This window comes from Schistocerca piceifrons, chromosome 8 (genome assembly GCF_021461385.2).
Source record: "Schistocerca piceifrons isolate TAMUIC-IGC-003096 chromosome 8, iqSchPice1.1, whole genome shotgun sequence".
In the NCBI taxonomy this organism is placed as follows: Eukaryota; Metazoa; Arthropoda; class Insecta; order Orthoptera; family Acrididae; genus Schistocerca; species Schistocerca piceifrons.
Genome location: NC_060145.1, coordinates 468,603,567 through 468,891,924, shown reverse-complemented (window position 1 = coordinate 468,891,924; position 288,358 = coordinate 468,603,567). Strand labels below are relative to the sequence as shown.

General features: G+C 40.9%; 4 protein-coding genes across 5 annotated transcripts; 2 read left to right on the top strand and 2 right to left on the bottom strand.

Moving 5' to 3' along the window:
• Positions 1-64,524: 64,524 nt before the first annotated feature.
• LOC124712465 (endoplasmin-like) lies at positions 64,525-66,848 on the bottom strand. Its single transcript, XM_047242761.1, has one exon. It carries the CDS (start codon positions 66,846-66,848, stop codon positions 64,569-64,571), a length of 2,280 nt encoding a protein of 759 aa, XP_047098717.1. The 3' UTR covers positions 64,525-64,568.
• Positions 66,849-103,799: 36,951 nt separating this feature from the next.
• On the top strand, positions 103,800-129,240 carry LOC124711605 (proliferating cell nuclear antigen). The gene is made up of 5 exons (XM_047241767.1): positions 103,800-104,126; positions 104,263-104,428; positions 113,313-113,457; positions 113,848-113,987; positions 128,819-129,240. Exons 1-5 carry the CDS (start codon positions 103,906-103,908, stop codon positions 128,930-128,932), a joined length of 786 nt encoding a protein of 261 aa, XP_047097723.1. The 5' UTR covers positions 103,800-103,905; the 3' UTR covers positions 128,933-129,240.
• A 109-nt stretch (positions 129,241-129,349) lies between these two features.
• Positions 129,350-151,646, bottom strand: LOC124711604 (zinc finger and BTB domain-containing protein 17-like). Of its 2 annotated transcripts, none has more exons than XM_047241765.1 (5): positions 151,505-151,646; positions 150,426-151,278; positions 150,103-150,294; positions 141,607-141,775; positions 129,350-130,309 (listed from the first exon to the last, which is right to left on the bottom strand). In XM_047241765.1, the coding sequence occupies exons 2-5, from the start codon at positions 151,269-151,271 to the stop codon at positions 130,113-130,115; spliced, it is 1,404 nt and encodes a 467-aa protein (XP_047097721.1). In that variant the 5' UTR covers positions 151,272-151,278; positions 151,505-151,646; the 3' UTR covers positions 129,350-130,112. The 2 variants fall into 2 exon arrangements, with proteins under 2 accessions (XP_047097721.1, XP_047097722.1); XM_047241766.1 differs by having other exon boundaries at positions 130,110-130,309; positions 141,607-141,705.
• A 215-nt stretch (positions 151,647-151,861) lies between these two features.
• Positions 151,862-249,825, top strand: LOC124711263 (rap1 GTPase-GDP dissociation stimulator 1). Its single transcript, XM_047241242.1, has 13 exons — positions 151,862-152,015; positions 152,170-152,295; positions 169,197-169,439; positions 169,635-169,798; positions 178,170-178,290; positions 206,422-206,547; positions 213,993-214,139; positions 224,740-224,871; positions 231,683-231,803; positions 232,304-232,446; positions 238,853-238,985; positions 244,786-245,060; positions 246,308-249,825. Exons 1-13 carry the CDS (start codon positions 152,009-152,011, stop codon positions 246,433-246,435), a joined length of 1,866 nt encoding a protein of 621 aa, XP_047097198.1. The 5' UTR covers positions 151,862-152,008; the 3' UTR covers positions 246,436-249,825.
• Positions 249,826-288,358: the final 38,533 nt, after the last annotated feature.

Genomic DNA, 288,358 nt, shown 5'->3' with positions numbered 1-288,358 from the left:
GTACCGACTTTTATTTAATCAGAGTGTTTGGGTTTTCATCTTTCTGTTCACTGTTCCAGCGGACCGGTCGGCCCGCTATTAAAAGTGTGGCGGTGACTTCGTAAGCAGTTTCTACCGCGAATTGTTTGTCGCTACGAACACCGCCACAAAATCATTAACGTTTTCTATTAGGTTGTCAGCTTGGTATTCTCATATATCTCAGTTTTCATGGTCCCTGTACCTTCATTTGCTTGACTACATATCCTGACAACTTCAGTTTCATTTCCAGCACCATCACAATTACATATTCCACTTCAGTCTGTTGCCTAATCCATTTTTTTGTCTTACTGGCTCTCCTAGTAATCCCCAGCGTACATCTTTCAATTGCTCACAGCACCACACTCAGTTTTCGTTCTGCATAAAGTTACATATATACTTGGTTTAAAGTGGTAGATAAAAACAGCAGCTAGTTAGTATAGGAGGAACAGTAATTACTTTTTTTAAAAAGTAGCTGCTTCTGTGGTATATCTGCATCTTTATCTTTACTCAGCACACCACTATGAAGTGCATGGTAGGGATACTGTCCATTTTACAATTTACTTGCCATTTTATTTGTGTATTAATTGAAGCTTACCTTCACAGTCCCTAGAACAGTGATAAATATAGGGCTGTAGACAGTGGTGGTTCGTGAGTACACATTCTGGGTGTTAACAAATCTTTAGATTCAGATAAAATTGAGACTGTGAAATTAATAGCATCCGCTGTATAACAGATATGCTTATCAACAAGTTTATAGAACTACAGCCACTGCCAATAACAATAACAAATGTGGAAGATTCCTAACAGATGGATTAGTTCGCGAATTTACTTCCGAGCTGAAAATCAGATATTCTTACGCTGCACCCACACAACAACTTATGCTAACTGTACACTTCATTATTAAATGTTTGCTTGTAGTCGCGCTAATTTGATTTCATGAGTCTCTCAAAGGATCTGTTCTCAGAGGTCCTAGTCCCTTTGCTGCCACGTATTCCCGGTAATTTACTTTTCTGTTCCCAGCATGAGATTTTCACTATGCTGCAGAGTGTGCACTGATATGAAATTTCCTGGCAGATTAAAGCTGTGTGTCGGATCAAGATTTAAACTCGGAAACTTTGCCTCTCCCCCTCAGATTTAGTGTAAGATGGCCTAGTGGATACCCTGTCAAAAACTGAACACAGATCAAGCATGAAAACAGGAAGAATATTTACTAAAGTGTGAAAAAAAGCAAAATAGAAACAGTGACAGTGTGTGACACACAGTCCAGGCTTAAGAACTGCAATATTGGGTGAAAATTAACAGCTGTGGCATTGCGGTTAAATGGTCATAGTGTTGGACTGTGAAGCAGACAAACTTTGTTCTGTTTACAACAATATGAACTGTCCATCCAGTCAGAGAAAGCTTTGTTCTCTTTCTAGAGTCTTGGCAGTTGTCGTACTATTTATTGGTTATAGAATATAAGTCATGTGGTAAGAATATGTTACTGTCACAAGAAATGTGATGAACAGTGAAAGCAGGCAAGATACCACATAGATGTCTCACAGAAATGAAAATAACAAATAAATGTGTGTGAACCGTGTTACAACAAAGGGATTAAAGAGTCAAAATTCCAAAGTGAAACATAACTTCAGAAATGTTGAAAAGACAGGGTTCTGACAGAGCAGAGAGAAACTGTGTGACTGTGAAGCTAATGTGCTCATTTGTTGCAGCTGTCATGACAAACTATTATGTTTTCATTATTTCCTTGAGAGTTATCACAATCACATTCACATGAACACCTAAATTGGGTAAGGAGGCATATCTCACTGACTTACCAGGCGTGCAAATTAGGTGCATTGGTAAGAGATTTCCTATCATATGACATACATACTGTTACTAATGCCATGTGTGACACACAAGACATGTTTTCCATTGGAGAATTCGGTTGACTTGCCATCTTGGCATCAAAGGTTTGTGGTTCCCATTTGAAAGCCAGTTCCTTTCAGCTGCTAATAGAGTAGTTGTGCAGAATCAACTGTCACTATAGGTCTATTCCTCAGACCTTGCTGTCGTAAATGGACGTTACACCATGACACAGACAAACCTTTGAATACAGTGAAAAAATAAATAAAAATTGGTTGGATCGAGATTTAAACATGGCTCATCTGCATGGCAGTCTAACACCATGACCACTTAACCACGATGCTGCTGCTGTATGAGTCTGTTCTATATTGCACTTTTTGACCTTGGACCATTCATTGTTTCTATTTTGCTTTTAAAACACCTTCCTGTTTTCATGCTTGCTTTGTGTTCTTCGATGCATTGTCCACTGGGGCCTCTTACCACAGAATCTGAAGGGGGTGCGATGGGGAGTTTCCCTTGTCAGTACCTCAAATGTGTCAAAAGTAACCTTGAATTGCATTACTCAGTTATAGACCTTAGTAGAATATGCCTTGAAGCTACAATAGAAGTAGCCAGTGTGGTAATGCACGAACAGAAAACTGTAATTGTCTCAATCTATCGAATCCCAGGCTCTGATGATATAGTATTTATAGAAAAATGATTAACACTCTGAAGTCATTAAATTATTACTGTGTCAATGAGAAACCCACTAGACTGAACGCATGCCTTAATAACATAATTAGCAATGTACAAAGAGACTCCATACAATGTGATGTAATAGAATTAGGAATATCAGATCATGCAGAGCTATGACTTCAAATAGAAAAGTCAGCCTTCAGTTCTACAGAGAGAGAAGCAACATATAGAATTCTAGGTGATTCCAATGTAAACAAAATGATAAACCAGTTAAAAGGAATGGATTGGACTCATGTAATGGATAACAAGAAAATGATTAATACATGTTTTTCCGTTTTCCTGACAGAGATCAAGCATATAGTAGAAATGACATGCCCCTTGGTAACCAAAAAGTACCAGAGTAATATTACTCATAAGCAACAAAATACTAACTAGTGGTACACCCCACAACTTAACAAACTCAGAATACTACTGATGATTATGAAAGACAAATCTCATAACAGTGATAGGGACAAGGAAAATTACACTAAAATGAGAAACTTTTACAGATTAGAAATAAAAAATGCTAAGTGCTGTGCAAATGATGAATATATTTTAAATTCTAAAAATAAATGTAGAGCTGCCTGGACTGTCATTAAAAGGGAAATTAATAATACCAATAAAGAAAGGAGTATCCCTATTGACTGCAATATTCTCAATGAATATTTTGTAAATAGCGTCACCACCCCACCCATCAATTCTGCCTCTGATGCAGATGCATTGCTCACTTGTGCAAAACAGACAAGAAGTGAGAAGTTCACTTGGACCCGAATCACATTAAATGATATTCATAAGTCAATAAACTAATTAAGTAATTCCAAAACAGAAGATTATTATGGACTCAATAATCTCCTCATTAAATGTATAGCAAAAGAAATTGAAATGCCACTTCTCTCACTATCAAACAGAGTACTTGATGAAGGAATATTCCCCAGCTGTCTTTAGCTCACAGTTACATTGCCTGTGTATAAAGAAGGTGAAAGAAACCTCCCAAATAACTACAGACCCATTTTAATAGTACCAATCATATCCAAGTTAGTAGAAAATTGTGTGCATAAGCAGATATACAGGTATTTTGAAACCAACAAAATGTTAAATGAACAACAGTTTGGCTTCAGGTCACACCTATCAACTGTAAAAGCAGTAGAAGCTTTGGTAAGCAATGTTTATGAAGGGTATGAAAAACGGTATCAATGTCTGGAACACTTATTCAGCTAAGTAAAGCTTTTGACTCGGTGTCACATGACATACTCATCAAAAAGTTAAAATACTATGGAATTGAAGATGACACACTTGACTATTCAGATCTTATCTAAGCAGTAGGTTACAACTTGTATATGTAAATAAGCAGAGGTCAGAAATACTCCCTATAGAAAGAGGAATACCCCAAGGCTCCGTTCTTGGACCTTTTCTGTTCATTGTCAATGTTAATGACTTCTCGAATTACATACCGTGTAAGAACATACTATATGCTGGTGATATGACATTAATAAGTACAGGGGAGAACTTATAGAGTGTACTGGACAAATGCAAATGGCTAATTACTGGTGTCAGGCTAACCAGCTGTGCATAAATTAAACAAAAACAGAAGAAATAATATTTAATCTCAAAGTAACTAAAAATGAAAACAAAACAGTGAAATTACTTGGACTAATCATAGACCAAAAGCTCTCATGGGAAGGACACACCAATTATCTATGTAGTAAACTAGCACAAGTACTTTTCTTATTGTATAAATTAAGAAACAGTGCGAGCAAGCAATTGCTACTCCACTCATACTATGCTTTTTTTCATTCCCAACTGCAATATGGAATATTGCTTTGGGGTAACTCCCCAGGGGCTGAATGTATTTTCAGATGGCAGAAGAAAGCAATCAAGTGTATGGAGGGGTTAGCACCCAGAGAGTCCTGCAGAAATTATTTTAAATCTCTTTGCGAACTGACAGTGCCAAGAATGTACATATATAACTGTCTAATATATGCCAGACAAAGCCTGAAAAAATTGAACATGAGATGTGATGTGCATGCACACAGTACAAGAAACAGTCACCTGCTGGACTTGCCTTCCACAAGACTTGCTGTAGTCCATAATAACTAGAAGTACTTAAGCATAAAACTTTTCAATAAGTTACCATGCTCAGCTTGTACAGTACCACTAAATAAATATAAGAATACATTGCAAACCTGGCCAAAAAACAAAGAATTCTATACAACTGAAGAATTCTTAGAAACTAATCATCAAAATATATGTTTTACCTAAGTTATGAAGAAAATGTTTTGATATTATATAAGCTAGTTATTTACTGTGATTCTTTTCTTATGTGTGTAATTAATTACTGTATAAAACATTGTTTTACATAATGCTGAAGAAAAGGTCTTTAGTTCCTTTTCTCCCCTTTTTGTAACTATTTGAATATCATACTGAAACTAAAACCCTCTGTAAACTTTGATGAAGCCAATTGTATGAAAAATACTGAAAGGCTAATAAAAATATTCTATTCTATTCTAAATGCATTGCTGTATGATAAAAGTCATAACTTAATATACTGTCACTCATTCCAAAATCCACAAAATAGATTTACTGTCAGGACAACTATAGGATATACCGACATCCAATGTCATTTTACTACAGTATACAGTGAGCGAATTAGCACATCTGAGGAGTGTGCTATCATACAGCAGGAATTATGCCAAGCAAATGAGGATAAGAGTCTGCCATAGTGTGCTCCCATCTGGTGGCACTGACGTAAACTTCTAGTTGAATGGCAATGGCTAGCTGTGCACATTGTGAACCGTGCATGTCGTTGATCAAATCTGTATGTATTTGGCCTGTAAGGCAATCACACGAGTTGCACATGCGCAAAAGCTCTTAAAATGTGCACAACTAAAGGTGTACTCTAAAGGAGCAGTAGTGTGGTAGATTTAAGTGCTATATCTTTCAGACTGTAGCTGTGTTATGTTTAACACGATTCAAAGAAAAATAACCAATAAATCCAGGAGGTGTCAAAAGTTAGGGTGTTCACATGCACTTGTGCTCTTACACAGCAGCCGCCACTGGTTGTAGAATATTCCTAGATTCTCACTTAAAGCTGGTTCTTGAAACTTTATTACTGAGTTAGTTAGTTACTTGTTTCGTAGGTCAAATGAATGATAAATGTTATGATGTGGACTGTGTCAAGAGAATAAGTGTAGAACACTTATAAACAACTACAAAAATAAAATAAAAGAAAAAAATAATATTCATATGACTATATGCTGACTATTAACAGGGTTTTTAAGACTAATTGTCTCTAGTCAACAATTCCTCTCTGGTATAAAAGGAGTTATTAATGAAAACATCTTTAATCTACATTGGAAAATACTTGTGCTATTTGTTGGACATTTTATTTACATGAGTGAATTCTCAAAGAGTTTCATAGCTGTATATTTAATCAGTTTATGAGCCAGAAATAGGTTCATTGAGTGGCAATGCAAATTGCTACCCTTCATTATGAATAAACTTTTTTTGGAATATTATTTTCAAATGTCTGCCAGTACATATTTTTCAACATCTCTGTGTTGCTGTCCCACGGGTCAGACAAACATGTGATCATTTGTGCTGGCCTTATAAGTATAATGTCCCACACACCAGAGCAATAATCTACAGTGGTTCACAAAAGTGTTTTGTAAGCAATCGCCTTTGTAGACTGACTGAATTTGCCCAGTATCCTATGAATGAACCAAGGTCTACAACTTGCTCTATCTGTGACTATTCATAAATCATCATTCTTTTCATATCCCTTCAAATTCTTATACCCACATATTCATATGAGTTGTGCAGTGTAAGATAGGTTTCTATAGGATAACATGTTAGACCAAAGAAAGATGTTCATGCAGGTTGAAAACATAGTCTTAGGTAGTTGTCAAATGTGGGACATCTCACTGTGCTCACTATTGTTTTATGAATGTGAAGGTGAAGTGTAAGTTATGTCAGCTCTGGATAGTGCCAAGGCCCAACACCAAGTAAGCCCCTCCACCTGCTGTGCCAGAGTGCTTGTTCTTTGGGCTTTGCAGCTTGACAGTGCCTTGGACACTGAGGAGCAAAGCAGTGCATGTAAGACTGTAAATGACTTCTTAAAAAATCAATTACAAGAAATTCCATATATCTAACGAACTTGATAGCTGATGTTAAAGCACGCCATAAATATTGTAATCTGTCATTGAGCTACAAAGTTGGGTAGATCTGTTCACCTGCTATTGTAACTGTACTGTACAAACATCATGTTGGGCATAACACACACAAGAGTGAACACTAAACTGTTTATATCATTTCATAGCTTGGACATATTAAAGCTCTTTTCTAGCACCCACAAATCGCATCAAGGAGGAGACATCCAACAACATAGCCCTGTGACACTATGTGGCAGGACCACGAAAGTAATTAACTACAAGAACAGCAACTAGAATTTATTTACAAGGTAAAGTGAACATACATCCTTCTGCACGACAGATCATGCTCGAAGCGCACCACAACTCGATGTAACATCACAAAACACCTCATTTGGCTCCCTGGTGCAGGACATGAACTAAAGGTGTGAAAAGGACAGAGTATTTCTGATTATTCACGAAATTTTTATGAAAATACGAGAAGAAAATACATTGCCCAGAGCAATATAGCTCAACAACTAAGAAGATATAGACAGGTGCACACATTGGTGTTGACTAAAGTGATTTGACTAACCATGAAGAAATAAACTAATTTTTTGCTGAAACTGAAGAAGCACTAAGTACTATTAAAAGTTGTGAAAAGAATAACTGTTGACCTTACTAACAAGATCAACAGCAATACCTACTCCCATGCTTAAGCAATCTTGGGCATGGGCGTAAAGAAGAACTTTGTCAACAATATGGAAGAATTCCGACTGCGGACTACAAGACTGCTGTTGCAGCAGTGATCTCTAGTGGCATCCCTGAGGCTGACAACCAGCACAACTATGGCATGGCATCACTTCATAGTGCAGCAGCCAACTAGCTGACTACACAACAAGTACACAGTCACTCGCCTCTACATTGCTTTGCTCGTGCGTCAGAAGAGCAAGGCAGCTTGATGTGCAACTAATTAGATGAGATTTAAACAGCACAGACTTGGGATTTTTTTTTAAATTTGTCTGTGAACAATTGCAGCAATCCATTTTGCTGTGTTTGTGCAGTGGTGTTGAAATTTAGTCATTTTAGTGAAGAGATATTAACTAGATATAGTCATCTATACTGTATGCCTCTCGCCACACACTACATGGAAACAGTTTAGCTGAAATATTGGAAAAATTAAAAACATAAGTTGAAATGTCTAATAGTATTTCAAACTGAAACACACAAGTGAAAAATACAGGAAGAGAATGTAACTACAAAAGTAGACTCTTCAAATGATAACATTTCCAATGTAGACATGACCTTAGTAAATTTTCCTAAGGAACTGCATCTGGAAATAGAAAAACAGAGTAATTTAGTCAGGAAGGAGGTCCAAGAATAATTTAAAGGGGTAGACAGTAAGATGAGACAAATAGAGATACCATTTCGAAGAAATACATTATCAGAGTTCAGATATGCGAGACTGAGTAGAGGCATTAGAACAAAGTAGAGATTTTGCTAAAATAACTGGTGTCCCAAACTCTTTGACTAGTTTGGAAAAACAGCTACAAGAGTTAGTGGAACAAGAAGCACAAATTCCACAGGTAATACTGCAACCCATCAGTAGGAATTGCAGAAGTTGTGGGTAGCCATAGAAAACACACAGAACGAACTCAATAAGAAAACATCTATCAATAATAATGGATTTTCAAGTGATTTAATGGAAGAAATCCAATTAGGAAATGGCACGAATTTGTCGGAACAGTTGCCAAAGTTTAAACCTGGTGGGTGGATACAACCCACTTAGTTCTAATGAGTATTCTCCAGGTAATTATCCAAGAAATGGTAAGATAATAGGAAAATAGGTTTTGGACTAAGTTATTTGGTGGGGGATGCAGCAGAGTGGGGATCTGCTCATTCAGAGGATGATTTTTCCTGAAAAGTATAAGAGGAAATACTAGTCATCCAGCACACAAGAGAAATTGGCTCTAGCATTTCCAGACCCAAAATATTATAATCTTTCCTGAGGAAGTTACAAGAAATACAATGAGTGACATTTAACCTCATCAAAATATTTAGATAACCTGTTAGATGAAATGCAACTTCCTGGGCAAGTAGCAAGAGATATACTGAGTGGCATTTAACCTTATCACAATAAGTAGATAACATAACAATACCAGAGAAGGAAAGTTGCTACTCACCACATAGTGAAGTCATCCAGGAGCAGAACAGGAGTCATAACAATGAGGAGAGTAAACATTTTCCCAACAGATTTGTGTGGAAAACAGGAACTGATCTATCCCATGTTCCAAATCAAGCTAACAATCAAAACAGAGCAAAAGAGCATGGAAAGGAATAATATACACTCACAAGTGTTTGTATCAAACACAGTCAACAGTGGTATGGAAAATACACTAATGTTAAGTACACCTATGTCAGATAATGGGGTAATTAAAGTGAATCATACTGTAATTATAGCACTAAACAGGGATCCAGGAAGTGAAAATTCCATCATAGGCGCATATACAGAATAATTTATTGCATTTACTCATAAAATACTTATGGCAGAATGGTTGCTAGAGAAAAATGAGCAAATCAAAGAAAACCAACCAAAATCCATAATAGTTGTGAAAATATATGGAAAGAAAGTAGACATTTGTACAGACAGGTTGTGAGATTTCCCTGATCCCATGTGAGATTTTATGAACAACAAGAAAAGAGGATCAGTATTTTATTATACCTGTTATGGGTGTATATGTCATAGACGTTTCTGGGAGCAAGGATAAGTTAATTAAACAAGAAACATATCTACCTATAAGGATAGGAAATTGTCAATTTGTGCAAACCTTACTGATAGTACCTAATGTTAATTCACAAATAATATTTGATATTGCCCCCCCATGAACCATGGACCTTGCCGTTGGTGGGGAGGCTTGCGTGCCTCAGCGATACAGATAGCCGTACCGTAGGTGCAACCACAACGGAGGGGTATCTGTTGAGAGGCCAGACAAACGTGTGGTTCCTGAAGAGGGGCAGCAGCCTTTTCAGTAGTTGCAAGGGCAACAGTCTGGATGATTGACTGATCTGGCCTTGTAACATTAACCAAAACGGCCTTGCTGTGCTGGTACTGCGAACGGCTGAAAGCAAGGGGAAACTACGGCCATAATTTTTCCCGAGGGCATGCAGTTTTACCGTATGGTTAAATGATGATGGCGTCCTCTTGGGTAAAATATTCCGGAGGTAAAATAGTCCCCCATTCAGATCTCTGGGCGGGGACTACTCAGGAGGATGTCGTTATCAGGAGAAAGAAAACTGACGTTCTACGGATCGGAGTGTGGAATGTCAGATCTCTTAATTGGGCAGGTAGGTTAGAAAATTTAAAAAGGGAAATGGATAGGTTAACACTAGATATAGTGGGAATTAGTGAAGTTCGGTGGAATGAGGAACAAGACTTCTGGTGAGGTGACTACAGGGTTATAAACACAAAATCAAATAGGGGTAATGCAGGAGTAGGTTTAATAATGAATAGGAAAATAGGAATGCAGGTAAGCTACTACAAACAGCATAGTGAACGCATTATTGTGGCCAAGATAGATACGAAGCCCACACCTACTACAGTAGTACAAGTTTATATGCCAACTAGCTCTGCACATGACGAAGAAATTGAAGAAATGTATGATGAAATAAAAGAAATTATTCACATAGTGAAGGGAAACGAAAATTTAATAGTCATGGGTTACTGGAATTCGGCAGTAGGTAAAGGGAGAGAAGGAAACATAGTAGATGAATATGGATTGGGGGTAAGAAAAGAAAGAGGAAGCCGCCTGGTAGAATTTTGCACAGAGCATAACTTAATCACAGCTAACACTTGGTTCAAGAATCATGAAAGAAGTTGTATACATGGAAGAAGCCTGGAGATACTGACAGGTTTCAGATAGATTATATAATGGTAAGACAGACATTTAGGAACCAGGTTTTAAATTATAAGACATTTCCAGGGGCAGATGTGGATTCTGACCACAATCTATTGGTTATGACCTCTAGATTAAACTGAAGAAACTGCAAAAAGGTGGGAATTTAAGGAGATGGGACCTGGATAAACTGACTAAACCAGAGGTTGTACAGAGTTTCAGGGAGAGCATAAGGGAACAATTGACAGGAATGGGGGAAAGAAATACAGTAGAAGAAGAATGGGTAGCTTTGAGGGATGAAGTAGTGATGGCAGCAGAGGATCAAGTAGGTAAAAAGACGAGGGCTAGTAGAAAGCATTGGGTGACAGAAGAAATACTGAATTTAATTGATGAAAGGAGAAAATATAAAAATGCAGTAAACGAAGCAGGCAAAAAGGAATACAAACGTCTCAAAAATGAGATCGACAGGAAGTGCAAAATGGCTAAGCAGGCATGGCTAGAGGACAAATGTAAGGATATAGAGGCTTATCTCACTAGGGGTAAAATAGATACAGCCTACAAGGAAATTAAAGAGACCTTCAGAGAAAAGAGAACCGCTTGTATGAATATCAAGAGCTCAGATGGAAACCCAGTTCTAAGCAAAGAAGGGATAACAGAAACGTGGAAGGAATATATAGTTCCATTAGAACTACTGACAGCCTTGGGAGAGCCAGTCCTGACAAAACTCTAGCATCTGGTGAGCAAAATGTATGAGACAGGGGAAATACCCTCAGACTTCAATAAGAATATAATAATTCCAATCCCAAAGAAAGCAGGTGTTGACAGATGTGAAAATTACTGAACTATCAGTTTAATAAGTCACGGCTGCAAAATACTAACGCGTATTCTTTACAGATGAATGGAAAAACTAGTAGAAGCCGACCTCGGGGAAGATCAGTTTGGATTCCGTAGAAATGTTGGAACATGTGAGGCAATACTGACCCTACGACTTATCTTAGAAGCTAGATTAAGGAAAGGAAAACCTACGTTTCTAGCATTTGTAGACTCAGAGAAAGCTTTTAACAATGTTAACTGGAAAACTCTCTTTCAAATTCTGAAGGTGGCAGGGGTAAAATACAGGGAGCGAAAGGCTATTTACAATTTGTTCAGAAACCAGATGACTCTTATGTCGAGGGACATGAAAGGGAAGCAGTGGTTGGGAAGGGAGTGGGACAGGGTTGTAGTCTCTCCCTGATGTTATTCAATCTGTATATTGAGCAAGCAGTGAAGGAAACAAAAGAAAAATTCGGAGTAGGTATTAAAATTCATGGAGAAGAAATAAAAACTTTGAGGTTCACCGATGACATTGTAATTCTGTCAGAGACAGCAAAGGACTTGGAAGAGCAGTTGAATGGAATGGATAGTGTCTTGAAAGGAGGGTATAAGATGAACATCAACAAAAGCAAAACGAGGATAATGGGATGTAGTCGAAATAAGTTGGGTGATGCTGAGGGAATTAGATTAGGAAATGAGACACTTAAAGTAGTAAAGGAATTTTGCTATTTGGAGAGCAAAATAACTGATGATGGTTGAAGTAGAGAGGATTTAAAATGTAGACTGGCATTGGCAAGGAAAGTGTTTCTGAAGAAGAGAAATTTGTTAACATCGAGTATAGATTTAAGTGTCAGGAAGTCATTTCTGAAAGTATTTGTATGGAGTGAAGCCATGTATGGAAGTGAAACATGGACGATAAATAGTTTGGACAAGAAGAGAATAGAAGCTTTTGAAATGTGGTGCTACAGAAGAATGCTGAAGATTAGATAGGTAGATCACATAACTAATGAGGAAGTATTGAATAGGATTGGAGAGAAGAGAAGTTTGTGGCACAACTTGACTAGAAGAATGGATTGGTTGGTAGGACATGTGTTGAGGCATCAAGGGATCACCAATTTAGTATTGGAGGGCAGCGTGGAGGGTAAATTCGTAGAGGGAGACCAAGAGATGAATACACTAAGCAGATTCAGAAGGATGTAGGTTGCAGTAGGTACTGGGAGATGAAGAAGCTTGCACAGGATAGAGTAGTCTCAGGACTGAAGACCACAACAACGACAACAACATTTGATATTGATTGGTTGTTGAAATATAAAGTGACATTATATTTTAATGTAGAAGTGCTATCATGGAATTTTGAGGATTACCAACTAACAATATCTTTTAAAGTAATTTCCAGCCAATACCCATATTGATATGTTGAAGTTATTTGTTGTGTCACATATTCCTGGGCTTAATTTTCCAATAAGATGGTGTGCTGCTCCATTGTGGGTTAGATGTTTGTGCATAGTGGCTACAACATTTCTGGGAAGATGGATCAGGCAACTGGTCTGGTCCCAGTAACTGGTCTCTGTGATCACCAGACATAACTCCTCTGGATTTCTTCATTTATGGTTATGTCAAGGACCAGATTTACCAAATAACAGTGAATGACATCACAGAAATACCGTGCAGAATTACTGATGTCATAACAACCAACCCTCATGAAATGTTGACCAACACATGGGTGGAATTGGAATATCACCTAAATATTCCTCAGACAATGAAAGCACTACACATCAAAATTTATTATTTGTGTCTATATACACAAAAACTGGAATATGTTACCTGAACTTCAAGATAAAATATTTGTCTCTATGTATCATATTTTCTGTCTTGTGCATATCTGTAATCAGGGAAAGACTTCTGGGACACTCTGTTATTAAAGCTTACAAGTCTACCTTCTTACAGAAGAAGCAGAAAAATAAATTATATGATATTCAACAGAAATATAAATCAGGCTTCTTTGATAAACAGGGAGTAATAGATGATTATATTTGTTGATTTAAAATAAGAGACGAGAGTCCTTTCTTTTGCAAATCCTGTGTCATTCTTTTGGTTCCTCTCTCCTGGTCACTGTATAGCATAGCATCTATCTGCTTCTAAAATCCTGTATCTCATGATCTAGAACACACATCTTCAGTACCACAAGCGAACATTAATGAACTATGAGTTGCCATCCTGCCCTGCATGTGAGTGAAAGTTGAGAAGTAGATAGCATCACAGTTACATAGCTTCACAAATAGGTGTCTCCAATGCACGGTGACCAGAAAAAATAAGCACTAAGGATCTCTGGAGAAAAACAAACCAGACTCCTATAGAAGAACAGATATGTGAGAGAAAGTGGAGATAGCTGGTGCATACATTGAGACTGCCAGATGAGCAAAAAAAGGCACTGGAATGGAATCCCCAAGAAACAAGGAAGAGAGTCAAGGCTAGAGGTACATGGAAGAGGAGGTGGAAGGGAAAGCAAGGAGAGTTGACAACTGCACAGAACTGAGGAAAAGGGCTGAAGACTGAGGTGGATTATGAGTTCCCTGGATGCTCTATGCCTCCCCAGTGGCCAAATGAAGTAAGTCAAGTTGCCATCATTTGTATTATGTCACTATGGCTTTGTGTTATCCACAGTTAGTGCAAAACTGAAAAACACTAAAAAAATAAAACATCTAATGAATTTATATAGTCCAATCCATGAATGTTGGTGGTTCATGCATGTCGAGGCACAGACGGGGACTGCACTGTTGATGATTCCACGCGACAGTTGTGGTACATGCAAGTACATGCTTTCTGTTTCAAGAAAGTATATATTCTGCAAATTATGTTTCACACTTAAGCAGAATTTTTCACTTACCACCACAATCAATGATGTCAGCTCACAACAAATGGAATCAAAATTCACTAAACAATTTGCTACGATCATGTTAAGGCTTGCATTAGCTATGGTATTCACAGCTGAACGCTCAGAACACTACTGAATGCTCATTGGCTGTCAGAGAATAGGTGACATAGGTGGGCAGAAAAAGCCTAAACTTGACCGCCATCATTCATAATTCCAACTATACAAAGCAAAACCATTTATTTTTTTGTCAGAGTGGGACATTGCAGAATTTAGGGAAACAAGCTTATTTTACTATTTATAATTTATTCAAAAACACAGATATGATAGCAATATATTAATTATGTAAAATTTGAGTTAATCAACATTAGATGGCAGTTGCAGACACATTTGGTTTATATTTGTGACAGAGGAAATCAGTTTCAAATGTTGGGTCTAGTTTTCAAGTAGGAATGGTGCTTATCACACAATTTGTTGATATTAGTCTTAGTAATCAAAATGACTTTTAAAACTGCAACATTTAACTGTGTTTTACCACTTGTCCACATCTTATTCATTAGAGAAAGAACACTTTTCACAGATATGTTACATCCAAGCACACATAAAACGTATTTAATAATTATACGAAATTTTATACAGTTTAGATTGTTGCGACGGAATTTTGTGAACAACTCCATCCAGTGGTCTTCATTAGAAACATTTTTAGCACTCCAACTTGATATTTTGTCATCTGTGACGTAGCTGGAAATAAGCGAAAACTCATCGAATACATCCCTATCTTGGTTGCTGGAAAGAAATCCTTGTGTAATCAGCAAATCCATAACATTTTGTATTTCCTCTCATATAGATACTTTTGTCAAAGTTGCCCATTCAAACACTTCTAAGTCTGCATTGAACTGACACCACTGATCCAAGTATTCTTTGTTAGTCTTATAAAATTCAGCCACCACAGTTTCTACATCATGAACAATGGCGTCCGTTTCTTGTAATTTTGTTGGTAGATTACACATGGTGCATGGAAGAAAAAGCAAACTCTCTTTACATGCCAATTTATCTCGGGGGCACTTAATTTCTTTTGTAAATTCTACAGCAGACATACATTGTGCTTCAATTTTTAACACCATTTGATGGAAAGTCGCTGCCCGTGCATGCAAAAAGTATAACCATAATGCAGAAGTGGGATTTTCAAAAAATGTTTTTAAAATATTTGGGCATTTATTAATGCTCAGAAAATAGCTTTTTAAGGCTTGAAATATTTTTAAAATTCTTTCAAGTGCCAGCATTAATGCGAACCACCTGGCTTTGCTATAGCCCAGCAGTTTCTGATACTCTTTGTCATTAGAATCACAGAATTTCCACTCAAATGCTGTAGATGTAAAAAAATGAGTAATTTTTCAAAATGATACATTTGAAGTCCACAGGGAGACAATCTGAAGCGGTTTTGATTGTGTTGTGAACTATACTGATGAGCCAAAGAAACTGGTACACCTGCCTAATATCGTGTAGAGCCCCTGCGAGCACACAGAAGTGCCGCAACACGACGTGGCATGGACTCGACTAATGTCTGAAGCAGTGCTGGAGGGAATTGATACCATTAATCCTGTAGGGCTGCCCATAAATCCGTAAGAGTATGAAGGGGTGGAGATCTCTTCTGAACAGCATGTTGCAAGGCACCCCAGATATGCCCAATAATGTTCATGCCTGGAGAGTTTGGTGGCCAGCAGAAGTGTTTAAACTCAGAAGAGTGTTCCTGGAGCCATTCTGTAGCAATTCTGGATGTGTGGAGTGTTGTATTGTCCTGCTGGAATTGCCCACATCTGCCAGAAAGTGTAATGAACATGAATGGATGCAGGTGATCAGACAGGATGCTTACATACATGCCACCTGTCAGAGTCGTACCTAGACATATCAGGGTTCCATTATCACTCCAACTGCACATGCCCCACACCACTACAGAGCCTCCACCAGCTTGAACAGTCCCATGTTGATATGCACGGTCCATGTATTCATGAAGTTGCCTCCATACCTGTACACCTCCATTTGCCCTATACAATTTGAAACGAGACTCATCCAATCAGGTAACATGTTTCCAGTCATCAACAGTTCAATGTCAGTGTTGACAGGCCCAAGCGAGGTGTAATGCTTTGTGTCATGCAGTCATCACAGGTACATAAGTGGGCCTTCGGCTCCAAAAACCCATATCGATGATGTTTCATTGAATGGGTCGTACACTCACAGTTGTTGATGGCCCAGCATTGAAATCTGGAGCAATTTGTGGAAGGGTTGCACTTCTGTCACATTGAACAATTCTCTTCAGCCCTTGTTGCTCCCGTTCTTGCAGGACCTTTTTCAGGCTACAGCGATGTCAGAAATTTGATGTTTTATGGATTCCTGACTCATGAACTAGTCGTATGGGAAAATCCCCACTTCATCACTACCTCAGAGATGCTGTGTCCCATCACTTGTGCACTGACTATAATACCATGTTCAGACTCACTTAAATCCTGGTGACATACCATTGTAGCAGCAGTAACCAATCTAACAACTGTGACAGACACTTGTTGTTTTATACAGGCATTGCTGACTGCAGTGCCGTATTCTGCTGTTTACATATCTCTATATTTGAACACACATGCCTATACCAGTTTCTTTGGTGCTTCAGTGTATATAGGTTCCACATTGAATACCAATGAGTTGCCTTCCAAGTGATAGGTTCAGTTTTGTGTAAACATTATTATTCCCTTTTCTAGTCTTTGCTCCAAGACTGCAGTTAGTATTATCTTGACAAAATGCCACATTTTTATTATTTAAATCATTGCATGATAATACCTGCTTCAAATAATCAACAACAATATCTGGTGTTTACCAAGCTACTCTCAAAATTCTAAAATCTTGACTTCCACATGTTCATAGGGTAAAACATATTGAATCAAAACAGGGAATAATTCTACTGAGCCATGATTTGAAGTATCTGTTAATAAAGATATGCAGTGGTCTTCACAAAGATACTCTTTCAATTCATCCATCACCATACGTGCTGGCACATTTACAACAGCAGCCTGGGATTTTGTACGAGCACATCTAAGTTTTTCTCAAAACATATTTGAATTAAATTACAGGCACAGTCATTTGAATGAAAGCTGTGGTTATCTTGAACTGTGTGATATGCCCCTGCACATCTGAATCCTTCAAAGTCGGCAAATCGGTTCTTTTGAAAAAAGCAAGCCAAGCACTGATTAACTGGAAGCAGCAGCTTGATCAAAAAGCCTTTGTTTTTCCCATTGTAAATGTTTTTCAATATTGCTGTCACCAACGTGACCAACATTAAAATCAGAACAATCTGATGAACCACTCGTTTGTTTTATAAATGGTACTTATTTTGCAAATTAATATTCAAAGTACACTTGCATTTATGCATTTTTCTAATGTTACAAACACAATAATGAGATGTTTGATTGTGCACATGCACCCAAACATTCCAGTATAAACTAAAACTAAAAAATGTTGCCACATGTCAAGTTTGCACTTGTGTGATGTGACTGTTGGCTGAGTGGAGTTACAGCATCTGTCTCACTCACACATGTTACTTGTTCTCTTTTCTCTGCGCCACCCACACTGCCACTGTCACCCGTGCACTTTGAATGTAATGTAGGTAGAGGGGACGTCCAATCAATTATTGTTTGGCCTGTTTGCAAAAGTTGGAAATTTTTGCTCTGGCTGGGGACAATGGGACAGTCAGCACAGCTTGAAAGTGGGACTGTCCTACCCAAAGCAGCATGTATGGCCATGTTAGACAGGGGTCAATTGACCATTTTTTATTTTAATATGCAAATATCTTTGGTGTTCAAACTTCTCTTTTCCTGTGATTTTCTGACTTTTAATAGTTGTATATGATGTTTAATTTCCCTTAACAGTTTTTCTTTGTAACTACGATTTTTTAAGTTAGTTACACATTTACCATGGGTTCCCAACAGTGGTCAATTGACTGCTTGTCATGACTATGCAATTTAACTGGATAATCTGGCACTTTTGTTAGCCAACAGTGATTAGTTTCATACATTTTTGTATATAATGGGTATTACACATCTGTTTGTTGTCAGTAGCAGTTTGAATGGCAACTATAATTGAAAGCAGTCGTGGCCTTTCTGAAGCTGAAATTACAGAAACTCTTCAGATGTCTCCAACTCAGTCCAAAGTAGAAGAGTTTGAGGGTGAGTACAATGAAAGTGGCGCATCAGATGATGAATATAATCCTACTGTGCATTCAACTAGTGATTTCTCAGAAAGCAGTGATGATAATGACAAACCAATAATTTCTTCCAATGACAGTAGTACTGTAACTTGTGTATATAGATGCAAACTGCAAGTATTAGTACTCATCACAGAGGGAGAATAGGAGGTGTGTAAAATATTACAGTAAGTATATTGGTCAATTATAAAGGCTTTTTAATATAATTTGCATTTATTTTATGTCTTGCCTACATTTTTAAAATTTATTTTTATGGTATTTATGATGATTTTATCTTGTAAGATCTAAATTTTTGCAGGTGCTACAGTAAATGATATTAGAATGAGAGCTGATATTGCTCAAAAAGAGTCTGGGCTGATGGAATAGCATGGACATGCATTTCTCCTACAAATTCTGCAAGAAGGAAGACTCGGCAAAATGTTATTCAAGACACTGCTGGACCTACAGGATATGCAAACCATACTGTTAAGGGAGAATCTCCAACTAGTGCACTTCATTTATTCGTTAGTGAAAATATGTTGCACCTGGTGGAACAAATGCACTTAAACAGAAGCATGCATTGCAATCAATGATAATTTGTGGAACTTGGATTTGGAGGAGGTGGAAGCATTTGTAGCCATAATGTATGCTCAAGGGGCATATGGTGCATGAAGTCTACTTGTGAGAGATTTGTGGAGTCATAAGTGGTGTCCTGTCTTTTTTACAAAAACAATGGTAAGAAATAATTTTTTAGAAATCATGTAATTTCATGTGTCAGCATCGTAAAGAAGCAGAAAAAAATTGTGTGGCATCTGAAATCTGGTGTATGTTTATAGATAACTGCACTGCATGTCACAAACCAACTGAATTCCTAACTGCAGATGAAAAGTTATATCCAGCAAAATGCTGATGCCCATTCACTTAATAATCGAGCAGCAAACCTAATAAGTACAGCATAAAGTATTTGTTGCTACAGATGCTAGAGTTAGATATGTTCTGAATGCTTTTCCTTGTTTGAGAAAAGATGAAACGAGACCAGTGGATATTAGCCTGGAAGCACATATGATGCTGTGTCTCATGGAACCTTACTTACAAAAAGAGAGAAATGTTACAAAAGACAGCTTCTTCACTTCTCTCAAGCTGGCAAAAGAGCTGAGAAAGAGGGATACAAGCTTTGTTGGCACTCTGAAGAATGGAAGTGTCACCATCTGTGAGACAAGGACAAGATGTAATTCTTTCAAGCATTATTTATGAGGCTGATGACATTACTCTAACATCTTACCGAGGAAAGGAGAAGAAAAATATACTTACTCTTAGTTCTATGTGCTGAACTGACCTGAAGTCACTAAGTGAGCAAAAGTATCCGGACATCTGGCTGAAAATGACTTACAACTTCGTGGCACCCTCCATCAGTAATGCTGGAATTCAGTATGGTGTTGGCCCACCCTTAGCCTAGATGACAGCTTCCACTCTCACAAGCATATGTTCAATCAGGTGCCGGAAGGTTTCTTGGGGAATGGCAGCCCATTCCTCATGGAATGCTACACTGAGGAGAGGTATTGATGTCTGGCGGTGAGTCCTGGTACAAAGTCGGCATTCCAAAACATCCCGAAGGTGTTCTGTAGGATTAAGGTCAGTACTCTGTACATGCCAGTCCATTACAGGGATGTTATTGTCGTGTAACCACTCCACCACAAGCCGTGCATTATGAACAGGTGCTCAATTGTGTTGAAAGATGCAGTCGCCATCCCCGAACTGCTCTTCAACAGTGGGAAGCAAGAAGGTACTTAAAACATCATTGTAGGCCTGTGCTGTGATAGTGCCATGCAAAACAACAAGGAGTGCACGCCCCCTCCATAAAAAACACGACCACCCCATAACACCACCACCTCCGAATTTTACTGTTGGCACTACACAAGCTGGCAGATGATGTTCACCGGGCATTCACCACACCCACACCCTGCCATCAGATTGCCACATTGTGTACCGTGATTCGTCACTCCACATAACGTTTTTCCACTGTTCAATCGCCCAATGTTTACATTCCTTACACCAATAGAGGCATTGTTTGGCATTTACCTTCCTGATGCATGGCTTATGAGCACCCACCCGACCATGAAATTGAAGTTTTCTCACCTCCCGCCTAACTGTCATAGTACTTGCAGTGGTTCCTGATGCAGTTTGGAATTCCTGTGTGATGGTCTCGATAGATGTTTGCCTATTACACATTATGACCCTCTTCAAATGCCAGCAGTCTCTGTCAATCAATAGATGAGGTCGGCCTGTACGCTTTTGTGCTGTACATGTCCCTTCATGTTTCCAGAGGACCTGGTGATATTTAGGAGTGTGAAAATATCGCATACAGATGTCTGACACAAGGGACACCCAATCACCTGACCATGTTCGAAGTCCATGAGTTCCACGGAGTGCCTGATTCTGCTCTTTCACAATGTCTAACAACTACTGAGGTCGATGATAAGGAGTACCTGGTAGTAGGTGGCAGCACAATGCACCTAATATGAAAAACATATGTTTTGGGGGGTGTCCGGATACTTTTGATCACACAGTGTAAAAATCAATGAGGCTGGAGAAATGAAAACTCCACAAACAGTCATTTTTTATAATAACACGAAATTCCGCATAGATGCAATACATCAAATGTCATGCAAATATAGTGTAAGAGCAATGACGAGACACTGGCCAGTACATGTCCTCTATAACAGTTTGGATCTGGCTATGGTCACTGCTCACATCCTGCACAGTTTCAGTTTGATAACTGGTTCTACCATATCTTGATGGTCTTTTACAATGAAAGTTGTAGAAGAATTCGTCATACCAGTCCAAAATTCTCACCCTCAGTAACTCCAGACCCCATCTATTTTGACTGGTGACAGAGAAGGAGGAACATCTAAGTGAACTAAATGAAAAACCTGTCAGGTTGGATTGTTAAGCAAATACAAAACTTGAGATATTTTTATATGTAAAAAAATGTGCATCTGGTTCATGTCAAAGTAAACAGATACGCAAAAAGTGCACTTGAGTAGCCTAGTGGAACAGTACTTACTTTTTACATGATAAATACATAATTAGTGAATAGCTAAGCAATCTTATGATAACAACATTTGTCACCTATTGTTACATCATATAAAACACAAACATTGAAAATCTAAGCAATATTATATACCTCTACTTTGGTACCACTTATTTTTATATATTGTAACATAAAAATTAAATTTATCAGGCTCAAATAAGAATGGGCCTACATTATTATTATACATGAACATTACATTTTCTAAAATAAAGTTTTTTAAAATGTGATAAAAACCTTAGCAGTCCATCGACCTCCATTCGGAGTTCTAGTGGATAGATCTAAGCTGGGCATTCAAGTGTTAAACTGTGAAGTGGAACACACTACGTCACTGATTATAAAATACTCTCAACCTCCAACTTTGACCAGTGATTCAAGTTTTTCCATTCTTCAAATTAAACAATCACTCTTATTGTTCGCAAATGTCACACCTTAAAGAGATTTAAACCAAGATGTATTGACTGTTTTATCTACTTAATGGATTATTGTAGAAATATACACACTAGTTATTTGGAATGGTAATACAAAGATAGATCCTTGATAATCACTAATCAATGGACACTTGTTGACAAATGCCACTATGTTCAGACTAATTGTAACTATGATACTGTAACCAATATGTAACCATTCTTTGTCTAATGAACTGCCTTACACATGTTTGTAATTTGGGAAAGATTTCTTGGACAACTTGAATGTTAAATTTTATAAACCTATCCTCTTATTGAAGCACCAGAAAAAGGAATTATACAATATTCTATGGAAATATAGATCAGTATTCTCTGAAAAACTGGGAGTAACAGGTGATTACATTTGTCAATATAAAATAAGAGATTAGAGTGCTTTCTTTTGTAAATGATATCCTGTACCTTTAAGTTTACAATCTGCAGTACAAGAAGAAATAAATAAAATGATATAATGTCAAGATATTGAACCTAGCTTAAATGTTGTTGTGACTCGCCGATCCTTGAAAGTGCCTTCACGCAGTTACACGCGTCCTCTACATGCGGCGCTGTCTGCCAGCCATGCAGCAGCAGCGCCACCTAAGCAGCCAGCCAGCCAGCGGCCAATAGACTCGGACTCAGTTATGATTTGACTGTTTAAGTGTACACACATCTTACTCTGTTTTCTTGATCTGTGACTTTCATCTATTGCGTCTTCCTTGAAATATATTTGTTCAACTTGAAGTTATAACAATTGGCGACAAGGTAGTGATTTTTCTTTTCCATCGTTGACCCACATGTTTCCATGGCTACTTTAGAGCAACTATTGCAAGGTCTCATAGAACCGTAAACACTTCTCATAAATGAGATTTGTGATTTCGTCGCGGCATCAAATGCCGTCTCTCGTCGTTGTCTCTACCTCCTTTTCCTCCTTACGATGAGACGGCGGAAGCCTGGTCAGATTACAAAAAACATCTTCGACAGCACTTCTTGGCATTTCATGTCATGGACGAACAAACATGTAAGTCTCTGTTCCTTTCATGGATCTCACCTCAAATGTATCAGTTGTTGTCACAATTGGCTCCTTTGAAAGATCGTGTGTCTTTGTCCTTTGCTGAAATGTGCTCACTTCTGTCTGTCTATTTTCAAAAGCAAACGCATGTGGTAGCCTCTCATGTTGCCTTTTATTGTTATCAAAAGCAACCGAATCAATCCTATTGCGCTTGGGCTGCTGAACTTCACGGCCTCAGTAGGAAGAGTCAATTTGTTACTGATGTTCACAAAGAATCCTACGCCGATTCCATGGTACAGGATGCTATAATCCGATTGGCGCCCAACAAAGAAGTTAGGCAACGTGCCCTTCAGTTGGCAAGTCTGACTCTAGATGAAGTCCTATCCGTCACTCAGTCTTTTGAAATTTCTCGCGCTGCTGGAGCGCAAATAGAGGTATGGCGCGACGTCAGGGAAATACAACCTCTGTGCGATGTTGACGAAGCGTGTGGCGTGTCCCTGCCGGCCGACGTGGCCAAACTATGCTCCCAAGCGTAGCCTTGGCCTAACCGTAAACAAACCTCACAGAAACTGAAGCAAAACATACGGCAACTTCCTTCACGTCCGCGGTGTTTTACAAAACATTCACGAGAAGATTGTCCACAATGTTAGGCCGTGAGTCACAAATGCAAAAAAAAGGGTCATGTGTCATCCATTTGCAAATCTGACCGCATACGGGATGTTCATGAACATGATGCTGATTCTGTGTTGTCTGTCAATTGTACCCTTTCAGGGAAGTTATTCCTCACTGTCCAAATACTTGGTCTGTCGTTCGCACTGTTCCCATATTTGTGGTCGACCATAGTAATGCGGAGAATCTTTTTGGTTTTGATGCCTTTCGCGTTTTTGGATTGTCCATAGATGACTCTGTCAATATTGTCTCTGATGCTATTCCTTATGCTCAATTGGATTCCTTGTCGACGACATTTTCGTCCCTTTTTTCTCCTGGGTTTGGCCGTGCAAACAACTTTGAAGCTCATATCACGCTCAAACCCACTGCTCGGCCTAAGTTTTTTCAGGCTTGGCCCATTCCTGTGGCCCTTCGTGATCAGGTCAAACGGGAGCTGGATCGTCTCACTGCTTCATGGTTCTTGCTTCCTGTCACTTCCAGTGAATGGTCCTCTCCTGTCGTTGTCGTTGCTAAGCCAAATGGTGATATTCGTGTCTGTGGCAGTTTCAAAGAATGCCTTATCGACACTTACCCTATGCCTCGACCTGAAGAATTGTTCACTAAACTTGCTGGAGGCCAGTATTTTTCTAAACTTGACCTGTCAGAAGCTTATCATCAACTTCCTCTCGACGCTGCTTCCCGGCAGTTTCTGGTCCGTAACGTGCCTTTCAGCCTCTATCAATACCAACGATTGCCATTCGGGGTTGCCAGCACCCCTGCTCTCTTTCAGTGATTCTTGGAACAATTATTGCTCACTGTCCCTGGGTGTATAAATTACCAGGACGACATTGTTGTCACTGGCTCCATCACTGACGAACATCTTTAAAATCTCCGCACACTTCTTCATGTCTTACAGACTGCCGGTCTTAAGTGTAATCTTCAGAAATCAAATTTTTTTCAGAAATTGAAGACTATGCTGAAACAGGCCCTGTGCCTGGCTACTTATCGACCTGGCCAACATCTTGTTCTTGCCATGGATGCCTCTCAATACGGGGTCAGTGCAGTGCTTGCGCACCGTTTTTCTGACAGTTCTGAACAACCCATTGCTTAAGCCTCCAAAACGCTCAAGGATGCCAAACAAAAGTATTCTCAAATTGAAAAAGAAGCTTTAGCCATTAATTATGCTCTTCATAAATTTGGTGTTTTTCTCTATGGATCCAAATTTCATTTTGTTACGGATCACAAACCTCTTGTTTCCTTGTTTCATCTGTCAACATCACTTCCCGACAAGGCTGCACACCACCTCCAGCATTGGGCTCTTTACTTGTCTCGTTTCAATTATGAGATTCATTTCCGGCCGATGGCTCAACATGCAAATGGTGATGCACTGTCACGCCTTCCCATGGGTCTTGTTTCCACCTGGATGTTGCCGAGCAGCGGGTTGTGGACGGGTTCCCCTTGGGACCGGCTGGCAGCTGCTAAGGGGTCTGATCCTATCCTCTCCCAGGTTTTACACTGTATTTAGAAGGGTTGGCCAGATCGTCCACCGCTAAGACTTCTGATCTGTTGCGGAACTACTACACTTTGCGGTACCGCCTCACGGCTAGGGATGGTGTTATCCTCCTTTCCACCGAAAATGCTTCGGCGCGTGTTGTGGTACCTATGTCTTTGCATGCTTCGGTCTTGCGCCTCCTTCACCAAGGGCATTGGGGTGTCTCTCGCACAAAATCTCTGTCGTGCCGTCATGTGTACTGGCCCGTCATCGACTCTGAAATCGCACACATGGTCGCTGCCTGCGGCCCTTGTGCATCACAGGCCGCACCCCGAAGTCATCTTTGTCACCGTGGCCTTTGCCTGAGAAACCCTGGGAGCGTATTCATACTGACTTTGCGGGACCTTTTTTAGGCACTTATTGGCTTCTCATTATTGATGCCTACTCTAACTTTCCTGTCATTGTCTGTTGCACGTCGCCTACCACCGCGGCAACCACCAATGCTCGAGCTTGCATTTTCTCTTTGGAAGGCCTTCCCTCTACTCTTGTTACTGATAATGGTCCGCAATTTGCCTCTTCCGATTTTGTGGATTTTTGTGCCCCTCACGGCGTTATGCATGTCACAGCCCCTCCGTTCCATCCAAACAGTGAGGCTGAACGACTGGTCCTCACATTTAAGGCTCAGATGAGGAAAGTCCTGACTTCTTCTGCTGCTGATGATGCGCTTCTCCAATTTCTGGCTTCTTACCATTTCACCCCCACAGTGACCACAGCCTGGCAGAGCTCTTACATGGCCGACAGCCCCACACGCTACTTCATCTTCTGCGGCCTTCCACCTCATGGCCGCGGGTGCCTTCGTTTCGTCGGTTCACCGCCGACGACCTTGTATGGGTACGGGGATATGGCAGGCGGCCAAAATGGAGTCCTGGTCGCATCTTACAACACCGTGGACGACACCTGTATGAAATCCAGATGGACACGGGTGTTGCACTACGTCATTCGGACCAGCTTCGGCCTCTTGTGCCGGCAATGCTTGTTCCGGATGCCACTACACCACCTATGGCTCTACCTGATGCTCGGGATACTGGAATCTCTCATTACTCACAACGCAATCGTCTCACCATCATATCAGTGCCAGCACAAGAACTGACGCCACCAGGAGACGTGCCCATGCAGGAACCAGATGACCATCATCTGTCGGAGCAACTCTACTCACCTCCTTCTACTACGGACGCCGACACATCGCCCATGTCTCCTGTTATAACAATCGGACCTGCCGCAATGGGCAGATTGGTGCACGGGGCCCCAGCAGATTCGACCCATATGTCTCCTGTCATCTCGACCTGTTATCATCGGGGACACTTCCATCCGTACGGGAAGCCTCCTCTTCAAGACTTTATGTCCATTCAAACAACACCTATGGGCGTTAGCAATTTACAGGCCACCTCCATCAAGATCTGTACAAAAAATTCAAAGGGGGGAAAAGTGTTGTGACTCGCCGATCTTTCAAAGTGACGCTGCACAGTTACGCGCATCCTCTATATGCGGCGCTGTCTGCCAGCCATGCAGCAGCAGTGCCACCTAAGCGGCCAGCCAACCAGCGGCCGCTAGACTTGGACTTAGTTATGATTTGACTGTTGAAGTGTACACACATCTTACTCTGTTTACTTGATCTGTGACTTCCATGTATTGCGTCTTCCTTGAAATATATTTGTTCAACCTGAAATTATAACAAATGTCTACAACAATCCACGATTAGTGGCTAAGAAATCCAGAGGCAGAGTGTGCGTGGTCTTAGATATGTCAACTCTAAATAAGCATATAGAAACTGAAAGAGACTTATGTGTTTCGATGAATTGCTAGCTGGCTTTGAAAAAAGCCAAATATTTCAGTTCAACAGCTGGATACAGGCAAGTAAAATTTCATAAAAATTTGAAATGTTATACAGCTTTTTTGTATGATGGAAAGTTATATAGATTCAAAATGTTGCCATTTGGCCTAAATATTTCAGTTTCAGTATTTATTCATACCAAGACGGATCCTAACCCTGCTGAATGACATCACCTGTAACTTTCCCCTGGTTCCAAAACTCCTGATCATTGTATACTGCAACATCTATCCACTCCTAAAATTCTGCATCTCAGGATCTGAAACACTTATCCTCAGTGAACATTAATCAATTCTGAATTGCCATCACTATGTATTGTGTCACTATGACTTTGTGTTATTCAGAATTAGTGCGAAACTGAAAAAACACCAAAAGTAATAATGAAATGTATAAAGCATTTGTAGTAAACAATAAGCTTATAGTAAGAATTTAAACTACAAAGTGCAGTGGACTATACTACATCACTGATTATAAAAAATTCTCAATCACCAATACTGATCAGTGGTTCGAGCTTTATCATACTTCAGAATAAAAAATCACTCTTATTGTTTTCAGATTCCATATCTGAAAGTTCTTTAAACCACAATGTAATGACTATTTTACCTACTTAACTCACTATAGTAAAAATATGCACAGCAATTATTTGAAACAGTAATACAAAGATGGACCCTTGAAAACCATCAGTCAATAGCCACTTGTTGAGCAACACAACTATGTTTCAACTAATTGTGACCATGACACTGCAACCAATGTGTAAACATTCTATTGGGTTGGTACATAAGTTCACAGTGTTTTTCCGTAAGTTTAATAAACACAAAAGTTACACATAACAGAGACTTCAGTCAACAATAATATATTCTCCTTCCCTATTTACAACAGTCTGCCAATGCCGAGGTAACATTTTGATTCAATAGCTGTAGAAATCATATGGTTTTGATGTGAAGCACTCATTGAATGACTTCCCAACTCAACTACTATATAGGATTTTCTGTCAGTCTAGCAGAATGCGGTCAGTTGTTGTGGAGTAGCATCAATTCACACAGTCTTCCTGGTCATCGTTCTTGAACTGCTTCTGCAAACATCTCAGTTGCTGACAACAAACGTCAGCAGTGATGGTTACACTTTGGGGAAGCCATTCGTAGTACACCACACCATCACCGGTCTACCAGCTGCATAACATTATCCTTTGTGCATGCACACAGGTCTTTGTATGGGAGTAGCAGCTTTGTTTGGGTTTTTCCTTATGTTAGCATAAAGACATCATTTCTTGTCACCAGTAATGATTCAGGATAGGAATGGTTGGTATTGTTCATGAGCCAATTGATAATGAGCAAGCAGCAATGCACATATTGCCACCTGCTGATTTTTGTGATTTTGGCTTAAAGCATGTGTTACGCATACACCTGTTCCCCAATGCATGCAAATGTCACAAAATGTTGGAATGATCACAGTTCATCACATTTGTCTGTTCTTGACTACCTACTTTGATATGGATCATCATGGATTAATGTGTTTAAACAATCTTTATCACACCTCTGAAGGTCTTCCAGAATGTGGAGAGTCACTAATGTCAAAACAATCCTCCTTAAAGTGAGAAAGCCATTTTATTGCTGTGCTCTGTCCAGTGCCATTATCCCCATATGTGGTGCAAAGGTTTCTGGCTGCCACTGTCACCCCTCTATTGAACTGAAACAGAAGAACATGTTGGAAATGCTCTGACCACTCCACTTGACACTTAATTTCTAGCATCTACAACTCCACTCACCATCTCCAATGACAAAATATAAACTCAAATAGCAACAGTGAAGTATAAATAAAAAATGAAAATCAATAAATAGTCCCTTAGCAACCAGAAAACCAACATTCAAAACAAAAATGCTACAAACTTATGCACCAGCCTAACCAGTGCTTGAGAGTGCAGTTGAATGGCTATTCAAAGTTGTTCCAGCCCTTGTTGTAGCGATTCAAGGGGGCAATATAAGAAGTTAAATTTTGTCACATAATTAATTAGCATAGGGGGAAATATTTGTATCCTTGGACTCAAAATTTTAGAGTCAATGGAATTATTATGTTGTAAAAAACAAAGGAGGCTCTCTTAGAGTCCTTCCAGCTATCCACTTCTTCTTCTGCCTCTATAAACACAAGATAGCAATTTTGTACCTCTAAGTTAAATGTGAATAATAATGTTAATGTTGCGTTAAAGCGAGCTATTATTGTATTGTTTTAACTATCACTAATTATCTGTACAGATTTATTTTATGTTTCAGCAGCTTAAATCCACTGGAAAACAAAAGATTGGTGATGCACCATCAGCGTGCTATTACATGCAGATTTGTTTCCTTTCTATTAGAACCTGCAGTCTAAATTAATTTAAGTCTGATTATTCTTGCTGTACACTGCAACATATTTTGTTACATTGTACTACATATTAACAGGGGTCTGTCCTCCCCAACTTATTGCTCTCCTACTGCATCTGGTTTCATCACAATATGAAATTTAACATATAAGAAAGTGCAGATTCAGGTTCAATGTGGAGTTTTGTTTGAATACAGTCCTAACTGCAAACTAAACATGATTATTTTTATTCCCTCTGTACCCTTCCTGATGCAACCCACCTTCAAACTAAAATGCAATCTAGCATTCCATCTTTATTTTGATCTTTTATGTGATAAAATGGCAATAAGAAACTATGATGAGAAAGCAATTATACCTGCATTCCAGGTTGATGAGTTAGAATTGGTTAAGGAGTTACATCCTAGCTCGAATTCAAGAAAAGAAATAAGCAAGTTTTCTCCACAGTACAGAGGGCCCTTTAAAGTACTGGGTCTGCCTCATCCATCATCATGCAACGTATCTAATAGACCCAGACAGTGAGCAAGAAAAAACACATAGCAGAATCTGTGACCTGTCCAAGTGCAGTGAACTCATGGCCGTAAGGTGCCCAACTTACCTGTTTCAGTGTTTCACATTTCATTTTCTCTGAAACAATTTCTCCTTCTCTTTCTATTCTTTGATCTTTAACCTAATCACTTCTTCCACTATCATTTCACAATTCTGTTGTGGAACACCAAGGAAATAATCCAAATTCTTTACAGGAAAACTTGTGATGGATCTCTTGTAAATTTAGAAACAGTGAACAAAACGTATTTCAGTTATGGTATATCACAATGCCAAGTTGGTGTGTACAGGATGTATTATGTGTGCTAGACATAATGGGAATGTTACATCTTTTCTATGCCATGAAGTAGTATGGTTGGGCTTGTATGACTCTCTCTCTCTCTCTCTCTCTCTCTCTCTCTCTCTCTCTCTCTCTCTCTCTCTACCACTCCCTACTTCTCCACAAATTACTGATATATCGAATCAAAGACACTGCCTTACAGTGTTTCATCTCTTACATAACAGACAGGAAACAGAGAGTACTTGTAACTTAAAATTCAAGAAATTACTCCTCAAACTAGAAAAAAATTTCCAAGGAACCCCACAAGATTCGATATCAAGTCTCTGTCTGTTCCACTTCTACATAAATGATCTACCACTTGCTACTGATGATCATTCAATTTTATTTGCAGACCATACATCAGTTCTAATTGATAATGAAGTACCTCAAAGAATTCGAGAAAGCATCAAAAATACTCCAGAAAAACTTGAACCTTGGTTCCATCAACATGGACTGAAACGAAATGTAACTGAAATTCAAACTATGCAGGAGTGCAACGATCAGGAGACCACAGAAGCAAACCATGTAAAGTTCTTAGGCATAACTCTTGATAAAAGTCTAAAGTGGAAGGTACACATTGACTACATAGCAAATAAACTTAACATTTAGCATTTGCAATGTGTATCTTGGCACATACCACAGACATAGACACTAGGAAGGTAATCTATCACTGATAATTTGGTCAGTTGTTCACATGGCATAATGTTCTGAGGAAATTCAGCAAATGTCATGAAACTCCCAGTAACACAAAAGAAAATAATTAGGAACATGTTTGTTGCCAAACAACAGGTATCCTGTTGACCACTGTTAAAAGAATTAACAATACTATGTATTCCTTCACTTTACATATATGATGTGTTGTTATTCTTGTATAAAAAATCAGCATACGGTAAACTCTCTCTGTTTCGACCACAACCACAGCGTTCAACACACTGAGAACTTTAAACTCCTGAGACACCACTTAAAACTCTATGCCCAAACACCAGAGTGTATGGGGTTTAAAATTTACAACAAAATAAAAGGCAGTAACAAAATGAAACAGTGGAAACTCCAGGTAGGAATATCAACAATGTAGGCAAAGATAGATTGCTACTTATCATAAAGGAGACATTTTAAATTACAGACAGACATAATTAAAAGAACACAACTCATTCAGCCACAGTCTTCATCAGCAAAAGAGAAACACACACCATTCATACACACAGACAAGCACACCTCATGCACACGTCACTGCCGACTTGGGCATTTCAGGCCGAAATGCAGCTACCACACGGGATGCAAGCAGCAATCTGGAGGGGGTGGGGAAGCAGAAGAGACAGTAGTGTACTGGTGCGGGGAGAGATGAACACTGTCTGGCAGTGTGTGCAGGAACTAGAATGTCAACAGGCACAGCATCAGCAGGTTGAGGGACAGGGAGGTGGGGAAAAAGGAGTGAAAAAGGAGAGGAGGGGGAAAGACGGACATATGCATTGGCAGAGGGTAGCAAACAAAGAAGGTGGGAAACAAGAATGGGGAGGAGATGATAGGACAGAGAGGGTGGAAGCTGTTGGGGGTGGATGTGGGGACAATATGTTTCTGTGGGTTGAGGCTGGAATAATTACATGAGTGGAGAATGTGATGTAAGGATAACTCCCATCTGTGGAGTTTAGAAAATCTGGTGGTGGAGGGGAGGATCCAGATGGCTTGAGCAATGAAGCAGCCATTGAAATCAAGCATGTTATGTTCAGCTGCATGTTGTGCCACAGGTTGGTCTACTTGCCCTTGGCTGTAGTTTGTCAGTTGCCATTGCTCCTGCTGGACAGTTGGAAGCTAGTAATACCAATATAAAAAGCTGTACAATGATTTCAGCAGAGCTGGTAAATAAAATGGCTGCCGTTACAGGTGGGCCAACCCCTGAGGGCGTAGGATAAACCTGTGACAGGACTGTAATAGGAAGTGCTGGGTGGGTGGACTGGACAGGTCTTGCACCTGGGTCTTTCACAGGGACATGATCCTTGTGGCAAGGGGTTGGAAGTGGCGTAGGGATGGAATAGCATATCATGGAGGTTGTGTAGGCAGTGGAGGTCACTTTAGGAGGGGTGGGAAGGATCTCAGGTAGGATGTCTCTCATTTCAGAGCATAGGTAATCAAAGCCCTGGTGAAGAATGTGGTTGTGTCGCTCCAGTGCTGGGTGGTACTGGATGATCAAGGAGGCATTCCTTTGTGGCTGGTCATTGGGGTGGTGGGAGGATTTGGGGTGTGAGGGATAATGGCATGGGAGATCTGTTTGCAGGCTAGGTCTGGGGATAATGCCTTTCTGTGAGGGCCTTGGTGAGACTCTCAGCATACTGGACAAGGGAGATATGCTGTCCCCAAGTGGCCGGGCTGTATGGGAGGGATTTTTTGGTGTGAAAGGGATGATAGCTGTTAAAATGTAGGTACTGTTGGTGGTTGGTGGGTTTAATGTGGACAGAGGTGTGGATGGAGCCATCAGAGGGTAGGAGGTCAGCATCTAGAAAGATGGCACACTGGGTTACACAGGATCAGTTGAAGTAGATGGGAGAAGTGTTGAGTAATTTCTTGAATTTTAAGTTACAAGTACTCTCATGAAGGAATGAAGATAGTGTCTTGGTCCTGCTTCCAGATCATGAAGATATAATCAACAAACCTGAACCAGACCTGGGAGGCTAGCAAGGTCTCCTCTAGATGGACCATAAACTGGTTGGCATAGGAGAATGCCATGCGGGTGCCCATGGCTGCGCCTTGGATTTGTTTGTATATCTTACCTTCATAGGAGAAGCAGTTGTGGGTTAGGATAAAGTTAGTAATGAGTATAAGGAATGAAGTAGTGTGTTAGGAGTCTGAAGGATGTTGGGAAAGGTAGTTTTTAATAGTGGTGAGACCATGGGCATGAGGGATGTTGATGTATGTGGAGGTGGCACCAGCAGTGATATGTAGGGATCGAGGAGGTAAAGAGATGGGAATGGTGGAGAGTTGGTGAAGGAAGTGGTTGGCATCCTTGATGTTGGAGGCTAGATTAAGGGCAATTGGTTGAAGGTGTTGGTCAATTAGGGCCAAACTTCTTTCAGTGGGGCCACAATAACCAGCTACGATGGGGCATCCAGGATTGTTGGGTTTGTGGATTTTCCCTGGGATCATGTAGGTTTGTGTGTGGTGTGTCATAGAGCATCAACAAAACACATTATCACAAAGCATGTGTTATGCGCATATGATCATTGATACAGTGTGGCTCGGAAATAGACTCACTGTGGAAGGCAGTGAATAAACACAAGAAAGAATGGATGCTGGAAAGAGTGATGCTATAGAGAAGAGTAACAAAGGAAAACATCATAAGGTTGTAGGATGGAACAAAAGCTGTTTGGCAGAATCTAACAGTAGAAACTCCAGGTAGTAATATCAACAATGTAGGAAAAGATAGGGTTGTTGGGTTGGGTTGTTTTGAGGAAGGAGACCAGACAGCGAGGTCATAAGTCTCATCAGATTAGGGAAGAATGGAGAAGGAAGTCGGCCGTGCCCTTTGAAAGGAACCATCCCGGCATTTGCCTGGAGCGATTTAGGGAAATCACGGAAAACCTAAATCAGGATGGCCGGATGCAGGATTGAACCGTTGTCCTCCCGAATGCGAGTCCAGTGTCTAACCACTGTGCCACCTCACTCGGTAGGAAAAGATAGATTACTAGCACACCGCACATGTGTGTGTGTGTGTGTGTGTGTGTGTGTGTGTGTGTGTGTGTGTCTTTTACTGGTGAAGGCTGTGACTGAAAGCATTAGTGAGTGTCTTTTAATTGTGCCCATGTGCAATTTGACGTGTTTTCTTTACGGTAAGTAGCAACCTGTCTTTTCCTACATTGTCTATATTCCTCTCTGGCATTTCCATTGTTTGCTCTTCATAATATTGTTTCATTCCATCCTGGATTTTCCATTATTTGACAGTCACATGCTTGCATGTTAAAAGAAATGTAAGTCAACTGGGTCTTAAGAAAGGATAATAATAAATAAACGAAAGAAAATTTTTGTTACATAAAGAATATTTTTCATTATTGGTGTGAGATGTTTGTAACTGACTGAATAAGTTGGATTACAAGACATCTTTCATCTCACTGGAGGGATCTGTAGTGTAACATGAGGTTCTACAGGATAACATTTTACACTTTTATCCTCTTAGGCCAACAAAAGATGTATTGTTTTATGAATGTGCAGGTGAAGTGTAAGTCACATTAGCTCCGGACACCACCGAGGCACGACAGTGTGGAAACCTCTCGACCTGCTGCGCTTTGGAGGTCAAGGGGAAAAGCAGCATGTGTAAGAATGTAAATGATAAAAAATGTTGAAAGCTAGTAATGAGAAATGTCATTGATTGAATGAGGATAACTGATATAAAAGAAAGACACATAGACTGTAATCTGTCATTGAACAACTAATTTATATAGATCTACCCATGTTCTATTGTAACCAAGACTGTACAAACGTTATGTTGTGCACAAAATACAGAAGACATGAAGCCAAATTGTTTACATCTTTTGGTAGCTTGGACAGATTGAAGCTCTCTTCCAGCATCCACACATTACAACAAGGAGGGTAACAAGGCATGGCAGGATTACAAAACTAATTAACTACAAGAACAGCAACTGGAAATTAATTACAAGCTATAGTGAATATAGATGCTTCTGGATGACAGATCGTGCTTGAAGTGCACCACAGCATGAGGTAACACTGCAAAACGCTTCAGCTGGCTGATTCCAGTTGTGACTCATTGCTATTTTCATTATAGGAGGCTCCATAGTTTTAATTCTGTCAAGTGCACACAGTTTTGCATTTCCAAACATATAAGGCAAGATGGCAAACTTGGGACCACATTGAAATCCTGTCAATGTGTAAATATTTGTGCAGCCTGCTTTAGGCAGTACTTCAGATACTATTGCATCTCATGTGAAAAGTCAGAGATTACAATTAATATTGTCTGCAAGGCCATTACCGGTAATATACAACATGAACAACAATGTTCCCACCAGACTTCCCTGTGGCATACCTGAAATGGCTTTTACACCTGCTGAAGACTCTTCATCCGAGACAACACTGTGCATCCTCTCTGCAAACAAATTCTGAGTCCAATAACAAATTAACACTTTTCAGAAGTTGATAAATACTGAATATGAGGAAAGCAAGAGTTGCGTTTCACATGACCGATATTTATAGAATCCATGCTGGCTGCCATGCAGGTGAATATAAAAAACAAAGTATTCTATAAATAATTTCTATAATCATATACGTGAATTGACTAGCATCGGTTGTCATTTGTTATTGGTTTACCCTACAGATGTAAACTGCAGCATTTGCTTCTGCCAATTGATTTATAATTTGACTTGTTCTATATCTGCAAAGGCTTTCCTTCAGGATAGGAACTTCAGCGCACACTGTGCATATGAATGTAAAACCACTGACAATACTGAATGTAGTTTTAGAGACTGATAAACAGCATTTGGCACTAATCCATAATTCATATTGCCATCCTTGAGTTACTACAATAATTACTCCCACATAAAGATGCAAGAGCATAATCAAGAAATTATAGCATGTTTCCAGAGCAATGTGTAAGAATGGTTACAGAACAAGGTAGAAATCAGTGCGTGTATGACATAAAACAGTTTCCAACACATTCAGGCCTAATTTGAAATGTTCAGCGATCCAAGACACACACAGAAGAGAAAAAGATAAGAAAACAATAACATGCCTTCCATTGCAAAAGAACATATCATAAACTGCACAGTTACCCTTAGCTATCACACATCTCTGTCAGTGACATGGTTTGACTTCTCTGAGGCAATACAAATTGACGGACAATTCAACCACTGAGAATGTCTGTGTTGCAGCTGACCAGCTGTGCCATCTCCCCAATGCACCCCAGATGTGATATATCTGATTTACATGTAGAAACTTTGCTGACCAGCTGGTAAAAATTCATCCACCACAGCTACAGTACGCAGACAGATGTTAGTGTATGTGAAGAGGAAGTCTGAATTATCTACAGCTCTGGGAAACTGCACATGGGCTGCTGTACCTCAGTTATATACATGAGAGCATTAACAATATTCCTATACCACAAAAAACAATGTGGAACTCTGTATGACCATCCAGCACAATGCCTCTATTCATTCATCCATTCTTTCTTTCACATACCATTTCTAGAAATTCCGTAATGATGGAAATCTTTCAAGGTAACAGCAAGACAAATTATACATTAACAGGCATTGGAAGTTGCTTCAGTAATGCATACTAAACAAAGTATACCAAACAAAGTATACTAAAACAAATCTTGACTAATCTATTCACACCCATAATTACATGAAGTATTTCTAAATTACTTAGTATACATTTAAGCACAAAATATCCATAATTAAAGCTCCACTTTCAAAATGCTGTAGAAATGGAACCACTCCTCAGAATGATACCAAATTTGAACAGCATATACTGATGCAGGAGAAAACATCATGGAACAAAACAAATTAATAAATATTTTACCAATTGATTGCACTATAAGCATATTAACTTAAATTGGGTCACCTACAAATGACAAATGAATCATAAGACAATGGCTATGGTCTGACTTGCACATTACACCATCATATTATTCAATGTGCATGACTACACAAATCTGGTAGTCAACAGTTGTGACACTGTTGGTTAGGTAAGCCCATTCACCATAGCAAGGTCGTATCACATCAGATGAGAAAATGGGTTTTTAATTGCCCTGAGGCCAAAAACCATATTAAAAGCAAATGAAATTGGTTTCTAATTATCCTAGAGCCAAACCTGTGTAAAAAAAGAAATGACATTGATTTTTACTGTCCTGGGGCCAAAAACCACATAAAAAGCAAGAAGACACCAGTTTCTCAATGTTGAGAGATGGGCACAAGACATGTTCAATATGCTGTCCACTGTTTTCTGCCTCAAGTTGAAATCGAGAAACAGCAGGTTGTACAACAGATCAGAGACTCTTATGGGGGAGGGGGTGGGGGAGGGAGGGGGGTGAGTGTCACACGCACAATGCATTGCACGATACGTGCCTTCAATACAGCTATCTTTGTAACTGGAGCACTGAACACAACATCTTTCAGACAAGCCCACAGCCAAAAGTCATAGGGTTAAGATCAGGTAATCTAGACAGCCAGGCAGTAGGAAAATGAAGGCTGATAATTCTAGCATTTCCAAAATGCCTTTGCAGCAACTGCTTCACTGGCTGTGCAATGTGTGGAGGAGTGTCATCTTCCATAAAAATGATCCCACCCACACATACATGCTGTAGGAGAGCTGGAATGATGTTGGAGCACAAAAGACTCGAGAGTTGGAATGATGTGGGAGCACAAAAGACTCTCGCAGTGTTTACCAGTGTCAGTACAAGTAAAAAGACCCACAGGACTCTTCTCCTCAGAAAACACAACCCCATGGTAGGCAATGGCATCAAACCAGACACAAAGTTAACTTTTGCAAAATGCATTGGTATCAGCTGATGTTCATACAGATTTTCTGTTGCCCATATTCTCCAATTCTGCATGCCAACATGTCTTTGGAGATGGAAATGGGCTTCGCCTGCCCACAGCATGTTCCATGGCCATTCATTGCCCAGTTCCATGTGACCAAGAAACTCCAGAGCAAACCTCTGTCTTGCTGGTAAATCAGCAGGAAGCAATGCACAAGGCTATAGATAGACAGACGCTCAGTGAAACACTTTTAGCTGTCAAGAAAGTAGTGCATGAAGCATTCAATGACTACCGTAGCAGAGTATTGTCAAATGACCTTTCACAAAACCCAAAGACATTCTTGTCATACATAAAGACTGTCAGTGGCACCAAAGTTAGTGTGCAGTCCCTAGCAAATGAGACAGGAACTGAAATTGAGGGTAGCAATGTAAAAGCTGAAATGCTTAACTCCATTTTCAAATGTTGCTTTACAAAGGAAAATCAAGGAGAATTGCCCCAGTTTAATCCCCGTACCAGTGAAAAGATGAGTGAAAGAAGTATTAGTGTCAGTGGTGTTGAGAAACAGCTAAAATCGTTTAAATTTAACAAACCTCCAGGGCCCAATGGAATCCCTATCAGATTTTATACCAAATTTGTGGCTGAGTTAGCCCCTCTTCTAACTATAATCTATCATAGACCCCTTGAACAAAAAAAAAAAAAAAAACATGTGCAGTTCTTGGAAAAAAAAGCACAGGTCACACTCATCTACAAGAAGGGCAGTAGAAGTGATCTACAAAACTACTGTCCAATATCCCTGACATCAATTTGTTGTAGAATCTTTAACATAATGAGGTACCTTGAACAGGATTACCTCCTCCATGCCAACTATCATGGATTCTGAAAACATTGATCATGTGAAACTCAATTCACATTTTTCTCACATGACATACTGAAAGCTTTGTATCAAGGCAGGCTGGTAGATACAGTAGTTCTTGAAATCTGAAAAGCATTTGACTCAGTGTCTCAAAAATACAATCATATGGTGTATCAAGTGAAATTTGTGACTGGACTGAGGACCTTTTGGTAGGAGGATGCAGCATGTTATCTCGAATGGAGAGTCATCATCAGATGTAGAAGTAACTTTAGGTGTGCTGCTAGGGAAGTGTGTTGGGGCCCTTGCTGTTCATGTTGCATATTAATGACCTTGCAGGCAATATTAATAGTAACCTTAGGATTTTTGCAGATGATGCAGTTATCTATACTGAAGTACTGTCTGAAAGAAGCTGCATAAATATTCAGTCAGATCATGATAAGATTTCAAAGTGATTCAAAGACTGGCAACTTGCTTTAAACATTCATAACTGTAAAATTGTGCACTTCAGAAAAAAAGTAGTATCCTATGGCTATAATATCAGTGAGCCATTGCTGGAATAGGTCCATTTATACAAATACCTGGGTGTAACACTTCGTAGGGGTATGAAACAAAATGACCACATAGGCTCAGTCATGTGTAAAGCAACTGGTAGCCTTCACTTTATTGGCAGAATACTGGGGAAGTGGAATCAATCTACAAAGGAGATCACTTACATATCACTCGTGAAACCTATCCAAGAATAAGGCTCAGGTGTGTGGGACCATACCAAATAGGACTAACAGATGATATTGAGCATATACAGAGAAGTGCAGGATGAATGGCCACAGGTTTGTTTGATCTGTGGGAAAGTGTCACTGATATAGTGAAGAAACTAAACTGGTGGACACAAACTATCCCAAGAAAGTCTACTAACAAAGTTTCAAGAACCAGCTTTAAATGATGGCTCTAGGAATTACTACAACCCCCCATGTGTCACCCACATACGGATTGTGAGGATAAGATTAGAATAATTACAACACAAACAGAGGCATTCAAACAAACATTCTTTCAATTCTCCATATGTGAATGGAATGGTAAGAAACCCTAATAACTGGTACAATGCAATGTACCCTCTGCCATGGACTGCATGCAGGTCTGCAGAGTACAGATATGGACGTAGAACCCTGGAACATGGGTGATTTTGTATGGATAGCAATGCAGGATGTTTTGTAAGATCTAATGCACTGGAGTCACAGGCATGTCCAAAGTTTTGGTAATTCCCCATGCACTATATGCTTGCACACCACTGCTCGGCCCCTCCTGCAATGCTGTGGCCACATCTTTGACAGTCGTTTGATCAACTGCTTTCCTCCCTCTGTGACATTGCATTTCAAGAGAATCTGTCTTTTAAAATTTTATAATTATTTTCTCCAGATCTTTAGCAGTCATTGGATCAATGCCTTTTTCATACCCTTGAGTGTCCAAAACTTCTGCAGAGCTACAGGTGTACAGTCACTGTTCTTGTGAAGGAGCTTTACCAGCAGCACATGATTCTTCATGGGGGCAGTCATGTTGGGCATCTCGGATGCAAACTGAGGAATAGCCATGTGCTGTGAATATTTTGGTATGCATATTCTGACACTTACAGCGTCATATATTTGTCAAATTTTCATTAAATTGTTATCGTTCCATGGCATTCCACCTGCATCAATAATATGCTCTTCAAATTTGATACTGAATGAGGTGGCGCAATGGTTAGCGTGCTGGACTCGCATTCGGGAGTATTACAGTTCAAACCCCTGTCCGGCAATCCAGATTTAGGTTTTCCGTGATTTCCCTAAATCACTTCGGGTGAATGCTGGGCTGGGGCACAGCAAATTTTCTTCCCTATCCTTCCCTCATCTGATGGGTCGATAATCTTGCTGTTTGGTCCACTCCCTCACATCAACTGACCAACCACTTAAATTTGATGTCACTCTGAGCAATGATCCTCTTTCTACAGTGTTTTGAAAGTGGAATCTTAATTATGGAACTCTGTATGTTAGGAGAAAAACAGATACTTTGGAAACTGCAGCCACTTCTCAGCTCACCTGCAGTAAATGTAATTGCAGGGTACCAACATTCCAGAATCCTGTCTTATGGTTACATACTCACAGTCACCTAGCTCGTACACGCACTGTGTGGGTCTGAAACTGGACACTACTTACTGACTTTATAGAGATAAGGGTATTTTGTCAGGCGTGAAAATTCTGCCAGTGCTCCAATATTCAGACATATCTGTGAATTTGTGTAAGTGGTGCATGTGTGGGGTTAAGAAAGCAAGTAGGAAAAATAAAAACTGTATGAATTCATTCTTGCAGGTGTTACTACACTTTCCATTTATTCTTTTTTATTTAGAATGTAGCATACCATTCACACTTCCCTGCTACACATTGTCTATATAAACTAAATATTGTTTACCATTCCAGACAATATAGAAATATTAAACATTTTAAAATGGACTTTTAGTTCCTAACATTTTTACTTTACTACTGCCAAATTCTGCCTCTAAAATCTCCTAAACAGGAGGTTCTCTTATGCATCATTATATATCACAATCACCAACAATATACAAAGAATGAATGACTACAAAAGGCTATCTACTGTTCACACATTAACTTCTGGAAAAATTGTAATGTACTATTACTAACAGATAGTCATGGCAGAAATCAATCCAACATGCTCCATGAGGAAATTGCGACATAGTAGTGATTAGTGTAGTGGAACCAGGAGCAGAATGTAAAAATGTTGTAGACACTAACTCTCAGACAAAATTAATACAGGAAAATGACTTTATTGTCTGTATATTGGGTTCAAATGATGTTGCAAAAAATGAAGCAGAGGTTTGTGTGAAAATGCTGCAGAATTTTCTACAAGCTAACAAATGTAGAAACACAGTAGTTGCCACACTGCCTCATGGGTATGATCTAATTTATAGTTCACGTATAAACAAAGAAATTCAGAAAACAAACATTAAAATAAGGAACCTGTGTTCTCAATATGCTTAGTGCAATGTACTAGATATAAGCAAGCTGCATCGAAATCTGCACATGAAGCATGGAATACATTTTATCTATGAAGGGTAAAGATTTGTTTGTGGTTGTGTTGGTGAAATAATTAAAGAAAGATGTCTAAGGAATAGAGCAATCTATCAGCTACCTGTACATCCTTTCAACAACAGCGAGGGGACACAACCTGCTAGAGCAAGACAACCACCATTAAGAAGTGAGTATTTTTGCTGGCCACAGATGAAGACAGCACCTCCATAGTTCATCCCAGAAGTGTTCTTCAGATTAAAATGAAAGGAAGGCAGAGACAAATAAAGGTAAGTGATGAGTCAGATATGCCAAGCAGAAACCCCAAGTTTATAATTGTCCATAAAAATGTGCAGTCATTGCAAAACAAAATTAATGAGCTAGAAGTATTACTGTCAGATCAATTAAAAGAAGTATCTGTAATGTGGTTAAGTGACCATTGGCTAACTGATGAGATGTTAGCAATCACAAGTATACAGGCTTATGTTATGACATCTCATTTCAGTAGAAAAATATCTACACATAGAGACATGTGTATATTTGTGAAAGACAGTATCAGCTATTGCTGCATAAAATCTCTTGAAAATTTAGGGAAAGAAGGCAATTTTGAACTCACTGTGGTAGAACTAACCTCAATAAAAACAATCATCATTTGCCTGTACAGAAGTCCAAACTCAAACATAAAAATATTCTTTAACCAACTTGAAGGTAGTCTTGACAGTATCAGGGACCTAAACAAAACAGTTATAATATGTGGAGACTTTAAAATTGACTTTAACAAATTTTCAAAAGACAGAAATGATCTTATGGTATTTTTGCAACATACAACCTGCTCCCAATTATAAATTTCCCTACCAGAGTTACAAGTGTATCCAGCACCACTATTGATATGTTATTGATGAACAAAAAAAGCCATGAATATGTAGCTAGAATCTTCAACATGGCTTTGTGACCACTATGCACAGCTTCTTGAAATATCTTCAATGCTGAACTTAACCAACAGAAACAATAGAAACAGGAAGAACCTTCAGCCATCAAAACTCTGAATACTTTAGGAATTTACCAAAGAAGGAAACATGGACTGAAATGAACAGATAAGAAACACAGATGAGAAGTTCAACATATTCATGGATATGTTTACACATTATTTTCACATGTCATTTAGAGCTAAAATTCAGAAAATCAAGTGTAGTAGGCTCAACAGAAAAAATTGCTGGTTGACAACAGGTATAAAAAAGTCATGTGCTGAAAAATGAAGATTATATGAGATCTCCAAGTCTTCTATAGCATCCAATGAATTCCTTGCATATTTCAAGAATTATAAAATGGTACTTAAGAAAGTGATCAAAGAAGCTAAAGTAATGGCAAATGACTGCTATATAAATAATGCCAATAACAAAATGAAAGCTTTGTGGAGTATAGTGAAACAGCAAACTGACAATTTTTCTCCTCAAAATTCCAATATTAAATTTAATTGTAACAGCAAAGAAATTAATGATCCTAAGGAAATAGCAAATGTGTTCAATACCTATTTTAGCAATATAAGTGAGCAATTAATTGCTGAAATCAAACCTTGCAATACAAACTGCCCAGTATCATCTCTAAATACCAACATAAATTCTACTTCACTGTTTCTCTTTCCAACAACCCAGAAAGAAGTCCTGTCAGTTATTAGAACTTTAAAAGTGAATCATTCAACTGGAATAGATGGCATCCCAGACAGTCTTATTAAAAAATGTGGAGATCTCATTATTGAACCATTAGCTCACCTCTATAATAGTTCCTTTCAAACCAGAATTTTCCCACCATGCCTAAAAACAGCTAAGCTCAAACCACTATTCAAAAAAGGTAAAAAGGATGAAGTGGCTAACTACAGGCTTATTGCTCTACTATCTGTATTCTCAAAAATCATAGCAAAAAATTTTCAAAGAAGAGTAATAGATTTCCTGGAAGAGCACAAAATACTATCCGCAGCACAACATGGTTTCAGAAAAGGCCGATCAACTGATAAAGAAATTTTTCATTTATTTATTTATTTATTTATTTCTTGTTCCGTAGATCCAGTTAGTGAGTCAATCACAAGGATATGGAACGTGTCAAATTGTACAGGTTTCAATTTAAACTTACAATAAATACAAGGGCATTTCAATGGCAAATTGTACATAGTTTAAGTAAGACATACTATAAATACAGTAACAGATACAATGTCAGCTAGATAACATAACTACCATTTGACAGAAAAAGGAGTTTCAAATAAAGGTTAAAGATAAGAGCACAAAGTTAAATCAGATATTAGGCCTACAAGAGTAAATACATGTACAGCCAATCTGTTGTTACAAAAAGTGTGCTAATGCCCAAATGCACAATAAAATCAATTGAACTACTTCTAGACATAATACGTTTAGTGATGGTATACATTTTCTTTCAGGTATTCATCCACAGTATAATAAGATTTTTCTGTCAGGTAATCTTTGAGAACTTGTTTAAATTTTGGCAGTTCTGTATGAACACATTTGATATGTCGTGGTAGAGCATTGAACAGCTTAATGCTGGAGTAGTAAACTCCTTTTTGTACCAGAGTGAGACGTTTCATTTCTAAATGTAGATTGTTTTTGTTTCTGGTGTTATAACCATGGAATTTACTGTTGTCTTGGTAGATGGAATAATTTTTGCACACAAAGGTGAGCAAGGAAAAAATATACTGTGAGGCAGTTGTTAGGATACCTATCTTCCGAAACAAGTGCCTGCAAGAGTGTCTTTGATGGACCCCACACATTATTCTGATTGCTTTTTTTTGGATGGTGAAAACTTTTTTTGCAAGTGGTTGGTTCCCCCAGAATATGATAGCATATGACATCAATGAGTGGAAGTAGCCAAAGTAGGCAACCTTAATAGTGTCAACTTCAGCCACTGAAGAAATTACCCGTAATGCAAATGTTGCCGAGCTAAGTTTTTTACATAGATGAAGAATGTGAACTGACCAATTACATTTACTGTCTATGTAAGCACCCAGGAATTTTGTGTCTTCAACTTTCTGTATTGGTTGACCTCTACATTTTATGTTAATTTCATCGGGATTACTTTGTGATGTATGGAACCTCATATAATGAGTTTTATCTGCATTGAGCGAGAGACCATTTGAGGAGAACCAATTTAAGATGTCATTAAAAACAGTATTTGTAGTTTTTTCAAGATCATGATCAATCAAATCGTCAATTAGAATTGTGGTATCATCGGCAAACAGGGTAAATTTGCTGTTTGTCTCAGAACAAAGAGGAAGATCATTAATAAAGATGAGGAAAAGCAGTGGGCCCAAAACGGAGCCTTGAGGCACACCACACGTTATCGTGCCCCATTCAGACGAGGCAGGTTCTCCAGAAGAGCCATTTAGCATTACAGTCTGCTTCCGATCCTGTAGATATGATTGCAGCCACAAGCCAACAGTACCACCTAAACCATAGTATTCTGCCTTTTTCCAAAGAATTTGGTGGTTTACACAGTCGAAGGCTTTCGTAAGATCACAAAAAATACCCACTGGAGACATTTTTTTGTTAATGGCTTCCAAAACTTGGTTGCTGAAAGAGAATATTGCCTGTTCAGTACAAAGACCGGCACGAAAACCAAACTGATTTTTGCTTAAGATACTGTGGAAGTTGAGATGGTCTACAATCCTCCTGTGCATGAGTTTTTCTAGAATTTTCGAGAAGGTAGTTAATAGGGATATTGGGCGATAGTTTGTAACAATGCTTTTATCCCCTTTTTTAAAGAGAGGAATCACTACAGCCAACTTAAGTCTGTCAGGGACAATCCCATCTTGTAGGGATGCATTGTATATGTTGCATAAGACGGGACTAACAAATTTATAACAGTGTTTCAGTATTTTACTAGAAATATTGTCCACACCAGCAGAATTTTTATTTTTTAAGGATCTAATTACTCTTATGACTTCGCTTACAGTAACTGGAGGTAAGGATATCTGTGGGATTCTGTTACTAATAGCTTTCTGTAGGAGGGACAATGATTCTTCCATAGAACCATTACAGCCTGTCTTCTCTGCTGCTCTCAAAAAGTGGTTATTAAATATTTCTGCAACCAACTCAGGTTTCTTTATGACACTGTCCCCTGTATTAATCTCTACCTGAGACATGTTCCCTGTTGTCCTGCCAGTTTCCCTCTTTATTACATTCCATACAGTTTTAATTTTATTTTCTGAGCTTTCAATTTCTGATTTTATACACATACTTTTAGATTTATTTATAACCTTCTTGAGAATGCTACAGTAAAGTTTGTAGTGTTGTCGTTTCTTTGGATCATTACAAGTCCTGAGAGAACTGTATAACATCCTCTTTGTTCTACAAGATGTTATTATCCCTGCAGTGATCCAAGACTTCTTGGCATTGCCTATATGACTATTTCTAACTACTTTTTTGGGAAAGATGGACTCAAATACAGACATGAATTCATTTAAAAATGAATTGTACTTTTTGTTTACATCTGTTTCCCTATAAACTCGGCTCCAGTCTATCTCTTTTAGGCTATCATTGAATTTTTTAAGGCCCTGTTCATTTATTATCCTAAAAGATTTCCAAGAATCCTCAGAACTGTTGCACACACTGATGTAATTGAGCCTAAGCAATTGATCACCATGATCAGAAAGGCCAAGGATTGGATGTACAGTGATCTCATTGCATTTAGACTTATCTATAAATATATTATCTATCAGACTTTTACTGTTAATAGTAATCCTAGTTGGGAAATCTACTATTGCCATCAGATTATAAGACTCCAACTATTATGATACGTCTATACCTCTCTAAGGCTTTTGACATCATAGATCATATAAAACTATTGCCTAAGCTTGACAACATGGGGATTAGAGGAACGTCTAACAACTGGATAGTCATACCTAAGTGGTCGAAACAAGTGGTTGAAGTGTAACATCAAAATTTCATCAAACTCAACCAACACTATTCAAACTATGAAACCATTAAATATGGAGTGCCACAAGGTTGAGTTCTGGGACCTCTTCTATTTCTGCTATATGTGAATTATCTAAACAATTTCTGCAAGAACATCATCCAGTTTGCTGACGATACAAGTGTGCTAGTGAGTGGGAAAGAAATGGAAATGCTTCATAAGTCTACAACAGAGACACTGAACAATATTGAAAACTGGTCAGTCACAACAAATTGGTAATAAATGCAAGTAAGACAGTGGCACTAAATTTCTATAATGTGAAAAAAGGTGAGCAAACTACTCAGATTCAGATATCTGACAAAGACATTCAAAACGTAGACATCATTAAGTTCTTAGGAGTATGGCCCCATGATAATCTTAAATGGGGGATGCATATTGAAAAAGTCTGTAAAAAATTAAGCACTAAATGCTACTTAATGAGAATATTAGAGGTATGCTGCAACAAAGATTCTATGAAAACTATGTATTATGCCTATATATACTCACAACTGAAATATGGAATTATTTTCTGGGGTAACTCTTCTCTTAGCCAAAAGCTCTTTAAGCTACAAAAAAGAATTATAAGAATAATGGAAAGTGTAAAATGGAACAAAACCTGTAGACCACTCTTTAAAAAGCTAGAAATCCTCCCACTTCCATGCATATATGTGTATGAGGTAACTGTGTTTATGAAAAAATATTCAATGGAAAATCCCACTCTCTTCCAGAAAAATGAAAATATGCACTCCTATAACACCAGTCAAAAAGGAGACTTTCATCTAGAGCTCACCAACACCACCCTGAATAAAAAACAAACCTTCTATTATGGGAAAGTCATTTATAATAAACTTCCCCCACAAATTAAATCAATAAATGACCTGGCAAATTTCAAGTCAACTGCTAAGGCATATTTCACTCATCACTGCTTCTACAGCCTCCATAAGTTCCTGCAGAAAGTTCACTAATGATTTGTGTCTTTGACTTAGTGATGTATCATATAAATGTTACTAGAACTTTAATGATTTACCATGTAAAAATTACTGTAAAACAAATATTAATCTGCCAGTACAGTACATGCTCTTTCTGCTTTAAAATATCTACTCTTTATTTTTGTACAATATTTGCTCTGTATATTGTAACTCAGTGAACATTTAATGTAGAAATAATGAAATTAATGCAAATTTAATATTATATTTAATCATACATTGACTTGTCTTACATCAGAATGTACTATTTGTGTACTATATGATTACCAGGACCAATAAAACTCTACTCTACTCTAGTTATAGTTTCAGAAAAGGATATACAAATATAGTCTATTAATCATGCTGTTACACAAGAAGTTTCAATAAGAATTTCATTTCTGAGTTGACTGGCGCAATGTGTATGGCATGCAACTGTCATACAGAAGGGCCAAGATTCAAATGCTCCTTCAGTCATACAGATTTAGGTTTCCCCAAACTACCTAGGGCCATTATCGGGATGGCTCCCCTGAATGCCTGAATTTGTGTCCCACACTTGTCCAGCTCAAGTTGTTGCTGAGCCACTAATAGCCTCATTATCAACAGGATGTCAAGACCCACTCTCTCCTCCTGCCTTCCTTTCATAACTGCACCCAAAAGGGCAATCTTCACAGGCACAGAAAGCAAGGTTTGTGTTCAAGTGGATGTCACAATGACACAGTAATCGATGCACATTGATTCCAACATGTCTGTGCGAATGGAGTCACATTGCGTGCATATCTGGAGTAATGCTGCAGGCTTGAACACCATAATCAGGTTCCTTATAAACTTGTTTAGTTACATCAACAGTGTACATAGCACAGCAGCATTTAAAATGTGGCAAATTGCCTGTTGGCTTCTGTCTTGGAATCTTCAATCAATGTTCTTTTAACAATTTTTCTGACATTTCGCCAGTACATATGGTTGGCTTTGTCAAAGATGCAGCCTCCTTTGCTGGTGGTGGATTGGAGTCAAACCTGCAGTCAGATATTGTATATCACTATTGCACCTACATTTGAGGGCTTTTCCCTGGTCATTACCATTCTGATTCTCCCCTTGCTACCTGCAGCAGTCATTACTGCAACACGGGAACACAGGATCCATTTGCCTTGAGGCTTTCTTCTCTCTTGTTGAGACTGTTGTCATGTTTGTGGATTTCCATGGTCTCCCTGAATGAGAGACCTTGGTAACTCTCCTCCACAGCGAGAATGTCCTGTTGACAAATTCTATTATGTGGTCAGTCTCATACAGCACATGCTCCTCCATGTCCAATTTCTCCACATTTCCCAACCTGCAAGATGTTTACAGTATGTTTGATGATGGAAACATGGATTGTTCAGTCATTCTGACACAGACTTTTCTGCCATATACCGTACCAACATAAGCGACATATTTCCAAGATTTTGTGTGGGTCCTTTTTGTCCTTTGCCAGTCTAAGATGCTTTTTGACCTTCTTGGTCAGTTTGTAAATAGTCTTTACACGGTGTTTGCACAATAAAAAAGGCACTAGACTTGGCACCTTGTAATCCTAACACACATTGTGACACCTTCATCGGCTAGGGACATGGTGAGGAACAGCTTGGTGGTTTCCTAAGACATTCAAACAGTCTCCATGCAAACAAAATTTATCATAGTAACAGAAAAGGAGCCTTCTAAATATACTGCTTATCATTAATAGTGACAAACCTGAGTCACTGTATGTATTGAAAACTGACACACATGTCAAGCCACCACCAAAGCTAGAAAAAGGGCATGATTAATACAGTCAAAGTGCACACAAGACAAATATGTGAGCTGCATAATCTTGGATATGAGTTGCAACACTTAGAATGTGTTCCGAGAAGTAATGAGTGCTCCACAATTCCTTAAGAAGTGTCACAAAAGCTATCGCTCAGCAAAATGACACAGAAAAAGAATTGCTGGGTATGGTCTGTTTGCCATTTACCACCACGTTGATGAAGAGAATCAGCTGTATATTGTGCAAACACAATGTAAAGACTATTTACAAACTGATCAAGAAGATCAAAGAATGTCTTAAACTGGCAAAGGGCAAGACAGACCAACTTACAATGTCAGGCATATACCATATGCTGTGTATACATGAAATGTGTTGGAATGACTAGATGATCCATCAGTAACAGGTTTATTGAACATGAATGGTACTGCATGGCAGGATGGTGGAGAAATTGTCTGTGGCAGAACATATGCTTTGTGAGTCTGACCACATAATAAAAACCACCAACACAGAGGTTCTCACTGTGCAGAAGAGCCACCACACCTGCTTTTTCAGGGAAGACGCAGAAATTCACAATTATGACAACAGTCTCAACAAGAAAGAAAGACTCAAGGTAAAGGAACAACTGTTGCACGTCACAAGTGGAGAATCACGGTATTAATGATGCAGGAAAAGCCATCAGATATTGGTGTGACAGATATCTACACTCTCCAGCTGAGCTCATCTCCAGTCCACCACCAGCAATGGAGGGTGAGCTTTTAACAATGCAGCCACTCACGCTAGCAAAATGGCAAGGAGATCGTTAGATGAAAGTAGGCCAAATATCCTGAAATAGAAAATAATAGGCAATGCAGGGAAAATGATTCTGAAAAATAAAGTGTGTTTCACCTGTGAAGACCGCATTCTTCCCTCATCTAATTGTGGCATTGCTAATTTCACAATAAAAATGCACTGCTCTGCACTGTCACAAATAGGATAAATACCACTCTATATGTCTGGCATACAGACTAACTGCTCAGATTCACAGTTTGTGAGAAACTGCAGCTCTTGAGGCATCTGTAAGCTGTGAAAATAATTGTCTTTCAGACATCATTGAATTTTCTCAGTAAGGTAATGCAATTATCAGTCATACCATGAACTGGTTACTCTTACTTGTTCACGTAATCACCTGCAATGAATATTTTCAATACCATAGAGCCATTGAAAAATTGCAAAAATTACTTTTGTGATATTTCCAACATTAGGACCACGGCTTGTGCCTGGTTTGCTTCAAGGCGTCTATCCTGAAAAGCAGGATCTAAACAGTTCTCTGTGCAATTGTGTTATTAAATTCAATGACATACTACATAACACACACAAAAGAACTCAAGTGCAACAGAGGCCTTAGGGATCTTCCATTCATTCATTCACATATTATATTCCATCAATCCCGTAATAAGGAGAGCCTTCAGGGATATGCAATAAGTTAAGTTACACACTAATGGGCAGAAGCTACCATAGGAGGCTACTTCTGTATATATACAGGGTGTCTAGCAAAGCCATCCCTGATCTCAAAATTAAATATCTCGAAAATCGAGATAGATAGATGAATGCAACAAACAGTATGCTTATTGTGAAAGCTGTAAAAATTTTATACGGAAGTTTCAAAAAAGTTCAAAAAGTTGCTAACAGATGGTGCTGTAATTGCAACGTGTGGTGCCTATACATAGTGTGCAGCAGCTCAAAGCAATCAGTTCCAGTACTGAAACGTGAAAGGGGGTTAGCATACCAAAAGAAGAGATCAAAACTGTGTATTCCATTGAACAACTTGTTTTTCTGATACTGGAATACCACAGGTTAGAAACACAGACCTATGGCAACAGTGCAAAATTTCAGACACAATTTAATGTTCCAAAAGAATCCAACGTGAAATCCATTTGCGCAACATGGCTGATGAACTAGTAGGGAATGTTGGCCCCAGGCAACCTGTATCTACTTTTGAAAATGTCACCACAGTTGCTGGAATCATTCAGCAAAATCCAAGAAAATCCATCTGAAGAAGTGCAGCAGAGACTGATTTGAAATGTTCATACATGCAGAAAATACTGAGACACAGCCTACATGTTTCCATTCAAAGTCCAGACCCAACGGGCCACACTTGTTCAAGCCAAGTGACAGATGGCTGACTTTGCAAACCAGATTCTCACAATGATAGATAGTGAAGAATTTGATGTTGGCTACATGTAATTCACAGATGAACCACTCTTCCACCTGAATGGAGTCATGAATTTAAAAAAACGGTGGTTTTGGGTCTCCCAAGATCCCCATTTGTGTGAAGCGAAACCACTATATTCTCCCAAAGTTACTGTTTGGAGCTGCAGCATGCAGCAGAAGCATTATTGATCCTTTTGTCATGAGAGAAACAATCACTAGTGAGTGTTACACTGCAGTTTTGAACATCTTGTCGCCACATAGCTAGCTTTTGAGGACTGACTAGAGTCTAAGAGGGTTACGCAGGATGGGGCCAGACCACATTGCACAGAGCAGGTGTTTTGTTTTCTTGATGAATCATTTGGGAATACAGAGTCATTGCACTGTATTATTACAAACTTATCAGTGAAGGGATGGATTGCCCTCAATATTTGTCCAATCTGACTCCTCATGACTATTTCTGTGGGGCACATTCAAAGATGCTGTCTACTGGAACCACCCTCCATGCTGTATGACCATAAAGTAACAGCCTGTGTTGCATTTGAATACATTTCTGCTGAGACACTACAGGATGTAATGGGAAATTTCATTGTTTGTTAGTTCCTCCTCTATACTGCAAGCGGTGGGCACTTTGAAAAAACTGTGATGTGACTGCAAAGATTGGTTGCAGAGAGCAAGTCATTATGCATGCTGATATTGTAAGAGCTGCACAGCATACAGCACCATCTGTTAGCAGCTTTCTGAACTATTTCAAAGCTTCTGTTTAATTTCTGTATAAAATTCTTACAGCTTTTACAATAAAAGTACCTTTTATTGCACTCACTATCAATCTTTGTTTTCAAGATATTTAACTTAAAACAGATTGCTATTGCAGACTCTTTATGGCAATACACGACCATTCTCACCACAGTCTTCACTAGACGTAACTGCCTCACCAGCCTAGTTCAAAAGCAGATTTCCCGGACCATCAGATCCAATCTTAGTACTGCTGATCCCATCAAAAAACAACTTTGGACCACACCACTTGTTAGTCAGCATTATGCTGGTCTGGATTGCATTAAACAGCAACTTCAACAAGGCCATGACTTCCTAAAATCGTGCCCCGAAATTTGATCCATTCTGTCTGAGATTTTGTCCACTATACCTAGAATAGCTTTTCATCACCCTCCCAATCTCCACAATATCCCTGTCAGACCCTATGCTGCTTCTGCACCTGTCTCCTTACCATATGGCTCCTACACCTGTGACCATCCCTGCTGTAAGACTCATACTATGCACCCTCCTACCATCAACTATACCTGTCCTGTAACTGGTAAAACATAGACTGTCAAAGGGAGAGCCACCTGGGAAACAACACATTTCATATACCTGCTGTTACGTAAACACTGTTCGGCCTTTTACATCGGCAGGACTACCACCAAATTATCGGTTAGGATGAATGGGCAGAGACAGAGGGTGTATTCTGGCAACACATATTATCCTATTACAGAGCATGCTGTAGAACATGACAGCCATGACATTGGTGACTGTTTCACCACACGCACCACCTGTATTCTTCCCCAGACAGCAGTTTCTCAGAACTCTGCAGGTGGGAAGTAGCACTACAACAAGTCCTTGATTTTTTCCACTGGTCGGGCCTTAATTTCTTCTGTTTCTGAATTTCTTTGCAGTAACTTCCCCTGTCTTCACTCCATTTTAGTTTTCAATTCTTTGCAACACTTTGCCTGTGTACATTCATTATTGAGATACAGTATCATTTCCTGAGGAAATGTACACCAGACCAAAACAGTCAATTTTTACTTCCCCCCTTCCACCTCTGTTATGTACAATGCACTTTTAACTTGTTCGTGACATTTTAGCAGTTATCTCACTCTTGCATATTACCCTGCCTCCCACCTTCAAGCTTTCAGGTTTTCAAATATCATCTGTTGCAGTCCCCAACAATCAGTCCTTCCTTCTCATAGCATCTGGTAAGTCTCCCCTGACCTGACGTTCTGGGTGACTTTTCCAAAATCTTCCCCTTTTCCTAGACCTCTCTAGTCCTTTTCCTTCACCCCTCTTCCTACCCCTTCAACCCTTCTGCCAAAAGAAGGAGCCACTGGCTCCAAAAGCTCGCATAATTATAACGTTTCTTTATGTGTGTGTTCTGCAGCTGCTTGGTGAGTAGATTTTTTATCTATACAGTTATACTATATTCCGAAAAATTTATTGTTTTCATTGTTATAAAAAAAAGAAAAAGTGATATCCTATATAAAAAAGGCGATCATCATTGTATGGGTAGCTACAGGCCTGTGTCACTACTGTCTAGATTTTCAAAAATTATTAAAAAATTGTTCCTTTCACAACTCACTACATTCTTCAACAAAAATAATATTACTTCTGTGTGTCAACACGGGTTCAGGCCACAGCAATCAACTGAAACAGCAACTTTCAACCTGATACAGCATGTCATAAATGCTGTGGACAATCAAAGAAAAATTGCAGGGTTATTCTTAGATCTGGCAAAAGCATCTGATCATTCTGTGTTTCTGAGAAAGCTTGAATGGCATGGTGTAAGAGGCATGCCATGCCAAATGAGTTGATTAAATCATGCTTGGAACATCGCTCTCCCATGTGCACTAAGTAATGGTTTACACAGGGCCAATTTTAGGTCCATTTCTTTTCAGTGATTTCGCATTGTGTGTCAGGGATTCAGAACCAGCATTATTTGCAGGGAAACAATGAAGATCTTGCTATCTCTGCAAAAAGACATTATGAAAGAAGTGTCTGGATGGTTTACCATAGACAGGCTAATAGTAAATCCCCAGAAAACAATTCTCTTGAATTTCCATACAGATCAAAACAAAAATGCAGTACTACCAGTAATATGTGTGGATAACCAAAGCATTAGTGCTGTTACTGGAACTAAATTTCTTGGGTTTCATATTCAAGAAAATCTTAATTGGAGTTCTCATATTATATCCCTAAATTCACAACTAGCAAAAATGAACTATGAAGTAAGAATTCTTTGCAACACTTTGCCTGTGTACATTCATTATTGAGGTACAGTATCATTTCCTGAGGAAATTTACACCAGACCAAAACAGTTTTCAGGAAACAAGAAGTAGTTATAAGAATAGTGAAACAACCAAGCAGCAAGAAACCAGGGAAACCTTTCTTTGAAGTTCTAAAAATATTACTCCTTCCCTGAATTTTTATATCAGTAGTTATGCATGTCAAAAAGGTATATTGAGAAAAGAAAATCTTTTTTCTCAGAACAAAATTGTCCATGAATACAATACCAGGTCAGACAGTGACTTCCATGTTAGTCATTGCAAAACCAAATTATGCCAAAAAGGTTATACCATGCAGAAACAAAACTATAAAACAGATTACCCATCTTTGGCCATTCCTCTGGTGGATGCCATGGAGCTGGTGAGTTATACAACAGAGAGAAAAATAATAAGATGCACATGTGGTGTCTAATAAACTTCTTTCACTCAACTTGTCTTCCAGTACATTCCAGAGCAATAGCCAATGACAGTCCTCAAGATATGCTGAATACAATATCCATAATAGTAACAGGCTGAGTGACAGCACTGAGACCAAGCAGGCAGAATTGAAGTAACAGATAGACCCGACTAGCAGTCGGTGCAGCATCTTTTAAGTCAGCACCGTGGCTGGAGTACTGGCAGTGTGGGCTGCGGAGAAGCTGGCTGCAGATTGGTGGTGCAGTCACATGGCCACTGCCAACTTCTAGATAAGGACTGGTGTGGCATAGTATCAATAGCACATGGTACCACATGCCTGCCCCCCCCCCCCCCAAAAAAAAATCATGACATTGTCATGTACTGGTACTGCTGAAAATAGCTGTGGAGGGGTGGGGGACTGGTTGAGTTCTGGGTAAAGGTGCCACTGAGGAGGCAACAGCCAGAACTTCAGCTGATGCCAAGCACCTGCCCTTCCCTGACATTTGTCTTACAAATGGTGGAAACACCAGCTGAAAAAAAAAGCTGAAGGGTGTGCAACCACAACTGGGGACAGAGCACCTTCTTCTATCGATGGCAATAATGACAACAACCGGAGGGTCCACGATGACCCACTGGCAAGCAGCAGAGTGAATGAGCCCTCCTCTCGTATCTGGTGCTGTCAGTGCTGCGCTGATGGCAACAATGCTGTGTCGATGCCTGTCAGCTCCTTGTCCAGTGTCAGTGACTCGGGGCCTGAGGGAGGAAAAGTTGGCACAGGCTGTGGGGGACACTGGGTTTGTGGCAGGATCACACAGCCCACATAAATGAAGCTGTCTTTTATGGTACTTCTGCAGCCGGTGGAAGCCTGTACTACGTACAATGAGCTGCCCAAGACTTTGGCAATACCACCTTGTTCCCAGCACTTGTGTCTGACAAAAACTCTGAAAAAGACCAAATCGTGCACATTACACCTTGAAAGCTGTGGAGGATGGGCCAATCACTGTGGAGGATGCAGCAGTGTTGGCATCTACGCATGACGTCCACCCGTGATTTGAAGTTGCGTGGCTGGGGATCGTAGAATGAGAGAAAGAGCACTAATGCTTGCTCCCATACATGGGAAGCACATAACTTTTTCATCTGTCACTTGAATGTTCTGAGAAAGGTTCCGTTTCACCAGTGGATTGATCACAAAATGGTGCTGTTGTAACGTGCTCGATGCCACAGGCATCACAAAACTGCTGAAATTCCAACGATGTGAACTGTGGCCCATTGGCCAAACTGGGACCTCAGGTAACCCTTCGATGCAAAAGGTTGACACCAGAGTCTTAACAGTGCTAGATGTTGTGGTGCAGCACATGGGCACCATGAACAGAAGCTTGCTAAAGGCATCTACCACAATAAGGCAACAAAAGGTACAGTAAGAACATACAAATTCAATAGTCAGACATCGTCCAGGGGCACTGGGCTTGAGCCAGTAAAAAAAATTTGGGGTAGAGCAGCCCAGTGCTCTAAAAGCACCGGACATGTGCCGACCCATGTGCAATGGCGTTGGGCGAGCTGCTTAGCACATACGATGCCCCAAAGGCATTTGTGAAGAAGGCGAAAAATTTCCTTCTGATGTAAATGTCGCGCTACCATAAGAGACATAATTGTCTGTATGTGCCAGGATGACGCCCTCATGGACTAATAGGATGCACTGGAGCACTAAATAACAGCATACAAGTGGATCACTAATCTGCTTAAGTGAATGCGATCAACTGGTGCAGAGGTACTGCAACAGAAACTTGAGACTAGGGCCTGCAGGTATTGCCTGAGCAATGTGACAATGGTGAATGAGAAAACCATCAAGTGTTCCATTGTCCTGACTATTTGTGTGAAAGCAAGAAACTCTTGAGGTGTCAGAATGCCAAATCAGTGCCTCTCTTCCTTTGCTGCGGACTGAAGAACTCATGGACAAGCTTAGTGCAGGTCGCTTATTTTCTAATATTGATTTTCATTATGCTACTTTGCAGCTTCCCTCCGATGAACAGTCACAACAAGATTTTGTGATCAACATGCACATGGAGCTATTTAAGTCTTTACAGTTGCCCTTCGGCAATGCATTCACACCTGGAATTATTCAGCATTACTTACAACAGTTGACTGCACTAAGCTTGTCCATGAGTTCTTCAGTCCGCAGCAAAGGAAGAGAGTCAATCACAATCTGTGGATTTACCTTCGCTTTGAAACCTGCACATAAGGGTATTTTGCCTGAAGGGTTCTTCGTAATCACCATAGGAGATGACCAAAGGATGGCTGATAAAGAGGAAATCACTCCATTGTCCTGCCAAGATAAGAGTTCCTGTGCCACTTGATCTCTGATAGCATGACAGACAGGAAGTACTCAGAAAAATATTGCCTCAAAATTATTAACTTTGCGTACGCTATCTCAAAATAATGGCACTAAATTCATCACAAAGTTCACCTACACTGTCTGTAGGCATAGAGAAATTCACAGAGAGAACGTTGTCTTGAATGTTCAAACCAAACAGATCAAAAGAGTCCACACCAAAAATATTTTCACTTTCACATGAGTACAACACTGTGAATGAAATCATTTTAGTAATGTTATGAAATGTGGCAGGTAAGCTGGAAATACCCAGCAGAGGAATGTCATGTCCATTGTAACCCAAAAGAGCTGCCTATGACTTATGTAGCTTGGGCTTGCCTTACAGTTCATATGTGCTCCTACTCAAGGGCCACAGATTCACCAGTATCCAATTGCATACATATGTTGTGGTTCACAGTCTGCAAAGTGACAAACAATTAATTAGCCTGATGCTGGATGGAAGGAATGTATGAGTTTTTCATTTTAGCACATTTGCACCGACAGACACTGGAATCACTATTTCACTTTGAAAATATTGTATTTACAGTGATTGGCTGAGAAACTGGAGAACATGCAGGGTGCTTATTGGACTTGTATTTCTGCAGACAAACAGAATGAACGTGGCCATGCTCATCTCGGTGATAGTGTTTAGTGTCACAACAGGGGCACAGGGGCACGCTTGGCGCTCGTGTGCCGTGAAACACTGGGGGCAGGGGTCAACTCCACTAGCCTGCTGCTTAGCACACAGGTTTTATTTACAATGGTGTCCTGGCTGAAGCTTTACATGCCGCAGCTTGTGAATGGAGGGTCCAACCTGTTTACAATTACCCTGGACTGTACAAACAGGAGCGGAGTTAATGTCTACCACTGCACTATCATATGAGTCCCGATGCTCCTATGCCTCCAAAACCTGTTGCAAGCTAGGGTCAGGATACTTAAGTTCCTGTTTACCTATGTCAGGATCTGACACATTTTGAGTAATGGCAACCCTAACTGTGGCATCACTACAATAATGTCCACACTCACTCTTTAATTTGCAGTGGTGTATAAGTCCTTTTATGTCAGTCACCCACTGCTTATGGGTCTGACTGGGTTGCCTATGCAAGCAAAAGAATTTGTAACACACGGCTGGCACATTAATCTGTCCATCATAGTACTTGTCTAGTGTGACAACTAGGGCAGCATAAGGAACACTTTCAGGGCTAGTGGTGGGAAACAGTTTGCAGGCTAACTGATACACTGACACTCCAGCTGTTGCAGGAAAATACGGTTGGCTGTCCCTACTTTCAATGTGATGTGCTGTATAGTGTGACTACAGCTATGTGCAGTACTTAAACCACTCCTCTTGCTGAGAATCATATACATGGAATGGGGGTACGGAAACAGAAGTTGCTCACCATGTTGGTACTGTTGGTGGTTCCACTGTGTTTGCTTGTGCAGCAGTCTGGTCATCATTTCCATGAGCTGCAGCATCTTCTTCACATGAAATTGAACAATCTGGGTTACTGACTGTTCTTGCAGGGGACTGGCCATGACAAAACACACAAAAAAATTACACATGAACAAAGAATAAAGCTCAAACACTAAGCTATGCTCAAAGAAACTACGAGTTACACTTGCTAGCAATATCATCTGACCAACACAAGAAACACAGACAGTTGCAGCAGAATGTTCTGAAACCCACACAACAACACTGGAGCAATGTGGCGGGTGAGCATACCTAGGTCCACAGATCTAGAAGAAATACGCACAACAAATGTCATCACCAGTTGTCTGTATGGCAAGAAGTAGAACTGAGTAGCAACCAAATGTAGTTTTTCCTCATTTCCAGATGATCGTATGGTGGGCAACATTTTGCAATTGAACACTCACAGAAAACATGCTTGTCACCAGATGTGTGGTCAGCCCACTGTTGAATGCCAAACAGTTGGTGGGTTCTACAAAAAAGAGCAAAATAATAAGACGTACACATGGTGTTTAATAATCTTCTTTTACTGAACTCGTTTTCCAGTACAATCTAGATCAATATCCAATGCAAGTCCTTGAGATAGGCCAAGGCCAACATCCACAATAGTGACAGAAGCTGAGTGATAATGCTTAGATGAGACAAGCAGAACTGAAGTAACAGGAAGACTAGACTAGCAATCAGTGCTGCATCCTTTATGCCAGCTCTGTGGTGGCATTGGCCACGCATGCTGTGGAGGATGTGTCTTGGAGCCAGCCACAGATTGGCAGTGTGGTCATATGGCTGCTGCCAAATTCTACAGGGTGTTTCACAATTCATGTTACACACTTCTAGAGGTTGTAGAGGGGACTTAGTAGATCAAGTTTTACATAGGAACCCATGTCCGGAAATGTCATCTAACGACGCTACAGAGTGTCAAAGTTATAAGTGCTGGTACCTGTAAATGCTTGTATATATAGAGTGATTCTGTGATGATGTTACAGATTTTCTAGGATGATAGAGAAGGATAGATATATCAATTTGAGGTAAGGGTCCCAGTACTGGGAACAAATGAGTCAAAATCTATAATCAAAAACCATTCTGATCCTTTGACAATGAAATACATGTACTGTGGAATTGTTGTTGTTCCAATTGTGCGGGGCAACAATACAAAGAAAAAATGTCCAGTAAACATGGACTCTAAAGCACATTCCTGAGGACCTATGAGCACTTGTTCATCTTCACTATTGCGAACATGTCTATTGAACAAGTGCTCATAGCTCTTAAGGTATGCATTTCAGAGCCCATGTTCACTAGACATTCCTTTTTGTTTTGCACCATACTGCCACCCACCGAAAGCTAATTACCATACAATCTTAGCAACAACAGTACCAGTACATGCATTACACAGTCAGAGGTATGAGAATGATTTTCATTTACAACTCATTCATTTCCTGTACAGAAATTCTTATCTTAAATTGATACATTTATCCTTCTCCATCATCCTAGAAAGTTTCTAACATTGTCACAGAACCACCCTGTATATACATACATTTACAGGTGCCAGCGCCTGTGACTTTGATGCTCTGTATCATCATGGATGACATTTCCAGGCATGGGTTTCTATGTAAAACTTGATCAACTAAGTCATCCCTTCTAGAAGTTTGTAACATGAATTGTGAAACACCCTGTAGATGTGGACTGGCTTAGTGTAGTATTGAGTTAGCACATGATATCAACCCACACAAATAAGATTTCTTCCTGAACTACAAAACTTTAGAAAGTCTGATACCATACCTAATGAAAAACAGCTTTTATTCGGTCTCACAGTGTCTTATGAATGAAATTGTGTAAGTTGTAAAAGTACAGTACACAGTCAAATTTGTAATTATTCACTATATTGATTCAATTTGTTATAAAAATATAAATGGTGTACATTTGATGGTTGTAAAATCAACAGATAAAAAAGATTTTTTCTATCCAATATCATGTGTACAATACATATACTGGAAAAGAGATTTATACGGACAAATGAATAAATTGTATCTACAGGATAATTTAATTTTTGCAAGATTAAGAGTTAACATCCTTGCTGTGAAGCCTCTTCCACTATTATCTTGAGTGTGTCTGGTAGGGGTATGGTTGGATCTTTTGTCAATATACTTGTGCCATTATCAAATGTTACAGTTTTTTAAGACTCTTTCAGTGTCGCTGGTAAAACATTTATATAGACGAAAAACAGAATGGACCAGGCACACCATATTTCACATTACCCCACTCTGAATTTTATCTTGTTTCTGTTGTATTAGCTGCTAAAGTGACCCCACTATTTTCTATTATTAAGATGTTACTCCATGCATGGAAGCAGAAGACCTTTAATGCTTTACTATTTTAATTTCAGAACCTGTACAGTCAAAGACTTCTTACAAGATCACAGATCGTGCCAACTGCATAATTTTTGTTGTTTAGTCCTGCTAGAATTGTATTTGTAAGGTTAGTGAAACCTTTATGGCAGTGAAACCGAGCTGTTTACGAAGCTATTCTCAAAAAGTTAGTTCTGTTGTAAGCTACTTTCTCAAAAATTTTCGAGAACATGGGAAGGAATGCGATTCTATTTTCCTTTTTTGCATATTGGTGTCACTACTGTGTACTTCAGTCTTCCAGGAAATACTCCTCGGCTCTTCAACTGATTATGAAAGTAACTCAAAGGTGGCACTACCCAAGTCAGCACAAGAGTTTAGTACTTTGGTTTAGATACTATCATAAACAGAAGAATTAATACTTTTCAGTGGACTAATGATTTTTGTGACTTCTCTAGCAGATGAAGATGAGGTGGCAAAACTGATCTCTGGTGTCCTTGCCTTAGTCTTGGAATTCTGATTTTTTTACACAGTACATGGTTTCTGCCTCTTTGACAGCATACTTAAGGATACTGCAATATTGCTTATAGTGCATTTTTAAGTCTTAATTAGAACTAGTCCTTTCCATTCAGTATGGCACACTCTTTTTAGTACAAGATACTTTGATCTGATGTTAGGCATCCTTTTTTCAGCTTCTACTGTAAATGTCCCTGATCTGTTGTATGGAAAACTGCATCCATAATGTTGTAAGCATATTTTTAAGAAAGATTAAATTTCTCATCTACTGTGTATCCTTGGTAAACTTCTTCCCCCTTTTCCATTTCAGTCAATTCTCTCTGAACAGTGTAACTGAGTCAGCATTTACAACTCTGAGAATTTTTACTTTTATAAGCTGCATTCTTGATTTTCAGGTCTATGCTTAGCTGTGAGTATTTCTTTTCTGAAGAATGATGAAGAAAATCATATTTTATGTCATACAGTGAACAATGTGGTCAACACCCACATCTTTTTTTGTGTCATTTTTGTACAGATACTTAGATCTATGTTTTATATAAAAAAAAATCTCGCGAGAAAACTATAAAATTATGAAATGTTAAGTCTTCTCATCATGCATGTCTGCAACTCAACGTGCCACCTTTATGATGAGCAGCAATCTATCCTTTTAAGGTAGATAAAAAAAGTAGCCACGGGAGAGCACCCATATAAAAGGTATTACAGTTTGGGAGCTTATGGAGCCAATGGCTCCTTCTTCTGGCAGACGGGTTGAAGAAAAGGAAGAGGTGTGAAGCAAAAGGATTGGTGAGGTTCAAGGAAAGAGGTAGAGATCGGAAAAGTCACCCAGAACCCTGGGTCAGGGGAGACTTACCAGATGGGATGAGAAGGAATGACTCTCTCTGTCTCATCTTGTCTGCTAAGTCTCTCCTGACATGGGATTCTGGGCAACTTTTCTGAACACTTCCCCTTTTCCTAAGCCTCACCAGTCCTTTTCCTTCATCCCCTTCAATGCTTCAGCAAGAAGAAGGAGCCATTGACTCCAAAAGCTTGCAAACTGCAGTACCCTTTAGAAGCGTGCTCTCCAGCTGCCACACAGCGAGTAGATTTCTTATATATCCAATTTCATTACATTTCCAAAAACTGATTATGTTCGATAATCTATCCCTTTCATAATATTGTTGATATTTCAACATGGACTTTGCATTGGTTTAAATTATGAAACAGAATTTTATATCATCAATATTTTATACTTCCGGTCTGAAGTATGCCAGTATTTTATACTTCTGGTCTGAAGTATGCCAGGGCAACAACAGTGATTTCTTTGTGCTACATAGTAATACTATAAAACATTCTCATTTTAGACTGGCGTGTCCCTGATTTTCACTCTATATGGCTATATATTTTCAGCTAGATGATACAAAAGATTAACACAGATATTTCCAAATTGAAACTTAGAAAGTGAATACAATAGCCCAAATGCTGCTGCAGAAAACATAATACCCCAAATTTTCATAATGAAATTTAATTTTAAGGAAGTTTCTTAATTTTGTTTACGCACTTGTGTGATAGATATGCAGGTACAAGAGTCATTTATGAACAGCTATGTAAAACTGGTACATTTAAACATCATTATACCTGTCTCTGTCTCTTCCTCGTACACACACACACACACACACACACACACACACACACACACACACACACATCAAAAGCAGATTGTCACTGGATGCATGTGCTAGTAATTCAGTAATTTTTGAAAAACTGCCACTATTCTACTTATGATGCTGCTTTAGCATAATATTTACAAGTCTAGGGAGATACAGGAAGAACAGTTACCGTTAATACATTACATACTTTATATTCAGCTTAGGAGCTACTTTTACAATATCTATCACATCTACGTGTATATAGTCTTAAGCATTATTAAATGCTGCTCATGTGAGTCTCACTAATTAACACTAAAGACTACTTTTAAAAATCAATTTGTAAAATGTATGATAAATGACATTCTGGATGTAGTGAAATCAAATGGAACCAAACGAAAATCATTCAATCAATCAGTTAAACCTGTGAGCCATTAATGACTCATTTTGCATAAGTTGAACTCCATTAGAACTTTTAATTGTGGATTGCATTATTACTTTTTCGGCACAAGAGTGTGACTGTCTCCTCCCCCCCCCCCCCCAACCCTTACCCATCACCGCCCATGCCTCCCTAAACCTTGGTCCTGGAACAGACTAGTGTGTAGCATAGGCCGAAGCATAGTTTTATAATTAATTTACAACATTTGTATGAGTCAAAGAATGTTCCTGAATATTGTGATTTTGCTCCATATTGATCTACTTAGGTGAAGAAGGAAATGTTAAAAAAAAAAAAGCTGAACAGTAGGCTGCTCACATGTAAGTTCACAACTAGTGGTAGTTAACTCATCTGTGTGACTCCCTAATTATTTCTGATGGGCATTACTTCAGCATTTGCAATTTCACACTATGTCACACCCTCTGAAATTTCTACGGAGAGTATTGCATGGCAAATTTAGGAATTTTACTACTTATGCATATCTTCTCCATTGTGTAAAATATCTGCCAGAGTGCACTCTACAGTGGGTACCCACATTGGAGATTCTAATATTTGAACTGTTAAGTTATTATACAAATTGTTTGGTAATTTTTATAACACAGAAATGACTTTTTTAATTAAAAGTATTTATTTGTTTATTTGACACATGGTGCACTCTAATGACACAAACAATATTATCACCATAGATTTTGCATCATAAAACCCACATTTACACCTTATTGAAAGTAACTTATTTTTAATCCATGCCTGTGTTGTGCACGCCTCACTGTTAACACAATCCAGAAAATTTGGAAAGGCTAACAAATCATTTTAAAAACTTATAGCTCTTCATGAATATCTTCATCTTCAATACTGCCGGTTTTGATCCTTCCAGAATCTTCCTTGAACTCTCCAGTGCCAAGAAGTTTTACCATCATATTTTCTACTTCTTGAGAAAATGCGAAGGTATCATCTAACATATATCCAGACTTCAAAGCAGCAAGACGGTATAACATAATGGCCATTTGTTTCACAGTTTCATCTCCTGGTTGGTATTTAAATCGTCTATGTAACTCCCTAATTAATTCATGATGGGGATTGATTTCCATTATCTTCTTTGTCTTTATTTTGCTTCTGTTGTCATTCTGATATGATTTTCTGTGAGCTGTTGATACAGCCAAGCGTTCCATGTTCCCTGTATAGCCAAATACGCTAGCTACCAGAGCACAAGGAGATTCCATGAGTCTTTGGGAAATTTTTGCGCGTTGTATTTTCTCTTTTAATACATCTCTTTCTAACCAATGGATGAGTGGTTCATATTCTTCCATAATTTTTTCCCAGTCTACGTTATCATCCTCTGCTATCGGCATTATAAAATCTTCTTTGGCTATATTTTGGAATCTTTTCATCCCAAATTCTGGCAATTTGTTTATACAGTACTCATCTACTGCTTCAATCATATACAGAACTTCATAGCCTCTTCTGAGGAGACCCTCCACAAGAGGTGATGTTTGCAGGTCCTCCAGTGTAGCCCCTGCAATGTAATAGATCTGATCCTGATTTGGTTTTGCTCTTTCTATGTATTCTGACAAGGTTGTCATACTATTGCTATAAGAAGAATGAAACATTAAAAGTTTCGCCAATTTTGCTCGATTAATACTGTCCTCAAGAACTCCTAGTTTGATGTTAGTAGAGTATTCCTTCCAAAATTTCATGTAATCTTCCTTTTCAAGCTGAAGCATCATATCAAGTGCTTTCCGAATAAGTTTTCTCTGAATGACTTTTATTAATTTATGTTGCTGAAGTGTTTCACGAGATACATTAAGTGGCAAGTCATCAGAATCAACAACACCTTTCACAAATTGTATATAGTCTGGGAGCATGTCTTTGAACTCGTCTGTTATAAACACCCGACGTACATAAAACTTGATATTATCTGTCCACTTCCCATAATTTTTTAGAATCTCTTCTGGTTGTTCTTGTGGGATGAACAGAACAGCTTTGAAAGCAACATCACCTTCTACTGCAAAATGCATTTTTGCTAACGGATTTTTTGTGTCTCTTGTCAGTGCTTTGTAAAATTCATAGTACTCTTCATTTTGCACTTCCGATGGCTTCCTAGTCCAGATGGGCTTATCAACATTTAGAAGCTCCCAGTCATCTACTAATTTTTTTACAGTTATAGCTTCATTCTCTTGCAGCTCTTCTTCCACGCCCAAATCATCTTTTCTTGTTTTTGTTTCCTTCATAGGAGTTTCAATGACCTTTTCTTCAACAGTCTTTTGGTGCCAAAGGTAAATAGGGAAGTTTATAAACTGTGAATATTTCTGAACTAATTTTTTGACAGTTTCTCTATCTGTGTATTCATAAGCATCTTCTTTCAGATGAAGACTTACTGTGGTTCCTCGTTTCAAACTGTCACCATCAGGATCCACTGTGATGGAAAAGCTTCCTGCATCTGACTCCCATATATACTGCTTGTCATCATTATGCTTACTCTTCACCACTACCTTATCAGCAACAAGAAAAGAAGAATAGAACCCAACACCAAACTGTCCAATCAGGTCACTCATTTCTTCTTTTGTGAAAGATGAATTTTGCATTCTACCAAAGAAATCTGAAGTTCCAGACTTCGCTATAGTTCCAAGGTTGTTTATGAGGTCTTTCCTTGTCATCCCAATCCCAGTGTCAGTGATATGAATAATCCGATCATCTTGGTCAATCTTTATTCTAATGACCAGCTCATTTGTTGCACTCAGGGCAGAATCATCTGTCAGAGACAAAAGACGAATTTTATCAAGTGCATCAGAAGCATTGGAAATAAGCTCTCTTAAAAATATTTCCTTATTGCGATACAGGGAATTAATTATGAGTTTCATCATCCGGCTAACTTCCGCCTGAAAAGTAAATTTTTGTACCGCCTCCTTCATCTGCTTTACTTGTGACACATTAAGGCCATCAATTTTGATTGCTTCTTCTTCTCGTTTGATCACTTCATCGTCGGTTCTCAATGCTTCCCTGCTTGAGCCAATATCCAAATCAAGTTGAACATGACTTTCGTCATTCGCGCGAATTTCATGCACTAGAAAAAGAAAAACGAAGAGCACCACGATACGCATTTTCTTTTTCTGCAAGTGCTCGCTTCACAAACACGGGAGACCGCGTCGCAGCACGAAGCTCAAAAACATCGAACAGCGCAATGCTGCCGCATTCAAAACATGGAACAATCTACCGCCCTAAGCACGAATAACAAATGATTTTTGTCTGTCGCTTTGCGAATCAAGTACACCGAGTACGACTGACGTGGAGTTCGCAGCTTTCGGCTGAAATCGGACTTGAGCTCGTCTAATAATTCTCTTGGTTGATCGCCTAGGGGAACAGTCATTACAATCCAAGTCGGGAAAGACATTTTGTGTCGTACTGGCAACACGTACGTTTCTACTGATGGTTGCTGTTTTCTGCAAAGAATTAGCTGACGTCTCTCCCTCTTGGTACCGAAAAAATTATTTCATAGTACTGTCGAATTATAAATTCGAGTCCAAATATTGTCCAGGAAGATGTCACACGCACAAATCACATTAGAGGTCATGCACAAATATCTATTATACATGCTGAACGGCGAAACAAAACAATGTGTTTCATTTTTGATGACATATTTTCGAATGTAGAAGCCATAGATCTTCAGCTAAAAATACCAAAAAACTAAAGCACGAATAATAAAACACAATTCCGTGCATAGCTTAAGCGCACTTACGATGCCGGCGGATGTTCTTTACATGCCACTGTTGGAAATTCGTTACAATTGGTTGTAGTCAATGAGATGTATTTTCATGAGTTTTTTGTTGGGGAAGTGGTTGAGATTTCTAAATGTATTTGAACATTTCTGTTTACAGGCATAATTTCTGTAATACAGTGATCGTGAAATGTAGTTTAATAAAAGGAATAATTTCTTGTACAGAATGTTAACATTTACAATGAAAACATTTTTAAGAGACATACGTTCATGAGTAATTTGCGGTACTAGCCGTCGGCTTTCAAAAGTGACGTAGTTTTACATCTTCATCTATACTCTGCAAACCACCGTGAGGTGCACGGTAGATGGTACAAAATGGTTCAAATGATTCTAAGCACTATGGGACTTAACATCTGAGGTCATCAGTTAGAACTACTTAAACGTAAGGACATCACACGCATCCATGCCTGAGGCAGGATTCGAACCTGCGACCATAGTAGCAGCGTGATTACGGACTGAAGCGCCTCCCAGATAGCACAGTAAGCCGGTTTCAAACTTGTTTCCAGCTGTAAAGTTCAAGTATATAAGCTTGATCAAAGCTGGAATATTCAGGCCTGTTAGCTGGATTCAAGCTTGAAACAAACATCAAAGTTGGCAGAGTTCAAGCTATATTTCAAGCTTGACTTATCAAGCTTGGCTCCAGCTGTATCTACACACGTGGAATACAGCCTGGTATTTACAGCTTGTTTTAAGCTATATAAATATTAATCTGAATTTATTGAACCTAATTAATTAAATAAATATCAGAACGGAAATGGTGTGAAAAAATTATGAAGAAGTTTTAATTTATTTGTGCCACGTATTAGAGAGTTAGTTTAAAATGACCTCTTTTTGCACAACAACTTGTAATACGTATTCTTAGCTGGTAATCCATTTCACTTTTATCCAGGCTCAATTTTTCTACGTAAAAGAATATGGTATTCCTTTACGTTACGTAATATTTAACATTTGTAACATTAACGTACCGAACTGTTTTCTAGTATAAAACAAACTTGTCAACAAACCACAACCATTAACGCGCGTCACAAAGGTAAAATGGCCGTAAACGTAACTTTACGTTACGTAATATTTAACATTTGTAACATTAACGTACCGAACTGTTTTCTAGTATAAAACAAACTTGTCAACAAACCACAACCATTAACGCGCGTCACAAAGGTAAAATGGCCGTAAACATAGCAAGGCTCAGAAAAGTAAATAAAATAAGATAAAACAGAACTGGAGACAGCCACACTAAAACCAAACTCCGCGCCGTCATGACGTCACACACGACAACACCCTTACGTCACGGCTTGTAAACGTTTGTGGCGCTTCCCGTGGACGTCTATGGAAGCTATGCTGCGCGCGCATCTGCTGTACAGCCTTCCAGGGAAATTACAGTTTATTTCAAGCTTGGGAAAATTATTTTAATTCAAGCTAAATTTTTACAGCTTGATGTAAACTGTGTAACAGGTTGATTTTTCAATCTTGAATTTTCAACTGAACCTAAACTCAATACCCACCTTGAAACAAGCTGTGTAACAGGTTGATTTTTCAATCTTGAATTTTCAACTGAACCTAAACTCAATATCCACCTTGAAATAAGCTTGAGTGCTAGCTGGGCTAGAACCGCTCGACTACAGCGGCTAAGGTATATGGTACATCCCAATGTACCACTAATTACGGTTTCTTCCCATTCCATTTCACATATGGAGCGGGGGAAGAATGATTGTTTGAATGTCTCTGTGCGTGCAGTAATTATTATAATCTTATCTTCACGATCCCCATGTGAGTGATACGTAGGTGATTGCAGTATATTCCTAGAATCATTGTTTAGAGCTGGTTCCTGTAACTTTGTGAATATACTTTTTCACGAGAGTTTACATCTATCTTCAAGAGTTCCTATAGCATCTCTGTGACACTTTCTCATGGATCAATAAAATCTGTGAACATTTTTGCTACCCTTCTCTGTATATGTTCAATAACCCCTGTTAGCCCTATTTGGTATGGGTCCCACACACCTGAGCCATATTTAGAACGAGTCGCACGAGTGATTTGCAAGCAATCTGCTTTGTAAATTGAGTGCAATTCTCAAGTATTCCATCAATAAATCATATACACTTTACACACTATACACTTTATACTCTACTGAGCCTATGTAATCATTTCATGTCATATCCCTACAAAGTGTTACAGACTGGTATTTGTATGAGTTTGCCGATTCTAACAGACACTCATTGATGTTGTAGTCATAGGATACTACACTTTTTTTGTTTTATGAAGTGCACTATTTTATATTTCAGAACGTTTAAAGCAAATTGCCAATCCTTCAACCACTTTTAAATTTTTGTCAAGATCTGGCTGAATATTTATGCAGGTTCTTTCAGAAAGTACTACATTATAGATAACTGCATCATCTGCAAAAAGTTGTAGGTCATTAATATACAGCATGATCAGCAAGCGTCCCAACACACTTTTCTGGGGCACATCCAAAGTTACTTCTACATCTGATTATGGGTGTCCTGCCGAGATAAGATGCTGTGTCCTCGCTACTAAAAAGGCCTCAATTCAGTCACAAATTTCACTGGAGGTTCGATATGATCGTACTTCTGACAGTAAGCTTAGGTCTGCTACTGAGCCAAATGCATTTCGGAAATAAAGATGTACTGCATCCACCTGCCTACCTTGACCCAAAGCTTTCAGTATCTCACGTAAGAAAAATGCGAGTTGAATTTCAGATGACTGACTTTTTCAGAATCCATGCTGGTTGGCATAGAGGAGGACATGCAGTTCCAAATACCTCACTATGTTTGAGCTCAGAATATGTTCTAAGATTCTAGAATAAACCGATGTCAAGGATATTGGATGGTAGTTTTGTGGATCATTTCTACAACTCTTCTTATAAACAGGTGTGACCAGCGCCTTTTTTTTTCAAGAACTGGGTATGGTTTTTTGTTTGACGGATCTGCGACAGATTATAGTTAGAAGAGGGGCTAAGTCGGTCGCAAATTCAGTATAGAATTTGATGAGGATTCCATTGGGCGCTGGAGGTTAGTTCAATTTTAACGATTTCAGATGTTTCTCAACACAATTGACACTAATACTTATTTCAATCACCTTTCCAGTTCTACAAGGATTAAATTGAGGCAATTTCCCTGAGTTTTGCTTCATAAAGGAGCATTTAAAAACGAAATTAAGCGTTTCAGCTTTCACTTTGCTACCCTCAATTTCAGTTTGTGTCTCATTCGCTAGGGTGCTTTGGTGCCATTAACATCCTTTCCACATGACCAGAATTTCTTTTAATTTGGGAAAGATCGTTTGACAGTATGCTGCTATGGCAGTCACTGAAGGCGTCACACAGTGCTCTCTTGACAGCCAAACATGTTTCTTTCAGCATCTCCCTGCCTATAGCCCTACGCTTTGTTTTACACCTATTATGCAACAATCTCTGTTTCTTTGCAGTAACTGTATACCATGGAGGATCCCTCTCATTATGGACTGTTACTGGATACATATCTATCAGTGCATGGTCAACTATTCTTTTAAACTTGAGCTGTAATTCCTCTACACACTCCTGCCCTGTGCTGAAAGTTTAAAGTTCCTCATTGAGATATGCACTATCGATTTTTGTTTCTAATTTTCTGAACAAGTATATCTTTCTGCTTGTTTTAGTTGTCCTTTTTACACTGATAATCATTATTCTCACAACCTCATAATGGTCACTGCTTCCAGTTAGATGTGGACACCCTCAAAGAGGTCAGGTCTGTTTGTTGCCATTAGATGAAATATATTTCCATTATAAATGTGCTTGCTAACTATCTGTTCTAGATAGTTTTCAGAGAAAGAATTTAGTAATGTTTCACAGGATGTCATATCACACCCACCACTAATGAAACTGTAATTTCCCCATTTAACAGTTGAATGATTAAAGTCCCCACCAATGATTATTGTATGGTTGGGGAACTTACATACAAGTGAACTGAGGTTTTCTCTAAAGTTTTCGCTTTCGCCAGGAGATGAGTCTGGTGGGTGACAGAAGCATCCAATTATCATTTCGTCCCCACCTCTGATACTGAGTCTTGTGCAAGCAATCTCAGACACAGCTGCAATTCCTACCTCAGTGGATTAGAGTTTCTTGTCTGCTGTGACAAACATGTCACCTCCATTTCCCATTTGCCTATATTTTCGATATACACTTAAATTTTCCCCAAAGACCTCACTGTTATCAATTTCAAGTTTCGACCAGCTGTCTGTAGCTACTATGATGTGAGTTTCACTGTTTTACAAGAGCACTTCAAACTCTGGCACTTTGCTGCGAATGGTTCACCAGTTTACCACATACTTTCAACTGTTGGGGGGGGGGGGAGGGGGAGGGCATTTATTTCGAACTTTCACTGATACTTCTACATTTCCTACAGCTATTGTTATTTGGACTGGTTGGAGATTCGCACTCTTTGTGTGCACCCCACACTCAGTTAGTTACCTGCATAGCAGCCTCTGATGTGTAGTGCACAGCTGACTCATTTAGGGGGATCCTACAGTTAAACCTGCAATGCAAGTCCAGGAAGTCGCTGTCCAGCTTGTCACAGTATCTCTGAAGTCTCTGGTTCAGTCCCACTCTCACCTGGTGCTAAGTAAGAGAATGCGTTTCTGCACACAAGCCAAGTAATCTTGCATGATCTCTACCTCAATATTACACATGTGGTTCATAGAGGTTTGTGCCATGTGTTGATGAGCATTGTCCTGTAGAAAAATGTCACAGTGACGCTGTTGCAAGAAACAGACCGCATGAGGATGCATGATGTCCATGACAGAGCATTGTGCCACCAGACCCTCAATCACTACCAGCCATGATCTGAAGTGATCTCCAATGGCTCCTCACACCGAGACACCAGGAATACCTCCACTGTGGCTCTCCAGAACAGTTGAAGAATGGGACCACCCACCAAGTTGCACCATACTCACTAATAACAGTCATCTGGGTTAGTGAAAGGCCGCAATTAAATATGGAACACAATGCAACACCATTCATTTTAAGTTTGTATAATGTTGCAAAGTGAGTAAAATGGAATGAGCAACTAAGGATACTGGCAGGGCGCTGGAGGTTAGTTCAATTTTAACGATACTAAGGATACTGGCAGGGAAGGTTTCACTTTATTGGGAGTATTTTAGGAAAGTGTAGCTCGTTTATAAAGAAGGCTATCTATAGAACACAAATGTGACCCATTCTTGAGTGCTACTCAAATGATTGGGATCCCTAGTAGGTCAGATTAAGGATGCAGACATACAGACAGTCTTTTCTCATGTACTCTATTTGTGAGTGGAACATGAAGGGAAATGACTAGTAGTGGAACCCCTCCCACACACCATATGGTGGCTTGCGGAGTATTACATATATGTAGATATTTCCTAGTCACAACATCACTCCAAAAACAACTGTTTGTTTTGTAATGTTAACAGCAGCGTATTCTACTAGTCTCTGACCATTGGTGTGGGTGCCACAGAATGCTGCATGGATTCTATTACTCATCCTTCGATGGCAGGTGCAGATTTGGAGGGGTGACGATGTGCTTGGCGCACAATATGACAGTCCTCCTTTGCAGTGGTCAGATGAGATGTGGTCAACCAGAACCTTAACAGCAAGTATGCCTGCCTTCACATTCTCATGAAATCTAGCTTTGGACTACTGTCTTATCTGAATGCCTTCCACAAATCTGCATATGGCACAATTCGATTATCTGGCCAAATGGACACTACAGTGACTCCTCTTGCAAATTCTGTGAGGTGCCAATAATACTGTCTTGAACGAGAACATGGCATCACAGTGCCCTTCACCATGATGACTCCACTTTAACACTATTCATATCCCTTGTATACCCTACCAAGCCTGATAAGAGTACTAAACATGAATAGCACTAAAGCACTCTGCTCGTTTACAGAGAATTGCAACTCTAATCATGGCTTCTGGGTGCTTCACGATTTTTGTCAGGTAGTCTATTTCTTTTCCCTGTGCTTTCAATTCTTATAATAAAAAATGGGTGTTTTACTGAAATTTCAAAATATGGGAAGAAATTTGATGCTATGGCCATCATACTGTTTATGTCGTCCAATGCATTTTCACTACATGATGTTACTGGTCAAAGCCAATGGCTACTAGCACAATTTCCCTTTTATCCATTTGATGGCAATTTAGTTACGAGCAGGTGAACCATAGTATGTGAGAGCGAAATAATGTAATGCTACCTGATGTCTACTTTTGTGCCATACATAACACAGCCAGTCATATTTAACACACGTTTTGTTAGTAAAACTAAAACTGGAAGATAGATTCAGAAAACCTGTGTTAGATATGACAAACCTCCAGCAATTAATTTGGTGCATACAATGTACATATATCGCACATAAACTGTAAAATATTTAAGTTGGGCCCGCTTCATAGCTCGGTACCTATTTATTTCTGGGGTAGTAGGAACGATTCAGTACCACACAGGGATGAGAAATAAGACGAAATAACTCAAGAATTTGTTGCTGCTGTTCTCACAAGGCATGGCTCATGACATTCTCGGTAATGTACCCACATTTTTGACATCAAGATTCCACAGTAATGAGTGTCTGGGGACGGAAGTTTTGGACGACTTGCGGAATCATTCGCAAAGGCGTAGCAATTAGTATACGTGCGACGTATAGCGTTGGAGTCACGAACGAACGTAGTAAAGATTATGCTCGTTCAGCACATCTGATGTCACACATCTTCCAACAGCCAATGAGCGTTGAATACTTTTCTGAGCACTCTACTGTGAATCTCGTAACCAGTGCGAGCATTAAAAATAATCATATTGCGTTATTTGGTGAATTTTTATTCCATTTGTAGTGAGTTGTCGTGGCCTAAGGTGGTAGTAAACGAAAAATTCTCCATAAACAAGCAAGAGAGACAATTAACAGGATACATGATTTCTGCAAGCGCGAAGTATAAAATGGTGGACCTATTACGAATGTTGCCAGATCTCAAGAACACACTGTAAAAGTAAGTGGCGCCTGCTCGAGAACCGTTCAGCAGTAGCCTATGAAGATAATTTATCTGTCCAGACCAGTGGACGTCCAGTTTTCTGATCGTCAGGAAAACGTCTCAGTCGTGAGAAGCCTGTCACAAATTTCGACAAAGACGTTCTAAGATGAATTGTGCTAAATGTATAAGACAGGCGAATTTCCAACAGAATCGCATCATCCCTAGCCCGGCTGATAAACACCTGCTGGAACGTACAATGTTTATGCAGGATGGCGCTCCACCCCATATTGCTAGACGCGTGAAAGATCTCTTGCGCGCGTCGTTTGGTGATGATCGTGTGCTCAGCCGCCACTTTCGTCATGCTTGGCCCCCCAGGTACCCAGACCTTAGTCAGTGCGATTATTGGCTTTGGGGTTACCTGAAGTCGCAAGTGTATCGTGATCGACCGACATCTCTAGGGACGCTGAAAGACAACATCCGACGCTAGTGCCTCACCATAACTCCAGACATGCTTTACAGTGCTGTTCACAACATTATTCCTAGACTACAGCTATTGTTGAGGAATGATGGTGGACATATTGAGCATTTCTTACTTTGTTATGCTAATTATTGCTATTCTGCTCAGATGAAGCGCCATCTGTCGGACATTTTTTGAAGTTTTGTATATTTTTTTTTTTGTTCTACGAAAACCCCATGTCATTCCAAGCATGTGTGTCAATTTGTACCTCTCTATCTACATTATTCCGTGATTTATTCAGTTTACAAATTTATACAGACTTTTTGATCACCCGGTACCTCAATATTCGCTTGAGCAATGCAAAATGTGCCTGTGTTGCTGAGCTCAATGCAGTATTAACAGCATTTGAAAAATCTGGTCTTGTACCTTATATTAAATACATCAAACTTGCAACCATTTCTCGATAGAAATGACTTACATAGTATGCATCCTGGTTCAGTGGTTAAAGATAATGGTTTTGCTTCCACCATACTATATTTCTCTAAAATTCTTTTCACATATGCAGCCTGATTTATTTGAACATGGTTGCCAAATTTCTTGACTCGTAATCCCAAGAAGGAATCAGCCTTTTCTACATCGATCTGAAAACGTTTACTCAACTACTCAATAAACTTAGTTGTTGCATCATGAGAGGCTATGGCCAATTCATCATCAACCTGAAACAGCAGTACCAGGTTTTCACCAAAGAACATTCATGGATCTGAGCAGCTCTCCCGCATATTACTTTCATAAGAAATTTAACAAGACATTCATACCAACATTTTGGGGGTTGCTTCAAACCATAGTCTCTTCAGTAATTTACATAGACGTCCTGTACTATTGACAAAGCCTTATGGTTGATACATGTGTATTTCCATCTTCAGAATACTGTTGAGAAATGCCATCCTTACATCAAGTTCCCTTATACACAAATAATGCTGAATTTCAATGCTCAACATGGCTCTCATCGTCTCTAATCTTGTAACAGTGCTAAACATGTCAACATAATATATTCCAGAACGTTGAGTATATCCTTTTGCCACCAGTCTATCCTCATATAGAACTGCTTGATTATTTTGATTAATTTTGTAGCAAAGACCCATCGACATTCAGTCATTTTGTTTGTTTAAGTTTTGTCTTATTTTATTTTAGATCACTCATTTTTTCCTCCATTGCTTATTTCCATTCTTAGGAATTTTCTGACAGTACTGCTTGTTTACAGTTCGATGTCTCACAAAGAAGCAACATTCTTGGTTGGTGGGCTGAATCTTCACAGTAACATGATTGTTTCTTCAAATTTCGCCGTTCGCAGAAATTGTAGCTTCCTTTGTTCTCATTTCTTGCTTCCAAGTTGCTTCCAGCTTGTCTTTCAGTGTCATGTGGGTGATTAGTAACTCTTATATCACTTATTGCTGTAACTTGGTTCATACAATCCCATTGACTATCCTCTTCAAATGGGTTCAAATGGCTCTGAGCACTATGGGACTTAACATCTGAGGTCATCAGTCCCTTAGAACATAGAACTACTTAAACCTAACTAATCTAAGGACATCACACAAATCTATGCCCGAGGCAGGATTCGAACCTGCGACCGTAGCGGTCGCGCGGTTCCACACTGAAGCGCCTAGAACCACTCGGCCACACCATCTGGCTATCCTCTTCAACATCAGCATTTTCATGTTCATTTTCTGTAATATTTTCATTTTCATCTCCATCTCATATATCAACAATCCTTTTAGTCTCTTGAGTAACAGATTTCTATAATTCTCTGCAGTTGAATTTTACATCTCTGCATACATACACACACATATCTTTTCAGGAAAGTGAATACGATATCCACAGTAATCATAGCCAACCACATATCTTTTTAAAGATTTAACATCAAACTTCCTCCTTTTTTCTGAATCCAAGCATAGCATGGATGTATGTTGCAGCCAGAACAGTCTCACCCCACTATGATTTTAGAAGGTATTCACTAGAGCAGAGCCAAGAACGTGCCACTTCATGAAGTATTCTGTTTCCCCACTCAGGAACGCCATTCTGCTGAGGAATAAATGGTCCAGTAAACGAATGTTTCAGTCGACGTGAGTCAGCAAACTTATGTACATCTTTATTAAGGAATGGCCTGCCACTGTCTGTATGTAATTCTTTGACTGTAACATCAGCCTGAGTCTTTATAATTTTAATGGACAGTCGTAATTTTTCTTTAAATTCAACTTTGTGTCACAAAATGTGTGGTATTCTAAACTGGAAAAATCATCCTTTAGAAATTGCAAAGTATGGATGAGCCCTTAAATCATTTTCTTCCATTGGTCCACAAACATATGCATAAATTAATTCTCCACATTTAGTGGGTTTTTGCACTCTTTCACCAAACATTAACAGGCGATGTTTGCCATACACACGTCCCTCACAAAAGCTGCACTAAAGCTCTGTTTCTGTACCAGGATCCTTCAAAAACTGGTGCACATAGTGTTTACTCTGAAGACCCATTTTTTTATACTATCTCTTGAAAGTCTCATCAGTTTCAACAACAACACAAGACTTTTCTTGATGAACAACCCTCACATCTAAACGATAAAATTCATTTTCGACACTGGATGTAGCAACAGCAATTGGGATATTGTTTTTGAAAAATACTCACAATTTGCCATCATTTTCTATTATTTGATTTATTCCTTTTTGTACAGCTTTTTTAACGGTAAATAGGTTACAGGATCTATAAGGAGAAAACCAAATGTCTTCGAAATACCTTTCTGTCTATCTTTATCTATTGAACACCTGTACATTAATTCGATCTGTACCAAATGTTTAGATTTGCACACCATTCTTGGCTCTATTCATCTTCCTCGAAGTTTCAAAATGTTCATATGTAATGTACCAATCAAATAGATTTGTTACGTGATGTGTCGCACTTCTGTCAGTGAATCGCTCATTGCAGTCTAGTGAATTTACATTTACAGAAAAATTGTTGCATCCTACCATTAAAACTTTTTTCTCAGTTCTTGAAGTAACCCTATGTATGCAACTAAGACTTCCTCACTGTTCCACTGATTTTACATATTTTGACAACATAGCACAGTTTTCTCTTTTGTCTGTCGTAGTACAGGGTTATTACAAATGATTGAAGCGATTTCACAGCTCTACAATAACTTTATTATTTGAGATATTTTCACATCGCTTTGCACACACATACAAAAACTCAAAAAGTATTTTTAGGCATTCACAAATGTTCGATATGTGCCCCTTTAGTGATTCGGTAGACATCAAGCCGATAATCAAGATCCCTCCAAACTCGGCGCAGCATGTCCCCATCAGTGAGTCCGAAAGCATTGTTGATGCGAGCTCGCAGTTCTGGCACGTTTCTTGGTAGAGGAGGTTTAAACACTGAATCTTTCACATCACTATGCGTGAAACTTGCCCGCACGCGTTCAACCATTTCTTCGCTCACTGCAGGCCGACCCGTTGATTTCCCCTTACAGAGGCATCCAGAAGCTTTAAACTGTGCATACCATCTCCGAATGGAGTTAGCAGTTGGTGGATCTTTGTTGAACTTCGTCCTGAAGTGTCTTTGCACTGGTATGACTGACTGATGTGAGTGCATTTCAAGCACGACATACGATTTTTTGGCTCCTGTCGCCATTTTATCTCACTGCGCTCTCGAGCGCTCTGGCGGCAGAAACCTGAAGTGCGGCTTCAGCCAAACAAAACTTTATGAGTTTTTCTACGTATCTGTAGTGTGTTGTGACCACATGTCAATGAATGGAGCTACAGTGAATTTATGAAATCGCTTCAATCATTTGTAATAGCCCTGTACATGCATTTCACCGATGGCTCTTTTTCTTACACTTGGAACAAACCAACCCTGTTTTGATTTTCTGTCTTCATTCCCTTTATAATGAGACTTTTTAACGTTTCAGCTTCAGATAAAGATTGTTTGTGTCTTGGTTGCTGTTTCTTAGTCTTCATTTTCGACATCATTGCTGTAGCAACAGTTTAGTCATCACAATCTGTTATCCTCAGTTCATATTTGAAACACCGTCTTTGTTACTTATTCCACTTCTTCTCTTCAGTAGGTAAATCGAGCAGCTTTATATAAATGTAAACGAACTCTTTGGGCAAAGTTTCATAAATCGCGCACAGAGGACACCATCGTCAATCGGCTTATCTAACAATGAAAGTTGAGTTTGTACTTCGTCAGCTTTAGCTACATGGCCTTGTATACTATCAGATGCCTTCCACACTGTTATGAAATTTGCATCGAAGCAGATCAATGTTTTCAGCTGAGTGAACACCATAAATTTTATTTAGCTTATCCCAAATCTCTTTAGCAGTCTTGCATTCTCTAACACAAAGTAAAGGCTTCGTGTCAAACGATAGAATTAGCCATTTCCTTGCCTTTGCACTAGCCATGATCCATTTAGCAAGATCAGTTTCATAATTTTGTCCACTATCTTCTGACTTAACCATCTCAGCATTTACGATGTCAAAGATTTCGTCACATTCTCAGGTAGTTCTCACTATGATTCCCCAAAGTCCCTTAAATTTCTTCGCCAGTGAGTTTTTCAGTTTGTTGTCTTTCGTTGGACATTGTCTCGTCATTTACACTGCTACAACGTCAAATTATCGTGGAAATCGGCCAAAACTGTGGCGCTTTGTGAAAAATTTATCGACCATACACATCTGCTAGCAAGTTGACAAAATACCAAATATCGTTTTGAAATGAAACATTTATTCGGAAAATCACAAAAGTACAGCAAAACTCAGTACCACCAGTGCATACATGCGGGAACACCCAACTTGCACACTGTCATGCCAACTTACGCATAAGTTACGAAAGTTAAAAGGTGCTCTACTTTTGCTTCCTCCCACCATCGCCTACGAGTTTCAGCAGCTCCCACTTGGTGGATCTGCTCTCGTTCTACTCTTATTCGTTAGACAGCACAGGTCTAGAATTGTCTGTTTATGCGTTGTGCCAAAACAGTGGGCTTGTTCTTCAATTAAGTAAATAAACACATTATAAATTGCCAAAATGTTCTTATGAAATGCTACAGCAATATCAAAGCGATCATTCTTCTATGCCATGCAGTGAGAGGCTGGTTTGGGCTAAGTGAGATAAAAGGGTTAAAACTAAGGAATGGAGTGCTGCAAGGTTCGGTCTTGGGTCCTCTGCTGTTCTTAATGTATATTAATGACTTGCCATTCTATATTCACGAAGATTCAAAGCTGGTACTTTTTGCCGATGATACAAGTATAGCTATCACACCCAACAGACAAGAATTAACTGGTGAAATTGTAAACAATGTTTTTCAGAAAATCATTAAGTGGTTCTCTGCAAATGGGCTCTCATTAAACTTTGACAAAATACAGTATATACAGTTCCACACAGTAAATGGAATGACCCCATTAATAAATATAGACTTTGATCAGAAATTGGTAGCTAAGGTAGAATATTCAAAATTTCTAGGTGTATGCATCGATGAGGGGTTGAACTGGAAAAAACACACTGAGGACCTGCTGAAACGTTTGAGTTCAGCTACTTATGCTATTAGGGTCATTGCAAATTTTGGCGATATACATCTAACTAAATTACCTTACCACGCCTATTTTCATTCTCTGCTTTCGTATGGCATCATATTCTGGGGTAACTCATCATTGAGTAAAAGAGTGTTCATTGCTCAAAAGCGTGTAATCAGAATAATTGCTGGTGCTCATCCAAGATCATCCTGCAGACACTTATTTAAAGAGCTAGAAATCTTCACTGTAACCTCACAATATATATATATATATATATATATATATATATATATATATATATATATATATATATATATATTCACTTATGAAATTTGTTATTAACAGTCTGAACGAATTCAAAAGTAATAGCAGTGTACATGGCTACAACACTAGGAGAAAGGATGATCTTCACTACTCAAGGTTAAATCTAACTTTGGCTCAGAAGTGGGTAAATCATGCTGCCACAAAAGCCTTTGGTCACTTACCTAATAGCATCAAAAGTCTGACAGATAGCCATATAGCATTTAAAAGGAAATTAAAAGAATTTCTTAATGGCAACTCCTTCTACTCATTAGATGAATTTTTGGATATAGCAAGTGGATAATTTCCCAACCTCCACAAAAAAAAAATATTGAGTGTCATGTAATATTTCGTGTAATGTAATATCTTGTATAGACACCTTTTATTAACCTGACACGTTCCACATCATTACAAAGTGTCGATTTCATGATGTATGGAACAAGTACTAATCTAATGTAATCTAGTGTTTTTTGTGGTCTTTAGTGCAGTACGTTTCACACTGAATGTGTGAACCTTACCAGCAGTGAAGGTATCACTGGAAAATGCTCAAAAGATCTGTTAAAATACGTTTGTGGAAACTATGAACTGTTTATAGATGACGAAATCTCAGAGGACCAATTTTATACATTAGACAGCAAAGTGATGTTGATTTAGTTGCGTTAGTGAGTAATCTTAATAAAATAGTGAAAAAACTTACCAGTGACAACAAACAAATAAAAGAAAAGCTTTATATTGTGATTGCCACAAGCTATAGGTTAGAAATGTTGTTGTCAAGTAGTGAAGAAGCGTCTCAGTCTCCGATAAATGTGGAAAGACAATGTGTGAAGGTTGCTGAAACTAATGTGCCATATGTTTCGACCGAAACTGAACACATTAGCATTCATCTGATGCAAAATCCAGATGCAAGATTGGAGGCCGTCATAGAAGCAGCATCTACCACTATCGCCAGTCAAAACAGTACCATAGCAAAAAGCCTGCAAGACCAACGAGAAGTGACGCTGATGAAGATCCAAACGTTGCTGCAGTGGCAACAAGTTCAAGTTTAATTAACGAGTGTGTCAGTGAAACAAAATCTATCATTGACAACAACCCGAATACAGACATTAACAAAGTACTGGACGTAAATTCTGTTGATTAATCACACAAATCTAAAGGCTGTCACTTCAATTACACATCTAGCGATTACCATTAAGAATGGCTAAAATTGGAATGATGACATAGGTTATGTTATGGGGAAGGCGAACGAAAACCTCCGTTTTATTGGCAGGCCACTTATGAATTACAACAGGTCTACTAAAGAGACTGCCTAAACATCACTTGTCCATCCTCTTCTGGATACCAAGTAACATTGATGGAGGTCATCGAAAAAGTTCAGAGAAGGGCAGTTCGTTTTTTATTACTGTGAAATAGGAGAGAGAGTCACGGATATGATATGCGAGTTGGGATGGCAATCATTAAAACAAAGCTGGCTTTCGTTGCATGATATGTTTTCCGAAATTTCAATCACCAACTTTCTCCTCCGATTGTGAGAACATTTTATTGACGATATCTTGTATAGGACGAAAAGATCATCATAATAAAATAAATGAGAGCCCTCACAGAAAGACCTAAGTGTTCGTTTTCCTTGCATGCAGGTCGGTAGTGCAATGGCAGAGAAATAGTTTGAAGGTAGTTCAATAAACCGCCTGCCAGGCACTTAAGTGTGAATTACAGAGTAATCACGTAAATGAGATAAAGGGGGTTCCACGAATGCCCTCAACAGACCACAAGATCCAAAGAAAAGACATTTCATCTAAACTGTTGGAGCAGTTTTAGGCCAATGAAGAGGCCTTTCTAAGGCAGATTAAAGCTCTCTTGCAGCACCTGCACACCACAACAAGGAGGAGTCCTACAACATGAGCCCATGACACTGCATGGCGAGACCACATAAAGTGATTAACTACAAGAATGACGACTTGAATCTGTTTACAAGATAAAGTGAACAGATATGCTTCTGGGTACAGAATGTGCTTGAAGTGCACACAACAGAAGGTAAGACCACGAAACATTTCGCTGTTCAGGCCACTCAAGGATTCTCTATGCTGGACACAGTTTGAAGATGACAAGAGCGTAATTCTTGCAGTGAAAACACACCTAGGAGCACAGGGCAAGGACCCTTGCCAACACAACATACATGGTCTTACACAACATGGTGTAACATCCCCAAGTAGGCCATGTTCAGAGGACACCACAGCAAAGTGGTTCATGGTACTTTTGGGTACTCATCAGAAGTGCTGTGATACAACTTCCACTTGCCAGCCCAAGACATCAGTTGATGAAAGAGAACTTGCATAGAACTGACAATGGCAAGCAGCTCCAGCTGCCATGCATGTACTCCTGCATTGTTGACACTGCTTACATTACTGACACAAATGAATATGCATCCTGTGCTATATAACGATTATAGAGATACATGTGTTACAACTCCATCAAGCAGAAAATTTAATTTTTTGAAATAGTTCTTTTTGGTATAAAAATATTTAAAAGATAGAAAATTGAAAAATTCAGTTAAAATTGCAGAATATTTAGTTAATTACTTCTATATATATATATTGCTAAATATTGTTAAATTATTCCTAAAATCTTAGTTATGATTAATTTCCATGCTAAAAAAAGCGTGGCAAAGTAAAGTATCTAAGCTTATCACACAAAATCCTAATTTAGTAAATGCAGTCTGAAAATAAATGGAGATGTTAAAAATTGCTCTATATGCATTTCATCTGACGGAGTTCAAATTTATGAAATAGTCAAAAGTATGCCTAGTGCACTAGCTAAAGTTTTTGTATGTGCAATCCTGGACACACAAAAATTAGCTATTGTATCATTCTGCCTTCATTTCCTTTGTACATACAGATGCACTAATATAAATCAATCTTTATGCTGTAATTTGTACGTAGCCATCATCGTATGTTACTGTCAGGTTATACAAATTTCCTAACCACGACGCAATAATTATGTTTATGTGGTCATCAGATGGTGCATAGTATCTATATCTATTGACTATTCTCAGCACAGTGAGACAATGAAGAAAACATTTCTTTACTTCTTGAAAATATCATATGTTTTCAGTTTTCAAACACATACATCACATCCTTCAAAAGTTATGACCAATTCTAAGTTATTGTTCAGACTTAGTAAATACAAGAAAATTTGTGTATTTGCTTTCATTCTCTATTATGATTAAGTAAGAAATATCTTGTGAGTCGGTTTGCACCTCCATCAACTAAAATATTTCAGTCTTTTACCAGAATGAAGTATGTAAGTGTTCCAGATTGGTGTTGGGAGCAGAGCAACAGATAGTGTGGACTGATCTTAGAAAACGTTAACTGCAAATAGTGATTTGAATACTGCTCTGTACTGAATGATCGAACAAAAAAATCTTGGACTTGTTTCTTGAATAAGTCCATGCTCTGCTCATACAATAACCAAAAACGAACACCACATATTAGTAATAAAATATTGTCAATGGCGCATCAGTGCCTCATCGAAGTGTTGCATTTTCCCTGCTAGAAAATCTGGAAAATAGGACTTGTAACACAATAAATAATCTCATGATAATGAGATCTGGTGAATTAATAAAGATGCAACACAATGTTAACTCAAAGTCTGTTCATGTATTGGAATCATTAATAATTACAGCCAATGATTCTTAAATTCCGATGCCTGGAAGAGGAAAGACAAATGTGAACAAGGCTTCCCCTAGCTGCTCTCTGAAAAAATCTGAAGGCCATGCATTCTTTTATTACTTTTATTTCACAAGTATTTATGCATTAAATCTCTGGCTCTGGATCATTCAAGAGTTCTACAAATGAAAAAAAAAATTTTTTTGAGGAAGGGTTATTACAATGTCTCCTGAATGACTATGAGACAATTTGTTGCTTCATTGTGAGGAATCATTCATCTGGAACGAAAAATTAATATGCGTACAGTTATTTTAATTGTTAGATAAAGCAGTTCCAATTACTATACAATTCATCCATTACAAAGTCCTTGTCACAGGCTTGTCTATCTGCACAAATTAGTGTGGCATATGAGCAACACAATGTTCTGAGGGTGAGCATTGATTTCAAGCACTTGTCTGTTTGTGTATAAGATGCAGTGTTGACTGCAAGTCGATTGGAGGAGTGACAGCAGATGCGGATTGCGATGTCAGACACCGATTATGGCGACAGAAGCTGATTGCGTGATGTCACCTAGGCGGCGTCAGGTACGCTGGTTTGTTTCCTTAGTGCACCCTCAGTCCACACACACAGCGCTGTCTTGTTAGTTCTCACCCTAGTGCCTCCTCATATGTGTTTATGTCTGTGCAACAGTGCTGGGGCTCCATAATTCATGAAACAGTGGTACCATGACATCAGTCTTTTGAAAGAATGCACTTCTATGGTGATATAGAATCAAAATACTTACAAAACAGACAAAAATTTGGATTCGTTTCTTAACATTAGATAATAACACAAGGCCATGATGTACAATTACTCGTCTTTTCATAGAATTTTTGTTAACTGGAAAGACTTGGACCTTGATCACAGCATAAGAATAATGTAAATTCAGACAGAGCTGAGAGTTCATTCTTTTTCATGATTATACACTGTTTACATGCGAAGGTCAAAATACAAACAACAAATATCAACACGTCCATAATTTTGTTTACTTGTACACGATTAGTGTGAACATTTGAATGTTAAATATTGTGCACCTTACAGACACCTGCGACAATTACGTTACTGGTAGCGCGCCAGCAGCTTGGTTCATATTGGACATGGACATAATGTGTACCAGGTGTAGAAGTATGAAACTGGAATTTCCCCGTAGATGGTGCTGGCCGTCAGTGTAGGGCCCATGAAGTCGCATCTGCAGTGCCATCTGCTTCCTGTACAGGCTGACGACTAATGTCAACACACAGTAACCCAAGTTCCATACATCGGTATCTGTTTCAAACCAATAAACATGTCGAGTTTTGTGACTATAAACTACGATTTTCGGACAGCTTTGATTTTCTGTTATCATTTGAATAAAACTGCTGCAGAATCGCATCGAATGCTTGTCGAAGCTTTCGGCGAATATGCTATTGGGAAAACACAGCGTTTCGAGTTGTTCAAAAAATTCAAAAGTGGTGATTTTGACGTGAGAAACGACGAGCACGGGAAATCACAGAAAAAGTACGAAGACAACAAATTGCAGGCCTTATTGGATGTTGATGATACTCAAACTCAACAGGAACTCGCGAAACAACTGAATGTGACGCAGAAAGCCGTTTCTCTTTGATTGAAAGCTATGGGAAAGGTGCACAAAGTGGGAAAATGGGTTCTGCATGGCCTGAATGAAAGACAGCAAGTGAATCGAAAGATCACTTGCAAAATGCTGCTCCCCAGATACAAAAGAAAGTCGTTTCTCCGTCGAATAGTGACAGGTGATGAAAAATGGGCCCTAAGCGTCGTAAATCATGGGTGAATCCAGGCAAACCATCGACATCTACTGCAAGGCCAAATCGCTTTAGAAATAAGACAATGCTCTGTGTTTGGTGGGAGCAGAAGGGTGTCATATATTATGAGCTGCTAAAACATGGAGAAACCATTACCAATAGCTAATGATGAATTTAAATCAAGCATTACTTAAAAATCAACCGGAAGATGAAAAGGTAACACAATGTCATATTTCTCCATGCTAATGACCCATCACACACCGCAGAATGGGTAAGTGAAACGATCGAGGCATTCAGGTGGGAAATACTAGAGAGTGCGGTTTATTCTACAGACTTGGTTCCATCCAATTGTTTCTATTTGTATCACTTGGACACGCTCTCGCTGAACAACGCTTCAGTTCGTATGAAAATGTACGAAAATGGCTCTCTGATTGGAACACTCCAAAAGGAGAACTGTTTTTTGGCATGGCATTCATAACCTGCTGGACAGATAGGAGAAATGTATAAATAGTAATGGAGATATTTTTAATAAAATATTGTTTATCAGTTACAACAACAGACATGTCATCACTGCAACCAAATTCCGGTTTCATACTTCTACAGCTAGTATGTGATAGTAGCAGGACACGGGTGCAGATGGTTAGTGCGAGATGCCTACATCAGGGGCAAGGATACAATCAGGGGCAAAACAATTGTTCTCTTTTGACTGACAGGTTACTTAACCTATTGTTCCGCTAAGAGGATTAACACCCCTTGGGATAATCTGCCTTTCTTACAAATGTCCCCCTACACCTTCCCCTCCCCCTCCACCACCTAACCCGTCAGTAAATCATCAACCCTCCCACCTCACGCTCGCTGAAACAGGTAAATTTTCTGGCCTGAGATATTCAAATAGCCCCCTCCACTCTATCAATTTGATTGACTACTTAATTTCATTGATCAATTAATTAACTCCCTCTCTGGTAAACCCAAAACCCTCCCGTCCCCTCTCCCCCACCCCACCAGGAAACTGGAGGCTCTGTGCCGGAGAGGAAGGATCTCACAACAGGAAATTCAATTACATAGCAGAGGGTATATTGTTTATCTACAAAAAGTTCAGTTTTTAAGGGTTGGACCATTCTTCCTCTTTATTTTCTGCTGTTTAGCAAGATGCAGATCTTGTTAAATACGTCGAAAAGAAATAATTAAATCGATCGCTTTTGATCGCTAAGAATTTGTCAGGAAATCGATCGCAGAATGGAATATTAAAACAATTGCAGTGCTTTTTTATTCTGATCACGCATGGAAATGCTGAGTAGGCTTAGTTTATATTTGCTGTTGGAGTCAGGGATGTTAAGGCTCTTACTAGTAATTTTCCTTACTTTTGTAAGTAGGCTGTTTATGTTTTCTCTATGTAAGTAGGCTGTTTATGTTTTCTCTATGTAAGTAGGCTGTTTATGTTTTCTCTATGTAAGTAGGCTGTTTAGGTTTTTTATTGGTAACGCCACCTCTGTATGACAATCACTGGCTGTGCTGTGGGCAGTCTGTGTCTGCTTTGCATTGTTGTAATACTCGCCATTGTAGTGTTAGGCAGCTGGCTGTGAACAGCGCGTAGCGTTGCGCAGTTGGAGGTGAGCCGCCAGTAGTGGTGGATGTGGGGAGAGAGATGGCGGAGATTTGCAATTTGTCATGAACTGATATATATATTATGATTTGTGATGATATTAAGGTAAATACATTGTTTGCTCTCTATTAATATCTTTCATTTGCTAACTACCCCTATCAGTAGTTAGTGCCTTCAGTAGTTTGAATCTTTTATTTAGCTGGCAGTAGTGGCGCTCGCTGTATTGCAGTAGCTTGAGCAGCGAAGATTTTTGTGAGGTAAGTGATTTTTTGTACGAATTATTGAAAGTCAGATTGCGTTGCGCTAACAAAATATTGTGTGTCAGGTAAAGGACAGTCTATGTATAATTGTTCAAAGGGGACGTTTCATATGTCGACCCTTAGCCTAGGATACCTCACTGGAATCTTCTGATTTTTTCTTGTAGTTTGTGTATTTAGTGTAGCTTTTGTTTATTGCTAGCGCGTAATTGTAGAGAGAATCTCCTTTGTAGTTGTAGTTTTCATTGTTGTACAGTAAAACAGTTGTGGCATGCATATAGATTTGCACCAAGTATTTCGCAGCTGTAATTAACTAGATATTATTTTCAGTGTTATGTTAATGTGTTCTCTTATTTTTGCTCTTCAAATTGTGTTTTTCTGTGTTGTCGTGTGAAATACTGTGACAATAATGGCGTGTGAAAAACGTAATACTAGGCTCCAAAGTAAACTGAGAAATGACAGTGAAAATGAAAGCAGTGTGTTAGCGCCACCGAGTAATGAATTAACTGATGTTCAAAGTAGTAATTTGGTAATCGTGCATAGGGAAATGGAGCGGGCGGCAAACAATGGCACGGACAGTGAAACAATTAGTGAAGAGGGAAGCATTATCGATCGATCGGTCGGCAACAGCTCGCCTCAGGAATCCGAAATGACAGGACACAATTTCGCAAATACTGTAGATTCAGGTTTTGGGTTATCACAGTTTTCTCAAATAAGTCAAGACGCATTTTCTGCTTGTCAAAATGTGAATGTTGCCGGTGCAAATGCACTGCCGAAAAGTGTAGAGAAACAGATTCCAGACACTAATACATTATTATTGCAATTAATGCAACAAATGGAACAAAATCAGAGACAAACACAGCAAAAGCTTCAAAAGTTAGACACAATGGAACAAAATCAGAGACAAACACAGCAAAAGCTTCAAAAGTTAGACACAATGGAACAAAATCTTAAAAAGTTAGACTCATTGGAGCAAACTCTTGAACGAACACGTGAGGATTTAACTGCTGAGTTACATCACGTTGAATCGAAATGTCAAAAAGTCTGTAATGACGTAAAAACTCAAATTTGTGAGCATTTTCAACCTATTTTTTCGCGTCATGAAAATGCATTACAGAATCACGAAGCAGCCATAAAAGAACTGCAAACTATTGTTCATGAAAATCACAACACCTTGCAAGCTAAAATTGACGCAGTTGCATCTACCGATTCGGTTACGCAACTTGCAAAAAGTCAAGAAAACTTAAAAGACACAGTAGACACGATTGCAACACAAATGGACACTCTGAAACTTGGTTCAGAAAAACATAGAGAGGAAATGATTTCACTATCGGATAAAGTAGCCGAACTTTCAGATCAGTTCACTAACTTATCTACAAAGGTAGATGATGATCTGAATGACACAACACCTGTAGCTTTCATGGACACTGAAGAGTATGAACAAATTAGAAAATTCAAACAAAATCAAAATCAAATCAATACACAGTACAAAAGAGAAATCCGGGAAGTGCAAGATCAGTTGGCACAAGTAGTACAAGAATTACGTATTTCTGAGGACACTCGCGCCCCAATACGGGAAGAGGGACATACAAATACGGAACAGACACAAAATAATAACACAGGGCATTTCGGAAGTTATGAAAGAAATTGGCAATGTGCACCGAATTTTGAGATGGAACGGCCGACACGACCTAACAATGACCGATATGCGACTCGCCGACATGATGATTTTGACTATAAGCTGTTCATTACTACACGTAAATTCAAAACATTTAAGAATTCTGGCAACGACATTCATCCACAAGCATGGCTCCATCAATTCTCTCATTGTTTTCCTCCCAACTGGTCGTTGGAACACAGATTAGAATTTATGTGTGGCTACTTAGAGAATGAACCAGCTGTAAGAATGCGATCGGTAATTCACGATTGCCACAGTGAAGGAGAGTTTTACCATGCCTTCCTCTCAGCATATTGGTCTCAAGCCACACAAGACCGTGTAAAACATAGCATCATAATGATGAAACGTTTCGAACAATCTGAATTTTCCAGTCTTATGAAATATTTTGAAGACATGTTGCATAAGAATCAGTATCTCTCAAACCCATACAGCCCCTCAGAACTCATCCGCATTTGCTTAATCAAACTGCCTGAACATTTACGACATATTATTTTGGCAGGACGTTGCAAAGACGACATTGAAGCATTTCAGGGACTCTTACAAGAATTAGAAATTGACACTGACAATCGCGGAACGCGAAACCAGGAGCACAACAATTACAGGTCACAACTGTCACAATTCCACGATGAAAGAAGTAATAACTGGACACGACAAGGCTATTCTCACAACACATATCGTGACCAAAACAGACACCACCCGTATGACAACCGTTGGCAGAGTAGTAATAACTACAGGGAAAGATCACCTCTCCGTGGTAATGACTATCACAGAGACAATCAGAGAAACAGACAATATGGGAACCAAAACAATCATTATCAAGGGAGACAGAATAACTTTAGACGCAACGGTCCAGCGCGCAGTTACGATTCAGGGAGAAATTCTCCACCACGTGACCGACAAGGAAGAAACTACGGATTCTACCGAAATGACGACAGACGATATGATCATAACGACAGACGTCAATTGCATCAGAACTGGCGGGATTCAAACAGAGCAGGGCCCTCTCGGCAAGGCGAATTTGTAGAAGTTAGGTCTCCTAATCCCAATAACGACGCGCGCCAACAAAGAGACAGACAATGACTCGCACAGCAGGCAGCCGCGTGCGCCAGGTGGCTCAGAGAAAAATAACATAGACGCTAACCTTGAGAAAAACTCCAGTATTCTTTACCGACGTATACCGCCTGACAATTGCATTCAAGTTCAAACTCTGAGTACTATGAAGAGTAAAGGTTTACACCACATTCCACATGTAAAACCGTTTATTGAGAGATAATCTGCTTTTTACCTTTGTCTTTGCCATATAACTTTTCACTTTACGTTGCTAGTATGCTTTGTCAGACTTAGAATCTGTTAACATACAACAATGTTTGAAGTTAAATATCCAGTCTAGAACCTAGGCAAATTTTTAAACAGAAATTACGAATGCATTGTTATTGTGGACAGACGACACAGTGTTATTGTGTGTGTGCATTCTTGCTTGTTTGTTGCACGATTACGTAACGACTATAAGGCTCACATACTTAGAACATTTACCAGTACTGCTAATGAGATTTTAATGCAACATTTTGGTTTACTTGAAAATACATTCCGGATTTAAAGTACTTTCTGTGAGATACCAGATGAGACAATAGTTAGTTTATGTGACAGCTACACGATTTTATCACGACGCTACTAATGAGTGACAATTTACAATGTTGCTTTTGCAGTGTATTTGTTTTATATCTGCACAGTTTTCTGAATTCTTCTGGAAAGAAAACCATGTTTTAGTAGTAACTTTTGTGGTATAGCAACAATGAGACAGCCTTTTTTCGTGGCACAACAATACGTTACTGTACAGTACTTTCTTCATCACGCCAATAAGCATAATAACTACGATATCTATACGCAAAGCATTTCACTTTTGTTTATCATGAGGTAAGTACATTGGCTTCTGCAGAACTTAGCTTTCGGAGGAAAATAATTACGACACTTCCACAGAATTATCTTACAGCAAGACGCACATTTGGCGCTACAGGACACGCATTTGAGAGATTTTGTACTTAAAACATTTATTTTTAAAGGTTTTTTTAATTACAAAGAAAGTTTTCCGTGATACATTACATTTCATTGCTGTAATCTGTAACACCTGAGGGTATAATTACATTAATCCTCAGGGGGGTACACGCTTACTTTGTGTACCATGTGTGTGGCAACCACAAGGAACCCTAGCTAATATGGTATTTGCTTATACAACTTTACACGTCGGTACCATATTTCTCTAACACAGAATTACACAGCTATCTGATTATTTGACAGAGAAACAAACATTCTTTTTACTACGTCAGTGACAGATGTTTACGCAATTACAGTTGGATAACTTCACACTTATGAAACTGTATTTTGTCTGTACTTTGTAAACTGTTCATATTTTTTCGGAATCATTGTGATACTATGAGAGCTTTGAATGATGTATTTGGTATGAGATCATGATTTTTAAAGTACGTTTGAGGCAGCTGACACTTTTGACATGAGCAGAGAATTATTTTAGGCTTAGAAATTATTGGAGGAAGTTACGACGATTTTGAGATTTGACTGAAGTGTTATGATGTTATTATTACGACGACGATGTGTATTATGTTGTTGAGGAATGTTTATTATGCTACGTATTTCTCATGATGAAATATTGAAGAAGTGTCGACGAATATGTATATGTATAATGAGGTAAGGAATAATGAGTAGTGTTTAGGGACTCTGATTTGTGGAAAAGGTTGTTGGAAACCAAGAATCGTACTTTAAGAGTTATGAAATGTGTGTGTATATTCGTGAATGTATTACAATGCAGACGAAAATTTTTTTTGGACACTGTTATATCAATAGCATTTTGTTTCTACAGATTTGTAACGCAAATTCTTGACCTGTGAAATATTTTTATATGCGACTGTCTCTGTAGCGGAAACTGCTGTCGTAAATATTTCCGTAAGAAAGTTAACGGACCACCTACACATAATGCGTCGTGGGCACCCAGCTGTGTCAGACGCCTGGAGAAAAAGCCATTAGCGCGTGCCTTTCAGAGCACAGGAAAACACCTGGAGAACAAGCCATTAGGGTGTGCCTTTCATCGCTAATGCGACACCCTCGTTACTTGAAAACATATGATTACTCGCACTTTGTGCTAATTGCTGAAATGCTTATGAATTGATGGGAAATATTCGTACATCTGCACACCTGATTATGACAAGTGTCTTTCTATGAGAGTTGAGAGCTACTGACTTACGAAATGCCACATGACTATTGAATGATGTTTTTATGCTTTGGTTTGCGTAATTGCTTATTTCACTTGATATCTGGTTTCCAGCTGTGTTGCAGCATTGCTTTTATAAAATAAAATGCATTTGCTAATGTGAACACTTTCTGTCAACAGATCTATTAAATAATTATTTTATGATCCACATTCTTTAAAAAAGGAGCACTTGGAAAGGAAAGAACAATAAGAAGGAACTAGTAACTGCATACATAATATTCTTTTCAAGTACATGGTAATATTTCTTTTACAATAAGTTGTTGTGGTGCACCACTTTAATTACATAGATATTAAGATGTGAATATACATTTCCCTTATCTGCATTGTTGTTTTTACTGTAATATTTTTTCTTCTTGAGCTATGTCATGTTTAGATATAAGCTGCTGTTTGCCAGGCATAGTGCTACTGAACTTTAATTTGTGTTACTCTGCTAAGCCAATTTTACTACTCATTGATTTTTCATGTTGCTGCACATTGGCTCATATTAGTTGTAATTTTGCATTTTATCTGTTAATTTAGATTTACGGTAGCTTGCTTTGCAATTTTCCAATTTTTTGGTAATTGCTGTTTATATTAATTGTTATGTGATGCTGCATTGCCTCGTCCCTTAGTTTAGCATCTGAGCTCAGTAGATTTAAGTTAGCTTAAGAGGGGGTAGCCTCTAAGAGAATGAGTTGCGATGAATTGGAAGAAATGCATTGAGAAAACAGGTTTAGGTAGGATTTTCTTGGAAATAAATGTTGAGGTAAGAAATGTGTGAACATATAAATACAGAAAGCATGCTTAGATAGAATTTTTTTGGTGGAAACAAAGGATGAAATAAGAGGAAAGATATATGAAGTTTTAGGTTGGACTGCAGTACCAAATGTTACACCGAAAACGAACCCTGTCCTTTCCCATTGGTGTTATCCCACTATGTGTTTGTGTACCCTTGTGTATGTTTTCTTCCTGTCTCTGTGTAGTTTCATAGAATTTTTTCTTCTTTTAATATTAAGCTACATTCACTATGATGAGGAATACTGTTATCCTCAGATATAATTGGCATTAATAATATGTTATTTACTTTGTAAAGATGTTAGACATTATTAATTCCATTCTGTCTAATGCTCATGTGTGAAGTTGATGTTTCAAAAGTTATTGTGATCTTTTATGTATGTACTCATGTCATAATTCCTGTAACACTGACGTATATGTCTATTTCTATTCTTTTGTAAAGCCCCTATTACTACAAATGTTATCTATATTATTATGTTTTAATGATGTATTTTGTACCTTTGTTATTGTATTCTTATGTTATAAAATTGTAATTGTCACCAGTTCATGACATTATTAACTTGTTAGTTACATTTCACTGCACACGTTTCTGTTGGTCATAGTATATGGACAATATGTGAGAAGTAGGGACTGATAGTGTTTGCACGTGTGTTGGTAATTCAGCAAGGGACTGGATAACAGCATTGCTGGTTCTAAGGACAATTAAAAGAAAAACTTTCTGAGTGCACAAGTGGTGGTTTATGGACTTGCTATATTCTCTGCAAGAATCTTCGATGGTGATTGTGCACCTGCACAGTCGCAACGGATGGCTGCTGGCCGTCTCTACCAGGACGACAGTGGGTCTGCACCTCTGGTGGCCCACCAATACCATTATCTCTTCAAGGACTACAGTGGGTCTACATCTTTGATGATCCATCAATACCATTATTTCTACAAGGACTGCAGTGGGTCTGCACCTCTGGTGGCCCACCAATACCATACTCTCTACCAGGACTACAGTGGGTCCGCTCTGTGATGACTTACCTACCAATACTCTTCAAAACTTCGAATGACTCTGCTGTGGGTTTGCTCCATTGTGGCCCATTACCTGTCAGCATGTCAAGAGCCAGCACTGTCTTTCCGTTGGAAGGACAACACTACTTCTTCAAGACTGCATGGAAATCCACTACTTCTGTGTGCATTTTCTTTTACTGCTTAGACTTTGAGAAAAACACTGCTATTTTACTGTGATGAATCAGGACTGTCTTTATGGACTGTGAGAAAATTTGAGCTTTTGACCAACATAGTATCAATAAGTGTGTGCATTTGATTTCTTTGTTATTGTAATTATGAAAAATTTTTCAAATCTGTATTGGCCACTGCCCAATCCCATTTGTAAAATTTTTGTGGGGAGCATGGGGGCTATGTAAGTAGGCTGTTTATGTTTTCTCTATGTAAGTAGGCTGTTTATGTTTTCTCTATGTAAGTAGGCTGTTTATGTTTTCTCTATGTAAGTAGGCTGTTTAGGTTTTTTATTGGTAACGCCACCTCTGTATGACAATCACTGGCTGTGCTGTGGGCAGTCTGTGTCTGCTTTGCATTGTTGTAATACTCGCCATTGTAGTGTTAGGCAGCTGGCTGTGAACAGCGCGTAGCGTTGCGCAGTTGGAGGTGAGCCGCCAGTAGTGGTGGATGTGGGGAGAGAGATGGCGGAGATTTGCAATTTGTCATGAACTGATATATATATTATGATTTGTGATGATATTAAGGTAAATACATTGTTTGCTCTCTATTAATATCTTTCATTTGCTAACTACCCCTATCAGTAGTTAGTGCCTTCAGTAGTTTGAATCTTTTATTTAGCTGGCAGTAGTGGCGCTCGCTGTATTGCAGTAGCTTGAGCAGCGAAGATTTTTGTGAGGTAAGTGATTTGTGAAAGGTATAGTTTAATGTTTGTCAGGGCCCATTCTTTTGTACGAATTATTGAAAGTCAGATTGCGTAGCGCTAACAAAATATTGTGTGTCAGGTAAAGGACAGTCTTGTAAAATTGTTCAAAGGGCCTTTTAGAAGCACACAGGTGTCTACGCAAAGATGGGAAAAACAGAACAATCACATATCTAAAAGTTCATTACATATTTCGAAACCCACCATCACTTCCTGCAGACAGACAAATTACTAGAATCTCAGCAGGAAACTATTTTTTACAGATCGAGAAACATACATACGTCATATTGCACTGACAGTTAAACCCTGCAAAAGTGGTCTAGCACAGCAACGAAGATCAAAACCGACCAACGTCCTAATTATAGATCACGTTACTAAATATCACTGAACATGGGCACATATCGGCCTCCTTCAATCTCATGGCCCCCAAACAAAGCGTCAAGTGGTTGCATTCTGATGATTGGGAAATTCCAGACTCGCTTCCCATCCCTTTCTTTCCCAAGAACCCAGTCTCTGATTGTCTGTGTGAACCAACGTTCTGAAACATGTAGACAGAGGTTTGCATCTTCCCTGAGAATACAGTGTTCCTATTCGCAAATGCTGGTAACAAAGAGAGAGTTGATGCAATTTCGATATCAAAAATAGAGTGAAATAAGTCATTTGCACTGCCCTTTCAATTTAATTGTTTAAAAATTTACAGGTGTCAAATGGATCGCTTCAAACGCTCACTTCCAGCTTACGATGATCATTCTTTGTAATAATAATAATAAAAAAAAAAACTTATTTTCAACGATTGATTACCACACACAAACATAAGGCAAGTCAAGTAATGAAATTCCCACCACAATTAGATCTAAGCGCTAAATATATCCAAGGTCTTGTATGCACCAACGTTTGAGACCACAAACACCCTCCTCCATCCGTTCCACTAAACACAATACACTGGTCAGTCGGGAATCTGATGTCGCGATAGAGTTTTTTCAAGTGCAGTAGAAGTCCTAAATTGGTTCTCTCTGCTACCTTCGGAAGAAGGAAGATGAGAAAGGTTCTAATGAGTGATACCATGGAGACAACAGCAAATACCACTTCAAGACAGAGTCCACTCTATTGGGAAATTCTAAACAAGACACACTTAAACCACAATCCAGTCTGTTGGCATTGGAGATCGGTATCAGTCGGAAATTTGACGTCGCGATTGGTTGCTTCAAGCTCTATAGGATTCCTAAATTGGTTCTCTCCACTACATTCGGAAAGAGAAATGTCTACTGCATGCTAGGACAGAGACAACAGAAATACTATTGCAAGACAAGAGTCCACTGCCCTGTATTGAGAAACACTAAACACAACGCACTTTAACCACGATCCAGTCCGTAGCAGTAGTTCTCATGACTAGATGTCAGAGATAGCTGAGAACATTTGCATATTCCGCGCGATCCTGTCCCGAGGTCTACAAGTTCTCATGTACACCGCCAGCACCGCATAAAGATGTCGCTGAAAATTACCGCCGTGTCCTCAGCCGCAGTCGTGGACGGGCGTGAATGCCAGAGTTCTCCACTCCCAGCCATGGGGGTACCAGTGTGGCTCATGACGGAGTGCTAAGATCTACCACTGTCACAGGACTCCTCCTAACTTTCGAACTCTCTCTTAAGGCAGCCAAATGTCTCGGCACATACGAAATCTCTTAAGGTAACTTCACAGAGAAGTTGTCAATACTACGTGTCACATTATAAATTCGATAACACATCTGATTTTATTGTGATGGTTGTCTCTCCCTGTATAGGTGGACGATTGAAATATCGTTAAAAAATAGCTGCAACAACAGAAACACTAAGTGAGGAATCGTATCTGTGGTGTCCTAGTCATCGCCTACACTCGCCAGGAGGCATATCACTGATATCAAATTGACAGGCTAATTAATTAAATTGATCATGAGAGTCACTTTGCATGGAAAGTAATTTTTCTTTTTAAGTAGTAGGATCTCACAGTCACCGCACATAAGAAACGGTCTTGGTTCTACAGGCACAAGAAACGCTGACAGCGTAACGGTTTCTGATGGAAACGCTGACAGTGATTTGGAATCAAGTCTCTATATTCAACCACATATTTGCGTCGGATCCTATGGAGACGTCCTTTAACAATTACAGCCACTGGTGAATAATATTGATGCCACTCTCATATCTCGAAACGAGTCACCTTTTTTGAACCTATCTGCTACAGAAAAACTCCAACGTGGTTTCTCTGCTTCTTGTAACTGTTCCTCAGTCGGCTTTGATCTTCGTTGCGGTGCCCTGACGATAGACACCCACGGGAGGCCCCAGAGGGTGGCTACTATACCGCACTTCATTCAATTCATGATTTGTAGACCACTTTTGCAGGGTTTAACTGTCAGTGCAGTATGACTGATATATGTTTCTCGACCTGTAAAAATTAGTTTGCACCTGAGATTCTAGTTATTTGTTCGTCTGTGGGAATGGATGGTGTGTTTCGAAATATGTCATGAATTTTAGATATATGATTTTTCAATTTTTCCCCCTTTGCTTAGACACCTATGTGCTTCGAAAAGTGAGGAAAATAAATAATAAGAGCCTTAACATCCCTGTCTCTGGCAGCAAATATAAACTAGGCCTACTCAGCAGAACAGAAAAGCGCTGCAATTGTTTAAATATTCTATACTGTGATCGATTTCCTGAGAAATTCTCTGCAATCAAAAGCGATCGATTTAATTACTTCTTTTCGATGTATTTTACAAGATCTTTATCTTTCCAAACTGCAGAAAATGATGGGCAAGAGTGATCCAACCCCTAAAAACTGAACTTTTTGTAGATAAACAATATACCCTCTGCTATGGAACTGAATTTCCTGTTGTGAGATCGTTCCTCGCCGGCACAGAGCCTCCAGTTTCCTGGTGGGGTGGGGGAGAGAGGAGAGGAGGGTTTTGGGTTTACCAGAGAGGGAGTTAATTAATTGATCAATGAAATTAAGTAGTCAATCAAATTGATAGAGTGGGAGGGGTATTCGTATAATTCAGGCCACAAAGTGTACTTGTATCAGCGAAGGTGAGGTGGAGGTTTGGAGGTTTCCCGGCGGGTTGCGAAGAGGAGGGAGAGGGGTAGGGGGAGGTTTCTCAGAAGGAAAGATTATCCCTAGGTGGCCTTAGTCCTCTTATGGGAACAATAGGTTTTCAGCGAAGATTCATTTTGGAGATGCATTTTGAGTTCTTGTACACTGGAATCCACTGACAACCTTTCGGTAGCTCTTCCTCCTGGGGGAAACAGCCTCAGTTTTATCAGTTGGAAAGTGCACATCTTTGTATGCAGCAAAAATGCTGTTTACTTGTCCTGATATTCGTCTAGCACGCCACCAGTTATTGCAATTACATACAATGCACAAATTCTCCATCCCAGCACATGACTGGTAACTGTTTACATAAACACTGTTATTTTGTTTTTCACTATAAAAAGTCTAGATGTTTGTGTACTTGATATCTTATTTACTATGGGTTTTACTATTTACTGATTTCCTGTCCAAGTCATTTGACCTACAAAAATTTTTCTGTTTACCAGTCACATGTTTTTACAAATTTCATTTAATTTACTTTCAGCCTTTTAAACTATGTTTTAGAGTCTGGGTGTTGGGTTTATATGTCATGAAGTAAATATTTCACGTACTTATATACACATAAAAGTCAGGTCAGAGAAAAGTCATTACTACAAGTCAATATGTAAAGTATGTGAGTGCAAAATAGCAAAATACCTACTTTTAGAAGTGATTCGGTTTCAAAATAAACAAATGCTCATCAAAGGGTGAGGAGGAAAAAAACCTCTAGTTACAAGTTTCATGTCAGCAGTACACTACCATTCATGTTGTTTTACCGAATTTTGTGTAAGAGTACTACTGATGTTTACTTTGTCAACAGACAAGTGCATTATGTACATGCATGTGATTGTGTTGAGTATAGGTGGTACATGTCACACAGTACAATGTATCTGTATAAATGTTTTCATTTATTGACAGGACATCATTCTCTGCCATTTAACCCATTGGCTCAGTGGTATTAGTTCATGGATATCTTTTACTCTCATCAGAAAATACACTGAAGCTCCAAAGAAACTGTTATAGGCATGCACATTCAAATACAGAGATATGTAAACAGGCAGAATAGGCCATTGCAGTTGGCAACTCCTATATAAGACAACAAGTGACTGGAACAGTTGTTAGATCGATTACTGCTGTTACAATGGCAACTTATCAAGATTTAAGTAAGTTTGAACGTGGTGTTACAAGTGGCGCACAGGCTATGGGACACAGCATCTCTGAGATACCGATGAAGTGGGGATTTTCTTATATGGCCGTTTCACAAGTGTACTGTGAATATCAGCAATCTGGTAAAACATGAAATCACCGACATCGCTGCGTCCAGAAAAAGATCCTGCAAGAATGGGACCAATGACAACTGTAGAGAATTGTTCAACATGAGAGAAGTGCAACACATCCACAAATTGCTGCAGATTTCAGTGCTGGGCCATAAACAAGTGTCAGCATACCAACCATTCAACGAAAATCATCGATGTGTGTTTCTGGAGCTGAAGGCCATCTTGTGTACCCTTGATGACTGCACAACAAAAGTTTAACCTCGCCAGGGCCTGTCAACACCGACACTGGACTGTTGATGGCCTTGTTTCAAATTGTATCAAGCAGATGGACTTCTATGGGCATGGAGACAACCTCATGAGTCCATGGATCCTGCATGTCAGCAGGGGACTGCGCAAGCTGGTGGAGGCTCTGTAGTGGTGTGGGGCATGTACAGTTGGAGTGATAATGGAACCCTGATACATCTAGATATGTAAGCATCCTGTCTGATCACCTGCATCCATTCATTGCTGTTGTGCATTCTGACAGACTTGGGCAATTCCAACAGAACTATGCGACATCCCACACGTCCAGGATCACTCTTCTGAGTTTAAACACTTCTGTTGGCCACCAGACTCCCCAGACATGAATGTTATTATGCATATCTGCCTGTCTTGCAACGTGCTATTCAGAAGAGATCTCCATCCCCTCTACTCTTACGGATTTATGGACAGCCCTGCAGAATTCATGGTGTCACTTGTCTCCAGCACTATTTCATACATTAGTCGAGTCCATGCCACGTCGTGCTGGAAGAAAGAGCAGAGATCGAAAAATACCTTTATTGTTTCTTAACTGTGCTAGTCTTATCAGGATCTTGTTAGGATATTACATGGACTAAAAAATTGATTTCCTCTCTTGCAAATTTAGATTTTTGTAAATTTGCAGTTTCTCCTGCTTGTGAGAAAGTCTTTAGTGTTCTCTCTAGAATGTGTAAATGCCCATCCCAAGTATTTGTTGCTATGTCATCAACACACAGTGCTGAACTTTTTAGCAGTTATGGACCTAGTACAGCGTCTAAAACAGTGATGAACACTCCAGAATTAACATTAAGTTGAAAAGGTAGGACACAAAACATAAATTATGGTGCCATAGGTAAAGGCCATAAGTTTTCTAGATACTGGTGTTAGTTTTACGTGCCAATATGAACTTTTTCAATCAGTACCTGTAAGGTGTTTGACACCATGGAACTTTTGTAACTGCTGATCAAGGTTTTCAGCACTTGTGCATACAGGTACAATTACGCATGTCAAAAAAAGTTTTGCATCACCCCAGTTCCCAGAACTCCTGAAGATAGTCGTTGACTCTGGATATTGTCTCACAGACACAGTACCTTTGATTGTCCAGAGATGTCACTAAACCCACCCATAGATGTAAACAACCATGCATGAGCAGAGCCTATTAGGCGGACGGGGTCTGACAGCCAATCAGTTCCAGTCATTCCACCAGGCAGGAGGTGCACATCTCGTGTTGTCTGTAGTTCAACCATGCCTAGACGGTCAATACTGCTGTTCGATAGCGTCGGCATTGTTGCTTTGTGCCAGGAAGGGCTCTCAACAAGGGAAGTGTCTAGGCGTCTCACAATGAACCAAACCGATGGTGTTCGGACATGGAGGAGATAGAGAGAGACAGGAACAGTCGATGAAATGCCTCGCTCAAGGAGCCCACGGGCTACTGTTGCAGTGGATGACTGCTACCTACGGATTATGGCTCATAGGAACCCTGACAGCAATGCCACCATGTTGAATAATGCTTTTCGTGCAGTCACAGGATGTCGTGTTACGACTCAAACTGTGTGCAATAGGTTGCATGGTGCGCAATTTCACTCCCAACGTCCATGGTGAGGTCCATATTTGCAACCACGACACCATGCAACGCAGTAACAACATGCCGAATGGACCACTCGGGGTTGGCATCACGTTCTCTTCACTAATGAGTGCCGCATACGCCTTCAGCCAGACAATCGTTGGAGACGTGTTTGGAGGCAACCTGGTCAGGCGGAACGCCTTAGACAAACTGTACAGCGAGTGCAGCAAGGTGGAGGTTCCCTGCTGTTTTGGCGTGGCATTATGTGGGGCCGACATACGCCGCTGGTGATCATGGAAGGCGCTGTAATCGCTGTACGATACGTGAATGCCATCCTCCGACCGATAGTGAAACCATATCGGCAGCATACTGGCGAGGAATTCGTCTTCATGGGCGACAATTCGCGACCCCATCGTGCTCATCTCGTTAATGACTTCCTTCAGCATAACGACATCGCTCGACTGCAGTGGCCAGTATGTTATCCAGGCACCAAACCTATCGAACATGCCGGGGATAGAGTGAAAAGGGTTGTTTATGGGCGACGCGACCAACTAACCACTCTGAGGGATCTACGCCGAATCGCCGTTGAGGAGTGGGAAAATCTGGACCAACAGTGCCTTGATGAACTTGTGGATAGTATGCCACGACGAATACAGCCATGCATCAATGCAAGAGGACGTGCTGCTGGGTATTAGAGGTACTGGTGTGTACAGCAATCTGGACCACCCCCTCTGAAGGTCTCGCTGTATGGTAGTACAACATGCAATGTGTGGTTTTCATGGGCAATAAAAAGGGCAGAAATGATGTTTATGTTGATCTTTATTCCAATTTTCTGCACAGGTTCCGGAACTCTCGGAACCGTGGTGATGCAAAACTATTTTGGGGGTGTGTATAACTTACCTTGTTGTTTCTTTGTAGCTACTGTAGATCCAATCACTTTATTGCTTATAAGTTCCTTTCAGTCTGATATTTCATCTTTCTTTACATGGTGGGTAACGTTATGACTGGCATCATTGGTTAAGAATTATATGCAATAGTTCTGGAAGTAAATGCCATGATGTAACTTTAATCTGTCAATTACTTCAATCTTTTCGCCATTGTTTGTCAAGAAACATTTTCCTAAGGAGACATCAGTTATGCATCTCTCTCTCAAAAAATCTGTCTATCAGACAGTAAGTAACTAAATGATCAATTACTAGATTTGGCCAATCTATCACTCCAGTCCCCAGCTTGTCACAAAAACCAGCATCCTAATCCCACAGGACGTAACGCCAACTGCGCTCACGATTTCTTGTTTGTGAACAGGAAAATTTGGAACGAGGCCTAACTCCTTTATCGTCTTATAGAATTTGTATAGTATAGCATTTATTTATGTCCCCAATCTCTAAAAGAATTGTAGTTTGACCACCCACCCACGATAGCTTGTGCTGCGACATTTATCACTACGCTTTGACGCCGATCTTGACGTTTGGTATTCATGAGAGCTTCTGTCTCCTGCAACTCGTGAGCGTGTATTTCAAAATTGGCGAAGAGACCTCCCTCCGCGAAAGGTCCACTGTCCGTGTCTCTTGTACCACTAGCTATCAAAAATTATGCAAAATTGTGATATTAACGAACAATAGCTCACACACTATAAAGGAAGAGTCTAATTCTATGTATTTATCACAAATTAACATCGCAAAATTAGCGGCGACGATCTTATTTATTTGGGTGTTAGCCAAAGATCCTTTAAAAATGTGTAATCAGGTTTCGCGCTCAAAACACTAACCAATAACATCGCTGATGTTATTCCCGCGCAATTTTCAGTGAAAGGGCGTCTCGTGGTACAGGTCTTTGTGTAGGAAGCCGGGCCGGTTTAGGGGTTTTGTTAGCAAGTGTGCCACATTGCAGTCAAAATGTTCGAAGCAAGACTTGTGCAGAGTTCAATCCTGAAGAAAGTTTTGGAGGCAATCAAAGAATTGCTAAATGAAGCAACATTTGATTGCTCCGATTCCGGAATACAGCTACAAGCCATGGATAACTCTCACGTCAGCTTGGTTTCACTCAATATGAGAAGTGACGGATTCGACAAATATCGATGCGATAGAAATCTGTCGATGGGAATGAATTTGGCAAGGTAATGTATGTTGTGTGTAAGCTAGACAAAAACCAGTTTTTATACTTGATGTAGAGGAATTACGTTTTATTAATTGTCTACCTCATAAGTTATTTTCAATCACATTGCATTGTTCAGTACCCTCTTTCTCTTCCAGTTTAACAAAGATTTTTAAATGTGCGTCAAACGATGATATAGTTACCATCAAAGCCCAAGATAATGCCGATACAGTAACTTTTGTCTTCGAATCTCCAAATCAGGAGAAAGTCTCAGACTATGAAATGAAACTGATGAACTTGGACCAGGAGCATTTGGGGATTCCGGTGAGTTATACACCGACCAAATTTTTAAGTTTTCACTTGATGTGCAAGAGAGGGAGGTTAATTGATGTTTCCAAGTTTGTCAAGGAAAGTAATTTATTTATCCATGGATCATATTTAGACAGACATTTCATGGAGCTGTAAACATACGAATTTGTGCACACATCTGCATAGAGAAAATTAAAAATTATAGGATACATTGTTACATGGAATACTGAAATTTTGAAGGATATTGGGTTTTACTACATAATACTGTCATATTTTGGGGCAGCTCTGACTTCATGAATCCAGAAGAGGATAGATTCATATCAGTGTATGTAGTTCTTGCTGACAATTGTTAAAAGTACCAGAAGTTCTGACTTTGATGACAGTGTGCATATAGGGCCTACTTACTGGATGTGTAGTTAATAACATTAAATTGTTAAAGTATTAAACTAGAGCATGCACGACATACCAGTAGAAAAATATTTGCTTTATCGTATCTTACATAGAAAGGATATTTTGTGCCACCTCTGATTTTCTGTAGTTCCTTATGGATATTGAAAGCATTTCAGTGTATTCACTTCTTGGATTATGCAGTAACAGATAACTTTAATAAAACTAAATATTTTTAATTTTCTGTTAGATTGTGTGAATTTGTTTTCTGAGACAGAAGCATTAGTTAATGTCATCTCGGGAAATCCTGGTCAAACAGTATACCTATTTTTCTTTGTAGCTAGAGATAAATATGTGGTACTTGGGAAATAGATTTTTACAGTCTTTCATCCTACAGCCTTGTACCTCATTGTATGTCAAATTGAGACTTCGTAATTTTACTCCTGAGTACAGGAATTACAGTTATTGTATGTAAGTTGTGTGTTGGATCCCCACTGCATTTTTCAGTATGGCGCGGACATAAAATTTAGTCTTCACTACTGGGCAATTTTTTTAACACCATCAGATGTTCTGCTTTTGCCAACTCGTATTGTCACCTTCCAACCTAATCAAGACCACAGGCTGCACTACAGATAAGTCTGTCACAATAAGAAAGACCCTGGGGGGGAGGGGGGGGTTTGGCATGGAATTTCAACCCAATTATTGAACTGTTCCACTGTGCACAGCTTGAAAGAAATGTAGGTATGCTATTGGTTATGTTTGTCAGTGATGACATAGTCGTATAGAGAGCATAAATTCAATAACAAATTAGCCTACATAGGTTCAGCTAACTTCATGTAAAAGGGTCTGATTTTTCTTCTTAGATACACAACCTGCAAACGTCTGCAAAGTGAATGGCAGAGGATATTTCGCATTCTATTAGTTATTAGGGACTCTTTCCGTTCTGTTCACGTATGGATCACTATCGGAATGATTAATTGGATGCCTCAGTGCATGCTGTAATTATTCTAATCTTGTTCTCATGATCCATATGTGGGCAATATGCGGCGGGTTGTAGTGTATTCATAGTTATCATGTAAAGCTATTTGTTGAAACTTTCTAGATTTCCTTGGGATAATTTACATGTATCTTCACAAGTCTGCCATTTGTTCCTTCAGCATCTCTGACACTCTCCCACAGGTCAAATGAACATGTAGCCATTTGTGCTGCCCGTCTGTTTGCTTTCAATATCTCCTGTTAGTCCTATTTGCAGTGGGTCTCACATGCTTAATGTATTCTAGTATGAGTTGTAAGAGTGATTTGTAAGCAAACTCCTTTATAGACTGATTGCATTTCCCCAGTATTCCACCAATAAATCAGTCTACCACCTGCTTTACCTGCAACTGAGCCCCTCATTTCATTTCATATCCCCACAAAGTGTTCCCCAGATATTTGTAAGAGTTGGCTGATTCTGTGACACAGTGATATTGTGGTCATAGGATTATACATTTTTTTATTTGTGGAGTGCACAATTTAACGTTTTTGAACATTTAAAGAAAGTTGCCTATGTTTGCATCGCTTTGAAATCGTACCAAGATCGGACTGAATACTTACGTGCATAAAGCTGCTCAGCTTCTTTCAGACAGTTTTTTATTATAGATAACTGCATCCTCTGGAAAAAGGCTGAGGTTATTATATTAATTGTAGGTCATTGATATACAACCTGAAAAGAAAGGGTCACAGCGTGCTGACTGGGGCACTTTCGAAGTTACTTCTACACCTGACGATTGCTCTCCATCCTAGATAACATCTTGCATCCTCGCTACGAAGTAGTCTTCAATCCAGTCACAAATTTGACTTTATACACGATTTGATCATACTTTGGACAATAAGTGTAGGTGTGGTACTGAGCCAAATGTTTTTTGGAAATAAAGATATACTGCATACCCTAATTGTAGACACATTCAGTTTTAACGATTACAGCTTTCTCAACGCCGCCTTGGCATTTGAGACACTGTCCTTTCTCTCCCTCTCTCCCATTTTTCCCCCTTCTTCTGTCCTCCCTGTGCGTGCCTGAAGGCCGATCCACGCATTCGCACGCGTAGCCGGTGACGGGGTAATGTGTAATTCCTCGCCCTGGGTAGACAAGTAAGGCATGTACGTACCCCTGGTAAAGGCCAGGCCCAGGGAGGGGTGATTGCCTGAACTGACACCTTCCGACCATGCCAATTGGTCCTTCTGTCCGTTTCTCAGGAGGTGTGACCCGAGGTGTAAACATTCACCTAAGGCGGGAGTGCCCTCTGAGGGGGTCCCCACAAGGAAGGAGCGTGCCATCGGAGACGCTGGCAGTCACGGGGGATTCCTCTGCAACGGATTTCTCTTCTTCTCTCTCGACTTCTGCCCAAAAATGGAAACTTGACCAGCCACCAGTGACAAAAGTCCTACCGCCTGCCTCAAAGTTCCTCGCAGTTTCTCGATCTGAGGATGGAAAGGATTTTTCATCTGTCAACCCTTTCGTTATCCAGAAGGGCGTAGATGCCATAGCCGGATCTGTCAAGTCTTGTACCAGGATGTGTAACGGTATCTTGTTGTTAGAAACTGAGAGTGCCTTTCAGGCACAAAGACCGCTTCGGGCTACACTCCTGTACACGTTCCCTGTTTGGGTGGAGGCTCACCGCACTTTAAATTCGTCGTGTGGTGTGGTCTATACTAGATCACTCGACGGATTGACTGACGAAGAGATTCAGTCTTTCCTCGCTGAGCAGGGCGTGACGGCTGTCCATAGGGTCATGAAAAAGGTCAACAATGATCTTGTACCGACCCGGACACTTTTCTTTTGATCTTTGATAGTGTTCAGCTGCCGTCGCGCATCAAAGCGGGCTACGAGGTTATTTCTGTTCGCCCCTATGTCCCAACACCTACACGCTGCTACCAGTGTCAGCATTTTAATCACACTCGCCAGTCTTGTTCTACTGCGGCTAGATGTCACTTGTGGCAGGGACGCCCATGAGGGTGACTGTCCACTTCAGTCTCCCTGTTGCGTGAACTCTCAGGGTGACCATGCAGCGTCCTCCCGCGACTGTTCCATCTACAAGGATGAACGCTGTATACAGGAAATTAGAGTCAAAGAGAGTGTCCACCACGGCTGCTCGCAAGCTATTTGCTAGTAGGAAGCCCACGCTGCTCCCAGTGGGGAAATACAGTACTGTCCTCGCCTCTCCTCGGACTACCAGGGAGGTGGTGATGCAGACATGCGATCTGACCTTCAGCACTACGGTCGTCCGTTCCATCGACCAGTACTTCCACTAAACGACCTTCCAAGAAGGCTCATAGGAAGCAAAGTTCTCTGCCACGGCGTGTTTCTTCTCCTGCGCCACCCAGCGGTTGCCGCCCCAGCCCGTCATCCGTTTCGCCTGGCCGCACCGCTGGTAGCCGAACATCTGGCCGTTCACCGGCAGAGGAAGCTCCCCCTCCCGGCCATCTTAACAAGATGGCCGATGAACCTATTGAACCAATGGACTATGACTCTCCGCCTATTGATAGCGGCGGCAGTGCTCGCTCGAAGCCAGGCCCTCAGCGGCCTTTGAGGTGACCCCTCCTTGCTTCTCCTTTTTCTTCTCATGATGGCACCTCTTCATTGGAATATTCATGGCATTCGCTCCAACCGAGAGGACTTAAAGTTGCTGCTACGCTTGCACTGTCCGCTTGTCATAGCTCTCCAGGAAACGAAGCTACGCCCAAGCAATCGAATTGACTTGGCACACTATGCCTCTGCGCATTTTGACCTACCCCATGTGGCAGGTATTCCGGCTCATGGAGGGGTTATGTTGCTGGTCCGGGATAATATTTACTACGATCCCATCACATTGCACACCGGCCTGCAGGCAGTTGCCGTCCAAATTACTCTCCCCACTTTTACATTTTTACCGTTTACACTCCATCGTCGTCTGCCGTTACCAGGGCAGACATGATGCAAATTATTGCTCAGCTACCTGCACCATTTTTGTTAACTGGAGACTTCAGTGCCCACCATCCCTTTTGGGGCTCTCCAGCATCCTGCCTGAGAGGCTCCCTGTTAGCAGACCTTTTCCACCACCTCAATCTTGTCTGCCTCAATACTGGCGCCCCTACTTTTCTTTCGCACACAACTCACACCTATTCCCATTTAGACCTCTCTATATGTACTACCCAACTTGCACGCCGGTTTGAGTGGTACGCACTTTCTGATACGTATTCGAGCGACCACTTCCCTTGTGTTATCCATCTCCTGCATCATACCCCCTCTCCATGCTCAACTAGTTGGAACATCTCCAAAGCAGACTGAGGGCTCTTCTCTTCCAGGGCGACCTTTCTGGGTCAAACCTTCGCAAGCTGCGATAGTCAGGTCGCACACCTCACGGAAGTCATTCTCACTGCTGCTGAATATTCCATCCCTCACACTACTTCTTCTCCATGTTGCGTACCGGTCCCCTGGTGGACCGCAGCATGTAGAGACGCTTTACGTGCTAGTCGACGTGCTTTACGCACCTTTAAACGCCACCCTACGATGGCGAATTGTATCAATTATAAACGATTACGTGCGCAGTGTCGTTGTGTTATTAAAGAAAGCAAGAAAGCCAGCTGGGCTGCTTTCACAAGCACCTTCAACAGTTTTACTCCTCCTTCTGTTGTCTGGGGTAGCCTGCGCCGGCTATCTAGCACTAAGGTCCACTCACCAGTTTCTGGCTTGACGGTCGCGAATGACGTTCTTGTGGCCTGAGGATGTCTCCAATGCCTTCGACCGCTTTTTCACAGAGGTTACGAGCTCCGCTCATTACCACCCTGCTCTCCTCCCCCGAAAACAGGCAGAGGAGGCAAGGCCACCTAACTTCTGCTCCTCGAATGGTGAAAATTATAATGCCCCATTCACCATGCGGGAACTCGAAAATGCACTTGCCCGGTCACGGTCCGCCACTCCAGGGCCTGATTCTATTCACATTCAGATGCTGAAGAACCTTTCTCCTGCGGGTAAAGGTTTTCTTCTTCATACTTATAATCGAATCTGGATTGAGGGGCATGTTCCCACATGCTGACGCGAGTCTATTGTTGTCCCGATTCCTAAGCTGGGGAAGGACAAGCACTTGCCTTCCAGTTATCGACCCATCTGCCTTACCAGTTGTCTGTAAGGTGATGGAGCGAATGGTTAACTCTCGTTTGGTTTGGCTGCTCGAATCTCGACGCCTACTTACCAATGTACAATGTGGATTTCGTAGGCGCCGCTCTGCTGTTGACCATCTGGTTACCTTGTCGACCTTCATTATGAATAACTTCTTGCGGAAGTGTCCGACCGCGGCTGTGTTCTTTGATTTGGAGAAGGCTTACGACACCTGTTGGAGGGCGGGCATTCTCCGCACCATGCATACATGGGGCCTTCGCGGTCGCCTCCCTCTTTTTATTCGTGCCTTTTTAATGGATCGACAGTTCAGGGTACGTGTGGGTTCTGTCCTGTCGGACGCCTTTCGCCAGGAAAATGGGGTGTGACAGGGCTCAGTTTTGAGCATCGCTCTCTTCGCCATAGCGATCAATCCAATAATGGATTGCCTCACAGCTGATGTATCAGGCTCCCTTTTCGTGGACGATTTTACCATCTATTGCAGCGCGCAGCGTACATGTTTCCTGGAGTGCTGTCTTCAGCGTTGTCTTGACCGTCTTTACTCCTGGAGTGTTGCCAATGGCTTCCGTTTTTCTGCCGAGAAGACTGTCTGTATTTACTTCCGGCACTACAAAGAGTTTCTCCCACCATCCTTACGACTTGGTCCCGTTGCTCTCCCATTTGTGGAGACAACAAAATTTTTAGGTCTTACATTTGACAGGAAACTTAGCTGGTCTCCACATGTCATATTTGGCTGCCCATTGTACCCGTTCTCTAAATGTCCTCCGTGTTCTCAGCGGTATGTCGTGGGGAGCGGATTGAACCGTCCTACTTTGCCTCTATCAGTCGATCGTCCACTCAAAGCTAGATTATGGGAGCTTCGTATATTCCTCTGCACGGCCGTCCATCTTACGCCGCCTCAACTCTATACAACATCGGGGTTTACGTCTTGCGATCAGAACGTTCTATACCAGTCCTGTCGAGAGTCTTCATGCTGAAGCCGGTGAATTGCCACTAACCTACAGGCGCGATATACTGCTTTGTCGGTATGCCTGTCGGCTATTGTCAATGCCCGACCACCCGTCTTATCGTTCCTTTTTTGACGACTCTCGACTGTCAATACGGGTTGTATGTCTCTGCCCTGCTACTCCCTGGAGTTCGCTTTCATCTCCTCCTTCAGCACCTTGATTTTTCATTCCCTGCAACCTTTCGAGTGGGCGAGAGCCAATCGCCACCTTGGCTCCAGGCTCAGGTTCGTGTTCACCTTGACCTCAGCTCGCTCCCAAAGGAGGTTACCCCAGCTTCGGTATACCGCTCCTGTTTTGTCGAATTTCGTTTGAAGTTCCTTAATATGATCTTCATTTATACAGATGGCTCGAAGACCAATGCCGGTTTCGGGTGTTCTTTTATTGTTGGGGCACACAGTTTCAAATACCGGCTCCACGGCTGCTGTTCGGTCTTCACAGCTGAGCTATTTGCCCTCTACCAGGCTGTTCCTTACATCTTCCGCCACCGACATTCTGCTTATGTCATCTGCTCCGATTCCCTGAGCGCCATCCAGAGCCTCAGTGATCCGTATCCGGTTCACCCTTTCGTGCACTGGATCCAACGCTCTCTTCAGCAGCTGGTGGACGACGGTTCTCCGGTTAGCTTTATGTGGGTTCCTGGCCATGTCGGTATCCCTGGGAGCGAAGCTGCAGATGCCGCGGCCAAGGCTGCGGTCCTCCAGCCTCGGACAGCTTCTTGTGTCCCTTCATCAGATTGTAGCAGGGTCATTTGTCATCCCTTCATCAGATTGTAGCAGGGTCATTTGTCAGTGCATTTTATCGCTGTGGCATGCCGATTGGGCTACACTATCTACAACAAGCTTCGGGCCTCGAACCCTATTCCCACGGCTTGGACGACCTCTTCACGCCCTTCTCGACGAGAGGAGGTCGTTTTGGCTCGGTTACGAATTGGACACTGCCGGTTCAGCCATCGTCATCTGCTGACGGCTGTGCCGGTTCCGTTCTGCCCATGTGGGCAATTGCTGACGGTATGCGACATTTTAATGTCCTGTCCGAATTTTAATACACTGCGCGTTGATCTTGGCCTGCCATGTACTCTGGATGACATTTTAGCGGATGACCCAGGAGCAGCTGCTCGCCTTCTTCGTTTTATCCACTTGACAAACCTGTCTAAGGACATTTGATTATGCTGTTTTTTAATCCTATGCCTGTTAATGTCTTTTTCAGTGTTGTCCCTTTTAGCTGCTGTTTTCACCTTGTGCATCTTGGTGCTTTCCTAACTTAGTCTGAGCACTAATGACCATTGTAGTTGTGCACCCTAAAAAAAAAAAAACCCTTGTAGTTTGATCCTTTCCCCTCTCTTTTAAACCAACAACAGCAACCTACAAGCTCTGCATCTGAGGTTGGGGACTCGCCAAACCCTCACACAATGAATATAGATTGCTTAGGCAAAAAGTCGGTGGCAGCAGGTGACTGAGGCTTAAACTGCTCGTTGAATGTTCCATGCTTTCCCAGTCTCACGATGACATCCTCCAGTGGAATTGCAGCGGTTTTTTCCACCATCTGGCTGAGCTATGGCAACTGTTAAGCTTTACACCTGCTATCTGCATTGCCCTACAGGAAACCTGCTTCCTGGCAATGTGGACCCCTGTCCTCCGTGGCTATACGGGATACTACAGGAACCGTAGTGACTGTAATAGTGTCAGGTGGAGTTTACGTTCATGTCCTAAACTCAGTCTGTAGTGACACTGTGCCCCTTCAAGCCCCTCTTGAAGCTGTGGCTGCCAGAATAAGGATGATGCAGGAAATAGCTGTCTGTAATGTATATCTTTCTCCAGATTGTGCAGTACCCCCTGAATGTATTAGTTGCACTGATTGATCAACTCCCTAAACCTTTTCTACTTTTGGGAGATTTTAATGCCCATAGCCCCTTGTGGGGTGGCACTGTGCTTACTGGCCGAGGCAGAGATTTCTAAACTTGACTGTCTCAGTTCGACTTCTGCCTCTTAAAAACTGGAGCAACCACACATTTCAGTGTGGCTCATGGTAGTTACTCGACCATTGATTTATCAATTTGCAGCCCAAGACTTCCCCGTCTATCTGCTGGAGAATACGTGATGACCTGTGTGGTAGTTGTGTACTGTTGATTAAATGTTTGCTCTTAGAAAGTGCACTGTTCATTGAGAGTGCAAATTAGGGCTAAACAGTACCATAATTTTTCCAATTTGTTAAATGCATTTAGTGTTTAGATATTTTGGAAATGCTTGTTTCTGTATGCTCTGTCATCAGTATACATTCAACTGTAATCTGAAAGGCGTTATTCTATATGGTGATTAATTCAACATTTTATGTTCTTACTATGTAAAGTTAATGGAACATTTATTACTGTCCATAGGAGACTGATTACTCTTGCACAATAAGGCTTCCATCAGCAGAATTTACTCGCATTTGCCGAGACTTGAGCCAGTTTGGTGAATCGTGTGTAATTTCATGTTCGAAAGAGGGAGTAAAGTTTTCTGCAGCAGGAGACATTGGTTCAGGTAAGGAATTGGCAGTATTTGGTCTTTCAGATTGGCTATAATGGAAAGCTTACTCTTGTAAGTTACAAAATAAACTGACAGTGGAATTTTTTTGCCACCAGAGAAATTTCTAAATATGTAAAATGCCTTTATTTCATTAGGCACAAAGTGCATAGCATCAATGGTTTGAAGTGAATTTTGCAGTCAACAGCTATCTTCATGATTTTGTTAACATGTAGGTTACTGTAAAACAGAGCAATCCACATGATATATTTGTTTTTAACTATTTGATATTTTCCTATTTTTGAGTCCTGATAATGTTTATGGCACATTAACTGCAATATTGCACAGGTACTTAGTTTCCTGAAGTTACTTTTATTACTAGTGAAGTAACATGAAATTATTTTACAGCTAATATAAAATTGGCACAGACAGCTAATGTTGATAAAGAGGAAGAAGCGGTGACCATTGAAATGCAAGAACCAGTCACTTTGACATTTGCATGCAGATACCTATCATCTTTTACAAAGGCCTCACCTCTGTCACCCGTTGTAAGTACAAAAGTATTTAGTGATTTGTTGTTTTCAGAGTTTGTCAGCTGTTTCAGGCTACAACTTTTACTGGTAGCAGTTGAGGCATGTACTAGTTGCAGAAGTGACTGTTTTGCTAGCATAAACTCTTGTTAAAAGTGGGGAACTAAGTGCTAAATTTCCATCGATTACAGTGTACATTGTGATATGCAAATGCTGGTGAAAAGCTGAAGCAGTTTTTATGCTGTACGTTTGCTGCTACAATGAGTGTTTGCAGTTATTGTGATTTTTGTCTATGCAGCTTTAGATGTGAAATCTCATTGGCATCAAACTGTCTATACATTGACCATCTGAGGATGTATATTGATGTATTGTCAATACTAGAAATATTGATGAGCAGTATTGATCTAAAAATATTCTCAATATTGTCAATACATACTGTACATGTGAGGTGCAGTATTCATGATTTGACAATATTTTCGAGTCAGATGTTGACAGAACCTCAGGAACAAGCCACATGGTGTTAATGTGCACTGTTTAATTTTCAGTACACAGTTGTGTGTAACGTACCCAGATCGTTTTTAAGGAGTCTTCACACAATAGGCCTCTGCAAGGGTAATCGTTGTGAATACCACTTTAGGATGGTTAACAGATTCACTGTGACACTGCTTACTACAGTAATATGAAAATATTGTATTGGTTGGTGTATTACATAGCAGTTTGGAAAAATTCTACCATTTTGAAATATACTAGTAAGAGATCTTTCACCAAATTGTCACAGTATGGAAAGAGTTTTTGCATTAGTTAACCTGAAGAGGTTCTTGACAGGCAGGTATAATTCCTTCGCAGGTTTCCACAAAATTTTACTGATTGTGTTGGCTGATACTAGAGAACTAAATTGAGTATTAGAATGAACTGCGTGATGCCAGAAATTTGTTTCTCCTAATCGCTTGTCGATTGTGATTGCCTCTGCCATTAACGTATTTTGCTTCCTTCTCTGTTCTATCTTGTATCAACACTAATAATTTGATGCTTGATGTAGGAGTAGGAGGGCTCATTGAAAATAATTTGACATCTTTTGCACTTGTAGTTCTGAGTTCAGTTAGTAAATTAACAACTGACCAGTCACTCCATTCCACCCCCTCCCCCCCCCCCCCACCTCCCCTCAGGCCCACTTCATCTTTTCTTATTTTCTGTTGCTCACAAGCTACAGCTAATACATTTGCACATCTTAACCAAGCAAAATTGCGCCATCAGCTGACAATTTGTTCAGTAATGTTGATAGTGCGAGGTCTCAACACTATAGTGAAGATTTGACAAACTAGAATTGTTGTCAAATATTGGATGTTTGCAGGCCCCTTTATATTGTATCATCCAATCCCAGCATGATACATGTCCCCTGCAGGTGGCTCACCTCTCTTTAGCGAGTTCGTATTTTTCTACCATGGGTCCCCAGTCTTTGCAGCACCTTTTCCATTTCTGTGCTGTATGTCTATCCTCCTCCTAGTCTTTTCCCCTTCCTTGGGGAACATGTCTGGGTTTTTTTTGGGGAATGTATTCTGCATTTTCATTAGCTGAGACAAGAACAGTCTCACCACTGTTTTTCATTTATCTGTTTTTCTTTTCTTTGTTAACCTTCTCCTATCCTCCCTCTGCTTTGCCATTTGAAACTCCTCTTTTCCTTCTTCCTTCCTGTGCGCTCCTGAAGGCCTGGTTGCTCGCAGGTTATTGGCTAGTCACAAATCGTGTGTCTACCATCTGGCACCTACAGTACTGTTCTTGCTAAGTTTCGTTCCATGGAGGGCATGACCATGCAGACATATGATCTCAAATTCAGCACTGCAGTTGTGAAATCGCCCAGTGTCATGGTAGCATTGCCATCTCCTCGTCCAGCTGTGCAACGAGTCACCAAACTTTCGCCTCCTGGGGCAAAGTCACCTGCTATGCAACCGGCAGGCCAGAAAGGACAGAAGGAATACCCCCACAAAGACTTTCTACATCCCTCCATCCAACAAACATCTGAGTCTTCCTGTGCCAAATGGAAAGGCTCCAAGAAGTCAAACTTGTGACATGATGCCCTCGCCCAGCCGACCTCCATACCGCCAGTGTGCACCGCCACCATTTTTCTGCCCCGGACTCCGCAGATCAACAGCGGGAGACTGCCGATGCCTCTATAAATCTCGTGGAGCATCCCCCTGCGAGTTCGGGGTAAGAATAGGCCCGCGGTATTCCTGCCTGTCGTAAGAGGCGACTAAAAGGAGTCTCAAATGTTTCGGCCTTCTGTGATGGTCCCCTCTTGGGTTTGACCTCCTTTTTTTTTCCAAATTTCCGTTGTTAGTGCGTGCCATTTGGGGAAGGACGCCTTATGTGGTGTTTTTCTATTGGTCCATCATGCACCACCATCTTGCATGTTCCTTATTGTTGTATGGCGGGATTTACACCCAACGTCTTTTGGTTTACCTCCTTCTCGTCTTGTGCGCAATCCCCTTCTTAGCGCCCACGACAACTGTGAACCTTTTCAACACCTGAAATCCAGCACGGTAGCCAGTCCGTTGTGGTGGGGTCGTCATTTACCCTCTTGGTGGTAGCCCCCTGACCACGCAGGGATTGCACTGCAGATGCCAGAGCTGTTTCCTCCCCATACATGCCAAGGAGTATGTGCCCACCTTGTCTGGGGCACGGGGGCTCCGGGCAACGGGATATCGGCTAGGTACTCGTTCGGAGTAGGTGGCATCTGGGCAGATGTGGGCAATGAAGCGCAATAAATCACACCAAGCTGGTGGTCGCACGGCCACCAGTGTCTCTAAGCGAGGCAGAGTAGACTTTGATGCTTCGCAATATGACCCTCAGTCGTTCCCCTCGTTGGCTGCGCCATGGGAGGGACGTAGATCTCGTGCCAAGCGGGAGCCTTATGTACCGCAATACCTTGTCTGCAGCAGGACTGATGGTGACTCCTTTCTTACGACGAAGCCTCTGTTTTTTTGTGGAACACCTGGAGGATAAGTTTGGGGAAGTGGCGGGGTTGTCTAAAATGAGGAATGGGTCCATCCTCCTCAAGACGTCCTCCCCAGCGCAGTCACGAGCGTTGCTCTTGTGTGATAAGCTGGGTGACGTCCCTGTTACCGTCACTCCCCACAGTAGCTTAAATATGGTCCAGGGATTATTTACCATCGTGACCTATTGTTACAATCCGATGACGAGCTGAGCCGACTTGGAACGATGTGGAGTGCATTTTGTCCGTCGTGTGCATCGAGGCCCCAAGACTAACAGGGTGGCCACCGGTGCCTTTATCTTGGCCTTCGAGGGTGATGTCTTGCCCGAGACGGTCAAGGTAATGGTTTACCGTTGTGACGTCAAGCCCTACGTCCCTCCCCGATGCGGTGCTTCCAGTGCTGGAAGTTTGGGTACATGTCCTCCCGTTGCCCATCCAACGCCACATGTCGAGATTGCGGACGCCCCTCTCATCCCGATTCTCCATTTGCGCCCCCGCCTGTATGTGTCAACTGTGGGGAGCACCACTCTCCATGCTCGCCGGATTGCCCCGTTCTTCATAAGGAGTGGAAGATAATGGAATTTAAGACCCTGGACCGGCTTACTTATCGAGAGGCAAAACTGAAATATGAAAGGTTGTATCCTGCTTCCCTTCGAACATCTTATGCTGCAGCCACGTCATCGTCGCCCTCGCGGTTGTCGCCTCCTCTGTGCCGCCTTCAGTGGGCCCTCAGGGCCTTGCCTCTCTGTCTGCCCCCCTCATGTCTGGGGGCACGCCTTCCTCTGCTGCCCCCACGCTTACTTCGGGAGTGACGTCTGCTCAACAACCGGGGGGCTCGATCCCTCCCCCTCCTTCTCCACCAGCGTTGCCTCTGCCGGTTCCTCTCTCGCGGAAGGGTCCCTCGGGGCTCTCCCTTCCTCCGTTTCTTCTCCTACCCAGCCGGATGTCAGCCAGTGGCTGAAGGTTCCGCCACCTGCTGGTCGTAGGGCTTCTGCATCGTCGTCAGCCTCCGATGCTCCTTCAGAGAAGCTCTCCCAGCCCTCTCACCCTAAGGGCAGACGCGAGAAGAAGGAACGGAATGTGTCCAAGAAGAAGGATGTTCCGGCGGTTTCAGTGCTGCCTGCTGTACATAGTCCTGGCTCCGGGGATGAGGTGGAGATCCTCGCCTCTGCCGCGGATCTCGCCCTCACGGAACCCTCGGGGGCCTTTCCTATGGCCTCTGCTGACTCTCCCCCGGTGGCAGCAGTTGGCTCTGAGGCGCCGTCTGCCTCTTAGTCGCATTCACGCCCTCCCAGTCCCTTCCTGCTTCCATTCTCCAGTGGAATTGCGGCGGTTATTTCCGCCAACTGCCTGAGCTCCGGATGCTTCTGAGTGCTTCCCCTGTTCTCTGCAGTGCTCTGCAGGAAACTTGGTTTCCAGCAATGCGGACCCCCGCCCTTCGTGGTTATTGGGGATACTATAAGAACCGTGCTGCCTGTCAACGAGCATCAGGTGGGGTTTGCCTCTTTGTTCACCACTCTGTCTGTAGCTCGCCAGTACCCCTTCTGACGCGTTTAGAGGCAGTCGCTGTCAGGGTTGAGCTCTCACCAGCTATTACTGTTTGCTCTGTTTACATTCCTCCGGATGGGGAGCTCCCCGACATGTCTTGGCTGCGCTGCTGGCTCAGCTCCTGCCACCATTGCTGCTTCTGGGCGATTTCAATGCCCACAACCCTCTATGGGGTGGGACTGTCTCCGATGACCGTGGTCGTGCCGTGGAGCATGTGTTGGCTCAGCTCGACCTTAGCCTCTTGAACACCGGTGCTCCCACGCATTTCAGTGTGGCCCATGGCTCGTTCTCGGCCATCGATCTCTCTCTTTGCAGCCCCGGACTTGTCCCATCCCTCCCCTGGAGGGTGCATCCTGACCTGTGTGGTAGTGACCATTTTCCCATCTATTTGTCACTGCCCCAGTGTCATTCTTCTGGGCGCGTGCCCCGCTGGGCTCTCCACAGGGCTGACTGGCCGGCTTTTACTTCCGCTGCCACCATTGAGTCTCCCCCACAGGGTGACATTGACGAGGTGGTCCGTGTCTTCACCACGTCAATCATTTTGGCGGCCGAGGCTACCATCCCCCGCTCTTCTGGACTCCCTCGGAGGAAGGCTGTCCCCTGGTGGTCGCCGGAGATTGCTGAGGCTATTCGCGACCGTAGGTGGGCTCTCCAGCGTCATAGGTGGCACCCGTCTCTAGAGACCCTCATCGCCTTTAAGAGGCTCCGTGCCTTGGCCCGTCGCCTTATCGCACGGCGTAAGCAGGAGTGCTGGGAGAGGTATGTCTCATCCTTGGGCTCCCGTGTCTCCCCCTTGCTCGTGTGGTCCCGGATCCGGCGGATTTATGGATACCAGACCCCTATGGGTGTCGCTGGGATCTCCTTGGACGGCGCTGTCTGCACGGACGCTGCTGCCATTGCTGAACACCTTGCTGCACACTTTGCTCAGAGCTCTGCGACTGCCACTTATCCCCCTGCCTTTCGCTCTCTAAAGGAGCGAGCCGAGCAGACGCCGTTATCATTCCACATGCGTCGTTCTGAAAAATACAATGCTCCTTTCAGCGAGAGGGAATTCCTCGCTGCCCTCGCCGACTGTCCTGATACGGCACCAGGACCAGACTGCATCCACGCACAGATGCTGAAGCATCTCTCCCGGGACTGCCAGAGACACATCCTCACCATCTTTAACCGCATTTGGAGCGAGGGCGTGTTCCCGTCGCAATGGCGAGAGGGTCTTATTGTCCCCATCTTGAAGCCCGGTGCGGACCCACTGGCGGTGGACAGCTATCGTCCCATTACCCTCACCAACGTTTTGTGCAAATAGCACGAACGTATGGTGGGGCGGCGTTTGTGTTGGGTCCTTGAGTCGCGCGGTCTCCTCGCTCCATACCAGGGTGGCTTCCGTCGGGGCCGGTCTGCTGCGGCCAATTTGGTGCGGCTGGAATCTGCTATCTGTACGGCCTTTGCCTGACGTCAGCATCTCGTTGCTGTATTTTTTGATCTGCGGAAGGCGTATGACACCACATGGAGGCATCACATCCTTGCTACGTTGCATGAGTGTGGTCTTTGTGGTCAGCTCCCGGCTTTTCTTCAAACCTTTTTATTGCGCCGCTCTTTCCGGGTGCAAGTGGGTGCCACCTCTAGTTCATCTTATATACAGGAAAATGGGCTCCCGCAGGGCTCGGTGTTGAGCGTCTCCTTATTTCTAGTGGCCATTAATGGTCTGGCTGCAGCCGTGGGGTCGTCGGTGTCTCCTTCTTTGTATGCCGATGACTTCTGCATCTCCTTTAGCTCCACGACTACAGGAGTCGCCGAACGCAGGCTGCAAGTCGCCGTTCGCAAGGCAGCATCATGGGCTCTGACTCATGGTTTTCAGTTCTCTGCAGCCAAGACTCGAGTTATGCACTTCTGCAGGCGTCAGACGGTCCATCCTCATCCTGAACTTTCCCTCGACGGCCACCTGCTTGAAGTGGTGGACACTTGCCGCTTCTTAGGACTCGTCTTTGATGCCCGGCTCACATGGGTTCCTCATATTACTCAGCTGAAGCAAAAGTGCTGGCAGCACCTCAACGCCCTCTGCTGCCTGAGCCACACCTCTTGGGGTGCGGATCGCTGCACGCTGTTGCGATTATACAGAGCCCTTGTGCAGTCCAGGCTTGATTATGGGAGCCTGGCCTATGGGTCTGCATCACCCTCATAGTGTTGAAGTTGTTAGACCCCATACACCACTGTGGGGTTCGGCTTGCCACTGGCGCTTTTCGTACGAGCCCCGTGGGTAGTCTACTGGTGGAGGCCGGGGTTCCCCCACTGCGGATTCGCCGCCATCGACTGCTCGCCGACTGTGCTGTCCATGTGCATTGCTTGCCGGGCCATCCCAATCGTCGCCTGCTATTCCCTGCCATGGTCCTCCATCTGCCCGAAGGGCGACTTAGGTCTGGGCTTTCCATAGCTGTCCGCGTCCAGTCCCTGCTGTCGGAACTGGGGTCATTTCCTCTTCTGCCTCCCTTCCGGGCCCGTGCACCTATGCCTCCCTGGTGTTTGCCCCAGCCGTCCGTCCGTCTCGACTTGGCACAGGGACCCAAGGACTCGGTTCCGCCTGTGGCCCTCTGTCGCCGTTTTCTTGAGCTCCTCGCCTCATTTTCGGGCTGTGAGACTGTCTTCACTGATGGTTCCCTGGTTGATGGTCGCACTGCCTACACTTTTGCTCACGCTGCTCATGTTGAACAGCGCTTCTTGCCGGCTGGCTGCAGTATTTTTACTGCAGAGCTGGTGGCCATATTGCGCGCTCTTGAGCATATGCGTTCCTGCTCAGGTACGTCCATCGTCGTCTGCAGTGACTCCCTGAGCAGCCTCCAGGCCATCGACCGCTGCTATACGTCTTCTCCTCTGGTGTCCTCTATTCAGGAGTCTGTTTCCGCCATTACCCGCTCTGGTCGTTCGGTGGTCTTTATTTGGACGCCAGGTCACGTTGGCATCCCGGGGAACGAACGTGTCGACAGGCTGGTCAAAGGGGCGATCGACCCCCCAACTTTGGAAATCGGCCTCACGGCTCGCGATCAGCAGCTGGTGTAGCGCCGTAAGGTGCTTCGGACGTGGACTGCTGAGTGACGTGGCATGACATCCCCGAATAAACTGCGGGCTGTCAAGGAGACGACCGATGTGTGGCGCTCCTCCCTGCGGGCTTCTCGCAGGGACTCTGTAATCCTGTGTCGGCTCTGCATCGGCCATACCTACCTGACGCACGGCCATCTTTTGCGTCAGGATGATCCGCTCCTGTGTCGGTGTGGGTTCCGGCTGACGGTCGCCCACATTTTGCTGGAGTGTCCCCGACTGCGCACCCTCTGGCAGTCTTTTAATCTCCCGGGCACGTTGCCTTTGGTTTTATGTGACGATGCCTCCATGGCTGACAACGTTTTAAATTTTATCCGTGGCAGTCCTTTTTATGGTTCAATTTAGGGCGGTCCTGCACCTTTCCCTTTCTGTGTCTTTTGTCGTCACGTCTCCATATTTGTTGCTGTTTTGGTGTGTCGTCAGATGGTTGACTTTCCCTTTTTTTTGTTCTTGTGGTCAGTCAACCAGTCTCCGGCCATCTTATTTTCTTCTGTTCCTTTCTGTCTGGTGTTCCACTGTACTCTTCTTGTCTGTAGTGTTTGTTGCTGCATTTGTGTTCTTTTAGCGCCTGGGGGGCGTCTCCTCCCCCCTTTGGTTTTTACCTGCTTCGCCGATTTTCTGCTCGCCTGTTTTTGGAATGGGGGACTGATGACCTTTGCTGTTTAGTCCCCCTTAAACATCCCAACAACCACCACCATCTCGTGGAGCAGGTTTCTCCAGCCCCTGCACCCTGTAGCAACGAGTCTTTCAAGGATGGCGGCACTCGGCAGCTGCCGAGGTGATACCCCTTCAATTTTTCCCTCCTCCCTTTTCCTTATTATGACTTCTTCAGTGGAACATGTATGACCCTTGATCCAACAGGGGATTTATGGCTGCTCTTAGAATTGCAGCATCTGATTGTTCTCTGCCTACAGGAAACAAAATTGTGTCCTCGACAGCTTTGAGCTCCGGCATTTCTTGTGGAGAATCATGCTGCTTGTATGGGATGATGATCATAGTCAACCCATCTCTGTGACTACCTGCCTTCAAGCTGTTGCAGTTCACCATTCCCTTCCTCACTTGGCCTTTTACCTTTGTACCAATTACATTCTTCCATCGTTCGATGTCACCAAGGCAGACTTCTTCCAGCTTACCGGGCAGCTACCCGGCTCATCTCTGCTGCACCATCCTCGTTGGGATTCTCTCAGAATCTGTCTGAGAGGTGCCCTCTTGGCTGACGTTAATCAACTTAACCTCATCTGCCTTAACACAGGAACACCCATGTTCCTTTCAGACTCCACGCACACTTATTACCATTTGGGCCTATCCTTCTGCAGTGCCCAGCTTGCCCATTCTCATGAGTGGTCCATTCTGACAGCTACTTGAGTGACCATTTCCTGTGTGTTATCTGTTTGCTGACTCCTACCCCTCCTACACGGGTGCCCAAGAGGCTGTTCGTTAAGGCTGAGTGGAGGCTTTACTCTTCCCTGGCAACCTTCAAACGTTTACCCGGTTGTAATGACCAGCTAGAATATCTTACAAATGTTATCCTTACTGCCACAGAACGTTCCATTCCTCACATTTCCTCTTTTATCACACAGTCGCAGTCCTCGGTGGACTGAGGCGTGCCGTGACAGTTCGTGTGGGGAGATGTGTGCTCAACGTTTTTAGCCGTCATCCTATGATGGCAAACTGCAATCGTTATAAACAGTTGCAGGCACTCTGTCATTGCATTCTTTGGGATAGCAAAAAAGCTAACTTGATTTCATTCACTAGTTCCTTTAACAGTTCCACTACCTCTTCCATTGTTTGGTCCTGATGGTAGCAGATGTCATAGTCGACCCTGTTGCTATCTCCAACACCTTGGACTACCATTTTTGTGAGATTTCGAGCTCCTCCCACTGTCACCCAGCCTTCCTCCATCTTAAACAAGTGGAGGTGGCTTTAGTGATGTCCTTCTCTTCACAGAATCATGATTCCTACAATGCTGCCTTTACTATGAGGGAGCTAGGTCACTCTCTCACTTCAGCCCAATCCTCTGCCCCAGGACCAGACAATGTTTACATTCAGATGTTGCTGCACCTTCCTCTTGCGGGCAAGCACTTTCTGCTTCATAAGTACAACTGCATCTGGTCAGTCGGCAGGTTTCCTAGATGCTGGTGTGAAGCCACTGTCATACCCATACCTAAACCCAGTAAGGACAAGTTCCTTCCTTCTAGCTGCCACCGCATTTCTCTCACCAACTGCGTTTGCAAGGTGATGGAACATATGATTCGTGCCTGTCTGGTATGGTGACTAGAATCTCGCCATTTACTAACCACAGCACAGTGTGGATTTAGAGCAGGCCGTTCAGTGGTTGACCATCTCGTCACTTTGCCCACCCTTGTCGTACTGGTTTTATGTAGAAATTCTAGGCTGTGGCCATGGTTTTCAGTTTGGAGAAACCCTAAGACACCTGCTGGAGGATTGGCATGCTCCTTACTCTCCACATGTGGGGCTTCTGTTGCCACATACCCCGTTTACTTCAGGAATTTTTAAAAGACAGAGTTTTCAAGGTACATGTGAGTTCTACCTTGTCGGACACCTTTATCCAGGAAAACGGGTGTGCCTCGGGGTTCTGTCGTAAGCGTCGTCCTCTTTGCTGTTGCCATTAAACCTATAATGGCCTGTTTCCCACCAGGTGTCTCTGGCTCCTTTTCGTTGACATTTTGCCATCTACTGCAGATCTCTATGGACTTGTCTCATTGAGCGGCATCTTCAGCGATGTCTCGATTGTCTTCACTCGTGGAGCTTTAATTTTTCCACAGAAAAACCCATTTGTATGAATTTTTGGTGGCGCAATTGGTTTCTTCCACTGTCTTTGGGTCTTGGGCCTGTTGCTCTTCCATTTGTTGAAAATACGAAATTCCTGGGGCTCATAGGAAACTTTCTTGGCCCTCATATGAGTCTTACCTGGCAGCTCGCTGTACGCAGTCCCTCAATGTCCTACGTGTCCCCAGTGGTGCTTCCTGGGGAGCAGATCGAACCACTCTCCTCCGTTGTACCGGTCCCTTGTCTGTTTGAAACTAGATTATGGATGTTCCATTTATGCATATGCACGTCTGAACCTTTTACACTGTCTCAATACTGTCCACTATTGTGGCATCCATTTTACTACTGGCGCTTTTTACACTAGCCCGGTTGGGAGACTATGCAGAAACTGCTGAACTACCACTGTCCTACCACCGTGACCACCTCAGCAGATATGCATGCTGTGTGTCTGCCATACATGGCCACCAATCCTATGCCACCTTCCTTGATGATTCGTTTGACCACTAGTGTGGGGTGTGCCCCTCGTCAGTTACCTTCTTGAGTTGCCTTTCGCCTCTTGCTCCGGCAGCTTAACTTCACACTGCCTGCAACTTTTGTGGTGGGTGTGAACCCTTCACCACCTTGGCTTTGTGTGCTGGCCCGTGTTCACCTTGGCTTGCTTTATCACCTTCAGTTTCATGATCTCTGTACGGAACTTCGCTATAGTACCATTGTGTACACTGATGACTCTCGGACTGACCTTGGTGTCAGCTGTACCTTCGTCATTGGCACTGACGGTTTTCAGTATTGGCTTCCAGAACACTGCTCAGTATTTACAGCAGAGCTTCTTGCCCTCTATCAGGCCATGCAATACGTCTGGCTACAGAGGCTTTTCAGTGGTGTCATCTGCATATCAGACATTTCAAATGACATACATAAAACTGAATATTCCGGGAGTATGAATTAAAAAACGCCTTTCATCACAAATTTTTGCGTTTTATTAAATACATGATACATTTCAGATCCTGTGGGTCCATCATCGGGTGTAACTTGTCTTAATACACAATTTATTTTTGCTTTTGAATTAGGTGAAATGCATATTCCATATAATCGAAGAAAAGCATTTCTAACTTTTTAACACAATCATTCATTCACTTCTCCATCCTGTTCGTGCATACTATTTAATTCAAGGGACACATCTGCATACACATTTTTGTGTATCTGCAGATCTGTGAAGTGTTTAAAAAATGTGTATGTAGATGTGTCCTTTGAATGAAGAGTAATGCATGAACAGTATGGAGAACCAAATGCCTGATAGTGTTTAAAATAGTTTTAAAGATTATGTGGAAAATGCATTTCACTCATTTAAGAGCAAAAGTAAATTGTGTATGAAGGCAAGTTACACTTGATGATTGGACTCACAGGGTCTGAAATCCATCTTGTATTTAATAAAATGCAAAAATTTGTAATGAAAGGCATTTTTTAATTCATACTCCCAGAATATTCAGTTTGATGCATGTCATTTGGAATGTCTTCCTGTTGTACATTTCGTGTAAAAATATCAGGCATGTATTGTAATGCTGGCATACCTCTATTCCATATTGGTAGTTTAAAGATGCCTTTGTGATTGTAGGAAGATAAATTTTTGGTGATAAACTAGCAAGATTTGAAAAATGTGAACACGATTATGTTGGTTAGAGGTGAAGGTACTCGTGCAAAAGTGTATCCATTTTAAATGTGAATATCTTGTGGAATGTGTCAATGATTTGTACATACCAACCAAGTTTTATTTCATTGCTTTTGAAGAAAACTTTAAAGGTGATCTGCACATCCATGATACATTGGTGAAACATCTGCCAAATTTCTAAGATGTGGTTTGTTGCTCCTTCTCATAATTTGATTTGCTGCATATAAACTTTCTAACAATTTTTTGGACAAGGATCAGTGTGATGTTAAAATGGTAAGACCTCATGCTCGGAGGATACAGCTTGGTAACATGAATTGTGTGTTACTGGAACCCACTGCAGTTTTTGTCTTCATCTCTGAATAGTTGTCACAGTGATAATGTTTCAGACCAACAATGACCACAGTCACATCATTAATGGTTGTATGTGTTTGCGTTGTATATCCATATTATTACTTGTTAACATTGATGTATTGTACTTGCCTGTAGACAGAATTCTTAATGCTATTGAAACAACATTACTAACTGGTTGAGCAAATGAATTACCTCACATATTTGATTGCTCAGTCTACTTTTTATTCTACTCATGAAGCACCAGTGTTCAAATTTCATAACGTTGTAAATGTAGCCTGTACCTTAATAGTAGGTATGGAACCAGCTTTTGGCACTGAAAGTTTGCCAATTGATGTCACTTGAAAGCTTGGATTACATGCCCATATTTTTTTTTATAAAATGCTTGGATTCTGCCATGTTCAGAGATATGGTGGCAGCTTAACTTTTCTGTTGGAGCACCAAATTCCTGCTGCTTGGCATTTATGTTTCTTTGACTAGTTACAGAAATCATTGGTTGTATTAACACTTCAGGGTGAATTGAGTAATCATGTGTTTCATAATTAAAGTTCCTCAGTTTCTACTTATCTGCTGTATATCCTGCAGCTAAAGTGTGGAGATACTTAAATTCCTGAGCAAACTAATCCTGGCATGCAACATATGAAAATGTAGATCCCAAGTAATAAAGGATGAAGGGCATGGCTGGTAACAATTCAGTGGCTCTAGATTTATCCCACTGTTCTTGAACAGCTGTTTATTTTTGTGTAAATTTCTTAAAAGTTTTGCAGAGATTGAATTGACTTGATTGAATTATTGTGGTGACCTGTTGGATGCTTTTTAATTTTCTGTGCTGTCCTCAGTTTCTTAGTGGTAAAGTCAAGGACTTGGATACTTCATATGGCTTCCTTTATGGGAAATTCGCAAAAAAAAAGTTTAAATTTTCACATGAAGTTCTGGATTGTTATAGTATCCTTAAGAGGGAGTGTTACTGCAAATAAAATATTGTTATAACTGGTGATGAGCTGTAATGTCTTGCCAACAATTTGGCACTATTCATTGCATGAAGTTGAAAATCATGTAAGAAAATTGTTTAGTTGGCATGTGGCTCACACAACTATTGGAAGTTTTCTCCATGTGCATTTTCAACAATTTGCCAAAATATCAGGGTCACTTATTTCAGTGTTACCCATTGGGCAAGTACAGTAATGCTGTAGTACTGTTTACACTCCCATCACATGATCTGCAGTTGTGGTGCAGTAATAATTTGATGTTGAACTGCCAGTGCATGTCATACCATTTATCTGCTGGAGTTACTGCAGCTGGGTGTTCCTGCTGCTTGTATAACTCACCTGAATGCTTGCAAACTACAGAACATAAAAGCTAAAATTAAGCTGTTTATACAGTTATGGTGTGTATATTACGATATGCAAAATCAGGTTTGTTATGGTAAGGAAATAAATGCTGTCAGGTAAATAAAAATGGAAATTTTCTTATGTACACATCTTCTTGCACATTAAATGAATAAAACTGAAACACTCGTTTCTTTAGAGAAGACTATTTTCATAAAAGGAAAAATACCTAGAAGTGTATTTGGGGTAGCCCACAAATCTGAAACATCATTCATTTCTTGCATGCTACCCGCCCCCTCCCTATCTGTTAGGCCTAAAGACGTGACATTTTGCATAAAAAGTGAGATACATCCTTATAATTTTGTGGGTCTGTTAATATTTAGTACAAGTAAAAATTATATAATCAAAGTAAGAGATGTTTGAATAACAGCTGCATACTGGTACTCCATTTGTAGGTGCTAGAAAGGGCACATGGCGAAGGTCACATTGTAAAAGGTGCAAAGATTGGTGAAAATTTATGCTGAACACACACACTGTTATGCTTCTTATAGATTTTTTTTGTATTTTATGAACATAGGACTAACATTAGATGAAAGGCATTTTCATGTGTTTAGACAAGCAATTTGAGTTAATATCTTGCACCCCTTTCCTGTATACTTCTGCTGCTTGGGGCATTCCAGTCACTTTAAATTTTGCCCAATGCCTTCAGGTTAAGTGTCCTGCAGTTCTAAGAACATTTACAAATAAAAATACTGTTTTTGGAAGTGATTTCCACAATAGAAAAATTATGTTGAAATGTCCATTTCAGTGTTCGGGATGTATTGTTTCGGCAAGTTGGTTCAATTAAATGTTTAATTTGCTCTACTTGAAATGAGTACATATAAATGTGATATTTCAGTTATATCTAAAAACAAAGATGATGTGACTTACCAAACGAAAGCGCTGGCACGTCGATACACACACACACATTTCCGTCTGTTAATTCATGATATTTCAGTTATGAATTTATAATTAAATATGAAATTACTGGTTTTATGCCTATTCTAAGTTATGTTGCTTGTTATAAGTAATGATAAATCACTTTTTCCAGGTTCAGCTTTCGATGTCTGCTGATGTTCCTTTAGTTGTGGAGTATAAAATAACAGATATGGGCTACATCCGTTACTATCTGGCACCTAAGATTGAGGATGACGAGAATAATTAATACATACTTGAAGGCCGTGTTAAGTTTTTGTGTCTGTTTTAAAGTAACTCAGGAAAAGTCTTTTATGAAGTTTTTATGATCATGTTTGCCTGTGTATTATAGCTGCTTATGTGTGGAAGGAAAAGTGAATAGCAGTTTTAGTACAGCTGGATTTAATAATATTCAAAGATAATTATTTTAAAGAATTTTTCAACTGTGAATCTCACGGTAATGTACTGGTATTACATATTTCACCCTTTGTGAAGTAATAAACTTTGTAATTTATGTAGCTGGCTTTTCTACAGTCAAATAAATTTTTATACAAAACATTTTCTGGTATCTCTATTTGTCAACACTTAAAAGACAGGATGTCATAAACTTAAATAGTTGATTTGATATTTTAAATACATTTTATATCTACATTCAAATATAATATAAACAATATTGTGAAATCTTGAAGGAATGAACTTGCTTTATTATTTATTCACTGGTGTTCTAAGTTAAGCAATAGAGGGTACTTCACAAATCACAAAGTATGCAACTATTTTTAAAAAACTGAAATCAAAATGGACAAAAGACCATACACAAATTCAGAATGACCAAACCATTTAAACAAACTTCATTACTGTGTAAAGTTTACAGTAATGTAAGAATGTCAGAACATGTTAAAATCTTGTTGTAAAACTTTGTTTTTGCTTGGATTCAGGTATCCTGAACTTTATTCACTGTCTGTTGACTGATTAAATGGCAACTTACCAGTTGTAAATATAACACTTTGATACAAAGGAATGTTCAATGTGGAAACACATTTCACTACATAGGAAGAAATACTTATTTTTATAACCCAAATCATTGGATAATATTGGAATCTGCATTATGGTAATTTATCAATATCAGAAACCTTTTAACAAGATATGATGTTTAGGACCAATTATTTCATTTTAGAAACAGTGCAATACAGCACTATAACAACTACTCGTTTTAAAATGTTTCTTATGAAAGATTTGCATGCAAAACATTTCTATTTTCCATTCACATTTGTATTTTGAGATAACAATACAAATAATGCTGCAAGAAAGTGTTCCATAATTTTACATAGTCATTGCCTTTCAGGGATATGTTGCTAAAGATTTGTCATTTAATCATTGGTATACTACTTAGATTACTCATAAGTACACAGCAAATGATTTGATATGTTTCTTTAGTCCATAGCAGATGGGCTGACAATTTGATCATGCAATGTTCGTAGGTGCCGTAATAGGTTGCTTTTAACATTGAACCCTTTAGTGCACACAGCACACACATAAGGTTTTTCACCTGTGTGGGTGCGTTTGTGGATTACCATTGATGCACGTGATGGGAAAGTTTTGGCACAAACTGGGCAGCGCTTCCGATCACCTGGAAAAAAGAAACCTTTTTTTAAGATTTAATATGAATAAAGCAAGTTCAGTACTCAATATGTGTCCCTGATTTATTAAATAAATCGTGAAGTGCCCAAATCACTGCCACGAGAAACCATTTCAAATGCCAATTACATATGTAACCGATATCATTCATGCCTTAGAAGATGTTTCATGGTGTGCACTGCTCATACCATTTCTGTTCTATGAAAGTGATGGTATGTAGTTACTCAACACTGATCTCTGAATTTTATGTCAAAGTTTACATAGCACCTGTAATGAAATTTATCACTAGGCCAGATAAGTTGTCTGGCCAGTTAGTTACAAGTGCTATCTGTGGCTGGGGCAAGTTGTTGTTCCCAACAGTTCTTACCACCAACAAACGCATGGAAGCATATTTTTGGACCTATATACTGATTAATAAGGTATCTGCCAACCAAAGAAACTATAACATCTGAACAAAAAGCACCAGAAAAATAGCAAAAGAAAACAATGGCTTTAATTCCACATTTAGCCAACAAAATTTATGCTAAAAGATTACGACAATGAAAAAAAAGAGAGAACTTAGCCTTCCAAAACCACATTATAATCAAACAGCTCAGTTGTCATACTACACTGGGGGAAATGTTAAGGTAAAATCAAACTTGCATTTCAAATAACCAATCTGAGAATAAGCTTCAGAACACACTACACAGTATGGTCATGAATTTGTCGTTCCCTAGAACAGTTCTTTAAACTTACCCATTTAGGTGGTTTTTAAGTTAAAATAAGTGTGAGAAAATACACATAGGAAAGAAAGGAAGAAATTTCAAAACAGTTCAGAAAATATCTTACTCTCACTGGCATAAACCTATCTTCATGTAGCTCACATCTGAAAAAACAAACACGCATGCAGTAACTTGACACAATGCCTGTCAATTGCAACCACCTCTGAAAATGTTTTGCTAAATATTTTGGAAGAAAAAGAAACTGTCACATCTGACAAAACATCCTGCCATTATTTTGAACAGACTGACTTAAAAAACCAAAAATTTCACCAACATTCTCCTAAACCTCTAGTGCTGAAATACAGTCCTTAGTTAGCAATGTAACACAGATAATGCAATTTAGAAATGTAATTAGATTTAGAATGTGATGAAACTATCGCAAGAAGACAAATGCATGGCTAAAATGGAATAAAGACAAGAATGTGGAAAACAGGAAAAGATTCTTTGAAATGAGAAAAGAAACTTCTAAACTGGCTGGGAACACTACGAAAAATTATTATAAAAATCAAGACTACGCCTTCAAACTGAGCATACTAGAAATTTCTATGAGAATTTGGGAAGAAACTTAAGTAAATATTTTCTGCCAAACCTTCACTTTAATACCCAAAATGAGAACACAGCACATAACCAAGAAAACTGTGACTTTGGAGAAAATAATTTCAAATTTTAGTAATTCATGACTGTCTGGAAACAAGGTTAAGTTCACACTAGAATGCACTCAGTACCATGACACCCATATTCCGATAAAAGGTGAAATCGAATAACTCAAAAGCGAAAAAGCACCTTGGGAGGATTCCATAACTGCAGAACTTAGGAAATACTCAAATAACAAATTTCTAGGCTAACTAACCTGTATCATCCAAATTATTTGACTAACAGAAAAGTGCTTGGATACTGGAAGACAGCCTTAATCCACCCACTGCCCAAAGCACATGACAAAATTTATTGAACAAATATAGAGGCATTTCTCTCCTACCAACTGCCAACAAAATCTTTATCGATTATGGCAAAACAACTCGACCCTCAAATTTGTGAAAATCAATGTGGTTTTATAAAGACTAGATCATGTTCAGAACAGATTCTCAACGTAGTCAATAATAATGTATCTGAAAAGATGATCTAAAACTTTTTGTTGACTTCAGGAAACCTTAATGACTCCGTCTGTAGGACGTCTGTCTGGAATTCTCTACAAACTAGACTCAGTGTTATTTTAATTAAAGCTGTGATTTCACTAACAAACACTAATTCTAAAGTGAAAATTCTCGAAATTTTCATATCAAAACTAGTCAGACTAGGTGATAGTCTCTTCCTGATACTCCCTTAACTGTTTTCAAACAGCCTTTACTACGCATACGTGAAGGTAAAGTACTTGGCAATGTCATAAATGACAAAACTCAAAATAATATCACAAAATTCAACAAATTGACAAATTTCTTATTGGAAGTAGATTTCATATTTTTCTTGTGAATGGATTAGGGTGCAAAAGTGAAGAAATTTGTAGCATTAATCTAAGTAATTATAAAACTGTCAGTGTGTATTGTATGAAGCAATGTAGTGGTGGTGGTATTTGTGTCAAAAATAATGTCCAGTGCGAAAAAAATTGACTGGGTAGATAAATTTGCATGTGAGATGGTTTCTGAAATAGCTTCAATAAGAATAAAGCTCGGAATTAGCAGTTTGGTAACAGCTAGCCTGTATAGATCCCCTAACAGTAAAATGGAAGATTTCTTTTGTCATTTGCAGGAACTAGTTGATAAATTTTCAACTTGTAAAACAGACTATAATACTAGGTGATGTGAACATTAACTCCTTAACTAATAGCATAAATTATCTTAGATATATTGATATGTTACAGTCCTATATTTACACCCATGTGAATTTCACATCAACAAGAATAACATATGACTCTCAGACATGTAATGACCACGTTATTACAAACTTAAGCAAGGGAGACCTTGAGTTAGAACCATTAAGAACCACATTTCGGATGATAGTGCATTATTCCCAGAGCTCCATACAGACAAAGAAATAGTTATCTCATACATTAAAGGAAACCCTGGCACACACAAACTGGAATCAGGTGGGCCTATATGAAACAGAAGATATTAATGGAAACTGGGACAAATTAAAAAAAAAAATTAACCCATAATCAAGCATGCTCAGTGGTCAAAAAAACTAAGGAAAACTGACAGTTCCAAGAATCTTAAACTTCCCCCTAACGTGATAAAATTAAAGGAAGATATGAAGGACTTGGATATTCTTTTTAGAGACACCAAACTGCAGTACTTCCAATCTAAATACAAAGCCAGTATAAAACTACAGGGAAGCACTTATGACATTGAAAGCACGGATGAGGCAATCCAGCAACATTAGCAAAACAGCATGGAATATAGTAAACAAAGAAAGCAGGGGAAGTGACAATGCAGTGTGCAATAATATAAAAATAAAAGGCAATGGAAAAATTGCTGAGTGACCCAAAGGATGTATGTAAGAGATTCATAGACCAATTTGGTAAGATGAGTAGGGAGGATGTGATTGACTCACCACAGGTGCTAAATCTCAGTAATTCATTCTTCCTGAGGTGTGTTACAGAATTGGAAGTCCTGAAAACCATTTCAAACTTAAAAGCAAATACATCTGGTGGCTGGGATGACATCTCAGCCAAATTTCTGAGACAATGCAGTGATCTACATCTACATGAATACCTTGGCAGAGGGTTCATCAAACCACCTTACAATAATTCTCTATTATTCCAATCTCGTACAGCACGCAGAAAAAACAAACATATATCTGTCCGTGCGAGCTCTATTTCCCTTATTTTATTATTATGATCGTTTTTCCCTATGCAGGCTGGCGTCAACAAAATATTTTTGTATTCGGAGTAGAAAGTTGTTGATTGAAATTTTGTGAGAATATTCCGCTGCAATGAAAACTGGCTTCATTTTAATGATGTCCACCCCAAATCCTGTATCATTTCAGTGACATTCTCTCCCCTATTTTGCGATAATACAAAATGTGCCCTTCCTTGAACTTTCTCAATGTACTCCATCAGTCCTATCTGGTAAGGATCCCACACTGCGCAGCAGTATTCTAAAAGAGGATGGACAAGTGTAGTGTAAGCAGTCTCTTTAGTAACTCCAATGAATTTAGATGAATTTATGGTCTTTTGATATGTCGGATTTTTTGTCTAATCGAAGTTTAATGGATTCCTTTTGGCACTCATGTGGATGATCTCATATGTTTTGTTTTTTAGGGTCAATTGCCAATTTTTGCATCATACAGATATCTTTTCTAAATTGTTTTGCAATTTGTTTTGATCTTCTGATGACTTTACTAGTCAATAAGCAACAGCATCTGCAAACAACCTAAGATGGCTGCTCAGATAGTCTCCTAAATTGTTTATATAGATAAGGAGCAGCGGTGGGTCTATAACACTACCTTGGGGGACACCAGAAACCACTACTGTTTTACTCGTCGACTTTCCGTCAATTACCACGAACTGTGACCTCTCCGACAGGAAATCGTGAATCCAGTCGCATAACTGAGACGATATTCCATAAGCAAGCAATTTCAGTACAAGCCTCTTATATGGTACAATGTCAAAAGCCTTCTGGAAATCTAGAAATGTTTTCTAAAGCCGTGTTGACTGTGTGTCAGTATACCATTATCTTCAATAGACAATTCTGTTTGAGGTAATGCGTAATATTTGAATACAGTATATGTTTCCAAAATCCTGCTGCATATCAATGTTAATGATATGGGCCTGTAACTTAGTGGATTATTCTCACTACCTTTCTTGAATACTGGTGTGACCTATGCAACTTTCCAGTCTTCGGGAACAAATCTTTTGTCAAACGAACGGTTGTATATGATTGTTAAGTATGGAACTATTGTATCAGCATACTCTGAAAGGAATCTAACTAGTATACAGTCTGGACCAGAAGACTTGCTTTTGTTAAGTGATTTAAGATGCTTCACTACTTCAACAATATCTATTTCTACATTAATCATGTTTGCAGCTCTTCTTGATTCAAATTCTGGAATATTTTCTTCATCTTTGGTGAAGGAATTTCGGAAAGCTGTGTTTAGTAACTCTGCTTTGGCAGCGCTGTCATTGATAGTATTTCCATTGCTATCGCACAGAAAAGTCATTTATTGTGTCTTGCCACTAGCATACATCACATCCGACGCAAATCTCTCTGGATTTTCTGCCAGGTTTCAAGACAAACCTTCATTGTGGAAACTATTATAAGCATCTTGCATTGGCTTAATAAATCCATTACAACATTTAATAAACAGCTCTTTCAGTTATGGGTCATTTCCTAAGTTTTTAAAAGTCACTGAAATAAGAGATTGGTGCATAAAAAGGGAATAGCTACTGGTATACAAAATTATACACCTATTTCATTAACATCAGTATTTAGTAAGTTGTTGGTCAGACTACTACTTGATCAACTCAAATGATTTTTCTGCAAGTACAATCTACGAAAAGCCCTCTCAGCAGGGTTTCAGGAAGGGTAGATCTACAGTAACAGCTCCAGCAATATTTTTTCAAGTGGTATTGGATAAACTCAACCTATCCAAGGCCTTTGACTCTGTAAATTATTCCATTCTTCTATATAAATTAGAAACTTATGGAGTCAGAGGAGTGCCATCAGATTTGTTAAGATCCTACCTTGTTGACAGGAGACAACGTGTTAAGCTGTATCATACAACTGGTGGACATGCATAAACAGTAAAATCATCTTATAAAATTCTTAACTGTGGAGTCCTTCAGGGATGCATTATCAGGTTTCTTTCTGTTTGTTGCATACATCAATGATATAATAAATCCACAAAATGCAAACCTAATAAATTATGCCGATGGTACCTCCTTCATAAGCTGGGGCTCTACAAAACAGGTAGCAGTGGAAAATAATGCAGAGAACATTAGCCTCGCCGTACAATATCTGACCAAAAACAAATTGGCACTAAATAAGGACTAGACAATTCTGATGGAGTTTCTGCTAAATTATAAATCAAAACAAGTGGACACTGAACCGGAGTTATCAGTTGAAACAATTGTTAATATAAATTCCTGGATATTATAGTAGATGAACATCTTACATGGAAGGAGCACATCAGTAATATGCATTAAAAACTCTCCTGTTACAGCTATCTGCTAAAATGCCTTTCTAGCAGAACAGAGCCACCTATCTTGAGACACACCTATTTTGGACTCATACACTCCCATCTACAATATGGTATTGAGACTTGTGTCAGAGCATCAATGGTATACATGGATAGAGCTTTCAGAGCCCAGAAAAGAGCAGTTAGGATAATAGCTAACATTAGTAAACGTTAGTCCTGTAGAGACTACCTCATTACGTATAACAGACTAACAGTGTATTCATCGTATGTTCTCAGGACTATACTGTTTGTAAAAGAAAATTTGGAGCATGGCATAATCAACAGTGAGATCCATATTTATAATACAAAGAAAAAGAGAGGATTGCCACTTAAAGTTAGTAATAACAGAGCAACATATCATAGTACATTTTCTGCTGGAAGACTTTTTATAACAGGCTGCCAAGTAATAAAAAACTGTTAAATGAAGACATTTAAGACAAAATTAAAACAACTGTTAATTGATAAATGTTTGTAGTCCATCAAGGATTTTTAATGTTGTGCATAATGTATCTTTATTTCTAAGCTCTTATTAATGTCCGTGTTCATAAACAGACCATGTCCACGACTGTAAAAGTTATTATGGACTGGAAATCACAAAAGGAAAATTTTGGGTCCAGGAAAAAGTAGACACAATCCAGAAGATGTCATAACAAAGAACTTTACACACTGAAAAAAATTGCAGATATGATTAGAAAAATAAAAATAGCTTTCTACGGACACATGCATAGGATGAATCCCAACAGAGTGACAGATAGACTATTCACTTACTTTGGTAAATTAAAAATTGATAACACATGATGCAAGGAAGTTGGAAGGAACATGGACGAACTTCGATTACTCCAAGAGATAATTAGCTTTGATTACCACAGAAATAAGTTAGATTTCCACGACAAACCCAAGAAGAAGACTAGAGCCATTTGGTCAGAAACAAGAAGAGAGAAATGTGGGGAAAAAAACAAAGGAGAACCAGTTGAAAAAACTGTAGACCACAGCGGCTCATTTGTAAAAGAAGAGGATGAGGAGAAGAGGAAATAAACAACTCAGTCATATCTTTGGATATTAAGCACATCACCACTGACAAGTACATAAGATCCATAATTAATATGCTAATTAAAACTCGTAGTTAGATAATTATATGACTGCTACTGGCAAATGTCTTTGGCATGAGCTAAATAAAACGCAAGTTAAATTATATAAAAAAGCAGCAGTCACATTAAGTAATATGAAACACTATACACTACAGATAAATGTATTTTGAAAGATATTTTGTCTTCTGTAATGCAGATACCACTAATAATGGACACGCACCTGATATTTTTCCACCAATAAATAAATAAAATTAATATCTAACAATGGAAAGTCCAGATTGGAAAATCAATAAAAAGAAAATGACAGATTGCTACTCACTGTAAAGACGACATGTTAAGTTGCAGACAGGCACTACGAAATGACTGTTACACACTAAGCCTTCGGTCAAAGCTTTCCTCAGGAAGGAAAGGAAGAAACACACACATTCAACCAAGCAGGCATACCTGAGGCTATCTACATTCACTCTGACTGGACTGGCAGTGTTAAGACAGACAGTTCGGCTAGAGCGGCTGGAGGTAGTAGACATGTTCACGAGATATGTCTGCTTGTGTTTTGTGTGTGTTTTCCTTTCTTTTCTGGAGAAGGCTTTTGCTGAAACCTAAGTGTTTAACAGTCTTTTTGTTGTGCCTGCCCACAATGCAGCGTTTCATCTTTATGATGAGTAGCAATGTATCCTTTTCATAACTGTTAAAAGTAATCTGTATTGGGCAGCATATGCAAATGAGTATGACTAATTTCCAAAAGTTATACAGAACTGGAGAAGAAAAATTTCATATTTTGAATGGCAATATTAGACAGTTTGAATCTGCCTCAAGACCAACACACATAAATCCTGTACTGGTGTCAGTCACATTTTGTATCTAATGCTTTAGTTGCAATGGAGTCTACAGTACCCATAAATATTCTGAATGGTAACTCTGGCATTTGATAGATTAAAGTTGAGTAGAGAGTTGTCATGCAGACAATTTGTATAAGTCATCAGAGTTCAAATTCCCCCAAGGAACGTAGTTTGTAAAGCATGGCAGTCTTGATAATGATTGAAAAAGAACACACTTCGTACACTGTGATGGCAGTGTGGACACTTTACTATTCCAGAAGACCAGTTTCAAGAGTCTTACGCTGCCATCATCTGAGCTTATAAAACTTTTTATAAAATTGCTGTGTTACACTACATGAAGTCAAAGCATAATAGGCGCTCCCCACATATACACGTCTTCATAAAAATCCCCTTGATAAAATGCACACACATTGTAAAATGCATACAGTTGTTAAAGTCTTCATACTGTCCATGCACATTGGTGATGAACGTGGTACTCACAAGCTTGACGCTGACTGGATTTTTATCAAGACATGTACACATGGGGAGTGCCTTTTATGCTTTATCTTCATGTAATGTAACATGGCAATTTTATAAGTTGCATAAGACCCGATGATGGCAGCATAAGATTGTTGAAACCGGTCATCTTGGAACAATAAATGTACCTATATTCTGATCACGGCATACAAAGTATGTTCATTTTCAACCGTACTGATTACCCAACAGCACAGCATCTGTTCCTTACATGATGATGTTTACTGTGATTTGCTTTTCGTGTTTATTTAACCAAGAAAATTGCAATTAAACCTAGTAATACAATATAATAGTGTTTAAACTGGCTACTGTGGCTGTTGTATTAAAGTTTTGACATTGTAATGGCCAGAGATTTCATCTGCATGCACATATGAAACTACTCTTTGACTGCTGCAGCAATGTATTTGGAAGTGTTATTTTGAAGATGCAAGTGTTCTGTTTCACTACAGAAACATAGTAGCCAAAAATGATTTACCTATCTTCTCCCAGTAAAACCATAACAGAACCCATCGAAAATGGATATGATTACCCAAACAACTAAAGAAACTCCAACATGATTTACAATTGAAGAAGACTAGTAGAGATTACTCACTTTAACTGCTGTTGCCCAAATGTAAAAAAGGCAAGCAATCGAACAGAGTAAAAAACCCTCTAACCTATGCTACTGTTTGACATTGGTTAGGATTGTATGTTTTGTGCCCCATACATCACTGTGATTCAGCATTCTATCATATCCGATGTTAGCTAGTTGTCAGTCAATGGTGGCCTGGCAATGAAGACTGGCACTTAATAAAAATAAATACTTGAATTTTTTGCCCCCCAATAATAAAGCAGTATAAAGAATTTGAAATAAGCAATGCCACATACTGCAGCAAACAGTTGGTGTTTTCTCCATAGCTGTACAACATAAAATTTGGAAATTCTTTGTGTCAATGATATGGTTACCGAGAAAAGCCACAAAACTGTCGGTTTTCCATTGTCCAAATGTGACCTGAATATTGGAATAAACCTGTACAAAAATTAATATATATTTCCAGGAGCACAATATCATAGGGGGAAACACAGAAAATCTGCAGAAACTTGCAGTTGATTCATTTCAAACAATTACTGCCAAAGATTGCAACAGGACAGTAAAGCAACGTAAAAGTATATTGGAACTATAGGTTTCAAAAACATGAAATTACAAGTGCTCCCACTTCTGAAAAGCAGTGATGACTGAAGAATTGCTCGGAGATGAATGTGATGGGTCCCTGTGTGATAAGTCTTCCACTTCCATTATTCTCGCATTCTTATTGGGATGGGAAGATTACATGTTTTTAATTGTGTGTACTGAGAAGTGTATGAGTATGTGTGCAGTCCTTTACTGAGTAAAAAATTTGCTCCAAAAAACTAAACACAGTTGCCATTTCTCTGGTTGCCAGCACTGGCACAAAGGAGGTCAAGTTTGCTTACCCCTCTCCTCTCCACAACGTCTTTGTATGTGAGGAAGATTCCTTCTGTGCCTTGCACCTGAACCATTTTTAGAAGGCATGCAGAAAACTTGTGCAAGTAGTGAATGCAATAATTCAAAGTGTCTCAATGAGTACCAAGTAGAAACCACACACTGATCCCAAAACTATTGAAAAAGCTGAATGTGTTGAGCATTACGCTGGATTAATAACAGCAGAAATTCCAAGATAATATGTACAATTAATTGAATTTCTGTGAAGTCATTTTATTGGTATGTAGGAAGAGGAAAGGTTCTGATCAATTAGCTAATGCATTTGCTGTGAGGTGTCAGGTTGTTCAGGGAAGTTTCACATGTTCATCAACTTCGATCCTCATGGTGGTGGCATGCAGGTTTCCTCGTGGATGCCAATATTGTACCTAGAGGTCAGCTGGGATCATCAAGAACCATTTGGCAGTGCCTGGACTCATTTCCAAATTGTGTTGAAATTACTTGAACTAAACTCAAAGATAATCTACTTTTAGTTCTGCCATGTGTTCCATGGTCCAATTGTCAGTATCCAGACAAAAGTTCACAAATTATCTCAACATTTTCATCTGTTTGGGCGGCTGACTAACATCTGGAACAATGTTCTGTCCTAAAATGACATACACCATTCTTGAAGCAAGAAAACCATTTGTACATTCTAATTTTTCCTATAACTTAATATTTGTAAACTGTTTTCAACATCCTGTTTCTGTGACATTTTTTCCTGAGCAGGAAACACAATTTCTCAACTGCGGGGGAAAAAAAAAACAACGTCTGGGACACATGCAGCCTCAGAAACAACTTCAGGCAGAGGTCACAAAGAACACTATTTTGTAAGATGACACCTGGCACCTCCATGATGATCCCTTTGCAATCCTTTTGGTTTCAGTTTTCACAAGGTATTGTAATTGCCTAATAAAATCTTACCATACGTGTATGACCCAGTGAATATGACCATATATGGTGTGTGACCAGTATAACGTGTGAATAAAACTCATTCGTGTGACACCATTGCTTCAGGGTGCTCATTTTCCATTTGCATATTTTAGAATTTGGTCTCCCAGTGTGTCTAATCTCAATAGGGATTACATTAAACAGAGAATGACGATTCCATTTTTCTTGTTTGTGGAGACACACATTCTTCACTCCACAGTGATTGTTACAATACGTATACAGGGCACAGGAGTTTCCTCTGTCTGTCCCCTGCTCTTCAAAAGTGACAAAGTCAAAAAGCCTCTGTAATCTTGTACTTCTGAAGAAATAAAACATGTTTTGGCCTGCTTTACATCATTTGCGAATGTGTACACTTAACTAGTGTTTTAGTGCACTTCAATCATGATAGTTGTTTGCAATAAAGTACCATATTAGCTATGAGTCATTATGATGAAATCATCCACACACCAATATCAAACTATGGGCACTTGAAAATTGAAAATATAACATACCTGTGAACCTGTGGCCATCTCGGATATTAGTGGCACACCTGTTGGTGGCAGCGAGCTGCTCATCTGTGTGCTCCTCCTGGATGTGTCGCACCCATACACCTGGAGTGTCAAACACTTGCTCACAAAGCTCACATTTCAATGGTGGAAATTCAGGACCATCTTCATTGCCCTGTGTGTCGTATTCACCATATTACAGTTGTTTTACATTAGTTTTGTCATTCTTTTTGCCAAAAACTCTTAATATGAGGGACATTTCATAAATAATGCACACTATTTTTTTTTACTTACATGTTTATTTCTTTCCAATATCTCTCTACAGCCTTTGGATATGGCCTCCCTGCTTCTCTATGACTGAATCTCAATGTCTTGGAGGCTCAGGACACCCCTGCTGCTCATCTGTTGAATGGTTCAGGTGATGGTGGTAGAAAGCTCTTCCAGAGAAAGATAATGATGTCCGTGCATAGGTTTTTCTCAACTTCGGAAACAAACTGAAGTCTCGTGGACTCATGTCTGGGCTGTAGCGAGGATGCAGCAACACTTCCAATCCGTATTTGTGCAGTTTTTGGGCTACAACATTGCCAATATGTGAGCGAGCATTGTCGTGGAGAATGAGTGGCCCAGCCCCTTGAGAGCAACTGAGCAAAAATCATCATTTGCTTGATCTTTGAGCACGGTGAAATTTTTTTCGATGTGGATAATCTGAAGCCCTCTACTCATTGGACTGTGATTTCATCCCTGGTTGAAAGGTAATCCATTTTTCATCAATAGTGACAATTTGACACAAGAATCCTTGAGCTTCACAGCTGAATCATTGTTTGAGCAACACTGCAATGTCCATGCGTTTCTGTTTATCTTCAGCAGCCAAACATTGAGGGACCCATCTCGCAGAATTTTATCTCTTCAAATCATCTGTCAGAAAACGGAATACCGATGTTGGGGGAATTACATGGGTTCAGAGAGTTCCTCATAAGTTGCACCGTGATCTTCCAGAGCATCTGCCTGAAGTTTCACAATTAGTTCATCTGTTGTCTTTTTGATCTTCCAGGTCTTGGATTATCATCAATGCTCATATGATCACCATAAAAACCAATAACCCAACGTGAAAATGTACTACAGTCCTGTGTAAACTCACCACAAACTTCACTTAACACACTGTGGATTTCTGCTGCGTAAAGTTTCAGTCTTGATGTATGACTTCTGGTCTTTAACACTCAACAGTACACAAGACCCCTGCAGGGTCCATTTCTACCTCTCGCCTATTTTACGTAGGAGTACACATGAAAATACAAAAACATGTGCTTCCTCCTCAAGCTCCCAACTACACCTCGTAATCTTTGTTGTTGCTGCGTCAAACGATCCACCGTAATACCATCTTGTGCATTATTTATGAAATGTCTCTCATACTTTATTGACCATATTCAGAACAAGTTATACCATCACTTAATTTGTAAAGATTATATGGCTGAGTATTTCAACAAAATTATTACTGTCATTTGTTACATGCAAAAAAAGTGGGGGATTAAATAACGAGCATTACACATCAAAATACTATCCTTCTTCCTCTGGTGCTTCAGTATACCGAAGAAAAAATATATAAATAAATAATGAAAATAGTTCTCACCAATTTTATTGTAATATGTCACAACTAGCTATATGACTGGTGTAGTTTACCCCATATTTCTGTATGGCAATTACATTAACACCTACAAAGCTTGGATAAGTCTGGAAAAGCTACACTTCTTAAATAAGAGTTTAAAGATTTGTCCTTGTTGTAGACAATTCTCATGGAATATTCAGTTTGAGGCAATACAATTACATAAAATCAAATTAACAAAGAACTGTGCAATTACAATTTAGTGAAAATGTCCTACAAGAAGGCCAGTAAATTTGGCATCATATATGACATGTACACAATGGTTAATGAAAACATTATGACTCCACATATATTGTGCAAAGAAACACATACTGTTTACATGGTGACCTGTAACACAATTTTTGAAGGTGTCAAAAATATACATAGCTACACCCATACTCTGCAAACCACCATGAAGTTCATGGCAGAGGGTATGTCCCATTGTACCAATTATTAGGGGTTCTTCCTACTCCATTCACACACAGAGTGTGGGAAGAATGATTGTTTGAATGCCTCTGTGTGTGCTGTAATTATTCTAATCTTGCCATCACGATCCCTATGTGAGTGATACACAGTGGGTTGTAGTATATTCACAGAGCCATCATTTAAAGCCGGTTCTTGAAACTTTGTTAGGAGACATCTCAGGGAAATTTAGCCTATCTTCAAGAGTCTGCTAGTTCAGTTTCTTCAGCATCTGGGTGACACTCTCCCATGGGTCAAACAAACCTGTGACCATTTGTTCTGCCTTTCTCTGTATACATTCAATATTTGCTAATAGTACTATTTGGTATACACTTGAGCAATACACTAGAATGGGTTGCATGAGTGATTTGCAAACAATCTTTGTAGACTAATTGCACTTCCCCGGTGTTCTAACAATAAGCCAAAGCCTACCATCTGCTTTTCCCATGACAGCCTATGTGATCATTCCATTTCATATCCCTACAAAGCATTACACCAAGGTATTTGTACAAGATGGCTGATTCCAACTGTGACTCGTTGATATTACAGTCATACAATACTATATTTTTTGTTTTGTGAAGTGCACAGTTTTCCATTTCTGAACATTTAAAGGAAATTGCCATTCTTTGCACCCCTTTGAAATCTTATCGAGAGCTGACTGAATATTTATACAGCTTCTTTCAGAGAGTACTTCATTACAGATAACTGCACCACCTGCAAAAAGTCTGAGGCTACTATTAATTTTACCCAGAAGGTCATTAATATACAACATGAACAGCAAGCATCCAAACATCTTTCCTGGGGCACACCCAAAGTTACTTCTACATCTGATGATTACTCTCCATCTGTGTGCATCTACATCCATACTCTGCAAACCACCATCAAGTGCATGGCAGAGGGTACATCCCACTATCTGTTATCAGGGTTTCTTCCAGTTCCATTCTGTATGGAGTGCATATGTCAGGGTGAAATATCATTATATTTTCTTTTATTTAAAAACACTGAGGTTCGACAGATCACCTGACAGATGAATCATTGGGAATATGTCTCATTCCTTCACTTAGTCGGGTTGTGGTTATGATCAGGGATTAGAAAGCCCAAATTGCACCAACCACAACTTCAGCCACAGTACTTCTTTTTCCTCAAAGAGGTGAGATTAAATAAATAGAAAAAGAACAAAGTAAACTATCACTGGTAGGTTGTCAAAAGACAGTACAACAAAACTCCAAAACTGTAAAACAACAACAAATACTTCCATTTATTGACAGTGTCATGCTGAGAAGTTTAAAAACTTAAGACTAGTCAGCAGTATGATAAATGTCAAATGAAAAGAAATCACTGTCTTGGATTCAAAAGTGCCATCTGTGCCTAATATTGTGTGTAAGGTCATAAACATGCAATTGTAACAAAGTTAGAAACTGAAGAAAAGAAAAATATTCACACTTGTTCACTCCTTTTGCCCTAAATTATGTTGTAATTTTCCTGGCATATAATTTTAAATAGAATATTACTTGATTTTTCACTGTGTGCTACAGTTCTCAACTGCTTCTCAATGCCAGTGACGTACAGTTATTACCATTTCTTGCTTTTCATTAATTCTTACTTGCTTCTCTGTCTAAAATCTCTTAAGTTTCCTCATACTATTCTGTTTCCCCCCCTCCTTTTCCAGAACTTCTCAACCCATTTAAATCCCCCTGCCACCCCTTCTAACTTCAGACTATATCTACCTCTCAGATAACTTCAAACAATGGAAAATCCAGGATGGAATGTAATAATATGAGAGAAGGACAGTTGCTACTCACCATATAGCGGAGGTGCTGAGTCGCGATAGGCACAATAAAAAGATTCACACAATCATAGCTTTCGGCCATTAAGGCCTTTGTCAGTAGTGGACACACATACACACATGCACACACATACTCACGCAAGCCATTAAGGCCTTTGTCAGTAGTAGACACACATAACACACGCGCACACACACACACACACACACACACACACACACACACACACACACACACACACACACACACGCAAGCGCAACTTGCACACACATCTGCAGTCTCAGAGAGCTGAAACTAAACTGCGAGCGGCAGCACCAGTGCATGATGGGAGTGGCGAATGGGTGGGGGTAAGGAGGAGGCTGGGGTGGGGAGGGGGAGGGATAGTATGGTGGGAGTGGCGGACAGTGAAGTGTTGCAGTTTAGACGGAGGGCAGGAGAGAAGGTGCGGATGAGGGAGAGGGTAAGTAGCGGAAAGGAGAGAAATAAAAATAAAAAGAAATTAAAGGAGTGGGTGTGGCGGTGAAATGACGGCTGTGCTGTGCTGGAATGGGAACACAGAGGGGGCTGGATGGGTGAGGACAGTGACTAATGAAGGTTGAGGCCAGGAGGGTTACGGAAACATAGGATGTATTGCAGGGAAAGTTCCCACCTGCACAATTCAGAAAAGCTGGTGTTGGTGGGAAGGATCCATACGGCTCAGGCTGCGAAGCAGTCATTGTGATGAGGAGTATCATGTTTGGCAGCGTGTTCAGCTACAGGTGGCCACAGTTTGTTGTTGGCCGTTCATGTGGACAGACAGCTTGTTGGTTGTCATGCCTACATAGAATGCAGCACATGGTTGCAGCTGAGCTTGTAAATCACATGACTGATTTCACAGGTAGCCCTGCCTTTGATGGGATAGGTCTTGCATCTAGGTCTATTAGAGGGGTATGAGCCATGAGGTAAGGGTTTGGGAGCAGGGGTGTGTAAGGATGGAAGAATTAAATACCCTGAATCAGTCAACTACAGAGGGGTTAGTCCTATTAAGAAACCGTGGTCAGTGAAGCCGAGTCATAAGCTCTATGCATCAAGAAAGCACAGAGAAATTACTAAAGCTATGGATGAATACACTACAGCAAAACTGACCACACTCTTCAAAGTAGAAATTGCATCTTCAGAAGAAAATGAACCAAAGCACTCATGCATCTCTTGTCAGGAATTTCTCACAAATATCAGTTCAGCTGTTGAATATTGTGCATCCTACAGTGAAAAGGTGCAGGTTTTAACTATTATTCCATAGACATTTTCAAAGAAAACAATTTTGAACCACTTTCCATCAGTATCAAAGTACATGGTAGACAAATCAAGAAATGTAAGGTCTGTAAAAGGAGTCTGTGGAAGACCAGATCCCTATTATGGTCATCCTGTAGAAGCAGCTCAAGTTCAAATAGTGCAGTCATTTTATCTGGAGGATAAAATGTTCTTGCCAGAGTGCCAACAAAAAAGACACTGTAACTGTAACAGTTGAAGCTCAAAAAGTTGTGGAAGTGAAGAGATACATGACTCGTACTATTAAAGAAACTTTTGCAATTTATAAGAGCAACTATACAACTTCACATACTGGAAGATCAAAATTTTATGCATTACGGCGTAAGTGGGTAGTTCCACATTCACCTAGAGATGTCCGTTTATGTGTGCATGGCACAAATTTTGAACTTTGTGTGGTACCTTTGAACAACTTACTGGAGCACGTGACATATGACACCTTGGTTGAGCATATGAAGTCATTAGTAGTCTGTGACGTAAAGCGAGAGACTTGTTTGTTTCAAGAAATGTGGTGACTGCCCTAGAAAGGGAGGACTCTCTTTACAGACACTTGGCCTGGAAGACATAGCAGATAACTGCAGAAATTACAAATGCGACATGGGAGGAAAATAAACTAATTAAGAAAACCATTGCCTTTGACAGTTTCACTGATGAACTTGGTAAATGGTCAGTGAAAGCAGTAACACAACAGCATCTGAAGAAATTGCAACACCACATTGCAGAAGTGAAAGGGTGTGTATAGGCTGAAGAACTATGTTTAGTGCTTCACTGTGATTTTACTTAAAACTGGTCTGTAATTCTCCCACAAGAAGCACACGAGTATCTTTGGAGTAACGACCAGGTTTCAATTTTTTAGGAGTGACATATTTTCAAAGCAAGACCACAAGTGTTGCAGTTACAAGTGATGACACAGGGCATCACTCGGCACATGATTTGCTAGCAATGCGCAAAATTCTTCAACTGTAAACAGGGGCAGAGAAGATCATCATTATTTCTGATGGTGCTCCTAGTAATTTTAAAAATCGTTACCAGCTGTTTGAATTGAGTAAGTCGCTTGTGCCAAATGGCTGGGTATACAGTGCTACTGGTCACAGGAAGGGGCCTTGTGATGGTGTAGGAGACCTACTGAAGCGCCAGGCTACAAAACATGATCTTTCCAGACCAAATACAACTGCGATTCAGAATGCTCCCGATTTTATGAGAGTCGTGAAATCTTACACACCCACAGCCCTCATTCTTTTGTCCAAAGACGAATCGAAGAATTTTGTGAGCAGAAACAAGAAGAATGGTTCAAACAACTACTCCTGTGAAAGGAATTCAGAAGACACATTTCTGGAGTCAAAGTGATGGGTGAATTCATATTGCACGCACTTTAAAGGGCAAGAAAGAAGAAATTTTGTTCGTTCGGTTAACACCTCAGAAGCAGCAGGATAATATTCAGATTCACAACCTGAGAAGGGGATGGTACGTGGTGTGTTTGTATGACTGTCACTGGTGGACTGCAGAGATTATAGACACCAGTTATGAGTTAAATGAAACTGTAGTGAACTTCATGCTACCACATGGACCAGCTGCTGGATAAACGTTTCCAGCTGAAGCACAGCAACAATGTCATCAGTGCTCACTTCCTGTTCAAAATGTTTTGAAGATTGTAAGTTCTCCAGTTCCTATTGGTTCAACAGGAAGGCATCATCCTATATCAAAGGAAGACACTGGAGCAGTGGAACACATTTGTAGTTCATTGACTGGCTAATTTCAACACAAAACAGTCCACAGAAGCTGTATAAATTGAAACTTTTGCAATTTATAAGAGCAACTATACAATTTCACAAGTCAGTGAACCTTTCACATACATTTTGGAACTGTTTAAAATGCTTGGAAATTGACTCTCTTACTCATCTTTCAAAACTAAAATCATGTTAAATAAGGTTAGGTTTTGATTTTTATGAGCGTGTTATGTATTAATGTGGTAATAAAACAGGTTTTATGTATGGCAAAAATTTCCATTGTTTACAAAAGCTGTTCAACCTAAAAGTGGAAGTGGGGAATGTTGTACTATATAGTACTACTGAACAGAAAAAAAATCAAAATTTTATGGATTGGCATTTTTGAATATAATTCTTTTCCATAAATTATAAAAAAGTTCAGAACACTATAGTAAAAGAACTTTGACAGATAAATCCTAATGGAGGATTTCTTCATAATCATAAAGCAATTATATTAAAAAAAAAAAAAGTAGAACTGTTCCAGAGAACCAGCATTTTCAATTTTTTTCCAAAAATTTACATCTTCAAAACGGTATGTGCAGTGTCACCTTGGGAGGAGTGTATCTCGGAGCAGAAATTTTTTTGGAGGAAAAATTTTTTCCTAGCCTGCCTGAATTGATATGGACTATGCCTAAGATTCTTATCAGTTTCTCCACAGTAGGAAACTGCAAATTAATCTGCAAACCATAATCTAAATTTACATTTCTCTTGTGCAGAACATGAGTCCATTCAATAATGACCTTTCACAAGATTGATACCAGTTTGAATTTATTAATAATTTAATTGCAAATAGAGCTTTTGTGCTCTTCATTAGATTCTGCCTCATTATTATTCATACAACTTTTTCTTCCGAAATCAATGTCTCTTGTCTTCAAAATATGAATCTTTACTTTTTAACCAATTAGTATTGCTAACAAGCCTCACCACAACAATTCCTTACGGAAGCAACAAAATCCTGTTGTTATTTAAAGCATTAACACATCAGATAATTAATAGCATCTGAGGCACAAATACATTGTAACTGCAAACAGAAAGTTATTATTATGCTTCTCTTTCAGGATAATGCAAATTGCAAGATAAACTCATAACATTCTCATCTGCAGTATTCTGAATCACTACAAGAAAAAGAAAATTAACACTCATAGCCAACTTATTTACCCATGTACAACAATTGACAAAAAGGTTCAGTGCTCAGCTGAAGAAATATGCTGTGATTCAATTTACTATTATTATGCAAATTTTTAGTTTATGTTTAATTTCTTCAGAACATTGATTATCAAACTGAAAGGCTTGAGTAGTGGTAGTTTTATGATTTTAGTTGTTAAATTATGCCTGTAATTAAATAATAAGTGTGAATGAACAATATCACTTGTTAAATTATGCCTGTAATCAAGTAGCAAGCACGAATGAACAATTTCACTTACAAGCAAACAAGTTTTAACCTACACAAAAACTATTTACTGTTACTCTTGTCTCAACAATATATTCATACATTTAAAAATGAGTAAATGAGGTAATTTACAAAATGAAATTGTGGTGCAGTTACCTGTGAAGGTCTTCTATTATAACGTTTCCGTCTACCATCATGCTTTTCATGGAAATTTTCTATATGGCGCACCCAGTCACCTGGAAGACTAAATGTTTCATGGCAAAGATCACATGTGAGGGGTGTATACAAGGCCGAGGGTTCCTGTACATGTACAGCCCTTCCTTCACTATCATGGAAGTCATCTTCCTCCTGTAACATGTACAATTAAAAACTTTAAATTTTGAAATGTGCACTGGATTATATTTATTCTTCAATAACAACAGCACACACAGAAACTGACTTAAAAGCACTACGAAGTGGACATTTTTCACAACACTTACAGACTTAACTGTCACTTCTGGATGCATATGACTTGCTATTTCTTCTTCCATTGGTTCGGACAGTTCTGTATCTACCCACTCAATAGGTTCCTGTTTTACTATCAACTGGACAGGATTCAATGGCAAATTATTGGGCGGGTGCTCTGAAGAACTGTCAGTCAGAACGTCTGCTTCGGTAGGACTCTTGCTGCTAACAGCACCAGGAGTTACTACATCTTGTTTTTTCTCTGGATTCTTGTCCTCTTTTCCATTTGAAGCTATATCTACACTTGCTGTTTCCTTTTCGTTACATACATTCTGGTCAGTTGTAGCAGTCGAGGAGGAATCCTGAAATCTTGAACCTGAGGATGCTTTCCTCTGACACTTCCCTGTCGCCTCAGTCTGTATCTGAAGAGGAAATAATCTCTGTACTGAGGGTTGGACATTACCATTTCTGTCCTGTACCACCTGATTCACTGTATTAGTCCTTTCATGGCACAGTCCCTTTATACCTAAAATATGTGCAGCTCTCAGGATTCCATCCAGCTGTCCATAGCTCACTGTTGCCTCTCCGCTGTACATATACTGAACCAAAATCTTCAAAATACGGTAAGGGATTTCTGAGGGTAAAACAATTACAATGGGGAAATTGACTGTAGGTGGGTACACAGCTTTGAGTAGCTGCTGAAGATACGAACTGCATGCTGATAATACGAACCGGTGCGCCGATATCTGTCGTCCGTCCACTGTTGCTAAACACACGTCGGAAAATAATTCAGACCGCAGCAAAGTGGCTACGGATGAATGAAGATGTGTCCCGTAACTATGCCACTTCAGCTGAAAGTTATCTGCCGCTGCAATAGCCATGGTAATGCTGAAAATAATTTTCATAGCAAGTAACACATTACTCAAGTACAGCGCGCAACAATAATAATATCGAAAGGATGGTAAACAGCGCGATAAGTTACGCTATGTTCCAAGTAGCTGGCGACAGGCAAACGGATGGCAAACAAAGCTGAACAGCGTCCAGCCGGTAACGTAAACAATCTTTTCATTCGCGTCTGTCAACAACAAATACGTAACGTCATTTTTCAACTTACCTTTTTATTTAAACTGTTAGCTGTCGAACCAGCGCCGCCTAATAATGAAAATCGATCACCTACGACCATTATCGATTTTCGGGTAGGATGGCCAATGGTGTTTCAACATTATCCATTGATCGGTATTGGTTCCCGGCTATTGGGACAGCGAAGAGTGCGAATACGTATAGCGTCAAAAGAGCATTTGTAAAAAGTTATAATATATACGAGATCCACTAAGATTTCATGTTATAAATTACGTATTAAAAAAATCAAAGAATTTAAAGATGGATACCGTCGATTTTTGATGTTGATTATTTACAAATATATTTTCTAATTAAAGAGTGAACTTGAATACTGCGCAGAGAAAGTGAGCATGCATCTCTGAGCGTCTGACATATGATGTTGCTTGTGTTTGGTAGGAAGGGGGGGCGGCATGAGAAGAAAGTATTCAAACTCGTAGAAAATGTGTGAGCGTAAATGATAGTAAACCGATGACTGCTCAACCCAAACGCCGGCAAGATTATGGCAGGTAAATGTTCACTCTATGGTTCCTAGAATTGCAGAGAATGCTATTGATTTTATAGATTAAATTTTTAACGAACGAGTCGATAAAGTAAAACGAGAATAAATGCTCCGTGAGGAATGTAATCCTAAGACTCGATTAAAAAACGTTTCTCACTCAGCAACTTCTACGAAGGACGGTCTTCCGCAGCTTTTGGAAGGTCTGACTGTAGCTGCCAAGAAGAATCCCGACGAAGTGTCCACTATTCTAGATTCCATCCTTACTCAGACTGAAAATCTCCACAACGGTAAGTATTTGGGTTTTCTACATGATTTTGTGTGTGTAACAACTTTTAGTAGCAGTGACAACAAGTGTTTGCCACATAATTGTGATGTCAGATATCTATATTTAATGATTATTCGGTAGTTAGAAGCGAAGAGACAGACTGTACGTTGGTAGATATTTCATTATAGTATGTTGACGAATGACAGCATTCAACTATTTCAGCCTGCAGTGAGCGTTGTATATTTAAGGAGAACTTATGAACTGTGTGTGCACTGTAGGATATTCCTCATTCTGTCATTTTGGAAACATCTGCCTTAGTAAGTACCATTGTTTTTCTCATCCATTCATACAGACACATGTGTTCTTTTCTCATAAATCATCGTTTGCCATTTGGGAAAACTGAAGATCAAAAACACTATGTTATGTTTACATATATTGCTCAGCTGATTTTTATCTTCACATCTTTTCCATACAGTATAAGGAATTCATTATTTACATGTATTCAGCTTTCAGTTTTATGTAGTAAACAGTCCGTTTCATTCGTGGTATTGTAATCAACCTCAGTATCTATTAAACAAGGAAAAAAATTGGGAAATGTAGAATCACATCCCCCTTGCAGGTGTGATTTTTAATAGCACACATTTTGATGTTACTCTAGGGTTATTGTTAGTCATTAATCTAGGTGTTTATTTAAGTCCCTTGATTACATCATTTCAAACCAGCATTATCCATTAATGCATTGTAGTGTACCATGATTTGTGACAACAGTTTACTGTCATGATGTAATAGGCAGTGATGTTCATATTAGTCACAATACTTTTACACTGCCATACTCATTTGGCTACCAACAACTAAATTGGATAAGGCAATATAAGTATGCTCTTGGTGCTGAGTGAATCCTGATCTGACATTTCCTCATTGTGTAAATTTGGGTAGAATGTTAAAACTGAATATGTTGATACTGCTTTAAGTTTTGAAATTATGACTGATAACACCTGAGCTGAAGAGTACATGGATACTAAAGCTTTAATGCTGGCAGTAGTTTGCTTTTCCCCTCACATTATTGTTTCACCAGAACATCTTATTTTGTTTTTATGTGTATTTAATGTGTAGAGTTTCACAAACTGATATAATTTGTGTGCATTATGGTCAAGGATCAGAGGCTACAAATATGAAATGTAAAGGTGCAGCCACAATGTACAGCTGGCCCTGCCTGTGGAAACTGTATTCCATGTACTGTCAGGTAAGGTGATAGTGGCAGTACACAGACTCATGTGGGATGACTGTGGTTCGAATCCCCATGCAGCCTTCAAGATTTAAGTATTCTGTAGTTTTCTTAAAATGTTTCAGTTGCCAGGAATGTTCCTTTGAAGTGGTCTTTGCCAATTACCTTCCCTATCCTTCTGCAGTTAAGCTTGTGTTCTGTGTTTAATGGCAATATCATTGCTGACACTTTGAAACCTAATCTTCTTTCCTTTTTCCATTCTGTGTTGTGAGTGGCTTGTAACATTTCCTGTGTTTGTACCTGAATGTAGTACAGTAAGCCATAGCCCTGAACCAGGCAGTTTAATAAAACTTTGAGTGTGGAACTTAACAATCTCCTTCCTCAACAGAAGATAGGACCCGTTTTTTTCTTAGGAGTAGTCACAGTGTGCTACTCACTTGTCATACATATAATTCAAATATGGTAAGTGCAAAATCCAGCCCAGATACACTATAGAATTGGAAATTTGCATCTGTTATTCAGTTAAAAAAGTATTTCTTTCGCACATTGTGTTTCATAAATCTTCATACAAGATAGACTTTAAGGACATGAAAAAATCAAGCTGTATATCAATAGCAATTGCTGTTGGCAAAATGTTGAGTGCTACTAATCTACTTGCACTGATTATTATGGAAATAACTTTTAACTTACTTTGCATGTGTATATTAGGAGAAAATGGTTGGGGTGTTCTTCATGGTGTTAGTGACCCATGCGTTGTATGCTGAAGCTGATGGTTCGTTGACATTGGTCATAGCCAATCAGATGACAGTATAAGGTAGCAAATGAGAATCACAGAATCTAATGCTTTTCTTTGGCAGAAGATATGAATTTATTACATTTATTTTTGTATGGAGGGTACCAGTTTAGCGTTTACTGATCTGATTATCGTAAATTTCTAGGTTGCTTATTGATTTTTGTATTTAGCTGGCAAATGGAAGAAAGCTAGATGTGCTGACAGATTGACCCATGGTGAGGCCCAAGACCTGGGTTAGTTTAGAATGTGACAGTTTGGTTGTGACTTGGTTAAGCCAATAAATCCCAGCACGAAAATACAATTACTGTGATAGCATGATGTGTTGTCTAGTCTGGGACAAGACTGTTGGCACTCTCATAACCTACTTGTATGTCATATTTCAAATTTTGCCAGAAGCTGAGACGATGTGATGAATTCTAATCTAAGAGAACAAAATAATAGCTAACTTGTTTTACTAACTGTAGAAAACTATGTATGAGCATTCCATTTGCTTCTGACAACCAATTTACAGTTGCTCATATTCAGTTCCAGTTGTTCATCATGCCAGTTTGTTACCATTGTCGAACCACAATGCAACAGCTGTTGACATCGCAAATGCTTTTTTTTTACTCAGGAAAAATGTACTTTGAAAACAGCTACTGTTCAGTCTGTTGTACTGCTAAGATGCTGTTTTTATCTAATACTTCAAATAAAGCAGGTTTGCAATTACACAAACCATTGTCTATATACTTACAAAGTCCAGACAAATCTAGTAATCCAGTCTGCATGTTAACACAATGAGAAATATTTCAGTGTACATATCAGGCGAAACTGAGCTTCTTGTTTAACTTATCCACTTTCTGGTGTCACCTCAGTTCACAATGCATGTGGATGATGAAGAATCTCACATGTTGAGTGTCCCTTGCAAAATACCTGTGGATTATTTGTAGTTAGACCATTCAGCATAATAGTATAGGGTACATCAGATGCATTACTGGTACATTTATAAATATTTAGAACATACACGAACATTGATTAAATTTGATGGGGTAGGAAATCGACCATGACCTTTCTAATATATTTAGGTCGTGTTTATATTTCTTTATTGGTCACAAAAACTATGATTTGGCACATACAATATAGGACAAGTCAGGATTGAGATAGTAAATATAATTTATATGTGTTATGGAATCATCCCAGTATTCAGCTTAATAACATAGGGAAACCACGTAAAACCCAAGTCAGGATAGCCAGATGGGGTTAGAACCATGACTTCCCAAATGTGAGTGCAGTGCCTTAATGTTGTGTCACCTCACCAGGTATATTAATGGGAAAGAAAACTATCAGTGAAACCACAACATACAATTGTAGTCTGCAACTAATTAACATTACATGGAAGAACTATAAAATGACATTACTGGAACATGAAACTTTGTTACACTACACTTCAGAAAAATATACACACATGAGCTCTAGCCAACAATGCTTCCTTCACAACTGATTTCCTTCATTGTGGTGTTTCATTATACTGCATCTGAAACAGAGGAAACAAGAAACCAACAGCAGAAATATTCTTGTACAAAGACATGCAGACGGCAAGATATTAAACCTGTTATCAGATAATGATACATCAACAATAAATGAATGCCCATTATTACTCTTAGTCAACATATTCACTTACATTGTAGGAACACTTCTCAAGCAGAAACTCTGGTCTAAAAGCTGTTCCCTTCTGTAGCATTTCCGTGTGTGTTGGCAGTGCACACACATAGTTGAGTAAAAGTGTTGAGTGTATTGTAACCACAGTTACCCAGTTTGTAGGTCTCCAAATTGTGTGTCAAGATTTGAATAACTTTCTTCTGTACAGTAATGTAAAAATTTCATTTAACTGTCTATTAGTTTTGCTGCAAATTGTTGTTGTATAATCCACAACAGACTGGGAGTAATCAAAGCAACCCATTCTAGCACCTTGCATTGCATAATATGAGGTTTTTGTGAGATTGAAGGTTAATATTTTGGCTGTTAACCAGTTGTAAACTAGATAATGTCTTCTCAAGCATACATCTTATCATGTTGTTAAAATTTTGTCAGCTTTCAGCGGGGTATTCCTTGGCCATCATCAAGTGATAATTGCTGTGTGATTCCTGCCACCATCCATATATAGCCACACTGTAGTCCGTGACATCACTGGTGCTCACTCATTTGCCATACATGGTAATATTTCTGTTGTGCACCCTCTTGCTTCTGTTATAACACTGTCCCAGAAGCCATTTTTATTTAGTAATAAATGTCTTATTGGACACAATTTGGTGCCATTTTCTAGATTATGTTCTACTTCCGCTGATTTCTTAGTGTACTGAAGGCAGAAATACCATCCGTGTTCTATAAAATGCTATTCAATAGTACACGCATTTTGTCCAACATGAAACGATCCCCACCCACAGTGTTTTGTATATCCCTGGCCTTTAAGGCATACACAATAATTCAGACCTCAAAAGTTGTCAAATTTTTGCTAGAGGCCTAAAGACTGAATTGATTTCATGCCTCTTTGGGAACCAGCTAATGTGTCATGTTACTGAGACACAGGACAACATTAATGGAGCTTAATGTCCTCCTTGCACACCTGCTAGCAGATTTTTAACCACTTGCTGCTGCTGCAAGCTTCAGAAGATTTTATCATTACATATAGCTACAGAAGCACGCATTCGTATATAACATGTCTTTGTGATGGGGAAACATAGTACAACATTGAACACCTGGAAAGTCTGTGTGTTATAAAGGATAATTTATTAAGCTCTTTGACTTCCCCATTATGATACCACTATGAGAAGATATTTCCACAATTTGCTATAATGAGCTATCATATTGACACTGCTGTTCTCAGAAGAATATTTTAGCCTGCCAACTTCCTACTGCAATGAGATGGCATACATTATTCTAGAAAGCAGACATATACAAATGACCACTACCTTACTGCCGTACCCTATGGCTAACGGAGGTGTTTTTAGCTTTAGATTGGGACTAGATTGTCAGAACCATGGTAGCACAATAGATGTTATCACAGAGGAAAATCACAGAAAGGCAGAAAGGGAAATTCAGCCAGCTGTCACAACAGCATGTGGCAGGTTGTTAAACAGTGCACTGCACTGTTATCTGCATGACATCGAGAAACATCAATGTGGGTGTCATGTTGTTCATTTAAGAAGGGACTGAACTTTGCACTATTGCCATGGAGTATCCCTATTGCTGAGATAAATGTGGTGGAACAGTTTGCAAGATTCTCGGTGAAACTGCAGAAAAAATTGATCAAGAAATGAGCCACATTCTTTCAAAATTTACATTTCCAGCGCTGGACTTGAAGAGCTGAGTGCAGTGGCTTCTGTGTTCTCCAAAAGACTCATTTTAGTCTGCAAGCTGACAGTGGCAATGCAGCTGCAGTTATGGAACAAGCCTACTATGATGTGAAGATCCAGTTGATGTTGAAGGAGGAGACATATCAAAAGTTGTCACGGGACCTGACATTCAGAATAATGGACATTCTCATGTAGTTATCACTGGAAGAGAGTGTAATTAAGAATCTCCTCTATAAAACACATTGACAACATATCAGGAGTTTGTAAGAAGGAAACAACCCTACTGCTTGCTGAGAGCACCATTGGATTGCCAGCTTACAGACTTGCCGAGTAACTCGCTAGCCTGCTCATTGTGCATTGGTCACTATGTGCACTGTATCAAGAACTCAGCTGACTTTATCAACTGAATTAAATGTCTATACCTTAGAACAAGAGACACTGGGTGATTATAATTAACATTTGAAAGGGCACACAGCATACTTTGTACACATGTGAAGAATAAGTGTCGTATTACCAAGGTAAACATGTATAAGCAGAATCACAGCTTAATCTTAGTTTAATTAAAAAACATTAAAATAAAGTTATATTATACAAGCTAAATCACTGTTTAATTAAAGAAAAATAAAATACTTTCATCACTCTGTTGCCTTGTACAAGTGTTACCCACAGTAATGACCCATTTGAAGCATTAAACTACGCAATCACATCAGATCCCACCCAGCCACGTATTCAGTTGCTAATTATCTCATAGACAACTGATTCATTGTGGGATTGTACTGCTCGCTTGGAATGTGGGTCATTTTTTGCACAGATCGTAAATTTTTTTCTCACCTATCTGTTTGTTTATTGTACATTACTGCTGCTCACTTAGATGTATGACAGCACAACTTGTCACTGTGTTAGCAGAAGCAATAATGAAGGAATAAGTATGGGCTCACAATTATGGAACTGTGGCATGGTACAAGACAATGTTATTTGTGGATGGCGCACCTGCTTGAGGGTTAAAGCGCAACTACCCACAGAGGTCCAGTGTGGGCTGTAATTATCTTATGGTAGTGAAACTTGTTAGGTGTGTTAATGTGAAATCGATTTATGCTGGAAAAAAAGTAGTTCAAATTTTGGCCATCAGATACAGATCTGTCACTATACACTGTTTCAATATCATGAGAAGTAAAGTTGCTACTCACCCTATAGCAGAGATGCTGAGTCGCTGATAGGTACAAGAAAAAGACTCTTACAATTATAGTTTTCAGCTGTTAAGGGGCCTTCATCAACAACAGACAGACATGCGCCCCCTCCACCCACATATATGCACACACAAGCAAACGCAACACACACACACACACACACACACACACACACACACACACCATTTGTGTGTGCGAATGTCAGTCTATTGTTAACGAAGGCCTTGACGGCCATAAGCTATGATTGTGAGAGTCTTTTTGTTGTGCCTGTCTGCGACTCAGCATCTCCGCTACATGGTGAATAGCAACTTTCCTTCTCATAGTATTGTTACATTCCATCTGGGATTTTCCATTGTTTGACTATACACTGTTTGTATGATGGTATGACGTCAATATTTTCATATGACAAGCTGTAACATGAGTGAACAATATGACTATAGAGAGGAGGACCCCCCCCCCTCTGCGGGTCCGGGGTAAGAATAGGCCTGAGATATTCCTGCCTGTCGTAAGAGGCGACTAAAAGGAGTTTCAACCATTTCGGCCTTCCATGTGCTGGTCCCCCTTGGGGTTTGACCTCCATTTTTCAAAGTTCTACAGAAGTATGAGCCTTTTGGGGAAGGACACCTTACGTGGTGTACCACTGGTCCTCAGTGCACTAAGACCTTGGCACTCAGCATTGTAACGGCATTGTCACCATACCCACTATTCCTCAAATTGGGCCTAAACGCCTGATGGGTTGTACAAGTTACACCCATAGTGCGTCCCCATCTGCACCTACGATCATGATGGACTTTCCATGGCACCCGAAATCTAGCACGGTAGCCAGCCCGTTGTGGTGGGGTCGTCATGTACCCTCTAGGTTGTAGCCCCCTGACAACATGGGGATCGTACTGCCGATACCTGAGCTTCACCCTCCCCATGTCGGTCAAGGAGTAGATGCCCATCTCCTTGGGCATCAGGACTCCCGGCAACAGTCATCCTGCCAGATGGCCCTTGCTGAGGCTGGGTGGCGCCCGTGGGGAGAGCCCCTGGTCGGAGTGGGTGGTATCAGGGCGGACGTTTCGCAGATGAAACGTCAACACGTATCAGGTCGCTCTGCGGCCGAGTCTTTCCAAAGGAAAGGTACTGCCTCTGGTTCTGGTTCTCCTGCCCTTTCCCCCTTGGCCACTCCCTGGGAGGAGGGACAGGCCCGCTGGCTTGGGGCGAAGTACTTCCCTCGCTATTTGGTCTGTTCTCGAACCGATGGGGGGACGTTCGCCACCTCCAAGCCGATGTTCTTTGTTCAGCACATCGAGGACATCTTCGGGGAAATCGAGGCTCTCAGTAAGATGCGTTCGGGGTCTGTTCTTATAAAGACCACCTCCACCACACAGTCGGCGGCGCTCCAGGCGTGCGACCAACTAGGGGACATCCCAGTGTCCATTGTCCCGCATCTGGCACTGAATAGGACGCAGGGGTTTATTTTTCATCGGGACCTCCTGCTGCAATCTGATAAGGAGCTCAGGGCCAACCTGGAGCGCCGAGGCGTGCATTTCGTCCGGCGAGTCCAGCGCGGCCCCAAAGACTGTCACATCGACACCGGGGCCTTCATCCTCGCCTTCGAGGGGGACGTTCTCCCGGAGAAGGTAAAGGTGATGTGCTACCGGTGCGACGTGCGACCTTACGTCCCGCCTCCTATGCGCTGTTTTCAGTGTTTGCGCTTTGGGCCATGTCGTCACGGTGTGAGGCTGAGCCCCTTTGTGGCGATTGTGGATGTCCTCTTCATGAGGAACATACATGCACCCCACCACCTCGGTGCGTTAATTGTCCTGGCATTCACTTGCCTAGGTCCTTAGACTGCCCCGCGTATCAGAAGGAGAAGAAGATTCAAGAACTCAAAACTTTGGATCGTCTCTCTTATTCTGAGGCCAGGAAGAAGTATGACCGCCTCCATCCCGTGACGTTGACCACTTAGTTTGCCTCAGTCGTGTCCACTCCTTCCACGGTATCCTCACCCCTATCCTGTCCCCCCTTCACCTTCTCCCCCCATCCGGGGTCTGTGCCTCCGCCTCCCAAATCCTCCTCTCCCCCGTGGCCCCTGCCCCCTCTGCCCCCAAGGGCCACCCTTCCTCCCCCCCCCCCCCCCCCCCCCCCCCCTCCACCGCCTGAGAAGCGATCCTCTTCTCAGGCGTCCATCGGGGAAACGTTCTGGACCCCAGCTTTCGAGGTCCGGCGTGAGGACCTTCTTCGGGTCCAGCCCACCATCCCTGTGCCTCCTCGGACTTTCAAGAAGGCCTCCAAGAAGTAGTCTCTATCCCCCTCTCCACCCCGGTGCGTTTCGTCTGATGCTCCATCCGTGAGTCGCTGCTCCCGGCCGTCCTCAGTTTCGCCGAGACGCTCTGCTGCCAGGTGCTCAGCTGGCCTCTCGTCGGCAAATGATGCTGCTCCTCCTACACAACCCGGGACAGCGGCCGCAGCTGGCGACGACTCGATGGAACAGGATCCGCCTCCCGCCGGTTGTAGCGTTGTTCCCTCGAAACCTGGCTCTCCACGGCCGTCGAGGTGACCAGCTCTTCCTCCGTCTCGTTCCCCCTCTTTTTTGACTAGCGATGGCCTTGTTACATTGGAACATAAGAGGTATTCGATCTAATCGGGAGGAATTACAACTGCTCCTCCGCCTGCACTGTCCGCTCGTCCTTGGTCTCCAGGAAACCAAGTTGCACCTGACTGACTGTATTGCCTTTACCCACTATACCTCGGAGCGGTATGACCTCACCCCTGTGGTCGGTATCCCAGCTCATGGTGGGGTCATGTTGCTCGTTCGGGACGATGTCTATTACCATCCCATCCCATTGACCACCCCACTCCAAGCAATAGCTGTCCGTATTACTCTTTCTGCTTTTACTTTTTCAGTTTGTACCATCTACACTCCATCATCATCCGCAGTTAGTCGGGCTGACATGATGCACCTGATTGTTCAGCTTCCTCCGCCGTTTTTATTGTTTGGCGACTTCAATGTCCATCATCCCCTTTGGGGCTCTCCTGTATCCTGTCAAAGAGGCTCACTCTTGGTGGATGTCTTCAACCATCTCAATCTTGTCTGTCTCAATACTGGCGCCCCGACTTTCCTCTCGGACTCTACTCGTACCTACTCCCACTTGGACCTCTCAATCTGTTCTACCACTCTTGCCCGTCGGTTCGAGTGGTATGTCCTTTCTGACACCTATTCGAGCGACCACTTCGCCTGTGTCGTTCATCTCCTGCACCACACCCCATCCCCGCGTCCTTCGAGCTGGAACATACCAAAAGCTGACTGGGGACTTTACTCCTCACTGGCGACCTTTCCGGACCACGATTTTCTCAGTTGTGACAGTCAGGTCGAATACCTCACGGCTGTTATCATCAATGCTGCCGAACGTTCCATTCCTTGTACTACCTGTTCTTCACGCCGCGTTTCCATCCCCTGGTGGAATGAGGCTTGTAGAGACGCTATCCGTGCTCGACGACGTGCTTTACGCACCTTTCGCCGCCATCCTATGTTGGCGAATTGTATTGGATACAAACGACTCCGAGCGCATTGCCGTAGAGTCATCAAAGACAGCAAAAAAGCTTGTTGGGCCTCTTTCACAAGCTCCTTCAACAGTTTTACTCCCTCTTCTGTCGTTTGGGGTAGCCTGCGCTGGCTGTCGGGCATTAAGGCCCACTCCTCGGTACCTGGCCTGACCTCAGGTAATGAGGTCCTTGTTGATCCTGTGGCTGTCTCCAACGCCTTCGGCCGGTTTTTCGCGGAGGTTTCAAGCTCCGCCCATTACCACCCTGCCTTCCTTCCCAGGAAAGAGGCAGAAGAGGCTCAGCGACCTTCCTTCCACTCGCTGTATCTGGAAACTTATAATGCCCCCTTTACTATGCGGGAACTCGAACGTGCGCTTGCACTGCCCCGGTCCTCTGCTCCGGGGCCAGATGCCATTCATGTTCAGATGCTGGCACACCTTTCTCCAGTGGGCAAAAGCTTCCTTCTTCGTACCTACAATCGCGTCTGGAGCAAAGGTCAGGTCCCCATGCGCTGGCGTGACGCCGTCATTGTTCCTATACCCAAACCCGGGAAGACACTTTCCTTCTAGTTACCACCCCATTTCTCTTACAAGCTGTGTCTGTAAGGTGATGGAGCGCATGGTTAATGCTCGGTTAATCTGGATTCTTGAATCTCGACGGCTACTTACCAATGTCCAATGCGGCTTTTGTCGCCGCCGCTCCGCTGTTGACCACCTTGTGACCTTGTCGACATTCATCATGAACAACTTTTTGCGAATGCACCAAACGGTAGCCGTGTTCTTCGATTTGGAGAAGGCTTATGATACCTGTTGGAGAGGAGGTATCCTCCACACTATGCACAGGTGGGGCCTACGCGGTCGCCTGCCCCTTTTTTTTTGATTCCTTTTTAACGGCTCGAAAGTTTAGGGTACGTGTGGGTTCCGTATTGTCCGACGTCTTCCTCCAGGAGAACGGAGTGCCTCAGGGCTCCGTCAGGAGCGTAGCCCTTTTTGCCATCGCGATCAATCCAATTATGGATTGCATTCCACATAATGTCTCTCAGGCTCTCTCTTTGTCGATGACTTCGCGATCTACTGCAGTGCCCAGAGAACATGCCTCCTGGAGCACTGCCTTCAGCGTTGTCTAGACAGCCTATCTCATGGAGCATGGCAAATGGCTTCCGGTTCTCTGAAGAGAAGACGGTTTGTATCAAATTTTGGCAATATAAAGTGTTCCTTCCGTCATCCTTACATCTCGGTCCCGTTGTTCTCCCATTCGTGGAAACAACTGTTTCTAGGGCTCACATTGGACAGGAAACTTTGTTGGTCTCCGCATGTCTCTTATTTGGCAGCCCGTTGTACACGTTCCCTTAATGTCCTTAGAGTTCTTAGTGGTTCATCTTGGGGAGCGGATCGCACTGTCCTGCTTCGCTTGTATCGGTCCATAGTCCGATTGAAGCTGGATTATGGGAGCTTCGTCTGCTCGGCCATCCCTCTTACGCCGTCTCAACTCCATCCACCATCGGGGGTTACGTCTTGCGACCGGAGCCTTCTACACTAGTCCTGTCGAGAGTCTTTATGCTGAAGCTGCCGAATTACCATTGCCCTACCGACGCGACATACTGCTGTGTTGGTATGTCTGCCGGCTGTTGTCAATGCCCGACCACCCCTCTTATCAGTCCTTATTCGCCGATTCTCTCGACCGTCAGTACGGGTTGTATGTGTCTGCCCTGCTGCCCCCTGGAGTCCGCTTCCGTCGCCTGCTTCGACAATTGGATTTTGCCCTCCCTACCACCTTCAAAGAGGGTGAGAGCCCGACACCACCTTGGCTCCAGGCTCCGGTTTCTATTTATCTCGACCTCAGCTCACTACCGAAGGAGGGTACTCCGGCTGCAGTGTATTGCTCACAGTTTGTCGAACTTCGTGCTCGACTTGCCGGTCACACCTTTATTTACATCGATGGCTCCAAAACTGACGATGGTGTCGGCTGTGCCTTTGTCGTTGGGGCTGTCAAATTTAAATACCGGCTCCTCGACCAATGTTCCAGCTTTACGGCTGAGCTTTTTGCTCTCCATCAGGCCGTTCAGTATGCCCGCCGCCACTGCCATTCATCGTATGTACTTTCCTCTGATTCACTCAGTGCTCTTCAGAGCCTTGGAGCTCCGTATCTGGTCCATCCATTGGTGCAATGGATCCAGCAGTCCCTCCATTCCTCCATGGTTCTCTTGTTAGCTTTCTGTGGGTTCCCGGACATGTAGGAGTGCCTGGGAATGAGGCTGCTGATGCTGCAGCCAAGGCTGCAGTCCTCCTGCCTCGGCCAGCCTCCCATTGTGTCCCGTCATCTGACGTTCGTGGGGTCGTTTGTAAGAGGCTTGTGTCTTTGTGATGGGATGCTTGGTCATCCCTCCAAGGAAACAAGCTCCGGGCAGTAAAACTGCTCCCAACTGCTTGGACGACCTGCTCCCGACCATCTCGGCGAGAAGAGGTCCTTCTGACCAGGTTGCGGATTGGGCATTGCCGGTTTAGCCACCGCTACCTGCTCTCCGGTGACCCAGCCCTGCAGTGCCCTTGTGGTCAAGCACTAACAGTGTGCCATGTTTTATTGTCGTGTCCCCGCTTCAGTCAATATCGTGTTGTACTGTCCCTGCCATCTACTTTACCGGATATTTTAGCTGATGACGCTCGAGCAGCTGCTCGTGTTCTGCGTTTTATAACTTTGACTGGCTTGTCCAAAGACATCTAACTTTTTTACTTATTTTATCTGCATCTTTGTACAGACTTTCTGGTGTCCCCCCTCCCCTTGAGTTTTACTAGATTCAATGTGCTCTAACACTTGTGACTGGGCGCTAATGACCCCTGCCCGCTCCCCCCCCCTGCCCGCTCCCCCCCCCTGCCCGCTCCCCCCCCCTGCCCGCTCCCCCCCCCCTGCCCGCTCCCCCCCCCTGCCCGCTCCCCCCCCCTGCCCGCCCCCCCCCTGCCCGCTCCCCCCCTGCCCGCCCCCCCCCTGCCCGCTCCCCCCCTGCCCGCCCCCCCCCTGCCCGCTCCCCCCCTGCCCGCTCCCCCCCTGCCCGCTCCCCCCCTGCCCGCTCCCCCCCTGCCCGCTCCCCCCCCTGCCCGCTCCGCCCCCTGCCCGCTCCGCCCCCTGCCCGCTCCGCCCACTGCCCGCTCCCCCCCCTGCCCGCTCCCCCCCCTGCCCGCTCCCCCCCTAACCCGCTCCCCCCCTAACCCGCTCCCCCCCCCCTAACCCGCTCCCCCCCCCCTAACCCGCTCCCCCCCCTAACCCGCTCCCCCCCTAACCCGCTCCCCCCTAACCCGCTCCCCCCCCCTAACGCGCTCCACCCCCCCTAACCCGCTCCACCCCCCCCTAACCCGCTCACCCCCCCCTAACCCGCTCACCCCCCCTAACCCGCTCACCCCCCCCCTGCCCGCTCACCCCCCCCCTGCCCGCTCACCCCCCCACCCCACCCACTGCCCGCTCACCCCCCCCCCTGCCCGCTCGCCCCCCCTGCCCGCTCGCCCCCCCTGCCCGCTCGCCCCCCCTGCCCGCTCGCCCCCCCTGCCCGCTCACCCCCCCTGCCCGCTCACCCCCCCTGCCCGCTCATTCCCCCCCTGCCCGCTCACACCCCCGCCCCCCCTGCCCCCCCCTTGCCGGCTCACACCCCCGCCCCCCCTGCCCCCCCCCCTTGCCGGCTCACACCCCCTTGCCCGCTCACCCTCTGCCCGCTCCCCCCTGCCTGCTCCCTCCCCCCTCTCTCCCCCTCTCTCCCCCCTCCCACCGCTCTCCCCCCTCCCCCACTCCCCCCCGCTCTCTCCCTCTCCCCACCCCCCTCCCCCGACCTCTCCCCCTCCCCCCGCCCTCTCCCCCTCCCCCCGCCCTCTCCCCCTCCACCCGCCCTCTCCCCCTCCCCCCGCCCTCTCCCCCTCCCCCCGCCCTCTCCCCCTCCCCCCGCCCTCTCCCCCTCCCCCCGCCCTCTCCCCCTCCCCCCGCCCTCTCCCCCCCTCTCCCTCCCCCCGCCCTCTCCCCCCCTCTCCCTCCCCCCGCCCTCTCTCCCTCCCCCCGCCCTCTCTCCCTCCCCCCGCCCTCTCCCCCTCCCCCCGCCCTCTCCCCCTCCCACAGCCCTCTCCCCCTCCCCCCCGCCCTCTCCCCCTCCCCCACGCCCTCTCCCCCTCCCCCCCGCCCTCTCCCCCTCCCCCCGCCCTCTCCCCCTCCCCCCGCCCTCTCCCCCTCCCCCCGCCCTCTCCCCCTCCCCCCCGCCCTCTCCCCCTCCCCCCGCCCTCTCCCCCTCCCCCCGCCCTCTCCCCCTCCCCCCCGCCCTCTCCCCCTCCCCCCGCCCTCGCCCCCTCCCCCCGCCCTCCCCCCTCCCCCCGCCCTCCCCCCTCCCCCCGCCCTCCCCCCTCCCCCCGCCCGCCCCCCTCCCCCAGCTCTCTCCCCCTCCCCCAGCTCTCTCCCCCTCCCCCAGCTGTCTCCCCCTCCCCCAGCTGTCTCCCCCTCCCCCAGCTGTCTCCCCCTCCCCCAGCTGTCTCCCCCTCCCCCAGCTGTCTCCCCCTCCCCCAGCTGTCTCCCCCTCCCCCAGCTGTCTCCCCCTCCCCCAGCTGTCTCCCCCTCCCCCAGCTGTCTCCCCCTCCCCCAGCTGTCTCCCCCTCCCCCAGCTGTCTCCCCCTCCCCCAGCTGTCTCCCCCTCCCCCAGCTGTCTCCCCCTCCCCCAGCTGTCTCCCCCTCCCCCAGCTGTCTCCCCCTCCCCCAGCTGTCTCCCCCTCCCCCAGCTGTCTCCCCCTCCCCCAGCTGTCTCCCCCTCCCCCAGCTGTCTCCCCCTCCCCCAGCTGTCTCCCCCTCCCCCAGCTGTCTCCACCTCCCCCAGCTGTCTCCCCCTCCCCCAGCTGTCTCCCCCTCCCCCAGCTGTCTCCCCCTCCCCCAGCTGTCTCCCCCTCCCCCAGCTGTCTCCCCCTCCCCCAGCTGTCTCCCCCTCCCCCAGCTGTCTCCCCCTCCCCCAGCTGTCTCCCCCTCCCCCAGCTGTCTCCCCCTCCCCCAGCTGTCTCCCCCTCCCCCAGCTGTCTCCCCCTCCCCCAGCTGTCTCCCCCTCCCCCAGCTGTCTCCCCCTCCCCCAGCTGTCTCCCCCTCCCCCAGCTGTCTCCCCCTCCCCCAGCTGTCTCCCCCTCCCCCAGCTGTCTCCCCCTCCCCCAGCTGTCTCCCCCTCCCCCAGCTGTCTCCCCCTCCCCCAGCTGTCTCCCCCTCCCCCAGCTGTCTCCCCCTCCCCCAGCTGTCTCCCCCTCCCCCAGCTCTCTCCCCCTCCCCCAGCTCTCTCCCCCTCCCCCAGCTCTCTCCCCCTCCCCCAGCTCTCTCCCCCTCCCCCAGCTGTCTCCCCCTCCCCCAGCTGTCTCCCCCTCCCCCAGCTGTCTCCCCCTCCCCCAGCTGTCTCCCCCTCCCCCAGCTGTCTCCCCCTCCCCCAGCTCTCTCCCCCTCCCCCAGCTCTCTCCCCCTCCCCCAGCTCTCTCCCCCTCCCCCAGCTCTCTCCCTCTTCCCCTCCCTCCCCCTTCCCCCCGCTCTCTCCCCCTCCCCCCGCTCTCTCCCTCTTCCCCTCCCTCCCCCTTCCCCCCCGCTCTCTCCCTCTCCCCCTCCCTCCCCCCTCCCTCCCCCTCCCCCTCCCCCTCCCTCTCCCCCTCCCCCCGCTCTCTCCCCCTCCCCCTCCCTCCCCCTCCCCCCGCTCTCTCCCCCTCCCCCTCTCTCTTTCTCTCTCCCAGTCCCCCTCCCCCGCTCTCTCCCCCTCCCCCTCCCCCCCTCTCTCTCCCCCTCCCCCTCCCCGGCTCTCTCTCCCCCTCCCCCGCTCTCTCTCCCCCTCCCCCGCTCTCTCTCCCCCTCCCCCGCTCTCTCTCCCCCTCCCCCGCTCTCTCTCCCCCTCCCCCGCTCTCTCTCCCCCTCCCCCGCTCTCTCTCCCCCTCCCCCGCTCTCTCTCCCCCTCCCCCGCTCTCTCTCCCCCTCCCCCGCTCTCTCTCCCCCTCCCCCGCTCTCCCCCTCCCCTCCCACTCCCCCTCCCCTCCCCCTCCCTCGCCCCTCCCCTCCCCTCCCCCTCCCTCTCCCCTCCCCTCCCCCTTCCTCTCCCCCTCCCCCGCTCTCTCTCTCCCCCTCCCCCTCCCCCGCTCTCTCTCTCTCCCCCTCCCCCACTCTCTCTCTCTCCCCCTCCCCCACTCTCTCTCTCTCCCCCTCCCCCACTCTCTCCCGCCCTCTCTCTCCCTCCCCCCGCTCTCTCTCCCCCTCCCCCCGCTCTCTCTCTCTCTCTCCCCCTCCCCCTCCCCCCGCTCTCTCTCCCCCTCCCCCCGCTCTCTCTCTCTCTCCCCCTCCCCCTCCCCCCGCTCTCTCTCTCTATCCCCCTCCCCCTCCCCCCGCTCTCTCTCTCTCCCTATCCCCCTCCCCCTCCCCCCGCTCTCTCTCTCTCCCCCTCCCCCTCCCCCTCCCCCCGCTCTCCCTCTCTCCCCCAAATTGCTGCTTGCATCCCACGTGATGTTGCATTCTGGCCCAAGATGCTAGAGTTGTGTGCGTGCGTGCGTGCGTGCGTGCGTGTGTGTGTGTGTGTGTGTGTGTGTGTGTGTGTGTGTGTGTGCTTGCGTGCGTCTTTTACTGATGCGGGGTGTGACTGAAAGCTATATGTGAGTGTTTTTTAATTGTGCCTGTCTGCAACTTGACATGTCTCCATTTCAGTAAATAGCAATCTGTCTTTTCCTACATTGTTGATGTTCCTACCTGGTGTTTCCATTGTTTGATATAAAAAAAAGTATTATAGTTTGGAAAATTATAGAGCCAGTGGTCTTTCTTGTATATTTTCAAAAATTGGTTATTTTTGTTGATTAAATGATATAGTTATGCACATTATTGAAATTACAGAGTCTTCTGCCAATACACAATTTGTTCCTGAAGCGAAAGCTCTTTTAAACTGGAAATCAAAGGATGTTGTCAGCAAAACAGCCCAGGTTATATCAGAACTCGCGAAGTCTGACGCTGGCCGTGAGAAATGTGCTGATTCGGAATTACTTGGTGCCATAGTTAAGCACTTGGATGCCAAAGAAGATGATATTAAACTTCTTATACAGATCTGCCGAGCTTTAGGCAACATCTGCTATGAGAATGGTACGTATTGAAGTCGTAATGCAACTTTTTCTTTACCCTCCCCCACCCCCTCCATCCTCTCTCTCTCTCTCTCTCTCTCTCTCTCTCTCTCTCTCTCTCTCTCTCTCTCTCTCTCCATCTATTGCTCGGCTTAGTTTGAAAAGTGAATCACAATGTTGCCTGGAATTGTTATATCAGGTAATGTATTTCTTACAGATAAAGGAAGGACACTTCTTTTGGAGGCACACTGTTTGCCACCATTAATACAAGTTTTGGAGAAGTATTCATCTGAGGCTGGTGAAGAGGAAAGAAATTTACGCGCTGTAGCTTCAGGATGCCTGCTAAATTTGCTTGTTGGCCAAGAAAATGTTCAGCAGAAGGTAGGCATTAGAGGAAAGCAAAGTGTAATTTGAGGGTCACATTTCAAGACTTTACAAGTGACCATTACATGGTGCTATCGAGATGTGACATTGTTATAGTTTTAAAATTTGTCTTTTGTTGTTGTTAAAACAAATGCTGTTAATAAATTGGCCAAGCATTTTGTTTACAGTAAATGTTTAAAGAAACATCATTGTGAAAAAATGGAATTTTCCTCAAATTCTTTCTCATGTTTCACTATGAGTTTTGTGAAGCCATAAATTGACAAAGTGTCTCGTATTTCTTCATTCAAGTTTTGATAACCAGTCACTTCCACAAAAGTTTGTTTACAATTCATTTGCAGCATTTTGTCGTGGTTGTGCTTCCATTAGCAACAAATCTTGTGAAAGTCGAGTAAGGTTTGTTTCAGTTTCAAAAAACCATGGATTGTGGGTGCAGATATCTGTTGTTGATTGATTGATTGATTGATTGATTGATTCTGCACAATTTGGCAAAGTGCATTTCAGTGGGTGTAAGAAATTGCTCAGAAAATTTGAATAAGAAATACAAAATCCATATTAAACATCAAAACAGCAGACGACACTTGGTTATGTTTGTATGAGCAACAGTCAGGTGTTCAGGAGTTCCAAGATGAACCAAAACTAACAAAAAGGGTTCATTTGTGGCAATTTTTTTCCCACAAGTCATCATGACAATACAAATTGTCATTCAGCACTAGAGACAGTTGCCATTGGTTTTTTCCTAAGTTGTCTAGTTGTGGTCTATGAAACTTTTCCATTCAGAAGTTTCAGTCAGAGCTGAGCTGAATACCCTCAGAGGTGGACCTGGTTCTGCTGGGTTCTGCTGAGTCATGGCAACTGACAGGTCGGATCTTGGAGAGTGACATTAATATTGTGGAAAAAGGGGTTAGTAGAAGTTTACATGTCATCATCAGAAAGATTCTTTGTCAGAGATAAAACTTGACTATAAATTGTCATCCATCAGAGTTAAAACTTATCTATTGATTCTGCAGAGCTGTGAACCATATATCGCTACATTTCGTGGCTTCTGCTTTTCTGTTAATGTTATCCTTATGTTTATGTATTTTGATGGCTTCTCTGGATAGTTATGGATAAGAGTTTGTTATTGTAGATAAAATTTTGGTTTCTGAAGGCTTCACCTCATGATTTCCTGATTGAAGAGGATGCTCTGCTTCAGCTAATTTTTCTATTTCCTGTGGTTGACAAAGACCCTTATGTTTCTTCAGCCTTGTATTCACACTTCTCTTGATAGTTCCAGTGTAGTCTTTACTATGTGCATGCAGAACCTTTTTCACAGTAATTATGTCTCTTTCTCCGATGTCCAACCTTCAGTTGACAAGACTCAGTGGGACCGAAAGCATTTCCGAAGGTGTCCAACTCACCTCTGCACAAAATTTTAGAAATGGAAAAGTTTCTAGGACAGGTGATCGTATAACCCATATGACTCATCAGCAGCCAAGACATCTGGTTGCAAAACCATTCATTGCATTAATTAAAACAAGTCATTATCTGATTAATATTGAATTCGTTCTGTTGCATTCTGTTCCCATCGTCATGTCGGAAAGCTGTCGAATCCTTCCAAAATCATGTTTTTCAGGGACCAAAAACAGAGTGGGAGAAATGTTCTCAGAATCGGTTTGAATGTATGCAAAAGTGTGCAGAATTAAGAGGCAAATATTTTGAGGAAAGAGGAACAGAGAAAGGAAAAGGACCAGTGGTGCATTGGCTGAGAGTGGCACACGGTGAGAATGAGGGGACAGAGTGGCTTGAAACTGTTGGATGGTGGGTGAAGCAACAATAGGTTACAGTAGGTTGAGACTGAAATAACTTCAGAAATGGAGAGTGTGTTGTAGGGATGACTTCCATCTGCACAGTTTAGAAAAGCTGGTGGTGGAGGGATGGATCCTTATGGCCTAAGTTGTGAAGCAGCCATTAGAATCAAGCATGTTATGTTTCATTGCATGTTGTGCCATAGGGTGGTCCACTTTGCTCTTGGCTATGATTCGGACATGGCCGTTCATCCTGGTAGACAGTTGGTTGATACACATACCCATATAAAAAGCTATGCAGTGATTGCAGTAGAGCTGAAATACGACATACCTGCTTTCACAGATGGCCCGGTCTCTGATGGGGTAGAATAAGCCTGTGACAGGGCTGGAGATAGAAGTGCTGAGTTGGACAGGTCTAGCACTTGAGTCTTCCATAGGGATATGATCCCTGTGGCTAGGGGCTGGGATTTTGAGTGGCATGGAGATGGACTAGGATGATGTGGAGGTTGGGTGGGTGACAGGACACCACTTTCGGAGGGGTAGGAAGGATCTTGTGTAGGAAGGATCTTGGGTAGGAACTGAACCACGTCCATCATCTGGGCTTTATCTTTTGTCATGCTATGATATGAGGGACACTGTAACCAAAAACCTTCGCACCCCCTTCTAAAGTGGTGTTCCATCACTCATCATTCACAAAATCCTAGTCTGTCCCTGTGCCACTCGCAATCCCAATCCTTTGCAACAGGGGTCATATCTCTGTGAGACCCAGGTGCCATACCTGCCCAATTCAACCACCCAGCACTTCCAATTCCAGACCTATCACAGGCTTATCCTACCCCATCAGAGGTCAGACCACCTGTGAACACAGCCATGTCATATAGCAGCTCTGCTGTGATCATTGCACAGCTTTTTATATTGGTATGACTACCAACAAGCTGTTCTCCAGGATGAATGGCCACTGCGAAACCTTGGTCAAGAGCAAAGTGGACCACCCTATAGCACAACATACAACTGAACATAAAATGCTTCATATTAATGGCTTCACAACCCAGACCACCTGGATCCTCCCCTTCACCACCAGCTTTTCGGAAATATGCAGATGGGAATTATCCTTACGACACATTCTATGCTCCAAAAATTTTTCCAGCTTCAACCTATGGTAACATATAGTTTCCTAACCAAGTTTCCACCACCTCCGTCCTATCACCTCCTCCAAATTAATGTTCCTCACCCTCATTGTGTGCCATTATCTGCCAGTGCACCCTCTGGTCCTTTTTCTGGACGTAAGCATAGCAAACCTGCACTTTCTGAGCTGTAGTCTGGTCAGAATAACCACCTTTTTACTACTGTAAACTCTGAATATGGTTTGGGATTGTGAAAAGTTGTTGTTTTGGTGAGCAGCTGTCTTGGCGTAACTGCACATGATGGAAAAATGTCTTAAAAGAAAAACTTCAATTTCAAGGTGTTTCTGCATACCGATGGATAGTTGCTGAAGCAAGACAGTCATTAGTGGCTGGTCTCTGGGGAATCTGCCGCATCCCAATTGGAGAAGGTGTACCTGGACAATCAGAGCTCTGCCTGGGTGAGCTTTATCAATTCCTGGCTGTTGTGGGAATGTGATCAGACTTCACAGAAAAGAGTATTTCAACAGGTTGAGTGGACAAGCAGAGGTTGCCAAATCTTCACAATTACAAATGCTCAACAGAATAATCCTCTGGATTTTCCATTAGGAAAATCAAACCTTTATAGTTTAACAAGGCACAACATTGTTAGTGTGTCCTCATTGTGATAAAGAGGGGACAAGGAGTCTTTGGATAAGTAACCATTTTCCTGTTTTGACCTGCTGGCTGAATGTACCAGCACCAACCACGGAGCAACATAAATGAATGTAATAACAAGCCTGTTGGCCTCTTTACCATTACCGGGCTGTACTCGGACATCAGTTCAGCATCCAGGACATGAGAGAACGTCGCCACCATCATCTGTAGAGCTGCTGCTGCTGCTGCTGCTGCTGCCTGTGTCCTGAGGTCATCAATAAAGCCTGGTGAATGGCCAATCTCGTTGTGGATCTGGGAGTGCTATGTAACCGTCAGGGGCCTGTGCGCAATTCTGTGAAAGTTCCAGTGTAATCTATTTGCTGCAATCTTGTGGCCTTTCACATCACTCAGGCAAAGCTCAGTCCTTTATCAGAGAAAGAAAAAGACAATAGTGGCAAACATTTTAACAATACATTAAATGTTTGATATCATAAAAAAATCGAGGATCGATGTGAAAGATAATGCTTGCTCTGCAATGACCATGCTGAACAGTGGTACTGTAATCAGGACGTTAAAAGTTGTAACCCAAATAATTATGAAATACCTCAGTCAAATTTCTTTGGATGTCAATGCAGTTCCAGCATTCCAATGCAGACAAGAGTTAGCTGAGAGCACGTAAGCTTCAGTAACACTAAAGGGTGCAGCCACTATTTTTGAATAGGAAGTCAGAGCATGCACTATCTGTGGCTCGCATTACTGTATTGGGATCGGACAGAGTGCACTGTGGCATACTGCATTAGAATATTGAGTCAAAGAATTACCTCAGCATGCATTTTAACAGAATCTGTGGGCCAATACCCCAGTTTATGGAGGGAAGTGATTACTGTCCCCTTCCTGAAACATGGGAAGGATCACACCAGCTCAAGTATTTACTGCGGTGTACCATTTCCCAGTTGTATAGGGAAGACACTGTAACAAATGACTAACAGTTGCTTAATAAGGACTCCAAAAACAAGGAATCTTGTCAGCTGCCTTCATTGTGGTTTCCATAGGTACCAATAAGATTATTTTGGTATAGATTCCCCACCTGCACCAGTAATGTAAATGTTGTGTTATTATTATATTATAGCGAATAATAAAATACATAAATATTCATATTTGGGATAGTTAGAGAGGTGCCTCGCAATGTGTTACAGCAGTGGCTGCAGATTCAAATCTGCATATACAAATACAAATACACACACACACACACACACACACACACACACACACACACACACACACACACAAAAGGATTTAACTTTTACCAGCTTCTGAAGTCAGTGGCTCCTTCTTCTGCCAGAAGAGCTGGTGGGGAAGGAAGAGGGGTGAAGGCAAAAAGAAAAACAACTGGAGAGGTTTAGGGAAGGGGATACAGTTCAGAAAAGTCACCCAGAACGACAGGTCAGGGGAGATGTACCGTGTGGGATGAGAAGGGAAGACTGTTGGGGACTGCACCAGATGAGGCTTGAAAACCTGAGAGCTTAAAGGTGGAAGACAGGGGAGTATGCAAGACAGATATTAGTACTAAAGCATTGTGCACGAGTTAATAAAAGTGAAAAGTTAAGTGCATTGCTGCAGAGGTGTGTGGGGGGGGGGGGGGGGGTGGCGAAAAATGGACAAGTGAGAAAAAGAGAGATGTAGAAAACTAATGTTGAGTGAAGAAACAAGTAGTTACTTTGAATAAATGCTGAGACAGAAGGAATTCACATAAATTAAGGCCAGGTGGGTGTGGTGAGAACTAAGGACATGTTGTAGTGGTAATCCCTCCTGCGGAGTTCTGAGAAACTTGTGTCTTGGGGAAGAATCCAGATGGCGCGTGTGGTGAAACAGGCACAGAGGTCATGACTGTCATGTTGTACAGCATGCTCCACATCAGGATATTGTGTGTTGCATGTATACGCATTCTGCCAATGCCTATTCATTCTGACTGGTAACTGGGTGGCAGTCATGCCAATGTAAAAGTCCAAACAGTGTTTACATAACAGCTGGTATATGACGTGTCATTTCACAGGTGGCTCTCACTTCGATAGTGTATGTTTTGCCAGTTACAGGGCTGGAAGAGGTTGTGGTAGGAGGGTGCATAGAGCAAGTCTTGCAGTGGGGACAGTCATAGGGATAGGAGCCGTGGGATGTGGAGATGGGTGCAGGAGCAGCATAGGGTCTGACAAGGATACTGCGGAGATTTGTAGGGTGACGAAAAGTTGTTGTAGGTATGGTGGGCAAAATCTCAGACAGAATAGACTTCATTTCAGGGCATGATTTTAGAATGTCATGGCCTTTTCGAAGTAGCTGATTAATAGTTCAAGGCCAGTATAATTCTGGGTGATAAGTGATGTGCTCTGCAGTTGCTTTTTAGAAGAATCAGCAGTACCAGGATTGGATGTGATGGACCGGGAAATCTGCTTTGAACTAGGCTGTTGGAATAATTACATTCAGTGAAGGCTGAAATGAGAGTTGTGGTGTATTGCTGTAAAGAGTCTGCATCTGAACAAATACATTTGCCTCGGATGCCAAGGCTGTAGAGAGGGAATGTTTGACATGGAAAGGATGGTATCTGTCAGAATGTAAGTACTGTTATTTATTAGTAGGTTTGTGTGGTGTGCGTACTGTAAGACCTTTGGTACACACACCTTCAGGTTATTTGACTAGTCGCTCTAACAAAGTAGGCGAGTGTCAGCAATATATCTCGTGGTCTTATCGTGGTGTGTTTATCTTCTGCCGTTAGGTCAGCCGATAGAAATGCCACTTGCACACTTAGAGTAGCAGATTGACGGTGACCAACTTTAAACAGAACTTGATTAATTTTCACACACATTTATTAAAATAATAAAAAGCATAAACCTTACTTAACTTGATTCTGGATGCTATTTACAATTGACAATCTGAAGTCCTTTGGTCTCGGTACGTTAATCTTATTCTCACATATCTCTGATACTTGACAAAGTGTCTATACATTTATCTTCATGGCTATGTACAGGAATATGATAATCTTATTAGGCGCAGACTGAAACTTGACTATAGAATGGCACAGACAAATGCAGACTGACTAATCGGAGGTCTGTACATTCGTTATAATACCTCGCGCGTTCTTGTAGCACTGCGCGAGTGTGATCCGCGAGGGGAAAAGGTTCTACGTTAGCAGCAATCTCACTGGCTGCATTACATATTAATACGCGGATCGGCGGAAGCAGAATTTGGTCCGTCTCTAAGACAGCGTCATCTCGTAGTGCGGAGACGGACGAGCGCTGCGCCTCCGCTGTTGTGCTTAGCGGGGCACGCTCTATTGGGAAAGTTGTGTACACGCTGACTACGCGGAAATATGTACACAACAGTTTGAATGTGGACAGAAGTGTAAAGCTGGCTTTCGATGAGGAGGAGATCGACATCAAAGAAAGTGGTGTGGAATTGGGAATAGGACCATGTGAAATTTAATTGGGAGAAAGTACTTAGAGATTCCATGAATTTTAACCGGTCAGCCTCACCATGAATCCATACAGCAAAGATGTCATCAATGTATGCTGGAGGCTATTTTCATTGTAATTTTTGTTGTTATAAACATGTTTGAATATTTTAGTCGCTAGTGGGTGGGTAGTACTTGCTGACAGTAACGAGTTCTTATGAAAAGCCACACACATATTGCACTTGATAGTTACAGAGTGTATCTTATTATTTCAACCAACAGGATAAAAATCTCATTGGATATCTTGCATTCTGCAACTCCAGAAGAAAATTGTTAAATACATAAATACAATGGGAAAGTTCAGGGCAGAATAACAACAATATTTTGAAACAAATTGATTGCTACTCACCCCATTGAGACACAGGCACAATGAGAAGACTGCTAAAGTAGGGGTCACAGGGGTCATGTATGCAAGAATTTTGGTTGGCTGAATGTGTGTGTGTGTGTGTGTGTGTGTGTGTGTGTGTGTGTGTGTGTGTTTTCTACTTCCGAAGGAGGACTTTTTGTCTGAAAGCGTAAATGTTTAGCAGACTTTTCTTGTGTCTGTCTGCATGTCAGTGCCTTCTCTGTGTGATGGGTAGCAGTCTATCTTTCTGTAATATTGTTGTTAGACACATAATAACTGCGAAGTCAAAAAAGTGTTGTTGCCAACTATTTATTTACTAAAACTTATGTCACCTGCATATTCATTTATGAAATTATAATCCTCGTGCACAGCAGACCAATATTATTTAAGGAAAATAATTTTGCTCACATGTAAAACATGAGAACCTGAAATAATTTTGTACTCCCCCCCCCCCCCCCCCCCCCCCCAAGCACACACACACAGATTCAAATGTATGCTCAGAATTTGCGGTCTATGGAAGTAAAAATGTATATAATAAATAAACAGGCAAAAAATACTTACTATAAAGCTAGATTCTCCTTCAGAGGCTATAAGACATTCTGTGAGAAAAATGTTACTGTTCAGTAGAATATTTCATGTGTGATGAATTGATAATTTGAGTAACTGTTTTCCAGAATAGAATTATCTTTGTATTAGATTTTTTTGCTAGTAATTTTATGCTGCCAGTGATAAACTTTTATCCCAGACATTTGACATGTTTGCTGTACCAGGATAAATTACCATACATAGAAACATACATAATGAAACTAATAAATCATAATTCTTCATTTCATTTTAAGAGGAATTATAATTGGGGAAAAACAATGAAAGCTACAAAGCCTCTGCAGGAGAAGAGTTTTCTTATAATATTACATTAACTTGCACTGAATTACCGTACATAATTATTGTAGTGTTTTATTTACAATTATTGATTCAACAGGCTGTGAAGAATGGTTTGGTATCTCTTTTGACTAAACTACTGGAGACTGATGGCGTGGAAAGCACTGGAGAAGATACTGCTACCCACGTCCTGCTAATACTTGGTCTTCTTGCTGATACTGGTATGAGATAGGATTACAGTTTCACTAGTTTTGTAAATTTGATTATAATAATCATATAAGAAGACTTAGAATTGTATCTTACATATAACAAATTAAAGCTGATAGAATTTATATAGCTTAGTGTTCATCATTGTTTTATAGTGTTTCTTTTTTGTCATTATACAGTGCCTGGCAAAAAAGACATAGTTGGGTGTCAGTCTAACTTCGTTCATGTGCACACCATTGGGGGTATGTAAATGATTAGAGTTGCAGTTCACTAGGATATGGAGCACATCCACCAGACTGCATCAGTGTTCTTCATATTTAGTGTTGTCACCAGGCCTGATAGGATATATAGGGGCACGAACAGCATGAGACGTTGAGTGATCACTGTGAAGGACATGGAGCTCCCACATGCTCATATGAGGCAGCTTCATCGCCCCATGACAAAGTTTGAGAGGGGCCTTATTGTGGGTCTCCATTTGGCCAGCTGGTCAAATTGTACATTGTCCAGATTTGTGAGGCATCCATATATGACAGTGGCCTGATGTTGGACTGCATGGGAATGTGACAGCAGGCATACTCTTTGTCAATGTTCCGATCAGTCGAATCTAACCCCTGTGAGGGAGGCTCACCGTATTGTGCACTGGGCACATTGTAACCCTTCCTCCCCCCTTCACCCCCTCCCCCTGCCCCTCCCCCACCCCCACCCCCGCCCCCTCACCCGCTATGGGGCTCACTGTTCTTTGGTGGGTTCATACTTGGCTACTACAGGGCCCGAGCCTTTGCAGCATCTTTTCACTTCCGTACCCAGAGTTGCCACTAATTCTGGAAATTAAAGAATATCAGGGCATTTCAAACATGTCAGGGAACTATCTGGGAAATACGAAAAAAAAGAATGCGCTGGAAAAATTTTGTTTTTGTCTCTCTAGATGAAATGATTTGTTTACTGAGATTTCGTGGATCATCACTGGCTGGGTGCAGCTGAGTACGTGTGCCACATCCCTACTCCCTCATTCTTATTGCTTCCTACCACTCCCCTCAACTTGCAGTCAGTACTGCCACCACTTCTTCCTGCTACATTGACAGCTGCCAACGAGAGTCGGGGAGGTGGTAGGAGTGGTTTGTTTGGATCTGATTCCCAGAGATTGTTGATGCAGTGGCCAGAGACTGTGGTCGTTTGTGCACAAGTTGTGTCTGAGTGAATGTGTGTGTGCTTATTTTCTGACAAAGGCTGTGGCCAAAAATTTAGTTGTGAGAGTGTGATTGTCTTTTCTATGTGGCTGTCTGCTGCTCAGAAATCATCTTCACAGTGAGTTGTTACCTATCCACATTAGTATTGATTCTTAGAGTACCTACGCAAGTTGTCTGTTGCACGGATTGATCGCCACAGTCTCATTTTGTCAACATCATGTCTGTCACATATGAATAGCTGGCCACACTAGTCGACTTCCAAAATGGACCAAAATAACAGACCATTTCTGCGGGCATCTCTAACAGTTGGGCCTACCGATCTGAAATTCACCATTTCCCACTAATGTCCAAGTCATGCCTGGGTTTTTGTAGTTTATCCAAGGCCCCGGGACTGCGGAGCTCCTCAGCAGGTCAGAGGCCGTGGGTGATGGATTTCAGGAATTGTGACTAACAGTACATTGTACAGTGTGGTGTGTGACAGAAAGTTTATTTATTCTGGTACATTTTGGCACTTTTGACAGTAGTTTATATAATAGAAAGTATGGACGGTAAGATGAAGAAAATTGTGGCAGTTTGTATGCTATGTACTCACATATTTCTTGAAAGAAAAACCACACAATACCTGTAAAAAATAGACATAACACAGTGGGTAATAACCAACAATAACAAACGTAGTAGAGCCAACATTTTATTGTCAGTCACCTGCAGTGTTGGTTTACACAACTCTTCCCTGCCTTATACACTTCTTTCAAGAGGCCTACTTTTTTTTGAGGTTATTTCTGAAATCAGTGAAGGGATTTTAAATCTATCTTGGAACCCCAACGAAATGCATATTTTGTCACCAAATGCATTTCATTTTATTGAAATAAAATACCAACAGTGGTCTTAATGAAACACGTGTACCATTTGGCTTGCTTTCTCTGTTGAAAACCAGTTTATTACAACAGATGTTGATGTTAGTACTTAAGATTTTTGCTCACATGGGGGAGAAATACAGAAGCCCTTACTTTTTTTGTCTACTTGTGTCTTTACTTACTCTTGAGATCTGAAAATTTTCCAGGGAAAAATGCTAGAAATTGTTTGGATATCAGGGTATTTCACTTGGAGAAACTTGTGGCAACCTTGGTACTGCATCCCTATCCTCTTGCTATTCTTTTTTCCCTCTCTTGGGGAATAGGTCTGGGATTTTTTTTTTGCATTTTCAGTAGTGATATTAGAACAGTCTCTCCATTGTTTCTCGTTCCAGTTTTTCTTTTTTTGTTCCCCTTCTCCTATCCTTCCTCCACTTTGGTGTTTGAGGTTCCTCTTTTTTCTTCCTCCCTGTGCACTAGTGAGGGCCAGCCCACGTGTCTGACACGTAACAGCTGACTGAGTAATGCGTAATTCCCAGCCCCGGTCAACAGGTAGGGTTTTTATGTACTACCTAGTAGAGGCAGAACCAGGGAGGGGTGATTGCCTGAGCTGCTACCTCCCAAAATTGCCAATTGGTCCCTCTGTCAGGAGTTTGCAAGTTGTGACGTGAGGTGTGAACAATCACCTAAAGTCGTCGGCACACGGACCGTGCTGTTGAACATCAACATTGAGCGTACTGAGTTCAACGTACTGCTGAAGGCTCAGGAACGATGCAATTTGTGCATACGATACATGGGCCTCAACATGGTATACACGATCACAATACTCTCCAGCGGCAGTTGCAGGATGTTTCTAGCTCGTAAATCACACTGTTTACTAAACATGCATGCATAAAAATCCCATGTTAACTCTATTAAAATGCACATTTCTTCCATTGTCCATACGCCAGTCACTTTGTTCTATATGTAATATACACAAATAAAAACTTCAATATCCATGTACATGTTTTTAGATGAAAAGGAAAGTACCATGTCAAATAAGTAAGGACACAGGCTTGTAAAAGTTCCATTACAAACAGTGCGATACAAATTTGCAATACGTCTCCACCTAAGATAAGCATTATTTCGTCATTCCCACATTTTAGTAAAACCTCAAGGTCATTCTTACGTGATCACTTTTGCTACCCAGTAGCAGAATCTTTGCAACATGTGAATTATGAAACAGAAAAAGGAGCAAAAATATCGTTATACAAGTAGCGCAAGCTGTCCTGTAGATTAAGCCAATTGAACAAACTCACTCCTCAAAAAAAGGTGAACTTGTATTTACATAACATCAAATACTATAGTATATACTTATATTAAACTAATAATAAAGCACCAGAACCTATTACACTAATGTTGGGGGGAGGGGGGGGGTAGAATTAGACATGGTGAGACCCGAACCAGCATCATTCCACACATTTAAATAGCAATCGGTAATGCTACTCACTGTGCTAAACCGATGACAAACCTCTGTCAGCCAATCCTGCCATGTTGGCACTTGCTAAAAGCTTTAATCGTAGCTGTTTTACTAATTGAAATTTAATTATAACAAATTGTACCAAGAACAATGCATTTTTGGTGGATCCTCAGCGTGTCGTTGCCGTCAAATGGCATACTCTCATAACACACAAGGAACAATAATACTTTTGCCACAAACAAGATATTTCTCATTATTGCAACAAATCACACAACAGGTTTTCGAGTGATTCTCAATTTGCTGGTGCTCAGAAACGGCGTATATATGTATAGGCTTGAAATGAACGCCAATATGGCGCACAACTCTGTAGGGAGATGGCGTGCATGTGACGTAGGTGGCGTTGTGCCATCTCATTGGTCAATGCTCAGATGCATACTCGCATGCTCAGAATATCTGAGGTATTGTCCTTCATGTTCGGAAAGACTCCCGAACATGCTAATCCACGCTGTGACGTCAGAAACTCAGCACGCTCAACGTTCGGATACACAGTCCATGTACTGACGGCTTAAGGAGGGTGTAGTCCCCCCTGGGGGGGGGGGGGGGGGGTCGCGTCCTCCAGTTGGAAGGAGTGCACTATCGGAGGAGACACTGGCAATAATGGGGGATTTTCTTGCAATGAGCCAAACAACTTTTTCACTGTCAACATTTACTAAACGTAAACAGAATGAGGCCAATGATGCGAAGACCCTCCTAGCTGCACCACGGTTCCTTGCGGTTTCATGAACTGAAGACGGTCAGTCCTTTGCTACAGTAAATCGGTTTTATTCAGAATGGTGTTGATGCAATTGCTGGTCTTGTGAAATCCTGCAATTGTTTACTCAGTGGCACTTAGATTTTTGGAGACTACTTGTGATTCTCAAGCACAGCTACTGCTTGCAGCTTCACTCCTCCATGGCTATCCTGTTCGTGGTGAGGCCCATCAAACACTGAATTTTTCCCCTGGGGATATTTATTCTAAGCTGCTTGATGGACTGACTGAGGCAGAAATCCAAACGTTCCTCTCTGATCAGGGTGTCATTGCAGTCCAGTGGGTGATGAAAAAGGTAAATGCATCCTTAGTGCTAACAGACACTCTTTTTTCTTCCTTTTGATGAAGTGGTGCTTCCATCAAGGACCAAAGCAGGCTATGAAGTTAGCACATTCTGACCGTACATTCTGAACCCAGTGCGCTGCTACCAGTGTCATCATTACAACCCCACTCAAATGTCCAGTTGAAACCTGTCCTAAACGTGTAACTTGTGGTAGGGATGCTCATGAGGGTGATTGTCCACCTCCTTCTCCCCTTTGCATCAATTGCGATGGCGACCATGCTGCCTCCTCCTGAAATTGTCCCATGTATCTCGATAAGTGGGACATCCAGGAGATCCGAGTGATGGAAAAAGTGCCTTACCCAGTCGCTCGCAAGTTGTTGGCTAGTTATAAACACTGTGTTCTATCATAAAGCACTTACAGTACTGTTCTTGCTGCATCTCACTGCATGAAGGGCACAGCCACGGGACCTCAAATTGACTACCGCGATTGTAAAATCATCCAGTGTCAAGGTAACATCCCTGTTTCCTCCTACAACTGCGCAGTAGGCCACCAAACTTTTGTGTCATGGGGCAAAGTCACCTGCTGCACAACTGGCATGCCAGAAAGAACAGAAGGAATACTCCCGTGAAGATTTCGTATGTCCCTCAAGCCAACAAACATCTTAGTCTTCCTCTGCGAACTGGAGATGCCCCAAGAAATCACAAGAAATCAAACAGAGGCATGCTGTCTTCTGCTTCACTGACTCAGAGATCCTCTTAGATAGTGTGGCCATGTGAGACCCTCGCCCAGTCGACCTCTGTGTCGCCGGTGCGCACCACCAACCATTTTTCTGCCCTGGATTCCACAGACCGGCAGAGAGAGAATTCTAATGCCTTTTTAGATCTTATTGAGCAGGATCCTCAAGCCTCTGTGCCCTGCAGCAGTGAGTCTTCGAAGGCCGGCACTTTGCAGCTGCTGAGGTGACACTCCTTCATTTTTTCCCTCCTCCCCTTTCCTTGTCATGACTGTCCTCCAATGGAATGTTTGTGGCCTTCAGTTCAACAAGGAGGACTTCTGGCTGCTCTTGGAATCACAGCGTCTGCTTGTTCTCTCCTTCCAGGAAACAAAATTGTATCCTCAAGACAGCTTTGAGCTCTCACATATCTTCCCAATCCGCTTTTACTTTCCCCCCGAGTATGGCATTTCATCTCATGGGGGAGTTATACTCCTTATCCGGAATGACATTCATTGTTAACCCATCTCCCTGACTACCCTACTTCAAGCTGTTGCAGTCCACATTTTCCTTCCTCACTTCACCTTTACTCTTTGTACCGTTTACATCTGTCCGTCATTCAGTGTCACCAGGGCAGACGTCCTCCAGCTTATTTGGGCAACTCCATCATCGCTTTCTACTGCTCGGTGACTTTAATGCACTCCATCCCCTTTGGGATTCTCCCAGGACCTGTCCAAGATGTGCCCTCTTGGCTTACCTTCTCAATCAACTTAAACTTCATCTGTCTTAACACAGGAACGCCCATATTCCATTCAGATGCCACACAGACCTGTTCCCATTTGGATCTCTCCTTCTGTACTGCACAGCTTGCCCATCATCTCGATTGGTCTGTTCTCTCTGACATGTACTCAAGCAACCATTTCCCGTGTGCTGTTCATTTGCTGATCCTACCCCACCTACATGAACACCCAAATGGCTGACAGGAGGCTTTACTCCTCCCTGGCGACCGTTAATGAACAACATTTTGCCAGTTGTGATGACAAGGTAGAATATCGTACAAATGTTATCCTTATTGCTGCAGAATGTTCCATTCCTTACACTTAGTCTTGGCTGTGCTGTGTCTCAGTTTCTTGGTAGACTGAGGTGTGCTGTGACTCAATTCGCATGCTTTCCGTGTTTTTTAACTGTTGTCCTACGATGACAAACTGTGTTCATTATAAATAGTCGAATGCACATGTTGTCACGTTCTTGGGGATAGTAGAAAAGCTAGCTTGATTTCCTTTACTAGTTCTTTTAACAGTCCCTCTCTGTCTTCCGTTGTGTGGGCCAACCACCAATGGCTCTCTGGGACCAAGGTCCATTCCACAATTTCCGGCCTGACAGCAGCTGATGTCATAATGCATCCTACTGCTATCTCCAATACCTTGGGCCTGTATTTTGCGGAAATGAGTGGAGGCAGCTCAGGCGATACCCTTCTCTTCTCAGAATCGTGAGTGCTACAATGCCGCCTTTACTATGAGGGAGTTAGATCATAGTCTCACTTCATCCTGCTCCTCTGCCCCAAGACCGGACTATGTTCACATTCAGATGTGCCAGTAAGCACTTTCTCCTTCATAAGTACAATCGCATCTGGAAAGAGGGCACGTTTCCCAGACGCTTACATGAAGCCACTGTCATACCCATACCCAAGCTCGGTAAGGACAAACACCTTTTTTCTAGTAATGCCCTATTTCTCTCACCAGCTGCGTTTGCAAGGTGATAGAACATATGATTCATCCCCAGCTGGTATGGTGGCTTAATTCTTGCAATTTACTAACTGTGCAGTGTGGATTTTGAGCATGCCATTCTGCAGTTGACCATCTTGTCACTTTGTCAACCCATTTCATGAATGGTTTTCTGCAGAAACACCAGACTGTGGCTGTGTTTCTGATTTGGAGAAAGCCTATGACACCTGCTGGAGGACTGGCATACTCCTTCATCTCTACATGTTGGGATTCCAAGGCCGCATGCCCCATTTTCTTTAGGAATTTTTACAAGTCTTAAGTTTTCAAGGTGAATGTGGGTTATGCCCTTTTTTCCAGGAAAATGGTGTGCCTCAGCATTCCGTTCTGAGCGTTGTCCTCTTCATCGCCATTAGCTCTATTATGGCCTGTTTCCTGCCGAGCATTTCCGGCTCCCTTTTCGTTGATGATTTTGCAGTCAATTGCAGTTCTCCATTGGCTTGTCTCCTTCACGTGTGTCTCCAGCGATGTCTTGATTGTCTTTACTCGTGGAGCATCGACAGTAACAAAACTGTTAGTATGAATTCATGGTGGTGCAATTGGTTTCTTCCACTGTCTTTACACCTTGGGCCTGTTGCTCTTTCGTTCATTGAAGCTACGAAAGTCCTGGGGCTCATGCTCAATAGGAAACTTTCTTGGTCCTCCCACGAGTCTTAGCTGGCCGCCTGTTGTATGCAGTCCCTCAATGTCCTATGTGTCCTCAGTGGACTTCCTTGGGACGGGTCGGACCACCCTCCTCTGTTTGTACCGGTCCATTGTCTGTTCGAAACTAGACTATGGGTGTATCATTTATGCATCCCTCTTAAGCCATCTCAATACTATCCATCATCATACCCTCCGTTTGGCTACTAGCTCCTTTTACACTAGCCCAGTTGAGAATCTGTATGCAGAAGCTGCCAAACTACTGCTGTCATACCGCCGTGACATTCTTCTCAGCAGATACACATGCTATTTGTCTGCCACTCCTGGCCACCCATCCTGGGCCTCCTTTGATCCCCAGTATGGGGCGCATTTCCCTTCCCTGTTGCCTCCTGGAGTTGGCTTTCGGTTCCTGCTCTGGCAGCTTAACTTCGTGCTACCTGCCACTTTCCCAGTGAGTGTGAACCCTTCACCACCTTGGCTTTGTGCAGTGGCCCGTGTTCACCTTTGCCTTCATTTGCTTCCTAAGGACAGTATTCCTGCCTGGGTCTACTGCAGTAATTTTCACAGCCTTCGCACTGAACTTCACGATAGTACCTTTGTGTACACTGATGGCTCTTGGACTGACCGTGGTGTCGGGTGTGCATTTGTCACTGGTACCAAAGGTTTTCGGTATAGGCTTGTAGAGCACTGCTCAGTATTTACAGCTGAGCACTTTACCCTGTATCAGGCCACACAGTACATCTGGCGATGCAGGTTTTCCAATTGCATCATCTGCTCCAACTCTCTCAGCGCCCTTCAGAACCTCATTGTGCTGCACACTGTCCATCCCATAGTGCAGGGGTCAAGAAAAGCTGTCACTTGCTCACTTTTGATGGAGCCACTGTGGTGTTTATGTGGATTCCTGGTCATATCAGTCTGACGGGAAATGAGGCTGCTGTCAAGGCTGTAGTCCTCGTACCTCGGCCCGCTAGTTCTTCTTTTCCCTCTAGTGATCTCTGTGTTCTCCAGTGATCTCTGTGTTCTGTCTGTCAACAGTTGGTGTCACTTTGGCATCACCACTAATCCTCCCTTCATGGGAACTAGCTCCGGGGAATTAAGCCTCTCACAGCAGCTTGGCGACCTCCTCTTGACCCTCTCGCTGTGAGACGATCAGTTTAGCCAGGCTGCGTATTGGACACTGTCTCTTTAGCCATCAACATTTAAGTGGTGCTCCCAGCCATTTTGTGCTCATTGCCCTCAACCTTTTATGTTTGCCAGCCGTTTTAGCGACTGACGTGTGGGCTGTTGACCATGTTTCTTTTATCTGTCATAGCAATGTGGCAAAGGACATTTAACCTGTAGGTCAGGACCTTTGTTTCGCTATGGCATATTTTATGGACCTTTCTACAAGTCCTTATTTTTAGCTGTCTTTCCTTCTGTTGTTAACTCCTTTTTTGTCTTCGTGTTACGGTTCTGACATGGACATGCGTGACCCTAGTTGTGTTTGCACCCTAAAACAAAACATTGTAACCCTTCCAAGCTGCATCTGCCATCAAAGAACAAGTAATGGACTTCATGCAACATTCTTGTCACCCTGAACTATTGGTCTGAGAATAGCAGCAGGCAGACTAGGAAATTATGATTCCATTTGTAGGCTGCCATTTGGAGTGGTGCTGTGACTGTGAATCATGGACTGCTGATGAATGGTATCGCACTGTGTTCAGCAACCAATTGTGGTTCTGCACTATCCCGGAAGACTGTTGTTGGCATCTATGGCAGTGACTTGGGTAGTAGAAGTCCCTTTCTTCCAATTTTTAGGAGAGGCATAGCAGTGTTACTTCTGGAGTCACAGTGTGGGGAGCTGTCTGGTATGACTTCAGGTTGCGGCTGGCAGTGAATGAGGGAACTCTTGACAGCTCGACAATGCCATGCACATCCTGTGTTCTCATGTGTTAATTCCCATGCAACAGTATTGTCGTGTCATTATTCAGTCTGCATGATGTTGAGGTACTCCGATGGCTAGTAAAATCCTCAGACTTCTCCCCAATAAAATGTATAGGACTAGCTGTCTTGTAAACTGTGTACCAGTACCAGTATCAGAGATACTAAGCACTTTTTACAACAATTGTGGCCCATCTTGACTCGGGAGAGGATACAGCTGCTTCATGATGTCTTTTCAACTGAATCAGTGCATGCACCAGGTCAGAGGGGGCGCAACATTGTATTGACAAGTGGGCTCATACTATCAAGTTTTGTAAATATGACCCAGTTTTATAATCACCGATATAATATCACATACACACACAGCCTGTGAAATTTCATTTTATTTCCTCCTCCCCCTTGTGTGCACTTTACTTTTTTTTGTCAGGCGGTGTAAAATGAATTCAGTGTAAAAAGGTTTAATTGCTCTTTGAATCATATTTCGGAAAAAAAATGTATTAAAGAGCTAAAGTTAGAATTTTGTTTTTTGAGGCTGAAAGAGGACAGTTGTATCTGGAAGGTGATGCGCACTTCTTAAGTGCCTGAGACTTTCAACATTGGGTTATCTACAAAACAAACTGTTGTGCTTGAATATTCAGGTTTTACTAAATAGTTTTTTTTTTTCATTATATACTATATTCACTGCAAGAGCAGTACAAATGTAGGTGGTAGGATATTGAGAGAAATTCAGCATTACACTACAGAAAGCTGTGACATAGGGACTGGTTATAAGACAGGGTTATTATACTTCAAACCTGAAACTAAATGACAACCTGATGCTTGGTACATCTTCTCTCCAATTTATCTCTGTGGTAATTATAAAAATTTTAGGTTGTAAAGTTTATTTATTGTGCCTCTCTTAAACATTGGAAGAAAGAGACTTCTAGCCAGGTCGCTGCCATAGATGCCGTCAATGGTCTTCTGGTACAGTGCAGAACCATGATTAATTGCTGAACACAATGCGATGCCATTCATCAGCAGTCCACTCTTCGCAGTCACAGCATCATGCCAAATGCAGCTTTTTGTGCTTGTGATGTTAATGGCAGTCTGCACATGGAACTGTAATTTCCTAGTCTGACTGCTGCTACTCTCGTACTGGTGGTGCAGGATGACAAGAATGTGGAACCTGCACCATATAACATGACACAGTAAGACGTTATGCAGTGAGTTGGAGAATGTATGCTTCTTAATATTTTATTTTATTTTAATATATAAGCTGATTTGGCTTTATTGTCTTTATCAGTACATGTCCTGACATGTGCTGCACACTGTCCATTCCATAGTACAGGGGTCAAGAAAAGCTGTCACCAATGACAAATGCACACCCGACACCACGGTCAGTCCAAGAGCCATCAGTGTACACAAAGGTACTATCGTGAAGTTCAGTGCGAAGGCTGTGAATGCAGTAGACCCAGGCAGGAATACTGTCCTTAGGAAGCAAATGAAGGCAAAGGTGAACACGGGCCACTGCACAAAGCCAAGGTGGTGAAGGGTTCACACTCAACCTAATAATAATAATATTTTTGATTACTTTGAGTAAACTGTTATTTGCTGCTCATAGTTGTTGGATGTATATTTTTTTAGTAACATTTTAAAGTTGTTTGATAATTTGCTGTTGCACATATGATACATTTGTTACTATCTGAAAGTCATAGAAACTTCAAAACTGTCAAACTTGAATTTCTAAGAGTTTCAGGTAGTAAAAAAATATTGTGATATATGTGCAACAGCAAACTATTGCACAACTTTAAAACATTACTTAAACAAAAAAAAATCCAGCAACTACAGACAGGAATAATAGTTTACTCAAAGTTGATGTATGTCCACCTACAGTGTCAGAACATGTAACGATGAAGGCAATAAAGCCAAAATAAGCTTATATACTAAAATAAAATAAAATATGATGCAGCATACAGTCTCCAGTTCTCTGCATAGTTTGTAAAGGGTTTTAGGTACCTGTGCCACCTCTGAATATGTAAATCCTCAGCCCTCTCTTTGACATTGCTTTTCTGCAGTTTGTCATTATTCCTGGAAGAATTAACCATATTATGCATCTGCATCCTCTTTTAAGTCTGCTTAATACTAGATCTTCTGTGTTAGTCCAAGTATTGTAACGTCATACATGATTAAGTGAATAATACGCATCTGTGTGATCCTGTGTATTTTCCCGGCGCCTTATATGTTGTTATATGTTTATGCTCTTCATGGGTATGCTGCCGGATATCATCGTCTTCACTACACGATATTTCGGTGATCCATCCGGCTGCCATCTTCAGGTGGGATCACCGAGTACACAATCACGCCGGAACTGAATGAACATCAGAAACAGTGGCTCCTTTATACCCCGGCTCCAGGCCACTCCACTTGTGCAAGAAGCAGAAGAGCATGAAGAATTGCAGTGCTGCCAGCGTTAGAATCTGGCGAATGTGATAAGCCTGAAAAATCTGCCGTCGCCAAACATTGTCTCAATGAAGGGCATAATATGTCGTTTAAAGAGAAGCTAATCATTGCTCCGACTTCTCGTTATTGGGATTGTGTGCTCAAGGAATCCATCGAAATACGATTATCTGATGACATTATTAATAGAGACAAAGGTTTTTCTTTAAGCAAGATATGGAACCCTATTTTATCAGATATAAAACAACAACGGTCTGGTTTTTGACCGCTACATCTTAATTTGCAATCTATCACTTTCGCCAGTTTGTGCCGCTGGCGGCGCTGCAATTCTTCACTTCGCAGGGGGCAGTTCTTCCACTTCTCCCACAGGCACAGTGGCCTGGAGTCGGGGTATAGAGGAGCTGCTGTTTCTGATGTTCATTCAGTTCCGACGTGATTGTGTACTCAGCGATCATGCGGAAGATGGCGGCCAGATGGATTGCCGAAAATCGTGTAGTGAAGACGATGATATCCAGCAGCATACCCGTGAAGAGTATAAAAATATGCATCTATCTTTGCCTCACCGATGTGTTTATGGGCTCGCCTATACACAGGTAAATGATTTGGAGTTGGTGGAAGTACTGCCTTGTGGAAACTAATATAACAGATTCAAATCTTGAAATTTAACTGCCAAGACATCTTCTCTTATAAGGAGACCCAAGCTTGTTTTCACGTTAATAAAGTGTGTAAAACTTTTGTTTTACATGTTCAGACAAATCCCATAATTTCATCAGGAAACCACCTTAACAATGGATGTGGCCCAGTGCTACCATTATGATGTAAAGTAAGGTTCACAACCTTCACGGGCAAAGGATGCAGTGTGTTACATCAGTGCTTTAATTAGTTTCAGAATGAGCTTTATCTGACAGTTCCCAGAAGCTATTTTTTTACCACTTTCCAGGCACTGAAACATGTTGTAATTCGTGATGAGTTGAGAATAGTGATTTCTTCTGAAATCACAGATTTGATTATCCCAGAGTTCTATTACGTCTACAATATTTACAAATATATTTAAAATAGCACACATTTTCAATTGAACAGCTACATTTCATATGAGGTGATATCGTGTGCTACACCTCTTATCTTGATCTGAGCAAGATGGCCCAATACTAATTGAACTGGACTCTTTATTTAGGAGGAATGGCTTCCAGTACTTATCTAGTTATGTTTATTTACATTTACAGTGCTTTCTTGTAAGACACTAAGAAAATATAGGGGATGGTTCCTTCAACAATGTGTTTAATCCCCTTACCCTCATTAACTGGATGATCTAATGCACAATGACTCCATTGCGAACAACAAGTTAAACTCTGCCCTACATTCAGCTCCTCTACTTATTAAAAATTATTTATATGTGAGTAGCTTGGGTTTGGCACAGCAACAAAGCCACAGTAGTGTTGCATAAAACCTGTAGAATGCTATAATATATTATATAACATAATAATAATAATATTTCTGATTACATCATTTATCGGACGTAATTCCCTTAACTACATGTTCTTGAACCATTATGTCAGAATTCATTTCCTGAGCCGGCCGGAGTGGCCGAGCGGTTCTAGGTGCTACAGTCTGGAACTGCGCGACCGCTACGATCGCAGGTTCGAATCCTGCCTCGGGCATGAATGTGTGTGATGTCCTTAGGTTAGGTAGGTATAAGTAGTTCTAAGTTCTAGGTGACTGATGACCTCAGAAGTTAAGTCCCATAGTGCTCAGAGCCATTTGAACCATTTTTTTTCATTTCCTGAAAAGAAATACTTTAAAGTGTGTAGTAGTGACAGAGTTGAATCTAATTATAGTATAGACCTCGGATGTAAATGGACTCGATCCATTACTTTTAGATATATGTCAAAATGACACCACTTTCCTTCTGCATATCTTCATGAGCTTCATACTCGTACAGTCCAAGACAAGAATGAGTCTAAAATACACCAGATAATTTTTTTGCCAAAGCAGGAAGAAAGAAGATTGTAGACAGAAATTTTATAGTACACTTGAATGGTACTTTGGAAATTATCAGTCAACACACAAGTTCCCAATTTAATATTTAAATGATGCTACAAACTGTCACATGCTCTCAGGCAGTATTGCATTCTGATTGCATCATTGACATAAAATGCTATATGTTTGATGGGGTTGGCAGGTTCTGTAGTGAGAACGAAAGGGAATAGAGTGGCGATAACCAAACTGGTTGAATGGTGGTGCAGTATCGTTCACCAAATAGACTGGGGGAGAGACATCAGTAGATTGCAGGCAGGCCAAGAACAGGTGAAGATGATTAGATGGTTAAAAATTCACCATTTGGTTGGCAGTAGACTGGGACAACAGTCCTTAGTCACATGTGACTTTTTGAAAGTCCAGTCAAGCGTTCAACACAATCTGTGCTGTTATAAACTTGAAGGAATAGGTCTGTGGCCACATCTCAGCTATCATTGTTACAGCTATCAGAGAGATGCCATTTTAATCTGCTCGCACGTTATTACTCTACAGTTCACAGTTAAGTGCCTGGCAGAGGTTTCATTAAAACACCATAAAACTATTTCTCTACTGTTCCACTCTCAAACATCGTGCATGGAAAACGAGCTCTTAAATCTCTCTGTGCGAGCTCTGATTTCTCTAATTTTATGATGATGATTATTTCTCTCAATGTAGATGAGTGACAACAAAGTATTTTTGCACTTGGAGGAGGAAGTTGCTGATTGAAATGTCATGAGAAGATCCTGTTGCAACGAAAAATGCCTTTGTTTTAATGAGTGCCACCCCAAATCATGTATCATATCTGTGGCACACACTCCACTGTTTCACAATGATACAGAATGAGCTGCCTTTCTTTGGACTTCCTCTGTGTCCTCCATCAGTCCTATCTGGTGCATATCCTACACTGCACTCCAGAAGAGGGCAGACAGGCATGGTTTGAGCAGTCTCTTAAAGTAGACCCGTTGCACTTTCCAAGTGTTCTGCTCATCAGACAAACGTGTGGTTCCTGAAGAGGGGCAGCAGCCTTTTCAGTAGTTGCAGGGGCAACAGTCTGGATGATTGACTGATCTGGCCTTGTAACAATAACCAAAACGGCCTTGCTGTGCTGGTACTGCGAACGGCTGAAAGCAAGGGGAAACTACAGCCGTAATTTTTCCTGAGGGCATGCAGCTTTACTGTATGGTTAAATGATGATGGTGTCCTCTTGGGTAAAATATTCCGGAGGTAAAATAGTCTCCCATTCGGATCTCCGGGTGGGGACTACTCAAGAGGACGTTGTTATCAGGAGAAAGAAAACTGGCGTTCCACTGATCGGAGCGTGGAATGTCAGATCCTTTAATCGAGCAGGTAGGTTAGAAAATTTAAAAAGGGAAATCGATAGGTTAAAGTTAGATATAGTGGGAATTAGTGAAGTTCGGTGGCAGGAGGAACAAGACTTTTGGTCAGGTGAATACAGGGTTATAAATACAAAATCAAATAGAGGTAATACAGGAGTAGGTTTAATAATGAGTAAAAAAATAGGCGTGCGGGTAAGCTACTACAAACAGCATAGTGAACGCATTATTGTGGCCAAGATAGATACGAAGCCCACACCTACTACAGTAGTACAAGTTAATATGCCAACTAGCTCTGCGGATGATGAAGAAATTGATGAAATATATGATGAGATAAAAGAAATTATTCAGATAGTGAAGGGAGACGAAAATTTAATAGTCATGGGTGACTGGAATTCGAGTGTAGGAAAAGGGAGAGAAGGAAATGTTGTGGATTGGCAGGAGCCAACCCACGGAGTTTGGCGGAAGCCGAAAGGCACGCGTTTAAGCTCACGCAGGCTGGCGTGAGGTCTGGAACAGGACAAGGAATTCAGACTTCAGAAAAAAGGTGGTACTTGGTGGAATACTTAACTTTAATCCATTAATGTTGAACGTAGCTCTTGTCTGTACATTCTTTACAATATCAATAGCAACTGATAATGGCACCTTGCTAGGTCGTAGAAAATGACGTAGCTGAAGGCTATGCTAACTATCGTCTCGGCAAATGAGAGCGTATTTTGTCAGTGAACCATCACTAGCAAAGTCGGCTGTACAACTGGGGCGAGTGCTAGGAAGTCTCTCTAGACCTGCCGTGTGGCGGCGCTCGGTCTGCAATCACTGACAGTGGCGACACGCGGGTCCGACGTATACTAATGGACCGCGGCCGATTTAAAGGCTACCACCTAGCAAGTGTGGTGTCTGGCGGTGACACCACATTCCCCCCCCCCCCCCCCCCCCCCCCCCTCGCAAATCGGCGCACGGTTGTGTTATAGGGCTTCTACCCGCCGTGGGGAGGACCCCATGTCGACGTATGCGACAAGGTGGGGAGCCTAACAACAGGCGAGGCTGTGCCACCCGCACCCTGCAATTCGGTCCAGGAGGGGCCGAAGGGTCGACCTCCATCGGGCGGCGGCGCATGACCCAGGGAGGCACCCGGCGGCGCATGACCCAGGGAGGCACCCGGCGGCTGCAGCGAAGTGTCCACTGTGGGCGTCGCTGGCCGGAGAACAGGCGGCGGCGGTGGCGTGTCGCTGTGGGGCAAAATGGAAGGCAGCGTCAGTAACACCTGGGGCTGAGGCGAGCCAGTAGATGGGTCCCCAGGGCACTGACCGGACGGCACTGTCGCTGAAAGCAGATGGGGAGCGGCAGATCCCATGCGACGACAGGGGCGCAGCTGGTTGAGATGCCGGCGCACCTCACCAGAGGCCCCCAAAACCAGATACAAAGCGCGGCCGAGGCAGCAAAGGATGCGCCTTTCGAGCCAACGCTGTGAACCTCGATAGTGACGATAGTAGACAACGTCGCCTGGAGCAAAAGCAGGCATCTGCACAGGAACCTGATGCGGCGGATGGAGCAAAGACATCAAGGTTCAATGAGGACGACCGTGGAGCAACTCAGCTGGCGAGCGACCATCTCGGGGCTGAGAGCGATATGTGGACAAAAAGAGCAATAACGCGTCCTCACGAGAATGCGACTCTTTCAACTTCAACATCTGGTACTTGAAAGTCCTGACCAATCGTTCAGCGGCACCTTTTGACTGAGGTGAAAACGACGCGGATGTCAGATGTTGAATACCATTGGCCTTGCAGAATGACTGAAATTCTGCGGACATGAATTGTGGGTCATTGTCGGAAACAATAGTCTGTGGCAGACCTTCAATGCAAAAGATAGCAGATAACGCTTGGATGGTGGCAGATGACATCGTGGAAGACATCCGGACAACAAAAGGAAAATTACTGAATGAATTTACCACGATCAACCATTGAGCATTCCAGAATGGACCAGCAAAATCGATATATAAGCGTTGCCAAGGGGAAGTGGCTTTTGGCCATGGAAAGAATTTCTGCGGTGATGCTGATTGTTGTTCAGCACACACCATGCAAGAAGAGCACATATTCGTATTCATGGCATCGATTCTGAACCAAGTACAGTGCTGACGAGCAAGTTGTTTCGTTCTCACTATACCGCAATGTCTTTGGTGGAGAAGCCGTAAGACAGAGGACTGTAACGAATGTGGGACCACGACCCTGGACTGATCATTATCAGAACGCAACAGCAAAACACCACGTCGTACAAAAAGTTACTCCTTGTGAGCAAAAAATCGGCGAACCAATGGATCCTCGATCTGTGACTTTGACAAGGACCATTGCGTGGCAACAAAACACAGAACGGTAGCAACGACAGGGTCAGCAGCTGTGGCTGTAGCTACACGACGAAAATCAATCAGAAACGATTCAACCACAGGATCAGTTTCCGCATCAATGAACATGCAAGCAAGTTCGGAGGAATCGAATGCTCTAACCTCAGCAACAGGCAAACGGGACAACGCATCGGCGTTTCCGTGCTTAGCAGTGGACCGATACAAGATATCGTAGCGGTACTGTGAGAGGAAAATAGACCAGCGAATGAATTTCTGCGCTGTACGTGGAGGTACAGGCTTGTTCGGATGAAAAAGCGATGTCAAAGGTTTGTGGTCTGTGATGATGGTAAAGTGACGACCATACAAGAAATCATGAAACTTAGTAACACCAAATACGAGAGCCAATGCTTCTTTCTCGATCTGTGAATAATTTCTTTGCGCAGACGAGAGCAATTTAGATGCAAAGGCAATAGGGCGATCATGCGATCTATCTGTGTGCGCAAGCACAGCACCGATCCCGAAATCCGATGCATCCACCATCAACAAAAGGGGCTTCTGGGGATCGAACGTCATAAGGCAAGTATTGGAAAGCAACACCGATTTCAACTGGCGAAAGGCGCGTTCACATTCCGTCGTCCAGATGAACGGAACACCTTTACGGCGTAAGCGATGAAGCAGAGCTGAAACGGAAGAGGCGTGCGGCACATATTTGTTATAATAATTAATTTTTCCCAGCACACTCTGTAGCTGCTTCAAATTCTGCGGCGAAGGCAAGTCTTGTATGGCACGGAGGTGCTCGGGACTGGGATGTATGCCTTGGGCATTGAGTACATGTCCCAGGTAGGGTAAGTCACGAGCAAAAAACACACATTTGTCCTTCCGCAAGCGAAGACCATTTTGTCGCAAGACCTGAAATAATGTTCTGAGATTGGCTAAATGTTCTTCTTCCGTCTGTCAGGAGATCACTATATCGTTCAGATAGTTTGCTGCAGTAGGGACCGACGCACAAACAGTTTGTAGATATTGCGGAAACAATGCAGTGGCGGATGCACACCCGAATGGCAGTCGTTTGAATCGATACAAACCAAGATGCTTGTTAACCACCAAAACGCGCTGGGAGTCTTCGTCCACCGGTATTTGCAAGTACGCATCTGCTAGGTGCAACTTCGAAAAATATTTACCCGGGCACAGTTTGTCAAAAAGATCTTCCGGGCGGGGTAAAGGAAAAGTTGCAATCACTAGTTGTGGATTCACTGTTGCCCTGAAGTCCACACAAAGTCTCAATTTTCCGGAAGGTTTTGGCAAAATTACTAACGGTGAAGCCCAGAGAGAAGCCTGCACACGTTTAATTACACCTTGTGATTGTAAATCGTGTAATGTTCTTGCGACCTCATCACACAATGCGTGGGGAACATTGCACGCTCTGAAAAATTTCGGTTGCGCTTTTACTTTCAGTTCCAAATGTGCTTTATAGTTCTTAGTGCAACCAAGGCCCAGTGCAAAAATGTCTGCAAACTCTTCACATAGACGAGAAACACTGTCTGAAGGCACAGTCTGGTTCACTGATAGGACCTGATTTACTATAGACAAGTTAAACAACTGAAATAAATCGAAACCAAACAAGTTCACTGCAGAAGAAGAATGAAGGACCCAAGTTTTGTTTGTCCTTTGTATGTTGCAAGAAGGCTGCACTGTCCTAACACAGGGAGCCCGTGACCTGAATATGCAGTTAGCTTAACATTTGCGGCACGCAACGGAGGTGTGCCCAGCTGTTTGTACATGTATTGATTGATCAGTGAAACTGCAGCTCCGGTATCGAGCTGGAATGGTATCACTTTGCCGTTAATGTCCAAGTCTACAAAAGTTTATTGTCCTGCTGACGACAAGAGTGACTGTCTCGTGCAACATGAACCGACACTGGTACAGAATCACTTGCGACTTGACGGGATTTCCGGCGATGTCGACGCACACTATTTGTGGGACGAACACAGTCACTGTTAGAGAGAGTGGCACTGGGCGGAGTGGAATGAACTATGTGAATTTCCATGGGCAAAGTTTCACGAGCCTGAGTATCCTTGGTTCGATTCAGATTCCGGCGCGAAGCAAAGGGCCTGGAATGGTTTTGAGTTTCTGTTCTGATCTTTTTCTGGCAAACACTCTGAACATGTCCTTTTTTATTATAGAAAAAGCAAATAGCCTGGCATGACGGGCAATTCTCACGCGAATGTCTAGTAGCACACCGCGGGCATGATTTTAGCACTGCATTTGCTTGCCTGCACGGCACACGTGGCTGAGAGCCTGGCGGCAGCTGCGCGGACGGGCGTGAGGGCTGTTTACTGTTCCGTGCAGCGTGCCCGGCGGGCCGGTTAATGTGACACACGGCTGGTGAAGTTTCAAATGATTCCTGAGCAAAGTCAAGTGTGTCCTGCCAATCCAACATGTCCATCACTTGTTGAAGGGAGGGATTGACTAGTTTCAAAATCTGTTCCCTTATACGAACATCAGAAACGTTCTGTGCAATTGCATCACGTACCGTAGTATCTGAATACGGGAGTCCACATTGACACTCAAAAGCACAATCCCTAGTAAGGCCTTGCAAGGTTGCAACCCACTCCCGATTAGTTTGACCGGCCGTACGTTTTGTGCGAAAGAAGGTATACCTTTTTGCGACTACATTGACTGAGTCTTTGAAATATGCGTCTAATGCAGACAAAATTTCGTCGTAGGACAGAGTTGCTACGTTGCGTCGGGGAAATAATTTCACTATCACACGGTATGTTTGGACGCCTACGGAGGAAAGGAGAAAAGGCTGCCGCTCATTACCTTGAATTCTGTAGGCAGCGAGATGGAATCCAAATTGGCGTGACCACTCCGTCCAGCTTTCCCGTGCAGCATCAAAAGGATGAAAAGTTGGTGCAACAGTGTGTTGTGGCTGCGGTAGCGGTGGAGCAGCGGCTGCCGCATCGTTTTGCATCGCACGTTGACCCTGGACGAGCTGTCCAAGGGCATCCAATAAGGCCTGCGTCTGCTGATTCTTCAAGCGATAAAATTTGGACAGTACATCTGGAGATGGTGGCGAAGCCATTACACAAGTAAATCAGGGCAATATCGATAAGAACGCGGAAAACCTCGTCGCCAAAATGTTGTGGATTGGCAGGAGCCAACCCACGGAGTTTGGAGGAAGCCGAAAGGCACGCGTTTAAGCTCACGCAGGCTGGTGTGAGGTCTGGAACAGGACAAGGAATTCAGACTTCAGAAAAAAGGTGGTACTTGGTGGAATACTTAACTTTAATCCATTAATGTTGAACGTAGCTCTTGTCTGTACATTCTTTACAATATCAATAGCAACTGATAATGGCACCTTGCTAGGTCGTAGCAAATGACGTAGCTGAAGGCTATGCTAACTATCGTCTCGGCAAATGAGAGCGTATTTTGTCAGTGAACCATCGCTAGCGAAGTCGGTTGTACAACTGGGGCGAGTGCTAGGAAGTCTCTCTAGACTATACCTGCCGTGTGGCGGCGCTCGGTCTGCAATCACTGATAGTGGCGACACGCGGGTCCGACGTATACTAACGGACCGCGGCCGACTTAAAGGCTACCACCTAGCAAGTGTGGTGTCTGGCGGTGACACCACAGGAAACATAGTAGGTGAATATGGATTGGGGGTAAGAAATGAAAGAGGAAGCCGTCTGGTAGAATTTTGCACAGAGCATAACTTAATCATAGCTAACACTTGGTTCAAGAATCATAAAAGAAGGTTGTATACATGGAAGAATCCTGGAGATACTAAAAGGTATCAGATAGATTATATAATGGTAAGACTGAGATTTAGGAACCAGGTCTTAAATTGTTGAACATTTACAGGGGCAGATGTGGACTCTGACCACAATCTATTGGTTATGAACTGCAGATTAAAATTGAAGAAACTGCAAAAAGGTGGGAATTTAAGGAGATGGGACCTGGATAAACTGAATGAACCAGAGGTTGTACAGAGTTTCAGGGAGTGCATAAGGGAACAATTGACAGCAGTGGGGGAAAGAAGTGCAGTAGAAGAAGAATGGGTAGCTCTGAGGGATGAAGTAGTGAAGGCAGCAGAGTATCAAGTAGGTAAAAAGACGAGGGCTAGTAGAAATCCGTGGGTAACAGAAGAAATATTGAATTTAATTGATGAAAGGAGAAAGTATAAAAATGCAGTAAATGAAGCAGGCAAAAAGGAATACAAACGTCTCAAAAATGAGATCGACAGGAAGTGCAAAATGGCTAAGCAGGGATGGCTAGAGGACAAATTTAAGGATTTAGAGGCTAGTCTCAATAGGGGTAAGATAGATACTGCCTACAGGAAAATTAAAGAGACCTTTGGAGATAAGAGAACCACTTGTATGAATATCAAGAGCTCAGATGGAAACCCAGTTCTAACCAAAGAAGGGAAAGCAGAAAGATGGAAGGAGTATATAGAGGATCTATACAAGGGCGATGTACTTGAGGACAATATTATAGAAATCGAAGAGAATGTAGATGAAGAGGAAATAGGAGATACGATACTGTGTGAAGAGTTTGACAGAGCACTGAAAGACCTGAGCCAAAACAAGGCCCCGGGAGTAGATATTATTCCATTAGAACTACTGACGGCCTTGGGAGAGCCAGTCCTGACAAAACTCTACCATCTGGTGAGCAAGATGTATGAGACAGGCGAAGTACCCTCAGACTTCAAGAAGAATGTAATAATTCCAATCCCAAAGAAAGCAGGTGTTGACAGATGTGAAAATTACCGAACTATCAGTTTAATAAGTCACAGCTGCAAAATACTAACATGAATTCTTTACAGACGAATGGAAAAACTGGTAGAAGCTGACATCGGGGAAGATCAGTTTGGATTCCGTAGAAATATTGGAACACGTGAGGCAATACTGACCTTACGATTTATCTTAGAAGAAAGATTAAGGAAAGGCAAACCTACGTTTCTAGCATTTGTAGACTTAGAGAAAGCTTTTGACAATGTTGACTGGAACACTCTCTTTCAAATTTTAAAGGTGGCAGGGGTAAAATACAGAGAGCGAAAGGCTTTTTGCAATTTGTACATAAGCCAGATGGCAGTTATACGAGTCGAGGGGCATGAAAGGGAAGCAGTGGTTGGGAAGAGAGTGAGATTGGGTTGTAGCCTCTCCCCAGTGTTATTCAATCTGTATATTGAACAAGCAGTAAAGGAAACAAAAGAAAAATTCGGAGTAGGTATTAAAATCCATGGAGGAAGAAATAAAAGCTTTGAGGTTCGCCGATGACATTGTAATTCTGTCAGAGACAGCAAAGGACTTGGAAGAGCAGTTGAACGGAATGTACAGCGTCTTGAAAGGAAGATATAAAATGAACATCAACAAAAGCAAAATGAGAATAATGGAATGTAGTTGAATTAAGTTGGGTGATGCTGAGGGAATTAGATTAGGGAATGAGACACTTAAAGTAGTAAATGAGTTTTGCTTTTTGGGGAGCAAAATAACTGATGATGGTCGAAGTAGAGAGGATATAAAATGTAGACTGGCAATGGCAAGGAAAGCGTTTCTGAAGAAGAGAAATTTGTTAACATCGAGTATAGATTTAAGTGTCAGGAAGTCATTTCTGAACGTATTTGTATGGAGTGTAGCCATGTATGGAAGTGAAACATGGACGATAAATAGTTTGGACAGGAAGAAAATAGAAACTTTTCAAATGTGTTGCTACAGAAGAATGTTGAAGATTAGATGGGTAGATCACATAACTAATGATGAAGTATTGAATAGAATTGGGGAGAAGAGGAGTTTGTGGCACAACTTGACGAGAAGAAGAGACCGGTTGGTAGGACATGTTCTGAGGCATCAAGAGATCACAAATTTAGTATTGGAGGGCAGCGTGGAGGGTAAAAATCGTAGAGGGAGACTAAGAGATGAATACACTAAGCAGATTGAGTAAGATGTATGTTGCAGTAGGTACTGGGAGATGAAGAAACTTGCACAGGATAGGGTTGCATGGAGAGCTGCATCAAACCAGTCTCAGCACTGAAGACCGCAACAACAACAACAACAACAACAACAACTGCTCGTCTTTAGTTTGCTTGTCTAACTGCATTATCTGTGTGATCATCCACACTGAGTTATTCATAATTGTAATCCCTAAGTATTTATTCAGATTTGCAGTCGTTAGACTATTATGACTTATCATGCAACTGAAATTTCGTAGATATCTTTTAGTATTCGTGTGGATTACTTCATAGTCAATTGCCACTTTTTGCACCATATAGATATCTTTTCTAACTCATCTGATGACTTTACAAGAGGGTAAATGACAGCATCATCTGCAAAGAACCTAAAAAAGGTTTCTCAGATTATTGTTTATGAAGATCAGAAAAAGCAGAGGGCCTATAACATTTTCTTGGGAAATGCCAGATATTACTTTTGTTGTACTTGACGACTTCCCATCAGTTACTACTAACTGTACCTTTCTGATAGGAGATCATCAATCCACTTGCGCAACTGAAGTGATACTCTGCAGGCACACAATTTGATTAGAAGTCGCTTGTGAGGAATGGTCAAAAGGGTTCTGGAATTCTAGAGATATGGAATCAATTTGACATCTCATGTCAATAGTACTCATTACTTGGTGAGACTAAAGAGCTAGTTGTGTTTCAAGAACAATATTTTCTGAAAACGTGTTGACTATTTGTCAGTAAGTTGTTTTCTTTGAGATAACTCATAATGTTCAAACACGGTATATGTTCCAAAATCTTACTGCAAATTGACATTAGCGATGTGGATCTGTAATTCAGTAGATTACTCCTATTTCCTTTCTTGGGTATTGGTGTGTCTTTTGCAGCTTTCCAGTCTTGAGGTATAGATCTTTCAATGAGCGAACTGTTGTATATGATTGCAAAGTATGGAGTTGTTATATCAGCATACTGTGAAAGGAACCTGACTGCTATACAATCTGGATTGGAGGCCAGGCCTTCATTAAATGATTTAAGCTGCCTTGCTATACCCAGGATATCTACTTCTAAGTTATTCATGTTGGCAGTTGTTCTAGGTTAGAATTTTGGACTATTTACTTAGTCTCCTTTGCTGAAGGAACTTCAGAAAGCCTTGTTTCTTAACTCTACCTCAGGGGCACTGTCATCAATGACATCACCATTGTTATCGTGCAGTGGAGGTATTTATTGTGTCGTGCTGGGGTACTATATGTATGACCAGAATCTGTTTGAGTTTTCTGACAGATTTTGAGACAGAGATTTGTTGTGGAAACTATTAGAAGCATCACACATTGAAGTTCACACTAAATTTTGAGCTTCTGTAAAATTTCACCAATCCTGGGGGTTTTGCGTTCTTTTAAATTTGACATGTGTTTTGCATTGCTTCTGCAGCAGTGTTCTGACCTGTTTTGTGTACAGTGGGGGATCAGTACCACCTCTTATTAATTTATTTGATATATGTCTCAATTTCTATTGCTACTATTTCTTTGAACAGAGACTACATATGGTCTGTGCTTACCTAATCAGATTGGAAGGAGTGGAGACTATCTCTTAGGAAGGTGTCAAGCAAATTTTTATATGATTTTTAAAATAGGTGTTCTTTGCATTTCTTTTTGGTGGGTTTGGATGCTGTGGTTTTCATTTTTGCATGGGGGAGGGGAGAGAGGGGGTGGGATTGCAGGATGAATGTTTTTAACAAACACTAAAAAATGGATCAAAATTCCTGAAAACAGGTATTGACCAAATATAAAAGGTTAAAAAATTTAAATATCATGGGGAAATAATCCAAGAAAATGGTGTGGAAAATTGTGTTACAGAGGAAAGGATACATAAAATGGGAAGAGCATATAGTATAATTAAAAACCTTTACAATAAAAATATGTCTAAAATGCAAAAACAAGCCATTACAGAACAGTAGTGAAGCCAGAATCTCCATGTGCAAGAGTGTGTCTGGCATTAAATACCAAAAGGGTGAATCATTAAGAAACTATTAGGCCTATGAGAAAGTAAGGAAGTTCGGAAATCACAAAGTAGTGATGAAATTCTTGAAAACATAAAAATTTTATCAGAAATAATGAGGAAAAAGAATACTGCTATTTTTTTTAAAATATTTATATTGAATACAAACCAGTAGAGTAAAGAAAACAATCTACAGATATTTGCAGGATAAAAAGTCAACAAGACGCTGGATCTGTGAAGGAAAAAAAGGATTTAGAAAAAAATATAAAAGCTGAAGAAACAACCGACACAGAAGTGTCTATGAGAAAGATACGAATATGAAAGGATTATAATGTTGGAGAGTGAAAAAAATTGGTCTTAAGTATTCAGAAGACAGGAAGAAAAAACATAGTGAACAGATGAAAGTGTGCTGAAAGAGAAGAACAGAATAATAAATAAGGAATTGAAATTGGCCTGTGTTCCATAGTTGGCCTATCCGAGAAGGGGGGGGGGGGAGGAATAAATAAAATGATGTGATGGTATAACATTGTTCAGAAAATGAGGGAACACGTATGCACGGCATATGCAGGAAGCTAAGCGTGGATGTTGGTCGGTAAAGATTTGCAATTAACTAGATAGAAAATTTCAAGAATGCAGGGTGTGAAGCCGGGTCGTAATCTTAAGAGCTGATAAACTGTGTGAAATCCAACTGGTTGTGAAAAATTGTACATAATTACTTAAATTAAAAAAAAATTGTTTGCCATAAAAATTTATTGGGGCTCTCTTTGAAATTGAATGTTATAATATTAGATTGTGAAATCTTAAACATATGATTTTACATGCAAGCAACCACACAGGTCCTTCAAATTTCACAACTTAGACAGCACACTTAGGTGAATGCAAAATGTGTTGTCCCGATAATGTATCCAATAACTCTTCTGAAGTTGAGCAAGTTGCTTGTGAAATATTTCTCAGTGAGGGTATGTGTAAAAATTTAACACTCAGCAATCTGCTGTTAGGTTTGTTTCCATCAGGAACAGCATGCTTTGCGACAGTGTTAATGAGGTTATCAATAAGAGGAAGGGCAGCATCAGCTGTAAACATTTAATCTGTGTATTGCAGATTGATTTTAGCTACTGTGTAGCTGTCTTCAGTGCATTATATTATATTTAAGATGAGTTATCATTGTGGTATCACATATAAATACAACCCCACAGGTGTCAAAGCTGGCAATGGAATTAAAAGTTTCTCTAAGACACCAGTAGTGGTCGCACGGGATCTGGCAGACCCAGTGGTGCGCAATCTCCACCCACTGAGCCACATCTCCAGCAGCTCTGCACTAAGAGCGTCCTCTGCCACCGCAATATAGGACGGCCAGTGGCAGCCACTCCGCCCACTCACACTTTGAGCGTCTTTGCTTTGTGAGGCTGTGCAGAAGCCACCTAGTTGCAGCTCAGACTCCATTGTTTGTGCTTTAATTCAGGTAGCCTCATGCTTGTTGACATTTGGACTGTATTTTTTGCTGCATTATGTGTAGTGAGTCTTTGTACACTTGGAGGAATACAGATTAGCAAATCTTCTGCTTGCTGTGTTATCTTGTTCGCTAATTATTTCTGCTCGTGTCCAACTTTCCTACAATGACAGTCACTGCACCACTCTGTAGCTGACCTCCCAGACCGATGTGATGTGTACAAAGTCATACTCAACAATCATAACTTAAATGTAATGCACTGAAGATAGCTACATGGTAGCTAGAATCATCTGCAATTAACAGATTAAACATTTGACTGATGTCGCCCTTCCACCTATCGTATATCTGCTACTACTAACTACAGATATGCTTATGGCTGCAAACAATTATGGAAAGATTACAGTGTTACTCATTGTAAAGATGACACATTGAGTTGCAGATAGATACAACGAAAAGACCATTACACATAAAGCTTTTGGTCAAAGGCTTTATCAGAAAATAAAAACAAACATCCATTCACACAAACAAGCACACCTCACACACACGCACACGCATGAGCACTATATCTGCCTGCTCAGACTTGACTGAAACACGTTGAATGGGGGCAACAAGTAGGATTGTTGTTTGCATTTTTCACATTTGTTTATCGGTCCTGAGCAGCCAGAGATAGCAGTTGTGTGTGCAAGGTGTGCTGCTTGTGTGTGTCTGTGTGTGTTTTTCTTTTCTGATGAAGGCTTTGGCCAAAAACTTGATATGTAAGAGTCTGTTCGTTGTGTCCATCTTCGTCTCTGCGTGTCCTCTTTAAGGTGGGTAGCAATCTGCCCTTTCCATAATTGTTGATATTACAACCTGGACTTTCCATTGTTTTATGGCTACAAAGTTTAGTGTGAGAGTGTAGCTTGAGCATAATGAGGTGTTTGTAAGTATTTATGTGGGCTGCTTACATTTTGAACTGAAGTATTTGACTTACATTTTTCAGTTCCATCTGATGAGCAGCTCTTGGATGAGAGATTGTGCTGCGCCGTGGTCAAAGTTCTGAGTGTGTCTAAGGCTCCTGATGTCATTGAAATGTCTTTGGAGTTGCTGCACACTCAGGCAGAGAATGGTAAGTTATATTGTGTTAAAATTAAAAGTAATTAAAATTCTCTGTAGTTGCAGGGTTGCAAAATGGATAATTTTCTTGTTACTGTTCAGTTTTACCTCCCAAGAAACTTACAAAGCAATACTTCTGTATCTGAATCTCCTTAAATAGCCCAAAACCCATTGTGTTGGACACAAAAAAAGATAAATTTGTGTGTTTGTCCTCACCTCCCTCTTCCACTGCCAAATCTCATCTTTACCTCAGTTATCATATTCTAATCCTCTTCCCAATAAATATGGTAGAAGAGGCAACTGAACTGTTATACAGTCCACACCAAATAAATGTTCTTTAAATTTGCTAAATAGCATTGTTTGGGAAGAACGTAATCTTTCTTCCGTCAACTGCACTTCGAGACACCTGAACGTAAATGTTAACACTTTCATGACCACTTGTTGACAAATTGCCTGTTGACTTGTCTCGATTTCTTTGGCCGAAGTTTGTTTGATAATTTTTCTGCTGTTTTGCCAGCATGAGTTGCTGGCATTGTCAAAGTTTTACCCTCCATTGCTGATGGTGGACCACCAAGGTTTGTTTGATAATTTTTATATTGTTTCATCAGCACAAGTAGCTGGTAAAGCCCCAGAAAAATTATCAAACATTGGCTGAAGAAAGCGAGACAGAAGCCAACAGGCAGTTTGTCACACCTCAACATCTTGGTGAGTGAGTGACACTGATAGAATCAACCGATTATAATTCTAGCAATTCGCATATGTGTCCTGATATTTCTGTGATCTAAAAACACAACCAATACTGAAGAATAAACCACAAAGGTTTCTCATATGTCTGTGCTCTACACTTACTTGAAGTTGTCCTGATGGATATAAATTGCCCAATACTAACTACAACTAATTTTGTTCCTTCCCCTCCCACCTCTCATGTAATATTTTCTTATGTTACTTTTGGATATTTAATGTGTGACTGAATACAATACCAACCACCATAGACCGTAGATAATGTAAGACTGCGCATGACGTCATTTTACTGAAATCAGTATCTAAATTACGTGACTTGGGGCACAAAGCCAAGTATGTCATTATGTGTTTATAGTGCACAATTTATGACATTTTTTTTTTTACAAATCAAATTTTGTGCTTTTTACTAGATGCAGAAGTAAAGACCTTCATATACACTCAGAGAAGTCTTTTTTTTATATTCCACAGATTAGAAAAAGTGACGAAAATCTCAGTTGTGTAAGCGAATTACTTTAAAATATTTGCAGAGGTATTTCTAATGAAAGTTAGGATGGATATTGGTCCTTGGATGTAAAACTTGGTGAATGACTAAGCTTTTGAGATGACTTATCATTAATGTCTAGCTCACTACACGAGTATAATCAACATTTTGTAATATAATATGCTTCCTATCGTGATATCGTTTCGGATCTGTGCTGGATTAAGCAGAAGTCGGAGAATATATGTGCTTATTTTGTGTAAATACCTGATATTATGCATGCAAATGTATTTCCTTTCTTACAAATCATAGTAAAACACATTTCACACATATTCTTGTGGAATAGTTTGAAAACTAAAGCTGTGTGCAAAATTGTTATTTTGTCTTCCACACCTGTGGAAATGGTGACCTACGAGAATTCACAATGCAAAAGGGAACAAAAGAAGCAAGTATTCACTAAAGGACAGTGAATCTGTCGCTTGTTGAAAAGAACTGTCGATATGTTTCAACTTGACTGCATGTATAAACAATAAACACTGCTTTATAATCAGGAATTTCGGAGGAATTAGGTTAACTGCACTACTACATGTGTAAGAGTTTTACTACAGTTTGCTGAACTGTCAAAATCAATGCTTGATTTCAGCTATAAATGAGAGAAACTGTAACTGTCAGCTCCACATCACACAGCACATAATGACAGGAACTCGGCTTTCCGCCCTGAGTCATATGACTTAGAAGTTGGTTTCAAACCTTAACACGGCAGAGATAGGGACATAGGTGGTCTGTGTTATATATGGTCTATGCCAACTACTAATGCTGTACTCAATAGCAAAGCAGATTTTTTCCTTTGTTCTCGTGCACTTTGTCCTGCATTTATTCACCTGTAGCTTAGTGACCGCAGCTTTGCTTGTGTGGATTGTACAGCCTGCAGAGAGTATGTGGTTTTTTAAAAAATTGAATTTTAATGTTCGTGAATTGCAACACATACTAAGCTTTTCACACTAATTAAGGCTATATAAACATGGTCTTTCCTGACAAGAAACGAAAGTTTTTGTTAATTATGCCTTTTAAATTCTTGGGGAGATAGTTCCATACCAACTCGCATCCCCTAACAGATGTTTCTTTATATTTAACTGAGAAGTGAAATACAATTTTTATAAATTTAGCTTTAAAGTTTTTTAATGTAATGAAATATTTTCTTAAAAATTTTCATCCCCTATTGCTCTCCTTTGGGGGTTGAATTTCTAGGGGGACACATTTTTTAAATTTCTAATAAGTAAGTCAAATACCAATAGCTTTAGAAATCCTTTGTTAGTTCTTTAATAATTATTTATTTTAAAAAAAACTTTCACCCAGTATTTTACACCCTTAGTGGTTGAATTTCCAAGATGCTGAAACATGTAGTTTCTATTTTCTGAGTGAGTAACAAAATACCGGTTTTCGTAGTTTTAGCTTCAAATTTCCCTTAATAGTGGCATACTTTCAAAAAGCCTTTCATCTCCTATTTCAACTACTTGGAAGTGGAATTTCGAACAACCGCTTCTTAAATGATGCTTACAGTATAAGATCCAAACTCTTTCCAAACTTCAAGTTTCTATCCTTAGCAGTTTGAGCTGGGTGGTGATGAAGCAGTGAATCAGTCTGACTCTATTTTACCCCCCTTAGGGGATGAATTTCCAAAAATAGTGAAACACATATTTTTTCATCTCTTAACCGAGAAGCCAAACACCAATTTACAAAGATGTAGCTTTAAAATGCTTTTGCAGTGAAATATTTTCATAAAATGTTTCATAGCCTATCCCTGATTTTACTCACTCTGTATATTGAGCAAGTAGTAAAGGAAACAAAAGAAAAATTTGGAGTAAGAATTAAATTCAAGGGAGAATAAATAAAAACCTTTAGGTTTGCCAGTGACATAGTAATTCTGCCAGAGACAGCAAAGGACTTGGATGAGCAGTTGAACAGAATGGACAGTGTCTTGAAAAGAGGATATAAGATGAAAATCAGCAAAAGCAAAACGACGATAATGGATTGTAGCCAAATTAAATCAGGTGATTGTGAGGGAATTAGGAAATGGTACATGTAAAGTAGATGATGAGTTTTGCTATTTGGAAAGCAAAGAAACTGATTATGGTCAAAGTAAGGAGGATATAAAATGTGAACTAGCAATGGCAAGAAAAGCTTTTCTGAAGAAGAGAGATTTGTTAACATCAAGTATAGATTTAAGTGTCAGGAAGTCCTTTCTGAAAATATTTGTATGGTGTGCAGCCACGTATGGAAGTGAAACATGGACGATAAATAGTTTAGACGAGAATAGAAGCTTTAGAAATGAGGTGCTACAGAAGAATGCTGAAGATTAGATGGGTAGATCATGTAACGAATGTGGAGGCACTGAATAGAATTGGGGAGAAGAGAAATTTGTCACACAACTTGACTAGAAGAAGGGATCGGTTGGTAGGACATGTTCTGAGGCATCAAGGGATCGCCAATTTAGTGTTGGAGGGCAGTGTGGAGGGTAAAAATTCGAGAGGGAGACAGAGATGAATACACTAAGTAGATTCAGGAGGATGTAGGTTGCAGGAAGTGCTTGGAGATAAAGAAGCTTGCACAGGAGAGCATGGAGAGCTGCATCAAACCAGTCTCTGGACCAAAGACCACAGCAGCAGCGGCAGCAGCAACAGCAACAATAACAACAACAGCAGTTTAAATCCAGAAACCCTGAAACACATATTTTTTTATTTGTAACCGAGAATTCAAATACTGATGTTCATAGATGTAGCTTTAAAAATACCTCTGTGGTCCTTTAATAATGACATATTTTCAAAATAGGCTTTCACCCATTATTTCATCCCTGTAGGGTCAAATTTCCAAAAATTTTGAAGCACCTATTTCTTTATTTCTGAACAAGAAACCAAGTATCAATTTTTGTAGCTCTGGCTACAAAATTTCCTTAATAGTGACACACACACACACACACACACACACACACACATATATATATATATATATATATATATATATATATATATATATATATATAAAGCTTTATGCCCTATTTCACCCCCTTAAGGTTGTAATTTCAAAAAGCCATTGTTAAATGAAGCCTACAGTACAAGACCAACACCTTCTCCCAATTTCAAACTTCTATCCTTAGTGTTTTGAGCTGGTGGTGATCAGTCAGTCAGTCAGCACATTGCCTTTTATATCTAGGCATTACAGAAAATATCCATATATTACACGTAACATAAATTCTGTCTTTCCAGAATTTTTGAACAGCTACTTTCAAGAAGCAATATTTTGTATACACAATTGTGTTGGCAGCACACAATTTGAGTGTGCTGTTCACACTTCGACAGTTTAAATTAATCAGTTTCTATGGAAATGTGCAAGGTGAAGCTACTTGGCAGTGGAATGAATCAGTACATAGTATACTGATAACTGACTAGAAAATTTATGAACAAAATAAACTAATGATTAGTAAAACATACAACAAATTGAAATTGTGTACAAATAACACATTTCAGAGAGAAGTGCTCAGCTACTGCAGGGAATTCTTGTACAGAATAGAAGAAATGTAACATCATTTCCTGGTCGCATCTGTGTACTTGTCATTTTTGTTACTGTGAGTGCCAGGGCCAGTTTCCTATTGGAAGGGGGAGAGGGGGGGGGGGGGAGGAGCAGGGTTAGCTCGGTTTGTTGGAAGTGATGGGATGGTCTTTGCCTAAACCTCGTGAACGTTTATTTAATAAAATTGCAGCCAAATAGCCATATACAGTTACTTTGCTTAACATTTTACATTTACATTTTTGCATATTCATTTATAGATTTCACTCTTTTACTGCACAGTTCTACGTGATATCGTTCACAGGCTTCATTACACTGTTCACACACACATTTTGTGGTTGGGTCATGATAATTTTTGTTTCTGCAAGTTAGATGATGAAAGCCATGAATAGATAATCTAGTTAGGACATGTCACAGTTCGAAGTTTGGTGCTGTCCATGAGCAGTTCATCATTGGTTCAGTGCCATAGAACTCTGGCCACACCTTCTCTCGTTTATCCTCCATGATCTTCAGTTGATTTCTGGAAGCCTTGGTGTGTGGCACCATATATCGAAGTTTGATGTTTTCAATTAGGAATGTCTCTCTCGCTATCAGGTACACTAGTTGAGATCTTGTTGTCTTTGAGAGACCTAGTGCTCTTTTTAGATAAGTCGTTTTTACCTTTTCTAGTGTTTCTAGATTTTTTTCTGCTAGGTGGTCCCACATAAACTCCGTCCCCTAGGCCAAGATTGGCAAGATTTTTGCGTTGGATAATTTCACGGCCGTTTCTGGACTGAGCAGGTGGATGTTTTTGATGTCCTATATTGCTATTATTGCTTGGGCTGCACGTTCTGTTGCATGTTTTGTGAAGCATTTGGCTGTTGGTTGCAATGTCAATGCTAGGTATTTAAAGTCTGATGAGATATTTATTTTTTGTTCTTTGTTGTTGATTTCTGCATTCTTGGGTGTTTTGCCTCCTTTCTGAAAATCACCATTTCGATCTTCGTTATGTTTATGTGTAGTTGTTATCAGAGTTGACTAGACTGGCGTAAGGGCTTGGGATTACTATGTATTAAAAGAAGCTTCTGAAAATTCTGAAAAGAAGCAAAACATTACCTTTCTTCTTTTGTTACGTACTGCTACCTCTCAAAATAAAGGAAGCAAAAAGGTCATAGTATAAGGGATGTATTTCATAGTATTGAAGGTGAAGTGCTCCTATCTGTGGAGGTATGTATTTTAGAGCCCATGTTTACTACTGCTATTGCTTTGAGTGGTTGTTCCTGTCATATCTTTGAAAACTGACCGTACCTACTGGGGCACCATGTATAGACAGCTAATAGTGGTCTGTGTGCAGTTACAGAAATTCTTTGTTTCAAATGTTAGATAATAACAGCAGGAGGAGTGCAATGACTTTTTTGAAAGTAGCTGTTCTTCTTTCCAGATATAAATGTACAGCAATGTAGAAGTAATTGCCAGAACTATCAGTTAGAGTAGATTAGCACTAATCATAATTTGTTGTTAGTATGCTTTTCAGAAGTAGCCAAGCTGCTAATGTATAATTCGACTCATTCTACATCCCTGGCAGCTCTCCTTCTTGTTTGGATTTCTGGAACATCATGTGTGAGTCAGTTAATCAATCAACAGTGGAATACAACATTTGTCACTGCTGTAGTGTACAGAGTGATCCAAAAAAGTTTCCCTACTTTTAATTGAATTCCATTGTGCCACCATCGATGTGCAAATACCAATGTTTGACACATTTTTTTAATGTGATGCTGGATATTCTGGACAAACGGCTGCAGAGTGTTGTCTGTCACATTCATGAATACATTCATTTTTATAATTTGCATTCTGCTCAAATATTTATTTTTTGTTGTGTATTTTGTTCATGTAGGTATTTCCAAAGAAAATGTAGATCAGAACTGAATTAAAACTTCTTGCTGGCTTGCCAACACTTCCGTATCACAAATAGCTTGATCAAGCATAGTATTACTGAGTTGTGCCTGGGATAGGAGTATGGAGTATCACCCTATTGTGCATGAAGTGAAGTGCATATTGACTGTATTGCCCCATATTGCATCAGTAATTTGAATAATTATTTCTGCCTGAACTCATAAACTGAAAAATACCATGGAAATAAATTTTTCAATAGTAAATTCTGGATTTTTTCCGAGAGATAACTTGTGAAGTTAGCCCATAATCAGCAAATGCCACTGTAACAATGTCTTCTCATGACACTGCTTCAAAGAAATGTGGTTCCCATAATCACCAGTTTATCGCATTTCTTATCTGCTATGCCAAGAGTACTTTCTTGTGTGTGTTCACAAATAACAGAATTGGCAGCTTCTGTTGCCTCACTGAAAACTATTCTGAGCCATACAGTCTGCTGAGTACCACAGCGTAAGTGATAAATCTATGTAAAGTCTAGATATTACCTCATAATTATCCATTTATTTTGTAAGAAAATACTCATATCATTAAAACTACTAGCTTTGCTCTCAAGAATTACTGTAGCAAATTACAGAGAATTGCTGATTTCTGAGTAACATAGTAGGAGCATTTAATATTGGAAACAATTTTTCCCTTCTTTCACTTTTAAGCCCAGTTCTCTGATAATGTTTGTATGTGTGCTTGTTGAATCAAAACTTGCAGCATGGAAAAAATAATATTTTTTCTCCTCTATTTCTTTGTTCCAGAACAAGTAAAGCATTGTTTGGCAGTGGCAGGACTGTGTGAATTGCTCATAACACTTCTGGAGAAGCACAAACCAGAGGCTGATGGTGAAGAAGCACGTAATCTCATGAAGATGGCATGTGATCTTATTGTTCTCGTACTCACAGGAGGTAAGTCATACTCTGTTTTTAATACTGTCAAATTATACAGCTGATGTCAGTATTTCAGTACTGACCCCTCCCTCCCTCGCTCCCTCCCTCCCTCGCTTATTTTGTTAGAAAATACTCATATCATCAAAACTACTAGCTTTGCTCTCAAGAATTACTACAGCAAATTACAAAGAATTGCTGATTTCTGAGCTCAATAGTGTCACTTGCTCACTAGAGTCAAACATTTCATGTCAACGGCAGCTATAGCTTTGAGTGGATTCAAGCACTCGAACATGTCACAGCAGTTTAAGCTGTGCTATCAGGTGTCAACCTAAACACATCCTCGGAAATTGTGATTTGGTGTACCACTTTCATATTAGGTCGACTTTGTCATGAATCAAAAAACATCATGAATGGTCATTCAGATGGAAAAAGAGCTCTCATCTCCCACTCTGCTCCCCCCCCCCCCCCCCCCCCCCCACCTCTCTCTGCCTGTCCATGCTCACCTCCTTCACATGCATTTGACATTTGCCATTTCTCATTTATTTCAATCTCTCATTACCAATTTATTTCACATTTATCTTTCATTTGAAATTTCTCGTTCCACTGTCGTTTGAAATTTGTATCATGTTTTTCTCATACTAAGGTTTAGGAAAGAAATTAATGGAAGCATTTGATGTTTTATCATCATTTCATGCAACAAATCTTTTTGAAATACCCCCAGGCAGCTCACCACTCTTTGGCAGGTTCGTGCCACGGGCCCCCAGCCTTTGCAGCATTTTTTTCCCTTCCGTGCTGCATGTCTATCCTCTTGCTATTATTTTTCACCTTCCTCGGCGAACGTGTCTGGAGTGTTATTGGGAATGTTCTGCATTCTGTTGTTGATGTAAGAACAGTCTCACCTTTGTTTTTTGCTCCCTTTTCATTTCTTTGTTTCCCTTCTCCTCTCGTCCCTCCGCTTTGGTATTTCAGGTTCCTCTTTTTTCTTCTTCCTCCTGAAGGCCAGCCCATGCATCTGACACTTAACAGACGACTGGGTAACACGTAATTCCCAGCCCCGGGTCGACTGGTAGGTTTTGCATGTACCCCTGGTAGAGTCCAGGACCAGGGAGAGGCCAAATGGCCCCTCTGTCAGGTGTTCGGGAGATGTGACTTGAGGTATGAACAGTCACCTAAGGTGGGTGTGCCCCCTTGTGAAGGGAGCCCCCAAGTTGAAAGGAGCGTGCCATTGGAGACCCTGGCAATCCTGGGGGATTTCCTCACGATGATTCAATCATCTTCCCACTCGATGTCTACAAAATGTAAACGTAATGAGGCTAATGATTTGAAGACCCTTCCCACTGCACCACAGTTCCTCGTTGTCTCTCATACTGAAGACAGTCAGTCCTTTGCCACAGTAAATCCGTTCATTATTCAGAAAGGTGTTGATACGGTTGCCGGCCCTGTGAAATCTTGCACTTGTTTACGGAATGGCACTTTGCTTTTGGAGGCCACTTCTGATTCTCGAGCACATCATCTGCTTGCTGCCTCGCTTCTCCACAGGTACCCTGTTCGTGTCGAGGCCCGTAGAACTTTGAGTTCTTCCCATGGTGTAGTTTACACCAGCCTGATCGACAGTCTAACCAAGGCTGAAATCCAATCTTACCTCTCTGATCAGGTTGTCATTGCCATTCACCAGGTAATGAAAAAGGTAGATTCCTCCTTCGTGCCCACCCGCACTCTTTTTCTCACCTTTGATAGAGCGGTGCTTCTGTCCAAGATCAAAGCGTGCTATGAAATTGTCAAAGTCTGGCCGTACATTCCAAACCCGATGCGCTGCTACCAGTGTCATCATTTCAGCCACACTAGAATGTCTTGTCGCCACCCAGCCAAATGTGTCACCTGTGGTAGGGATTGGCAAGAGGACAATTGTCCACCTCCTTCTCCCCGCTGTATCAACTGAAATGGCAGCCATGCCGCGTCCTCTCGGGATTGTCCCGTGTATCTCGATGAGCAGGCTGTTTGAGAGATCCGGGTAAAGGAAAAAGTGCCTTACCCAGTTGCTCGCAAGTTATTGACTAGTTGCAAACCACGCGTTCTCCCGTATGGTGCCTATAGTTCTGTTTTTGTTACCCCTCGCTCTATGAAGGATGTGGCCGCGCAGCCGTATGACCTCCAATTCAGCTTTGAGGTTGTGAAATCACCCAGTGTCAAGGTAGCATCACGTTTTCCCCCGTCCAGCTGGGCAACAAGCCATCAAACTCTCGCCTCGAGGGACGAAGCCACCAGCTACACAACCGGTAGGCCAGAAAGGACAGGAGGAGTACTCCCATGAAGACTTTCTCCGTCCCTCCAGTCGAACGACACCCGAGTCTTCCTCTACCTGAAAGGCTCGAAGAAGTCCACCAAAGGCAAACAATCCTCTCCTTCACCAACTCAAAGATCCTCTTCGATGGTGTCTCCGTGTGATACCTTAGCGTGGCCCGCCTCCGTGTTGCCGGTGCACACCGACAACCATTTTTCAGCATTGGACTCCACAGATCGACTGCACAAGCAAGCTGATGTTTCTGTGGACCCCATGCAGCAGGATCCTCCAACTTCTGCGCCCTGCAGTAGCGACTCTTCCCTGGCTGTCACTCGGCAGCCGCCGAGGTGACACCCCTACATCTCTTCCTCATCGTGACTGTCCTGCAATGGAATGCTCGCAGCCTTTGGTCCCAGAAAGAGTATTTAAGGCTGCTTTTAGCATCACAGTGTTCCCTTGTACTCTGCCTTCAGGAAATGAAATTGCACCCTCATGACTGCTTTGAGCTTTCCCATTTCTTACCAATTTGTTTTGGCCTTCCCCCTGAGGTCGGCATTCCATCTCGTGGGGGCTTTATGCTGTTCATATGGGAAGACATTCATAGTCAACCCATCTTCCTGACTACCACTCTTCAAGCTGTTGCAGTTCGCCTTTTCCTTCCCCACCTGACGTTTTCCCTCTGTACCATTTATGTCCCTCTTTCATTCGATGTCACCAGGACAGACTTCCTTCAGTTTATTGGCCAGCTACCTCCCCCATTTTTGCTACTTGGTGACTTTAATGTGCATCATCCCCTTTGGGGTTCTCCCAGGACCTGTTGGAGAGGTGCCCTCTTGGCTGACCTTCTTAACCAACTTAACCTCTTCTGCCTTAACACTGGAGCACCCACTTTCCCTTCCGACTGCTTGCACATTTTTCCTTGTGCACTGCCCAGCTTGCACCTCATCTTGAGTGGTCCATTCTTTCTGAAACTACTCGAGTGACCATATCTCGTGTGCTATCCGCTTGCTGACTCCTACCCCATCCGCATATGTACCCAAATGGCAGCTTTACTCCTCCCTGGCGACCTTCGAAGACCGAGATTTCCCCAGTTGTGATGACCAGGTGGACTATCTCACAAACGTTATCCTTACTGCTGCAGAATGTTCAAGTACCCGAACTTCCTCTTTACCATGTCATGTCCCAGTCCCTTAGTGGTCTGAGGCATGCCTCGATGCAATTCGCGATGACACTTTGCACACATCTGTTTATATTGGATGCAGTTTGCCATTGTAGGATGGTGGTTAAAAGTATGGAGAGCACGTCTCTATGTGCTCTCTTCATTTTTAACCTCCATCCTATGATGGCAAACTGCATTCAATATAAACAGATGTGTGCAAAGTGTTGTCACGTTATTTGGCATAGCAAAAGAACTAGCTGGATTTCATTCACTAGTTCTTTTAACAGTTCCTACCCTTCCTCTGTCGTGTGAGCCAACGATGTCATAGCGGACTCTATTGCTATCTCACACCTTGAGCCGCCATTCTGCGGAAGTTTCGATCTCTTCCCACTATCACCCTACCTTCCTCCATCAGAAATGAGTGTAGGAGGCTCAGGTAATACCCTTCTCTTCTCTGAATCGTGAGTGCTACAATGCTGCCTTTACTATGAGGGAGATAGGTCTCAGTTCATCCCAATGCTCCGCCTCAGGGCCAAACACCATCCACATTTGAATGTTGCAGCACCTTTCTCTTGCAGACAAGCACTTTCTGCTTAACACATACAACTGCATCTGGGCTGAGAGAACATTTCCTGGATGCTGCTGGCATGAAGCCACTATCATACCCACACCTAAGCCCGATAAGGACAAAAACCTTCCCTCTAGCTACTGCCCCACCTGTCTTACCAGTTGCTTTTGCAAGGTGATGGAACGTATGATTCATGCCTGGCTGGTATGGTGGCTCGAGTCTCGCAGTTTACTGATGACTGCACAATGTGGATTTAGAGTGCGGCATTCTGCAGTTAACTATCTCATTACTTTGTCCACCCATGTCATGAATGGTTTTCTGCAGAAATCCTAGACTGTGGCTGTATTTTTTCGATTTGGAGAAGGCATGCGACATCTGCTGGACAACTGGTAACCTCCATACTCTTTACACATGGGGTTTCCGTGGGCGCCTGCCCTGTTTCTTTCAGGCATTTTTAAAAGACTGAGTTTTCAAGGTGCGTGTGGGTTCTGCCATGTTTGGACACCTTTATCCAGGAAAACGGTTGGCCTCAGGGTTCCATCCTAAGCGTCGTCCTCTTCGCTATCACCATGAACCCTATAATGGCCTATCTCCCGCGGGGCATCTCTGGCTCTCTGTTTGTTGACAATTTTGCTATCTATTGCAGTTCTCCACAGACCTGTCTCACTGAGCGGTGTCTTCAGCACTGTCTTGATCGCTTTTACTCCTGGAGCATCGACAATGGCTGTCACTTTTCCACTGACAAAACCGTCTGCATGAATTTCTGGCAGCACAAATGGTTTCTCCCACCATCTTTACAACTTGGGCCTGTTGCCCTTCCGTTCATAGAAACTATGAAATTCCTGAGGCTCGTGCTCGATAGGAAGCTCTCTCTTGGTCCTCCCATGTGTCTTACCTGGCAGCTTGCTGTACTCGATTTCTTAACGTCCTACATGTCCTCAATGTTACTTCCTGGGGTGCTGATACAATCACCCTCCTCAGTTTGTACCAGTCCCTTGTCCGTTCGAAACTTGACTATGGGTGCTTTGTTTATGCGTCTGCACGACTATCCATTTTATGCCGTCTCAACACTATCCACCATTGTGGTATCCGTTTGGTCACGGGCGCCTTTTACACTAGCTCAGTTGACAGTCTGTATGCTGAAGCTGCTGAACTACCACTGTGCTACTGCCGTGAAAGGGAAGCAGTGGTTGGAAAGGGAGTGAGTCAGGGTTGTAGCCTATCCCCGAAGTTATTCAGTGTTTATATTGAGCAAGCAGTAAAGGAAACAAAAGAAAAATTTGGAGTAGGTATTAAAATCCATGGAGAAGAAATAAAAACTTTAAGGTTCGCCGATGACATTGTAATTCTGTCAGAGACAGCAAAGGACTTGGAAGAGCAGTTAAACGCAATGGACGGTGTCTTGAAAGGAGGATATAAGATGAACATCAACAAAAGCAAAACGAGGATAATGGAATGTAGTTGAGTTAATTCGGGTGATGCTGAGGGAATAAGATTAGGAAATGAGAGACTTGAAGTAATAAAGGAGTTTTGCTATTCGGGGAGCAAAATAACTGATGATGATGGTTGAAGTAGAGAGGATATAAAATGTAGACTGGCAATGGCAAGGAAAGCGTTTCTGAAGAAGAGAAATTTGTTAACATCGAGTATAGGTTTAAGTGTCAGGAAGTCGTTTCTGAAAGTATTTGTATGGAGTGTAGCCATGTGTGGAAGTGAAACATGGACGATAAATACTTTGGACAAGAAGAGAATACAAGATTTCGAAATGTGGTGCTACAGAAGAATGTTGAAGATTAGATGGGTAGATCCCATAACTAATGAGGCGCTATTGAATAGAATTGGGTAGAAGGGGAGTTTGTGGCACAACTTGACTAGAAGAAGGGATCGGTTGGTAGGACATATTCTGAGGCATCAGGGAATCACAAATTTAGTATTGGAGGGCAATGTGGAGGATAAAAATCATAGAGGGCGACCAAGAGATGAATACACTAAGCAGATCCAGAAGGCTGTAGGCTGCAGTACGTACTGGGAGATGAAGCAGCTTGCACAGGATAGAGTAGCATGGAGAGCTGCATCAAATCAGTCTCAAGACTGAAGACCACAACAATAACATATGACAGCTTGTATAGAGGTAGAGCTGATTACCTCCTCTTTCCATGCTACTCTTCAACAAGGCTAAAAGAAATGTAAACAAATAATAATGTTTGAATCCTGTTCTGCCATGTAATCTTAATTGTCACGACATACACTCCTGAGTAAAATATTGTGTGATCACTTGCTTACTAACATGTTGCTCCTCCTTTGGAATACTATATACAGCACGGTTCCGTGTTTCATGGATTCAATAAGTCCTTGGTAAGTTTCCAGAGAATGTAGCAACAGATGTCTTTTTGCAGGTCATGCCATGCCTGTAAATTGTGAACCGTGACATGGTGAATGTTTTGAGCAACTGTCTGTCTGAATGACAAGAGACAACTGTAGACCTGGTGTTTGACTGGGAAACATGTTTCTATTGATCCGTGGTTTGATGCCAAAGATCCTGGGCCCACTGAAAATTATTGGGTCAACATGGAAACACATAGTAGTTGTCTGCTGAAACACTTGATCCACACCGGCATTGTACTCTGTCATTAGATCAGCCGCATACTGCTACCTATCCTGCTTTACATAATCGGCAAGCCTCCAAGCTCCACTTCTGTGATGAGGTGTGGATATCTGACATCTTTCCTCCTGCTCCTGCTTTCACTGTCCTTCAACCGTTGTTCATACATGTTCAGCACATCACACAAGCAGCTAACCAGCTTCACCATTCCATAGATGCTCATTCCCCCATCCTATGTCTGTCGAAGCCTCTTATGTCAGTGGATTTTTCCCTTTTTCCACCTGTATTGTTGCTAGAATGATTCACCTTTCGTTGATGTTCCAGTTATAAAGTTTTCTTACAGCATCACCTACTCGCAACACCAGTAGACAGCATTTAGTCTTGCACTTTGCTGTGGACCTGTTTTGGCTCCATAAGAATTGTGGACTCATCTCAATATGTATTCATACAGATTTCTAGTGTACATTTTGCCGAGTAACTTTTATTGTAGAGCTGAAATAAACAGCCATACAGATTTCTAGCATACATTTCGCTGTGTAACTTTTATTATAGTGCTGAAATAAACATAATCACAGCAACTCACTCTCTGTCCTACCTTCACATTTTACCATTTTCTGCTGCTGTTAACACTACTAGATATTCGTCTGACCAAAATCCGTACCTCTTTCCATTCACTCATTATTATTATTATTATTATTATTATTATTATTATTATTATTATGCCATCAGTCTTCTGACTGTTTTGATGTGGCCCACTGTGAATTCCTATTCTATGCCAACCTCTTCATCTGAGAGCAGCTTTTGTACCCTATGTTCTCAGTTATTTGTTGCAAGTATTCCAATGTCTTTCTGTCTTGTACAGTTTTTACCCTCTACAGCTCCCTCTACTACAGTGAAAGTTATTTCCTGATGTCTTAACACTTCCTGTCATCCTGTCCCTTCTTCTTGTCACCGTTTTCCATATCTTCCTTCCTTGGCAATTCTGTAGAAACCTGGAACCCCATTTCTTATCTTATCAGTCCACCCAATTTTCGACATCCTTCTATAGCACCAGATCTCGGTTGCTTTAATTATCTTCTTTTCCAGTTTTTCTTACAGACTGTGATTCACTTACATACAGTGGTGTGCTCCAAATGTAAATCCTCAGAAATTTCTTCATGAAATGAATGCCGATGTTTTATACTAGTGGGATTCTTTTGACCATGAATGTCTTCTTTGCCTGTGCTAGTCTGCTTTTTCCATCCTCCTTGCTTCATCTGTCTTGTGTTATTTTGCTTCCAAAGTAGGAAAATTCCTTCACTTTGTCTTTCTTGGTCCCCAAATTTAGTGGTAATTTCCCATTGTCCTCATTTCTGTTACCTCTTATTACTTTCATCTTTCTTCAGTTTACTCTTGATTCCATTCAGTATTTCCTGTAATCCCTCATCGCTTCCACTGAGTAATGCAGTGTCATCAGTGGATCTTATTATTGATATTCTTTCACCCTGAATTTTAATCCCAGTCCTGAACCCTTCTTTTACGTCTGTTGTTGCTTCTTCGATGTAGAGAATGGGCAGTTCCACTGTAAATCAGTGAGAGGAAAAGGAGAGAGTGTGAGAGACACACACAGACAGTGGAAGTGAGTATGAAGGCCTAACTACGAAGACGAACTGTGTAAAAGGATTTGGAATGTTCTGTGTTAAGAGAGTGTGAATATGTTCAAACGCCAAAATTTTTGGTGAGGAAGGCAGAATGAGGATCGAGATAGTTGGTTCCTCACTTTTCTGTAAGAGTTTTTTTAAAGAGAATTCTATTCACCTTTTTTGTGCTCTGACACGAGGATTTTTCCACTGGTACACTCATATGCTTCCTCCAACTCTTCATCTTGTGCTTGTGACTTTGGCATGTATGCTCACACCTCTGTTGTTGGCATTAGTTTATTTGTTGATTCTGATGAGAACAATCCTATCACTGAAATAGTCACAGCAACTCACTCTTGTCCTACCTTCGTATTCATAAAGGAATCTACTTGCCATTATACCATTTTCTGCTGCTGTTAACATTACTAGATATTCGTCTGACCAAAATCCTTACCTCTTTCCATTCACTCCCCTCCCTCCCTTCCCCCTTCCCGCACTATATTTAGATTGAGCCCTTCATTTCTCTTTTCTGATTTTCTAGCTTTCTAACATGGCCCCTAAACAGTCAGTTCATAAAGCATACCTGATCATAGTTATGTGGTCGCTTGCCAAAATATAGCGCCTGTTGGACACTGACATGAAGCTGTTCACTTGTGAACTGTTTTGTCTTCTATACAGTGGTTTCCATTGCCTTCTGCATTTTCACGCCATTGAGCACTGTTAATTCTTCATATTTTTGTTCTTTGCTGACGGTGCTGTGGTGTTGTGGAGGGAGTCAAAGTTGAGTGGCTGTAGGAGGATACAAGATGACTTAAACAAAATTTCCAGTTGATATGATGAGTGGCAGCTGGCTCTAAATGTAGAAAAATGTAAGTTAATGTGGATGAGTAGGAAATAGAAACTGGTAGTGTCTGATACAGCATAAGTAGTGTCCTGCTGGACACAGTCATGTAGTTTAAATATCCAGGCCATGGGTTGCAAAGTGATATGAAAGGGAACAAGCATGTGAGGACTATGGTAGGGAAGGCAAATGGTTGACTTCAATTTATGGGAAGAATTTTAGGAATGTGTGGTTCACCTGTAAAAGAGACTGCATATAGGACATTGGTACAACATGTTATTGAGTACTACACGAGTGTTCAGGATCCGCGCCAGGTTGGATTGAAGGAAGACATCAAAGCGTTCAGAGATGGGCTGCTAGATTTGTTACTGGTAGTTTCGAACAACTTCCAAGTATTGCAGAGATGCTTTGAGGACTCGAAGGGGAATCACTGGAGGGAAGAATATTTTTTTTTTCCGGAATATTATTGAGGAAATTTAGACAGCTGGGATTTAAAGCTGATTGATGAATGAATCTACTGCCTACAACATACATGTCACGTAAAGACCACAAAGATAAGCTATGAGAAATTAGGGCTCATATGGAGGTATATATATATAGTCATTTTTCCCCTAACTCTAGCTGTGAGTGGAACAGGAAAGGAAATGACTAGTAGTGCAGTACCCTCCTTCGTGCACTGTATGGTGGTGTGCAGAGCATTGTGTAGATGTAGATAGATTTTATTGTAAAAGTAATTTTTTATAGGAACAAATACCTCTCTAAAAGATTGCCTGCAGTAGGCTGAATGTAATTAGTTGTTGCTTCACATACTATCAATGTAAGCTCACCAGACAAAAAATTATTCACCCTCAGTGTGGGTGTGCTGATTTCAGCACTTTGTGTGCTATTCCGACATCTCCCACAGATTTTCTGTGTAGTTGAAGTCATATTATTTTGCAGGTGAGTCAAAATGTAATAGGATGGAGAAGTGTTCAGAAAACCAGTCACATATTCATCCGGCATGATGAACTTTGCTGTTGTTGTCTCAGAAAGTAGGTGTGAGTGATGGCCTTGTGCACAGTGACTGACTCCAAATGTTCATTGCATACAGTTCCCATCCCATTGTTCTCTCACTGACAGGTTGGGATGGACCTTCATTCATTGCTTGCAACAATACTTGTTGGGATGGGTGTGGCCACGTGTGTTACACCACAGCCAAACACAACTGCTCCTTTTTGCCACTCTGTCACATCCTTACATTTTCCCGTGTTTCTATAAATGTCCACTAAAAACATAAATGTCTCACGATTGCTACTGCTTTATGCTCAGTAGAGGTGTTGTGTACATGGTTGAACACGTGACTTGATTGCTGTGCTGTCTGTAAAAGCTTAACGATTCGTCTGTGTGTCTGCACTGGGGTAACCAATTTATTGTTCAGTGAGCTTATTTATAACATGTTGCTTATGGGATGTTCAGTGAGCTTATTTATAACATGTTGCTTATGGGAAAGAGTGACTTGTGATTCTGTGAGAGTTATTTGAATGTATATTTTTATAAACTTCTTTTCAGATGACAGTATGAATGTATTATATGCAGAAGGTCGTGGTGACGTCTTCAGATCCATGATAAACTGGATCGAATCAGATGATGAAGATCTGCAGATAACAGGTGTCCTTGCCATGGGGAACTTTGCACGAACAGGTATGCGTGCCTTTTGTTGTCCATGTATGCACAGTTTTGTATAATTTAAATTTATTTATTCACTGCACTGTCCACTGCTGCAGTAAATTTGATCAAAGTTGGCAGGTGGCACTATAGGTGAAAGTCGGTGCTGTAGGTCAGAAGTCAAAGTAGTCCAGTGCTCGGAAAATGATCATAGGAGAGTAGATATGGGGAAACTTGCTTCACTATCCTCGGTGAGGTCTTGGTGGAGGTGGTTTGCCATTTCTTTCTTCTGACATTTTATGAAGTGTCAAGTGTGTGTCTGTGTCGTGAGTGACTGTGATGAGAGCTTGTACAGTGTAGTGTTAGATTTATGATGTTATGGATGAAGGGAAGACAGAGCCGAAGCCCAGTGCCAGCACAATCTGCTCCTGACAAATGTACTGAGAGAGCCCTGTCTGGTTGACAGGTCACCATTGACAATGTTCTGTGCCCTCACTTCGTTATACACTGTGGAGAGGTTTTGAATTTAATCCAGCATGTTGTCACAGTGAGTAGTGATCATGAACTTTATGCCACAGCCTCTACTTCCGTTCATCCACCACCAGGATTAGAACATTCTTACCTCTGAGTAAAGTGCCACTATATAGGCATTTGTTAATAATCTTTGTTATGGAGGCAGGTTGCTCCTATAGGAACATGTTTTGGTACTTTATTTTTATTGTGCCTCTGTGGTAAATCTATTGTAATTACATAATATTCTGACTGTCTGACTGTTCTCATTGTCCTTTTAAATATAGATTGTATTGGTGAAAGCTTTCAAATCTTCAGCCAGGTGCCACTGTTGAGAAACCACAATATTTTGATGACAGTCATACTGACTAGTAATTTCCTTGAAGCCATAAACCGCTTATGTTTACGAAATTCATTTATTGATTTTTTCCAGTCTCGAATTGCATAGTGGTTTTGACTTGTTAGATATCGCCACCAAATGATTTGAATCAAAGAACAATTGAACAGGCCACAAGAGATACTCACAATGTAATCATTGGTCTATTTAATTGTTCTTTGATTCATATCATTTCATATCAACTATCTAACAAGTCAAACCAATTGTGTGATCCACGTCTTAAGCAGAACGCAAAATATGAAGCTGTCTTCACACAGGACATGTTACTTATTATGAAGTAGCCCAAACGTGGTTTTCATCGTGGTTGGTGCACATTTTAGAAATGAGTTGGTGCATCACATGCAACTTCCTACTCATCATAGTTTACAATTGCAGCGTTCTCCAGTGGTTGTTGTTGGCTGTACCTGGCTCTCAAATCACACAGTTTGTTTACAAAACTGAATGGGCATATAATTCCTACATCAGCTCCATTAAAATGGACATATACACTCTTGTTCATACGTTAGACCTGTTATTCTGTCTGTGCTATGCATAAATTAAAACTTTAAACAATGGAAAATCCAGGACGGAATGATTACAGTATTGTATAATAAAAAGGATAGATTGCTAGTCACCATATAGTAGAGATATTGAGATGCAGACAGATATAACAAAAAGACTGTTAGACAAGTAAGCTTCCAGCCAAAAAACCTTCTTAGGGTGCAGAAAAATTTCTGCTTCCAGTCACAATAAAAGATTATCTATTCGTCACATGACCAGTTTCAGGCTTGTACCTGCCCTCAGGTATGTACATGTTTATATTACTAGAGATCACTGTAAAAGAAAAAAAAAATTAATTATTTGCTGGCGACTAAACAGATCGAAGTGGAACTATTGTAAGTGGCAAGGCAGCATTTGTCGAAACTATATCTGTACTTACATGAAGATGAAGCGTCATTATTGTAATTACGCTTTTGTGACAGTTTTTCCACTTAGTTGGACTTTTTGTTATCATTTTCACATTCATATTTCAGTTTTATAAAGTTTAACTGCATATGTCACTATTGCGATGTGCACTCATGAAATACACTGTGTTTACATACAAACATGTAGGCTATGGTCAAAGAACTTAGACGTAGGAGTTGTATGAGCAATGTCTTGGTGGTGGTGGTGGTGGTGGTGGTGGTGGTGGTGGTGGTGGTCTTCAGTCCAGAGACTGGTTTGATGCAGCTCTCCATACTACTCTATCCTGTGCAAGCTTCATCTTCAAGTACCTACTACAACATATGTCCTTCTGAATCTGCTTAGTGTATTCATCTCTTGGTCTCCCTCTGACTTTTACCCTCCACACTGCCCTCCAGTACTATATTGGTTATCCTTTGATACCTCAGAACATGTCCTACCAGCCAATCCCTTCTTCTAGTCAAGTTGTGACACAAATTTCTCTTCTCCCCAATACTGTTCAGTACCTCCTCATTGGTTATGTGATCTTCCCATCTGATCTTCAGCATTCTTTTGTAGCACCTCATTTCTAAACCTTCTATTCTCTTCTTGTTTAAGCTATTTATCGTCCATGTTTCACTTCCATACATGCTTACACTCCATACAAATAGTTTCAGAAAAGACTGCATGACCCTCAAATCTATACTCGATGTTAACAAACTTCTCTTCTTCAGAAATGCTTTGCTTGCCATTGCAAGTCTAAATTTTATATCCTCTCTCCTTCGACCATCATCAGTTATTTTGCTCCTCAAATAGCAAAACTCATCTACTACTTTAAGTGTCTCATTTCCTGACCTGATTCCCTCAGCGTCACCTGATTTAATTTGACTCCATACCATTCTCCTCATTTTGCTTTTGTTGATGTTCATCTTATATCCCTTTCGAGACAAAGCAGTTGTTAGCAGCTCATTTGTACAGTGAATTGGCATCATTTAGTTCCAGTAAGATGGATGCAGAGGAATTATGGGCAAAGTTTATGCAGATTGTAAATTGTGGTTTGGAGAATTATGTGCCTAGTAAGTGGATTAAGGACGGAAAAGACCCACCGTGGTTTAATAACAAGATTCGGAAAATTCTGAGGAAGCATGGGCTGTTGCACTCTCAGTTCAAACGAGAATGCACAAATGATGACAAGCAAAGGTTAGTGGAAATTGGTGTGTCTGTGAAACGATCTGTGTGTGAAGCACAACTAGTACCACTCTCATACCTTAGCAAAAGATCTGGCAGAGTATCTGAGAAAATTCTAGTCCTATGTGAAATTGCTAAGTGGGTCCAAGACTTCCATTCAATCACTTGTTCATCAGTCTGATGTGGCAGCTGAAGATAGCAAAATGATAGCCAAAGTTTTAAATTTCACATTCAAGAAATCATTCATGCACGAGTATTGTACAAACATACTGTCGTTTGACCATAAAACAGACTCCTGTATGGACGACATAGTAATAAGCATCCCTGGCATAGAGAAACATATGAAGGAGTTGACAACAAATAAGTTACTAGGTCTGAATGGAATCCCAATTCGGTTTTTCAAAGAGTACTCTATGGCATTGGCCCCTTACTTAGCTTGCATTTATCACAAATCTCTCAGCCAGTGCAAAGTGCTGGAGAAAGGTGCAGGTGATTCGTCTTTATAAGATGGGCGAAAGAACAGACTCACAAAATTACAGACTAACATCCATAACATCGGTTTGCTGCAGAATCCTTGAACATATTTTCAGTTTGAATGTAACAACGTTTTTGAGGTGAAGAAGCCTATGTCCACAAATCATTGTGATTTTAGAAAGGATCGCTTGTGCCAAGCTAAGTTGTCTGTCTTCTCACATGGTGTAATGTGGAACTGTGGATAGAGGGCAACTGGCAGATTGCATATTTGCAGATATCCAGAGAGTGTTTGACATGGTGCCCCACTGCAGACTGTTAAAGAAAGTACAAGTATATGGAACAGGTTCACAGATATGTGAGCTCAAAGACTTCTTAATTGATAGAACCCAGTATATTTTCCTCAATGTTGAGTGTTAATCAGAGGCAAGGGTATAGTTAGGAGTGCCCCAGGAAAGTGTGATAGGACTGATGTTATTCTCTATATACCTAAATGATTTTTCCAGACAGGGTGGACAGCAATCTACAGTTGTTTGCTGATGGTGCTGTGGTGTACAGTAAGGTGTCAAGTTGAGTGACTGTATGAGGATACAAGATGACTTTGACAAAATATCCAGTTGGTGTGGTGAATGGCAGCTAAAGCTAAATGTAGAAAATATAAGTTAATGTGGATGAGTAGGAAAACAAGCCCTTAATGTTTGGAGGCAGCATTTTTCGCTTCCTGCTTGACACAGTCACATTTAAAAATCTGGGTGCAACATTGCAAAGCAATATGAAACAGAACAAGCATGTGATGATTTTGGTAGGAAAGGCAAATGGTTGACTTCAGTGTATTGAGAGAATTCTAGGAAAGTGTGGTTCATTTGTAAAGGAGACCACAAATAGGACACAAGTGTGACATATTCTTGAGTGTTCATGATCCATACCAAGAAGGCATCAAAGCAATTCAGAGGTGGGCTGCTAGATTTGTTACTGGTAAATTCGAATAACATGCAGGTCTTACGGAGATGCTTCAGGAACTCAAGTGGGGATCTCTGGATGAAGGCGACATTCTTTTTGCGGAAAATTTTGAGAAAATGTGGAAAACTGGCATTTGAAGCTGATTGCAGAATGGTTCTGTTCCTGCAACATACATTGCCTCTAAGGACCACAAAGGTAAGACATGAGAAATTAGGACTCGTTTGGAAGCATATAGACAGTTGTTTTTCCCTTGTTCTATTTGTGAGTGGAACTGGAAAGGAATTGACTATTATTGGTATGAGGTATCCTCCACCATCCGCTGTAAGGTGGACTGCGAAATATCAATGACGTAAATATAAAATCTATCCCGTGTTAGCGTCTGCATAGAATTATGGGAAGGTGTTGCAGATATACATCTTAACAAAGTGTTGTTGCTATGAAAAAGAGCAAAAATATAATACATGGAGTAGGCTCTAGAGAATCTTTTTGTGAAGTGTTCATACAACACAAATGTGTACTCAATCTACTCCTTGTACTTCAATCAGTTAATTACATTCTTCGTGTGCCAGAAAACTAAAGTAAGTAAATGTTGTGATATACATGACCACAACACCAGATCCAAATGCACCTACTCTAGACAACCTGTACAGGAATGGGCTGATATGGCATAAAAAGGTGCAAGATTCCCTGAAAATTATTAACCATATGCTTTTCACATCAAAACTATTTTTTGTTAGTTAAACATATGTTGTTTCAAGTATCTTTATAAATAAATAAAATGATTTTATAATAATTAGGACATATGTTGTTTCAAGTGTCTTTATAAATAAATAAAATGATTTTGTAATAATTAGGATTTATGGTACATGGTAAACTAATGATCATTGTAATACTAATGTGTGTAAAGAATTTACTGAATTTTGATTGCTATGTTTGATTGTTATAATTATTACATGTAACAACTAGGATCCCCATGTATCATGTTTGCAAAAAGTAATCATATTCATGAAGCCATGCAAGATATGTAACTAAATAAATAATAAGTTAAGTTGCAGACAGGCACAACTAAAAGACACTTGCACATTAGCTTTTGACCACACCCTTGTACACACACACACACACACACACACACACACACACACACACACACACACCTCTTTTAGCTTAGCCTGGAATTCAACTGTCACATAGAACAGAAGCAGAAATCTTATAGGGGAGGGATGGGGATGGGGATGGGGATGGGGATGGGGATGGGGATGGGGAAGGGGAAGGGGAAGGGGAAGGGGAAGGGGAAGGGGAAGGGGAAGGGATAGCTGTGCACGGGTGGGGTAAGAGCTGTCTGGCAATGTGTGCAGGGACTACCATATCTAGGCCACACATTTTTTCCAGTTTTTGGGACCCATGAAATTGCCTGTGGCCTACAGTTGAGTGCAAAGCAAATGGAAGTTCTGAAAAATGGCACTAGAAGCTGCTGTAACCAACTTTTGTCACCGATTAGAAGTAGAACCACACAGGCATGCTTTGCAGGTGCAGAGATAAATACTGATGTCAAAACATCTGCACTAGTAAAAATAAAGACTAGTCTTCTTGTGGTGTCACCGCCAGACACCACACTTGCTAGGTGGTAGCCTTTAAATCGGCCGCAATCCGTTAGTATACGTCGGACCCGCGTGTCGCCACTGTCAGTGATTGCAGACCGAGCGCCACCACACGACAGGTCAAGAGAGACTTACTAGCACTCGCCCCAGTTGTACAGCCGACTTTGCTAGCGAAGCTACACTGACCAATACGCTCTCATTTGCCGAGACGATAGTTAGCTTAGCCTTCAGCTACGTCATTTGCTACGACCTAGCAAGGCGCCATTACCAGTTTATATTCAGTGTAATAATGTCTAAACAAGAGCGATGTTCTCCAATTGTGGATTAAAGTTAAGTATTCCAAGAACTACATTTTTTTCTTTATAGGATAATTACTTTACCTTGTCCCAGACCTCACGCCAATCTGCGTGAGCTTAACGCGTGCCTTTCGGCTACCTCCGAGTGGCTTGGCTGTCTTGCCACGCCACTACACTTCTAGCTCGCCCCTCCCTTTCAGTATTTCTCTTCTTCGAAAGTAACAACCTTCAAAATATTTGTAGCAACAAAATTAAATTTCTTTACATAAATACCCACAGTGCCTAAGATTTCAGGATTCTTGTATGAGTTGGTAAGCTGCAGCTCATTCTGATTTTATGTATTATTTCGTCAAATTTTGTGAAGTGCTGATGTTAGTAAATTATTATGGAGTGCTTTCATTATAATGCTAAATTTAAGAAGGAAATTTTTTATTATTGTTTATATTCCAGCCTGGAGTTTCCATTGTTTAAATAAATAAATGTCTTACTCCTACCTTTTGTCTTAGACAAACATTGCATCCAGATGGTTGAAGCTGGTGTTAGCAAGAAGCTCCTGGCTCTACTGAAAAGAAACAATACTCCTGATGGTGATATCAGACTGCAGCATGCACTTCTCAGTGCACTCAGGTAAAGCTTTGTTTATTTATTACTGAAACGGAATAATACTAAATGCCCTTTTGTGGATTTGTGGCTACAAGTAAAAATAATTGCAAATGTTTCTTCCAATGGTGTGTCATTTCATATATTTCAAGGAATATACAGAAATACTTTGTTGTGAATGTAAATTACCACTTAGTAAAATAAGTCGGAGCCAACCACTCACCTATAATGAATTAATGTTCAGTGCACAGAAACACATAACAGAAAACAGCATTCACATTAGTTTCCTAGCACTAGCTCTTTTTATAGCAACAGTACACACTTTCACATACACATACACATACACACAGATGCCCAAACACACACTACTGTGGCCATGACAAGATGTCTTGCCGGTGCAGCCTTTCCCTTATTTAATGTATTGCTTTATCTGTTATTTTCCATTATTGTTATAATTTACCACTGTGTTAAATAAACTTCATACTTCCCTTGCAGCAGTTGCCAAGTGGTGAATTCTTATGTTTCAGGAACTTGGTGATTCCAGCCCAGAATAAAGCAGCAGTGCTGTCTGATGGCCTTGTTGACGCTGTGATACCTATGCTTGAGATCCCAACGTTCCCTGTTGTTTTCAAACTGTTGGGTACTTTACGAATGGTTGTCGACGGTCAAGGTTAGTGTCGGTCTGTCTGTACAGTTGTTGGGTAAGAAGTAAATTCTGTGTTAGTGGATGTGTGGTATTATGTAAAAAAGGCGGGCAATAAAGAAAAGGTAGTAATGAGGTAGGTTGGCAAACAGCAAATTTAACAGGATTAAAGATAACAGCAGCATTTTTTAGAACACTTTTAACAGTTGAAATTTTGAGGCTTAGAATAACACACAGATTGTCTGTAAATGGGGGGTGAGGATGTTAAAAAAATGGAAATGAGTTATGTGATGTAGTCAAAGTCACATTTTTCTTTAATGTTTCTTCAGTTTTGGTTTATTATCCCAATTCTTTTACTGCATCACAGATTTCTCTATTGTATTTTCTTTGTAAATCTGGAAGAAAGGGTGTGTGGTTTCAGAGGTCTTAAGTACTCTATTTCAAGCCTATGAGCCCTAGCACACTCAGTAATTTTTTGTAGTTATTATAGGTTTCAGTTCTTCCTCTTATATACAACTGATTATGTCATTAATTTACAAAAGTTCTTTTCAAAAAGAAATCTGGCTGTATCTTGCATTCTTGGAGCCACTCAGCTGAATTTAAACACTTCAAGACATTGAATAGGCACTACCCAATGATGCACTTATCTTTTCTGTTGAAAACCTGAAGTCTGTTGCTTTTCATGGGCACATATGTGCTAGAATCCATTTTGTTTCTGGGGTAGCTATAGTGTTTTGAATACTCTTGCAAAATTTTAGATGAAGGCAAGTTTAATTATTTTGCTTAAGTTTATTTATTCATGTCAGAAGCAATTACGATGTATAAAAAGACAATTATTTACGCTTTTGCCGCTCAGAAGTTAGTGACCTCTATTGCATTTGGTGTTGTATGTAGCAGGTCTTCCGTTGTGCATGTTGCTTGACATTGGGTACACTGGAGCAAGTGGAAGGTCGTCTGCGTTGCTCCACACTCACAGAGTGGCGGCTCCTTTAGGAAGCCCCATTTAATCAAATTGCTCTTACATTTCGTGACACCCGAGCGTAGTGTCTCGAGGGATCTCCTTGTACTCCAATTCTCTGCGTAGCCAGATGGTAGTCTTTTGCTCGGTGTAATCCATCCTACAATACTGGTAAGCCTTGCACACCATAGTTCAATTCGGCATTGCTGTGGTGCCCCAATTAGAACCTCGGTAGAGCTGAGGAAGCTCTTTCTGGATTTTAGTCGTGGGTTTGTTGGTTGATAACCATATAGGGGGCGAGCTTCAGAAGTTTCTGATTTTTTTTCTTCTCACTTTTTGCTGCTACCTCTCAGTGGATGTCGAGGGATGCAATTCCCGCGATGCTGTACAGTTTATCCAGAGGAGTAGACTTCAGGCATCCAGTGAAGATACGACAAGTGTCATTAAGAGTGACCTCTACTGTTTTGGCATGGCAAGAATTGAACCACACTGGGCTTGCGTATTCTCTGGCAGAGTAACACAGTGCAAGGGAAGAGGTTCTCATAGTATTGGCGTGTGATCCCCATGTTGTGCCTGTAAGCTTTCTGATGATATTGTTCCTGGATGCCACTTTTTGCTTGGCATTTAGGCAGTGCCTCCTATATGTTAATGCACTGTCAAGGGTGACCCCTAGGTATTTGGGATTGTACAGTGTTCTAGTGATGTTTCTTCCCAGGTGATTTTAAGGGCTGTAGCTGCCTGCCGGTTTTTAAGATGGAAAGTGCAAGTCTGTGTTTTTCCAGGATTTGGTCTCTACTGGTTTTCCCTGTTGTAAGCTGATAGTTCTCTCAATGCTTAGGACAGATTCTCTTAAACAGTTTCAAAGCAGCGGGCTTGGGCGGTGATAGCACAATCATCTGCATAGATGAAGCTCTGTGTTCCTTTAGGTAGTGGTTGATCATTTGTGTAGATGTTAAACAAAGCTGGAGCAAGCACACTTCCCTGCGGTAATCTGTATTTCTGTGATCTCCATCTGCTTCTTTTGCCCTGGAATTCAACGAAAAATCTTATATTTTCAAGGAGATTCCTTATGAAACAGGTTAGCTGGTAGTCTCTATGACATTGTACAGCTTCATAAGAAGTCTTCTATGATTAACTGTGTCATAAGCTGCTGTTAGATCTATAAATACAGCTCCTGTGATCTCTTTCCTTTCAAAACCATCTTCGATGTGCTGTGTTAGTTTCAACACTTGAGATGTGCAGCTCTTTCTCTATCTGAATCCAGCCTGCTGTGGAATGTATGTTGTCTCTAGCTTCTCAGTTAGTCGGTGTAGGATGAGTCTTTCAAGAAATTTATACAGATGGCATAGGAGAGATATAGGGCGGTAGCTTTTAGGATCATTTTGGTCCTTGCCTGGCTTGCGGATAGCTATAACTTTGGCTTTCCTCCAAAGTTTAGGAATCTTGCAGGATTGCACACAGTTGTTCATTAGGTCTCTCAGCCATACTTTTGTTATCGGGCCAAAGTTCTATATCTGCTCAACTCTTATATCATCAAGGCCTGCTGCTTTCCCATTTTTGCATTTACTCAGTGAGATCCATCTCAGCCTGGGTAAATGGTTGAAGCAGAGTATCGGTTTCTTGGTCAGGTCGTATCTTACATGTCTTCTTACCAGGTCTGGTTGAATAAGGTGGTTTCCCATTTTGTATGAGCTGGTGTGCCTCCCACTGTGTTGTCTTTGCCTCGGAGATTGGGGAGAGGACAGATCTAGCTATTTGGGAGGTTTCCTCACTGAATGGGTTTTCATTGTATTGGGTATAATACTCCTTGAGCAATGTAGCTGTTTCTGAAGTTACGTCCTGCAGGTAGTTTGTCTTGCAGCCTCTGGGATACATGCTTATGAGCATTATTTAACAAGCTCAACAAAGTGTTCATACTCTTCAGGCACAGGCTTAATTGTATGAACTTTATTGTCCAGCATTTTAGAAAATTTCAGCCAATCTGCCTTCTTGAAGTTATGCCTTCATCTAAAACCAATTTCTGGGGGTCTTATGATGGAAGAAGTTGCCACATTATTGGTCTATGTTGTGTGTTAGGTATGGCATGACACACTGATTTGTGGCACTGTTGCACTGCATTTACACTCACAAATAAGAGGTCAGAGTTGTACCCTCGTTGCCACCTTCCACTGTCAAAGGATGGAGGTAGTTTACAATCATGAATGAGGGAGAGGGAGTTAGTTTAAGCCCAAGATATAATGGATTCACCATTTTCATCTTCTTCAGTGTATCCCCAAGCATGGCTGTGGCTATTAAAATTCCCTATTACCACAGATATCTTCTGCGAATCAAAGTTTTTAGGAGGAACAAAGGAGAATTTTTCGGAAGGAGGCTTGTCCACTGACGTGATCACACAGTTGCTGAGTTCATAGGCGATGATCTCGTTGTTATTGTCATGTGTATAATAGGCACTCAAGACTTGGATTTCTGGCTTGACGAAAATAGCACTTCCATATTTAGCATGAGGTATTTCTGCAGCTAGCTGCAAACTGGGTATTTTCTGTCATCTTTGCTGGGTATATGTGATTTTCTTGTATGCACAGTACATCACACTTCTGTTCATGGAACAGTTCTTGAAATAGCTGTTGCTTAGGTTGTGGCATGACTTCAAGATTTACTGAAATAACTGTCAGAACAGGTTCTAAAAAGAACCGTTTATTTAAACGTATCTTGTTTGAACTCGTAAGTGCTTGCATAAATTGATAAGTTATACTTCTGATAAAGGACTTAGCCCGATTGCTATTAATACCTGGCAATCTTCTTTGAGTTTGCCCATCTGCCACACAATTCCTCCCTTTCATATTGATAAAAGTTTGTCTACTTAATGTAGCATTTGATAATAAGATGCCCAAAATTGCATGAGCTCTCACAAACTGTCAGATTGATTGTACTCGGACATGCCAGATATAAACAATGACAATGAGATAACAACTATGGCGAAACACAGCTGAAATGGACAAAGAATTATTGCCTTTTAGTGACTAATTAATTCTACCCAGTCTAAATTTTTTATTACTAACAAGTTTGTGCCTTTGTAATCCCATATTTACATATTAAGTCTTGTGCAGAGGTATCATATACTTCTACTGTCTGTGTTCTAAATGCCCTGCAGTTCATTGCTTTCATATTTTTTCTTTCTGCTTGAAGAAGAAGAAGAAGAAGAAAGCAACAGAATTGTATTGCTCTATTCTGAAATGAGGATCAAAGACAAGTACTTGGCTGAAAATATTTTCAGTATATTAAAAATATTAATTTTGAAAAGAAAAAAGAAAGGGAGATAGAGCTCAAGTTTGGATTGGACGAGACTGGTGAGGACTAAGTAACATGTTGAAAAGCTCAGCAACAGTGGAAATGTAAAGTTACATCTCTTTGATGTTGAACAAAAACAGTCTCTGTTGCTGAGTAGTTGTATTACTCCATAATAGCTGTAGGAGGAGGTATTGTTTATGTGATGAGGAAATGAATCCTGCCCCACATGTATCTACTTAATTTTTCAAACACAATTTAATCATATTACCTACCTGTACAAAGGTTGTCTGAAAGTAATGTACCACATTTTTTACTCATTTGACAACAATGTTGCAAATGCAAAATGTTAGGTACAAATTCTTTTAAGTTCTCAGAGTGCGTGCGAAATTTCTGTTCCTGCTGACAGATAGTGGAGTTCTGGCAATGTTGCAAAGTGGTGTCCATAAGTGATGTACATTACAAGCAGTGTGTAGGCATTGAATTCCTTGCTGTGGAGAAAGACACTGTAGTACAATTGGTTGATGGACACAGAGCTTGAGGCCAACAGAAGGTGGTCTGGTGGACCTTTGTGATTTGCAGCAAGCAGGGAGATCATGCACGGCTGCCACACCTGACATGCTGCAGTGTACTTAAGGTCTCATTTGCAACAGCTGATGCGTTAAGACTTGGTGGTGGTGGTGGTGGTGGTGGTGGTGGTGGTGGTGGTGTTGCTTCTGCTGTCAGTTGCCAAAGGAACTGTGAGTGTGATTATCTGCATTCTCAGGTACTTGGCAATGTGTTTTGCAATGGAACACAAATTTGACAGAAAAGAACCATTTGTTGTTGCAAGTTTTGAAGCTGAGGAGAAGCCTTCTTATCCCGGTTTGTGACAGGTGATGGAACTTGGATTCACCATTTTGAGCCCAAAACAAGAAGACAGGTGTTTGAATGGCATCATCCTCACTCTTCACAGGAGAAAAAAATCAAAGTGAGTGCTTCTGCTGATGGCATCACGATAACTGTGTTTTAAGACTTTGAGGGTGTGGTACTCATTGATGCAATGCCAAGGAGCAGTAACATTAATTCAGAGGGACATGTGAATGCATTAACCACACTCGAGAAGAGTTTCCAGCAACTTCCGCACCATAACGATCCAGGATACGCTTTGATTTGACACAATAATGCTAGACATCACACAGGTTTGAGACTTTCTGAACACATTGTGAAGCAAGATTGGACAGTGTTACCCTATTCGTCCTACAGCCCTGACATAGCTCATTCTGGAATCCCCTTGTCTGGGCCATTTTGAGGATGATGGCAAGGCAATTCACACAGTTAGGAATGTCTTCCTGAGCAGAACAAGAACTGGAACTGAAAGACCATAAAGACCTTCGTGTCTCTGTGGAAGGAGATTACATGGAAAATCGGGTGTGTGGATAAAACATCATTCTTGTAAGTATGTAATTTTCATTGTGTGAAATAAATAACTGCCAAAGGAAAAAGAAGGTAGGGTATTATTTTCTGGGCAATCCTTGCAATAAAATGGTGTTATGTCCTTGGTTAAGGACCACCCTCCTGAAGTTCTGAGCTCTTCAGTTGTTTCTGGAAGTTCCTGCAGCATATGTTTCAAGATCTTGCAAATGGTTAATGACTTTTATATGAATTTATGGTTACTCATACTACTTAGATTTTCAGTTTTTGTTTTCTCCTCAAAAAGAGTGTGAATAGATGCTCATCAAAACACCGCAGTATCTCAACACTGCCACCTGGCTGGAAACCCAAAATCTTTGCATAAATTTACAGAGTATCCATGAAATATTTGTACTAATACATGCAAAGAATATTTTCTAATATTCATTTCCTGCCTGTATGCAGAGAGTAGTGAATGCTTCTCTTCACTTTGGTGTGTACTGTTAAGTTAGTTACATATTCTGTCACCCTAATTGTGACACACACACACACACACACACACACACACACACACACACACACACAAAGGTTGTGTTTCAGTTTGATTTTACTGATGGTGATCATAGTCACTAATCTGCCGTATCAAAATTAAATCTCAATCTATCATGTAATGCTAGGTTGCACTCACTGCACTGAATTTACATAATTTAATTTGTGCAATATTTATGAAAAATGTTTTCTTGCATGACTGATGAAATTTTTTGGAACAGTGAATCAGGCCTCAAATTTCCTTTGCAGTAGCAGCAGCTTGTGAACTGGGTGGACAACCGGAGCTTGTTAGGAGACTAGTTTCTTGGTGTGCAACTGAGGACCACCCTGGTGTTCAGGGTGAAGCCAACAGGCTTCTTGCTTGGCTTATTAAAAATAGCAGGTAAGTAAATCACTTGTGGAGATACCACAGCACTTTATGCTAGGGAGCAACAAAAACGATAACTGCAGGGGAGACCTCTGTTGTCAGAAATCGCAAGTCTTACGGCATGTTCCTGCACATGTTGAGCCAAACTTTGACAGTGAACAGTAATGCACAAAATGCTGTCTGATATAAGGATAGGCTGTGCATAATGAATCACAAAGTGTTCACTGAAAAAAAAAAAAAAAAAAAAAACATGTTAATCAAAATTGGCTAATAGCACATTGCAGTAAAGATTTTACATCTATAAATGGACAGTGACTTCTTTTAAAGCATTTGTTATGATTGTGGAACAACACATGAAGAAAATGTCTGAAAATATTGCAATGAAAAAGCGGCCAAAGCTCCATTCTTGAGTCTTTCCAAGTTTAATGTATTGTTGTTTGAATTTAAAATAATGAGTCGTCTGCTGTGCTATCTGCAACTGAAGTCGACAAATGTGTATGTGTAGATGCCCAACAGCTGTTCGGTCGTGTAGTGATAATGTGTTGAGGGAAGAGACGAAAGGGGAAAAATCTGTAAAGCAAGAGAAGAGAGGGAGTAGCGTTTGCAAAATTGGAGAAAAAGAAGAAATCAGAAACATAATATTTGCTGTAGTTTATTGTTTTTAACAGTTCTGTTCATGACGATCTGAGCGTATCTGGCAGTTCAGCGTCTGAGCAGTCATTAGAAGCAATGACAGTGTCTTCTACAAAATTTTCTCTGATCCCTTTGTTTAGCATGGCTTACACACTCAACCCAGTCTTCAATATGTACACTATCAATGAGTCATTGAAGTAAATTCTGCATGTCTATAATTCTGGCCGTGCAGTTTCTGAATGTGACTCTTTTGCATTTCACTTAGTCTCATATATATTGTCTATTAGTTTTTACTGGCAGAGGTAGAGTGGAGGCTTTACAACATAATGGCCCATTTCTGCTGCTATGCAATTAAATTCTAACTAGTTATAAGGATGCTTACTGTGCCTGACTTCTTTCTATGTCACGGCTTTTGTATAGCAGGCCCAAATTACAGTAGCCTTTTAAGAAATTTTACTAAATTGAGTTATTCTTCTTTCTAGCCACTGCACAATTTCTTTCTTCTGTGTATTGTAATTAGAAGCTGTCTCCTTCTTTATCATTAAAAAAAAAAAAAAAAAGATGATGTGTGTTATCTGTGACCCTTCTCTAAACCATATTAAGCACATCATTATTCATCTGCTCATGATAATAATTAAATTTGTTGGGTGTAAATATTTTGATGACCCTGCAGGATAATAGTAAGCAAACATTACCATACAGCAAACACACAAGCAGCTGATTGATTGCAACAAAGCGGTACCCACATCTGACAGCAGCATGTATGAAGCACATTTTTGTCAAGTAAAGCAACCATATACAGAAATGACACTGTGGCAACAGTGTGCGCTCAGTTGTGGATCTAGCTGGACTGAGTGAAAGACTTATTATTGGCAGCTATAGTAGAAGGAAAAGTGAGGGGTTGAGAAGACTGACATTCCTCTCTCAGCCATCATTTACCCCATTCTCTAGTTTGTGTTCGATGAGAGTATCAAATGCATAAATTAATCACGTATTTTTAAAAGGGCATCAGTCTGTAATTTGGCGTTTGCTACTGCTTCAGATATTACATTTGTAACTGCACAAACTGATATTAAAAATGAGTTACCAATCCCTCAGTGAAGATTCTACAGGATTTTGAAAAACAATGTTATTTTTGTAGAGGCATTAGTGTCTTGTGCCCTTTTAAAAGCAAAGAGGCATAAGTTGTAACTCATGCCCCTTTTGAAAATAATGCGTAGGTAGATGCACTGATGATTCTGCATGCCATTTAACATTTTCTACTTTCTAGATAGTGTTACCAGTAGTGTCCTCAAGAAAAATAATATGCTGCAACTGTTGTACAGTGTTATCCATGCAATTAAAAGTGCATTGCATTATGCTCCACGGGTTTTGTTGACAAATTTTACAGCTTTACAGCTCCATGGGAAAGTATATTGTCTCGACCTCATTGCTGCTGAATATTGCACAAAACTTGAGATGAATTGCAAGCTCAGGGGTGTATGACTGTTGAAGCAAAAAAAGTTACTGTCAGGCATTCTCTAAAGTACCTACTGAACCCTAGTTGCATTAGGCTTATCCATTCTATTAGACATATCCAATTGCACAGGGCTCCACCTGGGTTATTGTGGGATGTAAATACGACCCATATATTGACCCTTAAGACACCCTCAATGATTCAGGTAGGCTGTTAAGACTGCAGGATGGTAGAGCTCACGTCTGTTTGTGTGTACGGCTGCTGGAACAATAATTAATACTACTAATTTGCATGCAGCTGCTGAAATGCATAATTTCCACACTACACATGGTTTATATTAATGGTTAAAACATCACCAGTGGTAGAGTTTTCTCCTTTGTTTCATGCTTACAGTGCAGATTTTATGTTTGCATTCACGTCCACCAGAATTTTCCTCTTTCTCACTGGAGCTGTACGTAAAAAATGAAGCAGACAGGCAAACCAAAAATGTTGGACAATGAAGCTCAAGAAAGCAGACAATGAACATATAAGCTATATTTTCAGGGTGACCAGTAATATGGACCATGGGCAGCCATATAATGGATGGGAGCAAGGGGAAGGACTGTTTCCCTGCTCTCTGCCTCACATCTCACAGGCTCTCTTCTTAGCTACCTACCGTAGTAGTAGTAGTAGTAGTAGTAGTAGTAGTAGTAGTAGTTGTTGTTGTTGTTGTTACCTTAATATAGAGAGGCAAGTTTTATATGCCTCGCCATGTGACCATATGTCCCATAGCCAATATGCTAAACGTGCTAGAAATTTGGGAAAACTCCTTTCAAATGCAATGTTCCAGTGACTTGGTAAAAGTAAAGCATGGTTGTTCATGAGCCAGATACTGCTTGAACTTGCATATTTTCTTAAACCATTTGAGACAAATGTTGCGATAGTTCCTTCAGAAAGAACAGGCCGAATTTTCTTGCTCATATTCCCCCGATTCCAACTTGTTGTGAATGACAGGACCCTAATCTTCCTCCCTCTCTCCTCTGTCTGAACATTCCCAGAAGAATATAATTATTACTCAAATAACCATCCAGCTTGGACAAAACAATAACCATTGTTCCTAGAGAAAAGGAGGAACCAATAAATTAAAGTTGTAAGGTATATACGTTATGATGAAGCAAAGAAGCAATTCAGGGCAACACAGTCGCTGATCTTTCCGACATCCTTGTTGGAGAATTGAAAACTCCAGTGATCGATGATGTTGACTCAGTAGAGATCGACCCAGTTGAGTGCTCTACCTGGAAGTACGACTGTGAAAAGAGGCTAACAGCTGAATCCGTCACAACAAAATCACAGTTTTTCTGTTTATCAGATGTGAATTCCCAGAGATCCCATTGTGTCATCTCTTTCAAAAGACAGGGGAAGAAAAAGATAAAAAGTTTAATGGAAAGCAATTAATAACCACTACACATTCTATTACAAGTGACATTGGAGGTTTAGTTTCTGCCCTCAAATTCATAGTGAATGATCTGCATAGCCATGCCAGTCTTGCAGCCTTTATTTTCGCTAGCAAACTGTAGAGAAAAGGGAAAGGAAAAACAAAAAGCCAGTGATAAAAGGTTCCTATCTTAAAATCAAAATTACATGGTTCCAGTACTCGTATGAAACAATACTAAAACCTCCTACTGCAGGAAAAGTTTTAACTGAAACCCTGCAAAATGCTTTTGCTGCAACTCTGTATTTGTGATGTTGGATTTCGCAGTGTTGTACAGAGTTGTGACAGCACAGTTTCCAGTGCTCAACTTGTTGAGTACCTAGAATACATATCTCGAAAATGGGGAAATTACTATATAGCACAAAGTTCTAAGGTTGTCCTGTTGTGACATTTTGAAAAAAGATTTTGGGGGGAGGGTGCAACAAAAAGTTATTCTAGGTGTGGTGGGCAAAAATGTCATCTCAGGACAAGATTTTAGTAAATTATAGCTTTTTTGAAGTACCTGATTAAAATATTCAGAACCAATATAGTATTGATGATGAGAATTGTATGCTTAAGTTGTTTTTTTGGAGGGATCAGCAGATGAGGATTGGATGTGATGGCCCAGGAAATCTGCTTCTGGACTAAGATGGGATGAGAATGGTGGTGTATTGCTGTAAAGAGTCTGCATCTGAACAAATACATTTACCTTGAATGCTAAGGCTGTATGGGAGGGAACATTTGATATGGACTTATGGCAACTGTCAAAATGTAAGTGCTGTTAGTTGTTAGTACATTTAATGTGAATAGAAGTATGTAGCTAATAATGACGATAGGTCAACATCAAGGAAAGTGACATGGGATTTGGACTAGGACCATGAAACTGAATTGGGAGAGTGTGTTTAGATTCCAAAAATGTTAAGAGGTCAGTCTCACCATCACTCAATATGGCAAAGGTGTAATCAGTGTATCTAAACCAAACTAGGGGTGAAGGCTAATGGATCCCAGGAATGCTCCCTCCACGTAACCCATGAAAAGGTGAGCACAGGAAGGAGCCATCTTGGCTCCAATGGCTGTGCCCCTGAACATACATTTGCCTTAGTCGATCAGCACTTGTAAGGTATAGTACAATGACCCCCTCCTACATAAGACACAAGCCATTTCCTAGATCGTCTGAAATCTGTGCCTGCAAATACTATCATTGCACAACTTGCTTGTCAAAATTGATGCCAACTCCCACTATACTAACATACCCCCATACATCCCATATACACAGTTTGTTTGCTGCTGAACATTACCTCAACCAGCACCCACCTGATTCCAAACCTATGACAACCATCTCGCTCACCTTAATCAGTTTTATGCATGCAAACAACCACTTTACCTTTGAGGAGCAAACATACAGACAGATCAGAGTTAAATGTTCACGGAGTTCGTGCAATATTGAATGTACTACTGTCGTCTGTAGGATGCTTCTGTCTTGTAGTAAGGCACACCAATGCCCTTCAATTAGCTACTTATAGATATTTTTTTAAACTAAAACTGATTTAGTCACGAAATTAATCATCGATGAAGTGTCCACAATGAAATTCTGGAAACCAATTGGAAACAGATTTTTCAGTATGTGATTCATTGATAAAGTTGAATGAAGCAATTAGACAATTACCTAAAGTTGAATGAAGCAATAAAAGGCATTGTTGTTGATAGGTTGTTAAGAAAATTGTAAATCCCGTGAAAACTACATTTGAAATTTCCATTATTTCACAATTGTTTCTTTAAATGCACACTGTAAATGAATTATTTGACCATTTGTGAGGTGCCATTGTTTTAACAATAATGAGTGAAAATTTTACAAAACTGTCTGTCACATTGCAATAGCTCCTATTAATAGTCATTTGTAAAAACCTAAAAGGTGGCTCACTTAAATTACTGGTTACCATATGATTTCTGTCTCTTAATATATGATGATTTAGATGGCTACATTAGTACAGAGAGGAGACATTGAGTCACAGACAGTCACAATGAAAAGACTGCTAAAGTAGGGGCCATAGTGGCTGGAGGCAGTGACCATGTGCATTTTTGAATTCTGTGCCTCCCATAAGTGGTGAGTAGAAATCTGTCCTTTTCGTAATACTGTTGTTACTCTGTCCAGAACTTTCAATTTTTTGATGGCTACAGAAGATTGTGCCCAGCACGACTCTGGATTTAGTTTTTTAGTATTATTTGTAGTTTTTAGTTGTACTGTCTGGTATTACAGTTGGTGTCACTTTCTGCAGGGATCAGAAAGTATTGCAGACTATGGTTGCAGCAGGTGCTTTGCCTTGCCTTATTGCTATGGTGACTGCAGAACACACTGTTATGCAGAATGAGGCACTTCTGGCGCTGGCATTGGTGGCCTCGTCAGTGAGGCACATATCAGAAGCAGCAGAGCGCATAGAAAGTGCAGGCATCGGTCCTGCTGTGGCACGCTTACTCACCGGCAGCGGCAGCTCCCTGGCACGAGAAGTCATTCTGAATCTTATGACACTGTTGGAGCAGCTTTCTGTGTCAGGTAGTGTCCTTTATGTTTTGTCACATTTTTTGTTCTATCTTGTTTTAACTTTTGGGTTCAGTTTTTAACATTCAGCAGTTTTGAAACATTTCCAGTCCTGCTTATAAAAATAAAAGTGTACTAATAAATGGCAAAATCACTAACTTTGTTAAACTTTGATCCTCAGTAGCTGTATTATAGTCATAATTATGAATTTAGATCTTTGTTAAACCAAATAAGTGGAAAAAACAAAAAAGATATAATGTACCTCAGTGAATACATGCAATTTATGATCTAGGAAAAATTTCCATATGGTTTGCTTTAGCTCTGAGACTTCCAATAATTCCACTATAAATTATTTCCATAAGCAAAATCACGTGTAAGAAATGTGGTTTAGACAAATAGCCCACAGTGACACGTAAGTGTGTTATAGTAGCCATATGTTACAATTATTTCAGTTCTGTGTTTCAGCGCTCTTACTTGTAACTACTTGCCTGTACCATCATTCACCATCTGCCTGTATCCTCTTTCAAGTGATCTTCTTTTGTCATTTTGATATCCTGTTCCCTCCTATTTTCTCCTTCAGATTCACATTTTCCTTTTGATCTTACCTGTGACCATGCTGCTGTTTGCAACTACTTCCTTTTTATTCCTCTTACATTTTCCCCCCTTTTTCTTATAAATTTCATTTGTCAAGTACCTTGTCCGATTAATGTATATCTCTCGAATATTATGGTTTTATAATAACTTCATCTGCCTCTACAGACTGATCTGTATAGAAATTTGTGTTCCTTTTCTTCAAGTAAACTTCCATGTTCCCCATTTTTCTAGAAAAAATTGCATAGTTTTCCTCTTTATCTTTCTTCACGTACTCTGTGGTCAATATGGTTATAAAACTCATTGCACCAAATTTACTATATTTGTGATATTTCTTACAAATTAATTTTCATTTCTCACTGCAACTGGGGTAATGATGTTTTTATGGCAGTACCTTAACAATTGTAACGTCTTATACTGATGTAATAATTGACTCCTTGTATTTTAGTTTATTTTTCCTTTATCCATGGCTTAGTACTAACTTTTTCCTGACTTATTCCTGTTTTCCCACATTGTGAAATTTGTAATCTTGTGACTGGAAAAAGAACACAGTAGAAACACTATGTTTTTCTGAAACCACCATGGTTGTTTATCAGTGAAGTTGACTGAAGTAAGTAGCTCATCTTGTTAATGCAACTTCTGAACTTAGTTTGTTATTTCTTTTCTTTTAGAGCTGATAAAGAAGCATTTAGTGGAAAATGGTGTACCTTCTGCAATGATGACACTGTGCAACAGAGAAGACATTTCAGATATCCATAATCAGATAAGGAGACTTGCTTCCATGCTGGATTCTGGCTGATGTCATTTGTGTTACTATTTTAGCATTATCCCCAATTATGGCCATATTTGTTCCACACCATCAGTATTTTACCTATTTAAGCATAATTTATTACTGTAGAAAGGCACATTTCTTTGTGCAAGAATGGTTATTATGTAAATTTTTTCCACCTCTATGTTCATTGCTTGCTGTAACTGTGTTGTTATTTAACATTTCTCATGAGAGGCATCACAGTTAACATATTATTGTCATTTTTAAGTATTATTATTGTCTTAAATAAGAAGGAAAAATTATTATTACTGATAGATATTACTGGTTGACAAGGAGGTATTAGAGTTCATTGTGAAAGACTTTATGCAATTCCTTGTTGATTTTTGTTGAAAGATGGGTGTACGTGTATTTACATCTAATGTATGTTGTTGTGTGGATGGTATTATCCCCATCTTCGATTCCATGTCACTATCAGTGTCAAAGGAAATAAACTTACAAGCTCCTGGGCTGCACTGTTGCTAATTACACTAAAAATATTTGCTAATATTCTTATTCTAGTCGTTTGTGCCATTTTAAAAAGCCTGCTAGTTCATGAGAAAATGTTTGAATTAAAGGATAACAAGAAATACTTTATGAAGCAGCACACTGACTGTGTTTCCCACATTATAGCTTATATTGAAAACTCAGGAACTTGCACCACCCTTTGTGTTGTACATAAGTAATATTTGCTTTTATTTGACCAAGAGTTCATTAGAGATCAGAAAGCTTTAAAATTATTCAGCCTTTGGCATTTAGTCTTATACTTGCAGAGGCATTGCAGATGAGAGCCTTTAATGTGTATTACAGCTTACTTGCATATGAATATGAAAATTGCTTTGAACCTGTATTTCTCAGAACAAAAACAAGAAATTTCTAAACAGAAATACATATTGTAGGTTGTGAATATCTGTTGTGATAACTAAGGTACCTCAGATTTGTAACGTGTAGAGTATGTGACGGACTGCATAATCTGTTTGATATTCCCACATTTGCGAAACATAACAAGTTTCATTCATTAGTCTTTCCATATGTGATATAGTGTTGGCAGTAATAGTTTTTACCTGGACTGCATGAATGAGACTAGATTAACTTGAGGTTGAAATTTGTTATTGATAATAAATATTTAGTAATGAAAGTTCATTTCGATTGTAGAAATGAAAGGGTTAAAATTCACTGAAGCAGTGTTTAGAATTTCAGAAAACTGAAGAAACTTTGTGGAAAACTAATAGACAGTATAAATATTATTAGTTGAGACTGTTAACCTACTGCTTAAGGCCCCTCCCTTGTTTGAACAAAAATTCTAAGACAGCTGATATTTTCAAAGATGATTTGGTACTTTAATGTAATTGTATTATGACACTTTTGTGATTTTTCTTCCAAATTTTGCCTGTTAAATTACTGACACTGTAAAAAGAGATCAGTGAATTTTGTGGTAGTCCTGTGAGACTATTGGAAGGAATTGTAGACATATTTGATACACCAGGGAAGACTATATTATGCCTTGCCGCATACAACTTCCTCGGTGCTCTGTATATCCCTGCTAAGGTGGATCTTGTACTGTTTGATACACTACATTATACCATTGTATGGCAGAAAGCATGGTCTCCTCTCCTCTCCCCTCCTCCCCCTCCTGCCTTCCTCTCCCCCACCCTACCTGCCCAGATTAAGTAAAGGAGAATAATTATTGTGGTAGCTTTCCCCAGGGATTTATTCAGTTGCTATATTCAAGAAAAGATTGAGGTTTTAGAATTGTTAAGACATATGCAGCATTTCAGCAGGCAATAAGATTAATATTGCATCATGCAGTGAAAGTACAATTTCGAATTGACTGTTCTTTCTAATATGTCTAGTATTTTGCGCACACTTTCATTGCAAGAGCAAACTGCTCTATTTTGTATAGAAACATGTTTTTGTATACAAACATGTTTTCCATTTATTTCCTGTTACCACTGACTGCTGTTTCATGTTTGTGCATGTATTTTATGGTATTCAAAATGCTGTTTTTCTGTGCTTCATTCCATTCTTCAAATAGCATTTTCCTTCTTTTAATACTGCATTCTTTCATCACCGTTCAATCATTCTTTTCACAAGGGCTTTGGAGCCTGATAAGACTGTTGGTTACAAGAAAGTGAGATTGTAGTAAGTGACAGTATCTCTCTTGTATACAACATACATGTGGCCGATAAGGATATGAATTCATGCTTGATCCAAATTGTATGCTTTTGTAATTTAGAATAGAAAAGTTTTTCTACCACTTGAAATCTCTGTGTAATGCTCTGAGTTACCTATTTTTCCCCCACAGAAGTGCCTCAAAAAAGCATCGAATCATATTTCCCATTGGCTGTAAAGTTGTCATTGCAAATGTTGATAATAGCCAGCCTGAGTCACTGCCATTTCTGTGGAAACTTTATTTTATACACACTTATACTACATAAGTCTAATAATATGGATTTAAACATTGCGAAGATTACCAGATAATGTTCTGCAATAAAATATTATCAACTTGCGGCATTTCTTTTGTTGTCTAAAACTAAATTACTTGGAATGACATTCATGAGATTGGTCTTGCCCAAGTTGTTGGATTTTGTTGCCTTTATTTTCATATTAAAAAGTGCTGGCAGAAAAGTGACTAACATATGGTATTCCCATAAACCTGACTGGCTGTAGAGCCATAAGCCATTCTATATCATACATAATGAAATTGTCAGTACTCGTAATATGCTCTTCTCAATTATGGGACCTTGAGATCACACGTTGACCAATATTATATACATCTGCTTATTATTGTAATTTTCTGAATGTGTTGTGGCTATTCCATAGTTTGAAGTAGTTTGTTTTAAAATCACTTGGTTCATTATTTTGCCATGTGCCAATGCCACAAGAAGTATGTCGGTTGATGACTCAGTAAAGCAATTATTGTTCTATTTATCAGAATTATTTTGTTTCTAATTTAGTACCTCAGTGATTTTTCCTTTTTTCCTTATTCACTTAAGATTGTGAAATGATTTGTCACTCAGTAGCTTCAGATAAATTTTTAGGATTAATGTACTAGTGACAAACTTTCATTTGATACCAGTGTTATGAGAATTTTTCCATAGATTTTGGAATGGCAGTTAAGATAATATTAAAATGTTAAAAATGCAATAAGCTCATAATAAACTAGCTTTAATTTTTTAAATAAAATGAAAGACTTTATCTGGATCCAGTGATCTCTAGACATGCATTTTTAAGAGAAACATTGTTGAAAAATGTATTTGAGCCTGTATTGTATTTGTATGTTTTGCATACAGCTTTGTGCATGCACTAGTAATAGACTTGTTTAAGATTGCTATTGAGAAAGAAAGTTCTTGTTACTTGTTGTAATTTTAATATTAATATTATGTAATGACCACAGATAAAATTCATAAATTTTAAACAATTCTTTGTGTTACTTGATCATTTTGTTCCTTTTTTGTTAAAGTATAGTGAAAAAGATATTATTTAGACAGAGATATACATGTCCTGTAATCCAAACCTTTGTATACTTAATTGAGTATTTGAGGTATGGGTAACAGCTTGATACTCAAAAGTTAACGTGTCTCTGTTGTCTTGAATTTTAAATCAGTAAGGGAAATTTCCATACCTAGAAAGTGAAATGCCATTTTGACAGTGATGCCAAGACAATGATGTAGTCTTGAGGTGAACTTGTGAGAACATGGTCTGACATTTACATTAGTCTGTGTTACATACCTTACCTCAATATATTCATTTCTAGCCTACTCTTGTGCACTTTTCCATACATGTTAACACTGTGTTGTACAATACTTGTTATGTATATCTAAATAACTGTTGCAGAGGATCTCGAGTATTATGTCATATGTTGTCACTAAGACTAAAGTAGAAGTATCTGAATGAAGCACCTGATCATCAAATTCATCTTAATGTTGGCTGTTATGGCAGACTGCTGTTATGGCAGACTGCTGTTATGGCAGACTGCTGTTATGGCAGACTGCTGTTATGGCAGAACATGAGTTTGCAGTGCAGTAAAAGTATCAACAACTTGAAGGTTGATGTGAACATCATAGTGCTTTACTGTGCAAAGTGCTATGCTATTGCTTTCCTTTGATCTTTGAACTGGTTCACCCAGCCAGTTACAGAAGAACTTGTAATTTAATTTAGATTCTGAACAATGGTGGAACTTCTCATTTTTCAAATTAACAAACATTGCCAAAAGTGATAAGTGATAGAAATCTTAGGACTGACCTGGGAATGAACCTGAGATCTTTGGAGCCATGCTCACTATTTCTTCATCCCACAAAAAAGTGCAATCCGAAGAAAAGCTGTGAAAGTAAACAAAGTTTACTGCCAAATCTGAAGAAATGGTCTTGGTGCTTTTGTAATCAAACAGCCTTGCTGCAGCTTTTTCTTTCTGCAGTTTTGTTATCAAACACGTTGCCTGAATCCACTAAAGCTTAGAAAAGTCTGTTCAGAATTACTTCATGGTTGACTGCTGGGGAGGAATACATGGAAACGCATAGCTGAGTTCCACACAGCACACGCATGTAACCTTAAATTTCGTTCAACTCGTTTGCACTCCCAAACTATTTTATGTAAAGAGATCAAAATAGTGTCGGTCTCTCCCGGAAGAGCTGCACTATGTTTCTTGTCAGTTTTATCTGCATTAACAATTCTTAAGATGATACATAGAAAGTTTACAAATATGCATTTCCTGATGGCGTTACTGAGTTTCAACATGTGGGGAAAGTTTTATGTTATTGAATTTAGATGACCACATTATGCAAACAGAATCTTAAAAAATACATCATATTTTCATTTGCTCGTAACTGAACTATGTCAGATATCACTCGCATGTAAAAATTCAAGTTAAACATGAGGTTGTGCTTGTATTAAAACCTCAGAATTTGCCTGTTAGATGCCATTGTGAGAAACAGAGCACTTCGATTATAATTAATGCATTGTTGTGTTTCTGATCAGACTTTCTACTTGTTTGTAACATTAAAAAATTGTGTGTGTTAATAGAGGTGAAGAAACTGTCAATATAGAAGAGAAAAGAGTAGTGATGCAAAATACACTATTTCAGTATTGCAACAACTGTAGTGCATGCAGTGAGAGGGATTTCTTTTATACAGCTAAGACATAGTTCCTGTGTTGGAGTTAATTCAAACTCAGTTGCTGATAATAGCCTTCTTATCGGTTGTCAAAACTTGTGTGTTGTGGCCTTCAGTCCAGATACTGGTTTGATGCAGCTCTCCATGCTACCCTATCCTGGGCAAGCTGCTTCATCTCGAAGTACCTACCGCAGTCTACATCCTTCTGAATCTGCTTAGTGTATTCATCTCTTGGTCTCCCTCCAATACTAAATTGGTGATCCCTTGATGCCTCAGAACATGTCCTACCAACCGATCCCTTCTTCTAGTGAAGTTGTGCCACAAATTACCCTTCTCCCCAATTTTATTCAATACCTCCTCATTAGTTACGTGATCTGTCCATCTAATCTTCAGCAGTCTTCTGTAGCACCATATTTTCAAACCCTCTATTCTCTTCTTGGCTAAACTATTTATCGTCCATGTTTCACTTCCATACATGGCTACACTCCACACAAATACTTTCAGAAAAGACTTCCTGACCTTTAAATCTATACTTGATGTTAACAAATTTCTCTTCTTCAGAAACGCTTTCCTTGCCATTGCCAGTCTACATTTTATATCCTCTCTCTTCGACCATCATCAGTTATTTTGCTCCCCAAAAAGCAAAACTCATCTACTGCTTTAAGTGTCTCATTTTTAAATCTAATTCCCTCAGCATCATCTGATTTAATTCGCCTACATTCCATTATCCTCGTTTTGCTTTTGCTGATGTTCATCTTACATCCTCCTTTCAAGACACAGACCATTCTGTTCAACAGCTCTTCCAGGTCCTTTGCTGTCTCCAACAGAATTACAATGTCATTGGCAAACCTCAAAGTTTTAATTTCTTCTCCATGGATTTTAATTCCTACTTCAAATTTTTCTTTTCGTTTCCTTTACTGCTTGCTCAATATACAGATTGAATAACATCGGGTATAGGGACATCCTTGCCTCACTCCCTTTGTGATGACGTTCCATGCTTTATTTCTTCGTTGATGCATAGCTACACTGGCTGAAAAATGGGGTGTGGAAGTACAACACTGACTACTTTAAATGATGTAGCCAACAGGTCCACATTTGCGTTTCACAATACTTTACTGTCACTGTTCACAACCCCCCAATAATACAGTTATATGGTCAGTGCACTATTGTTTAACCTTCGATAAGCCTCATTAATAGGTTGCAGGCAAACATCCACATACTGCTACAATAATTTCTTGTTGAACATAAACGAGCAGATAAAACATTACCACACGGTTCTTGAAGAATAACAAGGCACGTATGGAACAGACACTGTCATTGTTCTAACACACGCCTAATTTTGTTACACTTACTTCACAGTTAAGTTGAAGCATTGTTGTTGTTGTTGTTGTTGTTGTTGTTCTTGTTCTTGTTCTTGATCTAACCAACACAGGTTTCTAGCATGAAACTCTGCCTTGGACTGACTCTCTCATGACCAAAAATCGGGCCCTTATATATTCTCACAATAATAGGTACTGTTCGAAGTTAAATTTACAGAAATTACAATTAAAACTTAGCTCATTAGATTAACCGAATACATCGAAAAATTGGTTCTTTTTAACAGGTTCTTCTGCTACAAGAGTTAAGCCGAATTATTTGTTTAAATCATGATATTAACATATATAGTTATGTAAACAATACTTTTGGCAAAACTATTAATTACATTGGAATTAATTAAGGGCTGGCTTTGCTAACATGTTTTCGAATAGAGCCAAATAGATCCTTTAAGAATAGTATTAGTTGTTCCTCCAAATGTTTGTAATTAGTACAGAATTTATATTTGTTTATACATCAACAACAGAATTTAAGTTACAAAACAATCACTTATTTCACCCTATAACAAAAGCTACTAACTAGGAATAATAGAAATAAATTAGAAAATCAATTACATACATAAAACTAAGCACAAAACTGTATCTGTTGAGATATTCTTTAAAACTGAGGGCAAGCTTTCTTTTTTATGAAAATGCAGATTATGTTCACGTATGCCAATGGTAATTAGTTAAAAGTGAAAAAGTGAATTCTAAGGAGGCAGATGGTAAAACAAGAGGGGAAGTAAAATTATCCCAGCTTGCTTCATCACATCACCCCCTCATTGGATTGACCAGATAGATGTTGCAAATAGCTAACTGGGCAATTCAATGACCACAAATGACCTCAGGCTGTTGGTTAAAAATCTACACACACAAAAAATATTATGTACGAAATATTATCAAAACTACAGTACATATGTTTTTTTTCAAATTTATACTTATATATGAACTGGCCATATGAAAATCCCCATATAAAATATTTACATACAGTGTATTGTACAATCGCACAACATATCCACAAATTATACTTTTAACAAAAATTATGCATCTTCACCATAAGTGATGTCCTTTTTGGATAAACAAGGATTAAATTCAAAAATACATATCATTTTATACAAGTCCTGTCTTGCTTAAAAAAAAGAAATCCTCGTTGGTTGCAGTAAGTTAAATTACACTGGGCATTGCAGTTCTCTTGTTTCTGACAAAGTTTCACTTGCTCAATGTTTAGTAGTTTTCACAAGCACTTTCACACTTTTAATGAGCTTTTTCACATTTTCTCACCAAGTTGTCATGCCTTCAACAGGTCCAAGTGGCAGTTAGTAAGGAAATGCACTGCTATCAGTTCTGTTGGAGGTGGTTCTCCTCTGCCACAGTACAGGAAAAAATCAGATGAAGTAACCTACTTTAGTACACTTACTTTTACTTCTAACACTAATGGCAAATGGTAGTCATTATATCATAAATAAATAGATTACATAGTTCTCCTAACATTACAACAATTAGCACTAAATCTGAATATAATACGAAAGGTGTGGACTAGTAAAAATTTAAAGTCAAATGCACATTACACTACAAAACCTTACTCTAAGTCATAACTGTCCAAAACAGGTTAAACTTGAAAGACTTTTGTTTCTTTCCCATTTGCAAAATAGCAAAAACTAAAGATGTGCAGTGGCATAGATTTACTAATCATTACATTATGAAAAAAGAATAGAATCACCGTCACATAACTCAATTATTAATCAAATCAAAATTAAGGGGATTGAAGTTTTACCAAATCATAGCCCCACTTGTCTACTCAACTCTGAGCACTACTCTCATCCAACCAGAAAATTAAATCATCACAAATAGTTGACCTGTCCGAATATTCACATCACTCTTGCACCACATTTATCAGTTAATCAGCGGAATTATTGTTCTTCATTCCAGAATTGCCACTTTAAGCTCATAATTCCTCAGAACACAAATGGAAGATCTCAGATAACCTATAGATCCGATAATGTTGTTATATGACTTGTACCTCACTAAAATATTGCTCGTTTTGCTAAGGTCTCATTCCCAGCTGCAGTGTCATGAATTGCACAATATAAACAGTACTCAATGTTGCCTAGTTCAAAAATAGATGATCAATACAGTTACATCACATTTGTTTGTATACAGTTTTTTTATTACTCAATCATGTCTGTCAGTGCCATTATTTTACTTACCTTTCTTACCTCATTAGCTAGTGGAGTGCATTCTCAAAAAATATCCCTACTGCAGAGACAGGCTCCCTAACCATTAAGACTGTAACATTATTCATTGTTTTATTATTCCATTATTGTTTCAGTATCTAATAAATAAACACCTGCTCTGCTTATCTAATGCAAAATTGACTCTACAGAAAAACACTCCACAGTAACAGATCCTTACGCTAAGGCAAGCGTAACTCTCAGTACCAATCAGACAAAATTATCACTTAGAAAAACTATTATTTGCTTGAGAGTCTACCCTGAACGGCGATATACATAAAAATCTTGCTTGTTCTTTCCACACATTACCCCAGGCAACTATGTTTAAAGTTGTAATTCCTTAATGTTAGAAAAGGTTGTACCATGACGCACTTCTATAAGTAGATAGTTATCGCCATATACTTTTTGCACTGGACACACGCACTTATATTATACCCCAATTAATATTAATACCTAGGATTCAAGATGGTTTATACTGCATTTTACCGCTGCTGCTACACCCATGAGCTGGTTATTTCAGATGGTAATTATCCTCCACATATGCCGACAACTTTCATTTTCTGTTTACTTTACCTCTTTGACAGGAATTCTGTAATCATGGTACCACTTTACTTTCTTCCATGCTCTTATGACTACGCGCGCGCGCGCGCGCGCGCGCGCGCGCGCGCGCGCGCGCGCGCGCGCGCGCCCACACACACACACACACACACACACACACACACACACACACACACACTCTCTCTCTCTCTCTCTCTCTCTCTCTCTCTCTCTCTCTGGAGAAACTTTTTCTAAAATATTCCTATACTAAAGCATCCTACTGTACAAAACTACAGTAAAGTCGAAGATAGAATGTTTGTGATTCACTTATAAACTACAGATAGGATAGGAGAAGAGTTTGACTGACTCAGGAAACACGAAAAATGAGACAGACAGCTGGGATAAGCATTATTGCCACATAATGAATCCAACACAGAATGTTGAACCCCCTACTTGCTATTTGCACAGGAAATTAGTCTCAAATATAACATCAAGTGGAGATTTTGAATCACCAATATATTGTACTCCAACAACTGTCCAGACAATTCCACAGTTAATAGTAACTCTAGTTTCACACTCTTTGATAACTTACCAGTAGCATCAATAATTTTTATTCCAGAAACGTGCATGACTACTATACCCTCTGTGTTCTGAATAGATTCAAAAAATGGCTGCGAAATGCCATTCAAATAATTACCACTGTCCAGTAAACACTTAACATGTATACCTTGTACACTTGCTGTTATTACAGGGTGCCACACTTCCTTTTTCCTTACCATGTGATCTTCTTCATACAACAAATCCTCATTAATCCTTTCTCTGGAAAAACTATCATCCGGCTTATCAAATTGATTATCAGCCTGTCAAGTAGCCAGCCGATGTGGCCGAGCAGTTTTAGGCGCTTCAGTCTGGAACCGCACGATCGCTACGATCGCAGGTTCGAATCCTGCCTCGGGCATGGATGTGTGTGCTAGTTCATTAGGCCCAACATTATCCTCCTTTATTCTTTCTTTACTTAGCACATTGTTCTCATTATCAATCATAAATTCAAATACCTCGTCCTCATCACTACTGGATTCGTCATTGCTATCCTCATTACAACTGCTGTCAGATTCAGACCCACTTTCACTTTCTATATGCTTTAGATTTTGTACCTCTTCCACCTTTTTCTCCACTTCAGTCAACTTTGAATGTACATTTTCATTTACTTTTACCAGTTTTACCTCAACCACTACTGCACACTTGATTTCTACCTGTTTCTGAATCACTTTTAATGTGATCGATTTGGTTCTCAAGTTTAACTCTACTTTTAGCACACAATTTCTCGGAAGCCTCCACCCTCCTACTACAGTCATCACAAAGCTTCTCTCTCTCTCTCTCTCTCTCTCTCTCTCTCTCTCTCTCCCCCCCCCCCCTCCTACACATTTACTACTTATTAATGTTAATTTCTCATTAGCATTATGTACTACTTTCTGTATACTATTTCCCAACCTCCTGATGTCCTTTTCCAACCTATTAATGTCTTTTTTTCGTTCACACACTACTCATAATTTGCCTTAACATCTCTTCCAGTTTTCCGTAACCACTATTGTCCTGCAAATAAGTCCCCATTAAGTCATTCTGTTTATCTAAAAACTTAACCTCTACAGCTTTGTTTTAAATCACACTTTCTTGTTCATTAAGATCACTCATTACGTATCACTTAATATAAAATGGCTTTTGCTATGAAATACCTTATTTTTCAGTCACTCGTCTCCTGCTGCTGTTGTTGCTGCTGCTGTGGTTGTCATATTGGTCCATCCTCTGCACAGTGCGGCTAGTTGCAATTCTCTCGGTGAAGCGCCTTGTTTATCCCAGTCAGCTGTGTCCACCTGTGTGCTGATTGGCTGCTCCTGTACTCAGTGGCTGCTTCCACAGAACCCATTCGCTGATTGGCTGCTGTCCTACTTTGGCCATGAAACCCAAGCGTTAATTGGCAGTTGCATCACTGCATTGTAAACCACACTTGATTTCAATGTCAAAATTCATGAGTCGTTGTTTATTATGCCCCCATACAACAGTCCTCACCTGGGGTACCAAATGTGCTTTATTTCTTCGCTGATTGTCCTCGGTGTCGACTTACTGTGTTGCTACACTGGCTTAAAAATGGGGTGTGGAAGTACAACACTGATTACTTTAAATGATGTAGCCAACAGGTCCACATGTGCATTTCTCAGTAATTTACTGTCACTGTTCACAACCCCCAATAATACACAGTTATATGGCCAGAGTATTATTGTTTAACCTTCGATAAGCCTCATTAATAGGTTGCAGGCAAACTTCCACATACTGCTACAACAGTTTGTTCTTGTTCTAACCAACACAAATTTCTCACCTGAAACTCAGCCATGGACTGACTGTCTCAGGACCAAAAATTGAGCCCTTATATATTCTCACAATTGTAGGTACTGAAACTACACGTTGTTTGCAGTTACATTTACAGAAATTACAATTAAAACTTAACTCATTAGATTAACTGAATACATCGAAAAATTGGTTCTTATTAACAGTTTCCTCTACTGCAAGAGTTAAGCCAAATTATTTGTTTAAATCATGATATTAATATATATAGTTATGCAAACAATACTTTTGGCAAAACTGTTAATTACTTTGGAATTAATTAAGGGCTGGCTTTGCTAATGTTTTCGAATAGAGCCAAACAGATCCTTTAAGAATAGTATTAGTTGTTCCTCCAAACGTTTATAATTTATATTTGTTTATACGTCAAGAATAGAATTTGTTACAAAACAATCACTGATTTCACCCTATAACAAAAGATACTAACTAAGAATAATTGAAATAAATTAGAAAATCAATTACATACGTAAAACTAAGCACAAAATTGGATCTGTTGTTATATTCTTTAAAACTGGGGGCCAACCTTTCTCTTTTATGAAAATGCAGATTATATTCACATATGTTAATGGTAATTAGTTAAAAGTGAAAAAGTGAATTCTAAGGAAGCAGATGGCAAAACAAGAGGGAAAGAAAAATTGTCCCAGCTTGCTTCGTCACATTCCCAACCACTGCTTCCTTTTCATGCCCCTTGCCTCATAACTGCCATCTCGTTTCTGTACAAATTGTAAATAGCCTTTTGTTCCCTGAATTTGACCCCTACCACCTTCAAGATTTGAAAGAGAATATTCCAGTCAACAATGTCAAAAGCTTTCTCTAAGTCTACAAATGCTAGAAATATAGGTTTGCCTTTCCTTAATCTGTCTTCAAAGATAAGTCATAGGGTCAGAATCGCCTCACCTGTTGCAACATTTCTATGGAATCCAAACTGATCTTACCCAAGGTCAGCTTCTACCAGTTTTTCCATTAGTCTGTAAAGAATTTCTGTTAGTATTTTGCAGCCGTGACTTATTAAACTGATAGTTCGGTAACTTTCACACCTGTCAACACATGCTTTCTTTGGGATTGAAATTACTACACTGTTCTTGAAGTCTGAGGGTATTTAATACATCTCGCTCCCCAAATGGTAAAGGTTTGTCAGTGCTGGCTCTCCCAAGGCTATCAGTAGTTCTAATGGAATGTTGTCTACTCCTGGGGCCTTGTTTCGACTCAGGTCTTTCTATGCTCTGTGAAACTCTTCGTGCCGTATCATATCTCCCATTTCATCTTCATGTACATCCTCTTTCACTTCCACAATATTGTCCTCAAGTACATCGCCCTTGTGTAGACCCTCTATTTACTCCTCCCACCTTCTTGCTTTCCCTTCTTTGCTTAGAACCATTTTTCCATCTGAGTTCTTGATATTCATATAAGTGGTTCTCTTTTCTCCAAAGGTCTCTTTAATTTTTCTGTAGTCAGTATCTATCTTATCCCTAGTGATATATGCCTCTACATCCTTACATTTGACCTCTAGCCATCCCTGCCTAGCCATGTTGCACTTCCTGTTGATCTCACTTGTGAGACGTTTGTATTCCTTTTTGCTTGCTTCATTTACTGCATTTTTATATTTTCTCCTTTCATTAATTATATTCAATATTTCTTTTGTTAACCAAGGATTTCTACTAGCCCTCTTCTTTTTACCTACTGGATCCTCTGCTGTCCTCACTATTTCATCTCTCAAAGCTATCCATTCTTCTTCTACTCTATGTCTTTCCCCCGCTCTTGTACATCATTCCCTAATGCTCTCTCTGAAACTCTCTACAACCTCTGGTTCTTCCAGTTTATCCAAGCCCCATCTTCTTAAATTCCCACATTTTTGTAGTTTCTTAAGTTTTAATCTACAGCTCATAATCAACAGATTGTGCTCAGAGTCCACATCTGCCCCTGGAAATGTCTTACAATTTAAAACCTGGTTCCTAAATCTCTGCCTTACCATTACATAATCTATCTGAAACCTTCCAGTGTATCCAGGCCTCTTCCACGTATACAACCTTCTTTCGTGGTTCTTATGCTCTGTGCAAAATTCCACCAGGTGGCTTCCTCTTGCATTCCTTACCCCATTCCATATTCACTTACTACTTTTCATTCTCTTCCTTTCCTACTATTGAATTCCAGTCACCCATGACTATTAAATTTTTGTCTCCCTTCACTATCTGAATGACTTCTTTTATCTCATCATACGTTTCTTCAATCTCTCTGTCATCTGCAGAGCTAGTTGGCATATAAACTTGTACTACAGTGATAGGCGTGAGCTTGGTGTCTAACTTGGCTACAATAATGCGTTCACTTTGCTGTTCGTAGTAACTTAGCTGTGCTCCTATTTTTTTTTTATTCGTTATTAAACCTACTCCTCCATTACCCCTATTTGATTTTGTATTTATAACCCTTTATTCACCTGACCAAAGGTCTTGTTCCTCCTTCCACCGAGCTTCACTAATTCCCACTATATCTAACTTTAACCTACCCATTTCCCTTTTTAAATTTTCTAGCCTACCGATTAAGGGATCTGACATTCCACACTCCAATCCATAGAACACCAGTTTTGTTTCTCTTGATAAAGATGTCCTCCTGAGTAGTCCCCTCCTGGAGAGCTGAACGGGGGACTATTTTACCTCCGGTATATTTTACCCAAGAGGATGTCATTATCATTTAACCATACAGTAAAGTTGCATACCTTCAGAGTACCAACACAGCAAGGCCATTTTGGTTAATGTTACAAGTCTAGATCAGTCAATCATCCAGACTGTTGCCCCTGCAACTACTGAAAAGGGTGCTGCCCCTCTCCAGGAACCACAAGTTTGACTGGCCTCTTAACAGGTACCCCTCTTTTGTGGTTGCACCTACGGTACGGCTATCTGTATCGCTGAGGCACGCAAGCCTCCCCACCAATGGAAAGCTCCATGGTTAATGGGGGGAGTCAAAACTTATAGAAACATAATTTTGCTATGCAGGTATTTAAACCACCAACATTCAGCTGAATCCACCTGTACATCTTTTTTGTGATGATTATGTAAAAACTTGATTGATATTACTGTTGTCGTTATCACAAATGCCTGAAGTCTCTCTGTCCCTGTCATTATTAAATAATGTGATAATTATTGTGAATGTGATAATTTTCAATGACGAATTTTATCAACATAGCTTTCACTCTGCCATGCTTTGTTCCATATGATTGTTTCATTTCTTCCAGTCTTTGGAGGTGACTTTCCTAGTGGCTTGAATGCAGATTGCTTCAACTGTGAATAGTGTTGTGTTGGCTGAAGAGCCAACACCGTGTTACAACTGGAGGCCGAAATGCACGCATTTTAGCTCACACAGGCTGGCATGAGGAGGGCAGAACTATACTGATGTGAGGTCTGGAACATGACAAGGAATGAGAGTTCAGAAAGCGGACATAATTAGTTTGATACTTAACTTTAATCCATTAATGATGAACGTCGCTCTTGACAGTACATGATTCACAATATTATCTGTTCAGAATACATTCCTGAAGAATATGGCGCCTTGCTAGGTTGTAGCAAATGACATAGCTGAAGGCTATGCTAAACTGTCGTCTCTGCAAAAGAGAGCGTATGTAGACAGTGAACCATCGCTAGCAAAGTCGGCTGTACAACTGGGGCGAGTGCTAGGGAGTCTGTCTAGACTAGACCTGCCGTGTGGCGGCGCTCGGTCTGCAATCACTGATAGTGGTGACACGTGGGTCCGACGTATACTAACGGACCGCGGCCGATTTAAAGGCTACCACCTAGCAAGTGTGGTGTCTGGCGGTGACACCACAAATAGTGTAATTATTTTAAAATTGTTATCAAAAGCCTTTGATATCAGACCATGTCAGTTTTACCGGGTTTGATATGGCAGTGACAAGGTGGCACCCTAGTGACTGTAAGCCCATTTATTTTTGGCAGCTCATCAATTTCGTGCATGGGGAACTGCGATTTGTGGAGAATTATTAAATCCTTAACACACCTGTTTAAATGTATCACTTTGATATTTCAGTACTGAGGCCTACCGTCTCCTCCTTCCACTTTGCCACTGTAGGCATCTTAACAACTTAATGATTGGTAGCGTTATTAAGAACCAATGTTGACAGTGTGGGTGTAAACCATTTCTCTGTACTGACTTTGTATACGGCAGTCCCCTGGCCGAGAGGTGACATAGGTTTTGCCACTGAATAACATTTGACAACCTTGCTCCCAATATTATTCAGCACTGCACAAGAAACAATAGTAATATTGCAGAAAATATTAACCCTGCAAATGTAAGAGACGAAAACAAACAAACATATATCTCGGAGCACAACTAACAATCACACAGGACAGCTAGCTGCCTGAAACTCCAGCATAGCGCAAGCGGGTCATGTTGCAGTAGTGGCGGTTCAGGTCTCGTATAGAATTGGCTTTCATCATCAGCTTCACTCTACTACTTCCGTCATACCAAAGGAAATTAGAACAGGGTATAGAAGAGGGCTCCGATACTGAATGTACTAAAATCAAGGAAACTGTGGATGATGACACAACAAACAAACTAAAAAGCCACTGCTTAGCAGCACCTATGGATTTAACAGACATATGACATTCTGCTTTAGCATACGTGAAATACTGTTTCTGCATGACAGTTAACATTCTTATGGGTGTTCTAACAGCAGTCAGGAGCAAGTGCTTTACTAAAATACCACATAGTTCTCAGGAGATTACCTAACACTTCACAGCCTCACCACAATAGTTCTCTTATCAGTATTTGAGCTCTCTTAAAATTTAGTTTTATTTGCGCTTTTTCACCCACCACTATTTTTTGTTAGAGTGCAACATTTAATCAGCTATTGTCTCCCTCATTTATTATGATTATCCCATTTCCTGTGAAAGAACAATTGGTTCCAGAAAGCTTGTTTTGTTTTGTCCAATTTTATATCTAATTGAAGATAAACATATTTGGTTGAAAATAATACAATAAAATATTAAAGCACTCATATTTTGGATAACAATATATCATGTAAGTTACAACATCATGGAATTAGAGAAAAAAATGTTAATGGTTCTTTGATGTGTAGAAAATGGATAAATTGATATACAGTAAATGTGAATGTATGCTTTCCCGACGTATACAGCTGGCGAAGAGTTCTCGGGCTTCCAGCCGGGTGGTGGTGTCTTCAAACTGTGACGTTTTGAAGCCTGAGAACTCTTCGCCAGTTGATATACAGTGTTTAAAAGTAGGTGAACATTCCATTTCTAATTATGGCACATCATTCTTATTGATGCATCTGCCATCATAATCACTAACAAGTGAAAACAGGTTTTTATTTGCAGTGCACAAGTATCATTTTGTAAGATGTGGAATGTAATGTAATTGGTATAATTAGCAGGTTTAGTGGGTAAGCACATGAATGAATGATATGAAAACATAATCACATAATGGTGACAAAACACAGTGCATACAATTTTTAACTCATAACATTTATAAATATTATATGATCATGTGTGAGTTAAGTCAAATATTTTATAAATTTCTTGGACTGAAGATGAATGGGAAGCTTTCTTGAAAACATCATGTTCAAGAACATTCATAAAAACAAAATGCTGCTCTATTCACTACAGAGATAATCTCTGCTGTCACTGACAGTGATGTGTTTACTGCTTCAAGCTGGTAGTTCCCCTGCTGCCTGCTAACCTACTGGCAACAGTTTACATGACCAGTTCATAAAATGATGCAGTGTTTTATTTAAATTGTTTTGCCTAATTTGTCTGAAATTAAGGAAGTTTCCAGGAACTGTAAACAACAGACCTTTATTACACTTTAAACTTACATGAGCACATGTATTTTGAAGTAGTCTTGGAAACAGACCCCTAGAACACAGTCTCTTCCCAAGAATTTCCTACTATTCTGTCAGGAGAAACTCAGTGGCGTTGTCCTTTGTATTCTCACAGCTAATAGCTAATTGTCAATTTGATAATGGACAGAAGTTTGGAGAGTAACAATTGTACAGGGAGACAAAAGCTGACTTCAGTAAGCAGGCTCAAACGGATGTGGGTTGCAGTAGTTATGCAGAGATGAAGAGGCTGTCACAGTATTGGCTAGTTCAGAGAGCGACAGTGAGCCAGTCATCAGACTGAAGATCACACCGTCTAGAACAACAATAACATCAAAATATTAGAAACCTCTAAATATTTTCACATCTTTTTTCCTGTGTGTGAGAAAATATTATCATTCCTGATTTCTTTCAACTATATCACGTCCTTACAAAGTTCTTAACAGTGTGGCAGCACACATACCCATAAGTTTTTGTGACAGAGTAGTATTTCCCATTGCCTGCAGAACAATGTGGTGACTGCACAGTTGGATTACTACCAGTGCAGATGCTGACAGTGTACTAGTGCCTACTCGGGTTCCCAGCTATAGAGGCAAATTTTCTTATCTTGACTCTATTGTTTCCTATGGTATTACATTCTGGAAGAAATGAGGAGTATTTCATAGCTTGGAAAATTGTTGGGTGGTGATGTTTATTTTAAATTGCAAGAATTGACACTAACCATACATAAGAGAATAAAAGTGTAGGTACATATAGAATGAGACAATTCTGCAGCAGTACATTTAGCTGTACCAAGACACTACTCTAGTAACACTGTGAATCAAGGAAAACTATAAAGATATAACACTGTAGAATAAATCAAGATGAAATAATCTGTAATCTACCCAAACAATGGAAAATCCAGGATGGAATGTGACAATATTATGAAGAGGATAGTTGCTACTCACCATATAGCCGAGATGCTGAGTCACAGAAAGGCACAACAAAAAGACTGTCAGAAAGTTAGCTTTCTATTCAGTTGGCAGGTCATGGTTGAAGTGATCACTGCAGCAAATATCTACTAATACCAGCATTGCTGGCCCCTGTTTTGATCACGACCGAGGCAGATTCTTCCTACGTCAGTTAGGGGCCTGAAGATGGTGTAGTAAAGTGCAGAAACTAGTTGCCAAATAAAATAAGATTGATTATAGTAGCATCAGTCATACGATATAGTGCGAGCATTTGGGCTTGTAGATAGCAGCGTGTGAAGTTAGCTTCAGTAGTCATAAGAGTTCAATGAAGAGTCTTGCTAATATTAATGGACGCCAATTGCACTACCCTGACCAATGCACTTTTAGTGATTGTAAGAATATGTCCATTGGACTTGAACACTGAGAAAGGGGGAGCTTTTTATTGATTAAAGAAAGGCAGTCAAATGAGTGTATGAAGGATACTTAGAATTGAAGCCCGTACAAAAAAGTTAATATGATATTACATATTACAACTGTGGCAAAATGAGTGAGACACTTAGGGCACAAACAGGAGATTATATGAATGTGTCTCTTACACCAGGAAGACACTAAAAATGAGATTTTTTAACCTGTCAAGTGACCAATACATTACCTGACTGATCTTGACCAGCATCCTAAGTATCTGTAGAAAATTGAAAGACAAATGAATGATTGTTGCACATACACAGCCATGTGGACACTCCACAGCACACAGTGCGCTGTACTCAGGTATGGTGGGTAATGGTCATCTAATGTCAAGGATGCCGGAACACAAAGCACCACTGAGGAATGCGTCAACCTAGGGCTTCCTAGATGATGCTGTAGCTGTTGCAGTATCCAGGAATGGTTAGGAAGACTTCATTAGGCACTCAACTACAAACTAGCATGCTGCCATCCCGGTTAGACAGCATACTCTACAGGTGGAAAGAAGGCAGCTGAGGTCAGCAACCACTGAATGAAATGGTTTTTCAAGAATGTACATATTGTTACTGCAAATGATCACAAAAGTATGGGTTCTAAGATGTTATAGAGAATCATGGAATCACTTGTTATAGTGGGAACACTATTGATATGCTGCCTTACACCCACGGAATCTAGCAGACAATGGCTGTTGACCTGTGTCATATGAAGGCAGATCCAGTAGCAGAAACAACCACTACTGATAATGTAGATGGATCATAATAATTGAACAGAAAGAGAACATATTCTGTAGTACTAACAGTAGTAGTAGTAGTTGTTGTGGAATTGGCTAAGGGGTTTTATTGTAGTTTTGTAGTGGTAGAAAGTAGTTGCAATATTAGCATTTTCATTAAAATAAGCTGTAATTGTGAAGAATGAATAAGGTCTTCACAAGAACAGGTTTAGAAGAGTTTTTGATGTTGCTGAGCAACAGTCATACAATAGTTTTTAAATGAACACACTGCCACTTAACTGTATTGTTGTTTATATAATTATGACTCAGGTTTTGCCCTTTTCGCCATTTTCTAGTGATTGAATTTATGTCAGTAACATATGTAACATCATCTTGTACTGATGCCAGATGTAAAATCTTGTCTTATACTGATCTTTTTACATGACAATAATTTTACAACTGGCATTTCATGGGGAGCCAATATTTTTCTTAATTTATGGCCAATTTTGAGCTTGATGTTCTGCAATCTATATTACTGACAAACTCAGTCACTTGAAAATGGCATAAAAGGCTGAAACTGGGATCGTAATTAAATAAACAACAGTACAGTCAAACGGAGGTGTGGAAAAAAAAAGTGTAGAAGAGGCAGTATATGAGAGACTCCTGCTGTGTACACCCTAGGTAAATTGGTTGGTCAGCTGAATTCGTGGACAACACTTTTAAACGTGGAATAGGTAAAGCAAATAACTATTATGTTTGTGAGGTTACAAATGAATTACACAATAATACTTTGGCAAAGGTTGATCGACCTGGAATGGAAGTGATAGTAATTGATGATTGGTTGGTTGACTGTGGGAAGGGACCAGAGAGTGAGGTCATCGGTTCCAGTAGTGAAGCAAATACCCTATAACCTGTCAGTGATTTCTGAGTTAATTATTGAGTTGAACTTGCTGAGTGCGTGAATGAATTAAGAATACTACAGCATAATTCTTATAATTGGTATTTGCCGCTGCCTCGAAATATAGTTCACCAGTGCTGCACATGCTTACCATGCTTTGCACAATAAGAGGCAGAGAATGACTGTGGTGTTAAAAATCTGAGTGTGCCATATCATCTGTAAACATGGCACTGGTAGATGTGGAAACAAATGTTCTCCTCATTAGAACATTCCTTTTCTCCTCATATTCATACTTCATAAGAAACGTATCAGATTCCCAGTCATAAAACGTTGTCTTCCATTTTCCCTTAATTCCGTAAACCATTCTAGGCTCTTCAAGACCACGCAATCATGGTTTTCTGGTAGCTGTGTACATTAACATATTCAGTAGTTGGGTAACATGGTCCAACAGGAACTTTTCTCTAGTAATGGTGATAAATCATGAGAAATGGTTGTAGATTCAGACATATATTATCAGCTTCCTGTGTTAGCTGTGCTCACTGGATGTTCTACTTTTGTTCTGACGATTAAATTAGCAGCTACAATAAGTGCGGATATTGGGTGTGGAAAACATGCAAAACTTCTACTCTTCCAACTCAATTCCACAAAAAATAGTGGCAATATGAGGTAGAAAAGCTCTCATAAACGAGTAATTGAGAAGCGTGGTATACAATGATTAATTGTTGTTGTTGATCAGGCTCTCTGTGCTACTCTATCCTGTACAAGCTTCTTCATTTCCCAGTACCCACTGCAACCTACATCCTTCTGAATCTGTTTAGTGTATTCATCTCTTGGTCTCCCTCTACGATTTTTACTCTCCATGCTGCCCTCCAATACTAAATTTGATGCCTCAGAATACGTCCTACCAAGCGATCCCCTCTTCTGGTCAAGTTGTGCCACAAATTTCTCTTCTACCCAATTCTATTCAAGACCTCCTCATTAGTTATGTGATCTACCCATCTAATCTTTAGCATTCTTCTATAGCACCACATTTCGAAAACTTCTATTTTCTTCTTGTCTAAACTATTTATCATCCACGTTTCACTTCCATACATGGCTACACTCCATACAAATACTTTCAGAAACGACTTCCTGACACTTAAATCTATACTTGATGTTAACAAATTTCTCTTCTTCAGGAACGCTTTCTTGCCATTGCCAGTCTACATTTTATATCCTCTCTACTTCGACAATCATCAGTTATTTTGCTCCCCAAATAGCAAAACTCCTTTACTACTTTAAGTGTCTCATTTCCTAATCCAATTCCCTCAGCATCACCCGATTTAATTCCACTATATTCCATTATCCTCATTTTGCTTTTGTTGATGTTCATCTTATATCGTTCTTATATCGTCCATTCCAGTCAGCTGCTCTTCCAGGTCTTTTGCTGTCTCTGACAGAATTACAATGTCATCAGCGAACCTTAAAGTTTTTGTTTCTTCTTCATGGATTTTAATACCTACTCCGAATTTTTCTTTTGTTTCCTTTACTGCTTGCTCAATACACAGATTGAATAACATTGGGGATAGGCTACAACCATGTCTCACTCCTTTCCCAACCACTGCTTCCCTTTCATGCCCTTCGACTCTTATAACTGCCATCTGGTTTCTGTACAAATTGTAAATAGCCTTTCGCTCCCTGTATTTTACCCCTGTCACCTTCAGAATTTAAAAGAGAGTATTCCAGTCAACATTGTCAAAAGCTTTCTCTAAGTCTACAAATGCTAGAAATGTAGGTTTGCCTTTCCTTAATCTATTTTCTAAGATAAGCCGTAAGGTCAGTATTGCCTCACGTATTCCAACATTTGTACAGAATCCAAACTGATCTTCCCCTAGGTTGGCTTCTATCAGTTTTTGCATTCATCTGTAAAGAATTCATGTTGGTATTTTGCAGCCATGGCGTATTAAACTGATAGTTCTGTATTTTTCACATGTGTCAACACTTGCTTTCTTTGGGATTGGAATTATTATATTGTTCTTGAAGTCTGAGGGTATTTCTCCTGTCTCATACAGCTTGCTCATCAGATGGCAGAGTTTTGTCAGGGCTGGGTCTCCCAAGGCTATCAGTAGTTCTAATGGAATGTTATCTACTCCCGGGGCTTTGTTTCGACTTAGGTCTTTCAGTGCTCTGTCAAACTCTTCCGCAGTATCATATCCCCCATTTCATCTTAATCATCTACATCGTTTTCCATTTCCATAATATTGTCCTCAAGAACATCATCCTTGTATAGACCCTCTATATACTCCTTCCACCTTTCTGCTTTCCCTTCTTTGCTTGGAACTGGGTTTCCATCTGAGCTCTTGATATTGATGCAAGTGGTTCTCTTTTCTCCAAAGGTCTCTTTAATTTTCCTGTAGGCGGTATCTATCTTATTCATTATTAATTATGCAGCTAAAATGTATCAGTACGTTCCACTGTTAAAAATTGTGGTAGTTTAGCTGCACAAAGAAACAACACCTGGAGATTCTACACACGTTGCAAGAGCTACTGCCCATATGTACCGTCGCCATCTGTGCCATATGTAGTGAGGTATCATTCTGTATTGCATACAAGCCAGATTGACGCTTGTGACCATGACACGGATCTACTATAGTAAACAAGGTGTACACGCTCCTGGACAACCGGGAAAACCCCGGACTTTCTTCATTCGGGAGGAAATCGGGAAAATTCCCTAATTTTTTGGAATTCCGGGAATTTTTCGTTGTTGTAGTTTTCAGTTAAATTTTTATAATTTTGACTGGTAAGAACTGACACTCTAACAAAGTATATTATTGTATCCCCCCACTGCAGAATAATACCGCTGCTGCAGCAATAAGACAAACAAGAGGAAAAAAAAAGAAAAAAATTCAAGTTGCAAAGAAAATGTGCCATTTACAACAACAAAACATAATGCACTCACAAGTGTCTCCCAACAGCAAAGTGTGTCAGAGGCATTGGGACGAAGACTATACAATACTGTATTTCATAACAGATGGCTTCCGATGAGCGTGACGTCACAACTGTTTACGTTAGGTTCGTTTGAGCAGTTGGCAGCGGGCTCATGCGCTGGCGCAGTTGAGTCACGTATGTGCAGTATCTATCTTCTCCCGCTTCTGGGTTCCTGGCTACGTGAAGTGCGGCTTTTACCAGTTTCTGCAGTAGCAGCAAGCAGCCAGAAGCAAATGGAAATTTTTCTGGAGCGCCCATGCTGCCAGATTGGCGCATTCGCAGAGCAGTCTGAGTTGTATTGGGGAGAAGAGTAGTCTCCACGTGATCTGTGTTTATGTTTAGTGACTGCTGTTTCCTCTTCATTTTTAGCTTTCACGTCAAATGGATACAGAACGGGTTTCTTTGGCCGGGAACTATCAAGTGAACTAAAGTACATTCGCGTAATTACGGAATGCTAAAATATGTTACTAGTTTCCGTTTACTGATTTTATTTCAACGTTTTCGGCAGTGAAGCATTAATCGCCTTGAAAAACTGTGTTTTGCTAATGAAATTTGGTTGTTATTAATCTTTTCCATTGAGGCAGTCAGTTTATTTGAAACGAAATGTTCCATTTCACACTATTGGCTAGTTTCAACAGTTCACTGAATTTCAAGTGCTCGTTTTCATCTACTGGTACGTATGGCATTAGGCCACAATATAGAACCAAACATGAGATTATACAGTACTGGTACACGAAGGAAATTTACATCCCGTAAACAACCCTGGAAAGCTTAACATCAAGTTGGGGGCCTATTTCATTGTGAATCTGGACATATGACTAAGGACTTTCAGCCGAATTATGGATTTTAGTATGGTTTACGAAATTCCGATGCTCTTGGAGTATCCTCTTCATGTGTCTTCCATACTTAATGCTTTACACATATGAATATACGTGCTTCCTACGCCATCGTAGCTGCGTACGCGCAGTAACGCCTGTTTTCTGGCGCTCTCTGGCAACTGATATTTCCAAGAGGTCGTGGGACAATATTGTGAAAGGTGGTTTGAAAAGCGTTACTTTCAAAGCAGATTTTCTTTTACCCAAGATGAATTATGTTATGGGTGAGAATGCGCCATGAATTTCTTAAATCACAGAGTGTTTGACTCTAGTTTAAAACTTAATAGTCACTTTGAGGACAACCCGTGTTAGAAGAATTTCGAGCCCAGAAGACCAGAAATTTATATCATTATTTTAAATTTTACTGGCATATTTGTGTAACACACGCAAAAGGACCAATATTATTTGTGAAAGCGTAGCTTCTCTTGTAGCTCATTAATCTTCGTGATCAATATTATATGTGAAAGCTTGGCTTGTCTTATAACTACATTATGCACGTTAATTCAAACCATTAAGTTTTTCTGTTTGTGTGTTCGCGCTACTGAACTATGATGTTGCTGGTGGCTGACTACTTCGCGTGTCCTATGCTCTGAATGTCTGCTGTCATTGGCTGGCGGGATCACATGACATGAGCTAGGATTGGCTTCTGTGTATGCTGCTGCACATCAAAGGTCTTTCCAAAACGTGTTTTTTGTTTCGTTTTCTACAATCCTGGAAAGTTCTATGCCGGTGTATAAAACATTAACCATGCAAAGGACTGATAAGTGTTACAGTTCCAAGGGAAAGTATACTATCACTTAATACGGAAAAAATGCATTTTCACCCGGGAAAAATGTATTCTTAACAGGGAAATCCGGGATTTTTTTCCTTGTCAGCGTATACGCCCTGGTAAGTCTCGAAGAGGAGATCAACTATTAAGTTGGCCTTAGCGGTAAATGCGTCATCTAGGTGCAGGTCAACATGTGAAAACTTATAGAAGAAATGCGTTTTGTTTTTGTACAGAAATATTTAACTTTTTCCTCATCAAAGTTCCTTGTTTGACCATTTTTCGATTTCTTACTGAGTTATCAAGGTTGTTCTCTGTTTGTGCGTCCTGAAATTTTTAAATTAAACAAGTGCGGGTGTTTAATAATATTGGGAGAAAAGTGAATGTGACCTAGAACAACCTGCAGGCTTTTTAACTGTTTTGGGACATGTTGAACACTTCAAGAATGTGGATCTCCTATTATCTAGCAGTGGTTAGCCTATTCACCAAAGAGGTTTACTTCAGGCGGAGAGTCATATTCAGATAATGGAATATTATATTGCGTCATGGATCATAATTTATGATGAGTGAGGAGTGAAGTGTGGGAGTTGGGTTGTTTTGGGGGAGCAGACCAGACAGCGAGGTCATCGGTCCATCGGTCTCATCAGATTAGGAAAGGACGGGGAAGGAAGTCGGCCGTGCCCCTTAAAAGGAACCATCCAGGCATTTGCCTGGACCGATTTGGGGAAATGACGGAAAACCTAAATCGAGGTGACCAGACGTGAGATTGAACCGTCGTCCTCCCGAATGCGAGTCCAGTGGGCTAACCACTGTGCCACCTCACTCGGTGAAGATTGGGAGGAGGAGTGTTTGTGGTAGGGGAAGGTCAGAGGGCATGTGTGACAGTCTGATACACTTGTTTGTCACCTCTACAAATTCTTGTTATTAAGTAGCTGAAACGTCTATTCAATAATTAACAAATTGCAACATTTTGCACAAATAGAAGTCACCTTTTTAAATCAGCAGCACGAAAGATTCACGTTGTGTCTGCATCTGAGGCTGAAACTTATCACATGAGACGATAAACCTTCATGTATTATGGAGACGTGATATATAACGTACTACGTGGTGGCAGCAAAAGAAGCGAGACAGAGAAATTTTTCTGTCAGTTTTCATTGGGCAATATGAGACGATGGATCTGAAAGCAACTGTATAGAAAGCGACGTAGCACATCAGGTATCACATACTGTCGTTGCCACAGCGTGTATCACCTGGAAGAATTACGGTAAAACCAGTGGTATGCAGCAACGTTTTGGACGTCCGTGCCTCAGTCAAAAACAGAAACATTAGAGCTCTGCGTGTGCAGAGATACTGAAGACAGGATTGTCTATCACTGCAAGTGTCAGAGCATAGTGAGCACACTGTCGGTCACACATTTGCGTGAAAGGTAGCCCATTGTTGACGCCATTTAAATCCGTCTTTGGGAAGCCATCACAATCGCTAATTAGATTCCCAGTGGAGGCGGGAAGAACATTAGTTAGCGGTGGACGAGGGACACTGGTGGCTTCATTAGATAAATCACATCTGATTTTAATCCATACCGATGTTCTTCTTAGAATCCTCTGATGTGCAGGAAGTTAAAAATATAGCGCACTCCTCTGAAACTGAGTGAGTATCATCGCTCATTTTCCAGGTAAGAAGCAGATCAAGAGGTCAAATGCATTAGCATATCATATGTCCTTGAATTCTGCATTGCAGACATTTGGAAACCGTTTGCGAAAATAGGACTTACTTCCTATTAATACCAGAAATATATTTTTTATTTTATAATAATTAAATATATTGTTGATTTTATTGCAGTTCACTTAAATGCTCACTTAATATCAATAAATCCCAGGAATTAATTTTTTATTTAGAAACATATACGCAACAGACTACATTCAATAACATTTTTGGACCGAAAGATGTATTCTACTGATTTCGTACAGATACTAACGGATCGTTTTACTAAAAGCATATCAAATATTAAGAGGCACAGTGCGAGCTGTAGAAATATTTTTATGGAGAAAGAAAAAAAAACCTTTAGAGAAATGTGATCACAAGTCGAAGACAAACAGCGTAGTTGTATTCTAAAACGGTTGACGTTATACCGAAATAAAACAAAAGTTTTTCTTGAAAAATGAAGAGAAATGTGCCACAAAATTTATGTAGGACGTTTTCCAAGATATATGTTACAACCTACGATCTATCGATCACGTGAAGAATGTATTTAATCAGCCAAATATACCTCACTCAAATCTGGAAGGACGGCCACCTCATCGAAGACTGCCACGTGCTTGGGGTTTAGTGACAGCTTTGCACCCAGTGATTCTGTCACACACTATTAATCAGTACATGAAGGGAACTCCGGGTCTCAACTGACCTCATCAGAACTTACTTGCTACGCCGTCTGAGATTTAGGCAGGGAGCGCAGATGATGACTTGTACACTACTGCAGATATTCGTCAACAAGACAAACACTCTCCTACTGAACCTATAAAAGGGCGTATGTAAGCATCGAGGATGTCACACCTATACATCAGTGCAGGTATAGTTCTACATACCGAAAGATGCTGGTTTGTACTTAGACTGGAAAATACATTAATAACTCACAGAGCGAGCATTGGTCGAAGACTTAACTGCTGTCCGTGTGTCATAATCTACTTAGAGTGTGTTCTTGATACTACACCTGCTACGACAGGAGTCCTGTGTATATGGAACGGTTCGCTATTGGTCAGACATCCATCACGGTTGCCACTCTGAACAAGTCATCTAGTTATAAATGGGAATTGGCACACACGCTGCTGTTCTCCACCCACACGTCACATCGATTTAACAGTCAGAGCACAGTGAAATGTGACGCCGTTATTCCCACGGTTAAGGTATACCCAGGCTACAGTTGAAGATCAGACATGGTCCTGTTATCTGTGTGCATAACACCATATGTCAGACGCCGGTTCTCCAGGTATTCTCTGCTAGATTAGCACAGGTTACATTCAGATGTCCAGATTCACAATGAAGTAGGCCCCCAACTTGATGTTAAGCTTTCCAGGGTTGTTTACGGGATGTAAATTTCCTTCGTGTACCAGTACTGTATAATCTCATGTTTCGTTCTTTATTGTGGCCTAATGCCATACGTACCAGTAGATGAAAATGAACACTTGAAATTCAGTGAACTGTTGAAACTAGCCAATAGTGTGGAATGGAACATTTTGTTTCAAATAAACTGACTGCCTCAATGGAAAAGATTAATAACAACCAAATTTCTTTAGCAAAACGACAAAAATAACTTCACAGTTTTGCAAGGCGATTAATGCTTCACTGCCGAAAACGTTGAAATAAAATCAGTAAACGGAAACTAGTAACATATTTTAGCATTCCGTAACTACGCGAATGTAATTTAGTTCACTTGATAGTTCCCAGCCAAAGAAACCGGCACTTCCCATTTGATGTGAAAGCTATAAACGAAGAGGAAACAGCAGTCACTAAACATAATCACGGATCACGTGGAGACTACTCTCCTCCCCAATACAACTCAAGACTGCTCTGCAAATGCGCCAATCTGGCAGCTTGGGAGCACCAGAAAAGTTTTCCAATTGCTTCTGGCTGCTTGCTGCTACTGCCGGAACTGGTAAAAGCCGCACTTCACGTAGCCAGGAACTCAGAAGCGGGAGAAGATAGATACTGCTCATACGTGACTCAACTGTGCCAGCACGAGTCCGCTGCCAACTGCTCAAACGAACGTAATGTAAACAGTTGTGACGTCACGCTCATCGGAAGCCGTCTGTTATGAAGTACAGTATTGTATAGTCTTCGTCCCAATGTCTCTGACACACTTTGCTGTTGGCAGACACTTGTGAGTGCAGTATGTTTTGTTGTTGTAAATAGCGCATTTTCTTTGCGACTTAAGTTTTATTTTGGTTTTCTTTCTCCCGTATGTCTTATTGCTGCAGTACCGGTATTATTCTGCAGTAGCGGGATACAGTAATATTCTTTGTTAGATTGTCAGTTCTTACCAGTCAAAATTATAAAAATTTAACTGAAAACTACAACAATGAAAAATTCCCGGAATTCGAAAAAATTAGGGGGTTTTCCCGATTTTCTCCTGGATGAAAAAATTCCAAGGTTTTCCCGGTTGTCCAGGAGCGTATACACCTTGCTTACTATAGTAGCTCTGTGTCATGGTCACAAGCGTCAATCTGGCTTGTATGCAATACAGAATGATACCTCACTACATGAGGCACAGATGGCGACGGTACATATGGGCAGTAGCTCTTGCAACGTGTGTAGAATCTCCAGGTGTTGTTTTTTTGTGCAGCTAAACTACCACAGTTTTTAACAGTGGAACGTACTGATAGGTTTTAGGTAAGATAGATACCGCCAACAGGGAAATTAAAGATACCTTTGGAGAAAAGAGAACCACTTGCATCAATATCAAGAGCTCAGATGGAAACCCAGTTATAAACAAAGAAGGGAAAGCAGAAAGGTGGAAGGAGTATACAGAGGGTCTATACAAGGATGATGTTCTTCAGGACAATATTATGAAAATGGAAAAGGATGTAGATGATGAAGATGAAATAGGGGATATGATATTGCGTGAAGAGTTTGACAGAGCACTGAAAGACCTAAGTCGAAACAAAGCCTCAGGAGTAGATAACATTCCGTTAGGACTACTGATTGCCTTGTGAGACCCAGCCCTGACAAAACTCTACCATCTGGTGAGCAAGAAGTATGAGACAGGCGAAATACCCTCAGACTTCAAGAACAATATAATAATTCCAATCCCAAAGAAAGCAGGTGCTGACAGATTTGAAAATTACCAAACTATCAGTTTAATAAGCCTCGGCTGCAAAATACTAACACGAATTCTTTACAGACGAATGGAAAAACTGGGAGATGCCAACCTCAGGGGAGATCAGTTTGGATTCCATACAAATGTTGGAACACGTGAGGCAATACTGACCCTGCGGATTACCTTAGAAAATAGATCAATGAAAGGCAAACCAACGTTTCTAGCATTTTTGACAATGTTGACTGGAATACTCTCTTTCACATTCTGAAGGTGGCAGGGATAAAATACAGGGAGCGAAAGGCTATTTACAATTTGTACAGAAACCAGATGGCAGTTATAACAGTCGAGGGGCATGAAAGGGAAGCTGTGGTTGGGAAAGGAGTGAGACACTGTTGTAGCCTATCTCCGATGTTATTCAATCTGTATATTGAGCAAGCAGTAGAGGAAACAAAAGAAAAACTTGGAGTAGGAATTAAAATCCATGGAGAAGAAACAAAAACTCTGAGGTTCACCGATGACATTGTAATTCTGTCAGAGACAGCAAAAGACCTGGAAGAGCAGCTGAACGGAATGGACAGAATCTTGAAAGCAGGATATAAGATGAACATCAACAAAAGCAAAATGAGGATAATGGAATATAGTGAAATTAAATCGGGTGATGCTGTGGGAATTATATTAGGAAATGAGACACTTAAAGTAGTAAATGTGTTTTGATATTTGGGGAGCAAAATAATTGATGTTGGTCAAAGTGGAGAGGATATAAAATGTAGGCTGGCAATGACAAGGAAAGCGTGTCTGAAGAAGAGAAATTTGTTAACATCAAGTATAGATTTAAGTGTCAGGAAGTCGTTTCTGAAAGTATTTGTATGGAGTGTAGCCATGTATGGAAGTGAAACGTGGACAATAAATAGTTTAGACAAGAAGAGAATAGAAGCTTTCGGAATGTGGTGCTACAGGAGAATGCTGAAGATTTGATGGGCCGATCACATAACTAATGAGGAGGTATTGAATAGAATTGGGGAGAAGAGAAATTTGTGACACAACTTGACTAGAAGAAGGGATCGCTTGGTAAGACATATGCGAGGCATAAAATTTATTATTGGAGGGCAGCGTGGAGGGTAAAAATCGTAGAGGGAGACCAAGAGATGAATACACAAACAGATTCAGAAGGATTTAGGTTGCAGTAGGTACTGGGAGATGAAGAAGCTTGCACAGAATAGTAGCAAGGAGAGATGCACCAAACCAGTCTCTGGACTGCAGTCCACGACAACAACAGTTAATCATTGTTTACATTGCTTCTCAATTATTCGTTTATGAGAGCTTTTCTACCTCATATTGCCACTATTTTTTGTGGAATGGAGCTGGAAGTGTAGAAGCTTTGCATGTTTTCCACACCCAATATCCGCATTTATCGTAGCTAATAATTTAATCGTCAGAACAAAAGCAGAACATCCAGTGAGAACAGCTAACACAGGAAGCTGATAATATATGTCTGAATCTACAACCATTTCTGATGATTTATCGCCATGACTAGAGAATAGTTCCTGTTGGACCATGTTACCCAACTACTGAATATGTTAATATACACAGCTACCAGAAAACCATGATTGCGTTGTTATGAAGAGCCTAGAATGGTTTACGGACTTAACGAAAAATGGAAGACAACGTTTCATGACTGGGAATCTGATACGTTTCTTATGAGGTATGAAAATGAGGAGAAAAGGAATGTTCTAATGAGGAGAACATATGTTTCCACATCCACCAGTGCCATGTTTACAGATCAGTGCCATGTTTACAGATGATGAGGCACACTCAGATTTTTAACACCACAGTCATTCTCTGCCTCTTATTGTGAAAAGCATGGTAAGCATGTGCAGCAGTGGTGAACTATTTCGAGGCAGTGGCAAATTCCATTTACAAGAATAATGCTGTAGTATTCTTAACTCATTCACGCCCTCAGCAAGTTCAACTCAATAATTGACTCAGCAATCACTGACAGATTATGTGGTATTTCCTTCACTACTGGAACCGATGACCTCGCTCTCTGGTCGCTTCCCACAATAAACCAACCAGTCTTCTATTACCATCACTTCCATTCGAGGTCGATCAACCTTTCCCAATGTATTATTGTGTTATATATTTGTAACCTCACAAACATAATTGTTTTTTGCTTTACCTATTCCACGTTTAAAAGCGTTGTCCATGAATTTAGTAATAAACACGAATTTATTATGTATTGATATGAAACCCTAGACAACCTATATACAGAGTAAACGTGGGCATGTCCCTTCGACCACAAATGATATGCACAGGCGTCCGCTATTTGTTTGCTAGAATTCGCATGGGAATACTGTACCTGTTGACTATCACAACATATCGATTTTACGCTATCACGACAGCAGAAATTCTGGCTTGCTATTTAATATGTGACTGTTATACATATAATGTGGAGGAAATTAAAGTCTGGCGAGATGCAGTGTGTTAGACATTTATTACAATGTCCCAGAAAAATGGAAGTGACCAGGAAAAGATGAGCTTCATTTGATTTATTTCACACATCATCAAGCCATTTCACCGCTTCCTGCTGGGAATATCATTACTATCGTTAGTAGCTCAAAATTCAATGATTATGTGATGTCTTCACATCTATTGGCATGAAATGCCATCTCTTGCCCATCACTGCGGATTTAATGGCCATCTATAGCCCCCCTGTTTCATTAAACGGTCCTCACTCACACATTTCTTTGTTGTGTAGAGAGTCAATGAGTGGCCTTCAGGCTATTGTTCAGAGTTTTTCTCACCACCCCTTGGTTTCTGCCGTCCACAGCCTTCTCACTGATCACGGTGATGCTGCTTCTTTAGTTTACTTCCTTTGGGTTCCTGGCCCGATATCCTGGGTAATGAACTTGCTGATCATCTGGCTTGAGGATAGTGGGGTTGTGACCTGCCTTCGATTCTTCGTGACCCCTCTGGAGACAGATTTGCGGCTTTATATCAAATCGCTTTTGGCTCAATCGTCAGCCGACTCTTGAGATGCTACGCCCCTGTCTAATAAACTTTGCACAATCAAGGAGACTCTCACCAGCCTGCCAGGGTGGCCGATCGGTTCTAGGCGCTTCAGTCTGGAACCGCGCGACCGCTACAGTCGCAGGTTCGAATCCTGCCTTGGGCATGGATGTGTGTGATGTCCTTAGGTTAGTTAGGTTTAAGTAGTTCTAAGTTCAAGGGAACTGATGACGTCAGAAGTTAAGTCCCATAGCGCTCAGAGCCATTTGAACCATTTGACTCCCACCATGTAGCATTATTCCCTTGGCCTCTGCCAGCGGGAATCTACCATCCTCTGCCATCTTCGTATAGGCCAGAATAGGTTGACACATGGTTCTCTACTCCACAATGAGCCAACTCCCCTTTTGGACTTGCGGGGATCCTTATTTTGCGGTACTGCTGCTGCCTCTTGGCCCTTCGCACTTAATATGCCTTGCCACCTTCCTTGTTTCGGGTGTTAACAGACGACCCTTGCACTGTTTCATCTGTTCTCGGTTTTCTTCGTCAAAGTGGCTTGTCCTCTCATGCTTAAGTCCTTGAATTTGAATCCCTCAGTTAGCGTAGGTGTTCGTTATAGATGCCTTGGCCTTGCTTTCACAATGGCCAGGTTCTCCCTGCATTTCCTTACATTTTGTCTGGTGTGTTGTGCAGTTTTGTTTCTCCTCTTCTTCCTGTGGAGTCCTTGCAACAATCATTCATTTGTCTTTCAATTTTCTACAGATACATGGCATGGGTGTCAGGACAGGTCTGTGGTGGTGCTGGTGCCCCAACATGTGTAGCATTTCTGGGGCACCCCTGCCTTTCCCGTTCCCACCCAGTGCCCTCTTTTCTTTCCTCTTGCTGCTGCCCTGACATTCCTTTTCCGCCTTTGTTTGCTGCTATCCTTTTCCCTTGACTGGACTATGCTGTTTGTGATGATCTGCCCTTGATTTCTGCCATCTTAGGTCATGGGACTGATGACCTCACTGTTTAGACCCCTTCCCCCCCCCAATTCTGTTCTGTCATGAGAATGCTATGGTGTGGGTGTCAGGACAGATCTGTGGTGGTGCTGGTGCCCCAACATGTGTAGCATTTCTGGGGCACCCCTGCCTTTCCCGTTCCCACCCAGTGCCCTCTTTTTCTTTCCTCTTGCTGCTGCCCTGACATTCCTTTTCCGCCTTTGTTTGCTGCTATCCTTTTCCCTTGACTGGACTATGCTGTTTGTGTTGATCTGCCCTTGATTTCTGCCATCTTAGGTCATGGGACTGATGACCTCACTGTTTAGACCCCTCCCCCCCCCCCCAATTCAGCTGACCAACCAACTCACCTAGGGTGTACACAGCAGGAGTCTCTCATATACTGCCTCATCTAAACTTTTTTTTATTCACACACCGCCATTTGACTGTACTATTGTTTATCTAATTACGACCCCAGTTTCAGCCTTTTATGCCATTTTCAAGTGATTGAGTTTGTCAGTAAGATATATTGCAGAACATCAAGCTCAAAATCGGTCATAAATTAAGAAAAATATTGGCTCCCCACGAAATGCCAGTTGTAAAATTATTGCCTTGTAAAAAGATCAGTATAGGACAACGATTTTACATCTGGCATCAGTACAAGGTGATGAGATATATGTTACTGGCATAAATTCAGTCACTTGAAAATGGCAAAAAGGGCAAAACCTGGGTCATAATTATATAAACAACAATACAGTTAAGTGGCAGTGTGTTCATTTAAAAACTATTGTATGACTGTTGCTCAGCAACATCAAAAACTCTTCTAAACCTGTTCTTGTGAAGACCTTATTCATTCTTCACAATTACAGCCTATTTTAAAGAAAATGCTAATATTACAACTACTTTCTACCACTACAAAACTACAATAAGACCCCTTAGCCAATTCCACAACTACTAATACTACTGTTAGTACTACAGAATATGTTCTCTTTCTGTTCAATTATTATGATCCATCTACATTATCAGTAGTGGTTGTTTCTGCTACTGGATCTGCCTTCATATGACACAGGTCAACAGCCATTTTCTGCTAGATTCCGTGGGCATAAGGCAGCACATCAATAGTGTTCCCACTATAACAAGTGATTCCATGATTCTCTATAACATCTTAGAATCCATACTTTTGTGATCATTTGCAGTAACAATATGTACATTCTTGAAAAACCATTTCATTCAGTGGTTGCCGACCTCAGCTGCCTTCTTTCCACCTGTAGAGTATGCTGTCTAACCGGGATGGCAGCATGCTAGTTTGTAGTTGAGTGCCTAATGAAGTCTTCCTGGCCATTCCTGTATACTGCAACAGATACAGCGTCATCTAGGAAGCCGTAGGTTGACGTATTCCTCAGTGGTGCTTTGTGTTCCGGTATCCTTGACATTTGATGACCATTACCCACCATACCTGAGTACAGCACACTGTGGAATGTGTGCTCTGGAGTGTCCACATTCCTGTGTATGTGCAACAATCATTCATTTGTCTTTCAATTTTCTACAGGTACATGGCATGCGGGCCAAGAGCAGTCAGGTAACGTATCAATCCACTTGACAGGTTAAGAAATCTCATTTTTAGTGTCTTCCTGGTGTAAGAGACACATTCATATATTCTCCTGTTTCTGCCCTAAGTGCCTAAATTGAGCAAGTCAATAATGCACTGTTCCACTTCTTGCCCTTGTGAAAGCAGTTATTCGTTTGGCATTGAATGATAGAGTTGTTGGTTGTCCTAATGGATATCATGGCAATTTCGGTTTACTTGGCGGGTTAAATTGTGAAAATCACATGCTGTTTGGAGGGCCCTCAATCGGAGAGAGAATCTGGGGGTTTGATGGGTTTTACAAGCATTAACGCAAGCAGTAAACATATGGAACATTATGATAAGTGCCCTCTAACCACCTCGGGATTTTGAAGATTAATGCATCAGTTGGAGAGAATTAGGGATGATATTCCAAGGTGGACATCCAACAGCTCGATCACTCAATGACGAACCGAGTAACTTCTTCTTGCATAAGGGCAGGATGTGGATGATCGTGTTATTCATTTGGTCAATTTTGAGGCACTTTCTCTTGAATAAATCATCCAATGTTTCTGGTATTGTAATCATTTGCTTGTCTGTACATGTAAGTCACATATAGTAATTGTCCTATTCGCATAATTCCTTGATGGTGCGTCGATTTTTTTGTCCTTGTCTTAGAAGATCTGATAGTTACATCAACAGAAGCAAACGTATTGCCTACAGGAAGTTCTAGTTCTGAATTTTAATGCCGTAGTCATTTGTGGTCTTTACAGAGTATGACTCATTTAAAGTTTATTATTGTTTCAGAATTTCACTCAGTAATTGTGAAATTATGTAGAAAGATGAGTTTATGTACTTAACATTAGGTCTTACTGGATAAATAAGTTTACAGATTTTGGGTTGAACTCTCACTCTTGAGTTACTGGGGCTCATTATAATACATGTTTCTACTTTTTATTATTTGAACAGGAAATAGCATTTATCAAGCATTCTGATTTTAGTTTTGGATCTTATTTAAGATCAGTTACGCTGCTGTTTAAAAGAGGAAGTCAATGTGAAAGTGATACATCCACGATTTTTTATAATTATTACATAATTACTAACTCGAACCACCTCCACAACTGAATGGTAAGCTTCACTCTCTTTGGTGCAGAAGGACCTGTGTTTGCTTCCTGGTACCCTTTCCGAGGGAGTGAGGTGCCTCTTGATGTCAAGTGAGGAATTGCTTGATTGAAGAACCAGCGGCATCAGGATTAATCTACTGGAACGACTGACGACATACTGATTACATGTCCCATAAACATAAATCGTTCCTTGCACTGCCTTGTATGCATAATTCGGCGAGTCAGAACACGTCTTATCCCTAATATCTGAGAGGTGTCTACGTGTTATGTTTTCCTTAGTCAGCTCACACAATCATGGCATTATTGAGTTTCACATTTGAACTTTTTAAAATCTTTCCCTCTTAGAAACAGCTTTGTGATTGCCTTTATAGTTCCTTAATTCCTTGTGGGTGACTTTATTTGTATTTTTCCTGAGACAAACTGTTCGATGTTGTTTAGGTCTACTGAGTCATTTGACTTCTTAGTGTGTATGATGAAGTTCCTCAGATTACTGTTGGTCAATCTGGGTCTTACACTGCGGTTTAGCCATTTTCTGAGTAATTCACGTTGTTTTTCATTAAAATATTTTGTTAGCCATTGTTACGGTATTAATTTTAAAACATATTTTAAATTTATTTCGTTTCTTGTGTAAAATTATTTTATAATGCTGATAGATAAGAAGCTCCATCTTCACTCGTCTCATATTATACTGTATTTGTGAAATATTTGAAATGTACAAACAAGTGCTTCTGGTATGTTCTTCACTCTTTTCCATCCGATTTTCCGTTGATTGATACGCAAAATTTCGAATTTAACACATAAAATTCTCACAACAGGAATCTACATTTCGCATCACCTCACTCAAAGGTAAAGGAAAACAATTTATTAAACCATTTCCACCCAGATAGTGGATCCACATGATCCGTAATGTATGGTGTGACTTAATAAATCAGGAAATTATCTGAGACTCAAGGGGTTATTATTAACACTTGCTTTGAGATGGCTTTGTATATCGACAAATCGTATGAAATAAATAATAGGTACCCCTGGGCTAGAGTGAGGTCCGAATACCAACTGAAATATGTGTATAGCAGTTTAGAACTTGAGTAACAGAAAATTTTTAATAAAAATTGAAAAAAATGATAATTTTTTTGGATTACAGAGTTAATGTTCAATGTAAGTAAGAAGCAGGAAGGACAATAAATGAAAAATTTTGTGATGTATTGTAGCGTATTTAAAATTGTTTATGAATTACCTTTTAATAATGCAATATGTAATGTGTGTAACAATGTAATGAGTAATGTTTAAAATCATGAAAGTAGTTTGTGAACGTGGCATAGACAAGGAAACACAGTAAAGTTTCGAACAGAAGCCATAATAGTAAGACAGACTCTTCGAAATCACATTTTAAATTCTAAAACTTGTGCAGATGGTGACTCTGACCACAATTTATTGGTTATAGACAGCGGATTAAAACTGAAGAAGTTGCAGAAATTTAGGATATTAAAGAGACTGAACGGTTGTTAAGTGGAACAATGGCTACATTAGGTAATGATTGACTAAAGAAGGAGTAAAGAACAAACTAAAAGACGAATGAGTAGAGTTGAGAGACGATGTATTGAAAGCTGCGAATAAATAGGCCAAAAGATGTACCCCAGTATAAATCCATGTATAACGAACGAGATATTGAGTCTAACCGACAAATGGGGAAAATAAAAAACGGAGCAAATGAAGTGGGCAAAGGGAAATAGAGACGTCTAACAAAATAAGATTGGTAGAAAGTGCAAAATATCGAAGCAGGAACGTCTATAAGAGTAACACAAGGATTTAGGAGCGTGCATACCTAAAGGAAAGATAAATGGGACAAAACACAGCGTGCAAACGGTTATCTACAACTTGTACAGAACCAAGGCTGCAGCCGAAGGATATGAAAAGAAAGCAGCGGTTGAACAGGGAATGAGACAGTGTTGTAGCCTATCTGCATATGTTATTCTTTCTGTATACTGAGTAGCCATTAAAGAAGACCTATGAGAAATTTAGAAAAGGTTCAAATGGTTCAAATGGCTCTGGGCACTATGCGACTTAACTTCTGAGGTCATCAGTCACCTAGAACTTAGAACTAATTAAACCTAACCAACCTAAGGACATCACACACATCCATGCCCGAGGCAGGATTCGAACCTGCGACCGTAGCGGCTGCTCGGCTCCAGACTGCAGCGCCTAGAACCGCACGATTTAGAAAAGGAATATAAGTTCAGGGAGAAGAAATTGTTTTGCCAATGGCAATTTAATTCTATCAGAGACAGTTAGGTGCATAGAAGAACACTTGTGGAATGAATTGTTACTTGGAAAGAAGTAGGAAGATGAAAAAAATTTAAATTAAGCGTGGCGGACCGCAGTCGAATTAAATCACGTGAGGCTGAAGCAGTAAGAAGAGCAAATGAGACAATAACAGATATGGAAGTCTTTTCCAGTTTGGGCAACAAAATAATTAATTATGGCCAAATTAGTGACAATATGAAATGCAGACTGGTGATAGCACGATAGGAAAAAGATCTCTTAACATCTGATATAAATTTAACTATTATAAAGTCTTTTGTGAAAGTATTTGTCTGGAGTGTAGGTTGATACGGAAATGAAACATAGACAATAAGCAGTTCAAACAAGAAGAGAGTTCATGCTTTTGAAAGCTTGCTGCAAGCATGAGGAGAATGCTGAAGATTAGACAGATAGTTCGAGTAACTGATGGAGAGGCATGGAATCGAATTGGGGCAAAAAACTGTACAGCACAACCTGAGTAAAGGAAACAATCGGTTGATGCAACACATCTTGAGGCACGAAGGTATCAAAAACTGGATAATAGAGAGACTTATGTGCAGTAAACATTGTAGAGGGAGACCAAGGCTTGAATACAATAAGAAGGTTCAAATGGATATAGCTTACAGTAGTTATTGAGAGAGGCATGCCCAGGATAGTAATATGGAGAGCTGTATCACACCAGATATCAGAAGAAACACAACATAAACAATATATTGCTGAAACTGTGTGTAGTACTCGTAATAAACAGTTAAGGCTGCTTGGGTTCAGTCTCATTTTCTATCTTTAAAACCGACAGATTGTCCGCACAGTAGACGAAATGACTCTGAGATTCTCGTCATTATCTTAACGATGTGTCTGATCTTATTGAAATTCAAACCTATGCTTAATCGCAGTGAGTCATTATGATAAGGAATAAAACTGACTATGAAGTGTAGATTTTATTGAAGAAATAGCCTGCTAACCTTCACCTATTGCCTTTCCCTATTTAGCTACAGGATCCACGTTGCTATATCGGATTTGGAAGCGTCAACGACTATTGGTATCTGGGTGCAATCACTGACACCATTACTCAAGCTGGAAAGAAATCTGTGTACTCCATTTGTCTGTATCTAGTGTAGACATCGTGCTCAAGTGAAACGACATATTCAGAGTGTTTGTGTAGCGTGTAAATGAGGCGAGACCTGGGTACCAGCCCGACATTCACCTAGTTCGGTGTGTACAACCGCCTAAAAATCACATCCAGGCTGGCCGGCTCACCAGCTCTCGTCCTTAACCATTGAGGTAAAATCGATCCGGGCATCGCTCGCCTCCCCGCGCCACAGAAGCTGGCACTTTAATGCTCTCGGCTATCCGGACGGGTGAGAACTTATTGCTAATGTTAATTTTTGCTAAATGCTTAGAATAACATTTCACGTATTAATAATGAGGCCGCGCGGGATTAGTTTGGGGCGCTGCAGTCATGGACTGTGCGGCTGATCCCGGTGGAGGTTCGAGTCCTCCCTCGGGCATGGGTGTGTGTGTGTGTTTGTCCTTAGGATAATTTAGGTTAAGTAGTGTGTAAGCTTAGGGACTGATGACCTTAGCACTTAAGTCCCATAAGATTTCACACACCTTTGAACAATAAACAGAATAAGGTCTCATTCTCTGGCTGTTTTATACTTTTACGTTACACGAAAGCACCTTCGGCTTCATTTGAAGTGACACTAATTCACAAAGGTAATTTCGCACATGGCTTGTATTAAATTATTCCTAGGTTGGCACTGATCAATTTGTTGTTCTTCGTCGCTTTCGTTTATTGCCAGGTTTTCTAGCGGCTACCAGCGAACAAGACCTGAACGACGTCTTACCTCATCAGTCTCGTCCTCTACATAGATTTCGCTCACCACCAGTTCTCCTGGCAGCGCAAAAGACCAGAACGACATCGTACCCAGTACACCTCCTTACCTCCCTCGCCATCTTCTTCAGACTCGTCCTCCTCTGCCACCACCTCCAGCAGCCGGCGGTCGCTGGGCGCCGGGGCCGCTGCTCCCTCCTGTGAAGGCTGTTGCTCGAACGACACACCTGTTTGTACAAGAAGAAGTGTGACAGTTAAAGAAACTTACAAATCACAAGTGAGTTTCACGCATATACACTACTGCCCATTAAAATTGCTACACCACGAAGATGACGTGCTACAGACGCGAAATTTAACCGACAGGAAGAAGATACTGTCATATGCAAATGATTAGTTTTTCAGAGCATTCACACAAGGTTGACGCCGATGGCGACACCTACAACGTGCTGACACGAGGAAAGTTTCCAACCGATTTCTCGTACACAAGCAGTAGTTGACCGGCGCTGCCTGGTGAAACGTTGTTGTGGTGCCTCGTGTAAGGAGGAGAAATGCATACCATCAAGTTTCCGACTTTGATAAAGATCGGATTGTAACCTATCGCGATTGCGGTTTATCGTATCGCGACATTGCTGCTCGCGTTGGTCGAGATCCAATGACTGTTAGCAGAATATGGAATCGGTGGGTTCAGGAGGCTAATACGGAACGCCGTGCTGGATCCTAACGGCCTCGTATTACTAGCAGTCGAGGTGACAGGCATCTTATCCGCATGGCTGTAACGGATCGTGCAGCCACGCCTCGATCCCTGAGTCAACAGATGGGAACGTTTGCAAGACAACAACCACTGCACGAACAGTTCAATTTTGCAGGAGCATGGACTATCAGCTCGGAGACCATGGGTTACCCTTAATGCTGCATCACAGACAGGAGCGCCTGCGATGGTGTACTCAACGACGAACCTGGGTGCACGAATGGCAAAACGTCATTTTTTCGGATGAATCCAGGTTCTGTTTACAGCATCATGATGGTCACATCCGTGTTTGGCGACATCGCGGTGAACGCACAATGGAAGCGTGTATTCGTCATCGCCATACTGGCGTATCACCCGGCGTGATGGTATAGTGTGCCATTGGTTACACGTCTCGGTCACCTCTAGTTCGCATTGACGGCACTTTGAACAGTGGGCGTTACATTTCAGATGTGTTACGACCCGTGC

Bases quoted from the DNA above. Each gene is read 5' to 3' on its own strand.
- LOC124712465 (XM_047242761.1), bottom strand. From the start codon at position 66,848: ATGCGTATCGTGGTGCTCTTCGTTTTTCTTTTTCTAGTGCATGAAATT.
- LOC124711605 (XM_047241767.1), top strand. From the start codon at position 103,906: ATGTTCGAAGCAAGACTTGTGCAGAGTTCAATCCTGAAGAAAGTTTTG. The intron at 113,458-113,847 runs GTAAGGAATTGG...ATTATTTTACAG, and splicing joins AGCAGGAGACATTGGTTCAG to CTAATATAAAATTGGCACAG. The intron at 113,988-128,818 runs GTAAGTACAAAA...CACTTTTTCCAG, and splicing joins CCTCACCTCTGTCACCCGTT to GTTCAGCTTTCGATGTCTGC.
- LOC124711604 (XM_047241765.1), bottom strand. From the start codon at position 151,271: ATGGCTATTGCAGCGGCAGATAACTTTCAGCTGAAGTGGCATAGTTAC. The intron at 141,776-150,102 runs GTAACTGCACCA...TACGACACACAG, and splicing joins ATAATAGAAGACCTTCACAG to GGCAATGAAGATGGTCCTGA. The intron at 130,310-141,606 runs GTATGTTATATT...TCTTTTTTCCAG, and splicing joins AGATGGCCACAGGTTCACAG to GTGATCGGAAGCGCTGCCCA.
- LOC124711263 (XM_047241242.1), top strand. The intron at 152,296-169,196 runs GTAAGTATTTGG...TTGAAATTACAG, and splicing joins GACTGAAAATCTCCACAACG to AGTCTTCTGCCAATACACAA. The intron at 206,548-213,992 runs GTAAGTTATATT...TCTTTGTTCCAG, and splicing joins GCACACTCAGGCAGAGAATG to AACAAGTAAAGCATTGTTTG.